Source organism: Bombina bombina, chromosome 8, assembly GCF_027579735.1.
Source record: "Bombina bombina isolate aBomBom1 chromosome 8, aBomBom1.pri, whole genome shotgun sequence".
NCBI classification, from domain to species: Eukaryota; Metazoa; Chordata; class Amphibia; order Anura; family Bombinatoridae; genus Bombina; species Bombina bombina.
Window position 1 is genome coordinate 131,527,715 of NC_069506.1, and position 288,358 is coordinate 131,816,072.

Consider the following 288,358-nt stretch of genomic DNA (forward strand, 5'->3'; position numbering starts at 1 on the left):
TCTGCCTGTTACCTAAGCCCCTCTCATGATTTTTACGAAACCTCCTCCTCTCCCTGTACTGTCTTCTTAGCTATTCTGTGTTTTAAGATATAATCTGTAAATTCCATTGAATTGGTCAGTATTGCTTCAGACTTGATAAAGGAAGGAACTCTTCCGAAAGCTTGTCAACTTATAAATGTATAGTTAGTCCAATAAAAAAAAGTATCATTGCTCAATGCAATACTCTTGTTATTTTGATATCTAAATCTCTGGACTAACACGGCTACTTTAATCAACGGATCTATATATATATATATATTCATTCTATGGATTATTTAGGATTTTTTACACTATTTTAATATTAAATAATTCTTATTAATATTTTTTTATATTTCATATGTAATATTTCAATAACGCACCTTAAACTAATTTTTCATGTGTGCGAACTCAACACTAAGTTCGATCTAAATTGCGAAACACAAATAGCGTTACGTATATTTTACATTTCTATGTTCTTCACAATGAAATGTTTTACATTTTTATTATTAAATATCTATCTTTATATATGATGATGTTATTGTAAAATAGATATCTATACCTACATATCTGTAGGATATACATATAGACATATGTATTTACAATAAAAATAACATTGTCCTGTATGTGAACAACATTGGAATGTGAAATATGTACAGTAACTAAACTACATAGTATTATGTTAGTATTATTCTCACACACACACACACATATATATAAATATACGGTATATATATATATATATATATATATATATATATATATATATATATATATATTAGCCCTTTGCATTCAAATACATGGCCATATACCATATACCTTTTAACCCTTATAAATATTTTTTCATGAATTAGTGTATTTATGTGTGCTTGGTGCATTTTAACTCACTGCCCTCTATGCAAGGTTTTCAGTTGCCCAAACCCGATGAGCATAATTGGCGATTGTGCTGTTGCGATCAGGTTTACATTCAACTTGTAATACAAGCGATAATTTTGTTCAATGCAAAAGGCCAAAAAAAAAAAAACAAACCCAGATATCATTTGAGCGCAAGTCTTAAAGGGACAGTCTAGGCCAAAATAAACTTTCATGATTCAGATAGAGCATGTCATTTTATACAATTTTCCAATTTACTTTTATCACCAATTTTGCTTTGTTCTCTTGGTATTCTTAGTTGAAGGCTTAACCTAGGAGGTTCATATGCTAATTTCTTAGACCTTGAAGGCCACCTCTTTTCAGAATGTATTTTAACAGTTTTTCACCACTAGAGGGTATTAGTTCATGTATTTCATATAGATAACACTGTGCTCGTGCACGTGAAGTTATCTGGGAGCAGGCACTGATTGGATAAACTACAAGTCTGTCAAAAGAACTGAAATAAAGGGGCAGTTTGCAGAGGCTTAGATACAAGATAATCACAGAGGTTAAAAGTATATTAATATAACTGTGTTGGTTATGCAAAACTGGGGAATGGGTAATAAAGGGATTATCTATCTTTTAAAACAATAAAAATTCTGGTGTAGACGGTCCCTTTAATGCACCATTTGTAATCTAGCCTTTATGTATCAAAGTATTGTTTTCTCTACTTTCTGTTACAGATTTAAACAGTGGGGCTCTTTGTTAAAGGGAAAGCATACACTCATTTTCATTTAACTGCATGTAATAGACACTACTATAAAGAATAAGATGCACAGATACTGATATACAAATCCAGTATAAAACTGTTTAAAAACTTACTTAGAAGCTCTCAGTTTAGGTCTGTTGAAAAGTTAGCTGGAAAGCCCACTGCAAGTGGGAAATAGCAGACACTCCCCCCTCCCCCTTCTTTTTCATATGAAAAGGCCCTTTACACAAACAGGAGCAAGCTGGAGAAGGTAGCTGACGGTATTCTCATAAAACTTTGGGGCTTGGTTAGGAGTCTGAAAATCAGAGCAATGTTATTTAAAAAATAAGCAAAACTATACATTAAAAAAACAACAGCAACAAAAAAACTTTATGGGCTATATTAATAGATCATCTACAAAACATTTATGCAAAGAAAAAATGAGTCTATAATGTCCCTTTACTTATAATGAAACAGAATTTTCAGAAATAATATTAATGACCTCATTGGCTCTGTGTTTATCTGTAAATCTTTTTTTCAAAATGAATCTCTTTACTCACTAGTGACCTTTACAGAGATTTTTTTATTTATTTATTTTTTGGTCACAATCTTCTTTTATTAAAAAAAAAGCAAAATTACAAAGTTCTGGAGACGCAGCTCCTACTAAAAATGTGTACAAAAACAGATCATGACCTGCAATTCAAATAAGACCTTTCAAGGGACTTTAAAATATCAAATGTATCAAAAGAAAAGTTTATATTTTATAGACAACATTGGGTTGTGTTTAATTGTTTTGTTTTTTTATTTGAGAATCATTTATACAAGGTTTTTTCCCCCAGTTATTTTAAACAGACTCAACAACAAACATCAAACTAGTTAAACATTATTATGTGTTTCAGCCCATGGAATGTTCTATTTCAGTATATAAATAATATTTCACAAAACATTTGAAAATGTATTCAATAAATACTAGACTGTAAATGTGATTATGTGATTGCTGCTTAGATTGTGTTATAGTATTACAGAACTAATTGATGTCATAACTTCTTTGCTGCAAAACATGTAATTTGAATATATCATTAACACAAAAAAGTTCTCTCTCCCTCCCTCTCTCTTTCTCTCTCTCACTCTTTCTTTATCTCTCTCACTCTCTTTCTCTATCGCTCTCTTTCTTTTTCTCTATCTAACTCTCTTTCTCTCTATCGCTCTCTTTCTTTTTCTCTCTCTCGCTTTCTCTCTTTCTCTCTCTCTTTTTCTCTATCTCACTCTTTCTCCCTCCCCCTACCCCCCAAAAACTGCCCTATCTTCAAACCATATCCTATTCCTAAGGGATGTAAACTTCTTTTTTTTATTGATGGAGACTGATCTTTTGTTGAAGGATCAGCAATTCACTACTGGGAGCTAGCTGAACACATTAGCAAGTGACAAGAGCATATATGTGCAGCCACCAATCAGCAGCTAGCTCCAGTACTTAGGTAAGTTATTTAACAAAGGATACCAAGAAAACAATGCAAATTAAATAACAGAAGTATATTTAGAAAGGTGTTTAAAATTGCATGCTCTACCTGAATCATTAAAGGGGCAGTAAACCTAAACAATAACGTTATATAATTCTGCACATAGTGCAGAATAATATAAAATTTATTTAGTGCCAACTTTAAACTTCAAAGTATTTGAAAGATTTTAAAAGCCAAAGTAGAAATTAGTAGAACGCCGCTCCTGGCTCTACTGAGCGGGTCTGGTCTTTCCAGAAGCGCATCGCAGCACGCTGTCTAGTCACAGCTGGCCCGATCGCGCCATTAAACTCACTGTAGCTCCCTCCCACTCTGGTCTGGTAGCGGGAGCAAGCTACATTGAGTTTAATGGCATGATCGGGCCGGCTGTAACTAGACAGCGTGCTGCAATGCCCTTCTGAAAAGACCAGACTCGCTCAATAGAGCCAGGAGCAGCGTTCTACAAATTTCTACTTTGGCATTAAAAATCTTTCAAATACTTTGAAGTATAAAGTTGGCACTAAGTCAATCTTATATAATTCTGCACTATGTGCAGAATTATATAACATTATTGTTTAGGTTTACTGCCCCTTTAAAGTTTAGTATTGCCTTTCCTGTCCCTTTAAAGTTTCTTAAATTTCAGCCAGTGTTTTATACTCTTTTTAATTCTCTCTTCTTCTAGCAACAGTGTGATGTGTCTGTATGTTTAACATGTAATTATTTTCTAAGTACTGACCGGTATGAGTTCTCATCTACCTCTCAGCCAGCAGTGGTAGTATGGGCTCAAGTTAAAGGAAACATAAAGGGCTAGATTACAAGTGGAGCACTAGCAATTAGCGCTTATGAAATTAACCAGAGATCAGATCTCTGGTTAATTTTATAAATGCCCACCAAATGGCCCCCAAAATACAGCCTAGTGTATTTTATTAAAAAATAAAGATAGCAGCATCTTTATTTTTTTAATAAAATAACTGCACTAGGCAGTATTTGGGGGTAAAGTTGGTGGGAGAAGGGTGTTAGAAAAAAAAAAAACGGCGCTGACAAATGCCTTTCCATTAAGGTAAATGGGAACTGTCTCCCCAGTAAATATAAATGTAAATGCTTATATACATATATATTTATGTGTTAATGTGTGTATATACACCTGTACACCTGTATATCGGTATATACATATATATTTATGTGTTAATGTGTGTATATATACCTGTACACCTGTATATCGGTATATACATATATATTTATGTGTTAATGTGTGTATATATACCTGTACACCTGTATATCGGTATATACATATATATTTAAGATGGCTACCCTTGCTGTGCTACTTACCCCCTATGCTGCGCTTATTTTCTGATGCCGTCTCTGACGGCATCAGAAGGAAGCTCCCATAGGAGCCTATGGAAGCGCACTCTTGTGAGCGCAATGCTTCCCAGCAATGCAAACGCGAGCTCGCGTTCGCATTGCTGAAAACTTGTAATATCGGCGCACATTAGCATGCGCCGGTATTACACAGTGGAATGCTAATATCGCTTTCATGAAAGCGATATATAGCGTTCCACTTGTAATCTGGCCCAAAATGTGTTTTACACAAGTCTATTCTGCACCATGACTGGCATCAATTAAAAAATATAAATTTATAATTCAGCACAAGAAAACTACCCCTGTGTTAAACAAAGATTTCTGTGCAAATTTAGATTTTCTTACGTCTGGCACACACATAAGTAGATCACGCTGACAAACTTAACAAAAGGTATAGACCCTGTCTCATTAGAGTAGTGTGTGCAATATTATAATAATGAAAAGCATTGCAGAATAGTAAGTTTCAGTGAATCAAAGCTGATCCCTCTGCGAACTATTGTGTTATGTGTAAATGTGCATTTTTCTATATTAGCACAGAAGCTAATTAATTCTGCTGAAAAATAATGTACATTACACCAAAATCGCACAAGTAAACCCTAGCAATAATGTGATAGGTGCTGTCGTTCATAACCACAAATTGATGTGAATTATTCAAGTAGTAATATTAAAAGGGATATGAAACCCAAATTTTATCTTTTATGATTTAGAAAGAGCATGCCATTTTAAACAACTTTCCAATTTACTTATTTGATCTAATTTGCTTTCATTCTCTTAAAATCCTTTGTTTAAAAGCATATCTAAATAGGCTGCGTAGCTGCTGATTGGTGGCTGCACATAGATTTCTTTGTGATTGGCTCACACATGTGCGTTGCTATTTCTTCAACAAAGGAAAAGGAAAGAATGAAGCAAATTAAATAATATAAGTAAATTGGAATGTTTTTTAAAATTGTATTTTCTATCTGAATCATGAAAGTAAAACTTTGTTTCTCATGTCCCTTTAATACGTGTTTCCCTGCATTAAGGGATGTACTGTAGTTATATTTGGTTGTATTTACCTTTCTAGATTGTGAATGATATAAGAAATAAAATCAAAATAAAGAATGGATTTGTCTAGTCTCACATTATTTCTTTAAAACTAGATTTTTTCAATACCTTAAAATGCTAATGAGTGCATGGAGTAAATCTATGTCATATATGATAAAAGCTAACTCACTTTATATTCCAGGGCATTGTGTGACTTATCTCATACAATAAAACAGCGATATGAATATCACTCTAAATAATGCTATTCCAATTGGTTATTTATAAATTTAAAATAATTGCAAGCAATGCAATAACTTTGTTTATTAAGATGTTCAAATATAGTTCTAGAATGTATTTAAAGTATGTAATGGTGTTTTTGCATCAGTATCAAGGTTTTGCACCTGTGTACATATGTAAGGAACACGTTTTCAACTCACCTGTCAGTAGATTCTTTCTTGGTGCTCCAAAAAATAAATAAATAGCCAAATAAATAAATAAATGAATTAATCAGATCATATTGATGTTCTGCATTAGCAAAATGATCTAAATATAAAATAGAAATGTGTTAGAATGATATAAAACAATCAGCTGATATTTTACACTTATACAAAAGATAACTGTGCTCTCAGTATATACATTATGTGAAAACTCTAAAACAGATGCAGATGTTTCAGTAATTTGCCATTTTTACTGAATAACACGTTTCTTGGTTTGTTTCAAATATTAATTATGCCTAGTCGCTACATTACATATCAGTTTTGTAATGAACAGAAATACTGATGTTTAGTACGCACAATGAGTTGCAATATCTGCTTTACTTTTTAATCAAACTACTGCTAATATATGCCCAGACCCTTAGTCTGTGTCATTACAGCGACAAGATAGAAATGTTCCCTTGGTGGCAATTTTGAACTATATTTGTATTATAATTATTGATAATGCCCTAATGCTCATATTTATAAACCTTTGAGCCTCCAGCTTCCCAAAAGCAATATTCTTGGTCTTTAGCGATTGAATGAAATCTCACGTGTTTTCACCTTTCTATTCAAAACAAATTAAGTGCGTACTCATGGGATATTAAAAAGGCCACCTAAGGTGAAGTCTTACAGCACTTGTTTGTTAATCTAGATGTCTATTATTCTGACATTTAGGGACCTAGTATTCATAGCCGTTCAAGTGAGCACTGACTATGGACCGTGTTAAAGGGACATGAAACCCAAAAAAAATTATTTCATGATTCAGATAGAGCAGTAATTTTAAACAACTTTTTAACTTACTTTTACTATCAATGTGTCTTTGTTTTCTTGGTATCTTTTGTTTAAAAGCAGGGATGTATGCTTAGGAGCCGGCACATTTCTGGAGCACTATATGGCAGCAGTTTTGCAAGAATGTTATCCATTTAAAAGAGCACTAGATGGCAGCACTATTTCCTGCCATGTAGTGCTCCATATACCTACCTAGGTATCTCTTTAACAAAGAAAACAATGTGAACAAAGCAATTTTGATAATAGAAGTAAATTGGAAACTTTTTTTAAAATTGTGTTATGTCTGAATCACAAAAGAAAATGTTTAGGTGTCATATCCCTTTAAAGGGCCATAATACCCAAATGTTTAAACACTTGAAAGTGATGCAGTATAGCTGTAAAAAGCCGACTAGAAAATATCACATGAGCATCTCTATGTAAAAAAGAAAGATATTTTACCTCAAAAGTTTCTCAGTAGCCACATCCCATTGTAAAGAATTTCTAAGCAGCATATTAGTATGTCTGTCCCGGGACAGCTGAAGGGATGAGCCTCGTGCACTCTCATGTTATTTCCCTATTCAGTGTAAGGAAGTTTACAATGAAATCTCATGAGAGTTAAGTCAAATCTCATGAGATCACAGAAAAAGAGTTAATGACCTCAGCACTGCTGATGCTGATTGGCTGCTGTTCATTTCTTCATTTTTTTTTCTTTTTTACCTGCAGCTGGGAGCAGCTGAGTATAACTTTTTACACAGAACTTACTCTGCTGAGCTGAGGAAATTGTGAGGTAAAATATCTTCCTTTTTACATAGAGATGCTCAGGGGATATTTTCCTGTCAGCTTTTTACAGTTATACTGCATCAGTTTCAAGTGATTTAGCATATGAGTATTATGTCCCTTTAAGTAAACTCTGATTAAACAACTGATTTGGAGTAGGCTGTAAAGTCACCATTTATAAATGACTGGCATATTTAATAAAAATTAGCTCACTACTAGAAGTATAGCAAGTCTGCTGTCCACATGAGTGACTTGTAAAAATCTAACTCACTTTAAAGCTGAAGTTGGGTATTTCAAATTGCATACACTGCACATGCCTACTTAATATAATTAGGGCTTAAAGGGACACTGTACCCAAATGTTTTCTTTCATGATTCAGATAGAGCATGCAGTTTTAAGCAACTTTCTAATTTACTCCTATTATCAATTTTTCTTCATTCTCTTGCTATCTTTATATGAAAAAGAAGGCATCTAAGCTGAGGAGTCAGACAATTTTAGTTTTAGTACCCTGGACAGCACTTGTTTATTGGTGGGTGAATTTATCCACCAATCAGCAAGAACAACCCAGGTTGTGAACCAAAAATGGGCCGGCATCTAAACATACATTCTTGCTTGTCAAATATAAATATGAAGAAAAGGAAGAAAAATTGATAATAGGAGTAAATTAGAAAGTTGCTTAAAATGTCATGCTCTATCTGAATCACAAAAGAAAAAAATTGGGTTCAGTGTCCCTTTAAAGGGACAGTCAACACCAGAAATGTTATTGTTTAAAAATATAAATACCTTTATTACCCATTTCCCAGTTTTGCATAACCAACATAACCAACCTCTGTGTTTACCTTGTATGTAAGCCTCTGCAGACTGCTCCCATAGTTCAGTTATTTTGAAGGACTTGTATTTTAACCAATCAGTGCTGACTCATAAATAACTCCACTGGAGTGAGCACAGTGTTGCCTATATGGCACATATGAACTAGTGCTATCTAGCTGTAAAAAACTGTCAAAAAGCACTGAGATAAGAGACGACCTTCAAGAGCTTAGATATTACCATATGAGGTTTAGCTTTCAACAAAGAATGCCAAAAGAACAAAGCAAATTTGATGATAAAAGTAAATTGGAAAGTTATTTAAAATCGCTTGCCCTATCTGAATCATGAACATTTTATTTTGTCTAGACTGTCCCTTTAAAGGGTCATGAAATCCCAAATGTTTCTTTTAGGATTCAGATACTGTAGATTATACAATTTTAAACAACTTTCCAATTTATATCTGCTATCAATTTTGCTTCATTCTTTTGTTATCCTTTTGTTGACGGAGCAGCAATGCACTACTAGGAGCTAGCTGAACACATCAGTGACAACAGGCATATATGTGCAGCCATCAATCAGCAGCTAGCTCCTAGTAATGCGGTGCTGCTCCTGAGGCAACCTAGGTATGCTTTTCAACAAAGGATAACAAAAGAAGGAAACAAATTTGATCATAGAAATAAACTGGAACGTTGTTTAAAATGATATGATCTGTATGAACCATAAAAAAAACAACTGAGTTTTATGTCTAATTATAGAAAGATTTAGGTGTAATTTTAAAGAAGACTACTGTTTAACAAAAAGAAAGAAAGAACGAAAGAACCAGATTATATTAATCTTAACTACTTTAGGAAGTTTGTCAACTACAGCTTAGCTGACTGTTGTGTTTTACAGGTTAGACCTCTTAGAGAGTAATTTATCATTAACCCCTTATGACCAGACCATTTTTCAATTTTCTTACCGTTTTTACATTTCTGCGGTGTTTGTGTTTAGCTGTAATTTTACTCTTACTCATTTACTGTACCCACACATATTATATACCGTTTTCTCGCCATTAAGTGGACTTTCTAAAGATACTATTATTTTCATTATTTCATATAGTTTACTATAAAAAATTATAAAATATGATGAAAAAATGGAAAAAACACACTTTTTCTAACTTTGACCCCCAAAATCTGTTACGCATCTACAACCACCAAAAATACCCATGCTAAATAGTTTCTAAATTTTGTCCTGAGTTTAGAAATACCCAATGTTTACATGTTCTTTGCCTTTTTTTGCAAGTTATAGGGCAATAAATACAAGTAGCACTTTGCTATTTCCAAAGCATTTTTTTTTCTTCAAAATTAGTGATAGTTACGTTGTAACACTGATATCTGTCAGGATTCCCTAAATATCGCTTTACATGTATATATTTTTTAAGTAGACAACCCAAAGTATTGATCTAGGGCCATTTTGGTATATTTCATGCCACCATTTCACCGCCAAATGCCATCAAATAAAAAAAAATTGTTAACTTTTTTACAAACTTTAGGTTTCTCACTAAAATTGCAGCTTGTGCAATTATGGCACATATGGTTGTAAATGCTTCTCTGGAATCCCCTTTGTTCAGAAATAGCAGACATTTATGGCTTTGGCATTGCTTTTTGGTAATTAGAAGGCCGCTAAATGCCGCTGCTCACCACACTTGTATTATGCCCAGCAGTGAAGAGGTTAATTAGGTAGCTGCCAGTACTAAAATAAAAGGCTTTTTTATTTTTAATTTTTTATATATATATATATGCTGCAGTTTTGGATCCCCCCTTAGCCCCCAACCTCCCTGATCCCCCCCAAACAGCTCTCTAACCCTCCCCCTCTAACTGTTAGGTGCCATCTTAGGTACTGGCAGCTGTCTGTCAGTACCCAGTTTCCAGTAAAATTGGGCTATTTAAAAAATAAAATAAACCCATTTTTTCCATAGTGTACCTGCCCCCCCTCAATACCCTCCACCTCCTACATCCCTTTCCCAAATCTTATTGCCCTCTATGTTACATTGCCCACTATGATCAATCATCACCCGCCCCCTGCGCGCACTCCCAGACTACACACGAAAATCTTCCAGCGATGGGCCACCCACCCGCCTCCTTGCTATGGCTCCCACCAACGATCGGCACCATCGCTGGCCAATGCAGAGTGGCTCTCTCTGCATCGGATGCTCAAAAAGAATATTGCAGTGATGCCTCAATATCGAGGCATCACTGCAATACCCTGAAAGCAGCTGGAAGCGATCACGATCGCTTCCAGCGCTTGAAAACCCTGAGGACGTGCAGGGTACATCCTTGGTCATTAAGTACCAGTTTTTGTAGAATGTACCCTGCACGTCCTTGGTCGTTAAGGGGTTAATTGAACCGAGCACTTGTCATAACAATCTTTGCTGGTGAGGGCGGGAGGCTGTTGGGCGGCCTAGCTGCTGAGGGGGAGAGAGTGAGAGGGCCCTACACTGCAGAAAATAAGAATAAAGGGACAGTGAGGGATGGGGCTGCTACACTACAGAAAAAGGGGTGTGGGGGTCCCTAACTTGCCATCACGGGAGGGGGGAGGTGGTGGGACCACTATACTACAGAAAAAAAAGAAAAAACATAAAAAGGAGTATTATAAGTACTGGCAGACAGCTGCCAGTACCTAAGATGGCGGCACTAGTTAGAGGGGGAGGGTTAAAGAGCTGTTTGGGAGGGATCAGGGCGGTTGGAGGGTAAGGGTTGGAGGGTAAGGGGGTATCCTACCCTGCAAAAAAAAAAAAGCAAGCTACCTAATTAAACCCTTCACTGCCGGGAATAATAGAAGTGTGGAGTGCAGCTGCAATTAGCAGTCTTCTAATTACCAAACAGCAATGGTAAAGCCATATATATGTCTGCTATTTATGAGCAAAGGGGATCCCAGAGAAGCTTTTACAACCACTTGTGCCACAATTGCACAAGTGGTATGTAAATAATTTCAGTGAGAAACTCAAAGTTTGTGAAAACATTTACATTTTTTTTATTTGATTGCATTTGGTGGTGAAATGGTGGCATGAAATATACCAAAATGGGTCTAGATCAATACCATGGGTTGTCTATTTAAAAATATATATATAGTTTTGACAGGTAAATAAAAAAAAAACAAGGGATAGCAAAAATGCTAAAAATTGTCCGGTATTTTGGGCAAGTTTTTCTCTGAATGTATGTTTAAAATTGTATGATCTATCTGGTAGTGAATGGGTTAAACGGACATAAACACCATTTATTTTCTTTTATGATTTAGATAAAGCATAAAATTCTAAACAACTTTCCAGTTTACTTCTTTTATCAAATGTGCTTCATTCTATTGGTATCCTTTGTTGAAGGAGCAGCAATGCACTACTGAGAACTTGGTGCTGATTGCTCATTTCATTGGCTTGCCTGATGTGTTCAGCTAGCTAGCTCCCAGTAGTGCATTGCTGCTCCTTCAACAACGGAAAAAAATAGAATGAAGTACATTTGATAAAAGAAGTAAATTGGAAAGTTGTTTAAAATTGTATGATCTATCTGCATCATAAAAGTAAAACATGGGGTTTATGTCCCTTTAAGTATTCAGTGTTTACACACTTAGAATGTAGCCATGGACAACAATTCACATTGGCACCCCTCAAATCCTGAATGCCATAGGCACAAAAGGAAGTGCCTCTATATGGGATATTTGAGGATATATTTCACACAGATTTCAAACCATGTCACAAATATTTTTTTCTGATATTATTATAGACTGCTATATATGTATCTACATTGTTTGCGCTATAGCTTTTCATTTTACACTGCTATATTAATGGTGCAACATACTATATGTGATGTCATTTTGTTTTGCTTCATTGTTTACACAAGCTACTTTTGTCATAAATAGTTATTTAACTTGTAGGTGAGGAGATTTTTTAACACCTTTTTACTCACCATAATTTAAATGGAGACTGGTTTAACCCCTTAATGACCGCAGCACTTTTCCATTTTCTGTCCGTTTGGGACCAAGGCTATTTTTACATTTTTGCGGTGTTTGTGTTTAGCTGTAATTTTCCTCTTACTCATTTACTGTACCCACACATATTATATACCGTTTTTCTCGCCATTAAATGGACTTTCAAAAGATACCATTATTTTCATCATATCTTATAATTTACTATAAAAAACATTATAAAATATGAGGAAAAAATGGAAAAAACACTTTTTCTAACTTTGACCCCCAAAATCTGTTACACATCTACAACCACTAAAAAACACCCATGCTAAATAGTTTCTACATTTTGTCCTGAGTTTAGAAATACCCAATGTTTACATCTTCTTTGCTTTTTTTGCAAGTTATAGGGCCATAAATACAAGTAGCACTTTGCTATTTCCAAACCACTTTTTTTTCAAAATTAGCGCTAGTTAGCTTTGGGCAATATGACTCACTGCTGAGCTTAGTTATCCTGGTGGCTAGAAAGCACATATTAAAACAATGGATAACGAAAGTGGGACCCTCCTTCAAGGGTTTTAAAAACTTGTTACAAACCCAGTTATTCATAGAACAAATGGATGTTAGATTTGATGTACTACACAGGTTGAGCTTATTTCTACGCAAATGGCGCAGACTTATCCTAACTTTTGAACTAGAGATACAGAGGTTGATCTTAATGCCATTTAGGGACTCAGTGATATTCATGGAAGACTCCCTAAGGGGGGATTGGGAACACTTGTTTCGTTGAAGAGTCACTAGGTTATCAGCACCCTGCCCCACAACCCCCACCTCCCCCTTTTTTTTTTTTTTTTTTCCACTCTCCTTGGCCGGGCCCCACAGCCGACAAGAGCACAACCGCAAGCAAGACCTCTCATTGGTACTGCTTCGGTTATGGTTAGTTAGAGTTAGTTAGTTAAAAGTTTTATAGAAAAATGTTAAGAAAATGTTTAGGAGGAAATCGCACTGATAAGAAGTATCCCTCTTTTTTTATGATCTATTCATGTCTATGTTGTAAGATCTCTAAGTAACAAAACAGGCAATACAGTGGCCGTAATTGTATGCAATGTGTATTTCTATTATCCTGTACATCAATGTATATGTGTGCGTTTTTTTTTCCTCCTTAATAAAAACGATATTTAAAAAAAAAAAATTAGCGCTAGTTACATTGGGACACTAATATCTTTCAGGAATCCCTGAATATCCATTGACATGTATATATTTTTTTTTCAAAGACATCCCAAAGTATTGATCTAGGCCCATTTTGGTATATTTCATGCCACTATTTCACCGCCAAATGCGATCAAATAAAAAAAATTGTTCACTTTTTCACAAATTTTTTCACAAACTTTAGGTTTCTCACTGAAATTATTTACAAACAACTTATGCAATTATAGCATAAATGGTTGTAAATGCTTCTCTGGGATACCCTTTGTTCAGAAATAGCAGACATATATGGCTTTGGCTTTGCTTTTTGGTAATTAGAAGGCTGCTAAATGCCACTGCGCACAATACGTGTATTATGCCCAGCAGTGAAGGGGTTAATTAGAGAGCATGTAGTGAGCTTCTAGGGTTAATTTTAGCTTTAGTGTAGTGTAGTAGACAACCCCAAGTATTGATCTAGGCCCATTTTGGTATATTTCATGCCACCATTTCACCGCCAAATGCGATCAAAGTAAAAAAAACGTAAATTTTTTCACAATTTTAGGTTTCTCACTGAAATTATTTACAAACAGCTTGTGCAATTATGGCACAAATGGTTGTAAATGCTTCTCTGGGATGCCTTTTGTTCAGAAATAGCAGACATATATGACTTTGGCGTTGCTTTTTGGTAATTAGAAAGTCGCTAAATGCTGCTGCGCATCACACGTGTATTATGGCTAGCAGTGAAGGGGTTAATTAGGTAGTTTGTAGGGAGCTTGCAGGGTTAATTTTAGCTTTAGTGTAGAGATCAGCCTCCCACCTGACACATCCCACCCCCTGATCCCTCCCAAACAGCTCCCTTCTCTCCCCCACCCCACAATTGTCCCCGCCATCTTAAGTACTGGCAGAAAGTCTGCCAGTACTAAAATAAAAGTTTTTTTTTTTTTTAAGAAAAAAAAAAAAAAGCATATTTACATATGCTGTGTTTAGGATCCCCCCTTAACCCCCAACCTCCCTGATCCCCCCCAAAACAGCTCTCTAAGCCTCCCTCTCAGCCTTATTGGGGGCCATCTTGGGTACTGGCAGCTGTCTGCCTGTACCCAGTTTGAACAATCAAATGTTTATTTTTTTTAATTTTTTTATTTTTTTTCTGTTGTGTAGCTCAATCCCCCCCCCCCCCCCACGCCCACGGACCAACCCCCACCACCTAAATCACACCTAAGGGTTTTTTTTTAACATTAAATGTCCCACATTTTTTCTGTAGTGTAGCGTTCCCACCCGCTCCCTCCCCGTGCACGCGCCCGCCCCTGCCCCCTCGTGCACGTGCGCGCTCCCGCGCGCTCCCCCGGACTTACCCGCCCACGATCCCGCCTCCGCTGCACATGAACAGGGCCATCGATGGCCGCCACCCACCTCCCACACCGGCTCCCACCCACCAACGATACCGGCTATCGATGTCCGGTGCAGAGAGGGCCACAGAGTGGCTCTCTCTGCATCGGATGGCCGTAAAAGGTTATTGCAGGATACCGCCATATCAAGGCATCACTGCAATAACCGGAAAGCAGCTGGAAGCGAGCAGGATCGTTTCCAGCTGCTTTCCACACCGAGGACGTGCAGGGTACGTTCTCAGGCGTTAACTGCCTTTTTTCTGAGGACGTACCCTGCACGTCCTCGGTCGTTAAGGGGTTAATCACCCTAGACCAGTGATGAGGAATGTGACAAAACCAATCTCGCCACTGTACATTGGAGGGCCTGTTATGGAACATTCTTTGGGCTGGAGGTACATGGGCTTAAGGATACCCAGAGACTGCATGGAAATATGGAATTTTATATGCTGGATACCCCATGTACTTTCATAACTCTCTTATGTCTATGTCACCCTGTATCCATAAATACAGGATGGGTACAGGGTGTGAGTGCCCCTTGTGGGAGCAATTGTGACTCTATAACCCAAGTGGGCATAAAAGACTTTATAGCTAATAAGAACTGTTCCTATATTCTGTAATAAGATGTATTCTATGTATGTTTAAGATCTGATTGTGTCTCAGGAGTCTGTCTAGGTAAACTGATTGGGTTTTGTGTGATTATGTTAACTAGACTGCCCAACATCAGATTGTCTGAGTACTTAATATGTTAATCTGTTTTACCTGTGAATAGACAATTCTTAGAGGTTTGATGCATTGTTCATATGTTTGCTTTACTGTTTAACCAATGCCCTCTGTAACCTGAAGCCAGGGTTATATTCAACCCCCCCATCTGGGGTCAAAACCTGTATAAATACTAGGCATTCAGCCTTTAATAAAGATATTCTTTTTTTAAACCTGAAATGTGGAGCTTGGTCTCATGTTTGCAGGGAAACTGATCGAGGTTGTGAAGTGCTGATTCTGTATGCAGGACATTGTTCCCTGGTATTAACCCTTGGTACACTGTTGGTACCGTAACAATTGGTGGCAAGCGACGGAATGAACCTTATCGCCCAGAAGATCAACTACACAAGCCAGTAACCTCAGGAAGAGGGGGATTATTACAATACTGACTAAGATGGAAAAGAGAAAAGTAAATTTTGCAGCTTTTAAAAACTTCCTGGAAACAGAAGGAGAGATTGATGGGTACCTTGCGGATTTTGAGAGGCAATGTGCACTACACAAGGTACCCGCAGAGGACTGGGTCACGATATTATCTGGAAAATTATCCGGCCAGGCCAGAGAGGCTTTTCGGGCCATTCCAGATGAGGAAGTCAGGGATTATAATACTGTAAAAGAGGCTCTGCTCTCCAGGTATGCGGTTACACCGGAGGCATACCGGAGGCGGTTCAGAGACACTGTTAAATTAGCTGGAGATTCCTACCTTGAGTGGGCATGTAAGGTGCACCGCACAGCAGCTCACTGGATAGCGGGGTGCCAAGCCATATCTGGGGAAGAGGTGCTGCAGCTATTCCTGTTGGAACATTGCTTTGACAAGTTACCCGCAGGAGTTCGAGAGTGGGTTCGGGACCGTAAACCCTCCACCCTGCAGGAAGCGGCTCGCTTGGCAGATGAGTATACGGATGCCCGCAAACTGGACACTGCTACCACTAAGCCCCCTGCTAGAGTGGAGTACAGACCCCCAGTCACCCCAGCAGCTGCCAGTTACCAAACTCCGGCGCACCGCTATACCACACGGCCTCCGGCCACGAACTACCCTCAGAGAGCCCTGTTCAATTTGCGGTGCTACTCACAACCTATTCGGTGCTTTAGATGTAAGCAACTAGGGAACAAAAGACCAGAGTGTCCCCTAAACGCAGCGAACCAAGCGCAGTCCTGGAGAAGACCCGCCGGCGGAATCCCACGTAATCCTCAGCCTGCGGCCCGCTACGTAGAGGCACAAGAATGCTGGAGCATCCTACATGAGGCAGACCTTGTGCAAGCTGCCCCCTGGAATAACCGGCAACTGGTTAAAGTGAATGGGAAGAAGGTCAGTGGTCTACGGGATACTGGTGCTACCATGACCTTGCTTCAAAAGAACTTGGTGTCTGAGAAACAGTACACTGGAGACACTGTGGCTGTGAGGGTAGCAGGGGGCGATGTGTTCAGCCTACCTGTTGCCAGGGTACATTTGGATTGGGGAGTGGGTGCTAGACCTGTGAATGTGGGGGTCAAGAAGGACTTACCTGCTGATGTTCTTCTTGGAAATGACTTGGCCCCCCTTGTTTCTGCCTATGCTCCCATGGGTCCCGCTGATGTTAACCCTGTGACTACCCGTGCTCAGATCCGTGCAGCAGAGACTGACCCCCCTGCTGCTAAGCCCCAGAACGCTGAGCTCAGCAAATCTCTATCCGCTATTGATACGTGGAAGTCCCGTTACAATGCGCTGATGAAGGAGAAGAGGAGCGCAGAGGAAAAGGCACGTTTAGAACGTGAATCTCTGCTAGACAAGCTGCACCGACAGACTGCAGAAAACACCAGCTTGAGAGTGGAACATGAAACATTAAAGACAAACTTAGCGACACTTGAGGAGAAGCTGACGCTGGCTCATAGTGAGGTGCAGCAACTCAAGGGCACCCTATGTCAGTATGAAGGGATTGTGGATACCTATAAAGAGCAGGTACAGAAAACTCGTAAAGAAGCTGATGGGATTTTGAAGGACTGTTTGGCCCTGGTCTGGGCACTGAGGAATTTGAACCCTTGTTTGTATGGACAGGAATTCTCTCTCATAACGGGAATACAGATGGATTGTCCCAGCAAACTGACATGCCTACCAGGCGCTCTGGTGGTATATGGCACAGTATATACCCTGGACAGCCGAGCATGACAAACCAGAGGGAGAGGAGTTTGATGGTCCTGGCTTGTTATGGGAGTCCTTTGCAGAGCCTGACTTTGGGAGCCCAGACTCCATTCCCCAGCGGCAGGCTGCGTTACAAGGGGTAGGGACAGTTGGTCCTGTCCCCCAGCAACACGGCTGTTTAGCCAAAGGGGAGACGATTGGTCTCCCCCTCCAGCAGCACAGCTATTTATCCAAAGGGGAGACAGTCGGTCTCCCCCTCCAGCAACCAGGCTCCCACCAGGCTACTTCCATGGTAGTGCTGGCACCCGGGCAGAGTACAGCTGGTCTCTGCCCACCTCGCAACCCACCAATTCAGCGTACCAGTCCCCCACACAGCTGTGGTGAGGCACCTGGACATGGACAAGTTTTCCCCGTGCTCAGGTGTAGTAACCATTTATTGTGGGTGGGCTGTACTACAAATTGTGTTTTATGGGTGGGTTGCTGGACTAACCAGGGCACTGACCGGCAGGAGGTCAGATACCCTGTTAGTCTGTTTGGAAAAGGGGAGAGATGTGACAAAACCAATCTCGCCACTGTACATTGGAGGGCCTGTTATGGAACATTCTTTGGGCTGGAGGTACATGGGCTTAAGGATACCCAGAGACTGCATGGAAATATGGAATTTTATATGCTGGATACCCCATGTACTTTCATAACTCTCTTATGTCTATGTCACCCTGTATCCATAAATACAGGATGGGTACAGGGTGTGAGTGCCCCTTGTGGGAACAATTGTGACTCTATAACCCAAGTGGGCATAAAAGACTTTATAGCTAATAAGAACTGTTCCTATATTCTGTAATAAGATGTATTATATGTATGTTTAAGATCTGATTGTGTCTCAGGAGTCTGTCTAGGTAAACTGATTGGGTTTTGTGTGATTATGTTAACTAGACTGCCCAACATCAGATTGTCTGAGTACTTAATATGTTAATCTGTTTTACCTGTGAATAGACAATTCTTAGAGGTTTGATGCATTGTTCATATGTTTGCTTTACTGTTTAACCAATGCCCTCTGTAACCTGAAGCCAGGGTTATATTCAACCCCCCCATCTGGGGTCAAAACCTGTATAAATACTAGGCATTCAGCCTTTAATAAAGATATTCTTTTTTAAACCTGAAATGTGGAGCTTGGTCTCATGTTTGCAGGGAAACTGATCGAGGTTGTGAAGTGCTGATTCTGTATGCAGGACATTGTTCCCTGGTATTAACCCTTGGTACACTGTTGGTACCGTAACAAGGAACCTTGGCACTCCAGATGTTTCAGAACTACATTTCCCATGATGCTTAGACACTCTGAAGTCCAGTTGAGCATCATGGGAAATGTAGTTCTAAAACATTTGTAGTGCTAAGGTTTGCCATCACCGCCCTAGACCAAGTTTCACCTTGCAGCATTAAGGAATCTATCATGTGCTGATGGGGCTTACAATTGCACTACTGGTGACCTTCAGGAAACTGAACCACCACTACTTACCTCTTCCCTACACACAGGACACATGGAAAATAAGCTTTTAATTTTAAGCAGCAGTCCCTCTGTGGCTTTCCTGAACAATGTCTTTGAATCTAACTTGTTGGAGATAACTGCTGGCCTGAAAGGGATATGATATCCAAATTTTGAAACACTTGAAAGTGATGCAGCATAGCTGTAAAAAGCTGACTAGAAAATATCACCTGAACATCTCTATGTAAAAAGAAAGATATTTTACCTAAAAATGTCCTAAGTATTCACACCCCATTGTAAAGAGGCTTTAAGCAGCAAATCAGTATGTCTGTCCCGGGACTTGCAAGGGAGCGTGCCTCACGCACACTCATGTTATTTCTCTATTCAGTTTAAGGAAGTGTACTATGAAATCTCATAAAATCATAGTAAAACAGTTCATCACCTCAGCACTGCTGATGCTGATTGTCTGCAGTTCATTTCTTCCTTTAATATTCTTTTTTTTACCTGCAGCTGGGCAGTAAGTGAAAGATATCTTTTTACAGAGCACTTACTCTGGTGAGCTGAGGAAATTATGAGGTAAAATATCTTCCTTTTTTACATTGAGATGTTCAGGTGATATTTTCCTGTCAGCTTTTTACAGTTATACTGCATCAGTTTCAAGTGATTTAGCATAAAAAGTATTATGTCCCTTTAAGCCCTCTGGTGAAGTGCAGATTCCCCATCAGTGGGATCCGGGAGTGTGTTGGTTCTTCGGCTGCAGGCTATTTCTTTGTCCCATTGGCTTCCCTTGCTATCTGACCGGCCGATACAGCTGAAGGACATCCAGAATACAGAAGGGCGAACAAGCTGGGATGATCTCCATGGAATGCAAGTTTGACTTACAAGTGGACTGCAGAATCGGTTCGGAAGTTCCCTTCCGATTATGTGTCTTTCTGCCCCTAGTATAAGCTTCTGCTTTTAATCTGCTGATGTTAGTTTTAAGTTATAGTCCTGTTTACCGTTAATTGTATGTTTTAGTACTGAGCCTTCTTTTTCAACTCATCATAATATGTTTGGTTTATGTGAATAATCCAATGGCATGCGGTATTGTGTTTGAAGCTATCATTATTTCTCTGCTAACAAATGAAAGGAAAATAAACCCACATTTTTTCTTTTTATGATTCAGATAGATCATACAATTATTTAACAGCTTTCCAATGTACTTTTTTTATCATATTGTCTTAATTTTCTTTCTAAAGCAGGAAGGCAAGCTCAGAAGTGTGCACGTGTCTGCAGCACTATATAGTAGCAGTTTTGCAACAATGTTATACATAAGCAAGATGGCAGCAGTATTTCCTGTCATGTAGTGCTTCAAGCAAGTGCACACTACCTATATCTCTTTAACAAAGAATAACATGAGAACGAAGCAAACTTGATAATAGAAGTAAATTGGAAACTTAATTATGAAAGAGAAATGTTGTGTTTCATGTCTCTTCAATACTCTGATGTTGCAGATGTATAATTACTGACTAAAGATGTTATGAATGCGTTTGAAACTTGCCATCATACTTATTAAACGGATGTTAAATTGATGTATTCTCACTCAGGTTTTATTTGCAAAGCGACACACTGCTTGATTTAATATTACCCTGACAGGTTATATATTCTTGTCTAATTTTGTTGTCTTGCTGATATGTTGGCATTCAGTGCTCACACATTCAACCTTTTTCTTATTCGTGTCATAGGGAATGCTGATTCATGTTTACTATTTAGTACTCTATCTTTATGTAGCTGAAATTATACTCAAACACTTACTAACCACAATTGTATATTTTCATAGATTTTATGTACATTGCAGAGAGTACATACCTTGTGTTGGCTAGGCATAAATTGATTATTTCCTTTAACAATTACAACTTTAAAGGGACAGTCTACACTTTAATCATCTTAAAGTCTTACTTTATATTAAGCAGCAAATATCATCCTGCACCATTTCTATATCTTGCAGCAGTAAAAGTAAAAAAAGTTATTTTTAAATGACTATTGCTCCTGGTCACTTTTAAATGGCTGCCAAGCTCCGCCCACTGATGACATCACGGTCTGGGCTGCATCTATGCACTCTGCTGAATAGCATTGACAGTCTGTTGAATCCAATTAGTGAGTCTTTTGTAACCAGTGAAGCCTTTAATTAAGGATGAGCAAATATTTCGTAACATTTAAAAAATTATACAAATTTTAACACATTCGTTCATTTCGAATTTCAAATGTTTGTACAACATTCTAACATTTGTTTAATGTAATCGTATTTCTAATGCTTTCTTTAAATGTAATATTCAATTAGAATTTTCTAATAATTCAATTCGAATTATGCAATATTAGAAAAATTCAAATTGATATATTTCTAATAGTGTTTCTAATTTTCACTTTAAATGCAATATTCAAAATAGAAACATTCAAATTGATATATTTGTATCTATTAGGTATCAATTTACTAAATTCCCTACCACATGAACTACTGAACTTCTGAAAAGCGTTTATTAAATTGTTACATTTGAAATTTCGTTACATTTGAAATTTCAATTGTGGACATTCAATCTAATTATAAACATTTGAATTTAAAAGGGACATTTGAAAACTGCAAATAGCATTCGATTATAGAATTTTTAAGAATATTCGTTTTTATCAACATTTCAAATATGAAAATCAAATTTCTACAATAACATTCGTTCTAACATTCAAATTCGAATATAAACACATTTGCCAATCCCTACCTTTAATGCAGCGCAGATCGTGATGTCAACAGTGGGTGGAGCTTGACAGCCATTTCAAAGTGAACAGAAACAATAGTCATTTTAAAATAACTTTTTTTTACTGTTACTGCTGCATGAAATATGCAGGCAGCTATTTGCAGCTTAAAGGGACAGTCAACATAAAAAAATGTATTGTTTAAAAATATAGATAATGCCTTTACTACCCATTCCCCAGCTTTGCACAAAAAAACAGAATTTATGTTTACCTGATAAATTACTTTCTCCAACGGTGTGTCCGGTCCACGGCGTCATCCTTACTTGTGGGATATTCTCTTCCCCAACAGGAAATGGCAAAGAGCCCAGCAAAGCTGGTCACATGATCCCTCCTAGGCTCCGCCTACCCCAGTCATTCGACCGACGTAAAGGAGGAATATTTGCATAGGAGAAACCAAATGATACCGTGGTGACTGTAGTTAAAGAAAATAAATTATCAGACCTGATTAAAAAACCAGGGCGGGCCGTGGACCGGACACACCGTTGGAGAAAGTAATTTATCAGGTAAACATAAATTCTGTTTTCTCCAACATAGGTGTGTCCGGTCCACGGCGTCATCCTTACTTGTGGGAACCAATACCAAAGCTTTAGGACACGGATGAAGGGAGGGAGCAAATCAGGTCACCTAAATGGAAGGCACCACGGCTTGCAAAACCTTTCTCCCAAAAATAGCCTCAGAAGAAGCAAAAGTATCAAACTTGTAAAATTTGGTAAAAGTGTGCAGTGAAGACCAAGTCGCTGCCTTACATATCTGATCAACAGAAGCCTCGTTCTTGAAGGCCCATGTGGAAGCCACAGCCCTAGTGGAATGAGCTGTGATTCTTTCAGGAGGCTGCCGTCCGGCAGTCTCATAAGCCAATCTGATGATGCTTTTAATCCAAAAAGAGAGAGAGGTAGAAGTTGCTTTTTGACCTCTCCTTTTACCAGAATAAACAACAAACAAGGAAGATGTTTGTCTAAAATCCTTTGTAGCATCTAAATAGAATTTTAGAGCGCGAACAACATCCAAATTGTGCAACAAACGTTCCTTCTTTGAAACTGGATTCGGACACAAAGAAGGCACGACTATCTCCTGGTTAATGTTTTTGTTAGAAACAACTTTCGGAAGAAAACCAGGTTTAGTACGTAAAACCACCTTATCTGCATGGAACACCAGATAAGGAGGAGAACACTGCAGAGCAGATAATTCTGAAACTCTTCTAGCAGAAGAAATTGCAACCAAAAACAAAACTTTCCAAGATAATAACTTAATATCAACGGAATGTAAGGGTTCAAACGGAACCCCCTGAAGAACTGAAAGAACTAAATTGAGACTCCAAGGAGGAGTCAAAGGTTTGTAAACAGGCTTGATTCTAACCAGAGCCTGAACAAAGGCTTGAACATCTGGCACAGCTGCCAGCTTTTTGTGAAGTAACACAGACAAGGCAGAAATCTGTCCCTTCAAGGAACTTGCAGATAATCCTTTCTCCAATCCTTCTTGAAGAAAGGATAGAATCTTAGGAATTTTTACCTTGTCCCAAGGGAATCCTTTAGATTCACACCAACAGATATATTTTTTCCATATTTTGTGGTAAATTTTTCTAGTTACAGGCTTTCTGGCCTGAACAAGAGTATCAATAACAGAATCTGAGAACCCTCGCTTTGATAAGATCAAGCGTTCAATCTCCAAGCAGTCAGTTGGAGTGAGACCAGATTCGGATGTTCGAACGGACCTTGAACAAGAAGGTCTCGTCTCAAAGGTAGCTTCCATGGTGGAGCCGATGACATATTCACCAGGTCTGCATACCAAGTCCTGCGTGGCCACGCAGGAGCTATCAAGATCACCGATGCCCTCTCCTGATTGATCCTGGCTACCAGCCTGGGGATGAGAGGAAACGGCGGGAATACATAAGCTAGTTTGAAGGTCCAAGGTGCTACTAGTGCATCTACTAGAGTCGCCTTGGGATCCCTGGATCTGGACCCGTAGCAAGGAACCTTGAAGTTCTGACGAGAGGCCATCAGATCCATGTCTGGAATGCCCCACAGTTGAGTAATTTGGGCAAAGATTTCCGGATGGAGTTCCCACTCCCCCGGATGTAATGTCTGACGACTCAGAAAATCCGCTTCCCAATTTTCCACTCCTGGGATGTGGATTGCAGACAAGTGGCAGGAGTGAGTCTCCGCCCATTGAATGATTTTGGTCACTTCTTCCATCGCCAGGGAACTCCTTGTTCCCCCCTGATGGTTGATGTACGCAACAGTCGTCATGTTGTCTGATTGAAACCGTATGAACTTGGCCTTTGCTAGCTGAGGCCAAGCCTTGAGAGCATTGAGTATCGCTCTCAGTTCCAGAATATTTATCGGTAGAAGAGATTCTTCCCGAGACCAAAGACCCTGAGCTTTCAGGGGTCCCCAGACCGCGCCCCAGCCCATCAGACTGGCGTCGGTCGTGACAATGACCCACTCTGGTCTGCGGAAGCTCATCCCCTGTGACAGGTTGTCCAGGGACAGCCACCAACGGAGTGAATCTCTGGTCCTCTGATTTACTTGTATCGTCGGAGACAAGTCTGTATAGTCCCCATTCCACTGACTGAGCATGCACAGTTGTAATGGTCTTAGATGAATGCGCGCAAAAGGAACTATGTCCATTGCCGCTACCATCAAACCTATTACTTCCATGCACTGCGCTATGGAAGGAAGAGGAACGGAATGAAGTATTTGACAAGAGTTTAGAAGTTTTGTTTTTCTGGCCTCTGTCAGAAAAATCCTCATTTCTAAGGAGTCTATTATTGTTCCCAAGAAGGGAACCCTCGTTGACGGAGATAGAGAACTCTTTTCTACGTTCACTTTCCATCCGTGAGATCTGAGAAAGGCCAGGACAATGTCCGTGTGAGCCTTTGCTAGAGGAAGGGACGACGCTTGAATCAGAATGTCGTCCAAGTAAGGTACTACTGCAATGCCCCTTGGTCTTAGCACCGCTAGAAGGGACCCTAGTACCTTTGTGAAAATCCTTGGAGCAGTGGCTAATCCGAACGGAAGTGCCACGAACTGGTAATGCTTGTCCAGGAATGCGAACCTTAGGAACCGATGATGTTCTTTGTGGATAGGAATATGTAGATACGCATCCTTTAAATCCACCGTGGTCATGAATTGACCTTCCTGGATGGAAGGAAGAATTGTTCGAATGGTTTCCATTTTGAACGATGGAACCTTGAGAAACTTGTTTAGGATCTTGAGATCTAAGATTGGTCTGAACGTTCCCTCTTTTTTGGGAACTACGAACAGATTGGAGTAGAACCCCATCCCTTGTTCTCCTAATGGAACAGGATGAATCACTCCCATTTTTAACAGGTCTTCTACACAATGTAAGAATGCCTGTTTTTTTATGTGGTCTGAAGACAATTGAGACCTGTGGAACCTCCCCCTTGGGGGAAGCCCCTTGAATTCCAGAAGATAACCTTGGGAGACTATTTCTAGCGCCCAAGGATCCAGAACATCTCTTGCCCAAGCCTGAGCAAAGAGAGAGAGTCTGCCCCCCACCAGATCCGGTCCCGGATCGGGGGCCAACATCTCATGCTGTCTTGGTAGCAGTGGCAGGTTTCTTGGCCTGCTTTCCCTTGTTCCAGCCTTGCATTGGTCTCCAGGCTGGCTTGGCTTGAGAAGTATTACCCTCTTGCTTAGAGGACGTAGCACTTGGGGCTGGTCCGTTTCTACGAAAGGGACGAAAATTAGGTTTATTTTTGGCCTTGAAAGACCTATCCTGAGGAAGGGCGTGGCCCTTGCCCCCAGTGATATCAGAGATAATCTCTTTCAAGTCAGGGCCAAACAGCGTTTTCCCCTTGAAAGGAATGTTAAGCAATTTGTTCTTGGAAGACGCATCCGCTGACCAAGATTTTAACCAAAGCGCTCTGCGCGCCACAATAGCAAACCCAGAATTTTTCGCCGCTAACCTAGCCAATTGCAAAGTGGCGTCTAGGGTGAAAGAATTAGCCAATTTGAGAGCACGGATTCTGTCCATAATCTCCTCATAAGAAGGAGAATTACTAGTGATCGCCTTTTCTAGCTCATCGAACCAGAAACACGCGGCTGTAGTGACAGGGACAATGCATGAAATTGGTTGTAGAAGGTAACCTTGCTGAACAAACATCTTTTTAAGCAAACCTTCTAATTTTTTATCCATAGGATCTTTGAAAGCACAACTATCTTCTATGGGTATAGTGGTGCGTTTGTTTAGAGTAGAAACCGCCCCCTCGACCTTGGGGACTGTCTGCCATAAGTCCTTTCTGGGGTCGACCATAGGAAACAATTTTTTAAATATGGGGGGAGGGACGAAAGGTATACCGGGCCTTTCCCATTCTTTATTTACAATGTCCGCCACCCGCTTGGGTATAGGAAAAGCTTCGGGGGGCCCCGGGACCTCTAGGAACTTGTCCATTTTACATAGTTTCTCTGGGATGACCAAATTCTCACAATCATCCAGAGTGGATAACACCTCCTTAAGCAGAGCGCGGAGATGTTCCAACTTAAATTTAAATGTAATCACATCAGGTTCAGCTTGTTGAGAAATTTTCCCTGAATCTGAAATTTCTCCCTCAGACAAAACCTCCCTGGCCCCCTCAGACTGGTGTAGGGGCCCTTCAGAAACAATATCATCAGCGTCCTCATGCTCTTCAGTATTTTCTAAAACAGAGCAGTCGCGCTTTCGCTGATAAGTGGGCATTTTGGCTAAAATGTTTTTGATAGAATTATCCATTACAGCCGTTAATTGTTGCATAGTAAGGAGTATTGGCGCGCTAGATGTACTAGGGGCCTCCTGTGTGGGCAAGACTGGTGTAGACGAAGGAGGGGATGATGCAGTACCATGCTTACTCCCCTCACTTGAGGAATCATCTTGGGCATCATTTTCTCTAAATTTTGTGTCACATAAATCACATCTATTTAAATGAGAAGGAACCTTGGCTTCCCCACATTCAGAACACAGTCTATCTGGCAGTTCAGACATGTTAAACAGGCATAAACTTGATAACAAAGTACAAAAAACGTTTTAAAATAAAACCGTTACTGTCACTTTAAATTTTAAACTGAACACACTTTATTACTGCAATTGCGAAAAAGTATGAAGGAATTGTTCAAAATTCACCAAAATTTCACCACAGTGTCTTAAAGCCTTAAAAGTATTGCACACCAAATTTGGAAGCTTTAACCCTTAAAATAACGGAACCAGAGCCGTTTTTATATTTAACCCCTTTACAGTCCCTGGTATCTGCTTTGCTGAGACCCAACCAAGCCCAAAGGGGAATACGATACCAAATGACGCCTTCAGAAAGTCTTTTCTATGTATCAGAGCTCCTCACACATGCATCTGCATGTCATGCTTCTCAAAAACAAGTGCGCAATACAGGCGCGAAAATGAGACTCTGCCTATGATTAGGGAAAGCCCCTAGAGAATAAGGTGTCCAATACAGTGCCTGCCGGTTATTTTACAAAATTCCCAAGATTAAAATAATTCCTCAAGGCTATGGAGTATAAAATATGTTTATATATATATCGATTTAGCCCAGAAAATGTCTACAGTCTTAAAAAGCCCTTGTGAAGCCCTTATTTACTGTCTGTAATAAAAATGGCTTACCGGATCCCATAGGGAAAATGACAGCTTCCAGCATTACCAAGTCTTGTTAGAAATGTGTCATACCTCAAGCAGCAAAAGTCTGCTCACTGTTCCCCCAACTGAAGTTAATTCCTCTCAACAGTCCTGTGTGGAACAGCCATCGATTTTAGTAACGGTTGCTAAAATCATTTTCCTCTTACAAACAGAAATCTTCATCTCTTTTCTGTTTCAGAGTAAATAGTACATACCAGCACTATTTTAAAATAACAAACTCTTGATTGAATAATAAAAACTACAGTTAAACACTAAAAAACTCTAAGCCATCTCCGTGGAGATGTTGCCTGTACAACGGCAAAGAGAATGACTGGGGTAGGCGGAGCCTAGGAGGGATCATGTGACCAGCTTTGCTGGGCTCTTTGCCATTTCCTGTTGGGGAAGAGAATATCCCACAAGTAAGGATGACGCAGTGGACCGGACACACCTATGTTGGAGAAAAACATTGTTATATTAATATACTTTATAACCTTTAAACCTCTAAATTCCTGTCTGTTTCTAAGTCAATAATGACAGCCCCATGATCACATGCTTTTATATTTGCTTTTCACATCAGGGTAAGCAAGTTCATGTGAGTCATATAGATAACATTGAGCTGACGCCCGTTGATTCTGACAACACAGCACTAATTGGCTTAAATGCAAGTCAATAGATAAAATCATGTGATCAGGGGGCAGTCAGAAGATGCTTAGACACACAGAGGTAAAAAAGTTTATTAATATAACCATGTTTTCTGTGCAAAACTGGGGAATGGTTAATAAAGGGATTATCTATCTTTTAAAACAATAAAAAAATGTTAGTTGACTGTCCCTTTAATCTAAAGTAAGACTTTAAGATGGCTAAGGTGTAGACTGTCCCTTTAACCTATCATATGATGTCTAGTTTTACATTTCAACCTGGTTTCTTTCTTTAGTTATTTTCTTTTTTTTCTTTTTAATTTAGTAAAATTAGGAATTTACTGTGCTTTAATTGGAAGAACTCCATTGTTTTATCTTTGTCACAAGCATTTGCATTTTATGTATCTTGTGATTATTAACTGGTTGTTTTCATGTGTTCATACATGTAGACAAAGGTACTGTGTCTTTAGTCTTATGTTTATTTTAGAGCTTAGATTTCACTAATACTGTCATAAATAATGATATCTTGCTTGTTTTGTACTTAAGCTCTTCTGTATGTCTTTTTTACTTTTCCTCAATAAAAATAATAATAATAATAATAATAATAATAATAATAAAATAACTTACTTTTTTTCTTGCAAAATGAGCCGCTAGATAAGGGAGCAGACATGCTGAGAACTTAGGTTGCATTATGCCTCTTCTGAGCATGGGCAGAACCTGACTTCCTGTCTCTCTAGCTTTCACTGACTAGTAAATCAGCTCATGTTACTCTGGAATTTTTTTGACATTACGCTAGATATACCTTCCTGTAGAGACCCCAGCCCACTTGTAAGGATGTGACAGGAACTAATATACACTGCACAAATTAAGGTAAAGTGATGGTAAACCTGAGCAGGGCCGGCGCTTGTGTAAGGCAGTATAAGCAGCCACCTTAGGGCACCCCCAGCAGAGGGGCGCTGAGAGTGGATCTGCCTGGCGCCACGTGAGAGAAAATGTTTACATTACGGCAGCCTGTAGCACACACAAAGGTTAAGCTGTGCCTGCAGGCTGCAACTTCCAAGCTATGTGCGACTTGGAGCGCGAGGCTTGCACTAAGCTTATCTGTTTATAGAGTCTGAGTGGGAAATAGGAAGGTGGATGCAAGGCGCCATGTGATTGGTTAAAAATGAGCCATGTGAGTGACTCCCGGACCGGTACTTTTGAAGTGAAGAGGTAGGATGGTGATGGTCTGGTGTTCTATGTAAGGAGCCCGGCAGCGCGGGGGAACAGTGGTCTGGGTAGGTACGCGCACAGATGACCATGAAGACAGTTGCCAGCAATGTAAGAGGGAGAAGGAAAGTGCATAATTCTGATCATGGAGGTATCTGCACAAATTAGATGGGACATGGGAGTCGGTTTAATATCAGGGAACTGACTTGCATACAGGACAGACTGCTGTATGGCACATAAGGGGCACCTTGATGAGACATAGAATTAGCGTATCACAAGTGGGAAGAGGTCACAGGTGTTCGGGGGGGGAATCACAATGACAGGGTGTAGTGTAACAAGAATCACAGGAAACCGATGGGTGCTGGATAGAGGGGGGTTAAACAGATAAGGGGTCGGAGGGTGGATATTAACTATATCAGTGTTTTTCAACCAGTGTGCCGTGGCACACTAGTGTGCCGTGAGAGATCCTCAAGTGTGAACTATATGACATTCCCAAACTGGTTACAGAATTAAACCAGTTACTGCCAGATGAGCTATGTCATTATTACAGGTCACCACAAATGCAAAAGTAAATAATGTTTTAAATGTAACCTCTGCCTGCAAAGTTATAAAAAGTGTTAAATATTCACACTTATCCTCTGTCTGTGTTACCCCAGACATCCTTTGCCCCTCCCTCCAGTAGCCCCATGCAGGGCAGCTCCTGCCCAGACAGACACTGGAGAAATAAGATGGGAATCCCATTTGGCAGGGCTTTCAGCCGCTCTGGGATTGATTACACAGTCTTAGCATTGGATGGTTCACAAGTACAATCTCATTGTATGTGGGTATTTTATGGCTCTTTATCACTAACTGTGAATATACATATGTCATTAGTTGCTGTGTATTGTCACTGATACAGGAGACTTTGTGAAATTCTTTACAAAATTAAACATAATTGTATATATTTAAAATTAACAAAGTAAGTTGTTTTTAGGTTCATGGTTACTATTAGTATTTTAATGATTATTTATGTTCCCTCATATTTTGCACTGGAATAATGTATTTTGGATCATTAAACAGTTAATATAAAACTTAGACTTTGGAATTTCTTAAAACTCTTCTTTTAAGATCTTTGTATTTGTGTTGACATTTCTGCAGAATGTATCATTTGACAAACAATTCCTCACTTAAAAAGTAATTTGTGTAATTTTATTTTTTTTAAATGCATGGGTCAATGCGGGACAGATGGCAAGCTTCCCGGAACAGTTGAGGGGTATGTTTTTGCCAGCAATAACCCTTATTTATACACAACTAAACTGTGTTTCTCTTTAGATATGCCTGCATTAGTTATGTGGGAGACATAAGGGATTAAATGCCTATCAGTTGTTACCAGCAGAGAGGCTTACATAACTTAACACAAATATAACTTAACACTTTATTTAACTTAACCTAATAAATAACGACACAGAAACTGGTTATGGGTAAACTATTTGACCGTCACAGGGCAAAATATTTATTAAACTGAACGCATCAGAAAAAACTGCACAACAGGCAAGATGGCGGCAAGCGCTTATCCTAAAACATAACCCAGCACTGCAGGAGGTAAGCGGCCCAAAACGGAATCTGCAGCAGAGAGGCTCTCTGCTCAAGGAAACGCTACTGAGGGGTGTCGAGCTCTTGTGACCCACCCGCAAGGGGAAGGAGGGGCACCCCACGTGCCCTTGGGGACATCCGCCCCTCCCACTTTTAGACTGGTCATCGCTCACCCCTTTTCGCCATTCCCTACGCAACAGGGCCGCTACCTCCCGCCGTGAGGGTGTCAGAGAAGGTCTCTGTATCCCAGCCGCTCGAACTGAGAAATCCAGAGAGGAAAGCTAGAACTATCCTGCTATGGACTTCAAAGGCTAGCCTGACTAGGCATGCCCAGGTCCTGTAAATTAACTAGCTAGAGTAGCCATCTTGCCAAAAAGGGAGGGAGGGCGGGAAAACGTCTCTGCTCAGGATCCAGGAAGAAGAGGGCCAGTGATCAGTGTTGCACACTTTTAAGGTAAGAAGGGGAGCTCCTCCCTACACTAGCAACATTGTTGCAACTAACCCCACACTGCCTCTTCTCCTATCTCACTCCTTTCAGCATTAACCCTTAGCTTGTTTCAGTCCCATGCTGGTCCCTCCACTGTCTTAAGGGATTAAATGCCTATCAGTTGTTACCAGCAGAGAGGCTTACATAACTTAACACAAATATAACTTAACACTTTATTTTAACTTAACCTAATAAATAACGACACAGAAACTGGTTATGGGTAAACTATTTGACCGTCACAGGGCAAAATATTTATTAAACTGAACGCATCAGAAAAAACTGCACAACAGGCAAGATGGCGGCAAGCGCTTATCCTAAAACATAACCCAGCACTGCAGGAGGTAAGCGGCCCAAAACGGAATCTGCAGCAGAGAGGCTCTCTGCTCAAGGAAACGCTACTGAGGGGTGTCGAGCTCTTGTGACCCACCCGCAAGGGGAAGGAGGGGCACCCCACGTGCCCTTGGGGACATCCGCCCCTCCCACTTTTAGACTGGTCATCGCTCACCCCTTTTCGCCATTCCCTACGCAACAGGGCCGCTACCTCCCGCCACAAGATAGCATAAATTAATGCTACCCTTGCCGCCACCTAACAACCACAACCTGCTTACAGGCGGGTTCCTATAGAATTTTTAATATCCTCAATAAAGATATCTAGGGCTACATTCTGCAGGTGAACCCTATCCCTTCTATAGAAATGCTGCTTGTCGGACGTGATGGAGTCGTGTTTAACCACAAAACCCCCCACTCCCGTGACGGTCCTACCAATCGAGGCATTGATCTTTTTCCTAACTCGATAGGCTGCGCTATGACTGGCCATGTGCCGCCATTCCAGTCTGGGAATAATATTAGACCACCCGATTACAACGTTCGGGATTCTGATCTTAATCCATGCAATCCCGGCCTGCATGATTTTTGTCAATTCCAACACTGGAATGGCGCCCACATCGTTACCGCCCAGGTGAATAATCAATATGTGGGGCTTACCCCAGCGAACTAGGGCCTCGGAAATAAGGGGGGCTAACCTTGGCCAACACATGCCCCTCTCCCCTAACCATCTAATCGATGCTTTATTTGCAGGGAAACCCAGTGACTGACCCCCGGGGAGGGATAAACAGCGGATGCATGCCCAATGGACATACGAGTGCCCGACAATCCACACTCTCCTGGCTCCCTGTGCGGTTCCTGCAACGACAAACAGTGTAAACAACACAGAAATTGAAGGGAAACATTAAACAACTGGCCGAACATATCCCCGATATCTGTTGGACCGCCATCTACCCACATGTCGAATGGCATCTGCTGAGGAACCTGTCATCGCAGCGTTAGTCGCAGCCCCTATACGGAAAGAATGGGAGGCAATCCTGGTTCCGTCTAAACCGGCAGCTGCCACTGCCTTTGCTAAAACTTTGCGAAACTGGTAAATGGACAACACACAACCATCAGCATGTATTAACAGGGACCCCGGGTTGCCTGGTCTCACTTCCCAAAAGTGTGAAAGAGCTAATACCGGGCAGCACGATCCCGATGTTTTGGGCATAGAAATCCACACCCCTTTTCCCTGCTGATCTGTCTTTGACCGTGGTAGATATAGCAACAGGGAATCTGTTGCAAACCGTAAATGTTCGGCCAACAGGCCCCTGTCAAGTTGTGTCTTGGAGGGGGATACTAATTCACCAACCCTAAGGGCTGCAGAATAAGCCAGGACAAAGGCTGCACGAAACAGGGAAAACTCATATGGCGTAGCGCAAACCTGCCCTAACGCCTCCACCAGCCGCTCAAGCCGAGCGAGGGTAATGGGCTCCCTAGGGTCTTTATGCTGGGGCTGCAATCTTCCCCACCCTTTAACTACCTGCCGCACAAAGAAAGCGCTAGTTGGGTCAGGCATGCCCATGGTGCGAAAGAAAAATGACAATGCCGCAAGCCGCGAGTGAATACCTCCATGCCGAACCCCAGCCTGCCTGAGACTCACCAGCCAATCACACAATGTAGCTTGAGATGCCTCCACAGCTTCCAAATCTTGATGATGACAGAATCTTTCCCATTCGTCCCACAAGCTCGTGTAAGAGCGCCAAGTAGACGGGGCTAGTGAAGCCCGTACTAAAGGGAGCAGGGATATCCACGACTTAGAAGCTACCAAAGAAAACCGGGACAGGGTAAACCTTCTGGAGCAGCATTAGGAGCAAGACGTCTAAAAGTCGCCCAATCGAATCTCGATAGAGCATCCGCAAGCACATTATTAACACCGGGGACATGCTGAGCTTGAAATTGAATATTAAGCTCTAAACAACGCAACACCAAGCGTCTGAGCAAACAGACTACCGCAGCCGAAGTTGCTGATAGGTTATTAACTGCGTGGACAACACTAAGGTTGTCCGTCCAGAAAATGACCGCTTGATTTTCAAAGCATGTTCCCCATAATTCAACTGCTAGCACTATCGGGAACAGTTCTAACAATGTAAGGTTTCGCGTTAGACCCTTTGCATTCCAGTCTGAAGGCCAGGGGCCTGCGGACCATTGCCCCTGAAAATATGCCCCATATCCTTTAGACCCCGCTGCGTCTGTAAACAAATGCAACGATTGGCTAGAAGTAGGGGGAGAGCGCCAAAGACAGATGCCATTAAAATTCCTTAAGAAGTCTTCCCAGACTTGCAAATCAGCTTTCATGCCTTCAGTGACTCTAATTCTTTTCGACGGTGCGGGAGACCCTTTTAACTTACTTTCCAACCTTCTGTTAAAAACCCTCCCCATAGGGATTACTCTGCCTGCAAAATTAAGGAGGCCCAGCAAGGATTGGAGTTGGCGAAGTGAAACATCACGACTGGTTAAAGTCGATTGCACCGTAAGTAACATGGCTTGAACCTTTTCAGGAGGTAACCTACACAGCTGCTTTTCAGTGTCAATTTGGATACCTAGGAATGTGAGGCAAGTGCATGGACCCTCAGACTTGTCTTCCGCGAGAGGAACCCCAAATTGTGACATGAGATCTCTCATGGACTGCATCAGCAACTGGCAATCCCGCAAATCCTTTCTACCTACCAGGAGAAAGTCATCTAGGTAATGTGCTATGAAATTTCCACCCACCCGCTGGCTGACTGCCCAATGTAGAAACGTACTAAATGTCTCAAAAAGGGCACAGGAAAGGGCACAGCCCATCGGAAGGCAACGGTCTACATAGTAGCCACCCTCAAATTTAATTCCCATGAGAGGGAAGGCTGCTGGGTTCAGCGGCAGCAAACGGAAGGCGGCCTCAATATCAAGTTTTGCCAGTAGGGCCCCTCTCCCTGCCGACTGAACCAGCTGTAAGGCGCTGTCAAATGATTGATACTTCACTGAGCTCATATCTGGGTCAATGGCATCATTGACAGAAGTGCCCCTGGGGTGAGATAGATGTTGAATTAGCCGAAATTTACCTGCCTCCTTCTTTGTCACAACCCCTAGAGGGGAAATCACCAAACCTTGAAGGGGGATGGAAGGAAATGGGCCTATTATACTTCCCAACTGAATTTCTTTATTCAATTTCGATCTAACAACGTGCGGAAACTGATAAGCTGATTTTAAGTTTCTAGCACAAGGAGCCCCTTGTGGGCTTCGCATTAAAGGGATATGAAACCCGTACAAAAAACCGTCACGTAACAATATGGCGGCGTGGCGGTCTGGGTACATTCGTAGCCAGGGCTCAAGGGCGTGAACCCTCACCGGGGTTGGGGCCCTTTGAAACAGTCGCGAATCTGTTGGTGGCCCTATTAGCTTGGAAATCTTTTCTTTTGGAACATTCGCTGCCGGGGTGAGAACCCCCGCAGAACTTACATGTGTGGCGAAAGTTGCAGGAGCTACCTTTATCACACTTCCCATCCTGGTACGCCCAACAGGCACCACCCTTTCGCTTACCTTTCGGTGAACGAAAGGACTGGTTCGCGACCCCCGTGGTTGAGGAGGAGGGAGGATGAGAGCCTAGGCGTTGCCAAAGGTGGGTATCAGTGGTGTCAAATGTAAGCACCGGATTCCCTGCCATCTTTTGCCTAAACTCAGAGTCATAATCCCTCCATGCAGAATCTCCATACCTCCTCTGAATCCAGTGTATGTTATCAGTGTATTTCAAGATAGCATGACACTGGCTGGGGTATTTTTCTAAATAGCAGGAAGAGTATACCCTGAAACAAATGAGCCATTCATCAAAAGTTTCCGGGCGCTTGAACCGTTTAGGACCAGTGCCATCCATACTCTTCTCTTTTTGTCTATAAGCTTCTGCTGAAAGCTCAAAAACATTAACGTATCTCCCTTGCTGGATTTTTTTAACCGTCTTAGGTTTTAAATGTCCATGCAAAGAAGGGGTATAAGAGGGCAAAGAGTCACCGTGTAACGCGACTTTGCGCTCTGAACTAGGGGTAGGTAAAGGGCGCTCAATGAACTGTGCTGATGTGTCATGGGGATGCTCTGTCAAAGCTAGTTGCTGCTGCTGCTGCTGACCTGATTTCCTAAAAGTACCCCCTTGAAATTCCTGCCACATCTTTTTTACCATTGAGAACATACGTTTTTGGCCCTTAGTGTGCAGCCCCAATGAAGTGTCACTGTCAGATCCTGACTCAGTAAGTGATAAGTCATCTATGTCAGGTCGGTCATGTATAAAGGCCCCAGTCTTACCCTCTGCAGAGGATGCCGCTGCTTGAGCTGTCGCAACCGGCTGGGCTTCTCTCCTTGTGTCGGGAACTGCTGGCTGCTGAGCAGGTGCAAGTGGTGCGAGATCATGCTGTGGACCCGCTGAATTAGCTGCCTGGGTAATACTAGCTGTGCCAGATGTTGAAGGCAAAACAGACTCCGTTTGAGCTGTACCCTGCAAAATAGACAAAATTTGGCGAGCACAACGAACACCAGCATTGGAAGGATTAACAGTTTCAATCCCCAGAGACTCATTCCCCAATACAGTGCCCCCTTGAACACCACACAAATTAGGCCTGTTCCCACTCAGCCCAGTCGTCACATTAGCCCTAGGCACACTAGTTAAGACATTCACATTGTCATGAGCATTCACACTGGCAATGAAAGCGTTAACTGGGACAGAAGATCTTTCATTCGCAACCTGCGCATTCACTTCCGCTTGAACCGCCCTACCACTTGCATGGAAATCACGCACACCTGTGGCATGCACTGGGTTAATAGTGTTTCCCCTCATAGCATTGTTAGTTAACCCTTGAAGCGCAGCATTGCTAGTTAAGGCATTCACATTATCATGAGCATTCATAAAGGCATTCACATTATCATGAGCATTCACACTGGCAATGAAAGTGTTAACTGTAGCAGCAGATCTTTCATTCTCAACCCGTGCAATCTCTCCCGCTTGAACTGCCCTACCACTTGCATGCAAATCACGCACACCTGTGGCATGCACTGGGTTAATAGTGTTTCCCCTCATCGCATTGTCAGTTAAGCCTTGAAGCGCAGCATCGCTGCTGTGAGCCTCGCCCCTGTCGCGGGGATAAACTTGGTCTGTACCCTTATATAACTGGGTATGTGTCACACGGCTATCTCTAACCAAACCTCTGTTTCTCATATTGGAGCGGCTGGACCCTCTCATTCCCCTCACTATGTTAGTTGTGGCACCTCGCCTTTGCCCTGAGAAACCTCTTATGGCCCCGCTCCCACGTGACGCCGCAGCAAAGTTAACCCTTCTCTGAACATTTTTCCTCCTTGTACTGCCCCTCATGGAGACTGGCAATCGTTCCCCTACCGGTGTCCTCTCATGGTACTCACCTCCGGTGTAAATGAGAGGACCCGGTCGATTGCCGCCATCTCCGCGTGTGTCTTGCCGTGTATGGGCGGAAATGACATCACCGGAAGGGGCGGGGCTTATCACGCCCACTTCCGGATTCGCCGATGGAGCAGCCGCATGGATAGGAGCTACAGGAGGAGACATAGCCGACGCAAGGGACGCAAGTAAGGACGCCATCGCCGACGCAGCCGACGGGGGAAGCGCCGCAAAGAGGGAGGAGACAGAAGAGTCAGGTAAGTTACCCGGCAGTGCCCAAGAAGGCCCCCCCCGCAACCGCCGCCATATTGGTGTTTCCACCCACAGCCGCCATATTGTGTGTCATAGGGGGATGTTGAAGAGCCACCATGCTGGAGTCCACACCCACCGCCGCCATATTGGGGCCTACTACTAGGCCTTGCTGGGGATTAACATTGGCAGCGGTAGTGGTGGACTGAACATGGGGGCCAATATCATTGTGATGATGTATCACACAGGGGGAAGGGGGGACAGCAGAGGCGGTCGGTTCCCTAAATATACGTGGGGAAGGGGAATGACTTACTGCAGCACCTCTACTATTATTAGGCCGTTTTTTAAGTAATGGGGTTGACACGCCTGGCCTGTCAGTAAACAGTTCAGGCGATTCCACCCTTTGTGCCAACACCTGTTCTCCCTGCTCTACCCCTGCCCCATCACCCTCTGCACCTAAGGCCTCTATGCTAGGGGCCCTGACCAGTGCCTCAGTGGCATAGGCCGATCCGGTGCAGCTAAAGTCATGCACTTCAGCAACTGTAGTAATTGATGTGTGTAAATGGCTAGGAGCTGTAACAACTAAGCTATCAGGTTGTGTTTCAGGAACAAAATCATCTAAATCCTCCCCATTATCCATGTCACTTATCTGCTTTTCCTTTCCAGGTCTTGCAAAAGTCAGTGCATGGAATCTTTGAGGAGGGAGTCTGGTTCTTCTAGGACGCTGCATGAAGAAGTTTTGAATCAGCAAGTACTGCAAAAACGTCTCTGCTCAGGATCCAGGAAGAAGAGGGCCAGTGATCAGTGTTGCACACTTTTAAGGTAAGAAGGGGAGCTCCTCCCTACACTAGCAACATTGTTGCAACTAACCCCACACTGCCTCTTCTCCTATCTCACTCCTTTCAGCATTAACCCTTAGCTTGTTTCAGTCCCATGCTGGTCCCTCCACTGTCTTTGTTGGTGGGTTATGGTGTGGGATTGGGGTGGGGCATCAAAATGCACCTTCGCCTGTGTAGACAAAAATCCTTGCACCGACCCTGAACCTGAGCGTGCTTGAAATGTTAGCGAGCATCTAATGAGTAAACAAAGTGGACCTTCATTCATGTTTATACTTGAATATGATATAAAATGTTCCTTTCTTTTTTTCATCGTTATCCTAAAATAAAATAATTGTTTTTTCACAAGGTTACATTTCCACCTCTTCTCCAATAGCTGCACTAGCCATACAGCACTCAAAGGTTAACTAGCGCAGCTATTGAAAAAGAGGTATATGTAAACATCAGCTTGTAAAAAAAATATCTTTGCGGTGGGCGACCAGAGGGCGTTGTTATTAGTATAATGATAAAAAAAGAAAGGAACGTTTTACAGCATTTTCACTTTGTTTAATCATTAGAATATAAAATGCACGCTAGCATCTCAAACATGCTGAGGTTTACAATTATTTTAAAAGAAGAAATAAAAATTAAAGTCCTTTAAAAAAAATTGTTACAGCAAGGAAACAGTTTTATATCTTTTTAAAGTACAATACTCAGGTCTTGCTCCATAAATACATCAGATCACACCCAATTTGCAATGCAGTCCCTCTGTCAGTCACAGATACACACCAGACCTCAGATCAGATCCCAGTCCAAACATATTGGGCTAGATTACGAGTGGAGCGCTAACAGTTATGCGCAAGAGAAAATGGGTTTATCGCGGGTGTTACCGCACATCAGGTTTTCCGCTTGTTTTAAAAGTTGAAAGTAAACACGATCAATTGAGCGCAATTGGAGTTAACACACTTTATGTTTGCACAAGCTCAGAGCTCTGGTTAACGGTTTCGTGAAACAAAAAAGTTACAGTTACACTCATAATAGCACCATCTAATAAAAATGATTACCAAAAAAATATTTCAGAAAAAAAGTTATAAGGGCACAAAGATATGAGGTCTCAGGTGTTAAAAAAAAAGGAAGGCAGAGGGCTTTAACATTAAGAAACATACATATACATACATATACATCTTGTATATACAAGATGGACATACATGTGTATATATATATATATATATATATATATATATATATTTATCGATATCAGGGGTCAAGTCGAGCGGGAACGCATGGGAACAGAGTTCCTGCACTATTTTTGCAGGAGGAACTTAGTTCCCCTTGGACAGGGAACAGAAACACTTTAGTAAACACTGCTGCTGCTGGTGGGAGGAGCTGGAGCACAGTCTGTTAGAGGGATAGTGAGATCCTCTAGTAATGGGCAGTAACACTTCCTACAATACACTAAATGCAAGCCTGTCAATGGTCCCTTAAATTTGTGTAACACATGGTGCTTGCATGTCTGTGTGGCTTGCTCTGGGGTTATTTAGCTCCCTTCAAAAGAAATAGGACTATTGCACCTTAAGTGGGTTGAGACTCTGTTACAGAGGAGGATTCTCAGGTCCAAAGACAACCATTCAACCCTTAATTGGATTTCATTTGCTTTGATTAACCAAACTGTATAGATTATATACATATAAATGCAGTGTGTGTATGTAAGTGTGTGTATTGTTTATATATATATATATATATATATATATATATATATATATATATATATATAAAACAATATCCATTGTGAGGGGGAGTGGAAGTCTTGGTGAGTTCCCACACTTTTGTTAGTAGGACTTGACCCCTGATAAATATATACACATATAAACACATAAATACATATGTACACACATAAAGACATATATATATATATATATATATATATATATATATATATATATATATATATATATATATATATATATATATATAAGCCCATTGGAGCCCTTTGCAGTCAAGTAGATGAAAACATGTAAAAACATATTTATACAATATTCAATCACTTTTGTAACGCGTCCGTCGTTGTCGCCAGTTGCGCACGCATCCTCAAAGGAATGTTGGCAGCACGGGGCAGCCAAATAATTCAGGTGAATTCCGAAAATGGCAGGGTGTGCAATTTTCGGGAATCCACCGGGATGCAACAAAGGCAAACGGAGCATTACAAAAAAAACAAAAAAACACCCGCAATAAGTATTAAAAAAAACCTAACCGCACGCAATAAGTATTAAAAAAATAAATAACCGCCCTCAATAAGTATTTAAAAAAAATAAACTAACCGCCCGCACAAAGTATTTAGAAAAAAATAAAATAACCACCCGCATGAAGTATTAGGAAAAAGAACCCAACTAATAAAATTATTAACCCCTAAATCCGCAAACCCCAACATCGCAAACTACCTAATACATCTATTAACCCCTAATCCGCCAACCCCCCACAACGCATTAAACCTAATTTACCTATTAACTCCTACACGGCCAACCCCCACAATGCAAAAAACTAATTTAAAGACTAAGCCACCTATCCTAACACACCCTAAATTAACCCCTTAATTACAATTAAAAAAATTACTACATTACAATAGAAAATAAAAAAAATTACATTACATTAATCTAATTACAGAAAATAAAAAAACGATAACATTACAAAAAATAATAACACTATCCAAAATAAAAAAACCTTATCCATAAGAACATAAAAAAAACTAAATAAAAAAACAATCTAATCTAAGGCTAAACTAAAGTGTGATCGTCCGCCGCACACTGAAGATTGAATTCAATGTACCCCATATTTATTGGGGTACCTTGAATTCTTATTGGCTGACATTTTCAAAATCAACCAATAGGATGAGAGCTACTGAAATCTTATTGGCTGATTTGAACAGCTAATAGGATTTCAGTAGCTCTAATGCTATTGGGGCTATAGTGTTAGTTTTTTTTTTGGGGGGGGGTTTAGATTAGGGTTTTTGGGGGGCAAATTGCAAAAGAGCTGAATGCCCTTTTAAGGGCAGTGAAAAAGAGCTGAATGCCCTTTTAAGGGCAATGCCCATACACATGCCCCTTTTAAGGGCTATTGGTAGTTTAGTATTAGATTAGGGGGTGTTTTTATTTTGGGGGGATTTTTTATTTTTATAGGGGTATTATATTTCGGATAGCTTTGTTTATTTTTTTCTGTATTTTTACTTTTTTATTTTTTGTAGCTTGGGGTTTTTTATTTTTTACACACAGACTGCCCTCTGGGCAGGCTTATCAACTAGTATGTAATAAAGTGTTATACTGTGTATTTACATTCCAATGTTCTACACATAGCAGAATATGTTCTATGTATTTTGAAATATATATCCAATATACATCTGTATATATCTATACCTATATATAATCATGTATATATATATATATATATATAGGTGTAGATATATATTGTACCAAAAAACCCCCATCAGATATATATAGAAATATGTATTTATTAATAAATATAACATAATATTTTATGTTAAGAACATTGGAATGTGAAATATTCATATTTTTATGTTGGTTTAGCGCACTTAAGAATATGCGATCGGGTTTGAGCACAAGTAGGGCGATTTTTTGCTCCATTGACTTCTATGGAGGAATAGGTTATCGCACGCGCGCTATTGTAAGATCGGCTTTTTACTCTCATCGGGTTAGCGCACAAGCAAAAACTGTTTACTTTCAACTTGTAATACGAGCGCAACCCGACAAGCGCAAAAAGCTTACTTTGAATGCAGTTAACGCATTAAATAACACTCAACTTGTAATCTAGTCCAATAACTGCAGATAACCCAGACATATCACAGACGTACATCATCTGGCATTACTGATTTACATACCTACATTTCTAATGTATAGGAATATCACAGAAATACTTTAAATGATTCTTGTGGTTTCAAAATTCTAAATTTTTACTAGAAACTCGTTTTTTGGCATTCGAACTCAATACATTAGAAATGCAAACCTTTAAAAAAAAGTTAAAGAGACAATAAACTCAAAATTGAATTTGACATAAAGGGCTTAATTACAAGTGGAGGGCAAAAACATTATCGCCATTGTGAGTTAACATCACTTAAGCGCAATTAACAGTGCTTCTGTTTTTACACTCATATTATTATAAGTCCAAAGTTGCTTTTTATTGCTCGAGCAATAGTCTAGGGGGTGTGAACATCTGAATGTTTGATAATGTGGATTTGCTAAATCCCTCATATAATAGACTTCTATGTAGGGTCCACATTCATGTCGGATACCGCTCGAGTGCTAAGAGTGTGTTAAAGCTGAGGGTGCAAAAGTAGTGAAGTTCTCCATGTAATTCTCTAATATACTATTAATGGATTGTATTGAGATTTTAATATGAAATGATAAACTGTATAAATAAAAAAACTCTGCAATGTACTTTCATTATTTATTTTGTCCCCTTTTCCTGTAATTCCATTCTGAAACTGTGAGCTTTTCAGTTCCTTTTAGAAATGGAAGTGCAGAACACTGTTATATTCCACACAGCCATTGGCTGCACAATCTAGTGACCTATTTACAACTGTCTCTAATTGGCTACAGCAGAGAAAGTAACCTAAGTTACAACATGGCAGTTCCCATTGTTTTATAGACACTAAGGGGCCGATTCATCAAGCTCCGTATTTAGCTTGATGCACCTGTTTCCACGCTAGCCTTCAGGCTCGCCGGAAACAGGAGTTAAGAAGCAGTGGTCTTAAGACCGCTGCTCCTTAACTCGTGACACCCCCTGCTAGCAGTCGATTGGCCGCTAATCTGCAGGGGGCGGCATTGCACAAGCAGTTCACCAGAACTGCTTGTGCAATGATAAATGCCAACTGCGTATGTTGTCGGTATTTATAGATGTGCGGCGGACATGATCCGCTACAGCGGATCATGTCCACTCACACGTTCATAAATCGGCCCCTATAACTTTACACTTATTTTGTCAATATTTAAACAACAATTGAAACTTTAGAAAATATATCTACGTGTTTAATCAACTTTACAATTTACTTCTAATATCAAATTTGCTTAGCTCTCTTGCTATTCTTTGTTGTATATCTAGGGAGCCTCAAAAGCAGCTTTGCACTACAAGGAGCTGGCTGCTGATTGGCGTCTTCACTTAAATGCTTGCCATCATTGGCTCAACTGATGTGTTCAGCTAGTTTCAAGTAAAAGGATATCACAGAATGCCAAGAATATGAAGCAAATTTGATAAAAGAAGTCAATTAGAAAGTTGTTTAAAATTGCATGCTCTATCGGAATAATGAAATACAGTACATGTTTTGGGTTTTATGTCCCTTTAACTCATGACTTGTAGTATACTGCCATTAAAAGTACAGGGCACGTTAAAAAAAGTTTCAGCCGCATTAAGATGCTTTGGATAAAACATTTAAGACCAGATTGAGTGGAGAGCTATTTACCACTCCCGCTCGAGTGTTAACTGCGCTAGAAGTAGGCTTTTTGTGCTTTTCAGGTAGCGCTCGTATTACAAGTTAAAAGTAAAAAGTTTTTGATTGCGCACTAGCCTGATGTTCGCAAAAAGCCAAAGTTCGAATACTGTAGATGTTGGCAAAGTTCCTCAAATATTTTCCACTGTGTGTTAGAAGTGCTTTGTAATCCTGTGTCGACGTCGGTGGCCATTTTGGTTGCAGAATACTAATGGTCCTTTTGAGATTGTTGCTTACTTTTATTCTCCAAGGTCCGTGTTGGAATGACAGTGAAGCTGGCTAAGGCACAATACCTCTGGGATGCCTAGAGGGGTAGCGTGGCCTAGTATTTGCTTCCGCTCTAGGCCCTTAGGTTCTGAATCCTGGCTCCAGTATCATATGCACAGCGTGGATCGAATAAAGTGGAGTTCCACAATGTAGTGTGACAGTATATTATGTAGTTAGGGCAGGATTGATGTAGAAGGTGCTCCTATAATCGGCGGATTAAAAGAGGTTCCACTGGAGCTCTGGAGAGTGCGACCATTCAGGTTCGCTGTTCAGACACGCCCTATAGAAAAAAAAAATTGTTTCGCAAAACACTTAACCAGAGCTCTGAGGTTGTGCTATCCCGAGACTCGTTAAAAAAATTGCGCTCAAGTGATAGCATTTACTTTCAACTTATACGAGTGGTACATTAAATGCGTACAAACAGTCGCAAAAAAATGATATCGCTTGCGCGTAACTGTTAGTGTGCCACTCGTAATCTGGCCCATTACCATTTACTTGTAATACCAGATTGTGCGTTCTTATTTGAGGAAGGTTGCGCAAAGGATAACGCAACCTGTGCTATTGATTGCTCTCCACTTAAAAGGGACATAAGACAGGTTGAGATCTGTGCATATCCTTAAAGGGCTAATTAATTAAAAATAGTTTGCATAAAAAAAAAATTTTTAATTGCTGGCAAGTATTTTAAAATAATTTTCAAAAATAAACAAAATTAATTACACAGCTAAGCTGCCTAGAGCAGCCAACTCCACCCCCCTTATCAGTGTTTAGACACAGGCATTGTATTTCAACTGAGTTCACAGCTTCTAGGCAGGCTCCAGCAGATAATCCCTATGCATTTTTGCATTCTACAAAAACAACAATAGATAAAGATACAGCCATAGAAGGAAATGTGTGGGGGGAGTTAGAGCTTTACAATTCTTAAAATACAAAGAAAGGGTTAATGGCAAGGCAATGCAGTATAAATTTGCAGGTAAAGTAATTAAAGTACATATTATTATATTTTGTCTCTATCCCAACTTGCTTTATGTCCCTTAAACTTGTTAAAGGGACACTGAACCCACATTTTTTCTTTCGTGATTCAGATAGACCATGCAATTTTAAGCAACTTTCTAATTTACTCCTATTATCAATTTTTCTTCGTTCTCTTGCTATCTTTCTTTGAAAAAGAAGGCATCTAAGCTAAGGAGCTAGACAATTTTTTGTTCAGAACTCTGGACAGCACTTATTTATTGGTGAGTGAGTTTATTCACCAATCAACAAGAACAACCCAGGTTGTTCACTAAAAATGGGCCGGCATCTAAACTTACATTCTCGCTTTTCAAATAAAGATAGCAAGAGAATAAAGAAAATTTAATAATAGGAGTATATTAGAAAGTTGGTTAAAATTGCATGCTCTATCTCAATCACGAAAGAAAAAATTTGTGTTCAGTGCCCCCCCCCCCGAGAGGAAAGCAAAGCAAAACCTTGACCTGTGTTTAATGATTGGTCGATATGTGTAGAAGCTCATTTACTTCTGTCTTTAACTAGACTGAACAAAGGAAGTAAAATAAATAACATTCAGGATGCTTTTTTTATTTTAACAAAATAACAATTTTAAACCCTTAACGACATACGTCGTACAGGGTACGTCTTGCGCAAACTGGTCTTTAAAGACCAGCGACGTACCCTGTACGACGTTGGGGTTGAAAGAGGCTGGAAGCGATCCTGATCACTTCCAGCCGCTTTCCGGTTATTGCAGTGATGCCTCGATATCGAGGCATCACTGCAATAAAATTTTTCCCCATCCGATGCATAGAGAGCCACTCTGTGGCCCTCTCTGCACCGGACATGGATGGCCGCAATTGTTGGTGGGTGGGAGCCGACGTGGGAGGCGGGTGGGCGGCCATCGATGGCTTGCTGAGTGCAGAGGTGGGCGGGGTAGCTGGGGGGAACGCACGGACGCACGTGCACCGGGGATGCGGGCGGACGCGTGCACGGCGAGGGAGCGGGCGGGAACCATTACACTATGGAACAGTTTGTTTAAATTTAGAGGGAGAGAGGGGGAATAAAAATGTTATTATAAATAATCGAAGTGATCTGGGAGGGGGTGGGGGTTTAGTCTTTGGGGGGGGGGAAGCTACACTACAGAAAAGTGGGGGGGAAAATAATTTTTTTTTTTTTTTTTGTAAACTGAGTACTGGCAGACATCTGCCAGTACCCAAGATAGCTCCCAATAATGTAGAGGGGGAGGGTTAGAGAGCTGTTGGGGGGGATCAGGGAGGTTTGGGGCTAAGGGGGATCCTACACAGCAGCATATGTAAATATGCTGAAAAAAAAAAGATACCTTTTATTTTAGTACTGGCAGACTTTCTGCCAGTACTTAAGATGGCGGGGACAATTGTGGGGTGGGGGAGGGAAGAGAGCTGTTTGGGAGGGATCAGGGGGTCTGATGTGTTGGGTGGGAGGCTGATCTCTACGCTAAAGCTAAAATTAACCCTGCAAGCTCCCTACAAGATCCCTAATTAACCCCTTCACTGCTAGACATAAGACGTAATGTGCAGCGGCATTTAGCAGCCTTCTAATTACCAAAAAGCATCGCCAAAGCCATATATGTCTGCTATTTCTGAACAAAGGTTTTTTTTTAAATTTGATCGCATTTGGCGGTGAAATGGTGGCATTAAATATACCAAAATGGGCCTAGATCAATACTTTGGGTTGTCTACTACACTACACTAAAGCTAAAATTAACTCTACAAGCTCCCTACATGCTCCCTAATTAACCCCTTCACTGCTGGGCATAAAACACGTGTGGTGCGCAGTGGCATTTAGCAGCCTTCTAATTACCAAAAAGCAACGCCAAAGCCATATAAGTCTGCTATTTCTGAACAAATGGGATCCCAGAGAAGCATTTACAACCATTTATGCCATAATTGCATAAGTTGTTTGTAAATCATTTCTGTGAGAAACCTAAAGTTTGTGAAAAAATTTGTGAAAAAGTGAACAATTTTTTTATTTGATCGCATTTGGCGGTGAAATGGTGGCATGAAATTTACCAAAATGGGCCTAGATCAATACATCGGGATGTCTTCTAAAAAAAAATATATACATGTCAAGGGATATTCAGGTATTCCTGACAGATATCAGGGTTCCAATGTAACTAGCGCGCATTTTGAAAAAAAGTGGTTTTGAAATAGCAAAGTGCTACTTGTATTTATTGCCCTATAACTTGCAAAAAAAGCAAAGAACATGTTAACATTGGGTATTTCTAAACTCAGGACAAAATTTAGAAACTATTTAGCATGGTTGTTTTTTGGTGGTTGTAGATGTGTAACAGATTTTGTGGGTCAAAGTTAGAAAAAGTGTGTTTTTTTCCATTTTTTCCTCATATTTTATAATATTTTTAATAGTAAATTATAAGATATGATGAAAAGAATGGTATCTTTAGAAAGTCTATTTAATGGCAAGAAAACGGTATATAATATGTGTGGGTACAGTAAATGAGTAAGAGGGAAATTACAGCTAAACACAAACACCGCAGAAATGTAAAAATAGCCCTGGTCCTTAAGGGAAAGAAATTGAAAAATGGCCTTGTCCTTAAGGGGTTAAATTCTTTTAAAACACTTATTTGGCATGCAGATCTTTTGTAATGATTTTTAATGCATAAATGAAAGCATTACTTCAATGTCCCTTTAATCAGCATGGGTTACGTATTTGATATAAATGGAACATCAGGTTTATGTAACCTTAGACTTTGTAAACATAACAGGATTTTCTTAGGCTTTTCGCTAATGGGCTTCTGAGTGGTTTCTGCAAATCAACACTGGAGCAAAATATATATGTAAAAGAAAAAAGCAGCTAATTGGCTCAGTGCCTAAAGTGCTAGAATACAGATTTATTTCATGCAACTAATAGCATCAATTCATGGCATTTGTGCAATTATTACTTTGCAAAATGTCACCATTAATACATGGGGAAGAGGGTAGAAATAAAATATTATGGGGGTTAAAAAAGTGGGAAACATTACAGAGAAGAAGCTGTAATAAATAAAAAAAGGGGGAATAGAAAAAAAAATGTCAATTTTACTTCTATTATCAAATTTACTTCATTCTCTTGGTATCCTTTGCGGAAGGTGCAACAATGCACTACTGGGAGCTAGCTGAACACATTGGATGAGCCAATGATAAGAGGTATATATGTGTAGCCACTAATCAGCTGCTAGCTCCTAGTAGTGAATTGCTACTCCAGAGCCTTCCAATGTATATTTTGCCACAAAGGATACAAAAAGACCAAATAAATATAAAATAAGTTGTTTAAAATTGCATTCTCTATCTGAATCATGACAGTTAAATTTTGATGTTACTGTCCCTTTAAAAGGACGGAGTTATCCAATTATATAAAAGGCCAAGTGTGTTTGTCCGAAGCTGTCATGCACAGTAGAGACAGCATGAGGACAAACACACCTGGCCTTACCTGACATGCTGTTTGCGGCGGTGGGGTGAAAGTGGGCGTGGCTGGGCGGGAGCGTGGGCATGGCCGGGCACGGCCGGCGAGAGAGAGAGGGGAGAGAAATAGAAAGAGAGGGGGAGAAACAAAAAGAGATAGGAAAGAGCTAAAGAGAGGGGGAAGAGCTAAAGAGAGGGGAAAGAGCAGAAGAGAGGGGAAAGAGAGTACAAAATAGAGGAGAAAGAGCAAAATAGAGGGAAGAGAGAGAAAAAGAGAGGGGGGAGATAGAGAGCAAAAGAGATGGGGAGAGAGAAAATAAGAGGGGGAAAGAGAGAACGCAAAAGAGAGGGGAAGAGAGAGAGAGCAAAAGAGAGGGGGAGAAAGAGCAAAAGAAGAGAGGGAGGAGAGAGAAGAGGGGGAGAGAGAGCAATAGAGAGGGGAAAGAGCAAAAGAGGGGGAAAGAGCAAAATAGAGGGGAGAGAGAGAAAAAGAGATGGGGAGAGAGAGCAAAAGAGAGGGGGAGAGAGCAATAGAGAGGGGGAGAGAGCAAAAGAGAGGGGGAGAGAGAGCAATAGAGAGGGGGAGAGAGAGCAATAGAGAGGGGGAGAGAGCAAAAGAGAGGGGGGAGAGAGAGAACAAAAGAGAGGGATGGAGAGAGAGAGCAAAAGAGAGGGGAGAGAGACAGAGCAAAAGAGAGGTGGGGAGAGAGGGGGAGAGAGAGCAACAGAGATGGGGAGAGAGAGAGCAAAAGAGAGGGATGGAGAGAAAGAGAAAAAGAGAGGGATGGAGAGAGAGCGCAAAAAAGGGGAGAGAGACAGAGCAAAAGAGAGGGGGAGAGAGAGAACGCAAAAGAGAGGGGGAGAGAGAGCGCAAAAGAGAGGAGGAGAGAGAGCACGCTAAAGAGGGGGGAGAGAGAGCACAAAAGAGAGAGAGAATGCAAAAGAGAGGGGGTAGAGAGAGAGCGTAAAAAAGGGGAGAGAGAGCAAAAGAGAGGGGGAGAGAGGGAGCAAAAGAGAGGGAGAGAGAGGGAGCAAAAGAGAGGTGGAGAGAGGGAGCAAAAGAGAGGTGGAGAGAGGGAGCAAAAGAGAGGGGTAGAGAGGGAGCAAAAGAGAGGGGAAGAGAGGGAGCAAAAGAGAGGGGGGAGAGAGGGAGCAAAAGAGAGGGGGGAGAGAGAGATTGCAAAAGAGGGGGAGAGAGAGCAAAAGAGAGGGGAGAGAGAGCAAAAGAGAGGGGGGGAGAGAGAGCAAAAGAGAGGGGGAGAGAGAGAGCAAAAGAGAGGTGGAGCGTTAGAGAGCGCAAAGAGAGGGGGAGAGAATACAAAAGAGAGGGGGAGAGAGAGAGCAAGGGGTGGGACCACTGTACTGCAAAAAATGGCCCGTGTAAACGGGCTTTAGGACTAGTATTAAATAATTGTATTGTTAAATCCCCCCACTATACAGCCTAGATTTCAGAAATCAGTATTCATGCTTAAAGGGCCACTAAACACAACATAATATCATAATCAATAAATGCATAATAAAGAGACAATGCAAACTCACTTAATTTGAATTTCAAATTAGCAAAAGATTTTTTTCTGACAAATATCAAAGAAAGTTACATTTTCTTTCCTAATGCATCATGTGACAGCCATCATCTAATCACAAAATGCATATATGTAGGAGTGCATATAAAAAGACTGTACATGTTTAGATAATGGAAGTGAATTGGAAAAGTGTTTAAAATCTGTGTGAAAGTTTTATTTTGACTTAAAGGGACAGTTTACTCAAAAAATGTCTCCCCTTTAATTTGTTCCCATTAATCCACTTTACCTGCTGGAGTGTATTAAATTGTTTACAAGCATTTCCATTACCTTTATTTTGGCATTTAAAATAGTTGATTTAGCCTTTGGTATCCCCACCTATTTTTAACGTTTTTGGCCTCAAGGCCAAGCTGTGTTAACAGCCAGTAGAATAAATTGCACTCACAGTGGGGTATTGAAGAGATAATGTAATAAAATTTTAATTTTCCATTGTTCTCTCCAAGTATTGGTGATTGTTTTATGGACAGATATAAGATAAAGAAGCAGTTATATGTACACAATGTGATAAAGTAATGAGATCTGATTATACCTACAAGCTCAACCCATTTTATTAGGCTGTGGCTTCAAAACACAAAATCAGCTAATTCATATACACAAATAAACCTTAAAAAGCAAATTCTCATACATTTTATTCTCTACAGCTGGTAAAAAAAGTAATTGTGAACACATTAAGGGAAAAACAATTTTAAAGTATACTGTCCCTATTACTGTCCGTTTAAAGGGACTGTCTACTCCAGAATTTGTATTGTTTAAAAAGATAGATAAATCCCTTTATTACCCATTCCCCAGTTTTGCATAATCAACACTGTTATATTAATATACTTTTATCTCTGTGATTACCTAACACTCTGAAGATTGGCCCCTTATCTCAGTTCTTTTGACAGACTTGCATTTTAGCCAGTTAGTGCTGACTCTTAGGTAACTCCACATGCATGAGCACAATGTTATCTTTATGGCACCCATGACCTAGCACTGTCTAGCTGTGAAAAACTGTCAAAATGCCCTCAGATAAGAGGCGGCCTTCAAGGGCTTAGAAATTAGCATGAGGCTACCTAGGTTTATCTTTCAACAAAGAATACCAAGAAAACAAAACAAATTTGATGATAAAAGTAAATTGGAAAGTTGATTAAAACTGCATTTCCTATCTAAATCATGAAAGTTTAATTTTGACTAGACTGTCACTTTAAGTAGCCTGCCTGGGCTGGTCAGCTGCTCACTCATTGTTGTGACTGACCCAATTGTGCTCAGGGAGGGAAATCCTTGGTATTTTAGGACTGGCTTTGAGAAACCCTGTTATAAAGTGTGTCACAGTGAAAAAGAGTCGTAAAGATATGTGCTAGATAAAGGGCCACAGTACAATATCACATAGGTGAAATATGTCAGTCAGTGTCCTATACCCAAGTGTGCCCCAATAGAAGCTGCATACATGATGTAGTTAGTAACATCAATATTACTTCCCTCATTATATTTATTCCTAATGTAAGTGGCACAATATTAAAGAACTATATAAGTGCTTTGTGTATTATCTCTGTAAGTTGCTTTCTTTATTATTTGCTTTTCTGATATTTACAGTAGATTTGTATTTCTGGGATATGCACAATTCCCTCATATTTTTTTAGCCTAATAATATTTACTTGTTGCAGCTGAGGGTACTTAGGACAATAATGTATGTCTGTAGGGAAGCTTGCTACAAAAAGCATGAGAAACCCTATTGTCATGAGATGCAGGACACAGCAAGGACGGTACAACTCTATTTTATTGTAGAGCATGGAGACATACATCTGGTAGCATTGATCTCACTAACTAACTGCGACACCGACAACCGGTCCTAAGCCCCGCCCCCAATCTGGTGATGTCACTTCCTGCTCTCATCACATCTTCCCCCTTTTCAAAGGACAAAGCATACATTTTTTTCTCATTTGAATATATCAAATTACAGAAAATATAAACAACATAAATTACATCCTGACTTGAACTTTGGGGTAGACTACCCTAGTCCACAGTGACCATGGGATTATTCTGCCCATACTTCCGGTCACTGTTCTAACTAAAGTTAATCCCAATATCGGGCCGTAAGTTTCACCACTCTTCCGCGTGATGTAACTCTACATGAACTGTCCTCTGATACAGAAGAAGGTGATTGAGAGTCCGCTGGAGGCAAAGACATCTCCCCGCCGTGATCTTGCTGAGGGGAAGGCACCCCTTTTAACCTCTTAAGGACATATGACGGAATTTTTCCGTCATAAAACAATTGAGCAAACTGAAAGCTGTGTCCTTAAAGGGTTAAAACAGGGGATCCCACCGGTGGTGGTACTGAGGCATCCAGTTCCAAACTCTCAGGTACAGACTGAAGATGTTTTCGGTTACGGCGTGTAACCGTCCCTCCATCAGTAAGGACTACATAAGACCTTGGTTCTGAAGAGCATTCAATTACCGTAGCAGGCGTCTTCCATTTCTTCTCATCATCAAGTTTAATTCTGACACTTTGCCCCGCATTCAGCTCCTGCAAGCGCCTCACAGATTGTCTCCTGTCATAGAAGAATCGATAGCCCCCTTTTTGCCTCTTCATCCCTCCTAAGGACTTTGTCCCGAGGAACAGAGCTAGTAGACTGGAAGACACCCACAGAGGGTAAGGTGGTGCGAATCTGGCATCCTAGCATCAGCTGTGCCAGGCTAAACCCCGTGGCTTGAATTGGAGTCGCCCTATAGGACAAGAGGGCCAGGTACGGCTCAGATTGTTTTAAAATGAATTTTGTTGTTTGAACTGCCCTTTGGCCTGCGGGTAATGTGGACTTGATGTGTAATGTATAAAATCATATTCCCTGCTGAAAGAACTGAACTCTGTGGAAGCGAACGGCATTCCGTTATCACTCACCAGCTCCATCGGTATGCCCCACCGGACGAACAAGCTCTTGAGACGAGTAATAACAGCTTGACTTGTTATTTCATTCAAAGTTGCAGTTTCCAAATACCTGGAATAGTAGTCGATCACGACTAAGAACTTTTTCCCGTGCAGTTTGCACAAATCAGCATTTATTTTCTGCCACGGACCTGCAGGCAGCGGAGTAGAAATCAAGGGCTCTCTTCTCTGAGTAGGCCGGGGTTCCCGGCAAAAGGCACATTTAGACACATGACTTGCAATGTCGGAACTGATTCCAAGCCACCATACAGCCGTAGCTGCCCTTTCTCTGCACTTTGTAATGCCTAAGTGGCCATTGTGAATCCTGTTTAACATCTCCTGCCGTATGCTAACAGGAATAACAATGCGGTCCTGAAACAGCACCAACCCATCCAGCTCCGTGAGCTGCAACCTTTCTGACTGGTAAGAACTTAAAGACATCCAGGCTGCCCAACTCTCGGGCCAACCTTCTTTTATGTACTTTATAACTTCTTGAAGGTCTGTATCTAAATATGTCTCTTTCTTTATTTGTTCTAGCTTCCCTGAAGAAATGGATTTGGAGGCCAGTACTGAATCTACATACACTTTTACATCTGATTCCGTTGAAGACTCTTCAGCAGCAGCCAGCGGGAGCCTGGATAGTGTATCTGCCACAACCAGTTGTTTCCCCGGCACATGCACTGCCTGAACGTTGAATCTGAGCAGCCTCATTAGAAGTCTCTGGCATCTTAGGGGTGTTTTGTCAATATCATAGGAATTGATTAGAGGGACTAGCGGTTTATGATCAGTCTCCAGACTAAATTTCTCTAAACCTACTAGGTAACGCTGAAGGCGCTCACAGGCCCAAACTGCAGCCAGGCACTCTTTCTCAATTTGGGCGTATTTTGACTCAGCAGCCGTCAGTGTACGGGAACAGTAGGCAATGGGCTGTAGTTTGTTTTCATTCAGCTGCAGGAGGGCGGCCCCTAACCCATAACTGCTCGCATCAGCACTAACCACAGTCTTTTTGGAAGGGTCGTAGAACCCCAACACTGGGGCAGACCCCAGCAGGGACTTGACCTGCATAAAAGATTCTTCCTGTGAAGGTCCCCAGACCCAGGTGACATCTTTCTTTAGCAACTCTGTGATAGGGTGTAGTATTGTGGATAAATCTGGAAGGAACCTGCCCACATAATTTACGAAGCCCAATATTTGTCTCAGCTCATGTACATCAGAAGGATTTTTCATCTGTTCAATAGCACGAATTTTCTCGGGGTCTGGCTTGATGTCATCCCCATTGATAATATGCCCAAAGTAACATAACTCAGCTTTCCCAAAATGGCATTTCTCTTTGTTTAGCTTCAGCACGGACTCTCTGATAGTCTGCAGCACACAGCTCAATCGCTGATCATGTTCCTCCAACGTAGACTCATACACTAAGATGTCGTCCATGACGACTACCGTGCCCACGTGGTCTCTCAGGAGAGAACTTATTTCTCTTTGGAAGATTTCAGGAACAGAGGATATCCCGAAGGGGAGTCTTCAAAAACAAAACCGACCTACTGGTGTAATGAAGGTAGTCAGTTTGCCGCACTTTGGATCTAGAGGTATCTGCCAGAAGCCGCTAGAAGCATCCAATGTAGAGAAGAACTTTGCCCCCGCCAATTTCGGAGCTATGTCTTCAAGTGTTGGCAGCACATATCTCTCTCTCTACACCGCCTCATTCAGCCTTTTCAAGTCTACGCAGATGCGTACCTTCCCGTTCTTCTTCGCAACGGGCACAATGGGGGCACAAAAGTCAGTTGCTTCAACAACCTCTTCAATAACCCCCATATTCTTAATACGCAGAAGCTCCTTCTCCACTTTAGGCATGAGCAGGAACGGGATTCTACGGGGAGTGGTAATGCTGTATGGGACTGCGTCACCTTTAAGTGATATACGGACTGGGTTGCAATTCAGTAGGCCCAATTCGCCAAACATATCTTCTGAGATCTCATTCACTCTGGCCACTAGGCCCAAACCACAGGCTGCTTTTCTGCTCAATAAGTTGTTAACATACTGACCTCTAATCACATGCACCCACATGGTGAATTTCCTTTGCTTGTACTCGCAGCTGGCAAGAAATTGCCCCGCACAATCAATGCGGCCACCAGGACTATGGACTTTTGTTGTAACTTTTGCCAGCTGGGGCTGTCGAGGCAGTTTTATGAATGCTGCAAGAGACATTACAGTGATGTCTGCTCCTGTGTCAATCTTAAAGGCAACTTTGGCTCCCATTACAGTAAGGGTAACCCTCCAATCATCTTCTGAACCCGGCCGTTCAACAACAGACCCCACAAAGGACACTTCTTGACCCTCCTGGTCGCTATCCACCTGCATCTCCTTAATATATTCAGTCTTACACACCACTTCAAAATGGCCCATCCTGTTACATTTTCTACATCTTTTGTCTTTAGCAGGGCATATAACACTCTGATCATGGGCACGGTTGCACCGTGTGCATCGGGCATGCTGCGCCCACCCATCCACTTCTGGTCATATCTTTTGCTCTAAGTTTACCGCTCACACTGTGCTTTTCACTGGTAGCTCTCCTGAACTGCTGCACTTCATCCACAATACTCTCAGACCTCAGATCAGCACTTTGCTTTTTCACCAGTTCACTCTGGCGGGCCATCCTAATAGCCCCATCTAATGTTAAATCAGACTCTAACTGCAGCTTCAGTGAGACTTCAGCATCTGCAATTCCAATAACGATTCTGTCTCTGATTTGCTCTTCTTTAGCAATACCAAACTCACAGAATTCAGCTAGTTCATACAGGCTGCGCACAAATGACTCCACAGATTATCCCACACGCTGATTACGTTTGTGAAAACAAGCTCTCTCATGAATCACATTTTATTTGGGCACAAAGTGGGCACTGACTTTATTCATAACTATTTCAAAGTCAAATTCTTCCCCTTCTTGGAAAGTAAAAGCATTGAACACTGGCTTCACATCTTTCCCCATATATAAAAGAGAATTAACTTGTACTTTACCACTCTCCTTGTCTATCTTGGATGCAATCCTGAAGCGCTGAAACCGCTGACGCCATGTGGGTCAAACTTCAGGCTGAGAGAAGTCAAAAGGCTCAGGTCGGGTAAACTTTGACATCGTCATGGATCAGGAACAGAAGCGCAGGCAAGAACTTCTGACACCATGTCATGAAATGCAGGACACATGCAGGACACAGCAATGATGGTACAACTCTATTTTATTATAGAGCATGGAAACATACATCTGGTAGCATTGATCTCACTAACTAACTGCGACATCGACAATCAGACCTAAGACCCGCCCCCAATCTGGTGACATCACTTCCTGCTCTCGTCACACCTATTATACAGGACATGCTGGTCCCATGCAGTTAGTTTCCACATGGTAAAAGTAAGTATTATACTATATGTGAAGTTTCTAAAGCAGGGGTCAAGTCCTACTAAAAAAAAAGTGTGGGAACTCACCAAGACTTCCACTCCCCCTCACAATTGATATTATATAAAAAAAAAATATATATATATATATATATATATATATATATATATATATATATATATAAACAATACGCACACACACATACACACACTGTATTTGTATGTATATAATCTATACAGTTTGGTTAATGAAAGCAAATTAAATCCAATGAATGGTTGAATGGTTGTCTTTGGACCTGAGAATCCTCCTCTGTAACAGACTCTCGCCCACTTAAAGGGACATACAACCCAATTTTTTTCTTTCATGATTCAGAAAGAGCATGCAATTTTAAACAACTTTACAATTTACTTCTATTATTTAATTTGCTTCCTTCTCTTGTTATCCTTTGCTGAAATGTTTCTCTAGGAAAGCTCAGGGGCTGCAAAGAAACTAGGTTCTAGATGCTGATTGGTGGCTACATAGATATACCAATTGTCATTGTCTCACCTATGTGTTCAGTTAGAAACCAGTAGTGCATTGCTGCTCCTTAAACAAATGATACCAAGGGAATGAAGCAAATTTGATAATAGAAGTAAATTGGAAAGTTGTTTAAAACTGCAGGTTCTACCTAAATCATGAAAGATTTTTTGGGGGTTTCATGTCCCTTTAAGGTGCAATAGCCCTATTTCTGTTGAAGGGAGCTAAATAACCCCAGAGCAAGCCATACAGACATGCAAGCACCATGTGCTACACAAATTTCAGGGACCATTGACAGGCTTGCATTAAAGGGCCACTAAACCCAAAATCTTTCTTTCATGATTCAGATAGAGAATAGAAATTTAAACAACATTACAATTTACTTCCATTATTTATTTTGCTTCATTTTTAAAATATCCTTAGTTGAAGAAAAAGCAATGCACATGGTGAGCCAATCACACGAGGCTTCTATGTGCAGCAACCAATCAGCAGCTAGTGAGCATATCTAGATATGCTTTTCATCAAAGAATATCAAGAGAATAAAACAAATTAGATAATATAAGTAAATTAGAAAGATGTTTAAAATTGCATTCTCTTTCTAAATCATAAAAGAAAAAATGTGGGGGAGGAGCCAACTCTGAAGCTGAGCGGTCGCACATCGCAGCAGCTCCAACTAATTATCATATAAAGATCAAATTTGGCGACCGTTCAGACTTCTTGCAATATCCTAATTTACTGTTTTTGTGACTTTGGGGGTTCAGCAGCCCTGAGAGCTCTACACTTTCGGTGTTGGAACGTTATGTGGCTGATACTTTGATACCTAACCTATTGAACATCGAGCTTGGGAGCAGCCATGTTTTTCTTTTCTGTCCCACACGTGGGGACCAAAATGAAGCAAGAATCTAACTACTTGGAGCCCTTTTGCCAGCAGGATCAGGTGTTGCATCAAGACCTCAGCATGGATATGACAATAAATATTCTTGGGGAGATTGGCAACCTCCTAGATGGATACCGGACGAGTTTTGAAAATTTTTTCACGCACGCACCCCAGGCGACAGACGCAGCCACTAAAACAGATGGATCGGGTGTGGAAGTAGAGCAGCCTGAGATGCTACACTTCAATACTCAGCCTGCTACACCAAATGTCATGGCCCAAACAAATATGCATGACGTGGTAGAATCCCTAAGCACATCTCAATTGGCAGTCAATTTCCAGCTAGCCATGGAGCCTCCCACCCAGAGACATCAACTAACATTGCAGAGGCCTCGGGTAGTGCCGATCTCCAGAGCGGCATCATTCCTGAGCGGAGCATTGCAACGTCCGTGGAGACAAAGGAGGCTCAACCCTTCAATGTGAGTACATTCTCCCCCGGCTGGGGCTACAGTGTTACACTGTCGGATATTCTCAATGGGGCTATTAATTGGCAGACCAAAATACAGGCGATGCACTCAAATATCCTAATATTGGGTGCGCCCAAGCGCATCAGAAGTAACGTGAGTCTCCTTTGCCCACATACCTTGCCCGTCTTGCCTTCTGAGCCTCTCGTGATAAATGAAGTTGTTGGTAGAGAGTTGCCTGCTAAAATGGATCCGGTCACTAATGAGCTTGCAAGATCTGGAGTGGGCTAAACCGGATAATTCCACTAAAGCGGTTTCTATGGATATGTACCTGCTTGATGTTCTTTGCAATTATCGCATCGGAGCACGGACATAGCATATGGCAGTTTGTTTAAATATCCTAGTCACCATTGTATTTTGTTAACAGGCTATACTCTGCTTTAGTATTTACTAGTTACGCTGTTGGTTTGCACTGTATACATATCTGGACACGGACATATTATTATCTTCTAGAATGTTTAGGTACTTTACACACCATTGTGTTCTGCTGTTGCGTTAAACTTTGCTATACTACTAGAGTTGGCGTAGGCCAATTACCAACATGTACATGGTTTATTGGGGGGTGCAGGAGACCTCTCATAACGCTCTATAATCTGGTTTTACATATATCTACACCTCAAACTTTTTTTTTTGCCTAGCATATTATCGCTTTGCCCCCAGAACAGCTGTAGGCCACTAAATTGTTAGATTAAGCAAGTACTGTTCATTCATGTTTTTAGTTAACATGCATATGTCTTTGTTCCATTTGTTCTAATTTTACATGAGTTTTCAAATATCCCATAGCGGGTTAACAACGCACAGTGTTGCACAGATGAGGGATATTAATTATCTTGCAAAGACAGCAACTTTTGAATAAGAATTGTTATATTATGCTCTTTGCTGATTAAGACTATTTCCTGAATGTGGTTAATTTAAAGGTTTTTAGCTAGCTCATGAATATTATGCTTTACATTCCACATATTATAGCTCCGTGACGTATATGTCATTCTAGGTTCCAAGGCTAAAGCACAGTTCCTAGTTATATTATGTTCATGGCACCCACTACCTCACAATGTCCCCAATATTAGGATAACTACTCTGCCCCTATTATATGCTCTAGTATGGAAGCTTTCTTATAGCAGGGGTATTTGTTTACATATATATATCTTTAACTTCTTCTCTAAATTTGAGCTGTGAGCTGTTTATATGAACATTACACTGTCTTATCTGCTAATGTACAAGGTTACAACTACATTATTCCTGTGTAGGTTCTCTCCACTGAATGTTTGTCGAATATACTTTCACACCACCTATGTTGTTAGTTCTAAATAGATCAACCTATACACACCTTTACTATGTTAATCACCCTTTGCCTAATGCATTAGTAAGGTGCTATGTAGGTGCTTTGGAGTGCTAATCTCATGCAGAATTTCTGGCTCTGGTTAAGAAGTTAGCTATATCACAGAGCATATAGATCTAGATCTATATTATGTTCTCCTATCTTTTATTTTATTTATGTATACTTAGGACTTTTAACCCCTAATCTATCGCTATAAACACAATTATAGGAACTATGGCGGGGTCAGAGAGTGGCTATTCGGCTGGGTGTTCTAAGGGCTACCCCTCGTGCTAACACTCTTTTACTGTTTAGAACAGGCTCCTGTTGCGGGGTATAGGGCCCGTGCCCTGACAACAGGTCTCATAAATTCACACTGAGACTACACTACCATGTTTTGAGGGAGCTCTAGCCCTAGACTGCATCTAGAAGTCTCACATTTTTTGATTTTACCAATTTGTACGCAGACATGACATAACTGACCCCCCAGTGTCTCTAGTTTTAAAATAGTCAATAAAAATTTGGTTGCCATGGAGATGGACACCAACGTTTTATCATATCGAGGCAATACTACCCTGTTGTAAGCAAACTATAGCCCTATATTGTTTCCCGAGTTTATACATAATGTGATTTCATTCCACTGCACACAGATATAGCACAACAAATCCGCCAGTGTCTTTTGTTTGAGCGGGACCTTTAGGAGTTGTTTTCCCTCAGCCCTACAACTCTAGCTCTATATCTCTTCCTCTTCAGGTGTATGCCACATTGATAAGTTCAATCCCAAGTAAGTCTTACTATACCCTAGTTACAAAGTTAGTTTATGCTTTTTCTTATCCCTACAAATTACCACGATTATTTTACAACCTCCCCCCCCCCCCCCCAAGTAATGAGTCTCCTAGCAATTGGAGAACTAACTATGCGGTCTTTCTTGCCTATACCGCAACTTTTACTACTCCCCTAGCACCTACTCTCTCTTACTCAATGCCATATTCCAGGATCCACCCTCACTGCGGATCAGCAGGTCTGATCGTCAGTCCCTACCATCTAAGTCTTCATTTTTCAATCATTTTTTGAGGCCTCCTTTAAGACCACAGAGAATTGAGCAAAGCTTGTATGTGCCTCCACTTGCCAGTTTGAAGGCTATACTATAGATTCTATTTATAGCTAGGGGAGTTTATATTTCATTCTATAATATGATACAGAATTCATCACATCCTACACCACATATTTTATCTTGTATGTTTTCTTTAGCTCTCTGGATGGTTAAAACTATTTGTCAAAGTTAAGAAAAATTGAGGCTGATTTAGCAATATCTTGGTATATGTGCACTGCTACAATTTAAACATCTTACACTGCTGTAACTCTAATGATTATTTGTATTTTTATTACTGTTTCATACTGGCTGTTTATGCAGCAACAATGTAGTGCTTTCATTTTTGTTTTTCCTCTTCCTCAATAAAAATGATATTAAAAAAAAAAAAAAAAAAAAAAAAAAAAAAGTGGGTGGCATGTCCCTTTAAGTGTATTGTAGGAAGTGTTACTGCCCATTACTAGAGGATCTCACTATCCCTCTAACCAGACTGTGCTCCAGCTCCTCCCACCAGCAGCAGCAGTGTTTACTAAAGTGTTTCTGTTCCCTGTCCAGGGGGAAATAAGTTCCTCTTGCAAAAATAGTGCAGGAACTCCGTTCCCATGCGTTCCCGCTCAACTTGACCCCTGTTCTAAAGACACATTGTCACGAAACTATGTTACAAAATCCATTACACATTATTTCCTCCATATGACCAAGAGCCCTGACATTCAAAGTATATCCATCTTACATGGATGGGAGTTTAGCTAGAGTTGTAAAGCATATGATTGTGCTTTAATGCATTGTTTCAGCTGTTTTGTGTGAATTCCAAGCAGCCTTTTAAATGGATATTAAACAGTGCTCCTTTAGTAAAACCAAATATTTTAAATCAAAGTAAACAAAGTAAACATAAAAAGAAACAGAATGTGTAAAAAAAAAAACCCAGTAAACCACATACATGTTTTTTTGCAAAATTAGCACTTAGAAATTCTCAGTGTAGTCACTGCCTGCAGGTAGATAAGGGAGCACACAAGTTGGCAACTTAGGTTATATTCTGCCTGTACTGAGCATGGGCAAATCTTACTCACTTTTTATCTAGTATTCACTTACTACTAAACCAGCTCATGTTACTATAGAGGTTTTATGACATAAAGCTAGAAATGCCTTCTTGCAGAGGCCCCAGCCTCCTTGTAGGGCTGTGACAGGACGTAATGGACACTGCATAAATGAAACTATAAAAAAGAAATCAAAGATAAAATCCATTTAAAATGATGAACAGTATATATTTAGCACCCTTACCATCTAATTTACTGATATTAACTATAAACAGCTAATTTTTAATAATAATGGGGGGGGGGATAAATAGCACATATTGCAATGATGTCTGCATAGTTATTTCTTATTACAGCAATGAAACAGACTGTTTTATATCTCTTTAATGATTTACCTACCTGGTTTGAACATTGGAAGTCCTCTCCTACATCCAGTCAGAAGCTATATCACCCAAGGCAATATACTGAATGAGACCACACCTCAGTGTTCCTCACTCATTGTATTGCTTAGCTAATAATAATACCACTACATTGTTTGTGGGGGGGTAGAGACTCTTGTTTTAAAGGGATACTTGTGTAAAATTAGGTACTGGCAGACAGCTTTTTCCTTTTTGGAAGGAACCAGCTAAAATTAACCTTACAAGCTACTTGATTAACCTCTTCACTGCCAAGAATAATAGAAGTGTGGTGTGCAGCTGCAGTTAGCAGCCTTCTAATTATCCATAACCAATGGCAAAATCATGCATGTCTGCTATTTCTGAACAAATGGGATCCCACAGAAGCTTTTACAATCATTTGTGTCATGATTGCACAAGCAGTATGTAAATAATTTCAATGAGAAAAATAAAGTTTGTAAATAATTATTATTATTATTATTTTAATATATGATCGCATTAGGTGGTGAAATGGTGGCATGAAATATACCAAAATGGGCCTAGATAATTACTTTTGGTTATCTATTTAAAGGGACACTAAACCCACAATTTTCCTTTATTGATTCAGATAGAGCATGCAATTTTAAGCAACTTTCTAATTTACTCCTATTATCAATTTTTCTTCGTTCTCTTGCTATCTTTATTTAAAAAGCAGGAATGTGATGCATAGGAGCCGGCCCATTTTTGGTTGAGAACCTGGGTTATGCTTGCTTATTGGTTTGTAAATGTATGCCTCCAATAAGCAAGCGCTATCCATGGTGCTGAACCAAAAATGGGCTGGCTGCTAAGATTTACATTCCTGCTTTTAAAATAAAGATGGCAAGAGAATGAAGAAAAATTGATAATAGGAGTAAATTAGAAAGTTGCTTAACATTTCGTGCTCTATCTCAATCATGAAAAAAAAAATGTGGGTTCTGTGTCTTTTTAAAAAATATATATAGTTTTGATAGGCAAAAAAAAAGTATAAATAAAGACTCTATTTCTGTTTAAATTGAGTAACTGCACAAATGCTAAAAATTCTCTGGTATTTTGGGCAAGATCTTCTCTGAAATTCCAGGTTGTGAAGGGGTTAATTCTATAGCCAACTGATCTGTTATTCATGTGTAAGTTCCAAGAAGGTGGAACAAGTTTTGTGTGAAAGTTGTGATAATTCAAACTATACATGGCTATATGTGTCTACTTCACACATTTGATTGAATGCAATACTCAATTAATTTTTGTTATAACCTTCTGAGAGATTTTTTAATGCAACATTAAAATAAAAAATGTTTTTACAGCCCCTATGCTTAATTAGTTGAGATTTAATCTTCAGCTATATGTCCCTTTAACGTGTTTAAACAAGTTACAATCACTTATCTCACACAGAGTAATTGATAGGAAATGTTATTCAAAGATTTATTTTTTGCCCTTTAGTGCAAAAAGGATTAGAAATATTATGTTGCTTAAGCTACAAATACCACTTATATACTAAATCATTAAGAGTGCATAGATCTTTAAGCAGATGGTATGTATGTTTGTATGTAGTGTGATTCCTTTCGTGTTAAAATAATGCATAAAATAAACGAAGATAATTAAAAAAAATGTTTTCACCCCAGATGGGACTCGAACCCACAATCCCTGGCTTAGGAGGCCAGTGCCTTATCCATTAGGCCACTGGGGCTTATATGTGGGCAAGTTTGTACTCTATTCTATAGAATGGATAAAGTCCTCCATTGAGATCTGTTTAGCTTGTCACTACTGTACTATTGATAATTTCAACTGTGTTTACTGAGTTAATGATTACAGTTTATGCAAATACATTTTTCAAAAGTGTATTCTTTCATAGGCTTTGTCATAATTGTTACTGAATATGCAGTAAAAATGTCATAGAATGTAAACAGAGGTGTGCTAGTCATTAGTCTGATCAAATGTGAAAGCACTGAAATAAAAAGCAAAATAACATTTTGAAAATAATGTTAAAATAACATTTTGAAAATAATGTTAAAAAAGTGAAGTTCACTTTTAGTTCTGCTATACTTTAAAATAGACTATTTGTTCTTTAGACTGTAATAGTCGTAATGGCAAAACTTGTATTATTCAGATATCTTTGATTACCTATTCTAAACTTAAATTAAATAATACATTTGACTTTAATAACAAAACTAAAAAGAACTGCCGAAACCCGGGATCGAACCAGGGACCTTTAGATCTTCAGTCTAACGCTCTCCCAACTGAGCTATTTCGGCTGTGTGATGATTGAATGATGTCATGAAATTGCAGCCATGTGTTTATTGCATACATGGTAGTATCATTAGTCAACAGAGTGATCTTTTGGGAAAAAAAATATTCTGTTGATTATATATAACTGTACTATTGTGCTTGCTTTAATAAAACCTGAAATCTCTACTGATGTTTACCCTTTGATAGTAATGATTTGATGCCTGTCATATTGATTGATAAAAAGTAAACAACCATAGCTACTTAAATTTTTATTGAAGATATAGATGTTCCCCACAGCAGACTATTAAGTATAATAATAAATATATTAATAATAATGAATTATTATTCATTATTATGTTGCAAGTACGGGATGTACTAAAAGGAATGACCAAGGGTGAATGACAAATGGAATGCCCATAGACTTTAATGGAATGTAAAATTAAAAGTGTTGAAGCAACAAAACTATGAGACATATGAGCTAGATATTTACCAGATATGTTCCCCAGATACAGTAGTATATTCTGAAAGTGAGATTACGTCAGATTATAGCTGCTTTCTATGGAATGACAAGGGTGAATGACAAAATGGAATGCCCATAGACTATAATAGGATTACATTCAGTGCTATAGCAACACAAATATGAGAGATATAAAGTAGATATTTACCAGATATGTTTCCCAGGTACAGTAGCATATTCTGAAAGTGAGATTACGTCAAATTATATATATATATATATATATATATATATATATATATATATATATATATAAATATATGCTACTGTACCTGGGGAACATATTTGGTAAATATCTAGTTGATATGTCTCGTATTTTCGTTGCTATAGCACTTTTAAATGTAATCCCATTATAGTCTATGTTCATCCCATTATGTCATTCACCCTTGTCATTCCATAGAAAGCAGCTATAATCTCACGTAATATCACTTTCAGAATATGCTACTGTACCTGGGGAACATATCTGGTAAATATCTAGTTGATATGTCTCATTGTTTTGTTGCTTCAACATTTTTAATTTTACATCCCATTAAAGTCTACGGGCATTCCATTTTGTTATTCACCCTTGTCATTCCATAGAAAACAGCTATAATCTGGTGTAATCTCACTTTCAGAATATGTTACTGTACCTGGGGAACATATCTGGTAAATATCTACTTGATATTTCTCATATTTGTGTTGCTATAGCACTAAATGTAATCATATTATAGTCTATGGGCATTCCATTTTGTTTATCAGCGAAACACTTCTTAGTGGTTATATAATGTGTATGTATATATATTTTTATTATTATGATTGTAATAGCATAAATTTAGTTTAACAGTCATTTGTACCCTTGTTAAGAATTGTTAACATTTACAATCTTAGTTTAAGTATATTAGGTTAGAATATTTAAGAATAAGTATTTCAAAGTGACATCTGTTTACAATTGTTTTTTGTCTATGGATAGTAATTTTAGTACACCGCTCTAGTTTTAGTCGAGCACACACCAAATATATATACACAAATAATATCTAACAAATCTAAGGGGTATTACGATTATTACGCAAATGTATATACGCCGATATTTCAGAGGAGTGTCCCTACTGTTAGATTTGATTGGATATTGGCCCACGGCTGTATTAACCAATGTATGGGCCGAGATAGGAGGCGTGCCAAAACTTTCTGCTGCTGATTGGTTAGAAGGGGTTCAAATAGAGCAAGACTTAGAGTAAGAAAATAGCCTGATGAAACGGCACTAAGCTGAGAAACGCGTTGCTAAGCAACACTTTTATATATTTTAATAAAGTGTATTTGATTTTTTAAGTCTCGCTCTGGACTTTGAATTATTTCCCCTTTTTGGTGAGACCCGCCTGGTTGGGTCTATTTCGCCAGGTATCAACGGCATAGTGTTTCCTCCTGTTGGCGTTCCTGATTGGTGATCGGCATTGGAAGTGGAGCCTCGCTCTGGATACCAGCAGTCACAGCCACAGAGAGTCAGCCGAGCGGCTCAGAAGCTTCGGCTCATTCGTTATTGCACTGAATGTGCAATCCTGTTTGTGAGTACCCGGATTTTATCCTTTGTTGTTTTTTCTATTCTTTGAACTTGCTGCACCAAGAGCGCCTCTCGTTTTTTGTCTTTTAGGACTTGATTTGACATTCCATTTTGTCATTCACCCTTGTCATTCCATAGAAAACAGCTATAATCTCACGTAATCTCACTTTCAGAATATGCTACTGTACCTGGGGAACATATCTGGTAAATATCTACTTGATATTTCTCATATTTGTGTTGCTATAGCACTAAATGTAATCATATTATAGTCTATGGGCATTCCATTTTGTCATTCGCCCTTGTTATTCCATAGAAAGCAGCTATAATCTGACGTAATCTCACTTTTAGAATATGCTACTGTACCTGGGGGAACATATCTGGTAAACAGCTACTTCATATGTTCATATTTTTGTTGCTATAGCACTAAATGTGATCCCATTATAGTCTATGGGCATTGCATTTTGTTATTCACCCTTGTCATTCCATAGAAAACAGCTATAATCTGATGTAATCTCACTTTCAGAATATGTTACTGGTTCTGGGGAACATATCTGGTAAATATGTATTTGATATGTCTCATAGTTTTGTTGCTTCAACACTTTTAATTTTACATCCCATTAAAGTCTATGGGCATTCCATTTGTCATTCCTTTTAGTAAATCCCTGCAAGAATGTCCTATGAGAACAGGGCATCAATTCTATACAAATGAAGACCTACGAGCACCAAGAGCAAGAGTATAAAAAGTTCTGCCGATATCGATATCTGCTAAAACTAATTTAATTAAAACAGTTATTTTTCCCCGGTTGCTTTTTCCACTGCAGAATTTACCTTTAATTTTTAAGAAAATGGATCTAAGGAAACTTAATTCTAGTTTCTCACAATTTATATGGCAGGGAAAGAAAAAATCACGTATTGCTTTAGAAAAATTGATGCAAACCCATGAAGCGGCTGGATTAGCATTACCTAATATATGGTTTTATAATTTAGCCGCATTAGGGAAAATTGCATTGGATTGGCTTGCAGAAACAAGTTGGTCCTCCACTAAGGATATTGACAACTTCTTAGTTGCCCCCTTTGTATCTAAAGCTTTATTACATGTCCAGATAAAGGAATTGCCCAGCCACATCAAGACTTTAATATCGATTAAAAACATAATTCTTGCCTGGCAAGGTCTTTGTACTTTAACAGGCTTAGATTATTCTTACTCGGAATATTTACCTATAATAGGTAATCCCGATTTTGCCCCTGGAAATATGCAGAAGGTATTTAGAGTATGGTCTAACAAAGGACTCAGTCTAGTTCACCAATTTTTTACAGAAGAAGGAGAAATTATAGCTTTCAATTATTTAAAATGTCAATTTGATCTTTCAGGTAATAACTTATTTGCATATTCACAATTGTATCATTTTATAAAGTCCCGAGGTTGGGATGGCCGGGGGATCGGCGCATTGTCTGAGATTAGAGCCAGTATCATTATATCTAGAGTTAAAAAACCTTCAATCTCATTATTGTATAGTATTACGCTTGCTAAGCAAAGTAATTGCATGTTAGAGAATCTCTATGGAAAATGGGATCTACTGATTCCAGGTACTGACCTAGGGGAAATCAGGGTCAGCTGTAATACAGTTAATAAATGTCGTATACCCGTGAGTTGGAAAGAGAGTCATATGAAATTAATGAATGATTTCTACTGTACGCCTTTGAAAATGTCTAAGATGTTCACTAATCAAAATTTTTTATGTCCGCAATGTCTCCTCATTAATGCAGACATTTTGCACGTTCTTTTTCTGTCCCAGGGTTGTGCAGTTCTGGAAGAAGGTGGCTTTTTGGATTAGTAGTATATATAAAGTTAGTAGTATACATTTTGAGGTAGAAAACATCTTCTTTCTCAACTGTACATGCCTGGATACTCCACTCCAGAGAAAAATCGTAAATGTAATTATTTTACTGGTGAGACAATTTATACTGAAAAACTGGAAAGCCAGGACAATGCCTGGTTTCTCAGTGTTTATTAAAGAAGTACAGATGCAAATAATTTTTGAGTCTTTTCATCTCAGAGAAGCAAGCGAAAAGGAAATTAGGAGATTTTTATTTGGATGGTAACCGTTAATTAAGACGTACTCGGAATGTATTCAAAAGACTATATTACAGCCTTTTTTAAGTTCTGAATGCTTCAGTGACCTGGTTCTGTTAGGTGACTTTCCAGCTGACTGGATAATGAATTACAGAGACTTATAATAACTTACCATAGGGCTTGGAACAGGTCGATGACCTTTTCTGGAGATCCATAGAGGAGTCGGGAGTGGGGGGGAGAGGGGAAACAAATACAAATATAATTTCCTTTTTTTTTTTTTTTTGCCTCCTTTTTTTTTTTTTTTTTTTTTTTATTTCTCTTCCTTTTGTTTTTCCATACTTTGTTTCTATAAATGTAAAGTGCCTTGATGATACAAGCGTAAGAGTTTTTTTTACTCAAATGTGTTTAGGTACTTCCAAACTTGTAATAGTTGGTTTAGACAGATTATTTTTGTTTATTTTAATAGTTTAGGAGATTTCCTTTAACTAGGAGGATAACTATAACGCCTAGTGAGGCGTTCCTATTGTGCTACACGCTTTAATCTCTATATGAAATCTTAAAGTTGAAATAGACGTTATACTATGTCATGAAGATGTCACAATTTGTTTCTTCTTTTTATGCATGATAATTTAATGCTCGGCGCTCTGCGTAGCGCCTTTTTGAATTTTTTTTTCAATTCTGTACCATAACTTGTTTCAACTGTATATTTTTTTTTCTTGGCACCTATAAATAAATATTTAAAAAAAAAAAAATTCTGCTGAAACCCGGGATCAAACCAGGGACCTTTAGATCTTCGGTCTAACGCTCTCCCAGATGAGCTATTTTTGCTGTGTGCTAAATTGATGACATCATGATATTGCAGCCGTTTGTTTATTGTATACATGGTAGTATCATCAGTCAACAGAGTGATCTTTGGGGGGGAAAAATATTCTGTTGATTATATATAACTGTACTATTGTGCTTGCTTTAATAAAACCTGAAATCTCTACTGATGTTTACCCTTTGATAGTAATGATTTGATGCCAGTCATATTGATTGATAAAAAGTAAACAACCATAGCTACTTAAATTTTTCTTGAAGATATAGATGTTCCCCACAGCAGACTATTAAGTATAATAATAATTATAATAATGAATTATTATTCATTATTACGTTGCAAGTACGGGATGTACTAAAAGGAATGACCAAGGGTGAATGACAAATGGAATGCCCATAGACTTTAATGGGATGTAAAATTTAAAGTGTTGAAGCAACAAAACTATGAGACATATGAACTAGATATTTACCAAATATGTTCCCCATATACAGTAGCATATTCTGAAAGTGAGATTACGTCAGATTATAGCTGCTTTCTATGGAATGACAAGGGTGAATGACAAAATGGAATGCCCATAGACTATAATAGGATTACATTCAGTGCTATAGCAACACAAATATGAGAGATATCAAGTAGATATTTACCAGATATGTTTCCCAGGTACAGTAGCATATTCTGAAAGTGATATTACGTCAAATTATATATAAATATATATATATATATAAATATATGCTACTGTAACTGGGGAACATATTTGGTAAATATCTAGTTGATATGTCTTGTATTTTCGTTGCTATAGCACTTTTAAATGTAATCCCATTATAGTCTATGCTCATTCCATTATGTTGTTCACCCTTGTCATTCCATAAAAAGCAGCTATAATCTGATGTAATCTCACTTTCAGAATAGGCTACTATACCTGGGGAACATATCTGGTAAATATCTAGTTGATATGTCTCGTATTTTTGTGCTATATCACTTTTAAATGTAATCCCATTATAGTCTATGGGCATTCCATTTTGTCATTCACCCTTGTCATTCCATAGAAAGCAGCTATAATCTGATGTAATCTCACTTTCAGAATATGCTACTGTACCCGGGGAACATATCTGGTAAATATCTAGTTGATATGTATCATAGTTTAGTTTCTATAGCAATTTTAAATGTAATCCCATTATAGTCTATGGGCATTCCATTTTGTCATTCACCCTTGTCAATCCATAGAAAGCAGCTATAATCTCACATAATATCACTTTCAGAATATGCTACTGTACCTGGGGAACATATCTGGTAAATATCTACTTGATATGTCTCATTGTTTTGTTGCTTCAACATTTTTAATTTTACATCCCATTAAAGTCTATGGGCATTCCATTTTGTTATTCACCCTTGTCATTCCATAGAAAACAGCTATAATCTGGTGTAATCTCACTTTCAGAATATGCTACTGTACCTGGGGGACATATCTGGTAAATATCTACTTGATATTTCTCATATTTGTGTTGATATAGCACTAAATGTAATCATATTATAGTCTATGGGCATTCCATTTTGTTATTCACCCTTGTGATTCCATATAAAAACAGATATAATCGGACGTAATCTCACTTTCAGAATATGCTACTGTACCTAGGGAACATATCTGGTAAATATCTACATGATATTTCTCATATTTGTGTTGCTATAGCACTAAATGTAATCATATTATAGTCTATGGGCATTCCATTTCGTCATTCACCCTTGTCATTCCATAGAAAACAGCTATAATCTGGTGTAATCTCACTTTCAGAATATGCTACTGTACCTGTGGAACATATCTGGTAAATATCTACTTGATATCTCTCATATTTGTGTTGCTATAGCACTAAATGTAATCATATTATAGTCTATGGGCATTCCATTTTGTCATTTGCCCTTGTTATTCCATAGAAAGCAGCTATAATCTGACGTAATCTCACTTTTAGAATATGCTACTGTACCTGGGGGGACATATCTGGTAAACAGCTACTTCATATGTTCATATTTTTGTTGCTATAGCACTAAATGTAATCCCATTATAGTCTATGGGCATTGCATTTTGTCATTCACCCTTGTCATTCCATGGAAAGCAGCTATAATCTGATGTAATCTCACTTTCAGAATATGATACTGTACCTGGGGAACATATCTGGTAAATATCTAGTTGATATGTATCATAGTTTAGTTTCTATAGCACTTTTAAAGGGATGTACTAAAAGGAATGACCAAGGGTGAATGACAAATGGAATGCCCATAGACTTTAATGGGATGTAAAATTAAAAGTGTTGAAGCAACAAAACTATGAGACATATGAACTAGATATTTACCAGATATGTTCCCCAGATACAGTAGCATATTCTGAAAGTGAGATTACGTCAGATTATAGCTGCTTTCTATGGAATGACAAGGGTGAATGACAAAATGGAATGCCCATAGACCATAATAGGATTACATTTAGTGCTATAGCAACACAAATATGAGAGATATCAAGTAGATATTTACCAGATATGTTTCCCAGGTACAGTAGCAAATTCTGAAAGTGAGATTACGTCAAATTATATATATATATATATATATATATATATATATATATATAAAAAAATATATGCTACTGTAACTGGGGAACATATTTGGTAAATATCTAGTTGATATGTCTCGTATTTTCGTTGCTATAGCACTTTTAAATGTAATCCCATTATAGTCTATGTTCATTCCATTATGTCGTTCACCCTTGTCATTCCATAAAAAGCAGCTATAATCTGATGTAATCTCACTTTCAGAATAGGCTACTATACCTGGGGAACATATCTGGTAAATATCTAGTTGATATGTCTCATATTTTTTTGCTATATCACTTTTAAATGTAATCCCATTATAGTCTACGGGCATTCCATTTTGTCATTCACCCTTGTCATTCTATAGAAAGCAGCTATAATATGATGTAATCTCACTTTCAGAATATGCTACTGTACCTGGGGAACATATCTGGTAAATATCTAGTTGATATGTATCATAGTTTAGTTTCTATAGTACTTTTAAATGTAATCCCATTATAGTCTATGGGCATTCCATCTTGTCATTCACCCTTGTCATTCCATAGAAAGCAGCAATAATTTCACGTAATATCACTTTCAGAATATGCTACTGTACCTGGGGAACATATCTGGTAAATATCTAGTTGATAAGTCTCATTGTTTTGTTGCTTCAACATTTTTAATTTTACATCCCATTAAAGTCTATGGGCATTCCATTTTGTCATTCACCCTTGTGATTCCATATAAAAACAGATATAATCTGACGTAATCTCACTTTCAGAATATGATACTGTACCTAGGGAACATATCTGGTAAATATCTACTTGATATTTCTCATATTTGTGTTGCTATAGCACTAAATGTAATCATATTATAGTCTAAGGGCATTCCATTTTGCCATTCGCCCTTGTTATTCCATAGAAAGCAGCTATAATCTGACGTAATATCACTTTCAGAATATGCTCCTTTACCTGGGGAACATATCTGGTAAATATCTATTTGATATGTCTCATAGTTTTGTTGCTTCAACACTTTTAATTTTACATCCCATTAAAGTCTATGGGCATTCCATTTGTCATTCCTTTTAGTAAATCCCTGCAAGAATGTCCTATGAGAACAGGGCATCAATTCTATACAAATGAAGACCTACGAGCACCAAGAGCAAGAGTATAAAAGTTCTGCCGAAACCCGGGATCGAACCAGGGACCTTTAGATCTTCAGTCTAACGCTCTCCCAACTGAGCTATTTCGGCTGTGTGCTAAAGTTATGAAGTCATGAAATTGCAGCCGTTTGTTTATTGTATCTATGGTAGCATCATCAGTCAACAGAGTGATCTTTTGGGGAAAAAAATATTCTGTTGATTATATATAACTAGGCTGACCATAATGCCGCTTTAAAAAGGGACACATATGAAAAATACATATGTCAGGGCTGTTTTCAGGGCTGTTTAAAGAAATGGTTTTGTATAAGAACCCTCACATATGTATTTTTCATATGTGTTCCTTCTTAAAGTGGCAATACACGGAGTGCAGAATTATTAGGCAAATTAGTATTTTGACCACATCATCCTCTTTATGCATGTTGTCTTACTCCAAGCTTTATAGGCTCGAAAGCCTACTACCAATTAAGCATATTAGGTGATGTGCATCTCTGTAATGAGAAGGGGTGTGGTCTAATGACATCAACACCCTATATCAGGTGTGCATAATTATTAGGCAACTTCCTTTCCTTTGGCAAAATGGACCAAAAGAAGGACTTGACAGGCTCAGAAAAGTCAAAAATAGTGAGATATCTTGCAGAGGGATGCAGCACTCTTAAAATTGCAAAGCTTCTGAAGCGTGATCATCGAACAATCAAGCGTTTCATTCAAAATAGTCAACAGGGTTGCAAGAAGCGTGTGGAAAAACCAAGGCACAAAATAACTGCCCATGAACTGAGAAAAGTCAAGCGTGCAGCTGCCAAGATGCCACTTGCCACCAGTTTGGCCATATTTCAGAGCTGCAACATCACTGGAGTGCCCAAAAGCACAAGGTGTGCAATACTCAGAGACATGGCCAAGGTAAGAAAGGCTGAAAGACGACCACCACTGAACAAGACACACAAGCTGAAACGTCAAGACTGGGCCAAGAAATATCTCAAGACTGATTTTTCTAAGGTTTTATGGACTGATGAAATGAGAGTGAGTCTTGATGGGCCAGATGGATGGGCCCGTGGCTGCATTGGTAAAGGGCAGACAGCTCCAGTCCGACTCCGACGCCAGCAAGGTGGAGGTGGAGTACTGGTTTGGGCTGGTATCATCAAAGATGAGCTTGTGGGGCCTTTTCAGGTTGAGGATGGAGTCAAGCTCAACTCCCAGTCCTACTGCCAGTTTCTGGAAGACACCTTCTTCAAGCAGTGGTACAGGAAGAAGTCTGCATCCTTCAAGAAAAACATGATTTTCATGCAGGACAATGCTCCATCACACGCGTCCAAGTACTCCACAGCGTGGCTGGCAAGAAAGGGTATAAAAGAAGAAAATCTAATGACATGGCCTCCTGGTTCACCTGATCTGAACCCCATTGAGAACCTGTGGTCCATCATCAAATGTGAGATTTACAAGGAGGGAAAACAGTACACCTCTCTGAACAGTGTCTGGGAGGCTGTGGTTGCTGCTGCACGCAATGTTGATGGTGAACAGATCAAAACACTGACAGAATCCATGGATGGCAGGCTTTTGAGTGTCCTTGCAAAGAAAGGTGGCTATATTGGTCACTGATTTGTTTTTGTTTTGTTTTTGAATGTCAGAAATGTATATTTGTGAATGTTGAGATGTTATATTGGTTTCACTGGTAAAAATAAATAATTGAAATGGGTATATATTTGTTTTTTGTTAAGTTGCCTAATAATTATGCACAGTAATAGTCACCTGCACACACAGATATCCCCCTAAAATAGCTATAACTAAAAACAAACTAAAAACTACTTCCAAAACTATTCAGCTTTGATATTAATGAGTTTTTTGGGTTCATTGAGAACATGGTTGTTGTTCAATAATAAAATTAATCCTCAAAAATACAACTTGCCTAATAATTCTGCACTCCCTGTATGGTCAGCCTATATATAACTGTACTATTGTGCTTGCTTTAATAAAACCTGAAATCTCTACTGATGTTTATCCTTTGATAGTAATGATTTGATGCCAGTCATATTGATTGATAAAAAGTAAACAACCATAGCTACTTAAATTTTTCTTGAAGATATAGATGTTCCCAACAGCAGACTATTAAGTATAATAATAATTATAATAATGAATTATTATTCATTATTATGTTGCAAATACGGGATGTACTAAAAGGAATGACCAAGGGTGAATGCCAAATGGAATGCCCATAGACTTTAATGGGATGTAAAATTAAAAGTGTTGAAGCAACAAAACTATGAGACATATGAACTAGATATTTACCAGATATGTTCCCCAGATACAGTAGCATATTCTGAAAGTGAGATTACGTCAGATTATAGCTGCTTTCTAGGGAATGACAAGGGTGAATGACAAAATGGAATGCCCATAGACTATAATAGGATTACATTTAGTGCTATAGCAACACAAATATGAGAGATATCAAGTAGATATTTACCAGATATGTTTCCCAGGTACAGTAGCAAATTCTGAAAGTGAGATTACGTCAAATTATATATAAATATATATATATATATATATATATATATATATATATATATATATATATATATATATATGCTACTGTAACTGGGGAACATATTTGGTAAATATCTAGTTGATATGTCTCGTATTTTCGTTGCTATAGCACTTTTAAATGTAATCCCATTATAGTCTATGTTCATTCCATTATGTTGTTCACCCTTGTCATTCCATAAAAAGCAGCTATAATCTGATGTAATCTCACTTTCAGAATAGGCTACTATACCTGGGGAACATATCTGGTAAATATCTAGTTGATATGTCTCATATTTTTTTTGCTATATCACTTTTAAATGTAATCCCATTATAGTCTATGGGCATTCCATTTTGTCATTCACCCTTGTCATTCCATAGAAAACAGCTATAATCTGATGTAATCTCACTTTCAGAATATGCTACTGTACCTGGGGAACATATCTGGTAAATATCTAGTTGATATGTATCATAGTTTACTTTCTATAGCACTTTTAAATGTAATCCCATTATAGTCTATGGGCATTCCATCTTGTCATTCACCCTTGTCATTCCATAGAAAGCAGCTATAATTTCACGTAATATCACTTTCAGAATATGCTACTGTACCTGGGGAACATATCTGGTAAATATCTAGTTGATATGTCTCATTGTTTTGTTGCTTCAACATTTTTAATTTTACATCCCATTAAAGTCTATGGGCATTCCATTTTGTTATTCACCCTTGTCATTCCATAGAAAACAGCTATAATCTGGTGTAATCTCACTTTCAGAATATGCTACTGTACCTGGGGAACATATCTGGTAAATATCTAGTTGATATGTATCATAGTTTACTTTCTATATCACTTTTAAATGTAATCCCATTATAGTCTATGGGCATTCCATCTTGTCATTCACCCTTGTCATTCCATAGAAAGCAGCTATAATCTCACGTAATATCACTTTCAGAATATGCTACTGTACCTGGGGAACATATCTGGTAAATATCTAGTTGATATGTCTCATTGTTTTGTTGCTTCAACATTTTTAATTTTACATCCCATTAAAGTCTATGGGCATTCCATTTTGTTATTCACCCTTGTCATTCCATAGAAAACAGCTATAATCTGGTGTAATCTCACTTTCAGAATATGCTAATGTACCTGGGGAACATATCTGGTAAATATCTACTTGATATTTCTCATATTTATGTTGATATAGCACTAAATGTAATCATATTATAGTCTATGGGCATTGCATTTTGTTATTCACCCTTGTCATTCCATAGAAAACAGCTATAATCTGGTGTAATCTCACTTTCAGAATATGCTACTGTACCTGGGGAACATATCTGGTAAACAGCTACTTCATATGTTCATATTTTTGTTGCTATAGCACTAAATGTAATCCCATTATAGTCTATGGGCATTGCATTTTGTTATTCACCCTTGTCATTCCATAGAAAGCAGCTATAATCTGACGTAATATCACTTTCAGAATATGCTCCTTTACCTGGGGAACATATCTGGTAAATATCTATTTGCTATGTCTCATAGTTTTGTTGCTTCAACACTTTTAATTTTACATCCCATTAAAGTCTATGGGCATTCCATTTGTCATTCCTTTTAGTAAATCCCTGCAAGAATGTCCTATGAGAACAGGGCATCAATTCTATACAAATGAAGACCTACGAGCACCAAGAGTAAGAGTATAAAAAGTTCTGCCGAAACCCGGGATCGAACCAGGGACCTTTAGATCTTCAGTCTAACGCTCTCCCAACTGAGCTATTTCGGCTGTGTGCTAAATTGATGATGTCATGAAATTGCAGCCGTTTGTTTATCGTATCCATGGTAGTATTATCAGTCAACAGAGTGATCTTTTGGGGAAAAAAATACTCTGTTGATTATATATAACTGTACTATTGTGCTTGCTTTAATAAAACCTGAAATCGCTACTGATGTTTACCCTTTGATAGTAATGATTTGATGCCAGTCATATTGATTGATAAAAAGTAAACAACCATAGCTACTTAAATTTTTCTTGAAGATATAGATGTTCCCCACAGCAGACTATTAAGTATAATAATAATTAATAATTATAATAATAATAATAATGAATTATTATTCATTATTATGTTGCAAGTACAGGATGTACTAAAAGGAATGACCAAGGGTGAATGACAAATGGAATGCCCACAGACTTTAATGGGATGTAAAATTAAAAGTGTTGAAGCAACAAAACTATGAGACATATGAACTAGATATTTACCAGATATGTTCCCCAGATACAGTAGCATATTCTGAAAGTGAGATTACGTCAGATTATAGCTGCTTTCTATGGAATGACAAGGGTGAATGACAAAATGGAATGCCCATAGACTATAATAGGATTACATTTTGTGCTATAGCAACACAAATATGAGATATATAAAGTAGATATTTACCAGATATGTTTCCCAGGTACAGTAGCATATTCTGAAAGTGAGATTACGTCAAATTATATATAAATATATATATATATTAATATATGCTACTGTAACTGGTGAACATATTTGGTAAATATCTAGTTGATATGTCTCGTATTTTCGTTGCTATAGCACTTTTAAATGTAATCCCATTATAGTCTATGTTCATTCCATTATGTCGTTCACCCTTGTCATTCCATAAAAAGCAGCTATAATCTGATGTAATCTCACTTTCAGAATAGGCTACTATACCTGGGGAACATATCTGGTAAATATCTAGTTGATATGTCTCATATTTTTTTGCTATATCACTTTTAAATGTAATCCCATTATAGTCTACGGGCATTCCATTTTGTCATTCACCCTTGTCATTCTATAGAAAGCAGCTATAATATGATGTAATCTCACTTTCAGAATATGCTACTGTACCTGGGGAACATATCTGGTAAATATCTAGTTGATAAGTCTCATTGTTTTGTTGCTTCAACATTTTTAATTTTACATCCCATTAAAGTCTATGGGCATTCCATTTTGTCATTCACCCTTGTGATTCCATATAAAAACAGATATAATCTGACGTAATCTCACTTTCAGAATATGATACTGTACCTAGGGAACATATCTGGTAAATATCTACTTGATATTTCTCATATTTGTGTTGCTATAGCACTAAATGTAATCATATTATAGTCTAAGGGCATTCCATTTTGCCATTCGCCCTTGTTATTCCATAGAAAGCAGCTATAATCTGACGTAATATCACTTTCAGAATATGCTCCTTTACCTGGGGAACATATCTGGTAAATATCTATTTGATATGTCTCATAGTTTTGTTGCTTCAACACTTTTAATTTTACATCCCATTAAAGTCTATGGGCATTCCATTTGTCATTCCTTTTAGTAAATCCCTGCAAGAATGTCCTATGAGAACAGGGCATCAATTCTATACAAATGAAGACCTACGAGCACCAAGAGCAAGAGTATAAAAGTTCTGCCGAAACCCGGGATCGAACCAGGGACCTTTAGATCTTCAGTCTAACGCTCTCCCAACTGAGCTATTTCGGCTGTGTGCTAAAGTTATGAAGTCATGAAATTGCAGCCGTTTGTTTATTGTATCTATGGTAGCATCATCAGTCAACAGAGTGATCTTTTGGGGAAAAAAATATTCTGTTGATTATATATAACTAGGCTGACCATAATGCCGCTTTAAAAAGGGACACATATGAAAAATACATATGTCAGGGCTGTTTTCAGGGCTGTTTAAAGAAATGGTTTTGTATAAGAACCCTCACATATGTATTTTTCATATGTGTTCCTTCTTAAAGTGGCAATACACGGAGTGCAGAATTATTAGGCAAATTAGTATTTTGACCACATCATCCTCTTTATGCATGTTGTCTTACTCCAAGCTTTATAGGCTCGAAAGCCTACTACCAATTAAGCATATTAGGTGATGTGCATCTCTGTAATGAGAAGGGGTGTGGTCTAATGACATCAACACCCTATATCAGGTGTGCATAATTATTAGGCAACTTCCTTTCCTTTGGCAAAATGGACCAAAAGAAGGACTTGACAGGCTCAGAAAAGTCAAAAATAGTGAGATATCTTGCAGAGGGATGCAGCACTCTTAAAATTGCAAAGCTTCTGAAGCGTGATCATCGAACAATCAAGCGTTTCATTCAAAATAGTCAACAGGGTTGCAAGAAGCGTGTGGAAAAACCAAGGCACAAAATAACTGCCCATGAACTGAGAAAAGTCAAGCGTGCAGCTGCCAAGATGCCACTTGCCACCAGTTTGGCCATATTTCAGAGCTGCAACATCACTGGAGTGCCCAAAAGCACAAGGTGTGCAATACTCAGAGACATGGCCAAGGTAAGAAAGGCTGAAAGACGACCACCACTGAACAAGACACACAAGCTGAAACGTCAAGACTGGGCCAAGAAATATCTCAAGACTGATTTTTCTAAGGTTTTATGGACTGATGAAATGAGAGTGAGTCTTGATGGGCCAGATGGATGGGCCCGTGGCTGCATTGGTAAAGGGCAGACAGCTCCAGTCCGACTCCGACGCCAGCAAGGTGGAGGTGGAGTACTGGTTTGGGCTGGTATCATCAAAGATGAGCTTGTGGGGCCTTTTCAGGTTGAGGATGGAGTCAAGCTCAACTCCCAGTCCTACTGCCAGTTTCTGGAAGACACCTTCTTCAAGCAGTGGTACAGGAAGAAGTCTGCATCCTTCAAGAAAAACATGATTTTCATGCAGGACAATGCTCCATCACACGCGTCCAAGTACTCCACAGCGTGGCTGGCAAGAAAGGGTATAAAAGAAGAAAATCTAATGACATGGCCTCCTGGTTCACCTGATCTGAACCCCATTGAGAACCTGTGGTCCATCATCAAATGTGAGATTTACAAGGAGGGAAAACAGTACACCTCTCTGAACAGTGTCTGGGAGGCTGTGGTTGCTGCTGCACGCAATGTTGATGGTGAACAGATCAAAACACTGACAGAATCCATGGATGGCAGGCTTTTGAGTGTCCTTGCAAAGAAAGGTGGCTATATTGGTCACTGATTTGTTTTTGTTTTGTTTTTGAATGTCAGAAATGTATATTTGTGAATGTTGAGATGTTATATTGGTTTCACTGGTAAAAATAAATAATTGAAATGGGTATATATTTGTTTTTTGTTAAGTTGCCTAATAATTATGCACAGTAATAGTCACCTGCACACACAGATATCCCCCTAAAATAGCTATAACTAAAAACAAACTAAAAACTACTTCCAAAACTATTCAGCTTTGATATTAATGAGTTTTTTGGGTTCATTGAGAACATGGTTGTTGTTCAATAATAAAATTAATCCTCAAAAATACAACTTGCCTAATAATTCTGCACTCCCTGTATGGTCAGCCTATATATAACTGTACTATTGTGCTTGCTTTAATAAAACCTGAAATCTCTACTGATGTTTATCCTTTGATAGTAATGATTTGATGCCAGTCATATTGATTGATAAAAAGTAAACAACCATAGCTACTTAAATTTTTCTTGAAGATATAGATGTTCCCAACAGCAGACTATTAAGTATAATAATAATTATAATAATGAATTATTATTCATTATTATGTTGCAAATACGGGATGTACTAAAAGGAATGACCAAGGGTGAATGCCAAATGGAATGCCCATAGACTTTAATGGGATGTAAAATTAAAAGTGTTGAAGCAACAAAACTATGAGACATATGAACTAGATATTTACCAGATATGTTCCCCAGATACAGTAGCATATTCTGAAAGTGAGATTACGTCAGATTATAGCTGCTTTCTAGGGAATGACAAGGGTGAATGACAAAATGGAATGCCCATAGACTATAATAGGATTACATTTAGTGCTATAGCAACACAAATATGAGAGATATCAAGTAGATATTTACCAGATATGTTTCCCAGGTACAGTAGCAAATTCTGAAAGTGAGATTACGTCAAATTATATATAAATATATATATATATATATATATATATATATATATATATATATATATATATATATATATATATATGCTACTGTAACTGGGGAACATATTTGGTAAATATCTAGTTGATATGTCTCGTATTTTCGTTGCTATAGCACTTTTAAATGTAATCCCATTATAGTCTATGTTCATTCCATTATGTTGTTCACCCTTGTCATTCCATAAAAAGCAGCTATAATCTGATGTAATCTCACTTTCAGAATAGGCTACTATACCTGGGGAACATATCTGGTAAATATCTAGTTGATATGTCTCATATTTTTTTTGCTATATCACTTTTAAATGTAATCCCATTATAGTCTATGGGCATTCCATTTTGTCATTCACCCTTGTCATTCCATAGAAAACAGCTATAATCTGATGTAATCTCACTTTCAGAATATGCTACTGTACCTGGGGAACATATCTGGTAAATATCTAGTTGATATGTATCATAGTTTACTTTCTATAGCACTTTTAAATGTAATCCCATTATAGTCTATGGGCATTCCATCTTGTCATTCACCCTTGTCATTCCATAGAAAGCAGCTATAATTTCACGTAATATCACTTTCAGAATATGCTACTGTACCTGGGGAACATATCTGGTAAATATCTAGTTGATATGTCTCATTGTTTTGTTGCTTCAACATTTTTAATTTTACATCCCATTAAAGTCTATGGGCATTCCATTTTGTTATTCACCCTTGTCATTCCATAGAAAACAGCTATAATCTGGTGTAATCTCACTTTCAGAATATGCTACTGTACCTGGGGAACATATCTGGTAAATATCTAGTTGATATGTATCATAGTTTACTTTCTATATCACTTTTAAATGTAATCCCATTATAGTCTATGGGCATTCCATCTTGTCATTCACCCTTGTCATTCCATAGAAAGCAGCTATAATCTCACGTAATATCACTTTCAGAATATGCTACTGTACCTGGGGAACATATCTGGTAAATATCTAGTTGATATGTCTCATTGTTTTGTTGCTTCAACATTTTTAATTTTACATCCCATTAAAGTCTATGGGCATTCCATTTTGTTATTCACCCTTGTCATTCCATAGAAAACAGCTATAATCTGGTGTAATCTCACTTTCAGAATATGCTAATGTACCTGGGGAACATATCTGGTAAATATCTACTTGATATTTCTCATATTTATGTTGATATAGCACTAAATGTAATCATATTATAGTCTATGGGCATTGCATTTTGTTATTCACCCTTGTCATTCCATAGAAAACAGCTATAATCTGGTGTAATCTCACTTTCAGAATATGCTACTGTACCTGGGGAACATATCTGGTAAACAGCTACTTCATATGTTCATATTTTTGTTGCTATAGCACTAAATGTAATCCCATTATAGTCTATGGGCATTGCATTTTGTTATTCACCCTTGTCATTCCATAGAAAGCAGCTATAATCTGACGTAATATCACTTTCAGAATATGCTCCTTTACCTGGGGAACATATCTGGTAAATATCTATTTGCTATGTCTCATAGTTTTGTTGCTTCAACACTTTTAATTTTACATCCCATTAAAGTCTATGGGCATTCCATTTGTCATTCCTTTTAGTAAATCCCTGCAAGAATGTCCTATGAGAACAGGGCATCAATTCTATACAAATGAAGACCTACGAGCACCAAGAGTAAGAGTATAAAAAGTTCTGCCGAAACCAGGGATCGAACCAGGGACCTTTAGATCTTCAGTCTAACGCTCTCCCAACTGAGCTATTTCGGCTGTGTGCTAAATTGATGATGTCATGAAATTGCAGCCGTTTGTTTATCGTATCCATGGTAGTATTATCAGTCAACAGAGTGATCTTTTGGGGAAAAAAATACTCTGTTGATTATATATAACTGTACTATTGTGCTTGCTTTAATAAAACCTGAAATCGCTACTGATGTTTACCCTTTGATAGTAATGATTTGATGCCAGTCATATTGATTGATAAAAAGTAAACAACCATAGCTACTTAAATTTTTCTTGAAGATATAGATGTTCCCCACAGCAGACTATTAAGTATAATAATAATTAATAATTATAATAATAATAATAATGAATTATTATTCATTATTATGTTGCAAGTACAGGATGTACTAAAAGGAATGACCAAGGGTGAATGACAAATGGAATGCCCACAGACTTTAATGGGATGTAAAATTAAAAGTGTTGAAGCAACAAAACTATGAGACATATGAACTAGATATTTACCAGATATGTTCCCCAGATACAGTAGCATATTCTGAAAGTGAGATTACGTCAGATTATAGCTGCTTTCTATGGAATGACAAGGGTGAATGACAAAATGGAATGCCCATAGACTATAATAGGATTACATTTTGTGCTATAGCAACACAAATATGAGATATATAAAGTAGATATTTACCAGATATGTTTCCCAGGTACAGTAGCATATTCTGAAAGTGAGATTACGTCAAATTATATATAAATATATATATATATTAATATATGCTACTGTAACTGGTGAACATATTTGGTAAATATCTAGTTGATATGTCTCGTATTTTCGTTGCTATAGCACTTTTAAATGTAATCCCATTATAGTCTATGTTCATTCCATTATGTCGTTCACCCTTGTCATTCCATAAAAAGCAGCTATAATCTGATGTAATCTCACTTTCAGAATAGGCTACTATACCTGGGGAACATATCTGGTAAATATCTAGTTGATATGTCTCATATTTTTTTTGCTATATCACTTTTAAATGCAATCCCATTATAGTCTATGGGCATTCCATTTTGTCATTCACCCTTGTCATTCCATAGAAAGCAGCTATAATCTGATGTAATCTCACTTTCAGAATATGCTACTGTACCTGGGGAACATATCTGGTAAATATCTAGTTGATATGTCTCATTGTTTTGTTGCTTCAACATTTTTAATTTTACATCCCATTAAAGTCTATGGGCATTCCATTTTGTTATTCACCCTTGTCATTCCATAGAAAACAGCTATAATCTGGTGTAATCTCACTTTCAGAATATGCTACTGTACCTGGGGAACATATATGGTAAATATCTACTTGATATTTCTCATATTTGTGTTGATATAACACTAAATTTAATCATATTATAGTCTATGGACATTCCATTTTGTCATTCACCCTCGTTATTCCATATAAAAACAGATATAATCTGACGTAATCTCACTTTCAGAATATGCTACTGTACATGGGGGAACATATCTGGTAAACAGCTACTTCATATGTTCATATTTTTGTTGCTATAGCACTAAATGTAATCCCATTATAGTCTATGGGCATTGCATTTTGTTATTCACCCTTGTCATTCCATAGAAAGCAGCTATAATCTCACGTAATCTCACTTTCAGAATATGCTCCTTTACCTGGGGAACATATCTGGTAAATATCTATTTGATATGTCTCATAGTTTTGTTGCTTCAACACTTTTAATTTTACATCCCATTAAAGTCTATGGGGATTCTATTGTGTTTATCAGCGAAACACTTCTTAGTGGTTATATAATGTGTATGTATATATATTTTTATTATTATGATTGTAATAGCATAAATTTAGCTTAACAGTCATTTGTACCCTTGTTAAGAATTGTTAACATTTACAATCTTAGTTTAAGTATATTAGGTTAGAATATTTAAGAATAAGTATTTCAAAGTGACATCTGTTTACAATTGTTTTTTTTTCTATGGATAGTAATTTTAGTACACCTCTCTAGTTTTAGTCGAGCACACAGCACACACGGAATATATATACACAAATAATATCTAACAAATCTAATGGGTATTACGATTATTACGCAAATGTATATACTCCGATATTTCAGAGGAGTGTCCCTACTGTTAGATTTGATTGGATATTGGCCCACGGCTGTATTAACCAATGTATGGGCCAAGATAGGAGGCGTGCCAAAACTTTCTGCTGCTGATTGGTTAGAAGGGGTTCAAATAGAGCAAGACTTAGAGTAAGAAAATAGCCTGATGAAACGGCACTAAGCCGAGAAACGCGTTGCTAAGCAACACTTTTATATATTTTAATAAAGTGTATTTGATTTTTTAAGTCTCGCTCTGGACTTTGAATTATTTCCCCTTTTTGGTGAGACCCGCCTGGTTGGGTCTATTTCGCCAGGTATCAACGGCGTAGTGTTTCCTCCTGTTGGCGTTCCTGATTGGTGATCGGCATTGGAAGTGGAGCCTCGTTCTGGATACCAGCAGTCACAGCCACAGAGAGTCAGCCGAGCGGCTCAGAAGCTTTGGCTCATTCGTTATTGCACTGAATGTGCAATCCTGTTTGTGAGTACCCGGATTTTATCCTTTGTTGTTTTTTCTATTCTTTGAACTTGCTGCACCAAGAGCGCCTCTCGTTTTTTGTCTTTTAGGACTTGATTTGACATTCCATTTTGTCATTCACCCTTGTCATTCCATAGAAAACAGCTATAATCTGGCGTAATCTCACTTTCAGAATATGCTACTGTACCTGGGGAACATATCTGATAAATATCTACTTGATATTTCTCATATTTGTGTTGCTATAGCACTAAATGTAATCATATTATAGTCTATGGGCATTCCATTTTGTCATTCGCCCTTGTTATTCCATAGAAAGCAGCTATAATCTGACATAATCTCACTTTCAGAATATGCTACTGTACCTGGGGTACATATCTGGTAAACAGCTACTTCATATGTTCATATTTTTGTTGCTATAGCACTAAATGTAATCCCATTATAGTCTATGGGCATTGCATTTTGTTATTCACCCTTGTCATTCCATAGAAAGCAGCTATAATCTCACATAATCTCACATAATCTCACTTTCAGAATATGCTCCTTTACCTGGGGAACATATCTGGTAAATATCTATTTGATATGTCTCATAGTTTTGTTGCTTCAACACTTTTAATTTTACATCCCATTAAAGTCTATGGGCATTCCATTTGTCATTCCTTTTAGTAAATCCCTGCAAGAATGTCCTATGAGAACAGGGCATCAATTCTATACAAATGAAGACCTACGAGCACCAAGAGCAAGAGTATAAAAAGTTCTGCCGAAACCCGGGATCGAACCAGGGACCTTTAGATCTTCAGTCTAACGCTCTCCCAACTGAGCTATTTCGGCTGTGTGCTAAAGTTATGATGTCATGAAATTGCAGCCGTTTGTTTATTGTATCCATGGTAGTATCATCAGTCAACAGAGTGATCTTTTGGGGAAAAAAATATTCTGTTGATTATATATAACTAGGCTGACCATAATGCCGCTTTAAATAGGGACACATATGAAAAATACATATGTCAGGGCTGTTTTCAGGGCTGTTTAAAGAAATGGTTTTGTATAAGAACCCTCACATATGTATTTTTCATATGTGTTCCTTCTTAAAGCGGCAATATGGTCAGCCTATATATAACTGTACTATTGTGCTTGCTTTAATAAAACCTGAAATCTCTACTGATTTTTTTTTTAAAATATTTATTTATTTGATGCTGCCATAAAAATAATCTTACAATTTAGGCATGTAAAAGAAAAGCACCAAACAGATGGAAACATAATATGTCTTCGACAATTCAAAACAAAATTGGTGGATACAATATTCAACCTGCAAAAATGACATGATATATAGACATCATTTATCCATATTATCCATTTTGCCAAAAAAAAAAAAAGAAAAAAAAAAAAGAAAGAACATACCAAAAATTAAATCTTCTTTTAGCCTTGGCAGCACATTTTATACATGAGGATAAAAAAGAGAAAAAAGAGGGAAAATTCTGGGGAGGAAAAGAAGAAGAAAGAGAAGAAAAAAACAAAACAGAAAAAAAACCAAAAAAAAAAAACCCTGCTCTCCGCCCCATCCCGCTGACTTTCCCCACATCACTAGGATACCTATCCTCGCCATTTCCTTACCATACTTCTCAAAACTATTTAGATTTGTCTACCTGTAACTTGAGACCCACTCGGGTGGGAAGTCACCTAACAGAACCAGATCATAAAAACATTCAGAACTTAAGAATGGGTATAGTATAGTCTTTTGTATATCTTCCGAGAATATCTTAATTATTGGTAGCCATCCCAATAGGAACTTTTTAATTCCTCGTTCATTTACCTCTCTGAGATGGAAAGATTCAAAAATTATCTGCATCTGAACCGTTTTAATAAATACTGAAAAACCTGGCATCTTTTTGGACTTCCAGTTTTTTTAAGATTAAATGTCTAACCAGTAATATAACTGTATTTAAAATCTTATTTTGTAAAGCTGCCCCTTGACTGGAGCGATCCGTTAAAAATAGTATGTCTTCTACATCAAAATGAATATTAGATTGATACAGTCTATTTATCCAAAAGACAACCCTCTTCCAAAATTGCCCAATCCTGGGACACTGCCAGAACATGTGTAAAATATCTGCACTTCTAGAAGCACATCTTGGACAAAGAAAATCCGGACCGGTATACATTTTAGCCATATTCATTGGCGTACAATAAAAATTATTGAAAAGTTTCATGTGGCTTTCTTTCCAGCTTATTGGAATGTAACATTTATTTAATGATTTACAGCTGTCTCTTAATGTGTCATGATCTATAACTGGTATTAAAGATCTCCATTTTGCACTCAGTTTATCCAAAAAGGAATCGCTTTGTTTGGCCAGCATAATACTGTATAGTAGTGATATTGAGGGCGCTTTGACCCGGGCAACGACCATAATGGACCTAACTTCCGACCAAGCGACTGTCTCACTGCCATTCCATCTCTTAGATGTTATAAAATGCTGCACTTGCAAATAAGCATATAAGCTCTTACTAGATAAATCGAACTGAGATTTTAAGTTGTCAAAAGATATGATTTGTCTCTCCTCTGTAAAAAATTGACCAACTAACTTAAGATTTTTGCTATACCATTCTCTATATATCCCCTGGTTATTTCCAGGAGAAAATTTGGGATTGCCTATTAAAGGTAGATATTCTGAGTATGAATAATCAATGCTTATTAGCGTACAGAGTTTTTGCCATGCGAGAATAATATTTTGCATAGATATTAAACTCTTTATATTATTCGGGATTTCTTTAGATTGAATATGTAATAAGGCTTTGAGTGAGAAAGGGGCAACTAAGACATTCTCCATTTCTGGAGTTGAGAACCAGCTAGTTTCTGTAAGCCAATCCAATGCGATTTTGCTCAAAGCTGCAAGATTATAGAATCTTACATTAGGTAATGCTAGACCAGCAGCTTCACGTGGTTGCATCAGTTTTTCTATTGCGATACGTGGTTTCTTGTTATTCCAAATAAATTTGGAGAAACTGGAGTTCAGTTTCTGTATGTCTGTTTGGTTTAAAATTAATGGAAGATTTTGTAATAAGAAAAGAAGCCGGGGAAAGACTATTGTCTTGACGAGATTTACTCTGGCAGTCATTGATAACGGGAATACATCCCAAAATTTCAAATCAGAATACATTTTCTGAAATAAAGGATAAAAATTAAGACTATACCCTTTTAAGGGATTTCTATGAAGAATGATTCCAAGATATCTAAGAGACTCAACCTCTCTAAACTCCAAATTGGCAAATGCATGACTTTTTTTAATCCACATTAACTCACTTTTATTATAATTTACTTTATAACCTGAAAATGAACTGAAAAAATTCAAACAATCTATCACTGTGGGAATAGCCCTATGTGTATTATATAAACATATTAGTATATCATCCGCATATAAAAAGGTTTTGAGGACCGTCTTACCGATAGTAATCCCTTCTACAATGTCCCTTAATCTTATCGCCAACGGTTCCAATGCTAAATTGAAAAGTAGAGGGGATAGCGGGCATCCTTGCCTAGTACCCTTTTTCAGTTTGATCCCTGGAGTTAAATTATTATTAATCAGCAAGTATGATATTGGGCACTGATAGATATTACGGATGAACCACAGAAAGTGATTTTTAAACCCAAATTTTCCAAGAGCCTCAAATAGATACCCCCATTCAATAGAGTCAAATGCTTTGACTGCATCTAGTGTTAAAAGAGCGCTATCATATTTAAATTGTCTACCCGTCTTTTGGCTTACATTCCACATATAGTCTAATAAGGTTATCACTCTCCGTATATTTTTGGATGCATTTCTTGAGACCATGAACCCCGTCTGATCTGGGTGTATATCTTCATCAAGACCTGACCTTAATCTAGATGCTAAAATAGAGGACAATATTTTGTAATCCGCATTAAGTACGGAAATTGGTCTGTATGAGGCTGGATCCTCCGCATCTTTACCCTTTTTAAGAATTAGAGATATATTAGCAGCCGCAAAATATTTTGACGGTGGATTACTATTTATAAAATAACTATTATATATTTTTTCTAAGGTGGGTTTGATCTCTTCTGCCAACATTTTGTAGGGAAATCTCTACTGATGTTTACCCTTTGATAGTAATGATTTGATGCCAGTCATATTGATTGATAAAAAGTAAACAACCATAGCTACTTAATTTTTTCTTGAAGATATAGATGTTCCCCACAGCAGACTATTAAGTATAATAATAATTATAATAATGAATTATTATTCATTATTATGTTGCAAATACGGGATGTACTAAAAGGAATGACCAAGGGTGAATGACAAATGGAATGCCCATAGACTTTAATGGGATGTAAAATTAAAAGTGTTGAAGCAACAAAACTATGAGACATATGAACTAGATATTTACCAGATATGTTCCCCAGATACAGTAGCATATTCTGAAAGTGAGATTACGTCAGATTATAGCTGCTTTCTATGGAATGACAAGGGTGAATGACAAAATGGAATGCCCATAGACTATAATAGGATTACATTTAGTGCTATAGCAACACAAATATGAGAGATATCAAGTAGATATTTACCAGATATGTTTCCCAGGTACAGTAGCAAATTCTGAAAGTGAGATTACGTCAAATTATATATAAATAAATATATATATATATATATATATATGCTACTGTAACTGGGGAACATATTTGGTAAATATCTAGTTGATATGTCTCGTATTTTCGTTGCTATAGCACTTTTAAATGTAATCCCATTATAGTCTATGTTCATTCCATTATGTTGTTCACCCTTGTCATTCCATAAAAAGCATCTATAATCTGATGTAATCTCACTTTCAGAATAGGCTACTATACCTGGGGAACATATCTGGTAAATATCTAGTTGATATGTCTCGTATTTTTTTTGCTATATCACTTTTAAATGTAATCCCATTATAGTCTATGGACTTTCCATTTTGTCATTCACCCTTGTCATTCCATAGAAAACAGCTATAATCTGATGTAATCTCACTTTCAGAATATGCTACTGTACCTGGGGAACATATCTGGTAAATATCTAGTTGATATGTATCATAGTTTAGTTTCTATAGCACTTTTAAATGTAATCCCATTATAGTCTATGGGCATTCCATCTTGTCATTCACCCTTGTCATTCCATAGAAAGCAGCTATAATTTCACGTAATATCACTTTCAGAATATGCTACTGTACCTGGGGAACATATCTGGTAAATATCTAGTTGATATGTCTCATTGTTTTGTTGCTTCAACATTTTTAATTTTACATCCCATTAAAGTTTATGGGCATTCCATTTTGTTATTCACCCTTGTCATTCCATAGAAAACAGCTATAATCTGGTGTAATCTCACTTTCAGAATATGCTACTGTACCTGGGGAACATATCTGGTAAATATCTAGTTGATATGTATCATAGTTTAGTTTCTATAGCACTTTTAAATGTAATCCCATTATAGTCTATGGGCATTCCATCTTGTCATTCACCCTTGTCATTCCATAGAAAGCAGTTATAATTTCACGTAATATCACTTTCAGAATATGCTACTGTACCTGGGGAACATATCTGGTAAATATCTAGTTGATGTGTCTCATTGTTTTGTTGCTTCAACATTTTTAATTTTACATTCCATTAAAGTCTATGGGCATTGCATTTTGTTATTCACCCTTGTCATTCCATAGAAAACAGCTATAATCTGGTGTAATCTCACTTTCAGAATATGATACTGTACCTAGGGAACATATCTGGTAAATATCTACTTGATATTTCTCATATTTGTGTTGCTATAGCACTAAATGTAATCATATTATAGTCTATGGGCATTCCATTTTGTCATTCACCCTTGTGATTCCATATAAAAACAGATATAATCTGACGTAATCTCACTTTCAGAATATGATACTGTACCTAGGGAACATATCTGGTAAATATCTACTTGATATTTCTCATATTTGTGTTGCTATAGCACTAAATGTAATCATATTATAGTCTATGGGCATTCCATTTTGTCATTCACCCTTGTCATTACATAGAAAACAGCTATAATCTGGTGTAATCTCACTTTCAGAATATGCTACTGTACCTGGGGAACATATCTGGTAAATATCTACTTGATATTTCTCATATTTGTGTTGCTATAGCGCTAAATGTAATCCTATTATAGTCTATGGGCATTCCATTTTGTCATTCGCCCTTGTTATTCCATAGAAAGCAGCTATAATCTGACGTAATCTCACTTTCAGAATATGCTACTGTACCTGGGGGAACATATCTGGTAAACAGCTACTTCATATGTTCATATTTTTGTTGCTATAGCACTAAATGTAATCCCATTATAGTCTATGGGCATTACATTTTGTTATTCACCCTTGTCATTCCATAGAAAGCAGCTATAATCTGACGTAATATCACTTTCAGAATATGTTCCTTTACCTGGGGAACATATCTGGTAAACATCTATTTGATATGTCTCATAGTTTTGTTGCTTCAACACTTTTAATTTTACATCCCATTAAAGTCTATGGGCATTCCATTTGTCATTCCTTTTAGTAAATCCCTGCAAGAAGGTCCTATGAGAACAGGGCATCAATTCTATACAAATGAAGACCTACGAGCACCAAGAGCAAGAGTATAAAAAGTTCTGCCGAAACCCGGGATCAAACCAGGGACCTTTAGATCTTCAGTCTAATGCTCTCCCAACTGAGCTATTTCGGCTGTGTGCTAAGTTGATGATGTCATGAAATTGCAGCCGTTTGTTTATCGTATCCATGGTAGTATCATCAGTCAACAGAGTGATCTTTTGGGGAAAAAAATACTCTGTTGATTATATATAACTATACTATTGTGCTTGCTTTAATAAAACCTGAAATCGCTACTGATGTTTACCCTTTGATAGTAATGATTTGATGCCAGTCATATTGATTGATAAAAAGTAAACAACCATAGCTACTTAAATTTTTCTTGAAGATATAGATGTTCCCCACAGCAGACTATTAAGTATAATAATAATTAATAATTATAATAATAATAATGAATTATTATTCATTATTATGTTGCAAGTACAGGATGTACTAAAAGGAATGACCAAGGGTGAATGACAAATGGAATGCCCACAGACTTTAATGGGATGTAAAATTAAAAGTGTTGAAGCAACAAAACTATGAGACATATGAACTAGATATTTACCAGATATGTTCCCCAGATACAGTAGCATATTCTGAAAGTGAGATTACGTCAGATTATAGCTGCTTTCTATGGAATGACAAGGGTGAATGACAAAATGGAATGCCCATAGACTATAATAGGATTACATTTTGTGCTATAGCAACACAAATATGAGATATATAAAGTAGATATTTACCAGATATGTTTCCCAGGTACAGTAGCATATTCTGAAATTGAGATTACGTCAAATTATATATAAATATATATATATATTAATATATGCTACTGTAACTGGGGAACATATTTGGTAAATATCTAGTTGATATGTCTTGTATTTTCGTTGCTATAGCACTTTTAAATGTAATCCCATTATAGTCTATGTTCATTCCATTATGTCGTTCACCCTTGTCATTCCATAAAAAGCAGCTATAATCTGATGTAATCTCACTTTCAGAATAGGCTACTATACCTGGGGAACATATCTGGTAAATATCTAGTTGATATGTCTCATATTTTTTTTGCTATATCACTTTTAAATGTAATCCCATTATAGTCTATGGGCATTCCATCTTGTCATTCACCCTTGTCATTCCATAGAAAGCAGCTATAATTTCACGTAATATCACTTTCAGAATATGCTACTGTACCTGGGGAACATATCTGGTAAATATCTAGTTGATATGTCTCATTGTTTTGTTGCTTCAACATTTTTAATTTTACATCCCATTAAAGTCTATGGGCATTCCAATTTGTTATTCACCCTTGTCATTCCATAGAAAACAGCTATAATCTGGTGTAATCTCACTTTCAGAATATGCTACTGTACCTGGGGAACATATCTGGTAAATATCTAGTTGATATGTATCATAGTTTAGTTTCTATACTACTTTTAAATGTAATCCCATTATAGTCTATGGGCATTCCATCTTGTCATTCACCCTTGTCATTCCATAGAAAGCAGCTATAATCTCACGTAATATCACTTTCAGAATATGCTACTGTACCTGGGGAACATATCTGGTAAATATCTAGTTGATATGTCTCATTGTTTTGTTGCTTCAACATTTTTAATTTTACATTCCATTAAAGTCTATGGGCATTGCATTTTGTTATTCACCCTTGTCATTCCATAGAAAACAGCTATAATCTGGTGTAATCTCACTTTCAGAATATGCTAATGTACCTGGGGAACATATCTGGTAAATATCTACTTGGTATTTCTCATATTTGTGTTGATATAGCACTAAATGTAATCATATTATAGTCTATGGGCATTCCATTTTGTCATTCACCCTTGTGATTCCATATAAAAACAGATATAATCTGACGTAATCTCACTTTCAGAATATGATACTGTACCTAGGGAACATATCTGGTAAATATCTACTTGATATTTCTCATATTTGTGTTGCTATAGCACTAAATGTAATCATATTATAGTCTATGGGCATTCCATTTTGTCATTCACCCTTGTCATTCCATAGAAAACAGCTATAATCTGGTGTAATCTCACTTTCAGAATATGCTACTGTACCTGGGGAACATATCTGGTAAATATCTACTTGATATTTCTCATATTTGTGTTGCTATAGCACTAAATGTAATCCTATTATAGTCTATGGGCATTCCATTTTGTCATTCGCCCTTGTTATTCCATAGAAAGCAGCTATAATCTGACGTAATCTCACTTTCAGAATATGCTACTGTACCTGGGGGAACATATCTGGTAAACAGCTACTTCATATGTTCATATTTTTGTTGCTATAGCACTAAAAGTAATCCCATTATAGTCTATGGGCATTGCATTTTGTTATTCACCCTTGTCATTCCATAGAAAGCAGCTATAATCTGACGTAATATCACTTTCAGAATATGTTCCTTTACCTGGGGAACATATCTGGTAAACATCTATTTGATATGTCTCATAGTTTTGTTGCTTCAACACTTTTAATTTTACATCCCATTAAAGTCTATGGGCATTCCATTTGTCATTCCTTTTAGTAAATCCCTGCAAGAATGTCCTATGAGAACAGGGCATCAATTCTATACAAATGAAGACCTACGAGCACCAAGAGCAAGAGTATAAAAAGTTCTGCCGAAACCCGGGATCGAACCAGGGACCTTTAGATCTTCAGTCTAACGCTCTCCCAACTGAGCTATTTCGGCTGTGTGCGAAATTGATGATGTCATGAAATTGGAGCCGTTTGTTTATCGTATCCATGGTAGTATCATCAGTCAACAGAGTGATCTTTTGGGGAAAAAAATACTCTGTTGATTATATATAACTATACTATTGTGCTTGCTTTAATAAAACCTGAAATCGCTACTGATGTTTACCCTTTGATAGTAATGATTTGATGCCAGTCATATTGATTGATAAAAAGTAAACAACCATAGCTACTTAAATTTTTCTTGAAGATATAGATGTTCCCCACAGCAGACTATTAAGTATAATAATAATTATAATAATAATAATGAATTATTATTCATTATTATGTTGCAAGTACAGGATGTACTAAAAGGAATGACCAAGGGTGAATGACAAATGGAATGCCCACAGACTTTAATGGGATGTAAAATTAAAAGTGTTGAAGCAACAAAACTATGAGACATATGAACTAGATATTTACCAGATATGTTCCCCAGATACAGTAGCATATTCTGAAAGTGAGATTACGTCAGATTATAGCTGCTTTCTATGGAATGACAAGGGTGAATGACAAAATGGAATGCCCATAGACTATAATAGGATTACATTTTGTGCTATAGCAACACAAATATGAGATATATAAAGTAGATATTTACCAGATATGTTTCCCAGGTACAGTAGCATATTCTGAAATTGAGATTACGTCAAATTATATATAAATATATATATATATTAATATATGCTACTGTAACTGGGGAACATATTTGGTAAATATCTAGTTGATATGTCTTGTATTTTCGTTGCTATAGCACTTTTAAATGTAATCCCATTATAGTCTATGTTCATTCCATTATGTCGTTCACCCTTGTCATTCCATAAAAAGCAGCTATAATCTGATGTAATCTCACTTTCAGAATAGGCTACTATACCTGGGGAACATATCTGGTAAATATCTAGTTGATATGTCTCATATTTTTTTTGCTATATCACTTTTAAATGTAATCCCATTATAGTCTATGGGCATTCCATCTTGTCATTCACCCTTGTCATTCCATAGAAAGCAGCTATAATTTCACGTAATATCACTTTCAGAATATGCTACTGTACCTGGGGAACATATCTGGTAAATATCTAGTTGATATGTCTCATTGTTTTGTTGCTTCAACATTTTTAATTTTACATCCCATTAAAGTCTATGGGCATTCCAATTTGTTATTCACCCTTGTCATTCCATAGAAAACAGCTATAATCTGGTGTAATCTCACTTTCAGAATATGCTACTGTACCTGGGGAACATATCTGGTAAATATCTAGTTGATATGTATCATAGTTTAGTTTCTATACTACTTTTAAATGTAATCCCATTATAGTCTATGGGCATTCCATCTTGTCATTCACCCTTGTCATTCCATAGAAAGCAGCTATAATCTCACGTAATATCACTTTCAGAATATGCTACTGTACCTGGGGAACATATCTGGTAAATATCTAGTTGATATGTCTCATTGTTTTGTTGCTTCAACATTTTTAATTTTACATTCCATTAAAGTCTATGGGCATTGCATTTTGTTATTCACCCTTGTCATTCCATAGAAAACAGCTATAATCTGGTGTAATCTCACTTTCAGAATATGCTAATGTACCTGGGGAACATATCTGGTAAATATCTAGTTCATATGTCTCATAGTTTTGTTGCTTCAACACTTTTAATTTTACATCCCATTAAAGTCTGTGGGCATATATATGGGGTGGCTGGAATTAAATATGATCTTTTCAGACCAGTTTCCATATAAGAACAATGTTATAATATATGGCCGTTTTATAGATGACATTATAGTCATATGGGACACCAGGGATGACTGTACAGCTGACAAATTTGTAGACTTTATGAATAATAATGAATATAATTTGACCTTCACAGCACAGATACATAAACAGTCAATTGATTTCCTAGATTTAAGTCTGAGAGCTAAAGATAATAAAATCTCCACATGCACCTACCGCAAACCCTTGGCTAGGAACACGATACTGAGAGCTGATTCCTGCCATCCCAATCATTTAAAAAGAGGTATTCCTAAAGCACAATACCTTCGTTTAAGAAGGAATTGTACAGAACTGGCAGATTACTTCCCTCAAGCAAGAGAACTAACAAATAGATTGACAGATAGAGGATACCATAGGAATCAACTACTTAGATTGGAGAAACAAGTGGCAGATTTAAATAGACAAGAACTACTTAAAGGAGGTCCAAAGAAACCAGGAAAAACTGATAAATCTATATTGCCTGATCAAAACCTTCTATTTATCACGCAATTCAGTAGACAATATAATCTAATTTGTAAGATAGTCAGACAGAACCTATCAATTCTAAAAGGTGATGAAGCACTTAACAACATCTTAACATCAGGAATAAAATGTATAGCACGAAGAGCACCAACCATAAGAGAAATAACTAGCAAACAGTTTACAGATAAAGACACAACAGGTGCACACTGGCTTAGCCCAAAACCAGGGTGCTTTAAATGTGGCCATGTACCATGCAAAGGATGCACGTGCATTACAGGAACAGATACTTTTTCTTCCAATATTACAAAACAAGTGTTCCACATTCGAGATAGAATTGACTGTAATTCACAATATGTGATCTATCTCATTAATTGCCTATTTTGTTCCTGTCAATATATTGGTATAACTACCCGTCCATTAAAAGAAAGAATTCGTGAACATTTACGCTCCTTAGAGGAGAAAGAACCTAAAACGCCGGTAGCTAAGCATTTTAGATTGCATGGTATAGGACAAAAATACTTCTCTTTCATAGGTATTGATATTATCAAAAAACATCCTAGGGGTGGTAATAGGGAAAAATGCTTAAGAAAGAAAGAGATCTTTTGGATTATAAAATTACACACTAGAGCACCAGAAGGGATTAACAAAAGGATGGATGTTGATCTATTTGTTGAATAATGCAATTTACAACATAATCCTAAATAAAATAAAATAAAATAAAATAAAACAACATAAGAGAAAACTTTTCTCAACATTTACCCTTTATAAAGTGTCTCCTTTTTTTCCCTCTACAGTCAACCACCATAGCTCAGATCCCACAAAGAAATGAATTAAAATATCTAACAAAATCTGTAGATGTACTATAAATGTAAATAGTGAATAATTAACTTAGCACATCCGAAATCAAATTGTGTGTTATTTATTATAATTTTCTATTATAATATTTATGTTTTTTATTATATTTTATCTCTATATTTATGTTTCTTTTAAGAGAATTTCTGTTTTTTGTAGCAATTTTATTTGTATTACCTATATATTAATACATTGTTTTGTTTATGTTAATATGATAGTTTCTCCATCCTCAACTTAGATTGTCGATTTTTTCTCATATGCATCGATGGTGACTAACTTATAACATTTGACACTACTATTCACTTGATTGCATCTCTGAAAAAAACGCCATATCTTCTCTTTAAGTTATTCTTACACATTATTGTTGAATTGAATACTTATATATCCTTTTGATATATGTGACTGCTAATTTCTTATGTAAATATTCTTTATTTTTATTTAATTTATATATTTTTTGTTGTCTATTAGAACTTAGTTCACATAGGCTAAGAATGAATAGTTGATATATATGTATAGATGTTAAAAATTGTACTAGTACTAGAAGATTTATAAAATTGTTCACTGTGTTATTTGACTTAGTAAATAAAGAAACAAAATTAGTGACCAATCTGCAGCAAAGGTTTCAGCTACCCTACCCATAGGTGTTGACAATAGTCCTTAATTGAACCGGTAACAGGATTGGTCCCTTTGCTGCATATAGGTCACTACACACCTTGAACATATCACCTCTGATGAAGCGCATGTACGCATGCGCGAAACGCGTCAGGTGTTAAGGCTTTGCTCTCACCTTATGTACTAGCACCTTGCTTCAATAAAAAACCTCTTTTGAACCAGCCGTGGATGATTTCTCAGCCGCCTTTTGTCCTCTTCTCTGGGGATTACCTATCACTATATATTAATATATGCTACTGTAACTGGGGAACATATTTGGTAAATATCTAGTTGATATGTCTCGTATTTTCGTTGCTATAGCACTTTTAAATGTAATCCCATTATAGTCTATGTTCATTCCATTATGTCGTTCACCCTTGTCATTCCATAAAAAGCAGCTATAATCTGATGTAATCTCACTTTCAGAATAGGCTACTATACCTGGGGAACATATCTGGTAAATATCTAGTTGATATGTCTCATATTTTTTTTGCTATATCACTTTTAAATGTAATCCCATTATAGTCTATGGGCATTCCATTTTGTCATTCACCCTTGTCATTCCATAGAAAGCAGCTATAATCTGATGTAATCTCACTTTCAGAATATGCTACTGTACCTGGGGAACATATCTGGTAAATATCTAGTTGATATGTCTCATTGTTTTGTTGCTTCAACATTTTTAATTTTACATCCTATTAAAGTCTATGGGCATTCCATTTTGTTATTCACCCTTGTCATTCCATAGAAAACAGCTATAATCTGGTGTAATCTCACTTTCAGAATATGCTACTGTACCTGGGGAACATATCTGGTAAATATCTACTTGATATTTCTCATATTTGTGTTGATATAGCACTAAATTTAATCATATTATAGTCTATGGGCATTCCATTTTGTCATTCACCCTTGTTATTCCATATAAAAACAGATATAATCTGACGTAATCTCACTTTCAGAATATGCTACTGTACATGGGGGAACATATCTGGTAAACAGCTACTTCATATGTTCATATTTTTGTTGCTATAGCACTAAATGTAATCCCATTATAGTCTATGGGCATTGCATTTTGTTATTCACCCTTTGTAATTCCATAGAAAGCAGCTATAATCTCACGTAATCTCACTTTCAGAATATGCTCCTTTACCTGGGGAACATATCTGGTAAATATCTATTTGATATGTCTTATAGTTTTGTTGCTTCAACACTTTTAATTTTACATCCCATTAAAGTCTATGGGGATTCTATTGTGTTTATCAGCGAAACACTTCTTAGTGGTTATATAATGTGTATGTATATATATTTTTATAATTATGATTGTAATAGCATAAATTTAGTTTAACAGTCATTTGTACCCTTGTTAAGAATTGTTAACATTTACGATCTTAGTTTAAGTATATTAGGTTAGAATATTTAAGAATAAGTATTTCAAAGTGACATCTGTTTACAATTGTTTTTTTTTCTATGGATAGTAATCTTAGTACACCGCTCTAGTTTTAGTCGAGCACACACGGAATATATATACACAAATAATATCTAACAAATCTAATGGGTATTACGATTATTACGCAAATGTATATACTCCGATATTTCAGAGGAGTGTCCCTACTGTTAGATTTGATTGGATATTGGCCCACGGCTGTATTAACCAATGTATGGGCCGAGATAGGAGGCGTGCCAAAACTTTCTGCTGCTGATTGGTTAGAAGGGGTTCAAATAGAGCAAAACTTAGAGTAAGAAAATAGCCTGATGAAACGGCACTAAGCCGAGAAACGCGTTGCTAAGCAACACTTTTATATATTTTAATAAAGTGTATTTGATTTTTTAAGTCTCGCTCTGGACTTTGAATTATTTCCCCTTTTTGGTGAGACCCGCCTGGTTGGGTCTATTTCGCCAGGTATCAACGGCGTAGTGTTTCCTCCTGTTGGCGTTCCTGATTGGTGATCGGCATTGGAAGTGGAGCCTCGTTCTGGATACCAGCAGTCACAGCCACAGAGAGTCAGCCGAGCGGCTCAGAAGCTTTGGCTCATTCGTTATTGCACTGAATGTGCAATCCTGTTTGTGAGTACCCGGATTTTATCCTTTGTTGTTTTTTCTATTCTTTGAACTTGCTGCACCAAGAGCGCCTCTCGTTTTTTGTCTTTTAGGACTTGATTTGACATTCCATTTTGTCATTCACCCTTGTCATTCCATAGAAAACAGCTATAATCTGGCGTAATCTCACTTTCAGAATATGCTACTGTACCTGGGGAACATATCTGGTAAATATCTACTTGATATTTCTCATATTTGTGTTGCTATAGCACTAAATGTAATCATATTATAGTCTATGGGCATTCCATTTTGTCATTCGCCCTTGTTATTCCATAGAAAGCAGCAATAATCTGACATAATCTCACTTTCAGAATATGCTACTGTACCTGGGGTACATATCTGGTAAACAGCTACTTCATATGTTCATATTTTTGTTGCTATAGCACTAAATGTAATCCCATTATAGTCTATGGGCATTGCATTTTGTTATTCACCCTTGTCATTCCATAGAAAGCAGCTATAATCTCACGTAATCTCACTTTCAGAATATGCTCCTTTACCTGGGGAACATATCTGGTAAATATCTATTTGATATGTCTCATAGTTTTGTTGCTTCAACACTTTTAATTTTACATCCCATTAAAGTCTATGGGCATTCCATTTGTCATTTATTTTAGTAAATCCCTGCAATAATGCCCTATGAGAACAGGGCATCAATTCTATACAAATGAAGACCTACGAGCACCAAGAGCAAGAGTATAAAAAGCTCTGCCGAAACCCGGGATCGAACCAGGGACCTTTAGATCTTCAGTCTAACGCTCTCCCAACTGAGCTATTTCGGCTGTGTACTAAATTCATGATGTCATGAAATTGTAGCCGGTTGTTTATTGTATACATGGTAGAATCTGTGATGAGAGCAGGATGTGATGTCACTAGTTGGGGACGGGGCTTAGGTCCGGTAGTCTGTGTCGCAGTTAGTAAGTAAAATCAACCTGACCAGATGTATGTTCCTGTGCTCTGTAATAAAATAGAGTTGTACCATCTTTGCTGTGTCCTGCATATGTCCTGCATCTCATGACATAGTGTCAGAAGTTCTGGCCTGCGCTTCTGTTCCTGATCGATTGCAATGTCAAAGTTTACCCCACCTGAGCCTTTTGACTTCTCTCAGCCTGCAGCTTGGCCCACATGGCGTCAGCGGTTTCAGCGCTTCAGGATTGTTCCAAACTGAACAAGGAGAGTGGTGAAGTACAAGTTAATTCTCTTTTATACTATATGGGGAAGGATGGGGAGCCAGTGTTCAATGCTTTTATTTTCAAAGAAGGGGACGAATTTAACTTTGAAATAGTTATGGATAAACTCAGTGCCCACTTTGTGCCCAAAAGAAATGCGATTCATGAGAGAGCTTGTTTTCACAAACGTAATCAGCGTGTGGGAGAATCTGTGGAGTCATTTGTGCGCAGCCTGTATGAACTAGCTGAATTCTGTGAGTTTGGTGTTGCTAAAGAAGAGCAAATCAGAGACAGAATAGTTATTGGAATTGCAGATGCTGAAGTCTCACTGAAGCTGCAGTTAGAGCCTGATTTAACATTAGATGGGGCTATTAGGATGGCCCGCCAGAGTGAACTGGTGAAAAAGCAGAGTGCTGATCTGAGGTCTGAGAGTATTGTGGATGAAGTGCAACAGGAAAACTGCTAGTGAAAGGCACAGTGTGAGCGGTAGATCTAAAATAATGGAAAGGCCTAGAAGTGGATGGGCGCAACATGCCCGATGCACACGGTGCTACCGTGCCCATGATCAGAGTGTTATATGCCCGGCCAGAGATAAAAGATGCAGAAAATGTAACAGAATGGGCCATTTTGAAGTGGTGTGTAAAACTGAATACATTAAGGAGATGCAGGTGGACAGTGACCAGGAGGGTCAGGAAGTGTCTTTTTGTGGGGTCCGTTGTGGAACGGCCAAGCTCAGAGGAAGATTGGAAAGTTACTTTTACTGTAATGGGAGCCAAAGTTGATTTTAAGATTAACACAGGAGCAGATATCACTGTATTGTCTTTTGCTGAATTTATGAAACTGCCTCGACAGCCCCATCTGGCGAAGGTTACTACAAATGTCCATAGTCCTGGTGGCCGCATTGATTGTGTGGGGAAATTTCTTGCCAGCTGTGAGTACAAGCAAAGAAAGTTCACCATGTGGGTGCATGTGATTCGAGGTCAGTGTGTTAACAATTTATTGAGCAGAAAAGCAGCCTGTGAATTGGGCCTCGTGGCCAGAGTGAATGAGATTTCTGAAGATATGTTTGGCGAGTTGGGCCTACTGAATTGCAAACCAGTCCGTATAGCACTTAAAAGTGACTCCCAGTAGAATTCCGTTCCCTCTCATGCCCCAAGTGGAGAAAGAACTTATGTGCATGAAGTCTATGGGGGTTATTGAAGAGGTTGTTGAAGCGACTGATTGGTGTGCCCCCATTGTTCCAGTTGCAAAGAAAAACGGAAAGGTGCGCATCTGTGTGGACCTGAAAAGGTTGAATGAGGCAGTGAAGAGAGAGAGATTTGTGCTGCCGACATTAGAAGATATAGCTCCAAAGTTGGCTGGGGCGAAGTTCTTTTCCACATTAGATGCTTCTAGCGGCTTTTGGCAGATCCCCCTGGATCCAAAGTGCCGCAAACTGACTACCTTTATCACACCGGTAGGTCGGTTCTGCTTCTGTAGGCTCACCTTTGGGATATCCTCCGCTCCTGAAATCTTTCATAGGGAAATGAGTTTTCTCCTGAGTGACCACGTGGGCACAGCGGTCGTCATGGACGACATTCTAGTGTACGGGTCTACAGTGGAGGAGCATGATCAGTGTTTAAGTTGTGTGCTACAGGCTATCAAAGAGTCTGGGCTGAAGCTGAATAAAGAAAAATGTCATTTTAGGAAAACTGAATTATGTTACTTTGGGCATATCATCAACGGGGATGGCATCAAGCCAGACCCCGAGAAAATGTGTGATATTAAACAGGTGAAAAGTCCTTCTGATGTACATGAGCTGAGACAGATATTGGGCCTTGTAAATTACGTGGGCAAGTTTCTTCCAGATTTATCAACAGTTTTACACCCTATCACAGAGTTGCTTAAGAAAGACGTTGCCTGGGTTTGGGGACCTTCACAAGAAAAAGCTTTTCTGCAGGCCAAGTCCCTGCTGGGGTCTGCCCCAGTGCTTGGGTTCTACGACCCTTCATAAAAGACTGTGGTTAGTGCCGATGCAAGCAGTTATGGGTTGGGGGCTGCACGCCTGCAGTTAAATGAAAACAAACTACAGCCCATCGCCTACTGTTCCCGCACACTGACGGCTGCGGAGTTAAAATACGCTCAAATTGAGAAAGAGTGCCTGGCTGCAGTTTGGGCCTATGACCGCTTTCAGCGTTATCTAGTGGGTTTGGAGAAATTTAGTCTGGAAACTGACCACAAACCGCTAGTCCCTCTAATCAACTCTTATGACATTGACAAAACACCCTTGAGATGCCAGAGACTTTTAATGAGACTGCTCAGGTTCAATGTTCAGGCAGTGCATGTGCCAGGGAAACAACTGGTTGTGGCGGATACACTATCCACGCTCCCGCTGGCTGCTGCTGAAGAATCCTCCACGGAATCTGATGTGAAAGTGTATGTTGATTCAGTTCTGGCCTCTAAGTCCATTTCTTCAAGGAAACTGGAGGAAATAAAGAGAGAGACATATTTGGACACAGATCTGCAAGAGGTTATAAAGTACATAAAAGAAGGCTGGCCCGAGAGCCGGGCAGCCTGGATGTCTTTAAGTGCTTACCAGCCAGAGAGGTTGCAGCTCACGGAGCTGGAGGGGTTGGTGCTGTTCCAAGACCGTATTGTAATTTCTGTCAGCATGAGGAAGGAGATGCTAAACAGGATTCACGATGGCCACTTAGGCATTACAAAGTGCAGAGAGAGGGCAGCTACAGCTGTGTGATGGCCTGGGATCAGCTCCGACATTGCAAATCACGTGTCTAAATGTGCCTTTTGCCGGGAACGCCGGCCTACTCAGAGAAGGGAGCCCTTGATTTCTACTCCGCTGCCTGCGGGCCGTGGCAGAAAATAGCTGCTGATTTGTATGAACTGCATGGGAAAAAGTTCCTTGTTGTGATCGACTACTATTCCAGGTATTTGGAAATTCCCCCCCTGAATGATATTACAAGTCAGGCCGTTATGATTCGCCTGAAGAGCTTGTTCGCCCAGTGGGGCATTCCAATGGAGCTGGTGAGTGATAATGGTATGCAGTTCGCTTCTACAGAGTTCAGTGCTTTCAGCAGGGAATATGACTTTGTACATTCCACGTCAAGTCCACATTATCCGCAGGCCAACGGAATGGCTGAAAGGGCAGTTCAAACAACAAAATTCATTCTAAAGCAATCTGAGCCGTACCTAGCCCTCTTGTCATACAGGGCGACACCCATTCAAGCTACTGGGTTTAGCCCGGCACAGCTGATGCTAGGACGCCAGATTCGCACCACTTTACCCTCAGTGGGTGTCTTCAAGCCGCCTGGCCCTGTTCCTCGGGACGAAGTCCTTAGGAGGGATGAAGAGGCCAAAAAGGGTTATCGTTTCTTCTACGACAGGAGACATTCTGTCAGGCCCTTACAGGAACTGAAAGCGGGCCAAAGTGTCAGAATTAAACTGGATGATGAGAAGAAATGGAAGACGCCTGCTACGGTAGTTGGCCGCTCTCCAGAACCAAGGTCTTATACAGTCCTTACTGAGGGAGGGACGGTTACACGCCGTAACCGAAGACATCTTCAGCCTGTACCTGAGAGTCTGGAACTGGATGCCTCAGTACCACCGCCGGTGGGATCCCCTGTTCTAAGAGAGGTGCCTTCCCCTCAGCAAGACCACAACGGGGATATATCTTTGCCTCCAGCGGACTCTTGTTCACCATCTTCTGTATCAGAGGACAGTTCATGCAAAGTTACATCAAGCGGAAGAGTGGTGAGACTTCCGGCCCGATATAGGGACTGACTTTAGCTAGAACAGTGACTGGAAGTATGGGCAGAATAATCCCATGGTCACTGTTGACTAGGGTAGTCTACCCCGATGTCCAAGTCAGGATGTAATTTATGTGTTTATATTTCCTGAACCTATTTGTTTATATATTGTTCAAAAAAATTGTTGTTGTATACTATGTTCGTATACCTTGTTATTTGTTATATTCAAATGTATGCTTCTCCTTTGAAAAAGGGGAAGATGTGATGAGAGCAGGATGTGATGTCACTAGTTGGGGGCGGGGCTTAGGTTCGGTAGTCTGTGTCGCAGTTAGTTAGTGAAATCAACCTGACCAGATGTATGTTCCTGTGCTCTGTAATAAAATAGAGTAGTACCATCTTTGCTGTGTCCTGCATATGTCCTGCATCTCATGACAGTATCATCAGTCAACAGAGTGATCTTTTGGGGAAAAAAATATTCTGTTGATTATATATAACTGTACTATTGTGCTTGCTTTAATAAAACCTGAAATCTCTACTGAGGTTTACCCTTTGATAGTAATGATTTGATGCCAGTCATATTGATTGATAAAAAGTAAACAACCATAGCTACTTAAATTTTTCTTGAAGATATAGATGTTCTCCACAGCAGACTATTAAGTATAATAATAATTATAATAACAATAATGAATTATTATTCATTATTAAGTTGCAAGAACGCCCTGTTTTGTTAATGAGAACAGGGCATCAATTCTATACAAATGAAGACCTACGAGTACCAAGAGCATAAAAAGTTCTGCCAAAACCCAGGATCAAACCAGGGACCTTTAGTCTAATACTCTCCCAACTGAGTTATTTCAGCCATTTCCTAAGATGTGTGAATATGTGATTAAGAGGCTGCAGATCTAAAGGTGTGTTCTGGGCATTTATATAACTAGTGGGCTGCAGGGCCAGAGGTGTGATGTGGTTATGTGTCTAACTAATGGGCTGCAGGGCCAGAGGTGTGATGTGGTTATGTGGCTGATTTATGGGCTGCAGGGTGAGAGGTGTGATGTGGGCATGTGTCTAACTAATGGGCTGTAGGGCCAGAGGTGTGATGGGGGCATATGTCTAACTAATGGGCTGCAGGGCCAGAGGTGTGATGTGGGTAGGTGTCTAACTAATGGGCTGCAGGGCCAGAGGTGTGATGTGGGCATGTGTCTAACTAATGGGCTGCAGGGCCAGAGGTGTGATGTGGGTAGGTGTCTAACTAATGGGCTGCAGGGCCAGAGGTGTGATGTGTGTATGTGTCTAACTAATGGGCTGCAGAGCCAGAGGTGTGATGTGGGTGTGTGTCTAACTAATGGGCTGCCTGCAGAGGTGTGATGTGGCCAGAGGTGTGATGTGGGCGGGTATGTGTCTAACTAATGGGCTACAGGGCCAGAGGTGTGATGTGGGCATGTGTCTAACTAATGGGCTGCAGAGACAGAGGTGTGATGTGGGCATGTGTCTAACTAATGGGCTGCAGAGACAGAGGTGTGATGGGGGCATGTGTCTAACTAATGGGCTGCAGAGACAGAGGTGTGATGGGGGCATGTGTCTGACTATTGGGCTGCAGTGCCAGAGGTGTGATTTGAGTATGTGTTTAACTAATGGGCTGCAGGGCCAGAGGTGTGATGGGGGCATGTGTCTAACTAATGGGCTGCAGGGCCAGAGGTGTGATGTGGGTATGTGTCTAACTAATGGTCTGCATGGCCAGAGGTGTGATGTGGGTATGTGTCTAATGGGCTGCAGGGCCAGAGGTGTGATGTGGGTATGTATCTGACTAAAGAAATGCAGGGCCAGAGGTGTGATGTGGGTATGTATCTGACTAATGGAATGCAGGGCCGGAGGTGTGATGTGGGTATGTGTCTGATTAATGGGCTGCAGGGCCAGATGTGTGATGTGGGTATGTGTCTAACTAATGGGCTGCAAGGCCAGAGGTGGGATGTGGGCATGTGTCAAACTAATGGGCTGCAGGGCCAGAGGTGTGATGTGGGTATGTGTCTGACTATTGGGCTGTAGGGCCAGAGGTGTGATGTGGGTATGTGTCTGACTTATGGGCTGCAGGGCCAGAGGTGTGATATGGGTGTGTGTCTGACTAATGGTCTGCAGGGTGAGAGGTGTGATATGGGTATGTGTCTGACTAATGGGCTGCAGGGCCAGAGGTGTGATATGGGTGTGTGTCTGACTAATGGGCTGCAGGGTGAGAGGTGTGCTGTGGGTATGTGTCTGACTAATGGGCTGCAGGGCCAGAGGTGTGATGTGGGTATGTGTCTAACTCAGTGTTTTTCAACCAGTGTGCCGTGGCACACTAGTGTGCCGTGAGAGATCCTCAGGTGTGCCACGGCAGACTGACAACAGTGTGACATATTTTTTAAACTTTGCTTGTTTTTTACTCCTAGTGCAGGGGTAGTTTGTAGGAGGCATGGCATAACAGCACAATACATACAGTATGTGTGTGTTTGTGTGTATGTGTATATATATATGCTTTATTAGGCTACAATGTGTGTTTTTTTTTAAATTTTGGGATGGTGGTGTGCCACAGGATTTTTTAATGTAAAAAAGTGTGCCACGGCAAAAAAAAGGTTAAAAATCACTGGTCTAACTAATGGTCTGCATGGCCAGAGGTGTGATGTGGGTATGTGTCTAATGGGCTGCAGGGCCAGAGGTGTGATGTGGGTATGTATCTGACTAATGGAATGCAGGGCCAGAGGTGTGATGTGGGTATGTATCTGACTAATGGAATGCAGGGCCGGAGGTGTGATGTGGGTATGTGTCTGATTAATGGGCTGCAGGGCCAGATGTGTGATGTGGGTATGTGTCTAACTAATGGGCTGCAAGGCCAGAGGTGGGATGTGGGTATGTGTCAAACTAATGGGCTGCAGGGCCAGAGGTGTGATGTGGGTATGTGTCTGACTATTGGGCTGTAGGGCCAGAGGTGTGATGTGGGTATGTGTCTGACTAATGGGCTGCAGGGCCAGAGGTGTGATATGGGTGTGTGTCTGACTAATGGTCTGCAGGGTGAGAGGTGTGATATGGGTATGTGTCTGACTAATGGGCTGCAGGGCCAGAGGTGTGATATGGGTGTGTGTCTGACTAATGGGCTGCAGGGTGAGAGGTGTGCTGTGGGTATGTGTCTGACTAATGGGCTGCAGGGCCAGAGGTGTGATGTGGGTATGTGTCTGACTAATGATCTGCAGGGCCAGAGGTGGGATGTGGGTATGTGTCTCACTAATGGGCTGCAGGGCCAGAGGTGTGATGTGGGTATGTGTTTGACTAATGGGCGGCAGGGCTAAAGGTGGGATGTGGGTATGTGTCTGACTAATGGGCTGCAGGGCCATAGATGTGATGTGGGGGGGTGTCTGACTAATGGGCTGCAGAGTGAGAGGTGTGCTGATGGTATGTGTCTGACTAATGGGCTTCAGGGTGAGAGTTTTGATGTGGGCATGTGTCTAATGGGCTGCAGGGCCAGAGGTTTGATGTGGGTGTGTGTCTAACTAATGGGCTGCATGGTGAGAGGTGTGATGTGAGTATGTGTCTAACTAATGGGCTGCAGAGACAGAGGTGTGATGTGGGTATGTGTCTAACTAATGGTCTGCAGTGCCAGAGGTGTGATGTGGGCATGTGTCTAACTAATGGTCTGCAGTGCCAGAGGTGTGATGTGGGCATGTGTCTAACTAATGGGCTGCAGAGACAGAGGTGTGATGTGGGCATGTGTCTAACTAATGGGCTGCAGAGACAGAGGTGTGATGGGGGCATGTGTCTAACTAATGGGCTGCAGAGACAGAGGTGTGATGGGGGCATGTGTCTGACTATTGGGCTGCAGTGCCAGAGGTGTGATGTGAGTATGTGTTTAACTAATGGGCTGCATGGCCAGAGGTGTGATGGGGGCATGTGTCTAACTAATGGGCTGCAGGGCCAGAGGTGTGATGTGGGTATGTGTCTAACTAATGGTCTGCATGGCCAGAGGTGTGATGTGGGTATGTGTCTAATGGGCTGCAGGGCCAGAGGTGTGATGTGGGTATGTATCTGACTAATGGAATGCAGGGCCAGAGGTGTGATGTGGGTATGTATCTGACTAATGGAATGCAGGGCCGGAGGTGTGATGTGGGTATGTGTCTGATTAATGGGCTGCAGGGCCAGATGTGTGATGTGGGTATGTGTCTAACTAATGTGCTGCAAGGCCAGAGGTGGGATGTGGGTATGTGTCTAACTAATGGGCTGCAAGGCCAGAGGTGGGATGTGGGCATGTGTCAAACTAATGGGCTGCAGGGCCAGAGGTGTGATGTGGGTATGTGTCTGACTATTGGGCTGTAGGGCCAGAGGTGTGATGTGGGTATGTGTCTGACTAATGGGCTGCAGGGCCAGAGGTGTGATGTGGGTATGTGTCTAACTAATGGTCTGCATGGCCAGAGGTGTGATGTGGGTATGTGTCTAATGGGCTGCAGGGCCAGAGGTGTGATGTGGGTATGTATCTGACTAATGGAATGCAGGGCCAGAGGTGTGATGTGGGTATGTATCTGACTAATGGAATGCAGGGCCGGAGGTGTGATGTGGGTATGTGTCTGATTAATGGGCTGCAGGGCCAGATGTGTGATGTGGGTATGTGTCTAACTAATGGGCTGCAAGGCCAGAGGTGGGATGTGGGTATGTGTCAAACTAATGGGCTGCAGGGCCAGAGGTGTGATGTGGGTATGTGTCTGACTATTGGGCTGTAGGGCCAGAGGTGTGATGTGGGTATGTGTCTGACTAATGGGCTGCAGGGCCAGAGGTGTGATATGGGTGTGTGTCTGACTAATGGTCTGCAGGGTGAGAGGTGTGATATGGGTATGTGTCTGACTAATGGGCTGCAGGGCCAGAGGTGTGATATGGGTGTGTGTCTGACTAATGGGCTGCAGGGTGAGAGGTGTGCTGTGGGTATGTGTCTGACTAATGATCTGCAGGGCCAGAGGTGGGATGTGGGTATGTGTCTCACTAATGGGCTGCAGGGCCAGAGGTGTGATGTGGGTATGTGTTTGACTAATGGGCGGCAGGGCTAAAGGTGGGATGTGGGTATGTGTCTGACTAATGGGCTGCAGGGCCATAGATGTGATGTGGGGGGGGGGGGGGTGTCTGAGTAATGGGCTGCAGAGTGAGAGGTGTGCTGATGGTATGTGTCTGACTAATGGGCTTCAGGGTGAGAGTTTTGATGTGGGTATGTGTCTAATGGGCTGCAGGGCCAGAGGTTTGATGTGGGTGTGTGTCTAACTAATGGGCTGCATGGTGAGAGGTGTGATGTGGGTATGTGTCTGACTAATGGGCTGCAGGGCCAGAGGTGTGATGTGGGTATGTGTCTGACTAATGATCTGCAGGGCCAGAGGTGGGATGTGGGTATGTGTCTGACTAATGGGCTGCAGGACCAGAGGTGTGATATGGGTGTGTGTCTGACTAATGGGCTGCAGGGTGAGAGGTGTGCTGTGGGTATGTGTCTGACTAATGATCTGCAGGGCCAGAGGTGTGATGTGGGTATGTGTCTGACTAATGATCTGCAGGGCCAGAGGTGGGATGTGGGTATGTGTCTGACTAATGGGCTGCAGGGCCAGAGGTGGGATGTGGGTATGTGTCTGACTAATGGGCTGCAGGGCCAGAGGTGTGATGTGGGTATGTGTTTGACTAATGGGCGGCAGGGCTAAAGGTGTGATATGGGTGTGTGTCTGACTAATGGGCTGCAGGGCCATAGATGTGATGTGGGGGGGGGGGGGGGTGTCTGACTAATGGGCTGCAGAGTAAGAGGTGTGCTGATGGTATGTGTCTGACTAATGGGCTTCAGGGTGAGAGTTTTGATGTGGGTATGTGACTAATGGGCTGCAGGGCCAGAGGTTTGATGTGGGTATGTGACTAATGGGCTGCAGGGCCAGAGGTGTGATGTGGGTATGTGTCTAACTAATGGGCTGCAGGGCCAGAGGTGTGATGTGGGTATGTGTCTAACTAATGGGCTGCAGGGCCAGAGGTGTGATGTGGGTATGTGTCTGACTAATGGGCTGCAGGGCCAGAGGTGTGCTGATGGTATGTGTCTGACTAATAGGCTTCAGGGTGGGAGTTTTGATGTGGGTATGTGTCTAATGGGCTGCAGGGCCAGAGGTTTGATGTGGGTGTGTGTCTAACTAATGGGCTGCAGGGTGAGAACTGTGAAGTTGAATGTGTCTTGGTATGTGGGTGCAAGTGGGATTGCATGCCATTGATGTTTGATCTAACAATTGCTTTTGGTACTGAAGAGCCAGGATTCTCTTCTTATGTGGGTACATTGTAGTCCGATCTCTTGCAATGCTTTGTTAAAGGACATGATACTCAAACATGCTCTCTTTATCAGAGATAGTAGTGTGAATTTCACACTACTTACAGAGTGTACAAAAATAGCACTCAACAACTCACAATCATCAATTTAGGATAATCTTCATATATGAAGTATATGAAAGTGACAAGAAGGTGGATAAAAATGAACTTTTATTAAAGTACGATTAAAAACCTTTACCCATTAAAAACACAATGCAAACATATGCAGCTAGTCATGAATGAGAACACCAGTAAAACTGTGTGAAATAAGTTCAGTAATATAAATGGTTACCAGGTGGCACTCATAAATCAAAGGAATACTTGTTGATCTCAAAGTAACCAGGGGTAGGGAATGGGATAATAGATAAATATCTATATGAGGCCCATGAATGGGGCACTGTGATTAACAGAAAGATGAACTATCACAACTACCCTGTTATCAAGAAGGATGGAAAGGGGACCGACAGTGCTAGTGGATAGGTTATTCAAATTAAATCCAGCACTGGTTAGTGGTCCAGGCTACTGGTGGGTATGGATGTTTGGCATGAAATGTGGTTACCTAATGGTTATAATGTTGGAACGGATTATTAGTAAACATTACATAAGTTAGTTACACAAATGTTCATGACGATGGAGTGATTATAGTGATATAGTGATATAGTGATGATATGATGATATAGTGATATAGTGATATAGTGATGATATAGTGATATAGTGATGATATAGTGGTGATATGGTGATATAGTGATATAGTGGTGATATGGTGATATAGTGATGATATAGTGATATAGTGATATAGTGATGATGTAGTGATATAGTGATGATATAGTGATATAGTGGTGATATGGTGATATGGTGATATAGTGATGATATAGTGATATAGTGGTGATATGGTGATATAGTGATATAGTGGTGATATAGTGATATAGTGGTGATATAGTGATGATATAGTGATGATATAGTTATATAGTGGTGATATGGTGATATAGTGAAATAGATATATAGTGATTAGCAATAGTTCTCTGTATCATCTAAAAAAAAACAGATCTGTTTTGCTTTTTTAATGGATACCCCTGTGTTGAATGAAATCTTTTTTTATATAAAGGCAAAATGGATAATTTGGTAAACCATATATTATAAACAGTAATGCTTAAACAATGGAAAAAAATGTTAAGATATTGAAAATAAATTTTAACATTACATAACCCTTTCTTTATTTTCCAGCTATTTCAATATCTTGAACTGTTAAATCTCCAACAGGATCGATTTGTAAAATAGGTTATTATTATGTTTATTTATTATGTTATAATATTGGGATAAAACTATCATGTTGGGATACAAATATTTGTAAACCTTGGCTAAATAAAAAAAACAACACACTTTGTTAAACAACGTGCTAGCTAAATTAGCTAAAAAGCTATGTTACCGCGCCACCTAGTGGAAAAAACGGTCGTAAGTAAAAGCCATTCTAGCCGTTTGTAAATTGCCTAAACAAACTGCAACAAAACCTTATGCAGCTAAAATACTTTGATAGAGCGCTAAAGGGACTGTCTTTTTAAATCCCATCGCTAATTGTCCGGAAACGCAAGAAAGCACAAAGTGAAAAATATACCTGGCATAATAATAACAACTATGTAAAAAACGTAAATTGATGTAGATTGTTTCTTGAAAAGTATTACAAAATAAAAAATAGATGAGTGTACTTTTTTTTTAATTGATGTTACAAGCTGTTGCATTGCTCATGCTGAATATCCCATGAAGAACTCTATTGTAAAAAACATAAAACTCCACAGATATACCCTCAACAAATATACCCTCAACAAATGTACCCTCCCATTTGCCCTCATAACGCCGAAATAGCTCAGTTGGGAGAGCGTTAGACTGAAGATCTAAAGGTCCCTGGTTCGATCCCGGGTTTCGGCAGATTATTTTATGGTCTGTTTTTGTGTATTGCATTTCGTTAATTTTTAAACAAATCACTCCAGGCTATCTTTATCCTACACAATGAATACCTGTTTAATGTGATGATACAACAAGAATTTCCTATGCAACATCATTTTTTTAAAATGGGTAAATATTTTAGAACACTTTAAATGAGAACGTTAACATGGAAATATAAATAAACATATACGTATATTTGATAATTATTCTCTCAAAGTTCTAAACTATATAATCACATAGGAAAATAAATCCGCTTACAGATTGATCATAGAAGCCCCAGTGGCCTAATGGATAAGGCACTGGCCTCCTAAGCCAGGGATTGTGGGTTCGAGTCCCATCTGGGGTGAACATATATCTTTTGTTATATTAGTTTATTATTTGCGTTATTTAACACGAAAGGAATCACACTACATACAAACATACCATCTGCTTAAAGATCTATGCACTCTTAATGATATTTAAGGAATATTATATCAGTGGTTTATGTTTAGGCAACATAATATTTCTAACGTTTGCTTTGCACTGTAGGGCAAAAAAGGCTTTGAATAGCATCTATCAATTACTCTGTGTGAGCTAAGTGATTGTGTCTTGTTAAAGGGACATACAGCTGAAGATTAAATCTCTACAAATTAAGCTTAGTAAATAACATTCTGCGAGATGCACTCTTTACGTATATTTGCAGTCTGTTAGCTTTTTGTCTTCATCCTACATTTAACAAATACAATTTACTACAGCAGATTCATGAGATCAATCCGATGTAATAATATGACAAAGGTAAATAATATGGTAATAAAACTATAAATACTTATGCTACGAGATTGTCATTTAGAAATGATTTACATTTTACATTCCAAGTAACTTGAATTTGTGAACTGATAGTTTGACTTCAAGAGTTGTAATTTCCCCATGTATTTCATTATATTGTGCTGTTAACGTCAGGAATCAGTCATCTTATATTATAAAACATACATTATTGGTTTGTTCATTTAGGATATTAGAACCAAAAGTTAAATTTTTGAATAATTGCTCATTACCATTAACAACACACTTCGCAACATTTCTAAAGAAATTGAAAGTAGATAAAAGAGTTGGCAGCGGTGGGATTCGAACCCACGCCTCCAGAGAGACTGGAGCCTAAATCCAGCGCCTTAGACCGCTCGGCCACGCTACCACATGGTTCTGATGCTGCTGCGATGTGGTAAACAATGCATATAACGTGATTTAGCTTTACATTTTAAAACCTTATATATGTTATGTTTCGCAATATGTGATATCATTTGGTAGTCGTCAACGGTTTTTCGAATTCTACAATTATATGGTTCACACAATTATTGTATGTTTTTGAAAGGTGCGTATTGAACATCCACAACAATCATAATGTAATAGAAAACTACAACACTTTATAAAGATGTATATATATACAGAAGTGCATGTGCCAATATGTAGCCGAAATAGCTCAGTTGGGAGAGCGTTAGACTGAAGATCTAAAGGTCCCTGGTTCGATCCCGGGTTTCGGCAGAACATTTTAGCACTTACGAAACGATCTACTGATTTTGTTGTAGGTATTTCAATAATTACACTTTCAATTGCTTTGCAGATTAAAAGAAAATAAACAACAAACACATAAATATAAAATAAAGGCACAAAGTTATATTAACTTCCTGCATGTTAAACAACGTAGCTTTGTCTACATTTTACAATACAGCTTTGTCTTTTTATTTCACAATCTATCTATATTATCTGTATTTGAAGACAAACATTTTCACTATCCATTTATATTATTAAATACCTATATATTCATAGCTTTTGAAAATGCAAATGCATTTGTATAAGCTGTAGACAGTCAGTGAACTCCGTTAATACAGTTGCAATGATTAATAACACTGTAATAAACAAACAGCACAATTCAATTGATCATCCATTCTATTGAAAAAAACACAATTCAAACCAATAAGCCCCAGTGGCCTAATGGATAAGGCACTGGCCTCCTAAGCCAGGGATTGTGGGTTCGAGTCCCATCTGGGGTGAAAAGCTTTTTTTTTTCTTCTTTACTGATGCAAGGTCTTATTGTAAATTTGCTAAGTTACAGATGTTATAAATATACACAAGACTGATAACTACATTAATCAATATACGTTTGAGCAGTTGATTGACTTCCGCGTGTTTACCATACATAACTAAATACCACACATCAAATGTTTATGCAGAAACATTTTGCATCTCCCCTTTATCAGGATTACTTATAACAGTCAAGTCAAAATTAAACAATTTTAAACAACTTTCCAATTCACTTTTATTAACTAAATGTGCACAATCTTTTTATATGCAAACTTTCTGAGGCACCTGCTGTTACTGAGCATGTTCAAGTTTCCCAGGATATATGTATATACATTTTGAGATGGGCTGATGGCTGTCACATGATGCATTAGCAAGGAAAACGTAGCCAACTTTGATATTTGTCAGATACAAATCTACTACTCATTTGTAATTCAAACTAAGTGATTTTGCATTGTCTCTTTATCATGCATTTATTGATAATGCTAATTCTATTGTGTGTAGTGGTACTTAATGGTTATTTAGATCATGGGAGAAGAAAAAGGGGGGTATATTGGCACTGTGAACATATAGTCAGAGGAAAGCCCTAAATAAAATATAGTGGACCGGTGCTACCCTATATAACAACATAGAAGGAAAAAAAAACTTACAGAAAGTGAGGCAAAGATAGGGTTTATAGCACTCACCCTCTGACTAATATTGTAATATTAAAATATAACTTTTAATAATAGGTCATTAAAATATGTACAGGAACAAAACGCCTGCTACTACTCCCCACCACACAAACAATCATTCATATGGTTCAACACCTCCCTGTTTTCCTGGCCAGTAACTGCATACACCGGCATCAGGTGACAGAGGTGTAAGAACCAAAGATTAACCAACACGTTTCTGTGAATGATACGCCTTTCTCAATGTCACTGTTTTAAAATGAATTTTGTCAAAAAAGAAGGCCAATTTTTTGTTCAGACAGTGGACAACACTTGTTTATTGGTGCTGTCCAATCAGCAAGGACAACCCAGGTTGTGAACCAAAAATGGGCCAGCTTCTAAACTTACATTCTTGCTTTTCAAATAAAGATAGCAAGAGAATGAAGAAAAATTGATAATAGGAGTAAATTAGAAAGTTGCTTAAAATTGCATGCTCTATCTGAATCATGAAAGAAAAAAAATTGGGTTCAGTGTCCCTTTAAGCTTGTAAAGCCCAGAGATTGCAGATCTTCTGCTGTTTGATGTACCTTAACAATTTCTGACACTGTGGGAGCTGTCTCCTGAGATGTTAGTGCAAATCCTTTTGCAGTTTATCACCTAATTTTTTATATATATATATATATATATATATATATATCAAGCAAAAAGAAATGATATCCAGGCTGCGTTTAAAAATCAAAGTCTTTATTAAATTCCTCTTGGGATAAAAATGCAAAAAAGAAAGGGGGATCCAGCATAACAGTGTTACCAAAAGTTATTCCGCTAACATGTTTCGGTAAAGACCGTAATCATAGCTAATTGGAAACAGGTGTGCTGGCTATATAAAAGACAAAATCCACACTCATTGGACAAAAATAAGACCAATAGAAAAGGTACACTGTTGGACAAAAAACGTAATAAATATATATATAGAAAGAACTAATGCGCCCTGACAATTTAGTATATGTATATATACCCTAGCCTAGCATAATACAAAACATCAGATATAGTCATTAATATGTATTCTGCAAAAAGTTATGATGAAGAAGATATAAAGATGAAATGAACAAAATGAACAGATGAATAAATGAAAAATAATAAAAAGTAATCATGGGGGGCATGAAACATTCTCATAGATCCAAAAGTGTAAAGGAATACACAAAATATGGAAGAGTAAAAGTAAAAGTAAAACTCAAACCAAAAGAGTAAGGTAGTATAGCAAAAATAGTGTAAAAACTTAAATACAGAAGTTTGCATAATTATAAGGAAACTATGGAAGTGTATCTCTAAACATGCCTATACTATATAATATAAAATATACATATATAGAAAAGAGCGTATTATATGGCTGAAACAGATAGCTGCTTAGTAAATGCAACCTGCTGAAAAAAACTACAACTCAAACACAAGGAAGAAAATAAGTGACTATGCTCAGCTATATCCCTGTCGTAAATCGCAATTGTTATAGCAAAAAAACCCCTATCTAATATGAGTTTAAGAACTCAAAAGTGTATCTCAATGTACACAGGTAACAGTGACCTATATAGGGAAATGAAGAAATACAACTGTACTGAAATAATAATATAGTCAGTGGATACTGCTGAATGAGTGTAGTATGGTATGCGATGTACAGAGCAATACAAATAAACTGCATTAAAGGGCTGTATGGAGGAGTAGGTAAGAGGGACCCTATCTTAAAGGGATATAATGACGAAAAGATGTATGTAGGTGAACAAGAGGAGGCTAAGAGGGTATAAACCAACGGGAGAAAGGTGGGCAAACGTGAAAGGTGAAAGGATTACTTCCAATAGTTAATCAAATCGAATTCAGAGTTTAGACCCTCTGGTACTCTAGTACGCAATTTGAAGATCCAAAACATTTCACGCTTGCCCAACAATTGATTCCTGTCACCTCCTCTAGGTGGTGCCTTAACATGTTCAATAGCCTGCCATCTGAATGTGGCGTTACTCTTATTGTGAAAATTCCGAAAATGCTTTACCAGAGGGGTACTAGCTTCACCTAGTTTGATAGTAGAAAGGTGGTTTCTAATTCTAGTGTTTACATCCGTAGTAGTGAGTCCTACATACTGGAGATGGCATTCTATACAATAAAGTAAATAAACAACATAGGAGGATGTACAGTTAAGGCAAGTGGATATCTTATAAATGTCTCCAGTGACCTCTGACCTGAATTCATCAGAAATAATGATAAACTCACAGGGTCTACACCTCGACTTGCCGCACCTGTACATCCCCCTATGTTGCAACCAAGAGCTTTGTCTGTCTGGTTTCTTGATAGAAACTTCGGAGGGGGCCAGTATATTGCCTAGAGTTCTGTTCTTCCTATAGGAGCAACGTAAACCTCCCTCCACACAGCTAGCAAGGCTGTCATCAGCAGAGAGCAAACTGAAATGTTTTTTGACAATCTTACATATTTCTCTGTAATCTGTACTGAAATCCGTCACAAATGTTATTTTATGTGAGGAGTTGACCTCCTCACCAGTCTTGGTACAGTTGGATCTATTCAAAAGGGACTGTCGATCCAAAAGGTCGACCTGTCTCTGAGCTCTATCTACCAGAAGCCCAGGGTATCCTCTCTCTCTGAGTCTTTTCTGCATGTCTCTACTTTGCACTTTGTAATGATCGCTATTGCTGCAGTTCCGTTTGACCCTTATGAGCTGTCCTTTGGCTACTGCCATAGGGACATGTGCGGGGTGACAGCTCTTTGCATGAAGCAATGTATTTTTCGATATAGGTTTCCTATACATATTGCTTATAATCTGTCCATCATCCCCTGCAGTCAAAGTGAGGTCTAAGTAGTTAATAGTTCTAGAGTTAGTCTCAAATGTGAAACTCAGGCCAACATTATTAGAATAGGTCGGAACTAAAAATAGCAGGTCCTAGTTTCAGTCGGGAAGTTACAAAAAAAAAAAAAAAAAAAAAAAAAAAAAGACAAAAGCGTTTCTAGCGTTACTACAGCAACTACGACGTCCTGAGCAATGCTGTGTAACTTCCCGACTGAAACTAGGACCTGCTATTTTTAGTTCCGACCTAAAAGCTCACTTCCACCAGCAGCTGCTTTGGATCTTCCACGACTGTGTAGCTCTTAAAGCCCCCTCCTCCAACTACAGAGGCCAAGAAGCTCCAAGCTTATGATTTAAAAGGACAGAAAGTTAATACCAGAACAGAAAGAGCACTCCAAGAGGCGAACCATTAACCCACAGGAAGTGTAAGGGAGTAATTCATCATCAGAAACATATCCCTGCATACTCCAAGAGGGTAACGAATACCACAAAGAGGCACAGCAGGATACAAGGAGGAAATCTAATCATCTACATATACCCCCAGTGCGGCATACTTACCTCATTCGATTGAGGTAATATCTGGTAAGGGTATTATATACCAACTATAACTGTATAACCACTACGTCTGGAGACTCATTACGAATTATACCATTTTTAGGACTCGATGAACACTACTTCTAAGTTCATATATTTCATATGCTATTTTTAGCTGGACCATTATTTAATTTATTTTTTACATTATTATTTATTGTTTATTATTTTTTAATTTTCTTTTATCATTGTATCTTTTATTAGTGTATTTTTTCTTGTTGTCACAACATTTAATCCTCACATACCTCAACAGTATATTGGACATATAGGCGCTGTATCCACCTTTTAATATATATATTTACTCTTACTGTCTAGGGCCTTTTAACCCTCCCAGTATCTGTCCTATATAGCCGCCACTATCTCCTATTCACTTATTGACCAGCGCCCACTACAGAGTATCACTTGTATCAACTCAGTTTACTGAGGAGACACATTTTACTTATTCCTTCATATATATATATATATATATCTTTTTTTTTTTTGGGGGGGGGGGATATGGGTCTCTCTGAGAAGATATGTAGCCATAGAAAAACTAGCAAACAATCAACCTCTTCCCGACGTTAGGATGTTCCATGCCGTCCTAATTGTGCTGGGCTTTAGCGCCGTTAGGACGACATGGAACGTCCTAGCCAATTGGCTGTACTGAAGCCAACGGCGCTTTGGGAATGGGATAACGGTCTGGAGGGCGGGCCTAGCATCATAGGGACGCCCCCCTTACCCGATCCAATCATTGAAATGAGTTAAATTTTTTTACTTACATCAAAACATTGTTCCGATGTAGACAAATTAGCCTGGTCATGAAAGGGTTAAAGGTCTGGCATACATCTAAACGTATTGAATATATCTACAAAGGGGGTGCACAAACAAACAAAAAAAAGTATTATACTCAAAGTTATAGACATAAAAATACAATAACCAATGTAAGATATATAGGATATAGTCTGTCCTTGTACAAAGAAACTTCCAACACCATTAGGCAGCCCTCTGATAGCAGGTCCTGCAACAACTTTAACTTTAAAAACTTCAGACACACTAGAGGTATCTTATAGGGTGATAAACTTTCACACAACAAAATGCAAAAGAGAAAAGGGATAACTCATAATGTGCAAGGCACTACTCGCTATGCTCATGTGGCAGGCTTGAACTCATAAATACTCCAGGTGGTTTACAACTCCGGTAAGCACCTCCATCTAATTCGGATTCCCCATCTCTCCGCTGGCAAGTGTTGGGAACAAGCTCCTCCTACACTGTGTCAGGGTTTTTTCCCTGTTGTGTTTGCCATGTGCTGCTGGCAGCCATTTTACTCACCTCTCTTCCTGAAAATGGTGCATTGTGGGGGATGCTGCTCATTTCCTGCACTTCCTTTTATGGCCAGACTGGTGTGCATCATCCATGTGAGACAGGATTCTATCTCAGAATTGTGATGTCATCACTTATTATTTAAAGGGCCTCTGTTCAGTATGCTTTGCCTTTGCGTTGTCTCAGACCTGTTTGTGAGAGTTCCTGTGTATTACCTGGCTGCCTGACGTCCTTCCTGGTTCCTGATCCCTGGCTTGTTCCTGACTCTGCTGTTTTCCTTGTTCCTGATTCCAGCTCGTCTGACTATTCGCTTTGGCACCTGACTCGGCTCGTCTGACTACCAGCTCTGGTTTTGACTCCTGGCTTGTTATTTGACTTGTGGAATTTTTTTATTATATTTTGCTATTAATAAAGGTGTGATTATTTTTGCACTTCTCGTCTCAGTCTGATTCCTGGCACCCTGACACACTGAAATGACACGGCTTCCACCGATCCTGTGTTAGGAAGTTCTTCAAACTCCACCTCCTCACCTGATTATCAAGGCTAGCTGACAGAAGTCGGATCAGAGAAGCGACAGACAACAGTGTTCTTGCCGCTACACAGTTAGAAAGTGGAAGGACCCAAACCAGAATATGCAGAAATATATATAGCAAACCTCTATAGGGTCACACAAAAACCTCTTTGTGTATAATACATTTTTTTAAATTAAAAAGCAACGTGTTTCTCAGCAACTATTCACTGTTTCATTAGGCTTATTAAAACAATAAAATACATAGAAAATGTATATACCCCATCCCCGCTCTTCAGTGCTTACATCACACCAGGCTTGTATACAAGGATGTATACAATATTCTAAAAACAGAGCAAGCTAAGGATAGCAAATAGGGGGCGCTCCACCACAATGATACAATATTTATATGTATATTATAAACTTTAATAATAACATCAATGATGTGAGTCCAAAAGAACAAAGACAGATCTAAGTCTCCTGTGATAGAAGTCGGCAGCACACATCAGGTGGCACAAGTTTAGAGTAACAGAAAAAATAGACGGGCGCCTCATGTGCGTATCAATCAGTCTTAACAAGTGAGGTTGATGCAAGTAGTAAAACAGGCTACTCACATTTAGCAAAAGCACCCTTGATTGAGGTAGTAGGGTGCAAGTAAGAAGCCCAGTGGGGTAATGTTTTTTTGATGTGCCCTTGCCATGATATGAAAGAAGAAAATTTTATTCAAAGTGACTGCAACATTCATTTATGAACTATGAGAAACAGACTATGATATTATTCTGTACTAGTAATATTTTGGGAAAAGGGTCATACAATTGTTTTTTCCGAGACTTATTCCTAATAGTTTTTCCTATCGTTGCACCATCCTATATAATCTCTTTTGTCTCTCTCTCTCTCTATATATATATAAATCTGTAATTAGGCACTGAATTATATACAAGCAATTAAGCAATGCATTGCAAAATAGCGTTTAAAAGCAGCTGAAACTAATTTTGTTAGCATTTTGTGCAGTCCTTGGTCTATCTCTTGAAAAACCACTTATCTTTATGTCATCTCCTTTACTGTGGCCAATTAGAAATAGATTTAAATGAATGCCTGCAATAATCAATCAATCACTGCGCAAAATGTTGCAGAGTCAGCTGCCAAAATGTGCAGTATGTAATCCAGCCTCTTTGGAAGAAGTGAGCAAAACACACACCTAGATTTAGAGTTTTGCGGCCAAAGGGGTGCGTTAGCTACGTGTTTTCCCCCCCCCGCACCTTTTAAATAACGCTGGTATTTAAAGTTCCCTGAAGGGCTGCGTTAGGCTCCAAAAAGGGAGCGTAGAGCATAATTTACCGCCACTTCAACTCTAAATACCAGCGTTGCTTACGGTAGCGGCCAGCTTGAAAAACATGCTCGTGCACGATTCCCCCATAGGAAACAATGGGGCAGTTTGAGCTGTAAAAAAACCTAACACCTGCAAAAAAGCAGGGTTCAGCTCCTAACGCAGCCCCATTATTTCCTATGGGGAAACAGTTTCTAAGTCTGCACCTAACACCCTAACATGAACCCCGAGTCTAAACACCCCTAACCTTACACTTATTAACCCCTAATCTGCCGCCCCCGCTATCGCTGACCCCTGCATTTTATTATTAACCCCTAATCTGCCGCTCCGTACACCGACGCAACCTACATTATCCCTATGTACCCCTAATCTGCTGCCCCTAACACCGCCGACACCTACATAATATTTATTAACCCCTAATCTGCCCCCCCAACCTTACCTACACTTATTAACCCCTAATCTGCCGACCGGACCTCGCCGCCACTATAATAAATGTATTAACCCCTAAACCGCCTCACTCCCGCCTCGCAAACCCTATAATAAATTTTATTAACCCCTAATCTGCCCTCACTAATATCGCCGACACCTAACTTCAAGTATTAACCCCTAATCTGCCGACCGGACCTCACCGCTACTATAATAAATGTATTAACCCCTAAAGCTAAGTCTAACCCTAACCCCCCCCTAAGTTAAATATAATTTAAATCTAACAAAATAAATTACTTCTTATTAAATAAATTAATCCTAGTTAAAGCTAAATACTTACCTGTAAAATAAACCCTAATATAGCTACAATATAACGAATAATTATACTGTAGCTATTTTAGGATTTATATTTATTTTACAGGCAACTTTGTATTTATTTTAACTAGGTACAATAGCTTTTAAATAGTTATTAACTATTTAATAGCTACCTAGTTAAAATAATTACAAAATTACCTGTAAAATAAATCCTAACCTAAGTTACAATTAAACCTAACACTACACTATCAATAAATTAATTAAACTACCTACAATTAAATCAACTAAACTAAATTACAAAAAACAAACAAACACTAAATTACAAAAAATAAAAAAAGATTACAAGAATTTTAAACTAATTACACCTACTCTAAGCCCCCTAAAAAATAACAAAGCCCCCAAAATAAAAAAATGCCCTACCCTATTCTAAAACAAAAAGTTAACAGCTCTATTACCTTATCAGCCCTTAAAAGGGCCTTTTGCGGGGCATGCCCCAAAGAAATCAGCTCTTTTGCCTGAAAAAAAAACATACAATACCCCCCCCCAACATTACAACCCACCACCCACACACCCCTAATCTAACCCACCCAAGACCCCCTTAAAAAACCTAACACTAAGCCCCTGAAGATCTTCCTACCTTGATATCCAGCCGGGTATCACCGATCAGTCCAGAAGAGGGTCCGAAGTCTTCATCCAATCCGTCCAGAAGAGGTCCAGAAGAGGGTCCGAAGTCTTCATCCTATCCGGCAAGAAGAGGTCCTCCAGAGGGTCCAAAGTCTTCATCTAGGCGGCATCTTCTATCTTCTTCCATCCGGAGCGGGTCCATCTTGAAGCAGCCGACGCGGAGCCATCCTTCCTCACCGACGGACTAACGATGAATGAAGGTTCCTTTAAATGACGTCATCCAAGATGGCGTCCCTCGAATTCCGATTGGCTAATAGGATTCTATCAGCCAATCGGAATTAAGGTAGGAAAAATCTGATTGGCTGATTGAATCAGCCAATCAGATTTAATTCCGATTGGCTGATAGAATCCTATCAGCCAATCGGAATTTGAGGGACGCCATCTTGGATGACGTCATTTAAAGGAACCTTCATTCATCGTTAGTCCGTCGGTGAGGAAGGATGGCTCCTCGTCGGCTGCTTCAAGATGGACCCGCTCCGCTCCGGATGGAAGAAGATAGAAGATGCCGCCTGGATGAAGACTTTGGACCCTCTGAAGGACCTCTTCTTGCCGGATAGGATGAAGACTTCGGACCCTCTTCTGGACCTCTTCTGGACGGATAGGATGAAGACTTCGGACCCTCTTCTGGACTGATCGGTGATACCCGGCTGGGTGAAGACAAGGTAGGAAGATCTTCAGGGGCTTAGTGTTAGGTTTTTTAAGGGGGGTTTGGCTGGGTTAGATTAGGGGTATGTGGGTGGTGGCTTGTAATGTTGGGGGGGTATTGTATGGGTTTTTTTCAGGCAAAAGAGCTGATTTCTTTGGGGCATGCCCCGCAAAAGGCCCTTTTAAGGGCTGGTAAGGTAATAGAGCTGTTAACTTTTTATTTTAGAATAGGGTAGGGCATTTTTTTATTTTGGGGGGCTTTGTTATTTTTTTAGGGGGCTTAGAGTAGGTGTAATTAGTTTAAAATTCTTGTAATCTTTTTTTATTTTTTGTAATTTAGTGTTTTTTTTTGTAATTTAGTGGGTTTTTTTTTTGTAATTTAGTTTAGTTGATTTAATTGTAGGTAATTGTAGGTAGTTTATTTAATTAATTTATTGATAGTGTAGTGTTAGGTTTAATTGTAACTTAGGTTAGGATTTATTTTACAGGTAATTTTGTAATTATTTTAACTAGGTAGCTATTAAATAGTTAATAACTATTTAATAGCTATTGTACCTAGTTAAAATAAATACAAAGTTGCCTGTAAAATAAATATAAATCCTAAAATAGCTACAGTATAATTATTCGTTATATTGTAGCTATATTAGGGTTTATTTTACAGGTAAGTATTTAGCTTTAAATAGGATTAATTTATTTAATAAGAAATAATTTATTTTGTTAGATTTAAATTATATTTAACTTAGGGGGGTGTTAGGGTTAGGCTTAGCTTTAGGGGTTAATACATTTATTATAGTAGCAGTGAGGTCCGGTCAGCAGATTAGGGGTTAATACTTGAAGTTAGGTGTTGGCGATGTTAGTGAGGGCAGATTAGGGGTTAATAAAATTTATTATAGGGTTTGCGAGGCGGGAGTGAGGCGGTTTAGGGGTTAATACATTTATTATAGTGGCAGTGAGGTCCGGTCGGCAGATTAGGGGTTAATAAGTGTAGGTAAGGTTGGGGGGGCAGATTAGGGGTTAATAAATATTATGTAGGTGTCGGCTGTGTTAGGGAGGGGCAGCAGATTAGGGGTACATAGGGATAATGTAGGTGGCAGCGGTGTCCGGTCGGCAGATTAGGGGTTACATTTTTTTATTAGAGTGGCGGCGATGTGGGGGGGGGCTTCGGTTTAGGGGTACATAGGTAGTTTATGGGTGTTAGTGTACTTTAGAGCACAGTAGTTAAGAGCTTTATAAACCGGCGTTAGCCCATAAAGCTCTTAACTCCTGACTTTTTTCTGCGGCTGGAGTTTTGTCGTTAGAGTTCTAACGCTCACTTCAGCCAAGACTCTAAATACTAGCGTTAGGAAGATACCATTGAAAAGATAGGATACGCAATTGGCGTAAGGGGATCTGCGGTATGGAAAAGTCGCGGCTGGAAACTGAGTGTTAGACCCTTTCCTGACTGACTCTAAATACCAGCGGGCAGCGAAAAGCAGCGTTAGGAGCCCTTAACGCTGGTTTTGACTGCTACCACAGAACTCTAAAACTAGGCGACAGTTTTCTAAGTCAAATCACAAGAAAAGTAGGCGAAATAAAAGATGAAAGTATACTGCAAAGTTATTTTACTATACATAATATTTATTAAACAATGAAAGCTTTAGAGTTTAACAGATTTGTAATCTTATTTCCAAGGTCAAAAACAAATACTTCAAGTTGAGTAAAATGTAACTTATGTCCTTTTTTGTCTGAAATGTGCGTTTATTAGAACATATTAACTTTGCCATGTCATGTAACAAATGAAACTAAACAGGTGTACAATGAACACTTTTCCAAAGTACAAAACAATATAAGAATATAAATTTCCAAAACTAAGGTTGTCAATAAAAAAATAAATATTAAAGCCTACTTTTAAGAGCCTTGAATTGTTATATCATTTCATCGTGGCTGTGTAACCTCTTGTGTATAACAAGACTTGAATGCTGACTAAAACATTTATCGCAAAGTGAACATTTGTATGGTTTTTCTCCAGTGTGTACCCTCATATGTGAAGCAAGACTTGACGTCTGACTAAAAGATTTTTCACATTCAATACATTTATATGGTTTTTCTCCAGTGTGAGTTCTCATGTGTCTTACATAGTATGATTTATCACTGAAACGTTTATCACAATCAGCACAATGAAAAGGTCTCTCACCCGTGTGAATTCTCATATGTGCAATAACGCTAGAATTTTGACTGAAAGTTTTTAAACAAACTGTACAAGAATACGGCTTTTCTCCAGTATGGGTTCTCAAATGTCTATGAAGGTAAGATTTATCATTAAAGCTTTTATCACAATGGTTGCAAGAATACGGCTTTTCTCCTGTGTGAATTCTCATATGTCTTACAAGTAATGAGTTGCTACCAAAACTTTTTCCGCATACAGAACAAATGAAAAGCCTCTCTTTTCCATTCTGTTTTTTCTGACCAGTTGTACTGGAAAAGTTGCTATCAAGTTCATTGCTTTTCATACAATCTGTAGTTTTCTCACTTTGAAATGTTTTTTGTTCATTTTTTTCAAAAATGTCGTCCCACTGAAGAATATTGTCACTGGCTTTTTCAGCTGGCCTTTTCTCTATCTTCTTTTCTTCAAAATCTTTTCTTGATGTTTGGTCTCCTGCTGTAAAACGAAGGAACACATGTGTTATGGATACTTAAAAAAATACTGTAATATACACACTAAGGTTTCTATAAGAATGTTTGCCAGCACTTCTATTTCCTTGGTTGCATGATATAAAGTCAATTTTTACCCTGAAAACAGAGTGTCTTGCTACACTGTATTTTTGTGAGATGCTTGAGGAAACAGCTAGTCCAGCTGAGAAACGCATTGCAATCTGTTTGTGAACATTTGCTTTTATATACCTTGGGTTAAAAAATACCCATAGGTTTTTAGAAAAATTGGTTGTAATAAAATATCCCATCTATTATGGAAGCCTGAGCGTGAATCATCATTCCTAATACTCTACTACCAGAGCCTTGGAATCAGTTTTGCTGGGACACTGCAAGTTCCCAGCTTGTGTCAATTAGCACACTGGGTGCTGCTCCATTTGTGAGTATAACTACAATACAAGACCTGTTGTACCTACTATCATCACAGTATCACACTAGGAGGCGCCCTCTTTTTTTGTGATTCCCTTTTCACAGATTCCGGGTAGCTGTTTTATTATCAGAGAGGAGCTGCCATGATCACTCCTAGAAGGCGATTTTGGGCCTATTACTGGACTCATTAATACAGAAGGATTCATCTAGTAAATCTAGCTTGGAGGCCCAATACTTATAAAGGACTCAGATAAGACATTCTCTATATGTGCACTCATTGTATATCATATCACTGTTCTTTGGACTATATCATCACTTTTAATGGTCATATTGTATATATATTTCACTTTGTTTGATCAAAGAATATTGGTAAACAGTCACTCATTATATAGATAGTTTGTTGGTAGCGCCCCCTAAAATTGGACAAGTGAGTGTTTTCAATAGGTTTGGTTCAAAATGAATAATTGAACCATTTACACAAAAATACGCAGGACAAAAAAACACACACAAAAAACTGTATTGTTAAGGTGCAACAAAATTCTTCACCAAAAACTGTATTTTATAAAAAAAAAAAAATGTAAAATTTGTAGGTAAGTTACACAGGAATAAATCGTATTTATTATGCATAGTGTAAATCGTAATTTAAGTACACTGGATCTGCAAAAAACAAAAAAAGCAAGAAATTAGTATTTTAAAAGAACAAAATACAAAGTGTAATAATTTTTTTTCGTAAAATGGGATGAACATGTGCATATATGAAATGGTCTCAAATTAATGTGTAATTCTCTAAACTTTTTCACACAAAAGACTCACAACACTAATTACTCTGAAAGGAAAAACTATGCATATGAAAATTACAGAGAATTTAAGGAACAGTGCAATGAAAAGAGCGTAATTTGATTTGTATTAAAGCATAATATTCATATTTTAAAACACGCCGGTTTCCCCCTCTGTACGTCGCCCTCCAGAGAGCTCTCATTATTTGTTTGGGAGACATCTCGCCACTCGCAGGGACAGCCCCTTTTTATATAAAATTCCAGGAGGGCTGCCCCTGTGAGTGTTTGAATGGAAAACCAGTCTTGACAGGCAATTTTTTTAGAATCAGGGCCTAAATGAGGCTATTGTAAAATATAATACAATCAGTCTCTAAGATGCTATTGTGCTGAATAAAACCACCTTTTTTCTCTAGCTTTTTCTATAAAGCTGACAGAAGAATTAAAATAAAAGGACAACATATACGTCTAAAATAAAACCTTTCAAACACAATTTTAAAAAATTGCCTCTTCTGGTACACACAACTGACACTGTCAAAAGCTTAACCTGCTCCAATACCAGGGCCATCGTGTGTGTGTTCCGCATTTAAAACACTTTCGACCATAAATAAAATGCATCTGAGTGGACTGATGGGACATAATACTTCAGGTCTTATTGAAAATTATTTTGAAGGAACAAAACAAAAAAAATGGTGTCCCTTTATTTTGGTGATCCTTCCCTGGATAGTTTTTCATCTCTAGTGTTTAATTTAAAAAGTTCCAATGTATCACTTTTGATTAAATTAACACTAAAGTCAAAATTAAACTTAAATTGTTTAAATAGGGCACGACTTTAAAAAAAACAAAAAAAAAACGTTTCAAATTTACTTACATTATCAAAATGCACATTTTATGAGGCATTAGCTCAACTGTATAGAGACATAGGAGTCTGTGATTGGCTGATGGCGTCACATGATACAAGGGGAAGTGAATATTGTGATTGCACGTTCTTTATATAATGTAAATGTGAATATTGAGAACACGCAATCTTAAAATAACGTGCAATCGCAATATTCATACTTCACAATATTGCAATCACGCTTTACTTATAATATTATAATCGCACTATAGCAAACATGCTATCGCAATCGTAAAATAAGTAAAGATACACACCTAATGACACAATAGAAGATTAGTTTACATACATATTGTAACATTATACTATTACAATCCCCCAGCTACTATAGTTTTAATAGGACGTTTTTTGGTTTATATTAACAAAGTCAATTGCAAACATGGCAAATATATAAGCAGTCCATGGGAGTAACCTGTATTTTAATGGGGAAACTGTCCTCCATCTTAGCTATACCTTTTCAGCCATATTAGTCTCGTCTGCTACTCAGTGGCGATATTTCCCACTGTGACAAATCTAGTGAATGTACAGTAAGAAATGTGTTACTACACAGAAACCAAATTTTGTTTTATTTTCCTGACTGCACAGTCTATTTTGTGTAAACATGTTTTAAAGACAGCCCCCCCCCCACCGCCTACATTGAAGCTCAGTTGTGATGTCAGCGGACTTTTGCTGAAGTTGAGATCGCCTTTATATCCTATGAGAGACACGTCGCCACTCGTCAGCACAACAAGGTTCAGATCACTTTGGTAGAATATATCAACAGACCAATAGACTAGGAGCCTGGCAAACCCAAACTGGCAATTTCTCGTCAGCCTGACAATGCTTTGAACATCAGGGCCTGTAGGTTGGGTATTACAGCATATATAAATATAGATTCATCATTGGGCACAAGACAAGAAAAATGTAATGCAATGTTTCCATTCTACCTATGAGAGCCAGAGGGGGAAGTCTAACTCTAAACATGAAAAACTGTATAATGTTGTGGATATAGTTTTGTTCATTAAGAGCAAGAGAGATTGCACCAAGAAACAAATACCAATAAGCATTTTCAAGAAATGTTTAAGCTCATTTCTAATTACTTGCAACTACTTTAGCAAAGGTCTGTGACAACCCATGGCTCCTTATATATGCATATTTATATTTACCAGGGTGCTTTGCAGGTTTTTAACATTATATACATTAAATTACAAGCTCTGCTGTTGTTAAGGGGCGGAGGTAGATACTGTGATATGTTACATCAAGTATTTGCAGTCAGGGCCTGAAGTCAGCATGTGCAAACACTTGAGCAATGCGCTGAGAAAGTTTGACCTCCGTCGAAATTTGCTACCAGCTTACTGGGCATGCGCAAGTATACGTCACCACATTAATGAGGAATGCGGGAGTAATTTTTCATTCCCGTCAATTTTTCCTACCTGACAATGTACGCATGAGCAGAGAAAAGGTTATTCTGGGATGGCGCTCAACAAAGGGGAGCTTAGAGATTAAACACAAAAAAATGGACGCATGAGCACACAAATGTCAGCGCATTCCACACATTTTTTTAAACATATGGGAGAACTCCACTGAACTTCGGTCCATTTCTGGATCACTATATGGCAGCAGTTTTGCAAGAGCACTAGATTACAGCACCATTTCCTGCCATGCAGTTCTCCAGATGCCTACTTAGATATCTCTTCTTTAACACAGAATATCATGCGAAAGAAGCAAATTTTTAATATAATTAAATGGGAAACTTTTTTTAAATGCTATGTCTGAATCACAAAAGAACATTTTTAGGTTTCATATCCCTTTAACATGCAACATAGATCTAACAAATTTTGACCCTAACATAACTATTAACCATTCCCCACTGGCATCTTGTTTTTTTTTTTTTATCTGATAAAAATTTCAGTAAAACTAAAATAAAAAAAAATAGAAATATATTTTCTTACTCAGTTTGGTAAAACAGACAGATCCCTCATTTGTGGAGACAAAGTGTTTTTCAGAATAGAAACTTTCATCCTTAATGCTTAATGAACCATCTGACTGGTCTGCATCACCTGTGGACAACATATATTACATTGAATTATGCAGAAACAAAATAAACAAAAAACAAACAAATCAACGGAAGAAACAGTTGCAGTCTTAAAGAGACAGTAAACACTGAGACTGTAATATAAAATGCTTAACAGTACATAGTAAAGTAACTTTGCAATATACTTTTATTACTTATATTGCTCCCTCCCAATTTTCTGTAATTTAAAAGGGAAAGCCAGAATTAAACTTGCAATTGGTATACAGCATGTAAAACACTTTTCGATTCACTTCTATTTTCAAATGTACTTGGTTCTCTTTTCATTTGTTGAAAAGTAATATATACATATCCTACACTACTGGGAGCTAGCTGGTGACTGGTGGCTACAAAAAACTCTCTCTTATTATTGGCTGTTTTCAGCAAGCTCCTAGAAGTGTTTTGCTGCTCTTGAGCTGAAATTAATCTATTTCATGGTGGTGAGAGCCCACATATTGAATTTAAGTCCATTCCACCAGCCGGCATGCAAAAATTACCCAACATTAAAGGGATAGTATACACCAATTTTTATATAACTGCATATAATAGACACTACTATAAAGAAAATGCACAGATAATGAAATAAAAATCCAGAATAAAACTGTTTAAAAACGTACTTCCAGTGTAGCTCTGTTGAGAAGGTTAGCTGGAACACCCACTGAAAGTGGTTATATAGCAAAAAGAGCAGACAACCCCCCCTTCTCTGCATATGAAAAGACTCTTTACACAAAAACCAGGAGCAAGCTGGATGAGGTAGATATCAGTATACTTCTAAAACTTTGGGACTTGTTTAGGAGTCTAAAAATCAGCACCATGTTATTTAAAAATCAGCAAAAAAACAAAACAAAACAAACACCTGTATGAGCTATATAAATGGATCATCTACAAAACAGTTATGCAAATAAAAATCTATTGTATAATGTCCCTTTAAACCCTCCGACCTCCTGATTCCCCTCAGTCTACCGTATAGCCAAGAAAAAGGACAAAGCAGAAACAACATAGCAGGTTAAAGAGGTGCATGCTAGAATTGTTGGCTTAAGACAAAATAGGGAGGGTCTCGTGGACTCTTACCACCATGAAATACATAAATTTATCAGATAAGCATATATTTTGGTTTTCTTTCATAAGGTGGTGAAAGTCCAAGAGTCTTCACATATGGGATCTAAAACCCAAGCTGTTGAGTCAACAATACCATTAAAAAAGGGTTTGACAGAAAATTAGAGGCAGGCACATCGGCATGGAGAAACTTCCTGCCAAATCAAAATTATAAAATTTCATAAAAATATGAAGAAAATTTTGAAAGCACAAGAAGTGGCTACAGATCTAATAGAATGAGAAGTACAAGGTGGAGTAGATTTTTCTGCCTCCAAGTAGGCTTTGTGAATCAGTTGTTTCACACAAGAGGCCAAAGTTATAGAAGTAGCCTTCTGCCCTCTATGGGGGCCTGAAAAATGAACAAGAAGAAGACTGTTTAAGTGCCTTAGTAGCCTGAAGATAAAATTTCAACGTTTTGACTACATCCAAGTGTCAAGGTATTTGAAATATTATTAAATAATATATAGAAATATATTTAACTTTACTTAATAAATCTGTGGATGTGAACATGGTCTGTAGGACAAAGGATTAGATCTCCCCCACTCCAATTGCACAGGAGACATTCTTGGCTGAAAGGAGAACAAAGGATTATCTCTGGGAGATCTCACACACTCAATATGTTAAATTATGCAATTGTATAATTTAGCAAGGAACTAAAATATAACATAGTTTCAGGATACAGGCAAATATATGGAGACGAAATGTCTGAATTACCCTTTTGGAACTGATCAAAATCATAGAGAAACAACTTTATGCACATGGGTGTTAATTATCAAATACACATCTGCACTGCTGGCTAAACAGGAAATATGCTGTTTTAAAGACTTTTACAATTCCTCATGGATTGACCCCATGTGGAGCAATAAAGGCCTTGGGAAACACAGACAAATGCTAAGGTGTGACTCTGGAAGTTCACGTAAGCAGACAGCAAATAAACATTTTTTTTTTTTTCTCTCTCTGTTTAAATACATGCCCCAGAATGTATTAAATATAGAAATTTAGGAAATTGTCTAATTCTATACTATTATTACATGGGTATTTGCTAAGCTTGGGAGGTAACTGTTTTAGTCAGTCAAAAATGTGTAATAACCTCTGTTTTGCTTATATTTTTCAGACAGATAAATTCAGATATACATAGAAATGATATATATGTTTTGAAAACACAAAAGATCTTACTTAGCCTCTGTGTTTTTAAGAATATAAATAAATACTTATGGACCATACACATATTAATGATTGGATCATCTCTAATAATTATTTCTATTTTTATTGCAGACAACCATTGGTCATGAGCATCAATCTTAGAAAGAGACGGAATGCCGCATGAAATGAATTAAGTCATATCATATAAACATACAAATAAATGTTTATAAAGTTTCACATACATCTTTTAAAATATAGTGAGATGAAAATATGGAAGTTACTTTGATGTGATATGACTATGAGATATATATTTGATGTGATATAACTATGAAATATAAGTTATTTTAATATAATGTTAGATATGTGATGTTTCATATCAAAATGATCAGAAAATTCATTAAGATATAACTTATCCAAAACAAATATTATGAATAGTTGTCGCAGTAAATTATGATAAAATTAATAACCATTTCATAGAAATACTGACTTAAGTTGTTTCAAATGTTGCTGTGTCTGTTTGTGCTGCCACCTGGTGTTATGTTGCGAGAACTACAGCCAGAAGGTTCTCTCTGGCTGTTAAAAATGAAATTTCCAAGGGCCAATCCGATTTAGACTTCCTAGATAACCAATGGGAAGGTCAGCTCCCGCAGGGCCACCCACAATTTACCAGTGATGGGAAAACCAAATAAAAAGTGAATGCAATGGAGAGAAAGAGACAGATTTTCTGCTGAAGCTAAAACTTGTAACTGGTTCCCGCTGGGGTGAGATACCACTTTACTTGAGCAAAGCTAATCTACCCTTCTCATTGATTGCGATATACACTTATTGGTGATCTGAGGTAAAATAATTCCTACCAAGGAATATCGGATATCGACTGCTTTTTACTTTGGTAACGTATTCAAGGTTTTGTAAGATAAGTTATATGCATAGTTAATTTGTATTTAATAGATTTAAAGAAGCAGTGTGTTTTTCTCAAGTTAGCATTTCACAGCCTATATACATATATTGTTTAAATCTGCGTCTGAGTGACCAAGTAACTCATCTATGCAAGTTCTGATATTGTCAGTTAATTTTGTATTAGGATAAATTGCAGTTAAATAGCAGAATATATATATTATCCTATTGTTTTATAAACACTGTTTAGAATTGTATTGCTTAGATGTTAAAGGTTTTTAGTCCCATTGTGTTAAATAAATAAAAGGCTGAATTGTGAAGGTATATCTTTCTGGGTTTTGTAAGAAGGATAGCATATCTTAAGAGTTGGTTTTAACGCATATAAATTTTGTTTCATTTCCTTTTATTGCAAATATACTTCAATATGTTTATGGATATTAACTAAATAAAAGAATTCAGATATTTATATTAATTGTATGGTCTAGTAGGTGCATGGTTGATAAGGGTTTCTATTTCTTTGTATTGTGTTTATAACCCTGCCATAAACTTATATATATTATTTGGATAGCACTGCTAAGATTTTCATAAATATACTGACATAATAATTGGAGGCACTTTTCTGAGATTTAATAATATCCATCATAATTGATATAATATATTTGTAAGTAAATAGAAATTATTATAAAAGAGAAAAAAAAAATAAAAAAAAAATTCATATTTCGATATCAATATTTTGAAGATATAATTTTTTTTTTTGAAAAGTTGAAATATTAATTTTCATATTTCGAGATTGACATTAATATCTTGAAATATTATTAAAGATTAATTTTGAAAAATTAATAAAAATATTAATTTTTCATATTTCAAAATTAATCAAAAATATTAATTTTTCATATTTCGGAATATTAATTTTTCATATTTCAAAATTAATAATTTTTTTTTGAAATATAACATTTTTCTCTCTTTTTATTGGCAAAAATTGTATTAGCATTTTAGTTAAATAAATACTAAACCAATACAATAATGTCTGTAGCCAGAAGTGACTCATTTAATTCTATACATAGCAATGAAATTGGTCCCATAACCATACCTATTACTAAAGGTCAGGTCCTTAAGAAAGATATCTTAAGTTACCTTAAAGGGAAGTTTAATATTGCGGGTGAATTAAATGATTTTATGGATATGCTTGAAACTAGGGCTAAAAATATTACCGTTAATAATAATATGTGGAATGAAGAGAATGAATTCTTCCAGGAATTATTAATGATTAATCAATGCAAAGATCCCAAAAAGCGAGAAGAACTAATACTAAAATCCTGGCCCCTTTTAATATGCATAATTGACGAAATGTCGTTTTGTGTCACAGACAAACGATTGCAAATACAGGAGCTAGAAAATAGTATTCGTTCCTCGCGCAGACGCGAAGAGGGTTTAAAAATAGCCAAAAATAAAATGGATGAATTTGCCCAAAACCTAGCCACCTTAGATAAGCACAATATGGACTTAATCGCGCAGATACAAGATTTAAATAAACAGCTTGCGCAAAGCCAGAGAGAATTAAGCGATTTAAAAAGGTCATATCGCCATAATGAAAACCCCTATATTAGCAATGAGAATAATACAGATAATGCTAACTCCTTTAGCGAACGCGTCAGGGACGAGGTACGAAAATATATAGAACAACATAGACAAATGACCCCTAACGGGTCAGAAGTAGATTTCCCAAATAGACAATCCCCTCAGGATGTAAATCCAGAGGACAGCTGTAGCGCAGCTGATGCGGGGGAGGGAAACTCTAACAGAGAATCCCAAAATAAGTCTGATAAAGTCTATGATTCCCATAAAATAATCACCTTCGTACAACGCGCAGTACCTATATTCTCCAATAAGGGAACAACATCTGTAATTGATCATTTACAGGCTTTTGAAAATGCGTTAGCTATAATGAATGTTACAAGTGAGAAATTGAAAATTGAATTTCTGCCTTGGGTATTTGACAGTAAGCATCACAAATTCTTTGCTTCACTAAAGGATATGAATATTCATTCCTGGAATGGGGTAAAACAACAATGCAGAAAAGAATTCGGGCAATATCGCACTAAAACTGCCGCGAAAATAGCGGTATATGGTTTAAAGTGTCGTGCGAATCAGAGTCCAGTCGAATTCCTTTCTGTATTGAAAAATGCGTACAGTATGGCTGAAGATAATCCCAGATTTGATGGCTCAGAATTTGTAAATTTATTTTTTGAAGCATTGCCTACACCCATCAAAATCAACTTAGCTAGAGATTTTGATGAGGACTGCTCATTGGAATGGCTGATCAAAGAGAGTACGAAGTTATACTCTATTCAGCAGTCCAGTGAGCAGGGGGTTAAAAAGGAGTCAAAACCCAAAATTGTGGCAGAAACTAGGGTGTCACCTAGCCCCCTCAATTTGGAGTCTAACAAGAGGACTTATGCAGAGGTGGCCAGTCAAAACAGGCCATCTCCACAGAGGTTTAATTCTGCCCCTCCCCCTACACAGGTTGAGGCGCAGGGAGACTATAACCAAAGTGGGGGACATAATCAGGTGAATAATTACTCACAAAGAGAATACTCACCAAATAATTGGTATCCGCGCAAGGGTAGATACAATAGACGGCGAAGATATTCTCAGGGTAACCAGACACCCCAGGTATATAATGCTCCCCAAAGTACTAATGCTGAACAAGCTGAACCCCAGGGGCAACCACGCCAGAATAGAAATAGTGGCCCTGATTCGGAGGGAACCCAATGGTCCAGGAATCAGTACAATGGGGCACCAAGAGATAGGCCCAGGGGTAGAGGTAACTTGTACAATCAGGTCGATATGCTGTTTACCCAATTAAATCGGTTGAGCGAACAAATCGCTAATATGAGTCAAAAATCTACGGCTCAGCAACCGAACAATACTTTTTTAGGGGTACAGCCAGTGGTCAGCAGTGGACCACAGGCACAGTCATAAATACTGCAGTATCACCTGAAGGGGAGGGGAGAGATATACAAAATGTAGTAATAAATATTAATGATACTAATCATGTTATCTCCCCACAGACCGGAAACGGACAAATTAGCTGTGACAATGAGCGACATCAGCCGGGAAAAATTAACCAAACTTTTCCTCTGCAGTGTTCTCTTAACATTATTTCCACAGATGCAGTACACAAGAACCCAGCTGACCTTGTCATAGGGGAAACAGGTAGGTATGAAATTTCCTCTGCATCGAATGACACAGCGGATCCAGGTAAAACGTGGCGAAGCCCACAGATGTACAAGAATGCAAATTTTATGTGTGAAATGATAGAAACTGCAGGAAGATATTATGTACTAGTTGAGCTGCAAGATTCAGTCTCCAACCCTATCAGGGGATTAATTGACACTGGGTCACAGGCAACTATCTTATCCCACAGGTACTACACACAGCTAAATGAGCTAACACCCCACAAACCCAAAATAAGAGAATTTGACGGTTCTCTAATAGGTGTTGGGGGTGACTCCCTAAAAGTCTACGGTACTGCCTGGTTAAAATTTAAATTGGGGAACAGGGTCATAAGACACCCTGTCATTATAGTGGATCTGCCAACTGATCGTTTAATTATTGGTAGTGATCTCCTGAAACGATTAAGCACCATAATTGATTGCATAAATAATGTAATTTGGTCACAAGTTAAACGGCCTATCAATTATGAAAAATCTGGTATATCTCGCGCCCGACATAGCTGTCACGTGGTAGAAGAGAAACCAGATGCTGTGGAGATTCATTTCAGGAATAACTCTGTACCTGAAATCACTATCCTACAAATAGATGATCAGACTCCTTTTAGTGGCTCTGATGGTAATACTTTTAAAATATCGCCTGGAAAGATAGCGAATATTTCCCTAGATGGCGATGTATTAACCATAGCACTCCACAAGGGGGATCATAAAATCCCTAAGGGGGGAGGCCACACTCAATACCTCACAGGGATTGAGAGAGTTAAAGAGGATCTATTTATCCCTATACAAGTACATGACCTTGGTAAAACCAAGTATGCTAAAATAAACTTAAAACAGGAAGCTAGCTATATAAGCGAAGGTTTATTAGCGCAAATAGCTGAACCTAAAGTGATTAAATATCTTTCTCCCCAAGACCACAGTGTCAACGGCCTGGATGACAGGTCTGAAAGCTATAACATCACAGCTAAGTGCTTATTATCTATCTCTATCAGTAATAAGTCAGTGAAGCACCTGTTTTTAGTTTTAAATACTCCCCATAATCAAATATACATTGGCAATGATATCTTACATAGATATGCCATACAAATAGATTTGATTAATTCTTGCCTCTGGAGCAGGTTAAAGGGGGACCCTGAAGTATTTCAGGATGAAAATGCAGCCCTGAAATCAAACCAGCAATTGCCATATGCTGTGAATATGCAGGTATCTAGTGATGTTATAATTCCTGCTGGGGCTGATAAATTTCTTTTACCCTTACAGGTAAAGAGAGGGCAGAAATTAAAAACTTCTGAAACACTGATTTGCCTCTCCCATAGAATACAAAATCTGGGTGTCACAGTAACCTACACTCCTATGGTGAATATTGGAACTGTTCCAATACATATTATTGTGCATAACATGACCCCACAGGATATAACATTATCCAAGGGAACTACCATAGGATATGCACTGGAATCAAGTTATTACACTTTTGGATTCCAGAATAATGTAATTGGGCTAATACCTGACGGATACTTAACTGAAGAACAATTAATAGAACAATCCTTTGCATCTATGCCAGAGGGTCTATTTAATATTCAGTCTATTTATCCCTTCAGCTCAGAGGAAGGCATCTGTAAAATTGAAGAAGCCTCTCTAGTGTTTGATCAGCCAATCAAACAGCAAGATTACCCCAATACCCAGAGTCATGGGAGCAATGTAAACTATAATCAAGGGGACCTCACCTCTAGGTTGGAAGAAGCCTATGAAATAGGACAGCCTGAAATCTTTCCAGGATTTCAGCAAATAGTCGAAGAGCAAATATCCTTAGCTAATGGCTGTTCCAGCGATGATGAACGCCAACAGCTGCGAGAACTCCTGATGGAGTACAAGGATATTTTCGCTAAGGATTCTTATGACTGTGGTACCACAGACTTGCACATTGCAAGAATACAAACAGATCCTAATGCGCCACCTGTATTTGTCAAACAATACAGACTTCCCTTGGCCTCATATGATTCTCTTACAGAGATCATAAGGAATTTGGAAGAAAGAGGTATTATCAGACAGGTGCACAGCTCTTATAATAATCCTATTCTAGGTGTCCTTAAGCCCAATGGACAATGGCGTTTGTGTGCTGATTTAAGACAGCTAAACAAACGAGTATACATGTCTGTCTGGCCTGTACCATACATTGACCAGTGCCTAGCACAAATGCAGGGATCCAAAATATTCACTGCCATTGATTGCGCGCAGGGATATTGGACCATAAAGGTACATGAAGAGGACCAATATAAGCTAGCATTCTCCTTCCAAAAGGTTCAGTATGCATTCCAGAGACTTCCATTTGGATACATAAATTCTGGACATGAATTTGCTGTATTCATGCATAAGGCTATGCCTGATGCACTGGAAAGGGGGACCTTATCTTATGTTGATGATGTTTTAATCAAAAGCACAGACTTTGAAAAACACATCACAGAACTTAAACACGTCCTCAGCCAACTTAAAAGGGCAGGTGTCAAATTATCCCTGCAAAAAGCTCAATGGTGCCGCACTCGTGTAAACTTCTTGGGGCATGAAGTTACCTCTGACGGATTAAATCCCCAGAAGAAAAAGGTGGAAGCTATAGTGAATTCTAAAAACCCAACTAACTTAAAGGAATTGAGATCATTCCTGGGTATGACGAATTATTCTCGCAAATTCATTGATAATTATGCGGAATTAGCTAAACCACTACTACTTCTTCTAAAGAAAGATGTGAAATGGCACTGGAGTGAGTCTCAAGAGACAGCCATCAGAGAGCTGAAGAGAAAACTCACTCAAGCACCTTGCTTAGCGTACCCTGAAGGTGGTAAACCTTTCTTCTTAGAGACAGGTTACACAGATATAAGCATGAGTGCTGTGCTATACCAAAAGCATGATAATTTGAACAAAGCCATTGCTTATGCGAGCAAAAATCTATCCCCAGTAGAAATAAAATTTAGCGATTGCGAAAAAGCCCTCTTATCTACCGTATGGGCCTTACAAAATTTCCGCAGCTATATACAGGGCGAGAAAATTATTGTGGAAACAGCCCACCAGCCTTTGCTATATTTGCAAAGTGAGAGAATAAGAGATGGGAATTTGTCTAATAGCCGCATAACAGCTTGGACTCTTTCCTTACAAGGCTGGCCCTTAGAAATTCGCTACAAGCAGAATAAAAAGAATCCAGTCGCACAAGGGCTTGCTGAGCTCCACGACTGTACTGCTAGAGATCCTGGGGAAGAATTATCAGAAGATGATTTTCTGGAGGAACAATTGCTTTCCCCATATAAAATGTACAATGAGGAAAATTGCCAAACATTACCTTGGGTGTATGTTGATGGTTGTTCTTACCATGCCACTATTGATAATGAGCGCAGATTAGTCGCTGGCATTGGTATAACTGGGGCAAATGGATTCCCAAATATATCTATAGGTTTCAACATTGGACCAAGATCCAGTCAAGTTGCAGAACTAACTGCTGTTTTCAAAACCATTGAAATGGCTATTGAACATGGTATTCATGAATTTGTGATCATAACTGACTCAAATTATGTGCGTGACAGTTTTGTTGAATACCTGCCAACTTGGAAAAGAAATGGCATGCAGAAAAGCAATAACAAACCAGTCAAGCATGGCAAGTTGTTCTGCGAGATTGATAATCTGGTAGTATCCAATGATTTAACCATACACTGGAAAAAGACCAAGGGTCATTCCAGAGTTCTAGGTCCTGATAAGGAAGGCAATGACCTTGCGGATTCATTAGCCAAACAAGGAGCCATAACTGGAGAACTCCTTAATATTGACCACTTAATGGGTGCAATTCAGGTAGAAGCCATTACCAGAAACCAGGCAAAACAACAGAGTGAGCCTAACTTGGTACAATGGAGTCAGGATTCTCCTAGTGAGGACCTGATCACTAGTCAAAAAGAAGACCCCATTGTAGGCATCTTCTATAAACACATAGAAGATCCTGAAATCAACCCCATCTCAAAAGATGATTGTATTGGCAAAGAAGATCTGAGAATCTTAATACAATCTAAATCACAATTCAAGTTACAGGATGGTTTGTTAATTAGAACCTCCAAAACTGGCATCCAGCAGTGGGTAGTACCCACCAAGTTCAGAGGTCTAATGCTTCAACATGCCCATGATGCTCCCACATCTGGTCATCGCGGTGCCAAACTCACGTATGAAATATTGCGTGATTATGCTTTTTGGCCACACATGTTGAAATATGTTCAAACCTACTGTCAAGGGTGTTTAATCTGCCCACAGTTCCAACCCACTGCACCAACGCATAGAGCGCCATTGCAGAAAAGGGGGATGGTAATGCCATGGTCAGATATACAAATTGATTTTATTGGCCCAGTAACAAGATCATCAAGAGGTAACAAATACATGTTAACCGTGCCATGCCTGTTCACTAAATGGGTAGAGTGCATTAGTGCACCTAACAATAGTGCTGAAACATGTGCAGCATTGCTCATCAACCATGTATTTTCCAGATTTGGTTTGCCCCAAAGAATCGAATCAGATCGGGGGACCCACTTCACTAGCGAAGTGATGACAAAAATGTGGAAAATACTAGGGGTTAAAAGAAAGCTCCATATTGCTTATAGAGCTGCCTCAAGTGGTGGTGTAGAGCGTTACAACCAGTCTATTGTTAAAATCCTCAAAAAGTTTGTGAGTGAAACAGGTAAAGACTGGGATGTAAAACTACCTCTAGTCTTAATGGCATTAAGAGCAACTCCAAGTAGTGCTACCAAAATGTCACCTTTTGAACTGATGACTGGTAGAAGAATGGTTCTACCTCAGCATCTGCTGTACCGTACATCAGACCAAAACTTGATAAATGCTGCCAATACACATCAATATGTGGAAAACCTAAGAAAGCACCTGCAATATGCCTTTGCATTTGCTCAAAGGAATTTAGAAAGAGCCGCAACTGCCACTAAAACTTATTATGATCTCAAAACATCCAAAAAGGAATATGAAATAAATGATAAAGTTTATCTTTATAACTTTGGAAGAGATCAGGTTAGGGAGAAGAAATTTCTTCCCTCATGGAAAGGTCCTTTCGTCATTACTGACAAAATATCTCCAGTGGCCTATAAAATACGGATCCCCAAAAATGAAAGTTTCATAGATAAATGGGTCCATATCAATCAATTGCGAGCGTGTCATCCCAGATCCCAACTACAAGTCATAGAGGGAGAATGAAGTGTCATATCCCCAAATGAACTAAAGACATACTATAGTTTAAAGATGCCTAACTGATAAACATGAAGGTTCAAAATTGACAGACTATCTACATAGAAGACTGTCCATGATGTGTACGGTCAACATCCTCACCAAATACCACTAACCTTGATCCAATTCAAATACATGTGTCCTACATATTTTTGAATTGGAAAGGGGGATTTATGTCAAGGTATTTGAAATATTATTAAATAATATATAGAAATATATTTAACTTTACTTAATAAATCTGTGGATGTGAACATGGTCTGTAGGACAAAGGATTAGATCTCCCCCACTCCAATTGCACAGGAGACATTCTTGGCTGAAAGGAGAACAAAGGATTATCTCTGGGAGATCTCACACACTCAATATGTTAAATTATGCAATTGTATAATTTAGCAAGGAACTAAAATATAACATAGTTTCAGGATACAGGCAAATATATGGAGACGAAATGTCTGAATTACCCTTTTGGAACTGATCAAAATCATAGAGAAACAACTTTATGCACATGGGTGTTAATTATCAAATACACATCTGCACTGCTGGCTAAACAGGAAATATGCTGTTTTAAAGACTTTTACAATTCCTCATGGATTGACCCCATGTGGAGCAATAAAGGCCTTGGGAAACACAGACAAATGCTAAGGTGTGACTCTGGAAGTTCACGTAAGCAGACAGCAAATAAACATTTTTTTTTTTCTCTCTCTGTTTAAATACATGCCTCAGAATGTATTAAATATAGAAATTTAGGAAATTGTCTAATTCTATACTATTATTACATGGGTATTTGCTAAGCTTGGGAGGTAACTGTTTTAGTCAGTCAAAAATGTGTAATAACCTCTGTTTTGCTTATATTTTTCAGACAGATAAATTCAGATATACATAGAAATGATATATATGTTTTGAAAACACAAAAGATCTTACTTAGCCTCTGTGTTTTTAAGAATATAAATAAATACTTATGGACCATACACATATTAATGATTGGATCATCTCTAATAATTATTTCTATTTTTATTGCAGACAACCATTGGTCATGAGCATCAATCTTAGAAAGAGACGGAATGCCGCATGAAATGAATTAAGTCATATCATATAAACATACAAATAAATGTTTATAAAGTTTCACATACATCTTTTAAAATATAGTGAGATGAAAATATGGAAGTTACTTTGATGTGATATGACTATGAGATATATATTTGATGTGATATAACTATGAAATATAAGTTATTTTAATATAATGTTAGATATGTGATGTTTCATATCAAAATGATCAGAAAATTCATTAAGATATAACTTATCCAAAACAAATATTATGAATAGTTGTCGCAGTAAATTATGATAAAATTAATAACCATTTCATAGAAATACTGACTTAAGTTGTTTCAAATGTTGCTGTGTCTGTTTGTGCTGCCACCTGGTGTTATGTTGCGAGAACTACAGCCAGAAGGTTCTCTCTGGCTGTTAAAAATGAAATTTCCAAGGGCCAATCCGATTTAGACTTCCCAGATAACCAATGGGAAGGTCAGCTCCCGCAGGGCCACCCACAATTTACCAGTGATGGGAAAACCAAATAAAAAGTGAATGCAATGGAGAGAAAGAGACAGATTTTCTGCTGAAGCTAAAACTTGTAACTGGTTCCCGCTGGGGTGAGATACCACTTTACTTGAGCAAAGCTAATCTACCCTTCTCATTGATTGCGATATACACTTATTGGTGATCTGAGGTAAAATAATTCCTACCAAGGAATATCGGATATCGACTGCTTTTTACTTTGGTAACGTATTCAAGGTTTTGTAAGATAAGTTATATGCATAGTTAATTTGTATTTAATAGATTTAAAGAAGCAGTGTGTTTTTCTCAAGTTAGCATTTCACAGCCTATATACATATATTGTTTAAATCTGCGTCTGAGTGACCAAGTAACTCATCTATGCAAGTTCTGATATTGTCAGTTAATTTTGTATTAGGATAAATTGCAGGTAAATAGCAGAATATATATATTATCCTATTGTTTTATAAACACTGTTTAGAATTGTATTGCTTAGATGTTAAAGGTTTTTAGTCCCATTGTGTTAAATAAATAAAAGGCTGAATTGTGAAGGTATATCTTTCTGGGTTTTGTAAGAAGGATAGCATATCTTAAGAGTTGGTTTTAACGCATATAAATTTTGTTTCATTTCCTTTTATTGCAAATATACTTCAATATGTTTATGGATATTAACTAAATAAAAGAATTCAGATATTTATATTAATTGTATGGTCTAGTAGGTGCATGGTTGATAAGGGTTTCTATTTCTTTGTATTGTGTTTATAACCCTGCCATAAACTTATATATATTATTTGGATAGCACTGCTAAGATTTTCATAAATATACTGACACAAGTTATGTAAAAGTCTTTCCTTACAACTTTTCAGAGAAGGACACAAGGAAGGAACAACAATCTCTTGATTAATAGTCTGATAAAAAACAGCCTTTGGTAAGACATTTTAGTGAGGTCTTGTCCTGATGAAAAACAAGATAAAGGAGCCTCACAAGACAATTCAGAAAGATTGGAAACTCTTCTGGTCAAAGAAACCGCCAAAAGAAACAAAACCTTCCATGACAAAACCTGAATGTTCAAATTATACATAGGTTCAAAAGGATGAACATGCAACACCCACAAAGTTAAATTGAGATTCCATGGAAAAGCCACTGGTCTAACTACTGGTCTAATCCCGACAAGTGCCTGAACAGAGGTTTGAATATCTAGCAATTTTACACGCTTTTTATGGAACAAAACTGAAAGGGCAGACATCTGATCCTTCAAGGAACTGGCTGATAAACCCTTTTCTAAACCATCTTGAAGAAATTGTAAAATCCTTGGAATTCGAAAAGAAACCCAAAGGGGAAACACTTAGAGGCACACCAGACGAGAATGACTTTCCACACTTTATGATAAATCTTGCTTGTGATATGCTTCCTTGCCTGAATAAGCATATTGACCACAGGCTCAGAAAATTCCCTTTGGCGCAGAACTAAATGCTCAATTTTCAAGCCGTTAAATTCAGCGCCCTTAAGTCTGGATGCAAAAAAGGATGTTGAGACAGAAGAGCTCTTTGAAAATTAAGAGTCCAATGAGAACGGGACATCCAGATAAGATCTGCACACCAGGTCCTGCATGGCTAAGCTGGAGCAATAAGAATTACTGGAGATCTCTCCTGCTTGCTCCAAGCTAAGATTCAGGAAGTAGAACGGAGGAAAGATGCCCATGGAACTACCAGAGCATCTATGAGAGACACTTGAGGATCTAGCACAGTAACTGGGAAGTTTGTAAATCAAATGAGAAGCCATGATATTGATTTCTAGCATACCACAATGAGTCACAATTTGATTGAAAACTTCTTGGTTGAGGGACCATTCCCCCGAATGAAAAGTCTTGAAACTGAGAAAGTCATCTTCCGATGTTGATTTCAGGCATATGAATGGCTGAAATTATACACAGATTTTGTCCCACCCAAGATAGAATGCAAAAGACCTCCATCACTAAAAAACTCATTTCCCCCTGATGATTTATATATTCCACTGCAGTGACATTGTCGGACTGAAACATCAGGTAGGTCTCCTGCTTGAGAAGAGGTCAACTCTGAAGAGCCCTGAGAGTTGCTTAGTTCTAAACACATTAATTTTAGCCTCGCCTTCAGAGTGGACCAAACACTCCTTGCACATTCCGAAACTCTTAGATGACACCCCATCCTGAACGACTAGCATTTATTGTAATTACTACTAAGGGCGGCCATAGGAAGGGAGCTCCCTAAATCAGAGTCTTGTTAGCTATCCACCAAGAAAGATTGTCTGGTATTGCATTCCAGACCAATTGTTTAAGATAAGTCTGTATATTCTGCATTCCACCGCTTGACCATACAGAGCTGAAGAGGGTGCAAGTGAAAATCTTGTAAAAGGAATGGAACCTGAAGGAACTCTTAGAAATTTATTTAGTGATTTTAAAATCTAAAATTGGGGGAATGTGCCTTTCTTATTTGGCACTATGAAAAGATTGGAATAGAAACCAATGCATTGGTCTTCAAGTGGAACCGGGAACAACCATCACCATGTGTTCCAGATATTTTACAAATTGTTCTGCCTTTACCAGGTTCTTGGGATAGAAGGAACAGTCCACAGAAAATCTGGAATGGGGACCATACCTTCATTCTGTCTCAGAAGCAGAAGAGCATTTCATTGTCTGCTTGCCTTTGTTTAAATAATTTTTTGATTTCCAGGAGGACTTGGAGGAGTCTGACTTTTGAGTTGAGGAAAGTTAGGACTTATGATTTATGGAATGATGACAGGGACAAAAACACCCCATTCTAGACTTGCCTTTAGAGCATTTGTCCTAAGGTAAGAAAGCTCCCTTACCACTAGTAATCGTAGCAAAAATAACATCTAACTCTGTGTCAGAAAGGATCTTTCCATGAAAAGTAAGGTGTAAAAGTTTACTCTTTGACACCATGTCCTAAGACTTTTGCCCATCTAGCAGGAACAGCTAAAGCTGCATTCTTAGCATTTAAGAGAATAATGTCCATGATTGCTTCGCAAATAAAGGAATTTGCTACCTTGATTATATTCATTGATGTTAAATTAATTTCAGAGAAATTTCGTCAGACACCATTTCAGATAAGGAGTCACACCAAAGGGCCACTGCCCCCGCATTTTAGGCAATGCTAACAGCTGGTTTGAATAGAAAACCTCCCTGCAAAAATTCTTTCCTATCAATGGGCTCTTTGAAGGGCGTACTATTCTCTAATGGAATTGTAGTTCTTTTTGCAAGTGTAGAAATGGCCCCATCCCCTTTAGGAATGGATTCACAAGCATCAGCTTTATTGACAGGAACTGGAAGCACCTTCTTGAACATAGGTGACAGAATAAATGGAATTCCAGGTTTGATCCATAGTCCAGTGAAGGCAAAAATGAAGACTGAGGGGAATCAGGTGGTGCAAAGGAATACAGATTTTGGTATGATGGGTAATTTTTGCCTGCCTCCTGGTGGAGTGGAGCTTAATTCCATATGTCAAGGCTCATGGACTCTCACTACCTTATTAAAGAAAACAACCTGGAAAAAAATAAAAAAAGAAGGGCAAAATATGTTTAAATGTGAAGGACAGGCTACATGAAAGTGAAATTAATGTTATCTACAGCCATGTTTTACTTTTAATTGGGTTTATCTTCTGATTTATAAAACGTATATTATGAAGTCTGTCACCAACATCATAATTTATGTTTATCAATAATCTTTATTTACTCCACAATAAAACATACAGCATGGAATTTATATTTCAGAACCCTTTTCATAACTCTATATTCTACAATTTTACAGCTCCCATGTCAACAATTACTTCAACCAATTTATCAACTTATATAAAACCCTTATTTTATGCAAACAGAGCACATTTTGGGGAGGGAGGGGGGTAGTTTACATACTTTCTCTAGGGCTCATAAAACATTCTTCTGAGGAGTTGTGTTGACCACTTAAAAAAGAACAATCTTGCTGCTTAACTCGTAACAGGATATCTGGGTTGCGCAAAGGGTAACCTGTGGATAAGAGAGACTTGGTTTAAAATAAAAAAAATCATTTTCATGGAACACTGAAATCTGAAAAGTGATGCTTTTTGTTAGAAGTCATTTTCTCTCTGCTCCACATTTAGATGCTAATAAACAACCAAACAATCAGCAGATACAACTAGTGAAATTCACTCACTTACTGACCCCTTACATAAGAATATGACATGTGACAGGAAGACTCTACATGTAACAAGTCAGCTGTGGATTCACTGGACTCTCTTCCTGGCTGCCTTGACATGTGACTTTGGGCTAGATTTATCAAGCCCCTGCGGCAGCAAGTTCTCACAAGAACTTGCTCGCCGCGATTTATCAAGCAGCGGTCACCAGACCGCTGCTTCCCTAACATCTTCGCCACCTCTATTGTGGCGAAATTCAATCTCCTCGGTCGAGTCCGACTGAGGAGATTGACAGCTCCTGCCCGCGCGTGATTGGCTGTGCGTGGGCAGGGGGCGGGATTGCACGCGAGCGCAAAATTGCGCTCGTGTGCAATGTTAATTACCTGCGGGTAATTTCGCCCTGCCACAGGCGAGCTGAGGCGTACAGGGGCGCATATACGCTCCCCTCTACGCCTCAGCGTTGATAAATCTAGCCCTTAGTGCTCTCTTCCCCATTCTAATTCCCATGCATGTCACTCTGCCTTGCTGCCGCTTCATTCCATACGTTGAAGGAAAGAGAAAGAAGGGGAAGGAGAAAGCAGAGCTTGGCTACCAGATCTTGGTAAATTGGCACTGAAATACTGGTGCTGGCATATTAAGGCAACTGATGGTTTAAATAATGTAGCCTATTTAATGCCCTTATATAGGGCTAAATTATGAGTAGAGTTGTAGTTTGCGCTTGCGTGTTAACTTCGCTAAATGCAGGCTTTTGCGTATTACAAGTTGAAAGTAAAAAGTTTTTCGCATGATCACTAACCCGATGCACACTAAAAGTCCGAATATCAGGTCCGCGTTAATGTATTCCCCCATTGACTTCAACGGAACGCAAAGTGAAAAAAAAAACACTCTTATTTGAATGCAAACTCAATCGCATTTTCTCATGTGCGCTAACCCGACATTAAATATGAATATTTTCACATTCCAATGTTCTTCACATAGAAGAATATGTTCTATTTATTCATAAATACATATTTCTTTACATATGCATCTGGAGGTATTTTGCTAAAATATATAAAATCCATTTGCAGTGCTTTTATTTTTTTTCTAACACCTGAGACCTATTTTTGAGCCCTTATAATTTTTTATGCAATATTTTTTTAAATATATTTTTATTAGACAGTGTTATGAGTGTAACTGTACTTTGAAAGATATTTTTGATGTGTTTTGTGCAACTTTTTTGCGTAGCAGTTAACCAGGACTCTGAGGTTGCTCTATCCTAAAGCGCGTTAAATTCAATTGCACTCAAGTGAACAAGTCTACTTTTAACTTGTAATACGTGCGCTACTTCTGACGTGTGCAAAGAGCCGCAACAGTAAGCGTGCCACTAGTTATCTAGCCCATATTATGGTGCAATCAATGTATTAATCCAAATTAAGCAAGAAGTCAAAATCACTTTAAATTTACCGGTAACCAAAAGGTGTATTGCTGTTGTATGTTACTGGCAACTAAGGGGTTAAATCAGTAACACACATAAAAAATAAATATATATATATATATATATATAATTTGTTAGGTGCATGGGTTATTTTGCTAAAATAGTTAAAAGCTACATACATTTTCAGTAAGTCCTCAATCGGCACTTTGGGTAGAAAAAATAATTCTTTAGATTGCTAGCTGGGTCAATAGTTGATATTGCCTATTGATAAATGAGCTGAGAAGTTGTAGAATTAAAGTTCAAGCCCAGAACACTTGAGCTTCAAAATAAATACACACTGACCTGCAGTATCACATAACTCAATAAAATTAACATACATACAAATATACTGCAAACGTTTTTAAAAATAAAAATGTAATAAAAGAATAAATTTGTAAAATCATTACTTTAAAGACAGACTTTAAAGTGATGGTAAATCCTAGCGTTTGCGTTAGCAGTGCAGGGTATCCGGCTTGGTGCCAGTTGGAACGCACGGCTATTTGCTAAGAGGTGGAAGCGTCACCTCACAGCAAATAGTGTTCTGCCGTGGGCTGCCTGAGCAGCTCAGTGTGGCGAACGCTGCAAACAAATAAAGAAGCTTTATTTGTTCCACTGGTAAATCCTAGCGTTTCACAAATTCTAGGATTTACCCTCACTTTAAGAGCCTAATTACCTAAATCTCCTGGTTCTAGCAAAGATTAGTTAAAAAGGCTCATTAGTTAAAAATTCTCATGAATACTGCAAGGTCCCTCAAAGGATTTTATAAAGCCAAATGTCAGCCTGAGAGATGCTTAACTTATTGTGTGGGGGTCTGAATGTGAACTAGACGCGTACATTATAAAATTATAGGGGGGGATAAAAAAAAAAAAAATCGGGTCTCAAGTCACTCATGAAATCATATTTTTTGTTGATTCCTACCATTGATCTTGTAATTGAGCAAACAATAGGTAGGGATAGGGTTGCCACCTCGGCCATGTTTTCCTGGACACTTATGAGTTACACATGTTGTAGGGTGTGCAGGGAGGAACATGTATTGTGCTGTTCATCAGAACTATTCATGTGCTGTTCAGAGGCAAAATATATGTTCCGCCATGATTACCCTGCAGCATGCGTAACTCATAAGTGTCCAGGAAAACATGACTGAGGTGGCAACCCTAGGTAGGGAACAGCAGCCAGTTAGGCACAGGAGCCAGGAGAGAAAACAGAGGAAAAAATTCCTCTAGAAGTATACACGATTAGCACTCCAGAGTCCGCCTACAATAATTTTATACAATAAACAGTTCAAAAATAGTTATAAGTGGTCTCCCTCTAGGGGATTAAGGTACCAAGGTCAGTTAAAAACAGAATTTATGTTTACCTGATAAATTACTTTCTCCAACGGTGTGTCCGGTCCACGGCGTCATCCTTACTTGTGGGATATTCTCTTCCCCAACAGGAAATGGCAAAGAGCCCAGCAAAGCTGGTCACATGATCCCTCCTAGGCTCCGCCTACCCCAGTCATTCGACCGACGTTAAGGAGGAATATTTGCATAGGAGAAACCATATGGTACCGTGGTGACTGTAGTTAAAGAAAATAAATTATCAGACCTGATTAAAAAAACCAGGGCGGGCCGTGGACCGGACACACCGTTGGAGAAAGTAATTTATCAGGTAAACATAAATTCTGTTTTCTCCAACATAGGTGTGTCCGGTCCACGGCGTCATCCTTACTTGTGGGAACCAATACCAAAGCTTTAGGACACGGATGAAGGGAGGGAGCAAATCAGGTCACCTAAATGGAAGGCACCACGGCTTGCAAAACCTTTCTCCCAAAAATAGCCTCAGAAGAAGCAAAAGTATCAAACTTGTAAAATTTGGTAAAAGTGTGCAGTGAAGACCAAGTCGCTGCCCTACATATCTGATCAACAGAAGCCTCGTTCTTGAAGGCCCATGTGGAAGCCACAGCCCTAGTGGAATGAGCCGTGATTCTTTCGGGAGGCTGCCGTCCGGCAGTCTCGTAAGCCAATCTGATGATGCTTTTAATCCAAAAAGAGAGAGAGGTAGAAGTTGCTTTTTGACCTCTCCTTTTACCGGAATAAACAACAAACAAGGAAGATGTTTGTCTAAAATCCTTTGTAGCATCTAAATAGAATTTTAGAGCGCGAACAACATCCAGATTGTGCAACAAACGTTCCTTCTTTGACACTGGTTTCGGACACAGAGAAGGTACGATAATCTCCTGGTTAATGTTTTTGTTAGAAACAACTTTTGGAAGAAAACCAGGTTTAGTACGTAAAACCACCTTATCTGCATGGAACACCAGATAAGGAGGAGAACACTGCAGAGCAGATAATTCTGAAACTCTTCTAGCAGAAGAAATCGCAACTAAAAACAAAACTTTCCAAGATAATAACTTAATATCAACGGAATGTAGGGGTTCAAACGGAACCCCCTGAAGAACTGAAAGAACTAAGTTGAGACTCCAAGGAGGAGTCAAAGGTTTGTAAACAGGCTTAATTCTAACCAGAGCCTGAACAAAGGCTTGAACATCTGGCACAGCTGCCAGCTTTTTGTGAAGTAACACAGACAAGGCAGAAATCTGTCCCTTCAGGGAACTAGCAGATAATCCTTTTTCCAATCCTTCTTGAAGGAAGGATAGAATCTTAGGAATCTTAACCTTGTCCCAAGGGAATCCTTTAGATTCACACCAACAGATATATTTTTTCCAAATTTTGTGGTAAATCTTTCTAGTTACAGGCTTTCTGGCCTGAACAAGAGTATCGATAACAGAATCTGAGAACCCTCGCTTCGATAAGATCAAGCGTTCAATCTCCAAGCAGTCAGCTGGAGTGAAACCAGATTCGGATGTTCGAACGGACCCTGAACAAGAAGGTCTCGTCTCAAAGGTAGCTTCCAAGGTGGAGCCGATGACATATTCACCAGATCTGCATACCAAGTCCTGCGTGGCCACGCAGGAGCTATCAAGATCACCGACGCCCTCTCCTGATTGATCCTGGCTACCAGCCTGGGGATGAGAGGAAACGGCGGGAACACATAAGCTAGTTTGAAGGTCCAAGGTGCTACTAGTGCATCCACTAGAGCCGCCTTGGGATCCCTGGATCTGGACCCGTAGCAAGGAACTTTGAAGTTCTGACGAGAGGCCATCAGATCCATGTCTGGAATGCCCCACAGCTGAGTGACTTGGGCAAAGATTTCCGGATGGAGTTCCCACTCCCCCGGATGCAATGTCTGACGACTCAGAAAATCCGCTTCCCAATTTTCCACTCCTGGGATGTGGATAGCAGACAGGTGGCAGGAGTGAGACTCCGCCCATAGAATGATTTTGGTCACTTCTTCCATCGCTAGGGAACTCCTTGTTCCCCCCTGATGGTTGATGTACGCAACAGTTGTCATGTTGTCTGATTGAAACCGTATGAGCTTGGCCCTCGCTAGCTGAGGCCAAGCCTTGAGAGCATTGAATATCGCTCTCAGTTCCAGAATATTTATCGGTAGAAGAGATTCTTCCCGAGACCAAAGACCCTGAGCTTTCAGGGATCCCCAGACCGCGCCCCAGCCCATCAGACTGGCGTCGGTCGTGACGATGACCCACTCCGGTCTGCGGAATGTCATCCCTTGTGACAGGTTGTCCAGGGACAGCCACCAACGGAGTGAGTCTCTGGTCCTCTGATTTACTTGTATCTTCGGAGACAAGTCTGTATAGTCCCCATTCCACTGACTGAGCATGCACAGTTGTAATGGTCTTAGATGAATGTGCGCAAAAGGAACTATGTCCATTGCCGCTACCATCAAACCGATCACTTCCATGCACTGCGCTATGGAAGGAAGAGGAACGGAATGAAGTATCCGACAAGAGTCTAGAAGTTTTGTTTTTCTGGCCTCTGTCAGAAAAATCCTCATTTCTAAGGAGTCTATTATTGTTCCCAAGAAGGGAACCCTTGTTGACGGAGATAGAGAACTCTTTTCCACGTTCACTTTCCATCCGTGAGATCTGAGAAAGGCCAGGACAATGTCCGTGTGAGCCTTTGCTTGAGGAAGGGACGACGCTTGAATCAGAATGTCGTCCAAGTAAGGTACTACAGCAATGCCCCTTGGTCTTAGCACAGCTAGAAGGGACCCTAGTACCTTTGTGAAAATCCTTGGAGCAGTGGCTAATCCGAAAGGAAGCGCCACGAACTGGTAATGCTTGTCCAGGAATGCGAACCTTAGGAACCGATGATGTTCCTTGTGGATAGGAATATGTAGATACGCATCCTTTAAATCCACTGTGGTCATGAATTGACCTTCCTGGATGGAAGGAAGAATAGTTCGAATGGTTTCCATCTTGAACGATGGAACCTTGAGAAACTTGTTTAAGATCTTGAGATCTAAGATTGGTCTGAACGTTCCCTCTTTTTTGGGAACTATGAACAGATTGGAGTAGAACCCCATCCCTTGTTCTCTTAATGGAACAGGATGAATCACTCCCATTTTTAACAGGTCTTCTACACAATGTAAGAATGCCTGTCTTTTTATGTGGTCTGAAGACAACTGAGACCTGTGGAACCTCCCCCTTGGGGGAAGCCCCTTGAATTCCAGAAGATAACCTTGGGAGACTATTTCTAGCGCCCAAGGATCCAGAACATCTCTTGCCCAAGCCTGAGCGAAGAGAGAGAGTCTGCCCCCCACCAGATCCGGTCCCGGATCGGGGGCCAACATTTCATGCTGTCTTGGTAGCAGTGGCAGGTTTCTTGGCCTGCTTTCCCTTGTTCCAGCCTTGCATTGGTCTCCAAGCTGGCTTGGCTTGAGAAGTATTACCCTCTTGCTTAGAGGACGTAGCACTTTGGGCTGGTCCGTTTCTACGAAAGGGACGAAAATTAGGTTTATTTTTTGCCTTGAAAGGCCGATCCTGAGGAAGGGCGTGGCCCTTACCCCCAGTGATATCAGAGATAATCTCTTTCAAGTCAGGGCCAAACAGCGTTTTCCCCTTGAAAGGAATGTTAAGTAGCTTGTTCTTGGAAGACGCATCAGCTGACCAAGATTTCAACCAAAGCGCTCTGCGCGCCACAATAGCAAACCCTGAATTCTTAGCCGCTAACCTAGCCAATTGCAAAGTGGCGTCTAGGGTGAAAGAATTAGCCAATTTGAGAGCATTGATTCTGTCCATAATCTCCTCATAAGGGGGAGAATCACTATCGACCGCCTTTATCAGCTCATCGAACCAGAAACATGCGGCTGTAGCTACAGGGACAATGCATGAAATAGGTTGTAGAAGGTAACCCTGCTGAACAAACATCTTTTTAAGTAAACCTTCTAATTTTTTATCCATAGGATCTTTAAAAGCACAACTATCCTCTATGGGTATAGTGGTGCGTTTGTTTAAAGTGGAAACCGCTCCCTCGACCTTGGGGACTGTCTGCCATAAGTCCTTTCTGGGGTCGACCATAGGAAACAATTTTTTAAATATGGGGGGAGGGACGAAAGGAATACCGGGCCTTTCCCATTCTTTATTAACAATGTCTGCCACCCGCTTGGGTATAGGAAAAGCTTCTGGGAGTCCCGGGACCTCTAGGAACTTGTCCATTTTACATAGTTTCTCTGGGATGACCAACTTGTCACAATCATCCAGAGTGGATAATACCTCCTTGAGCAGAATGCGGAGATGTTCCAACTTAAATTTAAACGTAATCACATCAGGTTCAGCTTGTTGAGAAATGTTCCCTGAATCAGTAATTTCTCCCTCAGACAAAACCTCCCTGGCCCCATCAGACTGGGTTAGGGGCCCTTCAGAACCATTATTATCAGCGTCGTCATGCTCTTCAGTATCTAAAACAGAGCAGTCACGCTTACGCTGGTAAGTGTTCATTTTGGCTAAAATGTTTTTGACAGAATTATCCATTACAGCCGTTAATTGTTGCATAGTAAGGAGTATTGGCGCGCTAGATGTACTAGGGGCCTCCTGAGTGGGCAAGACTCGTGTAGACGAAGGAGGGAATGATGCAGTACCATGCTTACTCCCCTCACTTGAGGAATCATCTTGGGCATCATTGTCATTGTCACATAAATCACATTTATTTAAATGAATAGGAATTCTGGCTTCCCCACATTCAGAACACAGTCTATCTGGTAGTTCAGACATGTTAAACAGGCATAAACTTGATAACAAGTACAAAAAACGTTTTAAAATAAAACCGTTACTGTCACTTTAAATTTTAAACTGAACACACTTTATTACTGCAAATGCGAAAAAACATGAAGGAATTGTTCAAAATTTACCAAATTTTCACCACAGTGTCTTAAAGCCTTAAAAGTATTGCACACCAAATTTGGAAGCTTTAACCCTTAAAATAACGGAACCGGAGCCGTTTTGAACTTTAACCCCTTTACAGTCCCTGGTATCTGCTTTGCTGAGACCCAACCAAGCCCCAAGGGGAATACGATACCAAATGACGCCTTCAGAAAGTCTTTTCTAAGTATCAGAGCTCCTCTCACATGCGACTGCATGCCATGCCTCTCAAAAACAAGTGCGCAACACCGGCGCGAAAATGAGGCTCTGCCTATGCTTTGGGAAAGCCCCTAAAGAATAAGGTGTCTAAAACAGTGCCTGCCGATATTATTATATCAAAATACCCAGATAAAATGATTCCTCAAGGCTAAAAATGTGTTAATAATCAATCGATTTAGCCCAAAAAAAGTCTACAGTCTTAATAAGCCCTTTTTGAAGCCCTTATTTACAATCGTAATAAACATGGCTTACCGGATCCCAGAGGGAAAATGACAGCTTCCAGCATTACATCGTCTTGTTAGAATGTGTCATACCTCAAGCAGCAAGAGACTGCTCACTGTTCCCCCAACTGAAGTTAATTGCTCTCAACAGTCCTGTGTGGAACAGCCATGGATTTTAGTGACGGTTGCTAAAATCATTTTCCTCATACAAACAGAAATCTTCATCTCTTTTCTGTTTCTGAGTAAATAGTACATACCAGCACTATTTCAAAATAACAAACTCTTGATTGAATAATAAAAACTACAGTTAAACACTAAAAAACTCTAAGCCATCTCCGTGGAGATGTTGCCTGTACAACGGCAAAGAGAATGACTGGGGTAGGCGGAGCCTAGGAGGGATCATGTGACCAGCTTTGCTGGGCTCTTTGCCATTTCCTGTTGGGGAAGAGAATATCCCACAAGTAAGGATGACGCCGTGGACCGGACACACCTATGTTGGAGAAATATAACTTAATTAAATATTACTAAAAACAACATAGAACTTTAAAAACACGACCTGAAGCAAGGACAGCGTGACAATATATAGTTAAGTTGTCTGTGTGACACAAGACTACTAGTGTAAAATAATGCTCCTGTAATAGAAACTATGGATACCCTAGCTTTGGTATTGAGTGAATGAGAAGTAATCTAAAAATGACTCTGTGTCTACTCAGACACAAGAGAACAGGTGGTACTAATGATTTTCTATGCTGCAATAGCAATATTCAGATTATAACAAGAATAAATCATTTGCTGAGATGGCAACAATGTTATAGAATAAACATAATAACTACTACTGGCTGGTAATATGAATGTGTGACAACACCTAATGAATCTCCCAGTGTTAGCTGAAAGAATTGTAAATTTATTTATTTATAAAATATTTTACCAGGAAGGATACATTGAGATTTCTCTCGTTTTCAAGTATGTCCTGGGTAAATCACATCCAAGATAGAGTATATCAGGTTATAGTAGTAGTCCTGAAAATACTGGTAGTAAGTGTGCCTAAGCAAAAAATAATAATAATGGTTAGTAATAAACCTATTATAAATAATTTCTTGATAGAACTAAATACAGAGTTGTGATTCTTAATTCAGTATCACTACTATATATTTGTGAATTACTAGTAGATATAAATTAGTGTTAACCATCAGCTTATCAAAGCACTCCCCAATGGAGCTAAGTGTGACGTATGAGGTTTTAATCAAGTATCAGCACTGAATCGTGATGTTAATATTAAAGTATACAATTAAGAGTATGATTAAGATTCAAATTATGCTAAATACATAGGGGCTGTCATGGCATACTATTGAAAACTCAGAGTATTATCATGTATTTTCAGTAGATAATTAACCTACAGTATTAAAGCATAACTTCAAAGAGCTTATGTATGTGAATGATTAACCCCTACTATTGCAACGTTGTTCAACATATAAACACTGCAGTAAATTCCAACCTGACAGTGGTAATTAAATTCACTCTTAAAGGGACAGTCAACCATAGAATTGTTATTGTTTTAAAAGATAGATAATCCCTTTATTACTCATTCCCCAGTTTTGCATAACCAACACAGTTATATTAATGTACTTTTTACCTTTGTGATTACCTTGTATCTAGGAACCTTCTTCCAGCCCCCTGATCACATGACTGTGACTGTTTATTATCTATTGTCTTAAATTTAGCATTGTTTTGTGCTAAATCTTAAATAACCCCCTGTGCCTGAACACAGTGTTATCTATATGGCCAACGTGTACTTTCTGTCTCTTTGTGTTGAAAAGAGATTTAAAAAGCATGTGATAAGAGGCAGCCCTCAAAGGCTTAGAAATTAGCATATGAGCCTACCTATGTTTAGTTTAAACTAAGAATACCAAGAGAAAAAAAGCAAATTTGATGATAAAAGTAAATTGGAAAGTCAATTAAAATTAAAAGTCCTATCTGAATAATGAAAGTTTAATTTATACTTTACTGTCCCTTTAATGAAGGTAGTGTGTCCAAGTCAGGTTAAGTACATTTTTTTAAATAAACAACCAAAGGCATGAAATGTGGCATCATTATATAGAATTATGTAATTCTTTGTATAATCTTTATTAATATATATGATACATGTTATTACTGTCTCCTGATAGAAGATACATTTTGCGCAGTCTTACAATATTTCTCATTAGATGATAGCATAAGCGGTTATAGATACATAACTGCCGAGAGAGGTAATGTGTAAGATCCACTCAGAATGATCACAAACTTGGTGATGCTACAGTCTGAGTCAATGCCAATGAGAGCAGTGTATATATAGCCCAAGGATTGTAATGGACTTATTAATACTGCGGTTCTAATATAAATAGGCAACAGATTGAGTTATATCGCCACTGGTTGCCATATTTTGCTAGTTAAGTGTGAATTATTAACAGCCCAGTCAAGACTGAAAACCCGTAGTGTTAGTTATCACCAGCTTAGCAATACATTGGTGAAGCTTAACATTTAGGAGTAACTAGGAAGCATTCTGAAAATTAAATCACTTAATATAGTAAAGAGTCACGCTATTCGTAACCTCAGGACGCCCTAAAACACAGGAGTTCACTAGACTCCTCACCAGACCCTAACATGTTTCGCTGCTTGTTGGCTTTGTCAAAGAGTGCGCGCGTGGCGCGCTATGATGAATTTATATAACCTTCTGGTATAAGCCCGCCTCCCATTGGTGACGTTAGTTTGAATGGGTGTGTTGTAATGACGCGTGTTAATCTGCAGCGATTAAATGGAGCTCCTTGTCTTGTTCTTATGGTGAGCATATCAGTTTCAAGTCAAATAGTGATAAGTACAAGGCTGGAGTAATTATTTGGAAACCTACTACTGTACATGGGATTGTTGGATACTAATGCAATATGGTACAAGTGATTGGTGATTAAACAAAAGAAAATAGAAAGAATGTGTAGAAAAATGTGACAAACGTACGACACAGAAAAAATGTATACCACACAAGGAAATATGCTTAGTAATTAAGCTTAAGGTTAGTAAAGCTTAATTACTAAGGATATATTTCCTTGTGTGGTATACATTTTTTCTGTGTCATATGTTTGTCACATAATTACAAATAGTTACTGATAAATTAACATGCGTCATTACAACACACCCATTCAAACTAACGTCACCAATGGGAAGCGGGGTTATACCAGGAGGTTATATAAACTCATCATAGCGCGCCGCACGCGCACTCTTAGACAAAGCCGACAAGCGGCGAAACATGTTAGGATCTGGTGAGGAGTCTAGTTACTCCTAATTGATAAGCTTCACCAATGTATTGCTAAGCTGGTGATAACTAACACTACGGGTTTTCAGTCTTGACTGGGCTGTTAATAATTCACACTTAACTAGCAAAATGTGGCAACCAGTGGCAATATAACTCAATCTGTTGCCTATTTATAATAGAACCGCAGTATTAATAAGTCCATTACAATCCTTGGGCTATATATACACTGCTCTTATCGGCATTGACTCAGACTGTAGCATCACCAAGTTTGTGATCATTCTGGGTGGATCTTACACATTACCTCTCTCGGCAGTTATTTATCTATAACCGCATATGCTATCATCTAATGAGAAATATTGTAAGACTGTGCAAAATTTATCTTCTATCAGGAGACAGTAATCACATGTATCATATATATTAATAAAGATTATACAAAGAATTACATAATTCTATATAATGATACCACATTTCATGCCTTTGGTTGTTTATTTAAAAAAAAATTACTTAACCTGACTTGGACACACTACCTTCATTAAGAGTGAATTTAATTACCACTGTCAGGTTGGAATTTAATTACCACTGTCAGGATTGGAATTTACTGCAGTGTTTATATGTTGAACAATGTTGCAATAGTAGGGGTTAATCATTCACATACATAAGCTCTTTGAAGTTATGCTTTAATACTGTAGGTTAATTATCTACTGAAAATACATGATGAAACTCTGAGTTTTCAATAGTATGCCATGACAGCCCCTATGTATTTAGCATAATTTGAATCTTAACCATACTCTTAATTGTATACTTTAATATTAACATCACGATTCAGTGCTGATACTTGATTAAAACCTCATACGTCACACTTAGCTCCATTGGGGAGTGCTACCCGCTTTGATAAGCTGATGGTTAACACTAATTTATATCTACTAGTAATTCACAAATATATAGTAGTGATACTGAATTAAGAATCACAACTCTGTATTTAGTTCTATCAAGAAATTATTTATAATAATAGGTTTATTACTAACCATTATTATTATTTTTTGCTTAGGCACACTTACTACCAGTATTTTCAGGACTACTAGTATAACCTGATATTCTCTATCTTGGATGTGATTTATAATTCTTTCAGCTAACACTGGGAGATTCATTAGGTGTTGTCACACATTAATATTACCAGCCAGTAGTAGTTATTATGTTTATTCTATAACATTGTTGCTATCTCAGCAAATGATTTATTCTTGTTATAATCTGAATATTGCTATTGCAGCATAGAAAATCATTAGTACCACCTGTTCTCTTGTGTCTGAGTAGACACAGAGTCATTTTTAGATTACTTCTCATTCACTCAATACCAAAGCTAGGGTATCCATAGTTGCTATTACAGGAGCATTCTTTTACACTAGTAGTCTTGTGTCACACAGACAACTTAACTATATATTGTCACGCTGTCCTTGCTTCAGGTCGTGTTTTTAAAGTTCTATGTTGTTTTTAGTAATATTTAATTAAAAGTTATATTTTAACTGACCTTGGTACCTTAATCCCCTAGAGGGAGACCACTTATAACTATTTTCGAACTGTTTATTGTATAAAATTATAGAAGAGGACTCTGGAGTGCTAATCGTGTATACTTCTAGAGGATTTTTTTCCTGTTTTCTCTTCATAAGTTGTCAATAAACACAGCACCATTTCATGAACCCAATGATATTTGACTTGGGTATTCAATGCATTAGCAGAAGTCCTTTAAATAATATAGTAGTGCCATTGGCTCCCTTTTTTGTTTCAAAACAGGAGCCAGGAGGCAGCCAATTCATCCACATCAATGAAACTCCAAAATAAAGGCTGCTCCAGCCTTGGCAATTTAACATAAAAATACCTTTATTGTGCCATGGTCCACAAAAAAAAAAACAACAAAAAAAAACAAAACAAAAAAAACGTTTCAGACCTACATTAGGTCCTTAGTCTTTTCTAAGGACCTAATGTAGGTCTGAAACGTTGTTTTTTTTTTTTGTGGAACATGGCACAATAAAGGTCTTTTTATATTAAATTGCCAAGGCTGGAGCAGCCTTTCTCTTGGAGTTTCATTGATTTTGTAATGATTTACTTATTTGACTTTTTATAATTTTTTTTATTAATAAATAAGAGATGAAAGATCATCCGCTACCTGCAGAGAAATTACAATTGCTCTTCTGTTTAGTCCTATCAGTAGTCTTGTCAAGTTTAGTTCTTTTCGTATTCTGAATCCTTATCAAAACATTAGGATTGCTGATTGTGTATCCTAAGTATAAAAATAATTAATACATTAGTTCTTGTAGAAAAGGTTATCAATTTTTTGTAAATAAATCATTTGAAATAGCAAGACTGTAATACACACACAAAAAAGCAAATAAATAAAATTAACTACTAAAACAAAAATCAGCTACAGAGCAAACTCTAGATGTATTAAAAATTGTTCTGTCTGTGTTGCAATGTGGCATAAAAATACATTTTATAATACAGCCAGAAAACATGTAGAAAATGTCAAATTAGCCTAACAATAAAGTAGAAATCTAGAGATTAAAATATGACCCAATAGTATATTTAGCAACAAAAAGTAACTATGTAAAAGGGACATAAAACAAGTTGGGATAGAGACAAAATATAATATGCCACGCCATTAACCCTTTCTCTTTAGTTTCCGAATTGTACAGCTCTAACTCCCCCCACACAATTCCTTCTATGGCTGTATCTATATCTACCTTTGATTTGTTAGAATGCAGAAGTGAACAGAAGTGCTAAACGCTAATAAGGGGGGTGGGTCAAACTACTCCAGAAAGCATGGCTATGTAACAAATTTTGCTTATTTTTGAAAATTATTTTTTAAACACTTGCCAGCAATTTTTAAACATTTTTTTTTAAGAAAACTATTTTTACTTAATTAGCCCTTTTAGGATATGCACAGATCTCAACATGTTTTATGGCACTTTAATATAAAAAAAAAGTAGACAAAAACTTACTATCTGCATCAATGTACAATTAAACATGCATTTACCCATGGCCATCAAAACACCATGAATTTCTTGCATTACATTCCTATACATTTCCTTTTGCCATTCGTCTAGGCATACCCAGTCATCTTCACAGAAATAAACAGCAACATCTCTAAAGGATACCAATGCCTGGGGAAAAAAAAGGATTTATATTAATAATATAAAAAATATAAAAGAAATAATGCATATTATGGTGGCATATATGTATATACCACAATAGTATTACAGCATTATAGATAAGCAATTTGCGAGGTAGAGATTTAAAGAATAAATCATTTTTAACAAATTTCATAATGTGAAACGTCATCACTGATAAATACCATGCCATGTAATGTGTGATGTCACCGATTTAGGTGATATTATTTGTGATGGGAGATATGTGATGGATACTATTTGTGAAGAACCTGGTGATGTCAAAAATCTCCAAGATGGTAGGTGAGGGCTTTACATTTAAAATTTCCTGGCTTTTATAAAAACCATTAAAAAAAATAAAATAAACAGTATTTGCTTTCCTGTATGATAAAAGGGACAATATACACCAATTTTCATATAACTGCATGTAATAAACACTATTAATGTAATATGGACAGATACTGATCTAAAAATACAGTATAAAACCTTGTAAAAACTTACTTAGAAGCTCCCAGTTTAGCACTGTTGATGAGGTAGTCTGGGACACCCACTGAAAGGGGCTGGGTAAACAAGAATAGCAGACACTCCCTACCTCCCCCCTTCCCTGCATATGAAAAGACAGATAATATAAACAGGAGCCTGCAGGGGTCTGTAAACACATGTATGCATCTGACACTGGGGGGCTTGGTTAGGAGTCTGAAAATCAGCACAATGTTCTTAAAAAAATAAGCAAAACTATACATTTTTATAAAAACACACCCAGATGGGCTATATAAATGGATCATCTACAAAACATTTATGCAAAAAATTATTGTGTACAACGTCCTTTTAAGGGACACTAAACCCAATTTTTTTCTTTCATGATTCAGATAGAGCATGCAATTTTAAGCAACTTTCTAATTTACTCCTATTAACACCTTTTCTTCGTTCTCTTGCTATCTTTATTTGAAAAAGAAGGCATCTAACCTAAGGAGCTAGACATTTTTTGGTTCAGAACCATGGATAGCACTTGTTTATTGGTGCTGTCCAATCAGCAAGGACAACCCAGGTTGTTCACCAAAAATGGGCCAGCATCTAAACGTATTGCTTTTCAAATAAAGATACCAAGAGAATGGGAAAAAATTGATAATAGGAGTAAATTAGAAAGTTGCTTAAAATTGCATGCTCTATCTGAATCATGAAAGAAAAAATGTGGGTTCAGTGTCCCTTTAAGTTTCATTTATTACAATTAGGCATTGCATACAATATAACCAGGATCATGTTTTGTCACTCTTATGTTTTCCCAAATGTTTTATATATTAATTTTACTACACATCAGTTATGTGAAAGCCCATTTTTGTGTGATTTTCTATATTTTTAATATGTACTGACTTTAATTGTCATATAATTCATATTAATACCCCTCAGGGCCACCACTAGAAATTTTGGGGCCCCTGACTTAACGATTGATCAGGCCCCCTCATACACTGAAACACACACTCACACATAAGGATTCACATAGACACTCTAGCAGACACGCAAAGAAACACACAAACACACTCAGACACAGAAACCCAAACAGACACTCAGCACTTGTTTACATTGACCTGACAAGTAATGAGGTAGACTACAGTATTGTCAAAAAAGGAGATTTACAAGACAAAATATGAAGTTCTGATTATCTTTTTGTCAATGAAGATGCCAACAGCATGCAGTGGTTGAAAGGAAGGGCCCTGAACTGCCTAAACAATAATTTAAAGGTTAAATGGTGGATTGGTGACTCCCGGAAAGGTGTCATTAGTCTCAAAGTCTGTAGAAAGATGTGAATAATCAGTAGTAAGGTCAAAATGTCCTTAAAGGGACAGACAATGGACACACACACACAAACTCAAACTTGCACATAAACCCAAGGAAACAATGACAGAGACAGCCTCAGAAAACACACAAAGACACCCACACACACAGAGAGACACCCACAGAAAACACACAAAGACATACATACACACCCTCACTGAGACATCCACAGAAAACACACAAAGACATACACACACACTCACAGAGACACCCACAAAAATGCAGACATACGCACACACCCTCACAGAGACATCCACAGAAAACACAGACATACATACACCCACACAGAGACATCCACAGAAAATGCACAAAGACATACACACTCACCCTCACAGAGAGACCCACAGAAAAAAAATACATACACACTCAGAGACACAAGCAAAAACAAAGACATAAACACAGACACCCACAGAAACACTCACAGGAGGTAAAATGTCTGCACATTGCATCCCCTAAATCAACAGTGTGTGACATGCATGATAAAACAAATTCCAGAAATTAAGAGATCACTTTTTAAAGAATCATATTTGTAAATGTGCAAACAAAAATAATTCTGTGAATTCAAAATTGTACATTAATGATCTCGGTAGATGGCTAGATGAAGAAAAGTACTTTTGAAAGGTTGACATATGTTTGTTTTTTTCCCCCCATTTTCCCCAACCAAGAGCACTGCTTCAAATATGGTGTACAAATATTCCCATCTGTCAGCTGTAATTATGAATTTTGAAAATGCTGTACTCGATATGGTCTTGGTGAAACTATAAGCTGTGGTACTCAGTCTCATACCATTAGATCTGGTTAAATGCAGGATTTAGGCTTGTTTGTATGTATTTTAAAATGAAGTCAGCTATAGTGTAAACTGAACAGTGTTAAGTTAACCTGTCTCATTTCAAACACTGAGCAATCTTAGTCTGAGAGTATAACATTTTATGCAGATGTAAAAATCTTAGATAAAATGCCTCCTTGCATCTGGAAAGTCCTTGCATAAAGGGGCAGTAAACTGGAATGTAATTAAAATATATATTAATTAAAAAAACTCATATCTGCCAAAAGGGAACCTACCATTTGTGTATTGAGAAAGAAACATTTCTGCATGGCTTTAAATATAGAATTTCTACAGCCTTAAATATACTGCTGTATATTGCTAAAACAAATGTGTTTTTATGGACCCCTGGCCCCACCATACAACTACTACTACACTGAAGTTACAATCCAAAATTGCACAAAGAAATAAAAAAACATTTACTAAGTCCTACCTCCTGTAAATGAAAATGATCTGCTGTCTGACTCAGGCACACACTGTACAAACTTAAGTGCCAGGTCTGTCTCACCCTATGCATAGTGGTTTAGTGCACACTCAGACATCCTCTCAAAAGCTAATGCTTTACTCCTTGTAATAACATTTCCCACGCTCAATAGCACTCTGCTGTAGTACCCTCTGGTGGCTGCCAATTTTTTTTTAAATACTGTAGTTTTTGCCTCATGGCCCCCCCTGGCCCATTGGGCCCCTGATAGGAGTCACCCCTGTCACCCCCTGATGGCGGCCCTATTACCCCTTATCAACTTTATTCCAGTCCATCACAAAATGCTTTGTGCATGTTTCTGTTTCACCAAGGCTGAAACTTTACATTTTTTTAGGGCCAAATGTCCCAAATTTGATAGAGCTGTCACCCAGCACAGACGTATGCTACATTTAGTTAAACTGTGTCAGGGTGCCAGGAATCAGACTGAGACGAGAAGTGCAAAAATAATCACACCTTTATTCATAGCAAAAAATTATAAAAAGTCCACAAGTCAAATAACAAGCCATGAGTCAAAACCGGAGCTGGTAGTCAGACGAGCCGAGTTAGGAACCAAAGCGAATAGTCAGACGAGCCGGAATCAGGAACATGGAAAACAGCAGAGTCAGGAACAAGCCAGGGATCAGGAACCAGGAAGGACATCAGGCAGCCAGGTAATACACAGGAACTCTCACAAACAGGTCTGAGACAACGCAAAGGCAAAGCATACTGAACAGAAGCCCTTTAAATAATAAGTGATGACATCACAATTCTGAGACTGCATCATATCTCACATGGATGATGCACACCAGTCTGGCCATAGAAGGAAGTGTAGGAAATGAGCAGAATCCCCCACAATGCACCATAGTCAGGAAGAGAGGTGAGTAAAATGGCTGCCAGCAGCACATGGCAAACAACAGGGAAAAAACCCTGACAAACTGTGATTAAACAGCAATCATGTGACATATTTTAAAAGCAACTGCCGCTCTAAAGAGGATGGCTATACATTAAAAGGTAAGTAAACTTCTGTGTGCATAAATCTATAATTGCACATCTTTTTTTTTTTTTTTTTTTAAAAGGTACCACTACGCTTAGGTTACATAATTCTATACACAGTGAACAATTATGGAACATTTTTTTTACCATGTTTACTGTCCCTTTCATAATTTAGATAAAGTACTGGATTTAAAAATACAAAAAAAAATTTCTAATTTATTTCTATTCTCAATTTTTCTTTGTTCTCTTGGTATCTTTTGTTGAAAAGCAGGGATGTAAGCTCAGGCGCATTATATGGCAGTTATTTTCCAAGAATGCTATCCATTTGCACGAGCCCTAAATGGCAGCACTATTTCCTTTCATGTAGTTCCCGTTATTTATTTTTTATTGACAGCTAAATTAAAAATATAGATTTCAACCAAATGCAATATTCCATGTGATTAGCATAAAGAAAAAAGAAAAAACAGAAATAAAAAAAAAAAAAATCAGGCTTAGAATGCAGAGGTCTTTTGATACAAACTTACGTGGACATAAAACAAATTTTTCTTTCATGATTCAGATAGAGCTTACAATTTTAAACAATTTTCTAATTTACTTCTATTATCAAATTTTCTTTGTTTTCTTGTAATTCTTTGTTGCAAAGCTGGGATGAAAACTTAGGAGTGTGCACGTTTCTGCAGCACTATATCATGTTATACATTAGCATGAGCAATAGATGTGCACGCTACATACCTAGATATCTCTTCAACAAATAGCATGAGAACAAAGCAAATTTGATAATAGATGTAAATTGGAAACTTTTTTAAAATCGTATTCCCTATCTGAATCACAAAAAAGAAAAAAATGTGGTTTTATGTCCCCTTAACTTGCATACAAACAATAAGCTGAGTGAGATTCCTTTGAAGATAACAACACCCTCTAATGAAATCCTTAGCTAGAACTAAACTTAAAGGAAAAGTCTAGTCAAAATGAAAGTTTCTTTATTCAGATAGAACTTACAATTTTAAGCAACTTTCTAATTTACTCCTATTATCAATTTTTCTTTGTTCTCTTGGTATCTTTATACCATACTCATTGGATGGCTACATTTAGAAACCAATCAGAAAGTGCTAACCAGGTTCTGAACCAAAAATTGTCCGGCTCCTAATCTTACATTCCTGCTTTTTCAAATAAAGATACAAAGAGAACAAAGTAAATTTGATAATAGGAGTAAATTAGAAAGTTGCTTAAAACTGCATGCTCTATTTGAATCATGAATTTTTAATTTTGACTTGACTATTCCTTTAAAAGTTTAGTAAACACCTTGTAATTACAGGGCATTCCTATTGTTTAGCTTCAACTAAGTAATCATTTTTAAAACAAACAAATCAACATATTGTTTGCTGTAATTGCTTTCCAATAGCCAAACTCCATCAAACACTTGCCTCATTTGGAGAAACCAATCCGGGCTTGAGTCCACAGATGACAAGGCTAGCCGTGGTCATAATTTTAGTATTGTTTTGTAGTTATCTGTTAAAGCCAATTAGGGAACTATATGTAGTAGGGTTAGCCTTGACAAGTCTGAAGTGTTCTTTTTCAGTTATTAAAATTATAGAAGCCACAATTTTCAGAGCTAGATTACATGAAAAGTGGGCAAAATAATAATGAAAGTATAATGCAAAGTTGTGTTTGTCATGCATAACTAAACCCTTTATATTAAAATATCAAGGTGTTAACTGTCTCTACTACATCTCTCCAATTTTCTTTTTATTACTTTTTAGTTGTGTGTGGCATAGGACAGATAGACTTGCATATATATTAAGAGTTTCTTAAAAGATTACATACCCCATTAGTATACTTTGTTAGCTCACAGCCATTTAGGTGTATGAACTACTAAGAGACAGATCTTATCCCTCACAATCATATTTAAAATTGGGGGTAATTTTCTTTCATGTTGCTTGACAGCACTCTGAACTTATATTAAACAGAGTAGAAATAGATAATCGACAAATGCATAATAAAAATACAATGCAAAAACAGTCATAATTTCAAATGGAGTAGTACATTTAAAAAAAAAAAAAAAAAAATTTCAAAATTAGTTCAATTTGCATTAGGGCTGTAACTAACATTTATTTTCATAATCAATTAATCAGCCGATTATTTTTTTGATTAATCGACTAATCGGATAAAAAATATGAATCAATAATCGTTTCCTATATTTTAAATAAAATCCACATACTGATTGTTACAAATATAAACTTCAGACTTAAAGTAAATGTAAATTTTAAGGCTAAAGTGCCCGGTTTTTAAAAATTCGATTAAAAACAGGGGCACTTTAAGTCATCAAAATTTACATTTCACTCGCTGTGAAAACATAGTTACCTTTTAAACTTGACAGCAGCTCCAGCTTCCTCCGCCCTTCCTGGGTCTAAAATGAGGAATCCGGCTTCCTCCAATCATGGTGTTGAATAAGACACTGATTCCCCCGGGGGGGGGGGGGGGGGGAGGGGAAGCCGTGATTGTAGAATGACCGATCAATCAATTCTGACATCAGAAATGGCTTACGACGACCGGAGGGAGCTGGAGCGGCTGTCAAGTTTAAAAAGGTAAGGTTTTTTTTCACAACACGAGTGAAATGTAAATTTTGATGACTTAAAGTGCCCCTGTTTTTAATCGAATTTTTAAAAAACCGGGAACTTTAGCATCAAAATTTACTATCACTTTAAACTTTACATTAACACAACGGTTTGTCCAATTCTTAAGCAGAACACGTTTTTATAATTAAGCAAAACCACAAACTGTTTCAAAAGAGGTAGAACTGCAAAGAGGTAGACTATCACTGTTAATAACATTCTGTTATTCAGTCTTTCAGAAATTTTGCATTGAAATGCAAAAATGTCAACATGTCCTCATGCTCCTGGCTGAGGCTGGCTCTCTTTTTGCAAGCTATATTGCCTGCAGCAGAGAAGAGGCGCTCAGATGGTGTTGAGGAGTCAGATGCATAATTACGGTTTTACCAATTTCGCAAAAGTGGGATATTTATCTTTGTTAGCTGTTCACCAATGCTAAGGGGTCGATTTATCAACCCCTTCACCCCACAACGACTGCAGGTTCTCACAAGAGAACCTACAGTCCGTATTTAACAAGCAGCGGTCATCAGACCAGTGCTTCCCTAACCTTTTGCCACCTCTTAGATTGCGAATTTCAATCTCCCCCGGTTGGACGAGATAGCTCCTGCCCCCGCGTGATTGGCTGTGCAAGGGCAGGGGGTGGGATTGCACGGGTGCGTAAAATAGCGCTCCTGTGCAATGCTGAATTCCGGCAGCAACCCTGTCCGCCGCAGCTTGATAAATCGATCCCTAAGTGCTTTCCACCTTGGCAAGGGGCCTTTCAACAAAGTAAGCCTGGACTTCACTCTTACATAAAAAATATCTTGAATATCTATATGCAATGGTAAATAACAAGCTATAAGGTTAGGGAAAAAAGTCTGCTATAAAAATAACAGATATATACATAGAGGTTGAATCTGGTACATATCACAATGTATTAAAAATATAAAAAAACTATTTAAACAAAAAGCCAAAAGTGCTAAGGACTTTATATCAATAACAGGACAAAGCCTTACACATTTATCTATACAGTACATATAATATGAAATAGCAAGCAATCTGCTAATAACTGTGCAACCAGATAACAGTGCACATCAATCCCATCAATCTAGTGCTAGGTGTAAATAATATTTCTATTTCTGGGTTCTACATAAGCCAGGAGTAGTTGTAAACCTACACTGTCCTGAAAAAGTGAAAAGTTAAAGGGACAGTATACTATAAAATTGTTTTTCCCTTAATGTGTTTCCAATTACTTTTTTTACCAGCTGCAGAGTATAAAATGTATGATATTTGCTTTTTTAAGGTTTGTGTATATGAATGAGCTAATGTGTTTTGAAGCCACAACCTAATAATATGGGTTGAGCTTGTAGGTATAATCAGATCAGATTACTTGATCACATTGTGTACATATACTGTACCTGTACCTGCTTCTTTATCTTATATCTGTCCATAAACCAATCACCAATACTTGGAGAGAACAATGGAAAAACATATATTATGCTTACTAGATAATTTTGTTTCCTTCTGTATAAGGAGAGTCCACGGCATCATTCCTTACTGTTGGGAAATACTGAACCGGGCCACCAGGAGATGGCAAACACACCCCAGCCAAAGGCTTAAATACCTCTCCCACTTCCCCCATCCTCTAGTCCAGTGTTTTTCAACCAGTGTGCCGTGGCACACTAGTGTGCCGTGAGAGATCCTCAGGTGTGCCGAGGCAGACTGACAACAGTGTGACATATTTTTTAAATTTTGTTTGATATATATATATATATATAGATATAGATAGATAGATAGATATAGATAGATATAGATAGATATAGATAGATAGATATAGATAGATATAGATAGATATAGATAAATATATATATATATATATATATATATATATATATATGTGTATATATACATATATTGTATTAGGCTACAATGTGTGATTTTGTAAAATTTTGGGATGGTGGTGTGCCACAGGATTTTTTAATGTAAAAAAGTGTGCCACGGCAAAAAAAAGGTTGAAAATCACTGCTCTAGTCATTCTGCCGAGGGAACAAGGAACAGAAGGAGAAACATCAGGGTATAAATGGTGCCAGAAGAGAATTATAATTTAGAGGGCCGCCCATCAGAGAACACGGGAGGGGGCAGTGGACTCTCCTTATACAGAAGGAAACAAAATTATCTGGTAAGCATAATTTATGTTTTCCTTCTTAATATAAGGAGAGTCCACGGCATCATTCCTTACTGTTGGGAAACGTATACCCAAGCTCTAGAGGACACTGAATGATAAATGGGAGGGACAAAAAGAGAGGCTGACCGTAATCTGAGGGCACCACAGCCTGCAAAACCTCTCTCCCAAAGGTTGCTTCCGCTAAAGCAAAAACATCAAACTTGTAAAATTTAGAAAAAAGTATGTAAGGAGGACCAGGTAGCCGCCTTACAAATCTGATCCATAGAGGCCTTGTTCTTAAAGACCCAAGAGGAAGCCACTGCTCTAGTAGAATGAGCCGTAATTCTCTGAGGTGGCCTATGTCCCGCTGTCTCATAAGCTAAGCGGATAACACTCCTCAACCAAAAAGATAAGGAAGTCGAAGAAACGTTCTGACCCTTACGCTTCCCAGAATAGGTAACAAACAAGGAAGAAGTTTGTCTAAAATCCTTAGTAGCCTGAAGATAGAACTTCAAGGCGCGAACCACGTCCAAATTATGAAGCAAACGTTCCTTCGAAGAAGAAGGATCAGGACACAAGGAAGGAACCACAATCTCTTGATTGATGTTGCGGTCTGACACGACCTTAGGAAGAAACCCTAACTTAGTACGTAGGACAGCCTTATCAGAATGGAACACCAGATAAGGAGGCTCACATTGCAAAGCGACAATTTCAGACACACTGCGTAGAAGCAATAGCTAGTAGGAAAAGAACCTTCCAGGACAACAACTTAATGTCAATTTCATGCATAGGCTCAAACGGAGCCTGCTGCAAAACCTTAAGAACAAGATTCAGACTCCAAAGAGGAGCCTTAGATCTGAACACAGGTCTGATCCTAGTCAGAGCCTTAACAAAGGACTGTACATCAGGAAGCTCTGAGAGCCTCCTGTGCAGTAAAACAGACAGTGTCGAAATCTGTCCCCTCAGGGAACTGGCAGAAAGACCCTTCTCCAGTCCATTCTGGAGAAACGATAGGATCCTGGCCACCTTAACTTTATGCCAGGGGAATCCACGCTCTTCACACCAGAATAAATAGGTTCTCCATACCTTATGATAGATGCAAAGAGTAACCGGCTTACAAGTTTGAATGAGAGTATCAATAACTCTCTTAGTAAAACCTCTCTTGGCTAGGACTAAGCATTCAATCTCCACACAGTCAGCCTCAGATCCCTGCGACAAGGTAACTTCCATGGAGGAGAAGATGACATCCCAACCAGATCCGAACCACGTCCGCGACCACGATGGAGCAATCAGTATCACTGATGCCTGCTCCTGCTTGATGTGGGCCATAACATGAGGAAGGAGTTGTAACGGCGGGAAAAAGGTAAATTAGATTGAAGCTCCAAGGCACCGCTAATGCATCTATTAGCTTCGCCTGAGGATCCCTGGACCTCGACCCTTATCTGGGTAGCTTGGTATTGAGACGAGGTGCCATGAGATTTATCTCCGGCGTCCTCCACCTGTTGCATATCTCCACAAACACTTTGGGATGGAGAGACCATTCCCCCGGATGAAAAGATTGTCTGCTGAGAAAATCCGCTTCCCAGTTGTCCACACTCGGAATGTGGATTGTTGACAGCAAACAGCTGTGGGTCTCCACCCACTCCAGAATACGAGATACTTCCCTCATTGCTAGGGAGCTTCTCGTCCCCCCGATGGCTGATGTAAGCCACCGAGGTTATATTGTCTGATTAGAATTTGATAAACCAGGACAAACCCAGAAGGGGCCAAGTCTTCAGAGCATTGAAGATTGCTTGAAGTTCCAGAATGTTGATCGGGAGGGAGCATTCCTCCTGAGACCACAGGCCCTGTGTGTCTTCTTGGCACCCCAAACAGCTCCCTATCCCGATAGTCTCGCGTCCATAGTTACAATCTCCCAGGATGGTCTTAGAAAGGTAGTCCCTCGGGACAGATGATCTGGATAGTGCCACCAAGAGAGCGATTCTCTCGACCGGCTGTCCAGAGAAATCTATAGAGAAAGATCTGAATGATAGCCGTTCCACTGCCTCAGCATGCACAGTTGCAACGGTCTGAGACGGAACCTGGCAAAGGGAATGATGTCCATGCTGGATACCATGAGACCAATTACCTCCATACACTGAGCCACAGATGGCCTTAAGAGGGCAAGACATGCTAAAGCTAGCTTGCAACGTCTCTGGTCTGTTAGAAATATCCTCATGGATATGGAGTCTATTACAGTACCCAGGAATTCTACCCTGGTGCCTGGAATAAGAACTATTTTCTAAGTTTATCTTCCATTTATGAGATCGAAGAAGAGAGAGAAGAGATACCGAATGGTCCTCCGCCACACAAAAAGATGGAGCTTGTACCAGAATATCATCCAAGTAGGGAGCTACTGCTATACCCCGGGTTCTGGCAACAGCTAGAAGAGCCCCTAGAACCTTTGTGAAAATCCTTGGGGCAGTAGCTAGACCAAACGGAAGTGCAATGAACTGGAACTGCTGGACCAGGAACGCAAACCTTAGGAAATGGAAGTGATCATTGTGGATTGGAATGTGAAGGTAAGCATCCTTCAGATCTAAAGTGGTCATGAACTAAGGGAAAGATGGACCTAATTGTCTCCATCTTGAATGAGGGGACATTTAGAAATTTGTTTAAGCACTTTAGGTCCAGAATCGGGCGGAAAGTTCCCTCCTTCTTTGGGACCAAGAACAGGTTTGAATAGTATCCCAAACTTCTTTCTGCGATAGGCACTGGGACAATGACCCCTAAAGAGGACAGATCCTGCACGCACCCCAGAAAAACTTCCCTCTTTTCTGGTTTGGAAGACAGGCTTCAGAGGAGAAATCTGCCCTTGGGTGGATGAGATTTGAAACCTATCTTGTATCCCCTGAGCTATGACCTCCAGGACCCATGGATCCTGCACGTCCCTGAACCAAGCATTTGAAAACAGCGACAGTCTGCCCCCTACATGATCCAGCACCGGATCAGGGGCCGCCCCTTCATGCTGACTTAGTCTTGGCGGGCTTCTTGCTCTGCTTGGATTTATTCCAGTATTGAGCCGGCTTCCAAGTACTCTTGGTTTGCTCAGGCTTAGAGGAGAACTGCTGTCATTGGGATTTCTCAGAACGAAAGGAACAAAAATTAGAGCCTTGTCCCTTAGACTTGTTCTTTTTATCCTGCGGTAGGAAGGCACCCTTGCCCCCTGTAACCATGGAGATAATGGAGTCCAGGCCTAGACCAAATAAAATCTTTACCTTAAAAGGAAGGGAAAGAAGTCTAGACTTAACCGCAGACCAGGACTTCAGCCTGCACTTAAAAAAGTCAGAAACCTTAGCATTGAAGTGAATAATCTGCATGTTTGCAAAACAGATAAATGAATGAGCAATTCTCAAGGCTTTAATTACTTCCTGGATAATATTGAGGGGCCCCTCCACCTCTATCAATTCCGCTAAGGAACCAGTAGGCCGCAGTTCCAGCAACAGAGGAAACAGCTGCTGCCGGTTGAAACAAGTATCCAGTATGTTGAAACATTTTTCTTAGAAAAAAGCTTCCATCTTCTTATCCATTGGCTCTCTGAATGACATGCTATCCTCCAGAGGGATAGTAGTAGGTTTGGACAGCGTGGAGATAGCCCCATATACCTTAGGGACAGAACCCCACAACTTGAGAGTCCGGGACCGGGAATAATTTCTTAAAGGAAGACGAAGGGGAAAAGGAAGATTCAATTCTATCCCACTCATTTTTAATAATGTTCGCTATTTTTACAGGTACAGAAAAAAGAAAATTTATGCTTACCTGATAAATTTGTTTCTTTTTAGACACGATGAGTCCACGGATCATCATCCTTACTTGTGGGATATCACCTCCTGGTCAGCAGAAGGAGGCAAAGAGTACCACAGCAGAGCTGTTAAATAGCTCCTCCCTTCCCTCCCACTCCAGTCATTCGACCGAAGTTAGGAAGAGAAAGGAAAAGTCAAGGTGCAGAGGTGTCTGAAGTTTCCAAAAATTAACAACCTGTCTTAAAAGAACAGGGTGGGCCGTGGACTCATCGTGTCTAAAAAGAAACAAATTTATCAGGTAAGCATACATTTTCTTTTCTTTTTAAAGACACAATGAGTCCACGGATTATCATCCTTACTTGTGGGATACAATACCAAAGCTAGAGTACACGGATGATAAGGTTGAAGAACCTTTCTCCCAAAAGCAGCCTCAGCCGAGGCAAAAGTATAACATTTGTAAAATTTAGAAAAAAAGTGTGAAGAGAAGACCAAGTTGCAGCCTTGCAAATCTGTTCTACAGAAGCTTCATTTTTGAATGCCAATGAAGAAGCAACAGCCCTAGTGGAATGAGCCGTAGCTCTTTCCGGAGGCTGCTTTCCAGCAGCCTCATATGCAAAGCGGATGATACTCTTCAACCAAAAAGAAAGAGAGGTAGCCGTAGCTTTCTGACCCATACGTTTTCCAGAGAAAATTACAAACAGAGAAGAAGACTGACGAAAGTCTTTAGTTGTTTGTAAGTAAAACTTTAAAGCACGGACTATGTCCAAATTGTGCAGAAGACGTTCCTACTGGGAAGAAGGATTAGGACACAAGAAAGGAACAACAATCTCCTGATTAATGTTCCTGTCTGAAACAACCTTAGGAAGGAACCCTAGTTTAGTACGTAAAACTACCTTATCCGAATGGAAAATAAGGTAAGGCGAATTGTATTGCAACGCGAAAGCTCAGACACTCTTCGAGCTGAAGAAATAGAAACAAGAAATAAAACTTTCCAAGATAACAACTTAATATCTAAGGAATGCATAGGCTCAAATGGAGCCCCTTGAAGAACTTTAAGAACTAAATTCAGACTCCATGGAGGAGTAACAGGTTTGAACACAGGCCTGACAAAAAGATTGAACATCTGGGACATCTGCCAGACGTTTGTGTAACAAAATAGATAAGGCAGAGATCTGACCCTTTAGGAAACCTCACTTTACCTCTTCCTATCACTAACGTAGGCAAAGAGAATGACTGGAGTGGGAGGGAAGGGAGGAGCTATTTAACAGCTCTGCTGTGGTGCTCTTTGCCTCCTCCTGCTGACCAGGAGGTGATATCCCACAAGTAAGGATGATGATCCGTGGACTCATCGTGTCTTTAAAAAGAAAGTTAACAGCACAACCCTGTCCTCGTAAACTCTGTCTAATTTAGGAATTATAGGTTCATCAGGCAGCTTGGTCTCTGGGACCTCTAATGTATACAGATGCGCGCCCCTCTCCGCCTCAGCTTTGATATATCTAGCCCTAACAAGTTATTCAACTTGTGGTTAGTTTCTGAGAGTGCGCTTCTTTCTATGGATATCATGAATATTTGCCTATCCTGAGTGGACTAGTAACTTCTTTTCAGAATAGTAAACATAAGTGATATGTTTCTGCTCTGTACTAGTGTGTGCAGGGCCGCCACTAGAAATTTTGCGGCCCCTGACTTAACCATTGATCAGGAAACCCCCCCTCCTTTGACTTGTGCAATTTTTGACCAAGTGACTAAAACGTATATGCACTTTATTCTTAAGTGTCTATTTAAACTTGGAAAAGTTGTAAAGGTAGTAACATACACGGAAACACACACTCACACATAAGGATTCACATATAGACACTCTAGCAGACACGCAAAGAAACTCAGACACAGACACCCAAACAGACACTCAGCACTTGTTTACATTGACCTGACAAGTAATGAGGTAAACTACAGTTTTGTAAAAAAAAAAGGAGATTTAGAAAACAAAATATGGAGTTCTGATTATCTTTTTATAAAGGAAGATGCCAAATAAATGATGACAACAGCATGCAGTGGCTGAAAGGGAGGGCCCTGAACTGCCTAAACAATAATTTAAAGGTTAAATGGTAGATTAGTGACTTCCGGAAAGGTCTCATTAGTCTCAAAGTCTGTAGAAAGATGTGAATAATCAATAGTAAGGTCAAAATGTCCTAAAAAGGAACAGACAATGGACACACACACACAAACTCAAATTTGCACATACACCCAAGGAAACGCCAACAGAGACAGCCTCAGAAAACACACAAAGACATACACACACAGAGAGACAACCAAATGAAACACAGAAATACATACATACAAACACCCTGACTGAGACATCCACAGAAAACACACAAAGACATACACACACCCTCACAGAGACACCCACAGAAAATACACACCCTCACAGAGACATCCACAGAAAACACAGACATACATACACACACACACCCTCACAGAGACATCCACAGAAAACACAGACATACACACCCACCCTCACAGAGGCATCCAGAGAAAATACACAAAGACAAACACATGCCCACCCTTACAGAGACACCCATAGAAAAAGCTCAAAGACATATGCACACACCCTCACAGACATCCACAGAAAATGCACAGACATACACACCCACCCTCACAGAGATACCAACAGAAAAAAATACATACACACTCAGAGACACAATCCAAAGCACAAAGACATAAACACAAACACCCACAGAAACACTCACAGGAGGAAACATTTATGCACCTTCCATCCCCTAAATCAACAGTGTGTGACATGCATGATAAAATAAATGCAGAAATTAAGAGATCACTTTTTAAAGAATCATATTTGTAAATGTGCAAACAAAAATAATTCTGTGAATTCAAAATTGTACATTAATGATCTGGGTAGATGGCTAGATGAAGAAAAGTACTTTTAGAACGTTGACATATGTTTGATATTTTCCCCATTTTCCCCAACCAAGAGCAACACTTCAAATATAGTGTACAAATGTTCCCATCTGTCAGCTGTACTTCTGGATTTTGAAAATGCTGTACTCTATATGGTCTTGGTGGAACCATAAGCTGTGGTACTCATACCATTAGATCTGGTTAAATGCAGGATTTAAGCTTGTTGGTATGCATTTCAAAATTAAGTCAGCTGTAGTGTAAACTGAACAGTTTTAAGTTAACCTATCTCATTTCAAACACTAAGCAATCTTAGTCTGAGAGTATAACATGTTATGCGGATGTAAAAATCTTAGATAAAATGCCTCCTTGTATCTGGAAAGTCCTTGCATAAAGGGGCAGTAAACTGGAATGTAATATATATCATTTGTGTATTGAGGAGGAAACATTTCTGCATGGTTTTAAATATAGAATTTCTACAGCATTGCCAAATAATCATAAATACACTGCTGCTAAAAAATTTGTTTTTATGGACCCCTGGCCTCACCATACAACTACTACCACACTGAAGTTACAATCTTAAATTGCACAAAGAAATAAAAAACATTTGCAAAGTAATTCCTACCTCCTCTGGAAATGAAAGTGATCAGCCGACTGACTCAGGCACACACTGTACAAACAAAGTGCCAAGTCTGTCTCACAATGTGCATAGTGGTTTAGTGCGCACTCAGAAATCCTCTCAAATGCTAATACTTTACTCTTTGTAATAACATTTCCCATGCTCAATTAGCACTCTGATGTAGTACCCACTGGTGGCTGCCACAATTTAAAAAAAAAAATAAATAAATAAAAAAAAATATTTTTTTTAGTTTTTGCCTCATGGGGCCCCCCTAGCCCATTGGGCCCCTGACAGGAGTCACCCCTGTCACCCCCTGATGGCGGCCCTGAGTGTGTGTATATATATATATATATATATATATATAAATAAATATATAAATAAGCATACAGTGCTTTATTGTGAACGAAAATGTTCTGGAACTCAAAAAAAGGGTGCTGGTTCTCATAGATTATTGATTGATATATTGTGCTCAGTAACTTTGAGAAAATAAGAGAGACAACGTTATTTAAAATGCCCTTTTGTGAAAACTAGAGTATTTATATGATTACAAATATTACTTTTTATGAGATGGCAGGCACACACACACTACTGTACATACATACACTATATATATATATATATATATATATATATATATACACATACGCATACACACACACACACACACACACATACATACATATATACACACATACATTTCTAGATAGGCAATAACTATATAACCAGCTGTCCTGTGTGTACAGTACATGGCACAGAGTCTTCCTGAAATGAGTGGGGCGAAGTGAGCACCTACTCCAAATGTATATGCTTAAGCTAGTCATGTCATATAATGTAATGTAAAATGTGTGTGTGTGCACGTGTATACACACAGACACCGTCAAAGGAGTGCCCCAAAACTTTACAACTTGGAATAACTAACAAGTGATGTAATAATTGTAATTGTTAGCTACAAATACGTTTTGTTAACAACCATACCTGCATTGAAATGTCTGACATTTTTCCTGGAAATGCCACTCTAATAACAAACCACAAGGTTTTGGAAATGTAGAAAGGCACTGGCAACTAAGCAAAAAACAAACCTAGCAGAAGAAAGGAAAAGAGAATTGTTAGTCTTTTTTTTTTTTTTTTTTTAAACATACAGAATTGAGAAATAGACAAACATGAAAACTTTTTGGGTTTCAGAGAATACAATTTTCAGATTTACTGCTAATTATCAAATTTGCTTCACTCTCTTGGTAATCCTTTGTTGAAGGAGCGCAATGCTCTACTTTGGTCTAGCTGAACACAGTGTGACAAGCTGCTAGCTCACAGTAGGGCATTGCTTCTGAGCCGATCTATGTATGCTTTTTCAACAAGACAAGTAATACCAAGAGAATTAAGCAAATTAGATAAGAGAAGTCAGTTGGAAAATTGTTTAAAAATTGCATGTTCTTTCTGAATCATGAAAGTTTAATTTTGACTTTACTGTCCCTTTAATGCCATCGCTCCCCTGCAAATCTATGTACACAGGATCAGCCCATACTAAGTTTCATGACCACAAGAGTCGTCGATTGCCGTCCCCTTATAATAAACTTTAAATTACCTTAAATCATTCACCAATTAAATACACAGACACTTGTTGCTTGGTAAAAATACTGGCCACAGCCTGTTTATTAAATAACAAATTTAAAACACCAAATAAATAACTCTTTAAACCATATACAAATTCCATTAACTCTGAAGATGCTAGCTCCCAAACTTAATTAATTAATCTCCCTTTTCTTGTTGACCAGGCCGTATATAAATTCACCTGGACTTAACTAAGTCCGTTATTTCTTTAAAACCCCAAGCTCCAAGGAACCCCGTGTCCAAGAAGCTACTTAACCTACTCTCCCACCCCGTGGGGAGGTTAACCCATTCACTTATGGCCATAGTCCAATTGCAAACGTGAGGGAACTAGCACCCGCCAAGCTGTGACAAAACATAAAACCATAAACAATGGGAGGGAGGGAGGGAAAACTTCTTGCTGCCATGCAAATTATTTTCTGAAGATATAGTCTTTTCCTGGGACCCACCCCACTCCACCAATTATGGGACTACTCCTCCCATGGGTCAAAAGCCCCCTCCCCCTATGTTCCTTCGTATCTGGGGGCTAGCTTGACCACAAGAGTCGTCGATTGCCGTCCCCTTATAATAAACTTTAAATTACCTTAAATCATTCACCAATTAAATACACAGACACTTGTTGCTTGGTAAAAATACTGGCCACAGCCTGTTTATTAAATAACAAATTTAAAACACCAAATAAATAACTTTAAACCATATACAAATTCCATTAACTCTGAAGATGCTAGCTCCCAAACTTAATTCATTAATCTCCCTTTTCTTGTTGACCAGGCCGTATATAAATTCACCTGGACTTAACTAAGTCCGTTATTTCTTTAAAACCCCAAGCTCCAAGGAACCCAGTGTCCAAGAAGCTACTTAACCTGCTCTCCCACCCCGTGGGGAGGTTAACCCATTCACTTATGGCCATAGTCCAATTGCAAACGTGAGGGAACGAGCACCCGCCAAAGACTGGACTGACTGCCAGGCAGACCAGCCCGCCACCCCTCACGCCAAGGACACCAAATTCTCTTGTAGCCCCAAGAGAAACCGCCTTAAACTTAAAACATTAAGGTGTACTCCAAAATGCAAATTTAATTCACCAGTATCCGCATCCACCAAATCACTGATGCACAACCACCCATTTTACTCCACGCATAAGGCTGCAACCAGCTTGTTCACCACCTTCCCCCTGTTAAGTCTATAATGGGGCCATGCCGCCCACCAACCAATCTCGTAATCATGTCAGACCATACGACAGTTAAACCCTGGACAAGCCCACAAAACCTCTCCAAGCCTCCTTGATCTTACTCACCATGCTTCTCTGAGGCAAGCAACCTAAATCAGTACCTCAGCCTGAACCACGAGTACCCCCATAGACTGGAACAGATCAGTATAATGCACCACCAGCGGCAACCCGCAAACCCATCTAGGTCCCCGTACTCCAAACCCTCCAATAACATTTTACTATCAAAAAACCCTGGCTGAAGCCCTCCTTCTCAAATGAAGCCACACACCGGGACCAATGATTGAAAAATTGGACCACTACCCACATGTGTACCAGACCCCCAACCATGTGAACAGAACAACCATAAACAAATTAAACACCCAAAATTTAGGCACCCCCAACAAAGAAGACACCAAACCCAATACAGCAGCTTCCGTGGCTGCACAAATTTTCGAGGCAAGTGAACACTTGCGAGACCATGGACACCACATACCCATAACCCAGCCCCCCATGGGGCCATATATTATGGCTGACAACCCACAGGAGTACCATCCTCCACAACCCTTGAAGCAAAAAACCCAAACACATGCATTGCGCCATCTCTAAAGCCCTGAACTGAAATCAATCCTTCCCCTTTTGCTAAAATTTTCGCAAAGGCCGACCACGTTTCCGCGCTATGTCAAACCTCACCAAGTGGGCTGAACATCCATACCAAGGTACCCCATCCACACTGGAATGGTCTCCCCACTATGTTTGCCCATGGCGCGCACTCCTGGTAGCAATGCCATAGAAAAACATGAAAGGCATTGGCCAGTGAGTTATGAACCCCAGAAATGTGTTTCGCTCTTACGAATGCATGGAAACACAGGCATTGCCAACCAAATGGCCTTAACAATGCAATGACCGTGGAATTAGGGGTGAGGGGCATATAATATGTCAACTGCTGAAACCACCCCCTGTAGTCAGTGTGGACAACACTGACCCGTTTACAAACAAATCTGCCCACACAAAACGTGGCCACCAGCACTGTAATAACTCCAGAAAGACTAAGTCATTACCCATTCTACCTCCTTCCATTTTGCTGGTCATTCAGGTTCTCACTGAACCGCACCAACACCTACCCTTCCAGCCGTTCAGTCCCCCACTCTTCCCAAGAAATCTGGGCACCTGAGTCATTGCAGACCTGTTAAAATAAAGATAAAAAAGCCCAAATTAGGTCATCGTTCAACATAATTTAAAGACTAATAAAATGATGAGGCTGCTTCCACTCGGCCACGGCCAATGACAAAAAAAAAAAAAAAAAAGCAGAATTCTCCTGCCCTGGATAATGCGGCGTGAAATTTTTTGCTTCCCAATAAAACTTCAAAGTCCAGAGCTAAACCCTAGCATACTCCCTGGAGGACCTTATCTCCTTCTGCAAGTCCACCTTTGATCCCAGTGCTCTGCACTCTCTTCCAACAGACACAATAGTAACACTAAGAAAATAATCACAGATGGCAGGCCTTCCGACTTATTAAATGCTAGGTACCCCATAATCCACAGCCATTCTATAAAATTATCCCTGATGCGTAAACAGGTAAGGGTATTGGCAGGCCAGGCAAACAGAAAGCCGTACAGTATAAAAAAATTAAATTTGCTCCTTTAGGGCCTATTTACGTAAATGAACCACTGGTTCCATGCATTAAAGCCACAACCTACCAAAATTGGGTTGAGCTTGTATGTATAATCAGATCTCATTACTGTATCACATTGTGTACATATACATGTGTCTTTATCTTATATCTGTAGGTATAATCAGATCTCATTACTTTATCACATTGTGTACATATACATGCTTCTTTATCTTATATCTGTCCATAAACTAATCACCAATACTTGTAAAGAACAATGTGAAATTAACATATTATCACCTTATCCTTCTATACCCCACAGGGAGTGTACTGTCCACTACAGGCTATGTTAACACAGCTTGGACTTGATGCCAAAACTTTAAGGATGGGTTGGGATACCACAGGGTAAATACCCGTTTACATTTGCCGATATAAGGTAATGTAAATACTTGTAAACAATTCAATACATTCCATTAGGCAGAGTGGATCATTAGGAAGACATTATAGGTGGGAAACACATTGAGTAAACTGTCCCTTCAAGATAAAAAAGCATGGAAAATACCACCAATAGGATCGGACCCGGACCTGGAAATCTCCTAACCAGAGAGAGTAAAACGATTAAATTATTGATCTCAAAACCGTAAAACCATAGTAGTTGCAATGCAAGATCTAAGTTCCCCCCGTAATAGAGCAATATTAAAATTATCATACGCATATACAGGCAGTCCCCGGGTTACGTACAAGATAGGGACTTTAGGTTTGTTCTTAAGTTGAATTTGTATGTAAGTTGGAACAGGCACTTTTTTTAGGTGAAACTCTAGCCAAACATTTTTTTTTTGTTTTGGATAGCATAGGATAAAGTTTGTTTTGCTATCTGTACCCCTGTTCAGAAAATTTCACATCACTTTCTGTCCTTGTGACAATTGGATTTTCAGTATTTTGGATTATCCTGTAAAGAAGGATTGTCGATAAAGCTCTATTTTCTCTGTATGTAAGTACGAGTTGTACTTAAGTCGGATGTCTGTAACCCGAGGACTGCCTGTATATATATAGTATATTGTTTTTTACCTCATCAGGTATAAGCAAAGCAGCCACAGAGTTTGCAGCGCTATAAAGCTAGGCTGCAAACAAGGTAACATTTATAGCGATCAAACGGGTAGATGGCTCACCCAAATTTTTTACCGCTGTAGTCTGCTCTTAGGAAGGCGATTTACCAACCGCTGAAAATTCAGCCACGTATGCCAACGAACTGCAAAGATGCAGACACGGATTCGAACTCACAACCTTGTATTACAGAACCATCGCCGACAGCGCTGCGACTCTGTTATGAAAAGGATAGTCATATTTGCGCTCCCATACAACAGTATAAATGATGGAATATCCACCATACATGACATAAATCCCTCAGAGGAATACAAGTGGGAAAAACCTTAAAAGGATAATTTTCCAACAACAAATAATGGTACGGACCACATATACAATGTATATATTGAATACAATAAATCATAGGAATATATGTATGACAGCACATACGCACATAATATATATCCTCCGTAGGCAACAAAACATGTAAAAAAAAAAAAACCATAACGGGGCCGACTACACCGTAACTTCCATTATTTAAAAAACTAGAAATTCCCTTACATGTTCCCCATATTTACATAACCAACAGTTATATTAAAACTTGTTAGCTCAGTGATTACCTCGTATCAAGGCCTCTGCAGACTGCTCCCGTATCACAGTGCTGTGACAGACATGCAGTTTAGCCAATCAGTGCAGACTCCTAAATAATTCCAAGGGAGTGAGCACAATGTTATCTATGTGACCACATGAACTAGCACTGTCTAACTGTGAAAACATTTCAAAATGCTTTGAGCTCAGAGGCGGTTATACAGTTCAAAAATCAGTCTGAGCCTACCCAAGTTTATCTTTTCAAAATAAATAAAAATACCAACAAGGGAACAAGAAAATTTAATAAGAAAAGTCAATTAAAAAGTTGTTTAAAATGAAATGCCCCATGAATCACAGAAATTAAATATTGACTATAGACTGTACCTAAAAGAAAATTAGATGCAGAATACAGTTAACTGCCACTAGATGGCAGACAAAACAAAGGAAGCCGAGGAAATAAGAGCAAACCCCAATCTAATCTTTTAAGGCAGAGCAGAGTGTAACCATCACAGCAGAGAATAAGTACTAACAAACATACCTAACATGAATATCCCCTATGTCACCAAACTTTACCATGAGGAGAGAAACACCACCCCCTTATGAATATAGAAAAAACTTCCATATCGTTTAGTGAACCCCAAGAAGGAATATCCACTATATTCCCCTATTCTGCACAGATATACCATTTTTTATGCAACTACTTGACAGGCTCTGCAAATGTAATGCCCTAGGCTCGCCACTGATCTGAAAGGGAGCTATATTGCGCCAAAAGACCAATGGCGGGAAATTTAACCCCATCAAAGTCAGATCTAACATAGAGCCCTCACTTAGAGTAATAAGTATAAAAATCTTGGACATGTATTAAGGCGAAGTTTAACGATTACTTTAAAATCAGTAAAGTTATACAGTACAATGCTCACCCACATAAGTGCAGGAATCCGGATCAAACCTAATAGTCTCAATATAATCACTGTAGTGACCGTGATAAGTCTGCACGCCACCTGAGAATGTAAGGGACATGTCCGTACCCAAAGTGTCACCCTAAAGTCCAAAGGACCAAACACTCTAAGGGAAAAAGATTTCAAGTAATTTTTTGTTACCTGAACTGCAGGAAATAAATAATGAGCTGCTGCCTCATTTAAAATTGCAGATACTCGTGTTCACTATAACTCCAGCCCAACAAAACTTTCTACGGCCAATACACAAACATATTCCAATTCGCTAATGTGTTTTAAGAAATTAATTTATGCCTGCTAGTATGAGGTAAATCCCCCCACACGTACTTTAAGCATAGTGCATAAAACACAAAATATGAACCGTCTGGCAGAAAATTAACCACATGTATTAAATAATAGCACCGTAACACAACTGGTATCAAGAATCTACATCACCGCTTCATGGGACACATGCCAAAAGTACCAATGCACCCACCGACGTCTCAGCAGCATCTGCAGTTCCATGTCACCCGGAGCTTTCAACTGCACTGGTGCAGCACCCTAGCGATGCGGGTCAGACCTCCACCAATAGTACACTGCAAATCAATGCTCTAATAAGGCTCCGACATACCTAAATTGTGGGGGGGGGGGGGCCCAAAAATGCCTAGACCCTCTACGAAGAAGGAACAAACAACCACATTTGGAGCTCCACAGCGGGGCAGGCACACATCTCAGGCAAGACAGAAAAACTTCTTGCTGCCATGCAAATTATTTTCTGAAGATGGCTGTGCCACACTTCCTTATATAGTCTTTTCCTGGGACCCACCCCACTCCACCAATTATGGGACTACTCCTCCCATGGGTCAAAAGCCCCCTCCTCCTATGTTCCTTCGTATCCGGGGGCTAGCTAGAAGATCAATAATTATAAGATTGTTTGGAGTGGAATAGATCTGCACAAGGACCTAAGTGCGAGGAGGAAGGGGCAAGCATTAAAAATATAATGTTATTGTTTTAGTTAAATAAAACTACTTAAATTGTTATTATTAAAGGTAATGGATATTTCTCTCATTTCAATAAAGTACATCTAAAAAGTTGACAGCCCTTTGTCTACACAACATTATGTAACTCACATGTAAATAAGCTACTACTAAGGTCATGTAAATGTGTTTAATGTATTTTGAGTTTATGCACTTACTAAAGAGCAGGGTTCGACAAATGCCCGACATTATTAATATGATTTGGAATTTCCACAGTGGAGTAGAACAGCCCTGCTTTTTTGGTTACACCAGCTGGAATCCAAATTAGTAGCAATATCTGTAAAAAAAAAATGGGATGTCAGTGGAAGTTATTGCATACACCAATAGGACATAAAGATGAAACGCAAACACATATACAGTTACATGAAAATCGAAACAAAACTGCAATACTTTTGTTCTTTTTCAACCCTTTCCTGCCGGGGTTAAAGTGTCTACATCTGAACAACTGTTCCGATGTAAACAATTTGAAATCTCGCGATCGTGCATGTGATCACGAGATTTCAATGATGGGATTGCTTCAGCGAAGCATCCCTATGATGCTAGACACTCCCTCCAGACCGCAATCCCATCAGGGAAGCGCCAGTGGCTGCAGGAAAGCCACCCGGTTAGGACGTTGTATTCCGTCCATCGGCGTTAAAGCCCAGAAAAAATTTGGACGGAATAAAACGTAACGGCGTTAAAAGGTTAACATAAATGTATCTCACATTAAAACACAAACATAGAATTTGAAAATAAATAAGGACTAACCATATTACTTGTTATGCAGTTCCTTGTTCCTTACCACATCTTTTGGAAGTTTCGTCCATAAATTCTCCACCCTTTCGGTAAAAAAATACTTCCTCACATTTCTTCTGAATCTGCTACCCTCTAACTTTAGATTGTGACCACTTGTTTTGGTATTTATGTTTTGGTGGAAAATGCTTTCAGCTTCCACTTTATTAAGTTATTTTGATATATTTGATTAGAGCTGCAACAGCTAATCGTCATAATCAATAATCGTTTATGAAAATAGTTGTCAACGAATCTCATAATCGATTAATCGATTAGTTGGTTTGCAATTAGTTGTTCTGTGTACAACACCAGCTGCTTCACTCCAATGAACTCCTGCATATGGTATTGTGTTTTATGGTTATGTCCTTAGCCTAAAGGACGTCTACTTTTCACTTTTTCAGGACAGTATAAGTTTACAACTACCCCTGGCTTATGTGCAACCCAGATATAATAGTCATCATTTGGATTGTTTATATTAAATCTGGTGATTTGGAACTATGCTTTTCATGATATAGTGCCAAGCTTGTTGTTTACACCTTGCCCCTAGATTGATGGGAGTTATTTAAATTGATGTGCACTATTATCTGTTTGCACAATTATTAGCGTATTGCTTGCTATTGCTGATTATATGTACTGTATAAATAAATGTGTAAGGCTTTGTCCTGTTATTGATATACAGTCCTTAGCGCTTTTGATCTTGTTTTTTATATTTTTAATAAATTGTGATAATATGTACCAGATTCAACCTTTATAAGTATATATTCGTTATTTTTAGAGCGGACTAGCTATTTCCCCTAACCTTATAGCTGGTTATTTACCATTGCATATAGATATTCAAGATATTTTTTATGTTAGAATGAAGTCAAGGGTTACTTTATTGAGAGGCCCCTTGCCAAGGTAGAAAACACTTAGCATTGGTGAAGAGCTAACAAAGATAAATATCCCACTTTGGTGAAATTGGTAAAACCCTACCTATACACCTCAACAGCCTTTTCTCTGCTGCAGGAAATATAGCTGCAAACAGAGAACCAGCCTTAGCCAGAAGCATGTGGACATGTTGAGATTTTTGCATTTCAATGCAAAGTTTCTGAAAGAGTGAATAACAGAATGTTATTAACAGTGATAGTCTAACTCTTTCTAGTTCTACCTCTTTTCAAACAGTTTGTGGTTTTGTTTTGTTTGATTATAAAACTGTGCTCTGCTGCTTAAAAATTGAAGAAACAGTTGTGTTAATGTAAAGTTTTAGTCTGAAGTTTATATTTGTAACACTCATTATGTGGATTTTATTTAAAACATAGAAAACTATTATTGATTCTCTTTTTATCCGATTAGTCGATTAATCGAAAAAATAATCGGCCGATTAATCGATTATGAAAATAATCGTTAGTTGCAGCCCTATATTTGATCTAACAATGTATAGTTCAGAGGAGAGAAGGGAAAGAGGTGACACGATAGAAACTTTCAGAGTCTTTCTTTGCAAGTTTCATATTTTAGACCATGTATTGGTTTAGTAGCTCTCCTTTGGAAGTTTCTAGTTATTTATATCCTTCTGGAGATAAAGGTTTCCAGAACAGAGACCATATCCAGGATGGGATCACGTGGCAGCGCTTTTGGTATTCATTTATGCACAGTGACGTTATATCTGACGTTATCATCAATCGCAGCTCAGGAATCGCTAGCTAAATAATAGTTTCACTTTATTACCTTATAAAAAAGGACAGATTTTTTGGTTTTACACAGGGAAGAAGTCTGCATAAAAAATAATCTTAAAGTGAATGTAAATTTTCACAAATAAAAAAACCCCGTTTTTAAAAAAACGAATAAAAACAGGGGCAATTTCATTCATGAATGTTTACATTGCAGCCGTTTTTTAAAAAAATACTTAACTTTTATTCCTTGCAAGCTTGGAACAACGGAGCAGTGATTCCCCCGCCCCCAGGTCGTCTCTTGTCAGAAATGACTAATCCGGCTTCCTCCAATCACGACGTGGCCTAAGGCAATGTTTGCTCTGGGGGGTGGGGGGAAGCCGTTATTGGAAGAAGCCGGATTCGTCATTTCTGGCGTACGAAGAGAGGACCTGGGGTGGGGGAATTGCTGCTCCGGTGTTCCAAACTTGCAAGGAATAAAAGGTAAGTATTTTTTAAAAAATTGCTGCTATGTAAACTTTCAAGAATGAAAGTGCCCCTGTTTTTAATAGTATTTTTAAAAGCAGGGTACGTCGTTGGTCTTCAACGACCAGTTTGGGTATGACGTATCCTGTACGATGTGTGACATTAAGGGGTTAAACATCAACATTTTTGGTGTTTACTATCCCTTTTAAGGACCATAATAGAGTTATAACATTATTTAAAGGGACAGTCAAGTCAAATTATTTTAAACTTTCCAATTTAATTTTATTACCAATTTTGCTTTGTTCTTTTAGTATGCTTAGTTGAAAGCTAAACCTAGGAGGTTCATATGCTAGTTTCTTAGACCTTGAAGGCCGCCTCTAATCTGAAAGCTTTTTGACAGGTTTTCACCACTAGAGGGCGTTAGTTCATGTGTTTCACATAGATAACATTGAGCTCAGGCACGTGAAGCTCCTAGGAGTCAGCACTCCTGCTAAAAATGCAAGTCTGTCAAAAAAACTGAAATAAGGGGGCAGTTTGCAGAGGCATAGATACAAGGTAATCACAGGTTAAAAGTATATTAATATAACTGTGTTGGTTATGTAAAACTGGGGAATAGGTAAAGGGATTATCTACATTTTTAAACAACAACAATTCTGGTGTTTACTGTCCCTTTAAGACTTTTAACCTGATTGGATAAGCGGTGGATTCTGTTTGAGACCAGCAGTGTTCTGTGTGTCCTGAGCAGTGTTTCTACTGTGTATTTAACCTCTTAAGGACATATGACGGAATTTTTCCGTCATAAAACAATTGAGCAAACTGAAAGCTGTGTTCTTAAAGGGTTAAAAAGCAGGGTCTATAGTCATAAAATCACATGCTCTAACAAATTAGAAAATGTAACTTTTTGACTATTATAGCCATTTAATAGAAATAATTGCAATATGTATTACTCATCATTTTGAAAATGATTTTACCATTAGTTTTTTTTTACTTAAAAGGGATATGAAACCCATTTTTTATTTTACGATTCAGATAGAACATGACATTTTAAGCAACGTTCTAATTTACTCCTATTATCAAGTTTTCTTATTTTTTTTTCTGGTATTTGAAAAAACAGGAATGCAAGCTTAGGAGCTAGACCATTTTTGGTTAAGCACCCTGGGTAGCGTTTGCTGATTGGTGGCTACATTTAGCCACCAATCAGCAAGTGCTACCCAGGTTCTGAACCAAAAATGGACTGGCTCTTAAAGGGACAGTAAACCTCAAAAATAATGTTATATAACTCTGCACATAGTGCAGAATTATATAACATTATATTAGCCAAACTTTGTAAAACATAATATACCCTTTTAATTTTTTTAAAAAACGGCTGTTTTACAGACCCGCTCTCTGTGTTCTTCTGAGCGGGTCTGTTTGTTTCACACAGCGCATCGGGCCAGCTGTATAGTCACAGCCCGGCCTGACCGCGCCATTATACACAGTGCAGCTCGCTCCTGCTGTCAGACAGAGCAGGAGCGAGCTGCACTTAGTGTTATGGCGCGGTCGGGCCGGGCTGTGACTATACAGCTGGCCCGATGCGCTGTGTGAAACAAACAGACCCTCTCAGAAGAGCACAGAGAGCGGGTCTGTAAAACAGCCGTTTTTTAAAAAAAAAAATGAAAGGGTATATTATGTTTTACAAAGTTTGGCTAATATAATGTTATATAATTCTGCACTATGTGCAGAATTATATAACATTATTTGTAAGGTTTACTGACACTTTAAAGGGACATGAAACCCAAAAATGTTCTTTCATTATTCAGATTGAGAATATCATTTTAAGCAACTTTCTAATTTACTTCTATTATGTAATTTGCTTTATTCTATTGGTATCCTTTTTTGAAGAAACACATTGCACATGGATGAGCCCATAACAAGAGGCATATAAATTAAGCCATCAATCAGCAGCTCTTCAGCCTATCTAGGTATCCTTTACAACAAAGGATACCAAAAGAACAAAACAAATTAGATAATAAAAGTAAATTGGAAAGTTGTTTAAAATTAAATATTCTGTCTGAACCATGAAATAAACAATTTGAGTTTTAGGTCCCTTTAAGCTTACATTCCTGTTTTTTCAAATAAAGATACCAAGAGAACAATGAAAATTGATAATAGGAGTAAATTATTAAGTTGCTTAAAATTGCATGCACTATCTGCATCATGAAAGAAAAAAAAAAAGGGCTGCACATCCCTTTAATTTGCGCAAGGTCCATTACTTCCTGCCTCTACAGAAAGGCAAAGTAGCCTTTTGTATTCCTTTGTAGTGTTGCTAGGAGACATTTAATCTAGATGCAATCAGTTTATTGTCCATGTTCAGTAAAAGTCTTTTGCTGCAAAAATGTTTGAGATATATATACATATTTATATATTTTCTTATTTTTGTAACACACTGTGCTTGATGTCATGATTTCAAAGCTCACCATATTATTTGAATGGTGCACACCTCAGCTGTTTGTACGTAAGGAAAAATAACAAGCTTGTAAATAACTCCATAACAGGAATGGTTCATTTTCCTCTTTACAATACAAATCTTTTGAAATATATTGTATGTGTATTTTGTTATAGTCCAAAACAGGGTCATTTTTAGTGTGATAGAATAATATGTAATTATTCAAAGAACTCTCCAGTAAGAAAAAAAAATACAAAAAAATAAACAAACCAGTACCTAATTTTAACAGATGCAGCTAATTCACTAAAACTGAGAACACGGCAGTGAATTTTAAAACGACAGTGAATTTGCACCATAGAATAAAAAGATATTAAAGAGCTGTAGCTCTATTAAAGGGACATTAAATACTGAGATAGTAATACAAAATGTATATATATATATATATATATATATATATATATACACACATACATACATATATACACATATACACACACGCACACATACACACACACATATACAGTTGTGCTCATAAGTTTACATACCCTGGCAGAATTTATGATTTCTTGGCCATTTTTCAGAGAATATGAATGATAACACAAACACTTTTCTTTCACTCATGGTTAGTGTTTGGCTGAAGCCATTTAATATCAATCAAATGTGTTCACTCTTTTTAAATCATAACGACAACAGAAATTACCCAAATGACCCTGATCAAAAGTTTACATACCCTGGTGATTTTGGCCTGATAACATGCACACATGTTGACACAAAGGGGTTTGAATAGCTATTAAAGCTAACCATCCTCACCTGCGATCGGGAAAAGGTAGTAGTTGAACTGTATAAAAAAGGAAAGGGATGTGGAACTCCACGCAAGAGTCACTAGAAAGGGAGGGGGGAAAAAATGAAGACAAAAAAAACAGCCATTTTCCGCCAAAAAAATAATCCACAACCCAAAATAACATAATTTATGTAAGAACTTACCTGATAAATTCATTTCTTTCATATTGGGAAGAGTCCATGAGCTAGTGACATATGGAATTCCTAGAATTTTACAGTTCCTTCAGGATGGTTTGGATAAGGGTTTGTCTGCAAGTTCCTTGAAAGGTCAAATCTCCGCTCTTTCTGTTTTATTTCACAGAAAGATTGCTATACTTCCTGATATTCACTGTTTTGTACAGGCTTTAGTTCGTATTAATCCTGTCATTAAATCATTTCTCCTCCTTGGAGTCTTAATTTGGTTCTGAAGGCCTTACAGGCTCCTCCATTTGAGCCTATGCATTCTTTGGACATTAAACTACTTTCTTGGAAAGTGTTGTTCCTTTTGGCTATCTCTTCTGCTAGAAGAGTTTCTGAGCTATCTGCTCTTTCTTGTGAGTCTCCTTTTCTGATTTTTCATCAGGATAAGGCAGTTTTGCGGACTTCTTTTCAATTTTTACCTAAGGTTGTGAATTCTAACAACATTAGTAGAGAAATTGTTGTCCCTTCCTTATGTCCTAATCCTAAGAATTCTTTGGAGAGATCCTTACATTCTTTGGATGAGGTAAGAGCTTTGAAATATTATGTGGAAGCTACTAAAGATTTCAGGAAGACTTCCAGTCTATTTGTTTTATTTTCTGGTCCTAGGAAAGGTCAGAAGGCTTCTGCTATTTCCTTGGCTTCTTGGTTGAAACTTTTGATTCATCAAGCTTATTTTGAGTCAGGTCAGGTCCTGCCTCAGAGAATTACAGCTCATTTTACTAGATCAGTCTCCACTTCGTGGGCTTTTAAGAATGAAGCTTCAGTTGATCAGATTTGCAAAGCGGCGACTTGGTCCTCTTTGCATACATTTACTAAATTCTACCGTTTTGATGTATTTGCTTTTTTGGAAGCAGTTTTTGGTACAAAAGTTCTTCAGGCAGCTGTTTCAGTTTGATTCTTCTGCTTTTGTTTTAAGATTTTTTTCTTTCAAAAATGAAATAAACTTATTTTTTTGGGTTGTGGATTAATTTTTTCAGCGGAATATGGCTGTTTTTATTTTTATTCCCTCCCTCTCTAGTGACTCTTGAGTGGAAGAATCCACATCTTGGGTATTGATATCCCATATGTCAATAGCTCATGGACTCTTGCCAATTACATGAAAGAAAACATAATTTATGTAAGAACTTACCTGATAAATTCATTTCTTTCATATTGGCAAGAGTCCATGAGGCCCACCCTTTTTATGGTGGTTATGATTTTTTTGTATAAAGCACAATTATTTCCAAATTTCCTTTGTTGATGCTTTCTACTCCTTTCTTTATCACCCCACTGCTTGGCTATTCGTTAAACTGAATTGTGGGTGTGGTGAGAGGTGTATTTATAGGCATTTTGAGGTTTGGGAAACTTTGCCCCCCCTGGTAGGATTGTATATCCCATACGTCACTAGCTCATGGACTCTTGCCAATTACATGAAAGAAAGACATCCAAGGAATTGAGAGTGCAAATCAGTAGTGTTCAAACTCTAATCAAGAAGTGGAAAATGAGGGTTCTGTTGAAACCAAACCACAGTCAGGTAGACCAACTAAAATTTCAGCCAGGAACATTGTTCGGGATGCAAAGACAAACCCACAAATAACTTTCAGTAAAATACAGGACTCTCTGAAAACATGTGGTGTGGCTGTTTCAAGATGCACAATAAGGAAGCTCTTGAAGAAAGATGGTTGCATGGTCGAGTCGCCAGAAGAAAGCCATTACTACGCAAATGCCACAAAGTATCCTGCATACAATACGCCAAACAGCACAGAGACAAGCCTCAAACCTTCTGGCACAAAGTCATTTGGAGTGATGAGACCAAAATTGAGCTTTTTGGCCACAACCATAAACGATACATTTGGAGAGGAGTCAACAAGGCCTATGATGAAAGGTACACCATTCCTACTGTGAAACACGGAGGTGGATCGCTGATGTTTTGGGGATGTGTGAGCTACAAATGCACAGGAAATTTGGTCAGAATTGATGGCAAGATGAATGCAGTATGTTATCAAACAGAACCCCTCATTTTCCACTTCTTGATTAGAGTTTGAACACTGCTGATTTGCATTCTCAATTCCTTGGATATCTTTTTATATACCTTTCATGTTTTATACAGTTCAACTACCTTTTCCCGCAGATCCTTTGACAATTCTTTTGCTTTCCCCATGACGCAGAATCCAGAAACGTCAGTGCAGCACTGGATGAAAGATGCAAGGGTCTGTCAGGAGTCCAGAAACTCATTGACCTTTTATACACACACACTAATTACAAGCAAACATATCACAGGTGAGGATGGTTACCTTTAATAGCTATTCAAACCCCTTTGTGTCAACTTGTGTGCATGTTATCAGGCCAAAATCACCAGGGTATGTAAACTTTTGATCAGGGTCATTTGGGTAGTTTCTGTTGTCATTATGATTTAAAAAGAGTAAACACAGTTGATTGATAATAAATGGCTTCAGCCAAACACTAACCATGAGTGAAAGAAAAGTTTTTTGTCTTATCATTCATATTCTCTGAAAAATGGCCAAGAAATCATAAATTCTGCCAGTGTATGTAAACTTATGAGCACAACTGTGTATATATACACATACATATACACACATACAGACATACATACACACACAAACACAATAACAAAGGAGAGCACTCTCACTCAGTCCAGCAACTGCCAGGGTGCTAGTAAAGTTTAAAAAATACAAAATGTATGCGTGTGTGTGTATATATATATATATATATATATATATATATATATAATTATTTTAAGTGAATTCATTATTATTTGTGAAACATTTAACATTAGTTAGTATTGGCTTAAATTTTAGCCGGGTGGTTAGTCAAATCATAAGAAAAACCCTTATCCAAACTGCTAGGAATCAGAAATGGTTTGGATTTCTGAATAGTTTGGATTTAGGCATATTTATCTTTAAAATGGGACAGTTTGGAGAGAGGCTGGAACTCAGCAATATCTTATGTCATTTGGGACAGTGTTTTTTTCAACCGAGGTCCTCACGTACCCTCAACAGGCCAGGTTTTCATTATAGCTAAACTAGAGCACAGATGAAATAATCAGCTGATTAGTAACCATGGTTGCTAACCTGCTCTCACCCATCAGCTGATTAATTCACCTGTGCACTGGTTTAGCTATAATGAAAATCTTGACTGTTTGGCTTACTTGAGGACTGCATTGAAAAACACTGAATTAGGCAATATTTACATAATACAGCTCATAGAGGTAAGCTAAATGTAGTTTTATATCATTTATAAAAAAAAAGTGCATAACTTCTAAACGATAGTACAGTACTGTAGTCATAAAAAGAATATTTGTTTTAAATAAAAAATAGATTATTAGCATTTCAGAACACACAAAAAAAGAAAAACAACTAAAATTAAACTCACAGGCAGAGAAGATTATGACTTTTTTTTTTTTTTTTTAATAAAATGTTATTTATTTTAAAACATATGAATTAAAAAGTTTGGATTTCAGAATATGTTTCGATTTTAAAATCTTGGCATATTTGTACCTGTATATCAAATGCATCAGATTGTTTTTAAGTTAAAGGGACACTGAACCCAATTTTTTTCTTTCATGATTCAGACAGAGCATGCAATTTTAAGCAACTTTCTAATTTACTCCGATTACCAAGAGAATGAAGAAAATTTGATATCTTTATTTGAAAAGCAAGAATGTAAGTTTAGATGCTGGCCCATTTTTGGTGAACAACCTGGGTTGCTCTTGCTGATTGGTGGATAAATTCACCCACCAATAAACAAGTGCTGTCCATGGTACTCAACCAAAAATTGGCTGGCTCCTTAGCTTAGATGCCTTCTTTTTCAAAGATAAAGATAGCAAGAGAACAAAGAAAAATTGATAATGGGAGTAAATTAGAAAGTTGCTTAAAATTGCATGCTCTGTCTAAATCACAAAATAATTGGGTTCAGTGTCCCTTTAAGACCAGTCAGTGAGTGCCAAAGATTTATTGTTTCAGCATAACAAGGTTGATGTTTCAGCTTTTAACAGATCAAGCAAGCTATATATAGTAACCTTTATCAAGCAAGCTATATTTCTCCAACAATGTGCAGTTTACAAAAAGCCTACACCCCTCCCCTGTGCTTACATCACACAAAAGAGCCATTTGTACACATTGTATCACTGTGCTCTTATCAACAACATAATAGTGCTAAACAGTGCACATTTATATACACACACACACACCAACTGGAATCACATTTGTTTTTCACAGCAGTAATATATCATCACTTACTGCACAAACGAACTATCTTCCTGTTACAGCTGCTCACTATTTCCTTATCACATGACTAGCTGCATTCTCCCTTAAAATTAAGGAGGTAATTCTTTGTTTCTTACTAAGTTCCACTGGCTTTTGCATTTGTCAGACAGCTGATATTTCCACCACTAGGGGGACCTCTCACTCTTTGCATAGAAAACCGTTTTTACAGCAAAAAAAAAAAAAAGGCTTAAGATGGTATTGGAATATCAATGTTACTGTTTTTCTAATACCTTTAAATTGTCTTTACTTAACCCCTATACACATAGACCTATTTTATTGTTATTCCTAAGCAAGGAAATTATCAACTCCCTCCAATATCTGATTTTGAAAGTCTGTCATGCTACCCTCACATAGGATTTAGCAAAAATTACAAAATATTGTTACTCTCATTTTCCCTTTCTAATTATTGCTACTGATAGTTACAGACTGGCATGCTGCCATTCTTGCCTTTACAGCAGTTATAATATTAAGTCCCTACACTAATAAAAGGCTCCCATGTATTAAACTTGACTTGTACACATTCTACACATGTCTTTATATAGACTGAATGCTATGGGGCCCCCTCAAAAAAAAAAAAAGGTTTTTTGCTGTGCCTTCTGGATTAATTCATGCCATGCCTTTGAGGCAGCCTAGGAGGAAAACAAAGCGCTGCTAAACAAAGGACTGCCATCTTGCCCATATAAAGATACAAGTTTTTTAGAATTTAAAATTGAAAGTTATTTATAATAATATTGGTGCTACTTCTGATGATCCAAGTAAAGTAGAAATTGAGGTGATGTGGTCAGCTAGTCAATTTGCGCTAAAGGGAAAAAAAGTAAATTTAGCCCAAATATTTCAAACAGTAGTACTGAGACTTATGTGGAATTAGTTAATCATGATATAAAAAACTGAATGATAAAATGTAAAAAAATTAAAATTAAAATTAAAAATTGGTATATAACTGAAGCCCCAGTACATCCGCTGCACTGTTTACTGCGTTGTGGTGTTTTATTTTACTCTATGTAACTCTCTCTTTTGATATGTATGTGAATCAAGCTTATGGTTGTTGGTTATTAATTAAATCCTGTATTTATTGTGATATGATTTCCAATGTCTTATTTCTAGTGTCTTGACAAGGGCTAAACATCACAAGGCAATTGACAATACTTACTATTATTCTTACATTTATAGCATATTATCCATCTCCTCCACATTCTATTGTCTGTTTTTTTGTTTTTTTTTGTTTTACTTATGTCACCCTGGCCTGGCCAGAAACAAACCTTCCAATTGGCCTTTTTGACTGTCTTTGTCTTATTAGCTAATTTAGTGGACCCAGCTGAATGACCTGCCTATAAATAGAACACTAGCTTAGGTGTGCATTGCATAGGCAGTGTGCCATTTTATAATAGCATATGTTCACATTTCTGAAGTGAGCATTTTGTAAGTACAGCAATCAAGCAACAGAATTATGCAAGAATTGAACAAAGGACAAGACACAAGGCAAGTGCTACTGCAAAACTGTGTTTTATGCGTTTCACTTTTTCCATATTTGTAAAAATGGTCCATATGTTTATTTTCCTTTTTGCTACCTCTTGTCTCTTTAATAAACTACTTTGTTAATTTACTCCTTTCCCCTCACCACCTGGACTATTCATTGGACCATCTCTTTTAGTCTCACCTCACCTTTTGCCATCATGAACTTCACACATTCCTAAACACTCTCTCTCTCTCCTCCCTGCACTTCATCCCAAAAACACTCTCAATACTGCAAATTTGTATCTAATCATATGCCACTCTCCCTCTTGCTCATACTAACTGCTGGTGATATATCCCCAATCCCGGTCCCTTACAAATTTCTAAACTTGCTTACCCATGTATACCTTCTAGCCACCCTTTCCTTCAACCTTCTGGCTCTCATCTTCAGACACAGCCACCCCTGCTGCACTGTCACATGGGTCTCCCCTTCAGCCACACCCTGAGGCCTGGAAACAGGCAAGGAGGTGGTGTAGGTATTTTACTTTTGTCTCGTTGCATCTTTCAACAAATACAACCTATCTCTTCTCTCACATTTTCTTCATTTCAAACCTAAATGATTCACTTATATTCTCCTTTTTCTCTACGTGTTGTTGTGATATATTTACCCCCATGCTCCTCAACTCAATTCCTTGATCATTTTGTTGCCTGGCTACCTCGTTTCCTCTCCTCAGATATTTAATCCTCCCTGGTTGGCCATTCCACTGCCCCTGCTGCTGCAAAAAAAAAACTTCTCTATCTCACTTCTTACAGTCTGTCACAATGGTCAGACTCTCCCATTCAGAAATATATGGATGCTCCCCTTGATCTAATTTTCAGCTATCAATGCACTCTCTATCAAACTTTACAAATTCTAATTTTCCTCGTTCTGACCATCATCTACTCACTTGTAACATCACAGCACTTCCTACTGATCTCCCTACTAAACTTTCAAACTCTCTCAAACTTCTGCTCTTCTATCTCCTATCGTGCCTTGACCAATTTATCTGTCACTATAATTCCACACTTACATAGGGCCTTAACAATTTGGCTCCTCTACCATAGCTCGAAAGTCACAAACTCATCCTTAGCCCTGGCATACTCCTCTGACAGGCTAACTATGCAGATGTTCCTGCACTGTTGAGCAACATTAGAGAAAATCCCAGCATTCAGCAAACTTTCTTCATTACAAGTTCCAACTTAAACTCCTACCATTCTGCCCTTAACCTCTCTAAGCAGGATTACGTCTACTTTTTCTTTTAAACCCAAAACCAAGACCTGTTTATAGCGCTGCCGAATCTGTTGGCGCTCTACAAATAACTGATAATAAAAATAGCTTTAATTTAGATCACTGAGTGCAAGGCAATTATAGGGTTAAGAGATAAATCTAAAGAAAATAGATTAAAAATGAAGATAAGGGCTGGTCTACGATAAAAATGAACAGATCCATTAGATTAGTGAAATTGAATAACACTTGGTAGATACTGATATTTACAAGCATTTGGATCATAATCCAGTCCAAGATACAGAAATACATTTATCACTGCTTAAAGAGGTTAAAATAAGAAACAGCGTTCTCTCCAGGGCCTATTTAGATGGTGTACCACCAGGGGCATTTTACTAACCACCTGGCTACAATGTAAGAAAATATTAAAGGGATAGGAAAGTCAAAATTAAACTTGAATGATTCAGATAGAGCATATCATTTTAAGATTCACTATTTTCAAAATGTGCTTTGTTCTCTTAGTATCCCTTGTTAAAAGAGAATATGCACATATCATACACTAGTGTGAGCTGCTGCTAATTGGTGCCTGCACACATTTGTCTCTTGTGATTGGCTAAATAGATATTTTCAGCTTCCTGTCAGTAGTGCAATGCTATCCTTTCAGTGATGGATAACAAGAGAAGGAAGAAAATTTAATAGAATGAAATTGCAAATTTGTTTAAAATTGTATTTTCAATCTAAATCATAAAATAACATTTTGGGGTTTACTATCCCTTTAAGATACAAAATTAGCCAATATTAAATGCTTTTAAATGTTTGTTGTTCAAATTATCATTTATTGAATGTTTAATTATACAATTTGTGCTTTGAATTTTACCACAATTATTTTTCTATAGCCAAACTCCACCCACCATTTGCCTTATTTGGAGGAGCCAATCTGGATTTTAGTGTGCAGACAACAAGGCTAGTGATGGTCATAGATTTAGTATAACGTGAACAATTTGCAGCTGTATCAGTTATATCCAATTAGGCAGAGATATATATATATAACAGAGTTAGCCTTGATATGTCAGCAGGGTGAATTTCATGTTCTGAGAATGAGAAATTGCTCAATTTTCAGAGCTAAATTTCATGAAAAGAGGGCAAAATAAGTAATAAAAGTATACAACAAAGTTGTTTCATTACTCATAACTATACTTTTTGTTTTTATAAAAATCTGTGTTTACTGTCCCTTTAGTGCAAGTGTACAGATAGCAGGGAACACAAGTAAGACACCTACCTGGCATGCTATTAGCAAAGCCTCGTAGGGTCAGCCTGGGATCACAATGAAAACCTAGTGGGGGGAGGCACAGGCAAGAGGCAGACTTGAGAAGAAGATTATGTTCTCTAGGTTACTGTAATAAAGAGACACTGTAAGTGGGCTACATTGGCAGATTACTTCAAACAATACTCAACAATAAAAATGTTTCTGACTTAATAATACTTCTAATTGATTTCATGCAAAAAATAATGACATTTAAATATCTGTTAGCTCTCGGTTCCGAGATATAGCCCATTTGTGATGATGTAAGGTATGGTTATATGCTCCTAGCGGCCTAGTAAGGAGGCTGGCAAACGTGAGTGCAGGAATGATGAGTTACTGTAGGCCTTGTTTTGTTTATCATCTATGTAAAGCTTGCATGAAGTGGAGGTTAGAGTGTTGTTCCTTTTAATTGATCTCAGTTTTGGGGATATGCTTTAAAGGGATAGTATACAGTAAAATAGTTTTTCACTTCATATATTTCCAATGACCTGTTATACCAGCTGCAGGGTATAGAATGTATGAGAAATTGCATTTTAATGTTTATTTGTGGATATTAAATTGCTGGTTTTGTACTTTGAAACCACAGCCTATGGGTTGAGCTTGCAGGTAAAATGATATCTCATTATGTTATTACTTTGTGTAGACATACTTGCTTCCTTATCTTATGTCTGTTTGTAAACCAAACTTTAATACTTTTAGAGAACAATAGAAAATTATAATTTTACTAGTTATCTCTTCTACCCCACACCGGGAGTGTAATTTCTTCTGCTGGCTGTGTTTACATAGCCTGTCAATAACTTGGACTTAAAGGGACTGTCAACACAGAAATTGTAATTGTTTAAAAAGATAGATAATGCCTTTAAGACCCATTCCCCAGCTTTTGTACAAAAAACATGGTTATATTAATATACTTTATAACCTTTATGCCTCTAAATTTCTGTCTGTTTCTAAGACTAAAGACAGCCCCTTGATCACATGTTTTGTATTAGCTTTACACAACAGGGGGCGTGCTAGTTCATGTGAGCCATATAGATGACATTGAACTCACGCCTGTCGATTCTAACCTCACAGCACTAATTGGCTTAAATGCAAGTCAATAGATAAAGTCATGTGTTCAGGGGACTGTCAGAAGATGCTTAGATACAAGGTAAATCACAGAGGTAAAAAGTATATTAATATAACAGTGTTGGTTATGCAAAACTGGGGAATGGGTAATAAAGGGATTATCTATCTTTTTAAACAATAACATTTTTTGCGTTGACTGTCCCTTTAAGTAAAAAAAAACTTTCAGTTTAGGTGGGGATTCCACAGCTATTTCAAATTCTGAAATAAGGGTAAACTAGCTACTTGCAAACTATTCAATACACTCCAGCAGGTAAAATAGATATTTGGAACAAATCTGTTGGCACTCTACAAATACCTGATATTATTATTATTATTATTATTATTATTAATAATCTAAAAGGGAAGAACATTTTTGGCTAAACTGTCCCTTTAAGTTAAAAGCCAGGGTGCTGTGTATAATGTGTTCATGATGACATTTGTAAAGGGGATGAACAAAGATGGAGAGGCTACCTGAGGGGAACATTTTTACTGCTGAGTGAGGCTAAAGTTAATGGAAGAATCTTTGTTGATCCGCAAACATGTAACCTTATTACAGATGAAAACTTTAGGCACGTCCATAAGGGTAATGAGAAAGCAGCTTGGGAAGCTTTAAAGAAGTGTTGTGCATGACTTTTTGAGTAACAGAAGAACTGGAAACTATTTTGAGCTTGCAAACAACCTTCTAGAAAAGTATCATCAATTCAGCTACAACATGTCACTCAAAATCCACTTTCTCGACTCATCTGGACTTCTTCTCTGAGTGGTGAGCACGGTGAGTGGTTCCACCAAAACATTTCCCCAATGTAACAAAGACATTGGGGTAGGTGGAATGCTTCTGAGCTTGGTGACTGCTGTTGGACAGTGACAAGAGATGACCCAGAAGAGGAGTACAAGCGACAAGCAAAGAGAAGGTGCTCTCGTGAACAGGCTACTATTTCAGATGGTGCTTTCAATTGCTGTATGTTTTTCCATTTTGTGTTATTTTTGATTGTATAAAAAACACTTTTATTTATCTTGTATCAAGAAAATAGATTGTTGTAAATATTGCTTTTCACTATGACTATTACTGAAATGCAAGAGGTGTATCTCAGCTAATAAATAAAATTCTGAAGTCAAACTCATTTTACTTGACCCAAAATTAGTAAATTATGACTATTTTTAGTAAGGAAACAACATTTAAAATATTTTTTTGTTGAGCAGTGTAATCAGAGTGGGGGCAGAAGCTGTATTGTATCAGATTACTGAGCTCTACACACAGACTGGTAGAGGAGATCAGCCAAGGAGCAGAGGCTGCAGCGTATCAGTTTAGGGAGCTATAGTCTGTATGCACAGACCAACAGACTGGGGGAGAAGACACAGATAAATTAGGAAACAAACAAATATACTCAGTGAGACTGGAGGAGGAGACACTGAACGTGCTTAAAATTGCATGCCCTACCCGAATCCTGAAAGTATCATTTTGACTAGACTGTCCCTTGAAGTATTTATATGTTTCTCAACCAGATCCTCTGGATAACATCTGTCAATAAATTTCTGTCCCATTTCTCTCATCCTGTCATTTAAATGGATACTAATACAATTTTAAGCAACTTTCTGATTTACTCCTATTATCAATTTGTCTTTATTCTCTTAGTATATTTATTTGAAAAGCAGGAATGCAAAGCTTGGGAGCCGGCCAATTTTTGGTTCAGCACCTGGGTTGTGCATGCTGATTGGTGGCTAAATGAAGCCATGAATAAGCAAGTGCTTATCAGGGTGCTGAACCTAAAATAAATAAAGATAGCAAAAGAACAAAGACAAATTTATAATAGGAGTAAATTAGAAAGTTGCGTACAATTGCATGCTCTATCTGAATCATGAAAGAAAAAAAAAAATTGGGTTTAGTATCCCTTTAACTGCATTTTATCACTAACAATCTTTTTTTTACTTTTAGTAGTTGGCTACGTGTTAATGAATTTACAAGTTTTCTGAGATGGAAACTATCATGTGCAGTGTCCTATCTATTTTCTTTGTATATAAATCAAGTTGTAGTGAATTGTCTTGTTTATAAATCCTAGTGTCCAAAAATACAACAGAATCCTGTATGTTAAAGGGTCATTTAGCCACCAATCAGCAAGCGCTACCCAGGTGCTGAACCAAAAATAGGCCTGCTTCTAAGCAAATAAAGATACAAAGAGAATGAAGAAAAATTAATAATAGGAGTAAATTAGAAAGTTGCTTAAAATTGCATGCTCTATCTGAATCATGAAATAAAAAAAAAAAGGGTTTCATATCCTTTTTAAAGGGACACTGAACCCAATTTTTTTCTTTCATGATTCAGATAGAGCATGCAATTTTAAGCAACTTTCTAATTTACTCCTATTATAAATTTTTCTTCGTTCTCTTGCTATTTTTATTTGAAAAAGAAGGCATCTAAGCTATTTTTTAGTTCAGAACCATGGATAGCACTTGTTTATTGGTTGGTTAAATTAATCCACGAATCAGCAAGAACAACCCAGGTTGTTCACCAAAAATGGGCCGGCATCTAAACTTACATTCTTGCTTTTCAAATAGAGATACCAAAAGAATGAAGCTAATGTGATAATAGGAGTAAATTAGAAAGTTGCTTAAAATTGCATGCTCTATCTGAATCACGAAAGAAAAAATTTGGTTTCAGTGTCCCTTTAAGTATGTATTAAGTAAATGTTTTTTTTTTTTTGTTTTTTTTAAACTTTATTTATAAACAAGAATCCAAGACATACATGGCGAGCATGGTCACAATGACATAAATATAACAAACTGATCATTTATGGAATAAAACAATTTTACAGAGCATATTGTAATAGGTAGAGGAGAAATGATATCTCCATGCATGTCCCAAGATTCAGCTTTTTCCATTTACATTTTGCAAACAAACAAATAAGAAAAAGAAAGACCATAACATATAAGGGGAGAAAGAAAGGAGGAAAAGATAAAAGAAAGACACACAACATTTATACTTACCCAGAGTACCTCCGGGTCCCCCCCCTCCGACCGGCAGATCATTCATAGGCACGATCTGAGGACTGACACCACTTGCCCCTAAGATTTTCACTGAGGACATATTGACTATTTTTAAAGGGAAAGAGAACCCTATCTCTTACTGAGTCTGGCAAATGCAACAAATAAACTTCCCACTTACGGAGAAATCTCTTTACCCTTTTCTCAGGATCACCCCTAGTATCTGCCTGTTCAATCAACATCTGATTATGTATGGTTTTAAGCAGTTGCTGGAAAGGCAGGGTTTGACTCCCCACCCACTCTGTCAAGATGGTCTGCTTAGCTAGCATAAGAACTGTGGTTAAGAAGATGTCATGTTTATATGTCTGGTCTCTGGGTAACAGGAAGATCACATGCTGCGCAGAGAGGGTCACAGTTTGTTTAGTTAATTTAGTTAGCCAATACGAGATTTTCTGCCAGAATTTTTGTATTTTGGGGCAACCCCAAAGTAAGTGGATCCAATCAGGAGATTCAAGGCAACATTTGGTACATGAATTAGAAGCCCCCTGAACCCATTTAGCGCGTAAACCAGGAGTGATATAGGCTTGATGTAGAAATTTCAGATGGGATTCCCGTAATTTCGCGGATATAGTACTTTGATGTGCCCTCTCGAAGCTCGTAGCGATCACTGATGAGTCTACCTCTAACTCCCTAAATTGAGACCACTTTGATGCTAGTCCCTGAAGCATGGAGTCTTCAAAGTGACGGATTAGTAAAGTGTATGTGTGTGATAACCTAAAAGAACCCAATTTCGCTAGAGCACAGAGCCTATCCAGGTTGGAAGACTCTGTGGGTAACAGACCCTTAGAGATTAAGGTGGATATGTAGTGCCTGCATTGGAAGTATGCAAACTTATGCGTGTGTGGTACGTTGTAGCGAGATTGTAGGTCCTGGAAAGGCAATATCTCTAAAGTCAGGGGGCGAAAAAATTGGTGAAGTCGTGTAAGTCGCAGTTGCTGCCATGTCTGGAATGCCTGCGTGGTATACCCCGGGAGAAAGTCCAGGTTGCCTTGTAATGGGAGATATTTACTTGTCAATCGGTGTAGACCCCAGAGTCTACAAATCTTGGCCCAGGCTCTCAATGGATCCCTGAACAGTATATGGTTTTGTATAAACGGGGATAAGGATTTCAGGTTGGCATGGGGCAGGAAGGCTAAATGGAGAGGTTTAATAATGTTGGATTCTAGGTCAGGAACAGTGTAGCAGCTCTTCTCCACCAGCCAGTCTAATATAAATCTGGAGAGGGCCGCCCAGTTGTACCACGTTATATTGGGAAGACGGAGCCCACCTCCCCCCACCGTCATTGCTAAGGGAGTCCTACCTATTCTATGTTTTTTGCCCTGCCAAATAAAGGTTCCAATAGCAGATTGTAAGGATGCCGCATCCTTCTGCGTAAGGAGAAGGGGCAACATCTGTAACGGATAAAGAAGTTTAGGCAAGGCAACCATTTTAAAGAGATGTTCCCTACCCGAGAGAGAGAGGGGAAGCCTCGCCCAACCTACCAACATCTGCCTGATTCCATTAATAAGCCCACCAAAATTGAGGGAGTATAACATATGAGGGTTAACATGTATCCATATGCCTAAATATTTGAAACTGCCTTGAGTGGTTTTAAGACCAAAGTCCGCTAAGTTCAAATTGCAGGAATTTTGCAACCAAGTGGCCTCCGATTTATCAATGTTGATCTTGTACCCCGAAAACTTGCCAAAGTCATTAATTACATCTAAAAGAGGTCGCAAATTAATGCGAGGGTCACCTACAAAGAGCAGCAGATCATCTGCATATAGTGACAGATGTTGCTTTTGATCCCATATATCCAGACCGGCACAATGTTGCCTGATATAAGACGCCAGGGGTTCGATGGCTAAGTGGAAAAGGAGAGGGGAGAGGGGGCATCCCTGTCTCGTTCCCCGTTGTAATGTGAAAGAGGGGGAAAGCTCTCCATTGATTAAGAGGGAAGCCTTAGGGGCTGTGTACAACCTCTGCAGAAAATCAGAGAAGTCACCCAGCACACCGAAGCGCGACAGCGATGTGTGTAGATGATCCCACTCGATTCGATCAAATGCCTTTTCGGCATCCAGCGCCAAGAAGGGGTTTGTGCATGTGCATTGTACCAATAGTGGGACATGACGCCAAGTGTCTTTCTAATGTTTATCACTGAGGACCTGCCCTTTATGAATCCCGTTTGATCTGTATGAATTATGTGTGGCAGGATCTTCGCCAACCTGTCTGCTAGGATTTTTGTTAAGAGTTTATAATCCCCATTTAACAGGGAGATCGGGCGGTATGAAGAAGTCTGGGTGGGATCTTTATCAGGCTTCAACAACAGACAGATGTTGGCCTCAGAGAATCTATCATTTAATTGTTCAGTGCCCGCCAAGTAGGCCGAATACAAGGAGGAGAGAACTGGTGCCAATTCCTCTCCTAATAACTTAAAATATTCCGCAGGCAGCCCATCTGGGCCAGCTGCTTTGCCCAATTTACTTTGCCTTATAGCTCTGAGAACTTCCTGAGGATTTATAGGGGAGTTCAATGAGGAGGACTGCTCCTCAGTGAGGCTGGGAAGTTTGACTGCATCCCAAAAGGCACGTTTTGCTTCCACATGAATAGGCTGTTTAGAATATAGGGAAGCATAGTAGTCTACGAATTCAGACATGATTTCTCTGTCTTTAACAGTTAATGAGCCTTTAGAATTAATAGCCAGAATTTGGGATTTAGGTTTAAAAGAGTGGACTAGCCTGGCCAGTAATTTGCCGGCCTTATTACCATGACGGTAATAACGACCCTGCCGGTGAATATTGACATTGTTATCTTGTTGGGCCAAGAAAGTATCTCTCGTCTGTTTAAGGTCATAGTATGATTTCCTAGATGCAGGCGTAGGGATGTTTAAATAATTATTATAAGCTGCAGTGAGTTGGGAAAGAAGAGTCCCGTCCACCTTTGTAAGTTGTTTTTTTATGATGAGTTGCAAAAGAGGTAATGTGGCCTCTCATCACCGCCTTTGAAGCGTGCCAAAATAGATCTGGAGTTCCAGAATGACAGGCATTATCAGATACATAGTGTGTCCAGGAGGCTCTTAAATGTTGTTGGAACTCAATATTGTGATACAGGTGGAGAGGGAATCTCCATCCTCTATTTAGAGGCTTGGGGGGTTGGGGCTGCAGTATTAAAGAGATTGGGGCGTGGTCTGAAATGGTGACCTGACCTATATTGGTGGAGAAGATTTGTGGAGTTATGCTTGGGGAAGTTAGAAAGTAATCAATGCGAGACAAGGTATGGTGAGATTTTGAAAGGCAAGTGTAATCCCTCCCATCTGGATTTCTAGCTCTCCATACATCTAGCAAATTCAGAGTTTCTTTGAAGGATCCAATTAGGGACACTTCACGTTTATATCTGATCAGATGCTTTTTTAAAGTTCTAGAAATTGAGGGATCTTTAAACCTATCCAGTGGGAGAGCCTGAGCCAAGTTGAAATCACCTCCCATTATTAAAGGGGCACTATGTGTGGCCAATATTGCCAATAGACTAGTCCAAAAGTGTGGGTCATGGACATTGGGGCCATACACATTACAGAGAGTATATGTACAAGTGTTGATCCGTAGTGATGCTATTATGTATCGTCCTTTTTTGTCTATTTCCGCTTCTGTTAAAGAAGCTGCTAAACCCTTGCGTACTAGAATGGCAACTCCTCTCTTCCTACCCTCCGAAGGGGAGCCCAGAATCTGTCCTACCCAGCGAATTTTCAGCTTCTCATGTTCCTCAGCTGTCAATTTTGTCTCTTGGAGCAAGGCAATATCCGCTCTTAGGGAGTTTAAGTGGTGGAGAATTCTACTTCTCTTTGCCGGGGACGTAATGCCCCCCACATTCCACGCTACTATTTTAAGGGGGAGAGTCATGTCTACAAAGTGCATAGATAAGTGTGTGCAACCTAGTGAGTAGTATCCTAACCAGTGTCTCACAGGATGTCTGAGGTAGGCATAGGAGTAATTGACTTACAGCTGAGGGAAGGAATAGACGACTCCTCAAGAATGGGTGGCAAGATGAAAGAGGGGGAACCGGAGGCCTCCAGGTCACACTCCAGCAGTCACTACAAGAGGAGCAAAAACATAAAGCAGCATTAATATCACATATGAAAAGGAGGAAAGTAACCAAGACTGCCCTTGCATTGATAAATACTGTTGTGACGGCAATCTGTCTATGATGAAATTGAAAGGATAATAAAATCACATTACAGTAGCAGAAAACTTGACATCTCAGATCTAGAAGACTGCCCACAAGAGGGCAGGCTAAAGATAATAAAGCCTTATAGAACCGTAAAGTATTAAGAATAGCTTTAGGGAAAAATAATGTACCAAAGGTTATTGCATATATCGGGGGTCGGGTAGTGGGTCTTAGGTGGACTGATAGGGGTGTGGGTATATAAAGATATTGTTCATGTATGATGCCAATATTCTGGGGCCATAACATTAATGCAACGTCAATAATTGCACATAAATAAGGGCATATAGTGGACATAAAGCTTCTACGAGGATCTATAATGGGCAGGTCAGAGGCTGGGTATGCTAAAGAGTGGAGAAGAAACCAACAATAACTAAGAACTGTCTTAAAAGTGCGTATGTGGGAACCCAGATTTAAGTGCAACAAATAATATCTTCCAACCACTTTGATTTTATGCATCACAAAACATAAACTTTTGCAAACAATGCGACAACAAAAAGAACAAGTTGTCTCCTGCGGGGCTGTGTCCCCGGTCCCAGTCAGGACTGGAAAATATAACCAGAACCATATACCCCGCAGGAGCCAGGTGCATAGTGTGAAACCTTTGCAAACAGTGCAATAGCAAAAAGAACAAGTTGTCTCCTGCAGGGCCGCGCCACCGGTCACAGTCAGAACTGTAGAGTATAACCTGAGCCACAGACCCCGCAAGAGCAAAGTACACATTATAAGAAACATGATGTGCAATTTAAGGAGCTGTGAGCAATGATACTTAATAGAGTCTCATCATCCATTGTCCTGCTTCCGCTCTGACGCCAGATATGCCTGTGCTGCCGCAGGCGAATGGAAGGTTTTGGGGCCTGAGAGGCTCTGGATCTTTAGGGTAGCTGGAAACATAAGCGCAAATTTACGCCCCTGTTCATGTAGAGTGGAGCAAATGGAAGCAAAGTCTTTGCGTCTTCTGGTAACTTCGACCGAAAAGTCCTGAAATAGCAAGATGCGGTGGTCTTCAAAAATAACTTCTTTGGCCGCCCTGTAGGCTCTTAGGATTGCCAGCTTATCTTGGAAATTGAGGCATTTAAAAATGACTTGTCGTGGCTTCTCCTTGGAGTTTTCCAAATATCTGTTGGGGCCTATGCAATGTGATCTCTCTATGTCTAGAGGTAGGCAGTCCTGAGGTAGGCCCAGAATTTTTGGAAGGGTCAAAGCAGCAAATTCTAGCAGATCTTTATCTTTAACGGATTCAGGGACGCCTATGATTCGGAGATTATTTCGCCTACTGCGATTTTCTAGGTCTTCCACTTTATCCATCAGCTGCTGGTTTTGTTTCAATAGACGTTTTAAAGAAACCTCTGATTCTTGCTGTCTGTCTTCAACCCCTGAAATTCTTTGCTCTGCAGCTGACATGCGGGTGGAAAAGAGCCGCACTTCGCTGGTTAAGGTGTCAACACCAGCCTGCAAGCTATCCATTTTCGGTAAGAAGAAAGCCTTAAGTTCTTGCAAGAGCGAGGAATGATCTCCTGGCGAGTTGCTTTCAACATCTGCAAAGGATGGATTGGCCTGTGTTTCAGTTAGAGGCTTTTGTCTTTTTTCCTGTTTTTTTGAACGGTGACTCATGGTGCTACTTGAAGGCGAGAGCAGCCTGTGAAAATACTCGTCTACTTTCATAGAACCAGGAGCAGAAAAGTCTGAAAAAGTTGGAACACTTGTAGAGAAACCACCAGATGGCACTGTTGCACTATGTAACGTAGCAGCCAAGGAGCAATGTGGAATGGAGATTACAAAGGAGAAAAACAAACAATAAAGTTGCAGGTATTACATCCTAAGTTTCAGATGTATGGTAAGGAAAAATTTAGCTATACCAGCTATGCAGGTTATAGTGTTTCTCTCCTTTATCTAGCAGACCGCCCACACTCAACTGTTAGATCCCAAATGTAATCCTGAAAAATTAAGTTATACTAGCTTTGAGTCCTGAAATGTTCTTATAGATCAATATGCAGTTAGAACAAAGTTTAGTGCAGTAACTGTGGATATATAAAGCACCCCCTAGCAGCACAAGAGCACCAGAGGGTATTGATGGCTGATGTCGTCTTGGGGAGAGTGTATCCGTTTACACTTTAGCACTCAAGATGAGGGTATATTTATGCCTTGTTTAAAAAGTTAGTGGATTGGGGTTAACTGTGGTAACAAAAGCAATGATGTGTGTAATCGCAGCAGTCTTATATCAGTCCAGAATGCGTAATGTCTCCCAAGGTACCCTTTACCTGAGCACCGGTTTGTTGTAGCCTGTGTCTGGGGTGTTGCGGCATTAACCGCTTGTATATTGAGCTGCGGTACTTTCTCTTTTTACCCGGTCCATCCGGCAATGACACCGATAGCCGATATACTTGTAGGGCTCCGATTGAGCTACAAACACGGAGACGTTAGTGGGGAGGGATCCTTTAAGATGGCGTCGATCAGCGCTGCCGTTCATGCCGCGTGGCACAATTTTCGTAGCCTTCCGAGGCGAGGGCGATTTTTCTGTCCTCCACGATGGTTCTCCAGCCAGCTGGGGTATGTCAGAGGGTGACCCAGCAATGTAGTGTCGTGGGATAAGGCAGCTGGCAGCAATTAACACCATATATGTGAAGCAGATTCACGGAGCTCTTTACTCCTGCTGCCAGCCGCTAGCTCCACCCACCGGAAGTCCATTAAGTAAATGTTATAGTACAGTGTGCCTTAAAGAAAATTCCAGCTGTGTTCAACTGTTGTACAAAAGTTAAAAGGAATACAACATCTCCCCACCACACATCTAAACATATAGAGCCAACATGTGGATCCAATGTTTTTAAACAATATATATTCAGAAACAATTTTTTTTCTAGATAACTCCTAAACAAATTGTGATATGACGGGGCTACATTAGACCCCATTGCAGTACCATTTACCTGCGCATATCCAGTTATCTTGAAATAAAAATAATTCCAAAGTAGTACAAAAAATCTTTACAAAATTCTATCTTACACAATATATATATATATATATATATATATATATATAAATATATATATATATATATCCATCCATGTTTGTATCATGTTGAATAGAAGTATATAGACTTTTTCACATCTAAATTAAATAAATTATATGATGGAAGGTATGTTTCCTTAATTTTTTACCCAAAAAGTCTCCAGTGTCTATAATAAATGTCATTTTTTTTATTGAGGTATACTTACAAGAACACAAGAAAACATTTCATTGACCATAAAACAAAAATAGAAGTGGGATTAATACGCACAAGTAAACTCTGTATTTTGAACAGTTACATGTTCCTTTTTTACAATGTAACAGAAAAGAAACAAGTCATGCGATAAATATTGTAACTTAAACATGTCATTTTCATTTCCGTTATACTCTTATGCTGTTAAACTATGTTTATCTTTACAAAAAATAAAAAGAATGTTACCTCATTTATACGTTTAGGAGTCTTTTAAAGGTAGCTCTAATAACCTAATATATTTTTGTTTTGTCAAAATGAAAAGCAGAAAAAAAGGATACTCTGCATAGTACCTGACATCAGGTTTTTGCCAATTGTTTAGGAAAGCAGAGTCTCAAAAGGGGGAAATAATCTTAATTTTGGAATCCCAAAGTAATGGCTTAATAATCTCCCCACATTTTTTAACATAGGATTTCTTTATTTTTTTTACTGACATTATAGTTAGACAATATTGTTTGATACTTAATTGCCTCTTTATTCCCTGAATCGGTTCCTGCAGACTGGGTGCATTTTTGGATTTCCATGTTCTTAGAATTTTATATTCTGTCCCATTAATATTATAGAATTAATTAAATCTGTGTTCTCATGTTCATGAGAGCTATGATATAGGAAAATAATATTTAACATATACCTAGATTACAAGTTTTGCGTTCTGGTTTTAACGCTGATAAAATGGCCATTTCAGCGTAAAAACCGGAACACAGCCATTACGAGTTTTGTCGGTATAGCTATACCGCATGCATTTTAGCCTGTAACGCACCGTCAGTCCCGCACTCAAAAAAGACGTTTTTGTGTGGGATTTCCATAGCGCTGCCATTACAAGTTGTGCGGTGAGGCTGAAATGCTTGCTTTCCAGTCTATACTGACACGATCCGTTCCACAATCTGTGACCAGTAGTTATGAGTTTTGCGCAACAAAACTGTTACACAAAACTCAAAACTAAAGTGTTACAAAGTACACTAACACCCATAAATTACCTATTAACCCCTAAACCGAGGCCCTCCCGCATCACAAATACTATATTAAACTTATTAACCCCTATTCCCCGCACCCCAACATCGCCCACACTATAATAAAAATATTAACCTCTAGTCCCCCGTTCCGACATCGCCACCACTAAAGTTATTAACCCCTAATACTCTGGCCTCCCACATCACTGCCACTAAATAAACCTATTAACCCCTAAACCCCAGCCCCCCACATTGAAAAAACTAAATTAAACTATTAATCCCTTAACCTAACAACCCCCTAACTTTATATTAAAATTACAATATCCCCATCTTAAAATAAATAAAAAGTTACCTGAGAAATTAAAAAAAACAACTAAGTTTAAACTATATATTAAACTAACATTATACTAAAATTAAAATAACTACAAATTAAATAAACTAAATTACACATTAATAAACCTTACACTACTAAAAAAAATTAAATCTACAATTACAAAAAATAAAAAATACTAAATTACAAAAATAACAAAACAAAATTATCCAAAATAAAAACAATTACACTGAATCTAAAAATCTGAAAAGGGCCTTTTGTAGGGCATTGCCCTAAAGAAATCAGCTATTTTCCCTGAAAAAAAATACAAAGACCCCAACCCCCAAGAGTAAAACCCACCACTCAACCAACCCCCCAAAATAAAAAACCTAACAAAAACCTAAGCTAGCCATTGCCCTGAAAAGGGCATTTGTATGGGCATTCAGCTCTTTTCCATTGCCCTGAAAAGGGTATTTAGCTTTTTTAAGAACGCCCAAACCCTAATCTAAAAAAAAAAAAAAACCCACTAACCACCGAAGATCCACTTACAGAAGGCGGCGAAGTCTTCATCCATCCAGACGGCGAAGACTTCATCCATCCAGGCGGCAAAGTCTTCATCCATCCAGGCGGCGTTTTCTATCTTCATCCCAGATGCACAGAGCGGGTCCATCCTTGAAGACATTCGGCGCGGAACGTCCTCTTCATACGGTCACCGCCGTACACTGAATCTTCAATGCAAGGGAGCCTTTTCAGGATAGCATCCCTTGCATTCCTATTGGCTGATTTGATTTTTGAAATTCAAATCAGTCAATATGATGAGAGCTACTGATTCGAAATCCTATTGGCTGTTCAAATCAGGCAATAGGATGAGAGCTACTGAAATTGTATTGGCTGATTTTAGTCAAAAACTAAATACATACTGGATATAATGATGGATTCAAAGCAAAGATTAGCCTTAGGAAAATATGTAGATGCATTTAAAATGATATTAGTTGTTTTAATCAGTGTTTCTCTATTGCGGTCCTCAAGTAGCCCAAACAGGCCTCAGCAGAAAAGGTAACCTAAGTTACAACATGGCAGCGCCCTCTGCTTTATGGACATTAACTTTCACCCTTATTTTTTCAATACTTAAACAACTAATATAATTTTTCAAAATACATGTACAAATGATTTTCAGGCTTGTCTTTGCCCTGAATGCATCATTATAAAAATCCAGCATAAAACCTTCTAAAAACTTACTTAGAAGCTCGCCGTTTAGCACTGTTGTCGATGAGGTTAGGCTGGGACACCCAGTGAAAGGGACTTGGAAAGCAGAAACAGGCAGACACTACCTCCCCCCCACATGTGAAAAGACCCCTTACAAAACCAGGAGAGTCTGTAGACATCAGTATACATCTAAATCTTTGGGGCTTCGTTAGGTGTCTGAAAATCAGCACAATGTTATTTAAATATAAGCAAAACTATACATTGTTACAAAAACACCCCCAGATGGGCTATATACAGGGAGTGCAGAATTATTAGGAAAGTTGTATTTTTGAGGATTAATTTTATTATTGAACAACAACCATGTTCTCAATGAACCCAAAAAACTCATTAATATCAAAGCTGAATATTTTTGGAAGTAGTTTTTAGTTTGTTTTTAGTTTTAGCTATTTTAGGAGGATATCTGTGTGTGCAGGTGACTATTACTGTGCATAATTATTAGGCAACTTAACAAAAAACAAATATATACCCATTTCAATTATTTATTTTTACCAGCGAAACCAATATAACATCTCAACATTCACAAATATACATTTCTGACATTCAAAAACAAAACAAAAACAAATCAGTGACCAATATAGCCACCTTTCTTTGCAAGGACACTCAAAAGCCTGCCATCTATGGATTCTGTCAGTGTTTTGATCTGTTCACCATCAACATTGCGTGCAGCAGCAACCACAGCCTCCCAGACACTGTTCAGAGAGGTGTACTGTTTTCCCTCCTTGTAAATCTCACATTTGATGATGGACCACAGGTTCTCAATGGGGTTCAGATCAGGTGAACAAGGAGGCCATGTCATTAGATTTTCTTCTTTTATACCCTTTCTTGCCAGCCACGCTGTGGAGTACTTGGACGCGTGTGATGGAGCATTGTCCTGCATGAAAATCATGTTTTTCTTGAAGGATGCAGACTTCTTCCTGTACCACTGCTTGAAGAAGGTGTCTTCCAGAAACTGGCAGTAGGACTGGGAGTTGAGCTTGACTCCATCCTCAACCCGAAAAGGCCCCACAAGCTCATCTTTGATGATACCAGCCCAAACCAGTACTCCACCTCCACCTTGCTGGCGTCTGAGTCGGACTGGAGCTCTCTGCCCTTTACCAATCCAGCCATGGGCCCATCCATCTGGCCCATCAAGACTCACTCTCATTTCATCAGTCCATAAAACCTTAGAAAAATCAGTCTTGAGATATTTCTTGGCCCAGTCTTAACGTTTCAGCTTGTGTGTCTTGTTCAGTGGTGGTCGTCTTTCAACCTTTCTTACCTTAGCCATGTCTCTGAGTATTGCACACCTTGTGCTTTTGGGCACTCCAGTGATGTTGCAGCTCTGAAATATGGCCAAACTGGTGGCAAGTGGGATCTTGGCAGATGCACGCTTGACTTTTCTCAGTTCATGGGCAGTTATTTTGCGCCTTGGTTTTTCCACACGCTTCTTGCGACCCTGTTGACTATTTTGAATGAAACGCTTGATTGTTCAATGATCACGCTTCAGAAGCTTTGCAATTTTAAGAGTGCTGCATCCCTCTGCAAGATATCTCACTATTTTTGACTTTTCTGAGCCTGTCAAGTCCTTCTTTTGACCCATTTTGCCAAAGGAAAGGAAGTTGCCTAATAATTATGCACACCTGATATAGGGTGTTGATGTCATTAGACCACACCCCTTCTCATTACAGAGATGCACATCACCTAATATGCTTAATTGGTAGTAGGCTTTTGAGCCTATACAGCTTGGAGTAAGACAACATGCATAAAGAGGATGATGTGGTCAAAATACTCATTTGCCTAATAATTCTGCACTCCCTGTAAATGGATCATCTACAAAACATTTATGCAGAGAAAAATCTAGTGTACAGTGACTCTTTAATGTCTCTTAAAGACTGTGTGTATGTAGTGTACATTGTCCTTTTAAAGGCTGTGTGCATTGTGTGTGCATTGTGTGTGCACGCGCATGCCTGTCTCTTTGAAACTGTGTCCCTTTAATATTTTTGTGTGCCGCCTTCGCTCCGGATGAAGAAAGAAGATGTCCCCGTGCTGGATGAAGATGGAGCTGCCTGGAAGAATAACTTCACCGCCGGACTTCAGGAACTGTAAGTATCTATTTTGGGGTTAGACTTGGGGTTTTTTTTGGGGGGGGGGTTTAGATAAGGGATTTTTTTTATGGGCAGCAAAAGAGCTGATTGCCCTTGGGGGGGGGGGGGCTTTTTTATTTTTATAGGGGTATTAGTTTAGGTTTAAAAAAATTACTTTCAATAATTACTTTTATTTTTTTCTGTAATTTAAGATTATTTAATTATTATTTTTTTATTTTACCTCACTTTAAAAAAAAAAGACTGCCCTCTGGGCAGGCTTATCACCTAGTTGACAAATAAGTATAAAGTGTATAAAACAATGGTAGCTGCCATGTTGTAACTTAGGCTACCTTCTCTGCTGTGGCCAATTAGGGACAGTATTAAATAGATCACTAGCGTGTGCTGCCATTGGCTGTGTGGAATACAACAGTGTTCTGCACTTCCATTTCTAACGTGAACTGAAATGCTCACAGGACAGGAAAAGGTGACAAAATAAAGAAAGTATGTTGTAGATTTTTATTTTTTATATATGTACTATTTATAATTGTATATTACCATTTCAAAGTGTTTGATGTTATTATTTAAAGCTATACAAAATACTTATATACTTATCTTTTTAAGCAAGAACACAATGTAGGCTAATGTGTTTTTGAATGTTATTTAATGCTATGGAACTGTTGGAATCCTTCAGATATTTCGCTATCAAACTAAACTTGGCCAGTAGTCTTGTTATCCTGGCGTCAAGTGGAGTGATAACGAAAAATCTTTGGGATAGTGGCGTTAGGACCCAGGAGGGGATAGGCTGAACACCAGGAGGAAAGCCAGGAAATGACCAGAAAGGTCAAGGCAGAGTCATCAAACCAGAGGCCAAACCAAACGGTAACTGGAAACAGAATCAGAGTTCAAAAGCTTAGTCAGGGAAATCCAAGTTCAGAACCAATCGGACAACAAAGTGGAATCAGCAGGCAGAAGAATGGTCAAAGGCGGTTCAGGTCACAAGCCAGAATTCGATATCCAAAAATATAGTTCAAGGCACACCCATGAGATACACTCAATACTAGGGCAATGAGACAGAAAAACTGAATGGCATCAAAACAGGTGACGCGAGACGGAGCAATCTGGCACCAAAACAGTGTCATGGCAGCCAGAAGGCATAACAATAACAGCATTTTAATATGCTGTATTGAGTACAAATTTGCCATCTGGAGGTACAAAGGGCTAGTAATTAAAGGCCAAATTTGCACCATTTTTAAGGGTACATTATGGTACCATAGGACTGAGGTAAAATTTTGTTACTAAAGTACATATTTGTCTTTGAAAGATACAAACTGCAAGAGTATCAATATATATCCATGTTAAAGGGCACAGCAAGTGTACCTCTTATGGTACTGCCCCAGTGACAAGCTGTTGTACCCCTAAAAAGGAATAATTTTTGCAATTTTTTTCTGACACTGCAGGTTCTCTGGAGAAAACCTTGTGTGTTTGGAATTTCAGAAACTGGGGCCCAATGTATAAATGTAGTTGTGCAGAACTCATGTCTAAGTGCTGGCTGGGGAAAGTCTCATGGTACACTTTATAAAATAGCACTTATATCTCTCATCAGGAAAGGAGCCGTGGGTAATAAAATGATGGTCTTGACTTATTATATGTAGTGATACAGTCACATTGTTCCTTGGTAGTTATTTTATGATTTACTAATATGGTTGCATTCAAAATTTGATACAAATGTGGCCTTCACTTCTGAAGATAGTAGTGGCAAATGTTGAACTTAAGACTTTTGGGCCTGTTTATGAAAGACCTGTCGGACATGATCTGACATTGCGGATCATGTCCGACAGACCTCGCTGAATGCGGAGAGCAATACGCTCTCCGCATTCAGCATTGCACCAGCAGCTCTTGTGAGCTGCTAGTGCAACGCCGCCCCCTGCAGATTTGGGGCCAATCGGCCGCTAGCAGGGGGGTGTCAATCAACCTGATCGTATTCGATCGGGTTGAATTGCGGCGATGTCTGTCCGCCTCCTCAGAGCAAGGGGACAGGTTATGGAGCAGCAGCCTGAAGGCTCGCCAGAAACACGGGGCTTCAAGCTCCATACGGAGCTTGATAGATATGCCCCTTGGTGAGACAGCTAAGCTACTCCAAAGCTCCACTCCAATAAATCGATCCCAAACTCAGAAAGGGCAAAATGTCCAGCCACCCCTTTAAGAAGCAAAATGTCCAGACTCTGGTCTGAAGTCTCCTCTTCTAGGCACTTTGCATCTTAAAAGAACACCTGAACAATTGTGTATTGTTTGACCAGGTGTGAGTGCCCAGAACCATTTTAAACAGCACTATGCACCTGAACATAACACATACGGTCAAGTGCAAATGGAAAGTCATCCCTTTAGTATCAGGATGCTCAAAACATGAGACTTTCATACAAGCTATGAGCTACCAAAAGACCTCAGGCTTCTTTTAACCCATTCCATGCCATCCTAACAGTTCTGGTCTTTAACGCCGTTAGGAATGCATGGAACATCCTACCTTATATGGCGTCCTGCAGCCTTCTACTTTTAGATAATGGAAAATCGGATTGGGGTATGCCTAGCAGTGTAGGCAGTCCCCCATGATCTAATGTCACGTGATCACATCAACAATCGTGTGATTTCATTTTTCCAGCAAGATTTTCAAAAATATAGTTTAAGGCACACCCATGAGATACACTCAATACTAGGGCTATGAGACAGAGAAACTGAATGGCATCAAAACAGGTGACGCAAGACGGAGCAATCTGGCACCAAAACAGTGTCATGGCAGCCAGAAGGCATAACAGTAACAGCATTTTAATATGCTGTATTGAGTACAAATTTGCCATCTGGAGGTACAAAGGGCTAGTAATTAAAGGCCAAATTTGCACCATTTTTAAGGGTACATTATGGTACCATAGGACTGAGGTAAAATTTTGTCACCAAAGTACATATTTGTCTTTGAAAGATACAAACTGCAAGAGTATCAATATATATCCATGTTAAAGGGCACAGCAAGTGTACCTCTTATGGTACTGCCCCAGTGACAAGCTGTTGTACCCCTAAAAAGGAATCATTTTTGTACATTTTTTCTGACACTGCAGGTTCTCTGGAGAAAACCTTGTGTGTTCGGAATTTCAGAAACTGGGGACCAAGGTATAAATGTAGTTGTGCAGAACTCATGTCTAAGTGCTGGCTGGGGAAAGTCTCATGGTACACTTTATAAAATAGCACTTATATCTCTCATCAGGAAAGGAGCCGTGGGTAATAAAATGATGGTCTTGACTTATTATATATAGTGATACAGTCATACTGACATTGCGGATCATGTCCGACAGACCTCGCTGAATGCGGAGAGCAATACGCTCTCCACATTCAGCATTGCACCAGCAGCTCTTGTGAGCTGCTGGTGCAACGCCGCCCCCTGCAGATTTGGGGCCAATCGGCCGCTAGCAGGGGGGTGTCAATCAACCTGATCGTATTCGATCGGGTTGAATTGCGGCGATGTCTGTCCGCCTCCTCAGAGCAAGGGGACAGGTTATGGAGCAGCAGCCTGAAGGCTCGCCAGAAACACGGGGCTTCAAGCTCCATACGGAGCTTGATAGATATGCCCCTTGGTGAGGCAGCTTTAATTAAGTGACGTTTCGGGGACAGCTCCCCTTCATCAGAGTCTGATGAAGGAGAGCTGTCCCTGAACTGTCAATTAATTAAAGCTGTTGTTGCTTCGCTTAAAACCAGTGAGTGCTGTCTTCTAATATCTATCTATCTATCTATCTATCTATCTATCTATCTATCTCAAAGCACTCCTGGGACAAATAAAAGCAGACCAAAAAAAAAAAAGTTATAGGATGTATGGCCCTAGGCATTTGGTTTGCCAGACACAGACATATGTTACTTGTATTATCAACTTTACTTTGTTCTTTTGGTATTCTTTGTTAAAAGCTAAACCTAGGTACGATCATATGCTATTTTTTAAGCCATTGAAGGCTGCTTCTTTTCACATTACATTTTGACAGATTTTTTACAGCTAGATAGCGCTAGTTCATGTCTGCCATATAGATAACATTGTGCTTACTCTAGTGGAGTCACCTAGGAGTCAGCACCGATTGGCTAAAAGACATGTCTGTCAAAATAACTGAAATAAGGGGACAGTTTGCAGAGGCTTAGATACAAGTTAATCACAGAGGTAAAAAGTATATTAATATAACAATGTTGGTTATGCAAAACTGAGGAATGGGTAATAAAAGGGATTATCTATCTTTTTAAATAAACATTCTGGAGTAGACTGTCCCTTTAAAGGGACAGCCTACACCAGAATTGTTATCGTTTTAAAAGATAGATAATCCCTTTATTACCCATTCCCCAGTTTTGCATAACCAACACAGTTATATGAATATACTTTTTACCTATGTGATTACCTTGTATCTAAGCCTCTGCAAACTGCCCCTTTATTTCAGTTATTTTAATAGACTTGCAGTTTAGCCAATCAGTGCTGGCTCCAGGTAACTTCACTTGCATGAGCACAGTGTTATCTATATGAAACACATGAACTAACACCCTCTAGTGGTGAAAAACTGTTAAAATGCATTCTGAAAAGAGGTGTCCTTCAAGGTCTAAGAAATTAGCATATGAAGCTCCTAGGTTAAGCTTTCAACTAAGAATACCAAGAGAACAAAGCAAAATTGGTGATAAAAGTAAATTGGAAACTTGTTTAAAATTACATTCTCTATCTGAATCATGGAAGTTTATTTTGGACTAGACTGTCCCTTTAATACACATTTTAATTCTATCCCTTTTTAAGTCTTAAATTCTGTGGTGCATGTTTAAGCTATTTCAATAATGTATGGATTTTATATAAAAATTACAAAATCTTTGGTAATACCAAATCTGCATAAATATTTTTGCTGTAAGGTAGACTTCCTTAAAGGGACATGCAACTTTAAACAACTTTCTAATTTACTTTTTTTTATCAAATTTTCTTTGTTCTGTCTGTATCTTTTGTTGAAAAGCATGGAAGTAAGCTCGGGAGTATGCACATGTCTAGACCACTATATGGCAGCAGTTTTGCAAAAATGTTATCTATTAGAGAGAGATGCCATCTAGTGCTATCTCTAACAAAGATACCCATAGAAAATTTGATAATAGAAGGACATTAGATTTTATATATTTCTTTTTAAATTGTATGCTCTGTATGAAAAATAAAATAACATTTATTGGGTTTCATATTCCTTGAATTGCTTCATTACCAACAAACTATTTAATATAATGACCTAGATTACGCTTCTGGTTTATATGCTCACTTTGTCCTTTTTCAAGAACATAACCATTTGGAATTGTACTCTTTACACTTTACACATATGCACTTTTCCTAGTTTTGTCTTATACCACTTCTCTTGTGTAAATATATAACTTTATGGCAAGGCCGGATTGGCCTACCAGGATACCAGGAGATTTCCCGGTGGGCTGCAGCAGCTGGGGCTGGAAAGCTACAATTAATGGATGCAACTGGGCTTTAGAGTGCATATAACAATAATCTGGCAACTTTTTTTCCATACAAACTAATATAATATAATTCTGAAACAAAATATTGGGGAAGGAGTATCCCAGTAAACCCCTTTGAGAAAAATGGGGCTTGCGCATTATACTGAGTCAACAGAAAATAGGGCTGGTCTCCAAATTTTCCAGGGCTGCTTTTTATTCCCAGTCCAGCCCTGCTTTATGGTCGAGTCTAAACACACAGGGCACTGAATTCACATGGGTAAGGCAAAGAAAAAAGTAAGCAACATGCAACTTAGCAAGAGTCACACGGACAGTTTGCACAGGATTTCACTGCTTATACTTGTTTGTAGGGAGCTGAGGAGAGTTGTATGATGATCAGATGGCATGATCCAGTGAGTTCAGATGATCATCGCAGCAGCATCCACCGCCAAAACTTCCTGCGCTATGTGGCATTCAGCGCTCTATGCGCTCCGACTCCCTCACTGCCCTTAGTGCCCTGTCACGTGCGGCCTGTCTTTTTCAGTGCGTGGGCCTACCCAGAACACTATATAATTACACAATATAATTACAGGAAAAGGGGACAAAATAAATAATGAAAGTATATTGGAGACTTACAGTATATATATATATATATATATATATATATATATATATATATATATATAACTCCAATCCAGAACCTACACCTGGCGGGGTGTGTATAGAAAGTCCTTGGAAAAAGCAGGCAGCACAGGAAATTTAGACAAAAGCCTTTTAATGCAACAAAGCAAAAAACAAGCATCTGCCTCCCCGCTCCGGAGCCGACCATCCAACACGCTGAAAATTCTCATAGCGTTTAAGCGCAACCCGGTGACTTCACACGTCACAGCAAAAACATGCCGTGAGTGCGTCGCCATAGAAACGGTAAACAAACCGTTCAGGTGAGACAGCAGTGTGGGATTCAAAGGCGGCAGGTTGAGTAGTGTACTCCAGTGATGTGGAGTACATAGGGTAAACATATATGTGAAACAGAATATTAACATATCAAAAATATATACATTTTTACAAATAGTTAGAATATTGCGCTATGTGATTACCCTGATACGGAGGGGGATACAACAAATTAATTGTCAATCAAAACTAATAAAGAGGTGGAATCATTACCCCTTGTAGGCACACATACAGTAGTGTGACAAAAAGGACCCAATCTATACCCAATCCGGTATCAATGGGGAACACACCGAATATATTACTGCTTTATAAATGCCAACATGCCAATGGAGATAGGAGAAACTTATTTATGAAGTTATTGAATTCTTATAGTTCCAAAGGAGGAGATTCCTTTAAAAGCAGTCACTTATAGCAACATCCAAAATCAATAATTGTATTCAGGCCCTTAGGGGCCACAGTGCTCAGATCAAAGATCCATCTTGCCTCTGTTCTTAGTAATACCAGCGCTCTGTCACCTCCACGTCTCAAAGGAGGTACATGATCTATGAGTATCACTCTCAGCATAGATAGCGAGTGTCCTGCTTGTACGAAATGTCTTGCGACTGGCTGTTCCGAGTTGCCCGTTTTGATGGCCAGGCGTATGGCAGATTTATGGTTCGCTAACCTTTCTCTGAAAGAGGTTACCGTCTTCCCAATGTAGTATAAAGAACACGGACAGATGATAGCATAAACCACAAAGTCCGATGTGCACGTCAATCTGTGCTTAAACTTGTACCGTTTATTTGTGTGGGGGTGGTTACAAGTGACACAGTCATGTTATTACAAGTGACACAGTTGCCACATCTGTAACAGCCCAATTTGGCTTTTGGTAACCAGGTACACTGTTCATAACAGTGCACAGGGTCATTCAAGACCAGAAGATCTCTTCGATTTTTAGATCTCTTGTAGACCATCCTAGGCGGCAGAAGGTCATGAAAGGGCAAGCTGATGTCTTTAGCCACAATTTTCCAGTTATCCTTAATGGTATTGGCTACCAGTTCCGAGGACGAAGAGTATGTTGTCACAAAGTTCAATCTTTGGTCCACTTTCATCTCGGTGTTCCTTACTGTAAGGCCACCCTGGGCTTGTTGCTCCGCAGCCAGACGCTGTAGTTCAATGAGTTGAGGGGGATACCCTCGCTGGAGAAACTTCTGAGCCATATCACGTAGTTGGAGAACCTTTACGGGAATCCTCTGTGTTGTTCCTGACTACTCTCAGAATTCAATAACTTCATAAATAAGTTTCTCCTATCTCCATTGGCATGTTGGCATTTATAAAGCAGTAATATATTAGGTGTGTTCCCCATTGATACCGGATTGGGTATAGATTGGGTCCTTTTTGTCACACTACTGTATATGTGCCTATAAGGGGTAATGATTCCACCTCTTTATTAGTTTTGATTGACAATTAATTTGTTGTATCCCCCTGCGTATCAGGGTAATCACATAGCGCAATATTCTAACTATTTGTAAAAATGTATATATTTTTGATATGTTTTACATCACTGGAGTACACTCCTCAGCCTGCCGCCTTTGAATCCCACACTGCTGTCTCACCTGAACGGTTTGTTTACCGTTTCTATGGCGACGCACTCACTGCATGTTTTTGCTATGACGTGTGACGTTACCGGGTTGCGCTTAGACGCTGTGAGAATTGTCAGCATGTTGTATGGTCGGCTCCGGAGCGGGGAGGCAGATGCTGGGGTAATTACTTCTTGATTGTTTTTCACTGGGTATATTAGGGGGGTCCTTATAGTGTTTCTGTATGTCTGTTTGTACTCCATTTGAGAAAGGTTCTGAAGAGAACCGAAACGTTATGGGTTAAGGCCCTCTTGTTTTTTGCTTTGTTGCATTAAAAGGCTTTTGTCAAATTTCCTGTGCTGCCTGCTTTTCTATACACACCCCGCCAGGTGTAGGTTCAGCCAATCAGATTGAGCTTGCATTCTACTGGCTGATCGGAACAGCCAATAGAATGCGAGATAAAATCTGATTGGCTGATTGGATCAGCCAATCGGATTGAGCTTCAATCGGATTGGCTGATTCAATCAGCCAATCAGATTTTTCCTACCTTAATTCCGATTGGCTGATAGAATCCTATCAGCCAATCGGAATTGAAGGGACGCCATCTTGGATGACTTCCCTTAAAAGAACCTTCATTCGTCGTTAGTCGTCGGGAAGAAGAGGATGGCTTTGCGTCGGCTCGTCTGAAGATGGCTCCGCTCCGCTCCGGATGGATGAAGATTGAAGACGCCGCCTGGATGAAAACTTCTATCGGATTGAAGACCTCTTCAGCGCCGCCTGGATGATGACTTCATCGGATGGAAGACTTCTTCAGCGCCCCTTGGATGATGACTTCTGCCGCTCCGGATCTCCTCTTCGGTTCCATCGGTGGTCGGCTGGCTGAAGACGACTCAAGGTAGGATGATCTTCAGGGGGGTAGTGTTAGGTTTATTTAAGGGGGGTTTGGGTTAGATTAGGGGTATGTGGGTGGTGGGTTTTAATGTTGGGGGGGTTGTATTTTTATTTTACAGGCAAAAGAGCTGAATTCTTTGGGGCATGCTCCACAAAAGGCCCTTTTAAGGGCTGGTAAGGTAAAAGAGCTGGTAACTTTTTAATTTAGAATAGGGTAGGGCATTTTTTTATTTTGGGGGGCTTTGTTATTTTATTAGGGGGCTTAGATTAGGTGTAAGTAGCTTAAAATTGTTGTAATATTTTTTAAATGTTTGTAACTTATTTTTTTTATTTTTTGTAACTTAGCTTTTTTTATTTTTGTACTTTAGTTAGTTTATTTAATTTAATTTAATTGTAGTTATTTGTAGCTAATTTATTTAATTAATTTAATGATAGTGTAGTGTTAGGTTTAATTGTAACTTAGGTTAGGATTTATTTTACAGGTAATTTTGTATTTCTTTTAGCTAGGTAGTTATTAAATAGTTAATAACTATTTAATAACTATTCTAACTAGCTAAAATAAATACAAAGTTACCTGTAAAATAAATATAAATACTACAATAGCTACAATGTAATTATTAATTACATTGTAGCTATCTTAGGGTTTATTTTACAGGTAAGTATTTAGTTTTAAATAGGAATAATTTATTAAAGTATAGTGTAGTGTTAGTTGTAATTGTAACTTAGGTTAGTTTTTATTTTACAGGTAAATTTCTCTTTATTTTAGCTAGGTAGCTATTAAATAGTTAATAACTATTTAATAGCTATTGTACCTAGTTAAAATAAATTGAAGGTTGCCTGTAAAATAAAAATAAATCCTAAAATAGCTACAATATAATTATTAATTACATTGTAGCTATATTAGGGTTTATTTTACAGGTAAGTATTTAGTTTTAAATAGGATTAATTTAGAGTTAAATTTATTTAGATGTATTTAATTAATATTTAAGTTAGGGGGGTGTTAGGGTTAGTGTTAGACTTAGGTTTAGGGGTTAATAATTTTATTACAGTGGCGGCGGTGTAGGGGGGCAGGATAGGGGTTAATAAATTTATTATAGGTGGCAACGGTGTAGGGGGGGCAGATTAGGGGTTAATAAGTTTAATATAGGTTGTGGCAGGGTCCGGGAGCGGCGGTTTAGGGGCTAAACTATTTATTTAGTTGCGGCGAGGTACGGGATCCGCAGGATAGGGGTTAATAACTTAATTATAGGTGGCGGCGGTATAGGGGGGGCAGGATAGGGGTTACTAGGTATAATGTAGGTGGCGGCGGGGTCCGGGAGCGGAGGTTTAGGGGTTAATACATTTATAAGAGTTGCGGCGGGGTCTAGGAGCGGCGGTTTAGGGGTTAATAACTTTATTTAGTTGCGGGGGGCTCCGGGGGCGCCGGTATAGGGGGTAGAACAGTGTAGTTAGTGTGGGTGCTTAGTGACAGCTTGTCAATAAAGCTGTAAAAAAGCCGAAGAGCAGCAAGATCGGATGAGTGATAACTATCACAGTCCGCTGCTCATCACCCCGTACTTGGTGCGCGGCTTTTTGACAGCTTTATTGATAACTTAGGCGAACGTATTCAGGTCCGCGGTGGCAATGGTAGGCGAGCTTAGGCGGGCGTATTAGGCCAGAGAAGGCAGGTAAAGTAGACGCGTTGATAAGTAGAGGCCACAGTCTAGCCAATAGGTAGCAAAGACAAAATGTGAACAAACAGCTCTTACACACTTTAGCAAATATAAGCTCAGAAATTACATAGGTGAAAAAGGATATAAAAACATACATTGTTATAGATGTGTGGTGTGATTTCTGTTACACATTAACCCTTGCCTGCCAAAAAGACATTTTACCGCTACTATATTCCGTCACAAAAGTCGTTATGATGGAATACAACGTCATAGCCAACGGCTGTCCTGAAGCCTACTGTGCTTGCAGGATTTGATCTCGGTCTGGAGGGCGTTCCTAGAGTCATAGGGACGCCCCCCAGACCCGACCGCTTGTACGATCGCGTGATTTCAATTTGTCTACATCGGAACAGTGTTCCGATGTAGACTTTATAACCCGATCACGAAAGGGTTAATACATTGCTATACATGTAAAAACATTTTCTGTCAGCCAAGAGGTTAACCTCTCTCACCTATCCCTTATCTTCACCACCCCATTGTGTGTACATTCCCTGCCTATTTTTAATTAAAGCAGATTAAAGGGATATGAAACCCAAAATTTTTCATGCATGATTCAGATAGAGCATGCAATTTTAAAGAACTTTCTAATGTACTATTATCAACTTTTGTTGAAAAGCAGGGACATATGCTTAGGAGCCTGCCCATTTCTGGAGCACTATACGGCAGCAGTTTTGCAAGAATGTTATTCATAAGAGCACTAGATGGCAGCAGTTATTCATAAGAGCACTAGATGGCAGTACTACTTCCTGTCATGTAATGCTCCAGATGCCTACCTAGGAATATCATGGAAACAAAACAAACTTTATAAAAGAAGTAAACTTTTTGTAAATGGTATGCTCTGTTTCACAAAATAATTTTTTTAGGTTTAATATCCCTTTAACAGGGCAAACACAAAAGCAATACAATCATGCTGCGAAAGGCAAGAGGAAAAGAAAACGTCTTCCAGTTATACAGAAACTCCGGCAGAGGTCAGATTGGAAAACCTGTGATTTATCTGCTCTTGTTTTCTGTGACTACCTAGCAGTACAACAGTGAGTGGAACTACCATTGGTGCAACAGGAGTGCTGGTGGGGCCCATAGCTGCCAGTCTATATAAGCACTAGCAGAATGTGTACAACCTATGCAGGGGAGCCTTTTATTAGTGTAGGTTAATCTATTTAAATATCCTCAAAATCATGATACAGAACAGCATGTGTATTATTTCTATTGCTTACTATACTGAGTTACCTTTGGGGGGGGGGGCATCTGTTGAATGTGTCTACTACTGGTGGGGAGATGATAATGTTTATTTACCATGCAGTCAGTCACTGTTCCCTTCACGTGATCTACTTTCTCTGAGCATACTGTACTGCTTACACAATTAGCTGCAAACTAGCAGTGTGATTGGGAGAGACTATTATTCCATGGGATGGGGGGTCAATATGGTTGGGGATAGTGCATAGGGTTATTCAGCACATAATATTTCTGAGGCCAGAAGTTCACAGCTGAATATTCAGAAAATATACCATGATAAAATATGTAATCCTTTAATAAAAACAACAACAAACAAATGTGGAAGATTTTTTCTTTTGTCGTCCCCTGTTCCTAAGCCAGGCGAGTGCAATACTCCTATTGGCTTCTTGTCATTTTGCTGCACTCCACCTGTGCAGATGACAAAAATACATTTATCCAATCATATCAGTTAAAGGGACATTCTTAAATTGGTATTCACATTGATGCATTTGTTTTGAATAGAAGCATTTTTGTAATATATATATATATATATGCTTTAGGGTTCAGTCTCTTACAGGTTAATCCAGATTTATTATCAAAGTATGCTTAGGAGCAATGCATGTAGACGATCAGAGCAAACACACAGTCGGCTTAACAAAACATTGAAACTATAGAGAGGTTCAGTTTAATAATTTCATTTAATTCACTTTATTTACTTTTTGACAGATCTTGTTCTCAAATGTGTCTCTCTAACAAGTTAGACCCCTTAAAGGAAATAAATTATACATCCAATAGTTAGGCTCCCATAATCATTGCCTGTGATTCAATATTTATAAGTGGCCAACTAAATAGGTACATTTCTAGCTTAGTTATAGTATACAGTATTATAACAGTAGATATGGTTCTAAGCTATTAAACCTACATATAGTATGGCAAAGCACATTGTTCCTGGCACTAAAAGGTGCTAATAGGTAATTGAAGCTGGCAATCAAAATGTTAACAGGTAAATTGAAGCAGCTAAGCTCAGGATATCAACAATGGAGCCTAATTTGATGGGAGTGTACTCTTTAGAGATTGTCTACTGGCAGCATAGGAGGGCCTTAGTAACCAATAACTGGTGAGGTTAGCCTATATTAATTAGTGCAGGGCATCAGGGCATTACACAGTCTATGATTAAGGCTCCATAGGAGCTGAAACGCGTCAGACGCCCACCCCAGCCTTCCTTACGGCCCACATTCATAGCCATTTTTTATGCCTACTTTGTTATACTATGAGAAGCTTTTAATTAAAGACCAAACAGCTTCGAGCTTTTCTTTGTCTGGACTTTTCTTTGATTATATATATATACATACTGTATATATATATATATATATATATATATATATATATATATATATATAGTCAAGGTTGTATTGTATGTGCACTCTCACCAACAAACTGCAACTTGCCAGGGTGCTGTAGCCAGGTATGAAGATTTCAAAAATCGAAAAAGCACCCACTGGACTGTGGACATCAGTGTAAATCAAAACTTTATTGTGACGTTTCGGGACCAGCAGCGTCCCTTCCTCTGACAAACAACAAGTGAAAAAACAGAACTTTTATAAGCCTACAAAACACTACCCTAGGTGAACTGCCAATCAAAATGAGCTGTGTAATTAGTGAATGGCCAGTTGAAACATTGTGAAATATATGTGATTTTACATAGTATAGGTGTGTACAAATATATTCATATGAAAATATTAAATTATATAAAGTCAGAGTGAAACTAATAGCCCCCAATAACGACCTGATCATTTGTAAAGCAAAAATTTGTAGCGATCATACATTCATATATATGTAAACAAATACCCTGATAGGATGGTCTATAGCACGCCTCTGATAGTTCATTGGATAATCAGGCTCCTCTCTAAATGACGCCTATGTTTTAATTCCGGACCCGATTCACAAATAATAACCACACCAAATTCGGCATAATATAATACTTTCACCGAACATCGAGAAGCAGGAGCCAGTGTCAATCTGGCATAATGTAACTGCAGGTGTCTTAAATAGCACAGCATAATAACAAATCAGTCCGATCGCTGCAAGTTCTCAAACACTGATCGAGAGGTTACCATAGCGATGTGTATATACACACAAGTGAAATTCTCAAGGCGGCTGAATATTCCTAAGTCCGGACAATATATACATATTCTAGAGATTGGATAACTCACCTCTCATGGGTACTGATATATTACCAATTAACTCACATAGAATAAACACTGACGGTGGTGACTGTATGATGGTCCGCCCACATCGCTCATTGGACAAATACATACATGCCTCCAGACAAACCAACCTGCCTTATTGATCGCTGTGTCACAACGCCCCAAATCGCAAGTAGACAACAATTTGAACCCACGACAAAAAATCAATAAATAAGCTGCCACCCATTAATGTGGAGTCTCTGCGATCATCGCAAACACTCAAACTAATATCAAATTGTAACACAAGGTTGTCACGGCAACCTATCAACAAAAAATAAAAATAAACATAAAAATAAAAATTACACGTACCTATAAGTGTAAAAAACATGTTCATAATATAGAACAGACCCCTATCTGGATTCCACACCTTAATATTTATCTACCCGAAATTATAATGACGTGGGGTTGTCATAGCAACATATAAACAAATCAGATCCTACAACAACACCGAGCGGCTAAATCCACAGATAGATCAAAATTCCTATAGTACAAACATCACACAACTTCTCCTATCGGTGTGAATTGTTTATGTAAAATAATCAATACTATTACCAAAAATAATAAAACTATTGCAAATGTTATAAAAATAAAGTGAAAATAAAGACAAAATAAAGTCAAAATAAATATAGACAATAACAATCCATACAGACATTACAAAGTATTACCAAAAATTAATACCAAAACTTAAGTATTACCCCTATTTATAGCCTACCTGGCTTCAGTATAGGTGCCTCATACATATAATCACCACCCAAAAATAATAATCTATGTATTCAATATTAAACCACAACCTCCACATGTAATCATGTGGAACCCAGGTAATGTATTCTCTCATGGCAAAAAGTGACATCCAACCCTAACATATATAACAAAGATGATCATGCTACCAAAGTAACATTACCAGATCAAATAGAACAGGTCTTGGGGGCATATAGTTCACAATTATCCACAAACAATGTGTATGTGTGAAAAGTGATGTGAAGTATTGCATATAAATGAAATTTAAAAACACATTAAAAACATAACACACCTCATATGTCTTCCAACTGGAAGCAAAGTAATCAAGTAACAATAATAGTAAAGAACAGAGAACACCTCATATCGTCAACATATACAAATATGGTTAAAGTAGAGACAGACCTGTCTCAAGGACATGAAGTGGAAACATGGACTCTCCATCATGTTCATATATCTACATGTAATAGATTTGTGGACTCTCAATTAGTGGATCAATGAACTCTCATGGACAATAGGATGACTTCTACACCTTATAGAAAGTTCTGCCATCCCGTCTGGATGTTTAAGCCTCTCGGGGCCAATGTGCAAAGTTCATGTATCCAACGAGCTTCCTTCCTGAGGAGTATTTTGGCTCTGTTCCCCCCTCTTCTTAAAACTGGCACATGGTCAATGATTCTGAATCGTAAGTCACTCACAGTGTGCCCTGCTTCAAGGAAGTGACGAGCCACTGAATGTTCTGCCTTTCCTGTTTTTATAGCCGATCTGATGTTAGATCGATGATTAGCCATCCTCACTCTGGCATCATCAGACGTCTTGCCAGTGTAGAATTTCCCACAGGGACAGTTCAGCAAATATACAATGAATTGGGTTGTGCACGTAAGAAAGAATTTAATCTGGTACCTCTTGCAGCAATCAGGATGTTGAAAAGTCGTGCCCGTGTGCATGCTGTTGCAAGTGACACAACTGATGCATTTGAAGCAACCCACTTTCTTCTTTAGCCAGGGTTGTTTTTCGTTCTTCAAAGGGATGTCAGTTTTTACTAGCAAACCCCTCAAACTCCTGCCTCTCCGGTAAGCCAATTGTGGTGCAGCCCATTCAGTGAATGGCAGTGTGGGGTCACTTTGGAGTATTTTCCATTCATTCTTCACCGCTTTTGCAATCTGGTATTGATCAGGATTATATGTGGTAACAAACGTGAGTTGGGGATTTACTTTGATGTTCTGAGCTCTCTGCTCATCTTGAGATAAAAGGGCCAGTTCTTGTTGTTCCCCAAGGCTCTTTTTGTTATAGCCACGCTGGATGAACCTTTGTGTCATTTCTGACAGCTGTGTCCACATTAGGTCCTCGTCAGTGTTGTTCCTAATTACCCGTTGGTATTGTGCTTTAGGAATATTACGTATTAGCGCTGGTTGATTGCAGCTTTTAGCATGCAATATCGTATTGCGGTCAGTTTTCTTCCGGAACAAAGTGGTACCCAGTCCATCTGGGGTTTTAAATACTCTGACATCCAGAAAATCCACTGTAGCAATGTTGGCAGTGTGTTGAAATTTGATTGTATTATCCATCCCGTTCAAGGTGTGGATCCAGTTGTCAAGGGTATGTTCTCCATCACGCCAGATCAGAAATACGTCGTCTATATAACGACAATAGAACATAATGGCTTCAGTTTCAAAAACCTTCATTTGTACGGATTTGTACTCGGCCATAAAAAGATTGGCCAATGAGGGGGCCATATTTGACCCCATTGCAGTCCCTTCTGTTTGTAAGTAAAAAGTGTTCTCAAAATGGAAGAAATTGTTCTCCAAGCATATGGTAAGAAGGTCCACCAAAACTTCCTCTGGAGGACCCACATATGGACTCTTTCTCAAGTGATTGACAACTGCTGCAATCCCCAACTTGTGGGGAATTACCGTATACAAACTGCACACGTCCATCGTCACCAATAAATCAGTTGGTTGTATATCCCTCAGCTGAGTGATGGATCGAATAAAGGCATTTGAATCTTGTGTGTACAATTTCATTCTTTTAACCATAGGCTGTAGATGAAAATCCAAAAACTCCGCTAGTGGTTGTAGGAGTGATCCTCTCGCCGAGACGATAGGTCTTCCTGGGGGGTGTGTGGGATCCTTGTGGATTTTTGGTAGCGTATAGATAATTGGTGTTATTGGAAAATCTCTCTGGAGAAATTGATATTCCTGTTTGGTAATTAGTTCCATGTCACACCATCTTACAAGTTTTTGATCAATGAATCTCTTCAATTGGTGAGTCAGATCATTTTGTAAAATCCTATAGGTCTTTGTGTCTGTTATCTGTCTCAAAAGCTCAGATCTATACTGTTGTAGGTCCATCACGACCACAGCACCACCCTTATCTGCTGGGCATATCACTATGGTCGTATCATCAGACAGTGTCTTAAGCGCCCGTCTTTCATCCTTAGTGAGGTTATCAACCCTCCTTTTTTTGGGGGTGCTTTTGGATACTTGGGTCAGATAGTTCGTATACGTTGTGATGGATGGATTCTGTGACTTTGGATCAAATGTCCCAGGGGTTCTGAAACGAGTTGCCTCATTAGTGTCAGTCTTGAAAAATTCTTTAAGTCTCAAGTTTCTCCCAAATTTTTGAATGTCAATATATGTATTGAATGAATTCATCTTGGTTGTAGGGACATAGGATAATCCCTTATTCAATAAAGAAGTTTCAGATTGTGACAAAGGCCTTGAGCTAATGTTGAATACATTGTTGTTCATCTCCTCTGGATCGGGGGGCGGCACGACATGCCCCCCCTCCTCGTATGTGGCCTGTGCCTCGTCCTAAAAAACGGGCTGGGGGTGTGTGAGATGTAATATATGAAGTATTAGTGCCACTCGCTCCCCTCATCTCGTCCCACTGTTGTCCTCTGCTCACACCTCTAGATCTGGTCGTGATGCCCTTATATATAGAATCCCCACTACTGGTTGCAACTTCTGGGTCTGAGCTATCGCCCGAGCTGGTATCCACAGTGTTGATGGTTTTTTTCGTGAATCTTCTCTCACATCTCGACCTGAAGCTCTTTCTTTCATCAGGTGATAGCATCCAGCGGTACACACTTTTATATGGGTAGTCCTGATTCACTGTTTGAAGTTTCCGATTTTTGAAAGCAATAAGTTCTTGTTTATATAGCTTAATTTGTTGTGTTAGTTTGTCAATCCAATCAACGGAGCTATCCGCTCTTAATCGGTTTAGTGGTTCAGATTCAAACATCTGGATTTCAGTTCTAACTTCTTTAAGTAGTCGCCCGGCTTCTCTAATCACAAGGAGCATGAGGTCAAATGAGCATTTACTGAGAATTTTACACCAATTGGTGCAAAATTCAGCATTCGATCTTCCAATCGTGGGAATGTTCTTAACTCTGAAGCCTCGTGGCAGCAGTCTCTTTTTATGATAATCAGATAGATATATTCCATGTAAATTCAGATCTACTTCACGCTGCTTGAGTTTTGCCAGGGTATTGTATAGGGACTGACAAGACTCCTCTGTCTGTTGTTCTTCAATTGACCCAAATCTAATGGCTTCTGCGTCCTCGTCCGTAAAGGTAAAGATATCTTCATGTTTCTCCTCCAAATTCTCACTCTGAGACGTACTAGGTGTTCCCATGTTGCCAATGTTTAACTCAGTCATGATGTTATTAAATGAGGCACAAATGATGAGAAATGGGAAATGGATTGGGCTGAATCAGCCTCAGTGTGGGTGCACTGTACAGTAGAATCGTAAGTCAAGGTTGCATTGTATGTGCACTCTCACCAACAAACTGCAACTTGCCAGGGTGCTGTAGCCAGGTATGTAGATTTCAAAAATCGAAAAAGCACTCACTGGACTGTGGACATCAGTGTAAATCAAAACTTTATTGTGACGTTTCGGAACCAGCAGCGTCCCTTCCTCTGACAAACAACAAGTGAAAAAACAGAACTTTGATAAGCCTACAAAACACTCCCCTAGGTGAACTGCCAATCAAAATGAGCCGTGTGCAAAACAAGCATAAGCATGTGTAATTAGTGAATGGCCAGTTGAAACATTGTGAAATATATGTGATTTTACATAGTATAGGTGTGTACAAATATATTCATATGAAAATATAAAATTATATAAAGTCAGAGTGAAACTAATAGCCCCCAATAACGACCTGATCATTTGTAAAGCAAAAATTCGTAGCGATCATACATTCATATATATGTAAACAAATACCCTGATAGGATGGTCTATAGCACGCCTCTGATAGTTCATTGGATAATCAGGCTCCTCTCTAAATGACGCCTATGTTTTCATTCCGGACCCGAATCACAAATAATAACCACACCAAATTCGGCATAATATAATACTTTCACCGAACATCGAGAAGCAGGAGCCAGTGTCAATCTGGCATAATGTAACTGCAGGTGTCTTAAATAGCACAGCATAATAACAAATCAGTCCGATCGCTGCAAGTTCTCAAACACTGATCGAGAGGTTACCATAGCGATGTGTATATACACACAAGTGAAATTCTCAAGGCGGCTGAATATTCCTAAGTCCGGACAATATATACATATTCTAGAGATTGGATAACTCACCTCTCATGGGTACTGATATATTCCCAATTAACTCACATAGAATAAACACTGACGGTGGTGACTGTATGATGGTCCGCCCACATCGCTCATTGGACAAATACATACATGCCTCCAGACAAACCAACCTGCCTTATTGACCGCTGTGTCACAACGCCCCAAATCGCAAGTAGACAACAATTTGAACCCACGACAAAAAAAATCAATAAATAAGCTGCCACCCATTAATGTGGAGTCTCTGCGATCATCGCAAACACTCAAACTAATATCAAATTATAACACAAGGTTGTCACGGCAACCTATCAACAAAAAATAAAAATAAACATAAAAATAAAAATTACACGTACCTATAAGTGTAAAAAACATGTTCATAATATAGAACAGACCCCTATTTGGATTCCACACCTTAATATTTATCTACCCGAAATTATAATGACGTGGGGTTGTCATAGCAACATATAAACAAATCAGATCCTACAACAACACCGAGCGGCTTGAGTTATCCAATCTCTAGAATATGTATATATTGTCCGGACTATGGTAACCTCTCGATCAGTGTTTGAGAACTTGCAGCGATCTGACTGATTTGTTATTATGCTGTGCTATTTAAGACACCTGCAGTTACATTATGCCAGATTGACACTGGCTCCTGCTTCTCGATGTTCGGTGAAAGTATTATATTATGCCGAATTTGGTGTGGTTATTATTTGTGAATCGGGTCCGCAATGAAAACATAGGCGTCATTTAGAGAGGAGCCTGGCTGCGAGATACTCAATAGAGAGGGATTTCCGGTGGAAGGAGTTGTGCTGAGCAGAGCACGCGCTGAGGTTGGCGTGCAGTGAGGAGAGTGGGACTCAGATACTCTATTCTAACATTCCCCCGTGCAGTCGCTCCCGTTGTTGGTGTATCACACACCCTAGGGAGATGGGCTACGGCATCTAAGCCCCGGCATCTAAGCTCTGGCTTTCTGGTCAGAGCCACAATTGCGCTAAGAGCAATAATAAAAAGGAGGAAAGCGGCATCTAAGTTTCTCACCTTTGCTTAACCCGAGCCCAATTTCAAGTTGTTAAAATAAGCATCTGGCTTACTTGGTTTACAGTACCCGCACCAGACCCCCCTGGAGGGGTCGGAATATCGCGTCTGAGGAGAGTTGGGCTGCCGAGGATCCTGTCCTGAAGAGTGGGTGTGCTCGTTGTGGGGTCACTTCTGTGGCCTCCTAGGGCACTGTATAAGGCTTATTTTTGGTTCCGGATCAGAAAGGTGGTGGTCCCCAGGTCTTTTGTGAGCTGTAAAGCGGACAGGCTCAGGCAGAGGGGGTTTGCCCAATCGGAAAACTCGGAGATGTCAAGCCCCTCATTGTGCCCAATAGGAGTTGGAGGCATGTAAATGAGTCAGTTGATCCGGCTAACCTGATCTACGGAGGCCCTACAGGGTTGGTGTAAATACCGAAAAAGCTCCAGACCGAATAGGGAGTGAAAAGCCTTGATGCAGCCCAGCATCTTGTAACATTGCAGCACGGCTGCCACTTGAACAAATAGTCTGCCCTGGACGGTGTGTCAGGTAATCGATGATGCCAATTTAGTCTGGGCGTGCAAGCTTGTGGAAGGGTAAAAAGATACTGGACGTATCCTCTTTTACCTGTGTGCCTGTAATGTTTGGACTAATTTTGTGAACTCTATAGCCGTATAAATATTTACTTTTGCTTACTGTTAGTAAGGATAACTAATTTAATACCCTACTATATATTTTAAAGATAATCCTGTTTAGACTCACCACTCCAGACCGTGGGTGTACAGATTGTTATTAACACCCAGTGTTTTGCTCATTGACTGAGGGTGACCTATGGTGGGGTCATTAAGAGTATATTAGGATAATCTTAGAAATGAAGATAAAGAAAAGAAAAGAGAATTCAATTACATATGGTAAAGAATTCTAATTATTAATTCACAAAAGTATATTTAGAAATTAGTGCACAGAGTAATAATATTTTACTTGAACCTACTATAGAGAGTTATAACTATAGCTAAATATATAGGTATTATATTACCAAAGACTTCACATAATATCCAGATAAAAATAGAGTTATGTATTGAAGAAAGGCATATGCATAAAAAATAGTTGCAGTACTGATAGTTGAGAACAGGAAACCGGTATTTGTAGAAAGGGTTAAGGTATTGCAATACAAAGCATTGTAGACGTTATGGTAATTAGGGTTATTTGTACCGTAATCTGTATTGTAAATCTCCTGATCAGTGATGCAGAGGATGGCAGTCAGTTCTGTGAGCAGAGAGAATCCTGTCTTTGCTTTAGATGTAGCAAGCTGAAAACACACAGGAGCGGGATCTCTGTGTTTGAAGCTCTGGAGAAGCAGCAGGGCGTGACGTCATACGCCGAGATTCAGGGAGTGAGAGAAAGCAGCTGTGGAGAGGCTGTGAACGGAAACTTGATGCTGTAAATCTCTCCCTGTAAAACTCAATAGAATGTTAGAATTGTTAAGTAAGAACTTTAGAGAGCTTAGTACTAGCTCAAATAATATCCTTTAGGAATCAAAATACCAATCAGGTAATGGAGGGTGAATGTTTCTTAAATAGATGTGGATAGTCACATGATCACAGAGTTAAAGGGGAAGTACAGCAGAATTGTAACATATAAATCCTGACAGTATACCCCCCTCAAAACCCCCTCCCAGAGATCAAGGTTTAGGCCGATCTGGATGTCGACGGTGGAAGAGGGAGACCAACCGTGGAGCAGATAAATTAGTAGAAGGTTCCCAAGAATCCTCTTCAGGACCGTAGTCCTTCCAGCGAACCAAATACTGAAGAGTCCTATTGTGAAATCTTGAATCAAGAATTTCTGCAATCTCATAACTAATATCTTCAGCGATAGGCGTAGGTCCCTGAGTGCTTGTAGTCATATGTCGAATAGGTAGATATGGCTTGAGAAGAGAAACATGAAAAACTGAATGATTCCGATATGAGGATGGCAATTCCAAAGAAACTGCATTTGAATTGATGATTTTATCAATCTTAAACGGTCCAATGAATAAACTAGCCAATTTTTTACTTGGAATCTGCAGCTTAAGATGTTTAGAGGAGAGCCAAACTAAGTCACCAACCTTGTAATCAGGAGGTTTAGATCTTCTTCGATCATAGTATAGTTTTTGATTGTATTGTGCAGTCTTAAGCGTTTCTTGAACTATAGGAAAAGCCTGTGCCAACGTATTAAGTGTATCATTTACCAATGGTGAAGTAGATTCATCTCTTTGTAGTAAATGGTAAGAAGGATGAAAACCATAATTAATAAAAAATGGTGTTAATTTTGTTGAAGTATTAATAGTATTATTATATGAAAACTCTGCAGTTGGCAACAAATCTGACCAGTTGTCTTGCTGATAAGTACAATAACAACGTAGGTACTGTTCCAAAGTCTGGTTAGTCCTTTCAGTTTGTCCATCGGACTGAGGATGATATGCAGATGACAGATGTCTCTCGATACGAAGAGTTTTACACAACTGAGTCCAAAATCTGGAGGTAAATTGAGATCCTCTATCGGTAGTGATAGAATCAGGCAGACCATGAAGACGTACAATATGCTTCAAAAAGAGTTGAGCAGTTTCAGCAGCGTTAGGTAATCCATGGCAAGGCACAAAATGTGCCATCTTTGAGAAATGATCAACAACCACAAATATAGTATTTGTGATATCCCTTTAAGACTTTCTGACTATCAGCACTTCCTCCTATTTAAGGAAGTGCTTTTCCATTACTCAGTGCCTGAAAATTAAAGTGGATTCTCTCATCCTGTGCTACTGCTCATTCCAAGCAGTTTACTTTTTCCTTTCAGGTCTTAAGTATTCTTATTTTTGAAGGCTGTTTGTATCTCAAAGTTTGCTGCACTTTTTTCCTGATTCCTTTTGGACTGAGACTTCTAATCATATTCCTACGCTACCGGAACTCAATCACACACAGCTGAAGCCGCACTCACACAAGCTGCTACCGGAACGCCGCTCTCTAATATTCTCCGGTTTAATACTTACTCTGCTGTTAATTCCGCTCTCCACGCTTCATCATCGCTTCTGGCAAAATCTGATCTTATCTCCACGCTGGTATTGGTATCGTATTGTATACAAAGTTAAGGTTTCCTAATATAACGCTAAGTGTCATTACTTACCTGAGTTGTATTACAATGAATTAACCTCCTCCTTGCTGGTCAATATTGCGTGTGTGTTGGAACATTGTATATATATTTTAGAGTGTTTGTGTGAGTGCGTGAAACTTAAGGAAAGTTACTTGAACATTACTTTATCAAGATTTGAACTTTATCAACTCATTACTTATCCTGAATATAAAGGATTTTTTCTCATTTTTTCTTTGGTCATAATATTATGGAATCAATTGCTTATATATTAGAAGCTTAATAAGTTTCTCACATAAGATTTACTATTATCATTCATAGAGGTATAATCCATACTTTTAATTTCAATTACTAAAAGTAAATGCTCACCTTGTGCATGCAAGTAGATTAAGTTATATTTACTTGCTGTTTACAAGAAAAGAGCTACATTCCATTTATTTTATTTTTTATTATAAATCTCTGAAGTTTAGTGAGATAAAATTATCACAGAATTTTCAGGCCAAAAATAAAGTTTTTTTTTTTTTATTTGGAAGATGGATCCTAATGAAATTAAAAATGAATTTTCTAATATTCATCAGAAATTAGAATATCTTGCTAGAGCCTTAACAGAGGTACAAACTGAAAACAAAGCTCTCAAAATCTTAATAAAAGATTGTATGTCAGGGAAAGAAGCAGGAATTGCTGAACCTCACATACAATACCCACAACCATTTTCTGGCAAACGCAGCGAATTCAGGGATTTTAAAAGTGCATGTAAACTTCTTTTCTCACTTAGACCTAAAACATACCATAGTGAAAGGATAAAGGTCTGTACCACTATTTCCTTCCTACAGGGGGAGCCACGCTCCTGGGCCAATAGATTCTTTGAAAGTGAACATTCAATATTGGATTCACTTGAAGAATTTTTTCTAGTTATGACTGCCTTGTATGAGGATTCCCACACTCAAATAACAGCTGAAAATAAATTAAGAGCTATGAAACAGGGGAAAAGAAACATTGAAGAATATATTACTGAATTTCAAATGTGGATAGATGACTCTCAATGGAACGAGATCAGTTTAAAGAATCAATTCAGATTGGGTCTCTCTGAATCCCTTAAAGATGAATTGTCACGATTAGAGATGCCTGACACACTGAATGGGTTGATGAAATTAAGCACCACTTTGGACCGAAGGTTACGTGAAAGAAAGGCTGAAAAAGCTTCCTATGAAGTTGTGCCCAGACGTTCATATCCCTGTTTTACAACCATGGAAAAAGCTGTTTCAAACCAGGTTCCTATGGAAATTGGAACTATAAGGGGTCCTCTAACCCCAGAGGAAAAAATTAGACGTAGATTAGAAAATCTCTGTCTTTATTGTGGACAAAAAGACCACTCCGTCACAAATTGTCCATCTCTATTGAGACAGAAAAAGGGTAAGGGTAGTTTCAATCAAAATATTTTTCACATTTCTCAAAACCCCCATCTCACTCTCACCTTTTCTTTACAGTGGGATCAGAAAAACGTGCGCTCTAACGCTTTGATTGATTCTGGGGCGTCAGGAAACTATATAGATATAGCATATGTTAAGCTCAATAAAATTCCAACTGTTGTCAAGACACATCCTGTTTCAGTTAAACTTATTGATGGTTCTATTATACAACAGGGCCCCATTACTCATCAGACAATCCCTTTACTCGTAACAACTGACCATGGACATTCCGAATATATTACTTTTGACCTCATACCTATCTACATGCATATTATTATTTTAGGTTTTAACTGGTTACAAATACATAATCCTCATATTGACTGGTCATCACCACAAGTAAAATTTGACTCTGATTATTGTATAAAGACTTGTTTTCCCTATCAGGTAATCTCTACTATAGAACATGAGCTACCTCAAATTTATCAGGACCTGGCAGAGGTATTTGACCTCAAGGAGGCAGAAAACCTCCCACCACATAGGGAATTTGACTGTCCCATTGATTTAATACCGGGATCTCAAATACCACATGGTAAGATTTACCCTCTTTCGCAAGAAGAATTGGTATATCTAAGATCATATTTAGATGAAAACTTGCGAAAAGGGTTCATCTCACACTCAACATCCTCTGCTGCTGCAGGATTGTTTTTAGTACGCAACAAAGATGGGACAATAAGACCTATTATTGACTACAGGGCATTGAATGAAATAACAATTAAAAATAGGTATCCTTTACCTCTCATACCAGAGTTACTCAAAAGATTAAATGAGGCCACAATCTACTCGAAATTAGATCTAAAGGGCGCTTATAATCTTATTCGCATAAAGGAAGGGCACGAATGGAAAACCGCGTTCAGAACCCGCTATGGTCTTTTCCAGTATAACGTAATGCCCTTTGGTTTAAGCAATGCTCCCGCAACCTTCCAACATTTTATCAACGAGATTTTTCATGATCTAATGGATATCTGTGTCATCATATATCTAGATGATATTCTGATTTATTCAAAATCTCCCATAGAACATGAAAAACATGTTAGGTGGGTTCTTACTCGTCTCAAGGAGCATAAGTTATATGCAAAACTAGAAAAATGTGTTTTTCATGTCTCTAAAATAAAATTTTTGGGTTATATAATTACACCAAACAAAATAGAAATGGATCCTGAAAAAGTAGCCGCAATTAAAGACTGGCCTAAACCCACTACAGTAAAAGCGTTACAGCGATTTATTGGTTTCGCAAATTATTACCGTAAATTTATAAAAAACTTCTCCTCAGTGATAAAACCATTAACACAATTAACTAGTATAAAACAGCGCTTTAAGTGGTCTGAACAAGCCCAGAAGACTTTTGATAGTCTTAAGGAAATGTTTTCAACAGCTCCAATACTAACATGCCTAAATTTGATCAACAGTTCCTTTTGGAAGTTGATGCATCCAATACAGGCATAGGGGCTGTTCTTTCCCAACAAAATAAGGAGACAGGTGAAGTTCATCCCATTGCGTTCTATTCAAGAACGTTGACTTGTGCTGAAGCTAACTATAGTGTTGGAGACAAAGAACTCCTTGCTATTAAGTGTTCTCTAGAACAATGGAGACACCTACTAGAAGGATCAGTAATTCCATTCCTTATTTATACTGATCATAAAAATTTAGAATACTTAAAAAAGAATAAGACTTTAACAGCTAGACAAGCAAGGTGGTCACTCTTTTTAGATCGCTTTAACTTTCTAATAACTTATAAACCTGGGAGTCAAAACACAAAGGCAGATGCACTTTCTCGTATTTATGAGTTACTTCCTCATGAACAACCTAACTTCACTATCCCTCCAGAAAAGATAATAGGTACTTTAACACCCTTAGAAGAAGAGATTTACACTGCTCTAAAACATGATTCAATACCATTACAAAATTGTTCCAAAGATCCTACTACAGGTCTTTTCTACCATGAAGAAAAGTTATACATACCTGAGAAATTAAGGTCTTCCATTCTCACACATACCCATGATGACACCATATCTGGTCACCCAGGGATACAGAAAACCATTGAACTTACCCGGCGTAAGTTTTGGTGGCCAGGGATGAATAAATACATTTATGATTACGTCTCTAGGTGTGAGAATTGTGCTAGAAATAAAATTGAACATAAAAAACCCATAGGGTTACTTAGACCTCTGCCCATTCCAGATAAACCATGGAGTACTATTGCCATGGATTTTATAGTGGAGTTACCTGCATCACAACAATATAACACTATCATGGTAGTAGTTGACCATTTAACAAGACTGGCTCATTTTATTCCACTTAAGGGATTACCAACTGCCATGACTACAGCCAAAGTATTTCTTGATCAGGTTGTAAGACTACACGGTTTACCCTCTAATATTATTACTGATAGGGGTACCCAATTCACCTCTTCCTTCTGGAGATCTTTGTGTAAGTTACTGAAGATTGATCATCGCTATACAACTGCTTTTCATCCTCAGACAAATGGGTTGACAGAAAGACTCAACCAGACCATTGAACACTTTTTACGTTGTTATATTTCACATTTACAAGATGACTGGCTAATTTACCTTCCTATGGCTGAATTTACTCATAATAATTCATTCTGTTCCTCAACCAAAACATCCCCCTTCTTCGCAACTTATGGGTACCATCCTAATACTATAACCTTGTCCCACAAAACAGTGAATTCCCCTTCAGCTTTAGATTTTTCTTCCAAGCTTCAAGATCGATTGAGAGTATTGAAAAAACATCTAGCCGAAGCTAAGGAATACCAAAAGAAATACTATGATCGGAAACATTCGATTGGACCTGAATATAAAATAGGTGACCTAGTATTACTCTCTACTAAAAACCTCAAACTTCAGGTCCCTAGCAAGAAACTGGCTAACCAATTTCTGGAACCTTACCCTGTGGAGCAGATAATAAATCCCAATGTGGTCAAGCTCACGTTACCCAAGGACTACAAGTTTCATCCCACCTTCCATATTTCATTATTGAAACCTTTTGATTCAATGACACGCACGACAGTTGATCTTCCGCCTCCTATCTCAGTGGATCTTCCAGAGGAATTTGAAGTTGAATCAATACTGGATTCTAGGATTCGACGACAAAGATTAGAATATCTCATCAGATGGAAGGGTTATGGTCCAGAGGATGATTCCTGGCATCTTCATTCAGAAGTTCATGCCCCTCGTCTGGTGAAGGCATTCCATCATCGTTACCCCCTTAAACCTGGTCTGGAATCCCCGGGGGTGATTCCCTGAGAAGGGGGGGATGTGATATCCCTTTAAGACTTTCTGACTATCAGCACTTCCTCCTATTTAAGGAAGTGCTTTTCCATTACTCAGTGCCTGAAAATTAAAGTGGATTCTCTCATCCTGTGCTACTGCTCATTCCAAGCAGTTTACTTTTTCCTTTCAGGTCTTAAGTATTCTTATTTTTGAAGGCTGTTTGTATCTCAAAGTTTGCTGCACTTTTTTCCTGATTCCTTTTGGACTGAGACTTCTAATCATATTCCTACGCTACCAGAACTCAATCACACGCAGCTGAAGCCGCACTCACACAAGCTGCTACCGGAACGCCGCTCTCTAATATTCTCCGGTTTAATACTTACTCTGCTGTTAATTCCGCTCTCCACGCTTCATCATCGCTTCTGGCAAAATCTGATCTTATCTCCACGCTGGTATTGGTATCGTATTGTATACAAAGTTAAGGTTTCCTAATATAACGCTAAGTGTCATTACTTACCTGAGTTGTATTACAATGAATTAACCTCCTCCTTGCTGGTCAATATTGCGTGTGTGTTGGAACATTGTATATATATTTTAGAGTGTTTGTGTGAGTGCGTGAAACTTAAGGAAAGTTACTTGAACATTACTTTATCAAGATTTGAACTTTATCAACTCATTACTTATCCTGAATATAAAGGATTTTTTCTCATTTTTTCTTTGGTCATAATATTATGGAATCAATTGCTTATATATTAGAAGCTTAATAAGTTTCTCACATAAGATTTACTATTATCATTCATAGAGGTATAATCCATACTTTTCATTTCAATTACTAAAAGTAAATGCTCACCTTGTGCATGCAAGTAGATTAAGTTATATTTACTTGCTGTTTACAAGAAAAGAGCTACATTCCATTTATTTTATTTTTTATTATAAATCTCTGAAGTTTAGTGAGATAAAATTATCACAGTATTATAGTTTGAAGATGGAGGTAACTCAACTATAAAGTCCATGGCAATAAATCGCCAAGGACGGTCAGCAATAGGTAAAGAAAGCAGATAACCATAAGGGTGGTTATGTGTAGGCTTACAAGTAGTACCTATTTTACAAGATTGTATGTACTTTTTGACAGAGTGTATCAATTTTGGCCACCAATAGTCCCTCTGTATAAGATGTGTAGTCTTACGAACTCCTGGATGTCCAGACATTGGTGCATCATGTGCATTATGGAGAATTTGATCTCTGAGTGTGACCGGAACATAAATTTTATGGCCAAAGTAGAGTAGCCCATTGGAATGTTTGGACAAATTTAAAGTAATAGTAGTGGAGTCCTCTGATTGATGTTTTTTAAAAAGAGAAATACTATCAATGGTAAGACCGATGACTCGATGTGAAGGTATTATAGTATCTGAAATAAATTCAGCTATAGGTTTTGGAGTAGATCTAGACAGAGCATCAGCTTTTACATTTTTTATAGCAGGTCGATATGTGATAATGAAGTCAAACCTTGTAAAAAATAAACTCCACCGCAATTGTCGAGCAGATAAAGTTTTATTTGTTCTGAGATACTGTAAATTCCTGTGGTCGGTGTAAATTATAATTGGATGTCTAGCACCTTCAAGAAGATGCCTCCAAAAATCTAATGCTGCCTTTATGGCTAAAAGTTCTTTTTCACCCACCGGGTAGTTTAGTTCTGCTGAATTCATAGACCTGGAGAAAAAGGCAATAGCATGTAAAGGCTGATCAGGTGAAGCCTTCTGAGAAAGAACAGCCCCCAAAGCATAATTTGAAGCATTCACCTCGAGAAAATACTGTTTTGTGGGATCTGGGAATTGCAGTATGGGAGCTCTGATGAAACTTTTCTTAAGAAGGTTGAAGGCCAAATCAGCATCTGAATTCCAAGAGAACTTCGAAGCTTTTTTAGTGAGATTGGTGAGAGGTTTAACAATACTAGAGAAATCTTGTATAAATTTTCTGTAGAAATTTGCAAAACCTACAAATTTCTGAACATCTTTTTTAGAAGAGGGTGTCAACCAATTTGTAATAGCGTCAACCTTGTTAGACTCCATTTGAATTCCTGAGGGGGATATCTTGTACCCGAGGAAAGAGATGGTATCAGTATGAAAGATGCATTTCTCAGCTTTAGCGTATAAATGATTTTGTCTGAGTCTGAGAAGTATGGTTCTTACACGAGTGATATGATTGTCTAGTGTATCCGAATATATCAGGATGTCATCCAAATAAATGACCATACAGGTATCTAAAAGGTCTTTGAACAGGGAATTAATGAAAAACTGAAAAGTTGCTGGGGCATTACATAACCCGAATGGCATCACGGTATATTCGAAAAGACCATACCGGGTGCGAAATGCAGTGAGCCATTCATCCCCTTTCCTGATTCTTATCAAATTGTAAGCACCCCTTAAATCAAGCTTTGTATATATTTTAGCACCCTGAAGCCGTTCAATTAATTCGGGGATGAGGGGAAGAGGATACCTATTTTTAATGGTACATTTATTAAGTTGTCTATAATCAATGATTGGTCTTAAACTGTTATCCTTGTTCTTTACAAAGAATATTCCCGCACCTGCAGGAGATGTAGATGGGCGAATAAAACCTTTTTTAAGGTTATCATCTAAATATTCTTTGAGATGAACAAGTTCGGGTTCTGATAAAGGATAAATGTGCCCAAAAGGTATCTTAGAGTTTGGTATTAGATCAATTGGGCAATCAAAAGGTCTGTGTGGTGGAAGAACCTCTGCCTGCTTTTTGTCAAAAACATCAGTTAAATCAGAATAAACAGGAGGGATTATTAATGTTGAAGTGTCTGAATCTATTTGCAGTAATGTCTGAGACTTCTTACAATGAGTGTTACAGTAATGTGAATTAAATTCTATAGAACCCTTTGACCAATGTATGTTAGGTTGATGTTTCTTCAACCATTCTAAACCCAGAATTAAAGGGAACAATGGTGATTGTATAATTTCAAAGTTACAAGTCTCTGTGTGCCCTGACAAGAAGGAAACAGTGATTGGAGTAGTGTGATGAGTAATAGGACCAGATTTTATAGAAGAACCATCCACAACTCGTATTGCAAGTGGAATATGTTTCTTTATTACAGGAATGTTATTAGTGTCAACAAATGAGGAATTAATGAAATTGTTGGTGGCTCCAGAATCAATCACGGCCTGGGTGTGTACTCGGTTGTGTGGCCACTGTAAAAGAACAGAAAGAATAAAATGTGAAGAAGGTTGTAATGAAGTTACAGTTGTATGCAGAGAATGGGTGCTCTTACCCTTCTTAGATTTGTTGAGACTGGGGCAATCCTTCACCCCATGGTCCTTGGCTGCACAGTAAAGACACAGGTTATTAATTCTACGTCTTAGTTTCTCTTCTATCTTTAATGGTCCTTTAACGAAAGCAATGTCCATTGGCTCATCTTGGGTTTTAGAAGAAATATGGGTAGTTGCTAAGGGATTTTTCTTGAAAGTATAATCAGTCACCCCTTTCTCACTCTTTCTCTCCCTGAGGCGACGGTCAATAGTAATAGATAGTGTCATTAAAGCCTCAAGGTTGTCAGGAATCTCTGTGCGGGCAAGTTCATCTTTTAATGAATCAGAAAGTCCTATACGAAATTGGTTTCTAAGTGCAGGATTATTCCAGAGAGTATCAGGAGCCCATCTTTTAAATTCAGTGATGTAATCTTCTACAACACGGCGTCCCTGTTTTAGATTTCTTATAGCTACTTCTGCTGTGTTTTGTTTATCATGATCCTCATACAATAGAGACATGGCATCAAAGAAAGTTTCCAATGAGTTTAATATAGGGTCATTGTTTTCATAATAGGCATTAGCCCAATTCTTTGCTTCTCCCCTTAAATAAGAGATAACAGTAAGTACCTTAGTTTTCTCTGTTGGATATGTGCGGGGTTTTAGGGAGAAAAACAAAGTACAAGAATTTTTGAAATCCCTAAATTGTGACCTATCCCCATTGAATTTCTCCGGAGGGCATACTTGGGGTTCAGGAGTTGGGAGATCTATTAATGACGCTTTAGGTATAGCTTGTTCTCGAATGTACTTCCTTAACTCCTGATTTTCAGTTTGTAAATCCCTAAGCCCTTGAAGCATTAAATCCATATTTTGGGATAGGGCCCCCACACGGTTAGCAAGCTCATTTACGTCCATCCTAATGAGTAAAGGAAAATATATAGAAAAGGGTAAATATTTATTTTAGGCTTGGTATTAAGTAAGGATAACTAATTTAATACCCTACTATATATTTTAAAGATAATCCTGTTTAGACTCACCACTCAGTCTCACACCAGACCGTGGGTGTACAGATTGTTATTAACACCCAGTGTTTTGCTCATTGACTGAGGGTGACCTATGGTGGGGTCATTAAGAGTATATTAGGATAATCTTAGAAATGAAGATAAAGAAAAGAAAAGAGAATTCAATTACATATGGTAAAGAATTCTAATTATTAATTCACAAAAGTATATTTAGAAATTTGTGCACAGAGTAATAATATTTTACCTGAACCTACTATAGAGAGTTATAACTATAGCTAAATATATAGGTATTATATTACCAAAGACTTCACATAATATCCAGATAAAAATAGAGTTATGTATTGAAGAAAGGCATATGCATAAAAAATAGTTGCAGTACTGATAGTTGAGAACAGGAAACCGGTATTTGTAGAAAGGGTTAAGGTATTGCAATACAAAGCATTGTAGACGTTATGGTAATTAGGGTTATTTGTACCGTAATCTGTATTGTAAATCTCCTGATCAGTGATGCAGAGGATGGCAGTCAGTTTTGTGAGCAGAGAGAATCCTGTCTTTGCTTTAGATGTAGCAAGCTGAAAACACACAGGAGCGGGATCTCTGTGTTTGAAGCTCTGGAGAAGCAGCAGGGCGTGACGTCACACGCCGAGATTCAGGGAGTGAGAGAAAGCAGCTGTGGAAACTTGATGCTGTAAATCTCTCCCTGTAAAACTCAATAGAATGTTAGAATTGTTAAGTAAGAACTTTAGAGAGCTTAGTACTAGCTCAAATAATATCCTTTAGGAATCAAAATACCAAGCAGGTAATGGAGGGTGAATGTTTCTTAAATAGATGTGGATAGTCACATGATCACAGAGTTAAAGGGGAAGTACAGCAGAATTGTAACATATAAATCCTGACACTGTTATGCATTTAACACAGTGTGAAGGGAAAAAATGTGCCTGAAAGGGGGACAGAAGAGGAAAAGAAGAAAGGGGGTAAAAAATTGCTTGTTATTTGTTTATGCTCCATTGTCTGATGTCCCTCTATGTGGATTCCTTATGTGTTTTGCAGTCAATTTTGATGCTATTTAATATATGTTAATTTTTCTGCTCAGGTTGCATAGTTTCAAATTTCCATCTTATTTGTTAATCCCTAGGTTAGAAGAGGTGGTAGGTGTATCATCATATGGTATTATATTGTTTGATTTTTTTTTTTTCCCCCAGGGCCTATACACAAGGGAATGTAATTTCTAGTCCATTGGAGGGGGGACCCTATTCAATAGGTTAAAGATAGCTGTTGAATATCAAGTAATTAATCTGCCATTGGATATTTTTTGAGATAAAGTTCAAACCATCAGTATTATTTGGATAAACCATTCATAATATAAGCAGGATAGGTATGTATTAGTGAATAGATAGTAGATGTTAGGTGATTTGTCTATCAGTTTCTCAATTTAAAGTTGAATAATAGCGGCAGTAGAATACTGTGTAGTCTGGTGTCAAGCGATTGGTATATAGCAGGCTCCTTTGTTTTTGATTCACTCCTTTTTTTTTTTTTTTTTGTGGTCTATATATATAGTTAGCTATTAAGAGGGTTGTAGGTGGAGGGAAGGGGGGGTCTTCACGTTTGTGTATTCAGATTCTTTAGGATTTACAGAATCACATATTGGGGTACCAGGCGAGTACCTGGTTTTGTATGGTGTGTTGTGCAACATATGCACTATTTTGAATGGAAAGATATATCACCCAGGTGAAATCTATTTCACCCATAATGCCTGCGAAAGCGAAAGATAAAAAAAATAATAAAACAGCTGATACCAGTCTAGATAACCCTATGGATTCCAGTAAGAGTGTGTTTGATATGCAAGAGCTTACAGCTAAACTTCTGGAAGTGTTTTCTCCTCAATTTGAAGCAATTAAAAAGGAACTAGGGTCTATTTCTACCGAAATAGTTACATTATCATCTGAAGTGAAACTTTTTTCAAACAGATTAACAGAGGCTGAGTCTAGAATTTCTGATTTAGAAGATCAGGGCCACATTTCAGCAGAGATTATTAAAAAACAAGATACTAAAATCAGAAATATGCAGCTTCGCCTGGAGGATCTTGAGGATCGCTCCCGGCACAATAATATTAGATTAGTTGGCCTACCAGAGGTTTCAGAATTTGAAGATCTGTTAAAATTCACTTCTACTACACTCCCCCTGGCTCTGGGGATGCCCCCCCCAATCAGTACCACTTATAGTTGAACGAGCTCATAGACTGGGCCCTAAGAAAGACTCCTCGGATGGAGCTTTAAAAAATAGAGTATGTTTATTTAAACTTCTAAAATACCAAGACAAGATTGAACTTATGAGACTTTTTAAAATGTCAGGACCCCTTCTATTTGGAAATAGTAGGATACTAATGTTTCAGGATTTTTCCTCTGAGACCTCGTCGAGGAGGAGAATTATGGCCCTGCACTGTACACAACTTATAAATAAAGGGATAAAAGCACAGATGATCTATCCAGCCCGAATCATAGTGGAAGACTGAGGTGCTAGACGCTCATTTGACGAGGTCTCAGAGGTAAAAAAATATATAGAATCCATGTGAGTAGATGCTAGATGTGGTCTGGTACTCAAATAAGATGTTGGTTGAATATTAATTTGAAGGTGTGATAATGTTTAAGCAAAACTTAGTGTCGATTTTAGTTATGGTTAGCGCATTTGTTATATGTATTTTGTGTTTTGTTGTATGTAGTAGGATGTTTATGGTGTTGTGCTCCTTTTTTCTCTTTTTTTTTTTTTTTTTTCTTCTCTCTTCCCGCTCTCCTCCTCTCTTCTTCTCTCGCCCTCCTCTCTTGCCCCCCCCTTTTTTTTGTGTGCATTATTTTTAAAGAGTTTTACATTGGCCTCCCCGGGCTGCTTTTACTTTGAAAGTCGGATGTTAGATGGGTGAGGAACTCAAAGTACTTTCGTGGAATAGAGGGGGAATAACTTCCCCCATTAAGCGTAAACTAGTTATCAAAAAATTAGCTAGTCATAAACCTGATATAGCCCTTCTACAGGAGACTCACCTTAATCAGCAAGAAACAGTGAAATTGAAGATAAAGTGGGTAGGGGAAGTCATCTCTACATCTAGTCGAGCTAGAAAATGTGGGTTAGTTATTCTTCTACATAAGGATTTAGACTACAAGATAATTAAAGTAGAAGTAGACGAGGCGGCTAGATATCTTCTGCTTCAAATCCAATTAAAAAATCTCAACTTGGTGATTTGTAATGTATATGCCCCAAATAATTTTTCCAGAGAATTCTGGGAAAATATAAAGCTTAAATTATTTCCCTTTGTCTCTGAGAATTTAATTCTTGGGGGAGATTTTAATGCAACTCTTTGTCCTATCCTGGATAGATTTTAAAAAAAAAATATTGCAGTGCATAATAGAAATGCGAAATGTTTACAACAACTTTGCTCGAGTCTAAAACTAGTTGATGTTTGGCGGTTAAAAAATTCTGACAAGTTGGTATATTCATGTGAGTCTAAAGGACATGGAACGTTTTCAAGAATAGATTTCTTTTTAATCTCAGGAACTCTATCATCTCAAGAATTAGAGACCGAGATAGGAGAAATTAGCATCTCAGATCATGCCATTATCTCATTATTTTTTGTAGTAGGGAACAAAGAAAGGATTAAAACACCCAGATTTATTTTTCCTTGTTATCTATACAATAATCCTAAATTTGTTAATTTTTTAAAAGCCTCTTGGCAGCGTTATTATTCTGAAAATTCAAGCTATATTAATAAGACTGAAATATTCTGGGAAGCTTTTAAAGCTGTATTGAGGGGTGAAATTCAGGTCTATATAAGTTTAGGTAAGAAGAAGAGTAGAACAAGAGAAATCCAAATTATAAATCAGGTTAGGAATGCCTATATAACATATTGCTCAAATCCCACAGTGGGGAATTGGGGGAAGTACAGAGACAAGAGAAAGGAAAGAGACCTCTTTTAAAACGGAAATTAGTAGAGGAAGAAGCAAAAATAAATCTCCATTTCAAAGGTATGCATGGGTGCTCGGCCAAATATTTAGCTAAACTTACTAAAAGTAGAAAAAAGAAAAATCTTATATTGGCAATTCAAACAGATAAAGGCAGAGCTACGGAGACTAAGGAGATCTCAGAAATCTTTTATACTTATTATCAACAGCTCTACTCCGAAACTTTAATAGATAAGGGTAATCATAATAATTTTTGGGATATGATAAAGGTTCCTAAAATATCTAATGAGGATGTGTTAGTAATTAATGCTCCGATTTCAATGCAAGAAATCAAGAAGGCTATAGATAATTTAAAGATGAATAAAGCAGCGGGTCCTGATGGATTCCCCGCTGAATTCTATAAATGTTTGAGTGAAGAGGTATCTGCGATTTTAGAAAAACTTTTCAATTCTTACTTTCATTCAATGAATCCTATATCAAAATATTTCTCTGCGGCGAATATTTCTCTGATTCTAAAGAAAGGTAAAAACCCGGAAGAACCGGCCTCTTATAGGCCAATATCTGTTTTAAATATAGATTATAAAATATTAATGGTAATTATTGCGGCTAGAGTATCTAAGTGTCTACATAATATTATACATCCAGATCAGTCCGGATTTATGCTAACTAGAAATCCAACAAAAAATACACGTAAATTAATTAATCTTCTGGATTATGCTTGGAATGTAGACCAGGGTAGGAAGAATCCGCTATGGCAAGACGCTGCGATTCTCTCTCTGGATGCTATTAAAGCATTTGATTCAATTATCTGGGAATACTTATATAGGTCTTTAGAGCAATTTGGTTTTAAAGGAGAATTTTTACATTTTATTCATAGAATATATCATAATCCAATATCTTTTTTACTTATCAATGGGACCTTATCATCCAAAATAATTTTACAAAGGGGCACTAGGCAGGGGTGCCCGTTGTCCCTGTTACTCTTTAATATTGCACTAGAACCCCTATCAATACGATTTAGAGAAATATTAATAGGATGTCAGCTTGGCACATACTCCCTTAAAATTTTGTTATATGCGGACGACGTACTATTATTTTTAGCGAATGTTCAGCAGTCTATTACGGTGGTCCTACAAACCTTGAAACTCTTCAGCTCGTTTTCTGGGTATAAGATAAATCTAGAAAAGAGTGAATTATTGTGTTTTAATAATAGTCTGATAGTGTCATCTAGTATCCCGTTTAAACAAGTTGATGCTATTAAATACCTAGGGTTAGTCTTACACAGGAATCCTAGTTATTGGTATAAAGCCAATTTCGAGCATCTGTTTCAAAAGATTGCTGCTGATCTACAACTCTGGGGGGCATTTTCACTGTCTCTGACAGCACGTGTCAGTTTAATCAAATCCATTATCTTTCCACGTTTGTTATATCCGCTCCAGAATCTACCACTGTTTATATCAAATAAGGACCTAAAGCTAATCAATGCTTTATTTTCTAAATTTATCTGGAATAATAAAAAATCTCGAATAGCTCTGGGAAGACTCATGCAAACTGCGGGATCTGCCAGCTTAGCATTACCCAATCTTAAACTTTATAATTTGGCGGCGTTGTCCAAAATAGCATTAGATTGGCTCGTCGGTTCTAATATTGTCTCATCCGAAGAGATAGAATTATTTTTAATTGCTCCGTTTTCATTAAAAGCGATTCTACATTGCAAAGTACAGAATTTGCAGCAGAATGTTAGTTGTCTTGTTTCTTTAAAAAATGTTGTACATGCGTGGCAAAAGTTATGCTCAATTTTAGAGCTAGACTATTCTTTTTCAGAGTTTCTACCTATTTTAAGTAATCCGAGTTTTCCTCCTGGGTTATATCAAAAAGTTTTCAGAGATTGGGCAGAAAAAGGGTTATGTTTCGTAAAACAACTTCTTGATGAAAACTATCAAATAATCTCTGTAGAGGATATCTTTAGTAAATATGGTTTACCTAGATCTAATTTATTTGCTTATTTCCAAATTCGTCATTTCATTTTGGACCAGAAGTGGCAGGATACATTCATAATAGCCTGGGCGGATATTAAACTTTGTATACAAAAATTCATCACAGGTGATGCATCGATTTCCCTGATATATGACATTTTGTTGAATAAGCAGAGCTTGCTCATTAGGGATAATTTGTCTAAATTTTGGGTTTCAAGAATTCCTTCAATAGATTATGAAAATATCTCCCAAAGTTTTAACTTGCTGCATAAATGTAAAGTACCAATGGCCTGGAATGAATCACATATGAAATTGATTAACGACTTCTATATTTCTCCTTGGAAGTTAAATAAGTTTTATCCTTCATCGGTTAATATATGTCCACGTTGTGCATATTATAAAGCAGATACACTTCATATGTTTTGGTCATGCCCTATGGTTAGACAATTATGGCTAAAGATAATCTACTGGTTTAATAAACTTTACAAAGTCACAATATCGTTAGCAGTGGAGGATATCATTTTTTTATATCCTTTTAATGATGCGTTTAATAGGAATACAGTAGAAAGTTTAAACACAGTTATATTAGCAGTTAGATTTTGTATTCTTAAAAATTGGAAAAGTAAGCGTGTATTAGGACTTGCTTTGGTGTTTAAAATTTTTCAAGATCAGATTGTTTTTGAATCATTCCATCTCCATGATGCCTCTGAGAAAAGAATTAAGAAATTCCTATGGAGATGGTCACCTGTTATTCTAACATACCCAAGTGTAAGTTTTGCGGAATTGACACTATTAAATGTCTTTCCACATAGCTGGATTAAGCAGTCTGGAGGGGTAAGTGCGAAGAGGTAGGTGGAGGGTCGGGAGTGGAGGAGAGGACTCGTCTGAATTTTTTTTTTTTTTTCTCTCTTCTGCTATTTTTTTCTTGTTTGGTTCTGTTCTGTTTTGTCTTATTTTTATCTTGGTTATTTTTTAGTGTTTTACTTCAATATGTACAAAATATGTCATGGTTACTCGTTTAATTTGTACATAATGTTGTGCAAAAGTTCTTTAAAAATTCCAGCAGTGTATGTTTTTTATTAAGAAAACCATTTATGAGCAAAATGTATTGATTTTTAATTTATATAATAATGCAATTATTTTTTTCTTTGTTGTTTGCTCTTTATTGCTTGTCCTCAGGATGCCATTATTTTTCTTTCTTCTACTTTTTACCCTGCGTGGCTAAAGAATTGCAATCTGATTTGTCTTTTGTTTGACACACACTGTTGGTTATATATATATATATATATATATATATATATATATATATATATATATATATATATATATACATATAAATAAAAGTTTAAAAAAAAAAGAGAGGAGCCTGATTATCCAATGAACTATCAGAGGCGTGCTATAGACCATCCTATCAGGGTATTTGTTTACATATATATGAATGTATGATCGCTACGAATTTTTGTTTTACAAATGATCAGGTCGTTATTGGGGGCTATTAGTTTCACTCTGACTTTATATAATTTTATATTTTCATATGAATATATTTGTACACACCTATACTATGTAAAATCACATATATTTCACAATGTTTCAACTGGCCATTCACTAATTACACATGCTTATGCTTGTTTTGCACACGGCTCATTTTGATTGGCAGTTCACCTAGGGGAGTGTTTTGTAGGCTTATAAAAGTTCTGTTTTTTCACTTGTTGTTTGTCAGAGGAAGGGACGCTGCTGGTCCCGAAACGTCACAATAAAGTTTTGATTTACACTGATGTCCACAGTCCAGTGAGTGCTTTTTCGATTTTTGAAATATATATATATATATATATATATATATATATATATATGTATTAGCAAAAATGCTTCTAATAAAATATATAGCTTTTTCAAAAGTGTATTTAAGTATGCACCGTAGGTTTGCCACCTCAGCCATGTTTTCCTGGACACTTATGAGTTATACATGCTGCAGGGTGTGCAGGTAGAAACATGAATTTCAACCCTGACATATAGTGACACTGAACAGCACTATTCATGTTCCTCTCTGCACACACTGCAGCATGTATAACTCATAAGTGTCCAGGAAAACATGGCCGAGGTGGCATCCCTAATGTACCGTGCACCAGCATTTTAAACACAGCATTTGCTCAGAGAGCCTAAGGTGCTTGTAGCATCTGGTAATGTCTCAATTAGTTAAAGGGGCACTGAACCCAATTTGTTTTGTCTTTCATGATTCAGATAGAGCATGCAATTTTAAGCAAATTTCTAATTTATTCCTATTATCAATTCTCTTGGTATCTTTATAAAAAAAAAAAGGAATGTAAGCATACGAGCCGGCCCATCTTTGGTTCAGTACCTGGGTACAGCTTGCTGATTGGTTGCTAAATGTACCCACCAATTTACAAGTGCTATCCAGGGTCCTGAACCAAAAATGGTCTGGCTAGTAAGCTTATGTTCTTGCTTTTTAAAATAAAGATACCAACAGAACGAAGAAAAATTGATAATAGGAGTTGTTACAAACTGCTATGTGTAACTGGCCCTTTAAATGGAAAATTGCCCTGCTTCCCTGGATTTTGGAGAAGCCTATTTGCCAGCCTCCTTCCTCATGACTATGGCCCCTGGAAGATTGTGCCCCTGAGAACATATTAACTTTTATTGGGTGTGTATGGCCCTTTAAGAACCATCTGGGGACATATTGTGACTTTGATGAACAATGCCCCTTTAAGACTATGTCCCCAGACCTGTGAAATGACTTGTCCCTGGCTTTCTCCCACTTGGTTCAGTTTCATTGTGTGCCATTAAGAGTTAAATTTTGTTCAGCTTCAAGAAACCTATTCTAAATACAAGTCTGCTGGGATTAGCTCTAATTAGGTTTAGTGATCAACTTTCCCATTGTCTAATCAGACTAGTAGTGATAAGGTGGACTGCATTGTTTTATTGTGTGTAAAATGTTATCTGCTGAAGTAATGTTGTGGCCTGTCAAAGGGAGTGTCTCTCTATCTAATATCAAATGTGTGATGGGGGATTTTATGCCTCCCCCTGAGAGTGTCCTGTTTGCATGTAACCTCAATAAAAAGCAGGCTGTGTGTTCCAGCACATCAGACCTATGTTGACCCTCTAACTTGAAGCTTTGACTCATGTTTGTAGGATACAGCTTATAATCACTACAGGGATTGCTATGCTCTTCATACTCCCTTAGCTACAGGGATTGCTACAGAAGGAAAAGGTTCACCTACTGGAGCCTGGTCATAGGTCCAGGGCGCAGAGCAGACGGCGAGATACCAGCCCAGCAGCGGTGGTTCATAGAGTCTGCATTACTTATGGTGGCTACGCAGCAGTTATAGTGTCCACGGTGCTGCTGCTCCTTTGGTGAGCGCTAGGAGCATCCTTTTATACGGTCCAACTTCCAGCCAGCCTGGAGGCAACCGTAACATTTGGTGGCAGCGGTGGGATTGGCGTCCTAGCGCAAGGAGCAGCACCACAACAGCACTGGTATCGTAGGAGAGTAATTGAGGGCAACGCTAGCCACTGCGCAGCGTCCCTACCTACAGCAGCATGGAGCTGACAAGACACTATTCAGAACCCTGTGAAGAGCACCTCAACCTGATCCGTCGCTATGAGGGCGCGGATTTCGTTCCAGAGGTAAAGAGGCGGCTAGTCCGATATGGTCCAGACCCTGCACAGGAGGTAGTCAGTCGCATCATCCGGGAATTGGATACGGAGAACAAAGCGGCACGAGCCTTTGAGCGCCAACTGTGGAGTTTGAGGGTCTGGACACCTGGTCTCCAGCGAGAAAGTGAGTCACAGGGAGCGGAGAGCAACGACCTCCCTTCCCAGCGGCAGCCAGAGTTACAGGGAGAGGAGAGCAGCGACCTCCCTCCCCAGCGGCAGTATACCATGCAGAGGGAAGAGACAACCAGTCCCCTTCCCCAGCCAGAGATACCAGAGGCAGCAGGCCTCATAGACTGGTCCTGGGAGGACCCCCAGCAGGCAGGTGGAGATGGGACCGCAGTCTCTCTACCGGCCCTACAGGGATGCTGGGCAGGCGGCCCAGATCCCCAGCGACAGACCCAGCTACAGGGAGGGGAGAGCATCGACCTCCCTCCCCAGCCGGAGTGTGCCTTCCAGGGAGAGGAGACAACCGGTCTCTCTCCCCAGCCGCAGCATGTTCCACAGGAAGCGGAGAGCATCTACCTCCCTTCCCAATGGCCACCGGAGTATCAGGAGGAGGAGGTAAGCCAATCTCCCCCTCCCCAGCTAACTCCTAACTTGGGCCCAGGGTTAACAGTGGAGATGTTAACCCCCACTGACCCCCACGTTCTCTTTGCCACCGGGCAGGACTATGCCCCAATTCCCACAGCAGAAGAGCTGGCATCAGGACAGAGCGCTGCTGGCCTCTGCCCTACAGACCCCCTTGTTACAGGACTGGCCTGCAAACCCCTCACCCCAGCAGAAGCTCTGGCACCAGGGCAGAGTGCCGCTGGCCTCTGCCCCCCAAGTACCACCAGCTATTTGCCCAGCTGCTCCAGGAAGGCCGAGGATGCTACACTTTCATCCTACAACCTGGAACCTACAGGCCAGTACTACTTATTGTGGGGGGGCTACTTTGCTGCTAATGTTTATTTGTGGGTGGGTTGCGAGACTAACTTAGGCACTGACCGACAGAAGGTCAGGTGCCTGGTTAGTCTCCCTCCAAAAGGGGAGATATGTTACAAACTGCTATGTGTAACTGGCCCTTTAAATGGAAAATTGCCCTGCTTCCCTGGATTTTGGAGAAGCCTATTTGCCAGCCTCCTTCCTCATGACTATGGCCCCTGGAAGATTGTGCCCCTGAGAACATATTAACTTTTATTGGGTGTGTATGGCCCTTTAAGAACCATCTGGGGACATATTGTGACTTTGATGAACAATGCCCCTTTAAGACTATGTCCCCAGACCTGTGAAATGACTTGTCCCTGGCTTTCTCCCACTTGGTTCAGTTTCATTGTGTGCCATTAAGAGTTAAATTTTGTTCAGCTTCAAGAAACCTATTCTAAATACAAGTCTGCTGGGATTAGCTCTAATTAGGTTTAGTGATCAACTTTCCCATTGTCTAATCAGACTAGTAGTGATAAGGTGGACTGCATTGTTTTATTGTGTGTAAAATGTTATCTGCTGAAGTAATGTTGTGGCCTGTCAAAGGGAGTGTCTCTCTATCTAATATCAAATGTGTGATGGGGGATTTTATGCCTCCCCCTGAGAGTGTCCTGTTTGCATGTAACCTCAATAAAAAGCAGGCTGTGTGTTCCAGCACATCAGACCTATGTTGACCCTCTAACTTGAAGCTTTGACTCATGTTTGTAGGATACAGCTTATAATCACTACAGGGATTGCTATGCTCTTCATACTCCCTTAGCTACAGGGATTGCTACAGAAGGAAAAGGTTCACCTACTGGAGCCTGGTCATAGGTCCAGGGCGCAGAGCAGACGGCGAGATACCAGCCCAGCAGCGGTGGTTCATAGAGTCTGCATTACTTATGGTGGCTACGCAGCAGTTATAGTGTCCACGGTGCTGCTGCTCCTTTGGTGAGCGCTAGGAGCATCCTTTTATACGGTCCAACTTCCAGCCAGCCTGGAGGCAACCGTAACAGGAGTAAATTAGAAAGTTGCTTAAAATTGCATGCTCTATCGGAATCATGAAAGAAAAAAAATTGGGTTCAGTGTCCTTTAATTGCATTTGCTGACATGATAAAAAAAAACCACACTGGTGCCCTGATCAACTGCATTAGTTAAAATGCTGGTACTGATAATTTCTAGCTATGCTTCACATGCACGTGCATAATTTTTTTTAACACTAAAACAGTGGTAACTTTTAATAGAAGCTTTTTTGCCAATACATGTGTATTGCAAATATGTTTCTATTCATAGATGTAATTCATCTATGTGTGTTTAAGTTTTGATTGGAATGTCCCTTTAAGGAGGACATAAGAGCAGCTCAGAAAAAAAGTCCAGCTGAAGGTATGTTTTGTGCCTCTTCAACTAGGGCAGCAAAAAAAAAATGCCCCAACAAAACTCAATACACTACAGGGTAGTACTAGTTACAAATTACTTTGACTTAAAGGAACATTAAACTGCTGAATACAACTAGAGTAGATAGGTTACTACTCACCATGCTATTGTTTTAGGGGTACAACAGCGCACCAGTTGTAATCTTGCCAATAAAAGGGACCGGAAATGACATTACAAATATAAGCTCCAAAATGGCAGCACCCAGTGTATAGATGCAGAGATTCACTTACAGTTGTAATGGGTTAAAATAAGAGAACAGCTTTAACCCCTTTCTGACGGACTTATTTGTCTACATTGGAACAAATTCTGATGTACACAAATAAGTAAAAATTGAAATAACACGATCGTGCATATGGCGCTAGGCACGCCCTCCAGCTCGTAATCCCTGTTAGGAAGCTACTATAGCTTCAGTACAGCCAGACGGCTAGTAGGTTCCATGTCGTCCTAACGGCGCTAAAGCCATCCTAACGGCAGGAAGGGGTTAAAGAAGCAAGCTGAGGGTACAGGAGGAAAAACAATAACATGACGAGTAGTATCCATGTTACTGTAGTTGTACCCAGCTGTTTAATGTCCCTTTAAATATCTAGTTGGATCATTTTTAGGTATCAAAAAGATGATCACAAACTGCTGCAATAATTCAGTGGTGCTATTAATAAACATCACAAATTTTTTTTTGTCACTTTGTTTTTCTTTGCTTTATTAAACCCTTAGTAGATGCTCTTTTGTACTAAAAGCCTTGCAGCATTCACAGCAATTTTGACGCACTAACACTTTGTATACAGTAATATTTATAATCAGGGCAGTTTCTAGAAATTCTAGCTCCCAGGGCAAAACACCAAAAAGTGCAATCATTTATCTCCTGAACCTTCAATATCCCTTAATCAAGGACGAGCAAGTTTAATAAAGGCCTGGCAGGGGCTGAAACACGTTGCTCTAATAGTTACTATTTGTTTAAACTTTTAATAAAACATTTTATTGCAAATTCCTTTTTTTGTGTAAATAAGTTGATCAGGCTTCTACATTCAGCTTATAATAGCATCTCTAGTTTGCCATATTGAGAGACTGTCAAGTGTTCTTAACATCACTGTTACCAGATTACACTGCCAGCTCCGGTGAAGTCATCAGTGGGCGTAAGGAGAGGTTGCATGGGCGGACAGCGTGAGGAACGCTCCGGTTCTGTTTGGAGACTTACACTACAGGAACTCCAGTGCTCACACCGCTTACACTTTCTGTTATCTTGTGAGTGGTTCTATTTTTGTGTGGTTTGTCCGCTGCTCTTACGTACTTCACCAGAGAAGTTTTTTTCATCTCCCACAGATACACAGCCATAAGGACAACACTTTGGAAGACACCACTGGGTTTCCTTTAACCATACGGACTGTGTATTTATATTTGGTTACATTTGGCCATTAGTGATGTCGCAAACCTTAAAATTTCGGTTTGCGAACGGCGGACTCGAACTTCCGCAACTGTTCGCAAACCGGGCGAACCGCCATAGACTTCAATAGGCAGGCGAACTTTAAAACCAACAGGGACTCTTTCTGGCCACAATAGTGATGGAAAAGTTGTTTCAAGGGGACTAACACCTTGACTGTGGCATGCCGGAGGGGGATCCATGGCAAAACTCCCATGGAAAATTACATAGTTGATGCAGAGTCTGGTTTTAAGCCATAAAGGGCATAAATCACCTAACATTCCTAAATTGTTTGGAATAACGTGCTTTAAAACATCAGGTATGATGTTGTATCGATCATGTAGTGTAAGGGTTACGCCCGCTTCACAGTGACAGACCAAACTTCCCGTTTAAAGGTAAAGTCTACACCAGAATTTTTATTGTTTTAAAAGATAGATAATCCCTTTATTACCCATTTCCCAGTTTTGCATAACTAACACATTTATAATAATATACTTTTAACCTCTGTGATTATGCAATTAGATTACACTAGCAGACTGATGTTTCACAGTCAAAAAAGTTTTTGTTTTAAATATTTACAATATTGTTATAACAAATATGATTGGTGGCACTCGTTGGCAAGTGGGCCTGGCACACACGCTGGCAGGCAGGAAACGGCAATTCAATTGCACTAGCAGACTGATGATTCACAGTCAAAAAAGTTTTAATTTTAAATATTAACACTACTGTAATAACAAATATGATTGGTGGCACTAGTTGGCAAGTGGGCCTGGCACACACGCTGGCAGGCAGGCAACTGCAATTCAATTGCACTAGCAGACTGATGATTCACAGTCAAAAAAGTTTTTATTTTAAATATTTACAATACTGTTAGAACAAATATGATTGGTGGCACTAGTTGGCAAGTGGGCCTGGCACACACGCTGGCAGGCAGGCAACTGCAATTCAATTGCACTAGCAGACTGATGATTCACAGTCAAAAAAGTTTTTATTTTAAATATTTACACTACTGTTATAACAAATATGATTCGTGGCACTAGTAATGTTACAACAGATAGGAGTAATGGCACTCAGGATAGAAGTAGGCACAGTATGTGCTGGCAGCCTGACACACAGGCTGGCACTAGTGGCAGGCTGGCCTGGCAACTAAAATTATAATAACACTAGAAGACTGATGTAAAAGTTTTTTTTTACAAAATTTAAACTAATGTTACACCAGATAGGAGTGGTGGACTGGCACTGAGGATGGAAGTAGGCACAGTATATGCTGGCAGCCTGACACACAGGCTGGCACTAATGGCAGCCAGGCTGGCCTGGCAACTAAAATTAAATAACACTAGAAGAGGACTGATGTAAAAAAAAAAATTTAAAAAAATTTACACTAATGTTTCACTAGATATAAGTGGTGGAAAAAAGAGCTATTAATCACACTATATGATGTGAGCCTGAGACTGAAGTTCTAGCCCTAAAAAGGGCTTTTTGGGGTGCTGTTCTTACAGCAGAGATTAGATGAGTCCTTCAGGACTGTAGTGGACACTAAATACACTAGCCTAGCTATCTATTTCCCTATAATGTCAGCAGCAGCAACACTAAACCTCCTCTCACTAAGGCCTAGATTTGGAGTTCGGCGGTAAAAGGGCTGCTAACGCTCCGCGGGCTTTTTTCTGGCAGCACCATAAATTTAACTCTGGTATCGAGAGTTTAATCAAATGCTGCGTTAGGCTCCAAAAAAGGAGCGTAGAGCATTTTTACCGCAAATGCAACTCTCGATACCAGAGTTGCTTACGGACGCGGCCGGCCTCAAAAACGTGCTCGTGCACGATTCCCCCATAGGAAACAATGGGGCTGTTTGAGCTGAAAAAAAACCTAACACCTGCAAAAAAGCAGCGTTCAGCTCCTAACGCAGCCCCATTGTTTCCTATGGGGAAACACTTCCTACGTCTGCACCTAACACTCTAACATGTACCCCGAGTCTAAACACCCCTAACCTTACACTTATTAACCCCTAATCTGCCGCCCCCGCTATCGCTGACCCCTGCATATTTTTTTAAACCCCTAATCTGCCGCTCCGTAAACCGCCGCCACCTACATTATCCCTATGTACCCCTAATCTGCTACCCCTAACACCGCCGACCCCTATATTATATTTATTAACCCCTAACCTGCCCCCCACAACGTCGCCGACACCTGCCTACACTTATTAACCCCTAATCTGCCGAGCGGACCTGAGCGCTACTATAATAAATGTATTAACCCCTAATCCGCCTCACTAACCCTATCATAAATAGTATTAACCCCTAATCTGCCCTCCCTAACATCGCCGACACCTAACTTCAATTATTAACCCCTAATCTGCCGACCGGAGCTCACCGCTATTCTAATAAATGTATTAAGCCCTAAAGCTAAGTCTAACCCTAACATTAACACCCCCCTAAGTTAAATATAATTTAAATCTAACGAAATAAATTAACTCTTATTAAATAAATTATTCCTATTTAAAGCTAAATACTTACCTGTAAAATAAATCCTAATATAGCTACAATATAAATTATAATTATATTATAGCTATTTTAGGATTAATATTTATTTTACAGGCAACTTTGTAATTATTTTAACCAGGTACAATAGCTATTAAATAGTTAAGAACTATTTAATAGTTACCTAGTTAAAATAATAACAAATTTACCTGTAAAATAAATCCTAACCTAAGTTATAATTAAAACTAACACTACCCTATCAATAAAATAATTAAATAAACTACCTACAATTACCTACAATTAACCTAACACTACACTATCAATAAATTAATTAAACACAATTCCTACAAATAAATACAATTAAATAAACTAACTAAAGTACAAAAAATAAAAAAGAACTAAGTTACAGAAAATAAAAAAATATTTACAAACATAAGAAAAATATTACAACAATTTTAAACTAATTACACCTACTCTAAGCCCCCTAATAAAATAACAAAGCCCCCCAAAATAAAAAAATTCCCTACCCTATTCTAAATTAAAAAAGTTACAAGCTCTTTTACCTTACCAGCCCTGAACAGGGCCCTTTGCGGGGCATGCCCCAAGAAGTTCAGCTCTTTTGCCTGTAAAAAAAAACATACAATACCCCCCCCCAACATTACAACCCACCACCCACATACCCCTAATCTAACCCAAACCCCCCTTAAATAAACCTAACACTAAGCCCCTGAAGATCTTCCTACCTTGGCTTCACCATCCAGGTATCACCGATCCGTCCTGGCTCCAAGATCTTCATCCAACCCAAGCGGGGGTTGGCGATCCATAATCCGGTCCAGAAGAGGCTCCAAAGTCTTCCTCCTATCCGGCAAGAAGAGGACATCCGGACCGGCAAACATCTTCTCCAAGCGGCATCTTCGATCTTCTTCCATCCGGAGCGAAGCGGCAGGATCCTGAAGACATCCAGCGCGGAACATCCATCCGGACCGACGACTGAACGACGAATGACTGTTCCTTTAAGGGACGTCATCCAAGATGGCGTCCCTCGAATTCCGATTGGCTGATAGGATTCTATCAGCCAATCGGAATTAAGGTAGGAATTTTCTGATTGGCTGATGGAATCAGCCAATCAGAATCTAGTTCAATCCGATTGGCCGATCCAATCAGCCAATCAGATTGAGCTCGCATTCTATTGGCTGATCGGAACAGCCAATAGAATGCGAGCTCAATCTGATTGGCTGATTGGATCAGCCAATCGGATTGAACTTGATTCTGATTGGCTGATTCCATCAGCCAATCAGAAAATTCCTACCTTAATTCCGATTGGCTGATAGAATCCTATCAGCCAATCGGAATTCGAGGGACGCCATCTTGGATGACGTCCCTTAAAGGAACAGTCATTCGTCGTTCAGTCGTCGGTCCGGATGGATGTTCCGCGCTGGATGTCTTCAGGATCCTGCCGCTTCGCTCCGGATGGAAGAAGATCGAAGATGCCGCTTGGAGAAGATGTTTGCCGGTCCGGATGTCCTCTTCTTGCCGGATAGGAGGAAGACTTTGGAGCCTCTTCTGGACCGGATTATGGATCGCCAACCCCCGCTTGGGTTGGATGAAGATCTTGGAGCCAGGACGGATCGGTGATACCTGGATGGTGAAGACAAGGTAGGAAGATCTTCAGGGGCTTAGTGTTAGGTTTATTTAAGGGGGGTTTGGGTTAGATTAGGGGTATGTGGGTGGTGGGTTGTAATGTTGGGGGGGGGTATTGTATGTTTTTTTTTACAGGCAAAAGAGCTGAACTTCTTGGGGCATGCCCCGCAAAGGGCCCTGTTCAGGGCTGGTAAGGTAAAAGAGCTTGTAACTTTTTTAATTTAGAATAGGGTAGGGAATTTTTTATTTTGGGGGGCTTTGTTATTTTATTAGGGGGCTTAGAGTAGGTGTAATTAGTTTAAAATTGTTGTAATATTTTTCTTATGTTTGTAAATATTTTTTTATTTTCTGTAACTTAGTTCTTTTTTATTTTTTGTACTTTAGATAGTTTATTTAATTGTATTTATTTGTAGGAATTGTGTTTAATTAATTTATTGATAGTGTAGTGTTAGGTTAATTGTAGGTAATTGTAGGTAGTTTATTTAATTATTTTATTGATAGGGTAGTGTTAGTTTTAATTATAACTTAGGTTAGGATTTATTTTACAGGTAAATTTGTTATTATTTTAACTAGGTAACTATTAAATAGTTCTTAACTATTTAATAGCTATTGTACCTGGTTAAAATAATTACAAAGTTGCCTGTAAAATAAATATTAATCCTAAAATAGCTATAATATAATTATAATTTATATTGTAGCTATATTAGGATTTATTTTACAGGTAAGTATTTAGCTTTAAATAGGAATAATTTATTTAATAAGAGTTAATTTATTTCGTTAGATTTAAATTATATTTAACTTAGGGGGGTGTTAGTGTTAGGGTTAGACTTAGCTTTAGGGGTTAATACATTTATTAGAATAGCGGTGAGCTCCGGTCGGCAGATTAGGGGTTAATAATTGAAGTTAGGTGTCGGCGATGTTAGGGAGGGCAGATTAGGGGTTAATACTATTTATGATAGGGTTAGTGAGGCGGGTTAGGGGTTAATAACTTTATTATAGTAGCGCTCAGGTCCGCTCGGCAGATTAGGGGTTAATAAGTGTAGGCAGGTGTCGGCGACGTTGAGGGGGGCAGATTAGGGGTTAATAAATATAATATAGGGGTCGGCGATGTTAGGGGTAGCAGATTAGGGGTACATAGGGATAACGTAGGTGGCGGCGATTTGCGGTCGGAAGATTAGGGGTTAATTATTTTAAGTAGCTTGCGGCGACGTTGTGGGGGGCAAGTTAGGGGTTAAGAAATATAATATAGGGGTCGGCGGGGTTAGGGGCAGCAGATTAGGGGTACATAAGTATAACGTAGGTGGCGGTCGGCAGATTAGGGGTTAAAAATTTAAATCGAGTGGCGGCGATGTAGGGGGGACCTCGGTTTAGGGGTACATAGGTGTTACGGTTACCCTTAGTCTCGCTGAGAGATGGACCGCTTAGTAGCCTGGATCCCTATTGCTAAAGAGGGGAGAAGCTGCTTTCCATAGTATTCTATATGAGTCTCGCAAATATAGAATAATCTCCCTTAGCTGCAGTACAGCTAGGATACCCTTCTGCCCACAAAAACGAGTCAACGCTGCGATTGAGGGTCAAACAAGAACTCAGGACTGGGATGCCCAGCCTGCTTTTTATTAAGGTTACATGCACACAGGGCACTCCCAGGGGGAGAGGGGGGGAAGCACAAAATCCCCCATCACACATTTAGATAGAGAGCACTTTCCTTTGACAGGCCACAATAGGATTACAGTACTTAAGATAACAAGTTTACAAGTTCATCTTATCAATTAGCAGTCTGGCTCCAGAGGTGATTAGACAATAGTTTCTAAAAGCTGAAAAAAAAAGAGTTAACTCTTTATGAAATGATACTTGTTACGGTTTTCTTGGAGCCCTTCTTAGGCGCTGGCTTGCTGGTTCAGGCATTGCTGCTGGGAAATAAGCTCTTCACAACAAAATAACTAATGCTTCTGTAACAGTGCTCCCTTTCTGTGGAACACTCTGGCAGACACGGTCTGACCCCTTTTCGGGGCAGACTAAGGCTGTCCAGACCGCTGGTTATGCGGGGCTGAGGTCGGTTTGTCTGGACAACCCGTCGGCGTTGCCATTCTGTTTCCCAGGTCTGTAAGTAATGGTGAAATTGAAGGGTTGCAACGATAAGCTCCAACGTAATAGCCTGCCGTTATCTCCAGAGACCCGGTTCAGCCACACCAACGGGTTATGGTCGGTGACCAGAGTGAACTCCTGACCATATAAATAGGGAGTCAATTTCTTTAATGCCCACACCAAAGCCAAACACTCCTTTTCGACCGCTGCATAGCTGACTTCGCGGGGCAGGAGCTTCCGGCTGATGTAGGCAACTGGATGCTCCCCTCCATCTTCGCCTACTTGGCTGAGGACGGCTCCCAGCCCGAACATGGAAGCATCTGTATGGACGATAAAACGTTTGTTACGGGCTGGGGCCGCCAAGACAGGAGCGTTAATTAGAGCATTTTTGAGAGCCTGGAAAGCCGTTTCACAGTGGGGAGACCACAGGACCTGTCGAGGTAAGTTCTTCTTGGTCAAGTCAGTCAGGGGTTTGGCAAGTGTGCTGTAGTCTGGTACGAACCGTCTATAGTACCCTGCCGTGCCCAGGAAGGCTAGGACCTGAGTCTTAGTGATGGGGGTGGGCCAATTGGCGACAGCTTCTATTTTGGCCGGCTCTGGTCGCTGCTTTCCACACCCCACCCGGTGACCCAGGTACTGTACCTCGGCCATCCCAAAGTGGCATTTTTCTGGCTTCAGAGTCAGGCCAGCAGCCCGGATCTGATCCAGAACCATTCCCACATGAGCTAAGTGGTCCTCCCAGGACTCACTGTGGATCGCTATGTCGTCCAGGTAGGCGCAAGCAAAACTCTGGAAGCCATCCAGGAGCCTATCCACCAAGCGCTGGAATGTAGCTGGGGCATTCTTCATCCCAAACGGCATTACCCTAAACTGATATAAGCCGAATGGAGTGACGAATGCCGACTTGGGGATAGCCTCCGGGGCCAGGGGAATCTGCCAGTAACCTTTGCAGAGGTCAATAGTGGTCAGGTAATTTCCCCTGGCTATACGATCGAGTAGCTCGTCTACCCTGGGCATAGGGTAAGCGTCCGTCACGGTCTTTTCATTGAGCCTCCGATAGTCTACGCAGAACCGGGTGGTCCCATCTTTCTTGGGCACCAAGACAACTGGGGAGGCCCAGGGACTATCGGAGGGCTCAATTACCCTGAGCTGGAGCATCTCATCGATCTCCTTCTTCATTCCTGTCCTAACTGCTTCGGGGATTCGGTACGGAGCCTGGCGCAAGGGAGCTTGTCCCGGAGTATCTACCTGGTGGGTGGTTAAAGTAGTGTACCCTGGCTTCGGGGAGAAGGTGAGGTGTTTGGACTGGAGGAGTTGGTTGAGCTGCTCCCTTTCAGTGGGGCTAAGTCGGTCCCCTATCTGAACCTGCGCCACTATACCTGTGGGGAGGCTCTTTTCTAATAGGTCTGGAATGGGTAAACTGTCGGGGTCTTCCTGAGGGGAACAACATACGGCCGTCACGTTCTCTGGTCGCTCAAAATATTCCTTGAGCATGTTTACATGGAATGTCTTTCTAAGATTGTTGTCGTGGCAGCTAGCTATCACATAAGTGGTGTCTCCCCTTTTCTCTACGATCTGGTAGGGACCCTGCCAGGACGCCTGCAATTTGTCTGTCTTCACCGGCTTAAGTACTAACACCTTTTGTCCTATGGTGAAGATTCTCTTTCGGGCCCCCCGATCGTACCATACTTTCTGTCTTCTCTGGGCCAACTGGAGATTAGCCCGCACGGATTTGGCTAATTGCTTCATTCGGTCCCTGAGTTCCAGCACGTATGGCACAATTGGGACACCATCAGCCTCCATCTCTCCCTCCCAGTGCTCCCGGATCAGGTTTAGGGGTCCCCGTACCTTTCTTCCGTAGAGCAACTCGAAGGGAGAGAACCCTGTCGTTTCCTGGGGCACCTCCCGATAAGCAAATAGGAGGTGCGGCAGGAAGCGTTCCCAGTCTCGGTATTCCTGAGTGAACGTCTTGAGCATTTGCTTGAGGGTCCCATTGAACCTCTCACACAGCCCGTTCGTCTGGGGGTGGTATGGGGAGCTCAGGAGGGACTTAATTTTGCAAACCTGCCAGAGTTGTTGGGTCAATTCAGCCGTAAATTGGGTGCCTCGGTCGGATAGGATTTCTTTTGGAAATCCTACCCGGGAGAACACCTGTACTAGTGCATCCGCTACCGTATCCGCTTGTATATTGGATAGGGCGACAGCCTCTGGGTACCTGGTAGCGTAGTCCACTACGGTAAGAATGTATCGCTTACCGGAGGGACTAGGGGTAGCCAGTGGTCCCACTAGGTCAATAGCAACCCGGCTGAAGGGTTCCTCTACAATGGGCATATTTACTAGCTGGGCTTTAGGGTGATCGCCTCGCCTTCCTACTCGTTGACACACATCGCAGGTGTTACAGTAAGTTCTAACGTCAGCGTGCACCCCTGGCCAAAAGAACGTGTGAGTAATGCGGTGTAGGGTACGGGTAACGGCTAGGTGGCCTGCTAAGGGGATGTCGTGGCCTATTTTGAGGATTTCTTGACGGTATTTGTGGGGCACTACCAGCTGTCGCCTACGCTGTCCCCTTTTCTCTGTCCAGCGGTATAGTTTCCCTTTTTCCCATAAGAATGTTTCGTTATCTGCCCCGCCCCCTCCGGTCTCTGCTCGTTCCCGGTACTTTTGTAAGGTCGGGTCAGTCTTAGACTCTGCCTCGAAAGCATCTGGGGTGTCCCAGGGTATGGGGCCTAACCTGTCAGGCAAGGTCGGGGTAGGTCTTACCTGTGTCTCCCGCACTGGTGAGAGCTCTCGCTCCGTCCGGGCTTGGGCCCGTGTAGTCACTGGGTCCGCCTCGTTGTTGCATACTGGAGCATAGGCAGAAGTCATGGGGCCCAAATCGTTGCCCAGTAGTACTTCGGCAGGTAAATTATCCATTAGGCCCACGTTCACAGCCCCCTTTCCCGCTCCCCAATCAAGATGCACTTTAGCTGTTGGAATTTTGTACACATCCCCCCCCGCCACTCTAACGGCCACAGTCTGTCCGGATCGCTTGTGCTCTGGCACCAAATGACTCTGTACCAGCGTGATAGTAGCCCCTGTGTCTCGCAATCCCTCGGTAGATCGCCCCTCGAGCCATACCCTTTGCCGATGGTGCTGGCGGTTATCTGAGGCAGCATATACAGGGTCTGCCTCGTGAAGCGGCCCCACATATCCCTCCATAGGGGCCTCTTGGTTAACACAGAGGGCCCGGGCCGGACGATAGGACCCAGAGGGGTAATTGTAATTCCTGGGTGTCTGGTGCGTATTAAGGGGGCAGCTAGCCATGAAATGCCCTGGTTGCTTGCATCGGTGGCAAGTCGGTCTGGGACGCTCAGAGCTGTTATTGGGTGGTCCTGAGTGTCGGACGGGCCCTGTGGGCACCGGGGCTCGGAATTCAGCATGAGGGGGTGCACGGTAAACCTCTCTGGGTTCGACCCGTGCTGGAGCTCGGTAGTTCATGGGTTCGTGAAGACGGGAGTCATAATGTTCATCGGCCAATTTGGCTGCTTCTTCTAAGGTAGAAGGCCGCCTGTCTCGCAGCCATTCCTTCCCTTGCTGTTCCATGCCATTATAAAAATGTTCTAAGAGAAACAATTGTAAAATTTCCTCCCCAGTCACCGCTTTACTTCCGCTCAGCCAGTGATTTGCCGCTCTCCGCATTCGGTGCGCCCATTCCATATGGGTATCGTTAGGCTTCTTTTCCGTGCCCCGAAACTGTCGGCGATACGTGTCCGGAGTTACAGCGTACCGTCGCAACAGTGTCTCCTTAACTAGCTCATACTGTGTCACTTCCTCAGCACCCAGAGTACGAAAGGCTTCCAGGGCTCGCCCGGATAGTTTCCCAGACAATATCGTGGGCCACTCTCTGTTGGGAATCTGGTGCAGGGCACATTGCCTTTCGAAGTCCACCAAATATTCATCAATCCCTGTCTCGCTCTCTAGGAAGGGTCGAAATGCCGCATAGGGTATCTTGGGCCTCCCAGCATTTTCGACAGGGATGATTACCTGCGGGGCTTCAGCATTGCGGTGTGCGTTCGCTAGGTTGAGTTCGTGGGCTCGAGTCTCTCGTATATCCTCGTCCGCCTCCGCCATCAACTGCTGTACCAATTCCATGGAGGGGTTCGGCCCGTATAATGAGAGCCTTTCCCGAACAATCCTGGTTTTTTCGTCACTAATCGTGGTCGGTGTTTCCGCCATTGTGAAGCTCTGATCCAGTTCGGTCAATTCTGTGATCAGCTCTCTCCTCGGCCGGTTGCTGGCGTACCCCCCTCTGCTTTCAAGTAAATCCTTCAGGGTTGTACGCTTCAATTTTTCGTAAGCGCTCTCCATCCGTTCTGTACCTCTCCTAGGAAATCCAGGAAAATCCCACCGCTGCCGCCAAATGTTACGGTTACCCTTAGTCTCGCTGAGAGATGGACCGCTTAGTAGCCTGGATCCCTATTGCTAAAGAGGGGAGAAGCTGCTTTCCATAGTATTCTATATGAGTCTCGCAAATATAGAATAATCTCCCTTAGCTGCAGTACAGCTAGGATACCCTTCTGCCCACAAAAACGAGTCAACTCTGCGATTGAGGGTCAAACAAGAACTCAGGACTGGGATGCCCAGCCTGCTTTTTATTAAGGTTACATGCACACAGGGCACTCCCAGGGGGAGAGGGGGGGAAGCACAAAATCCCCCATCACACATTTAGATAGAGAGCACTTTCCTTTGACAGGCCACAATAGGATTACAGTACTTAAGATAACAAGTTTACAAGTTCATCTTATCAATTAGCAGTCTGGCTCCAGAGGTGATTAGACAATAGTTTCTAAAAGCTGAAAAAAAAAGAGTTAACTCTTTATGAAATGATACTTGTTACGGTTTTCTTGGAGCCCTTCTTAGGCGCTGGCTTGCTGGTTCAGGCATTGCTGCTGGGAAATAAGCTCTTCACAACAAAATAACTAATGCTTCTGTAACAATAGGTAGTTTATGGGTGTTAGTGTACTTTAGGGTACAGTAGTTAAGAGCTTTATAAACCGGCGTTAGCCAGAAAGCTCTTAACTCCTGCTATTTTCAGGCGGCTGGAATCTTGTCGTTAGAGCTCTAACGCTCACTTCAGAAACGACTCTAAATACCGGCGTTAGGAAGATCCCATTGAAAAGATAGGCTACGCAAATGGCGTAGGGGGATCTGCGGTATGGAAAAGTCGCGGCTGAAAAGTGAGCGTTAGACCCTTTAATCACTGACTCCAAATACCAGCGGGCGGCCAAAACCAGCGTTAGGAGCCTCTAACGCTGGTTTTGACGGCTACCGCCGAACTCCAAATCTAGGCCTAAGAAAGCAAGATCGTAATGAATCTAAAATGGCTGCTGCCCAGGAGCTGGGAGGGTCTGTGAGGGAGTGTCTGCTGCTGATTGGCTCAAATGTGTCTGAAGGCTGTGAGATACAGGGTCAAAATTTCCTCAATGATGACGAATAGGGGGCGAATCGAATATCGCATATGTTTGCCCGCAGCGGCAAATGCGAACAAGCTATGTTCGCCGGGAACTGTTCTCCGGCGAACTGTTCGCGACATCACTATTGGCCATGTACACACTGTTAGATCTCAATTGTAACTATTGAATGCATCGTTTTTATTGCCACATTTAATTGTTTTTTTATTTTATTTTAATACTATACGGCATATTTGTCCTTTTAATAGCACCATTTTGCTGTTTATAATATCAGCACTAGATCCCTTTGTGCTATAGATTGGCTATAACAGTTTTTGGCTTTTATTTGATACAGACATATACTGTAGTGTATTTTTAATTATTAAATTACTAGTCCTAAAGCCTGTGCACACGGGCCATTTCTTGCAGTACAGCGGTCCCACCCCTTGCTCTCTACCCCTCTCTTTTGCTCTATCTCTCCCCCTCTCTTTTGCTCTCTCTCCCACCTCTCTTTTGCTCTCTCTCTCTCCCCCTCTCTTTTGCTCTCTCTCCCCCCTCTCTTTTGCTCTCTCTCCCCCCTCTCTTTTGCTCTCTCTCTCCCCCCCTCTCTTTTGCTCTCTCTCTCTCTCCCTCTCTTTTTCTCTCTGTCTCTCCCTCCCCCATGTCTTTTGCTCTCTCTCTCTCTCTCTCTCTCCCCCTATCTTTTGTGCTCTCTCCCCCTCTCTTTTGTGCTTTCTCTCCCCCCTTCTCTTTTGCTCTCTCTCCCCCTCTCTTTTGCTCTCTCTCTCCCCCTCTCTTTTTCTCTCTCTCCCCCTCTTTTTTGCTTTCTCTCTCTCTCCCCCTCTATTTTGCTCTCTCCCCCCCTCTATTTTGCTCTCTCTCCCCTCTGTTTTGCTCTCTCACTCCCACTCTCTTTTTCTCTCTCTCCCCCTCTCTTTTGCTCTCTCTCCCCCCTCTCTTTTGCTCTCTCTCTCTCCCCCATCTCTTTTGCTCTCTCTCCCCCTGTCTTTTGCTCTCTCTCCCCCTCTTATTTGCTTTCTCTCTCGCCCCCTCTATTTTGCGCTCTCTCTCTCCCCCTTTCTTTTGCTCTCTCTCTCTCCCCCTCTCTTTTGCTCTCTCTCCCCTCTCTTTTGTTCTCTCTCTCCCCTCTCTTTTGCTCTCTCTCCCCCTCTCTTTTGCTCTCTCCCCCTCTCTTTTGCTCTCTCTCCCCTCTCTTTTGCTCTCTCTCTCCCCCTCTCGTTTGCTCTCTCTGCCCCCTCTCTTTTTCTTTCTCCCCCCTCTCTTTTGCTTTCTCTCTCTCTCCCCCCCTCTCATTTGCTCTCTCTCCCTCTCTCTTTTGCTCTCTCTGCCCCCTCTCTTTGACTCTCTTTTCCCCCCTTTGGCATTCTCTCTTCCCCCTCTTTGGCTCTCTCTCTCTCCTTCTCTTTTGCACTCTCTGCCCCCTCTCTTTTGCTCTCTCTCTCCCTCTCTTTTGCTCTCTCTCTTCCCCTCTCTTTTGCTCTCTCTCTCCCCCCTCTTTGGCTCTCTCTCTTCCCCCTCTTTGGCTGTCTCTCTCCCCCTCTCTTTTGCTTTCTCTCTCCCCCTCTCTTTTGCTCTCTCTGCCCCCTCTCTTTTGCTCTCTCTGCCCCCTCTCTTTTGCTCTCTCTCTCCCCCTCTCCTTTGCTCTCACTGTCCTCTCTTTGGCTCTCTCTTTCTTCCCCCTCTTTGGCTCTCTCTCCCCCCTCTCTTTTGCTCTCTCTCTTTTGCTTTCTCTGCCCCCTCTCTTTTGCTCTCTCTCTCCCCCTCTCTTTTGCTCTCACTGTCCTCTCTTTGGCTCTCTCTCTTACCCCTCTTTGGCTCTCTCTCCCCCTCTCTTTTGCGCTCTCTCTCTCTCTCTCTCTTTCTCCCCCTCTCTTTTGCTCTCTCTGTCCCCTCTCTTTGGCTCTCTCTTCCCCCTCTTTGGCTCTCTCTCTCCCCCTCTCTTTTGCTCTCTCTCCCCCCCTCTCTTTTGCTCTCTCTGCCCCCTCTCTTTGGCTCTCTCTCTCCCCCTCTCTTTTGCTCTCTCTCTCCCACTTTCTTTTGCTCTCTCTGCCCCCCCTCTTTGACTCTCTCTCTTCCCCCTCTTTGGCTCTCTCTCTCCCCCTCTCTTTTGCGCTCTCTGCCCCCTCTCTTTGGCTCTCTCTCTTCCCCCTCTTTGGCTCTCTCTCTGCCCCCTCTTTGGCTCTCTCTCTCCCCTCTTTGGCTCTCTCTCCCCGCTATTTGGCTCTCTCTCCACCTCTGTCTTTTGCCTCTCTGTCACAGCCACAACCACTCCCGGCAGTCCACGCCCCCATTGCGGTGCCCCGCCCAGCCATGCCCCATCACTGGGCTCCCGTAGGCCACACCCATGAGACCACACCTCTATTGCGGCGACCCGCCCCAGTCACGCCCCCATCATAGCGCTCCCGCCAGCCATGCCACACCACCTCTTCTGTCAGGATCCTAAAGGCCAGGTTTGTTTGTCCTCGCGCGGTCTCTACTGCGCATGACAGCTTTGGACAAACACACTTGGCCTTTTATATTATAGGATATTTATATTTTTCAACAAATTTCAAATATTGACATTTTCATTTTTTATCTTTATGTCCTTTAGCCCTTAGGGGCACAGTGGTTTTCTGTATATTTTCATTTTTGAATTATACTTCCTTTTTCATTACAAAATATCTCCAAGGATCACAGCTGGAGAATTGGAGAAGTTAGTTGCGTCTTGGGGTCAGAAAGTCTCCAAAACTACAATCCGATGTCACCTACATCACCACAAGTTGTTTGGAAGGGTTTCAAGAAAAAAGTTTCTACTCTCGTCCAAAAACAAACTCAAGCATCTTCAGTGGGTTTGGCGCACACAGAGAGGTAGCCATTTGGAAAAGTACCTCATGCCCATGGTTAAATATGGTGGTGGCTCTTTAATGTTTTGGGGCTGTTTTATTGCCAGAGGACATGGACATTTTATTAGGATACATGGCATCATAGACTATATAAAATATCAACAGATATTAAATGAACACCTTACTGCCTCTGCTAGAAAGCTTAAAATGGACCGTGGTTGGATCTTCCAGCAAGACAATGATCCAAAACACACATCAAAATCAACACAAAAATGGTTTACTGACCACAAAATCAAGGTCATACCATGGCCATCCCTGTCCCCTGACTTGAACGCCATAGAAATCATGTGGGGTGAACTGAAGAGGAGAGTCCACCAGCATGGACCTTGAAATCTGATGGATCTGGAGAGATTCTGTATGGTGGGATGGTCTCAGATCCCTTGCCATGTATTCTCCAACTAATAACATGTACTGTTTGTTTATGAGTGCCATATAGATAACATTATGCTCTCTCCAGTGGAGTTATTTAAGAGTCAGCACTAATTGCCTGAAATGCAAGTTTGTCAAAAGATTTGAGATAAGGAGGCTGTTTGCAGATGCTTAGATACAAGGTAGTCATATAGGTAAAAAGTATATTAATATAACAGTGTTGGTTATGCAAAACTGGGGAATGGTAAATAAAGAGATTATCTATTTTTTTAAACAATACATTTTTTTGGTGTTTACTGTCCCTTTAAGTGAGGGCTAAAGAGATGTTATATATATATATATATATATATATATACATAACCAACAGAAGAAATTACACTCCCAATGGGGGCTAGGAGAGATACAATGTTAATTTTCAATTATCTTCTTTAAGGGCCCCATGATAAAAACGTCACTAGGCTAGATGTGGTTTTCTAATCTTACACTCGCAAGGGAAGCCCTCATGGAATTATTTAAAAAAGGGGACTGTCTCTGCGAGTGGTGAGATGTACCCATAGAAATAATGAGAGTGTTCTGCTATATAAAAGTTTGTAATGGAGGGCGAAATAGACAGGAAGAGTGTGAATGTTTACACTTTAATATTACTCTTATTATAAATGAAATTATGTTGTTTTCAATGCACTGTACCTTAAAATCGCTGTTGTTTTCATATGCATAGGTTTTCCTTCCAGAGTAATTAGTTTTTTAGTATTTTGATAAAAGCTTGCCACCTTTTAATTTGCAAGAAAAAACTGTGAGATCATGAAACGCCCCTGTTCAGCCCAGTTTCTCATAAAAAACAATAATGCTTTGTATTTTGTATAAGTAAGCATGTCTATGTTGTTGTTTTTTTTTTTTGCATATCCAGGGAACTTGAATTACGATTTGTGCTGTGCATATTTGATACGATTTATTCCTTTGTAATTTAAGTATAAATTTTACTTTTTTGATCAAATACAATACATACATATACAGTCAAATGCACATACAGTAAAATACACACACATTTACACACATACAGACACATACATGCATGCCTACCTACACATACACACATATATACATACACATTTATATACATACATACACACATATATACACACATACATGCATACACACATACAAGTACACACACATATACATATATACACATATACATACACACACTTAGGCAAAATACATGGAAATTACAAAGTTTTAAGTACAAAAATAATGTTTAAAAACTAGCAGAGAACAGTTAATAACTCAACATGCTCTCATGCTTACAAAAACTAAGGTCGTCTGAATCAGTTTACCTAAAAAAACACTTGCTGCTTATTTGGCACACATAACACACTTTAGACACTGTTCCTGCTCCGCCTAAACCTAAAGATATGTTCCCTATAATGTGCTTCACTGATGTCCTCCCCACCCACAAAGACTGTAAAAAATCCCTTTAGACATCACTGGCCTTCAAAGTACTAGTGGCCTGGTTTCTAATGGGATTTTTTACAGTGAGAGACTGTGGCCCTGATGTTCAAAACATTGTGAGACCCACGAGAAACTGCCTTTCTGACTTTGCCAGTCTTGCAGTCGATCTGGCAACATGTTGAAAAAAAGTGGGCTGAACCTTTCTGTGCAGACTAGTGGCGATCTGTCTCCCTTAGGAAACAATAGTGATGGCAGCTTCAGCGAAACTCTGCCGCCATCCCAACTCATCTGTGATATCGGGGGGGGGGGGGGGGGGGGGGGCTGAGCTGTATTTGAAGTGTTCCTACACAACATACATTGTGCATTCCCTGAAATAAAAATGTTTCTGTGTAGGAACACTTTAGATAATGCCTGTGTAACTTTAGTGTTATTGTTCACACTATAGATTTCACACACTGGAAATTCTTTTCAAAGAAAAGCTAGTGACACTGATATGTATAAAAAGGTGTACCTAACGTGGAGGGCAGCACTTTAAATTTTAACACAATTGTGGCAATGCTTCCCCATAAAAATACAGGTTACTCCCAGCAAACTCCTACAGAACGCTTACTGTATATACACACACGTCATATCTGCAATTTACCTTGCTAAGCCAACCCCCCCCCCTCAAAAAAACAGCTTACTATTAATCCTATAGGGGATGTGTGGATACATTTATATACAATGTTTTATTTATACGTATCTAATTGTATAATGCAATACTATTTATTTTAAGTATCGTAGTTAATTTAAACGTTTTGGTTTGCGTGTTATATATTTGAGGAATAATATTTATTTGTCATGATATTAATATGTTATAGAAGACAGTAGCAGCAACTTTATAGTTTTTACATAACTGTATTAAGTTTAACATTGAAAAATAAACAGATACAATTATGTAAAAATGTATGGTTGCACTACGGTCTTCTATAACATATTAATATCACGACAAATAAAAATTATTCTTAAACAAACAGGAAAAAATATTGCGTTAAAATCACTAAAATAATTACAATAATAAGCATTGTACAAGAATATACATATAAATAACTCTTTGTATATACATATATTGTGCCTCTCCACTATTAACTCACCCACGCCCCCCACCTCAACCTAACCCCACTACACTATTAATGCCTTATGTACCCTCACTGAAACCCCAATACACTTTTAACCCCTTACGCGCCCTCACTCCCACTGCAACCTAACCCTATCACACTATTAACCCTTTACGCGTCCTCACCTCCACCACAACCTAGCCCCATCACACTATTAACCCTTTAAGTGCCTTCACCTCCACCGCAACCTAACCCCACAAAAGTACATTTAAAAAAAAAAAAACACACACACATTTACACAACTATTAAAAACAACAAACAGCTATCAAAATAAACCATCCCTGACAAAATACTACAAAATAAACAAACCCTAACAAAATACCACAAAATAAGCAAACACAAGCACAAAAAAGCCAACAAATAAATATTTAAATTAAAGAAAAACAGCAATCCAAGAGCACAATAAAAAAAACATAACAAATATTTTATACTTGCCATCCTGAAGTCTTTATCAGATGTAATCCACATTCCAGGTGAAGAATTTTTATTTTTATTTTTTTTAAATCCAGTGTTAAAAATTAAATCCATAATGAAAAAAACAAGGATCCTCTTCTTTTCTTTATCAAATGTGATTCACGATCATGGCGCACAGCTCCTCTGGTCCTTGGTGACGGCTCCTCTGGTCATCACTGGCTCCTCTGGTCCTCCGGTCGGCATTGGCTTCTCTTTGGCGGCGGCAGAACCTCTTCTTCTTCCAAGTTATCTTCATTCTGTCCGGCAGCACACTGAATTTTTTTTTTAAGCCTGTTCCACCTTTTATAGGGGAGTGCTGGCATTCCTATTGGCTGGTTTTTCAAAACTTTTGAAATCAGCCAATAGAAAAATGTCTATTTTCTATTGGCTGATAGATTTTTTTTAAAATCAGCTAATAAGAATAAAATAAATTATTTTAGCTATCAGCCAATAGAAAATACTTTTTTCCTATTGGTTAATTTAAAAAAAAACATAGACATCTTTCTAGTGGCCAATAGGAATGCCAGCACACCTCTATAAAAAGGGGGAACTGACTTAAAATATTTCAGTGTGCCACCGGACAGCATGAATATAACTTGGAAGTAGAAGAGGATCCATTGCCATAGAAGGGTGGCTGACGCAGACCGGAGGACCAGAGGAGCTGCTGCCAACTAGAGGACCAGAGCAGGCATCGCCAAGGACTGGATGAGCTGCTGCCAGAAGCATGGATTACATCTGATGAAAAAAAAGAGAATACTTGTATTTTTTTTTTTTTGGGGGGGCCTTGTTTGTTTTTTTGGCTCTTTATTTTTTTTGGGGGGGGGTTCACACCAGGATTGTGGATCTGATGACGAAGAGAAGAGGATCCTTGTTTTTTTTCTTTTCATCATGGATTTGTTTTAACACTGGATTACATCTGATGAAGACTTTGTAGCTCATTGTGCTTTTTACTGTGGGTTTTTTATTGTGCTTTTGGATTGTTGCTGTGTTTTTGCTTTAAACGTTTGTTGGCTTTTTTTTTGTTTAATTTGTAGTAGTGTTTTTTTGTTGTTTTGTGATGTTGTGTTAGGGTTAGTTTATTTTGTAGTATTGTGTTAGGGTTTGTTTTTTTGTGTAGTAATTTATGTTTTTAATAGTGTTCATTTGTGTAATTTTTTTATTTTTATACGTAGTTTAGTGGGGTTAGGATGCGATGGGGGTAAGGGAACGTAAGGGGTTAATAGTGTAGTGAGGTTAGGTTTTGGTGAGGGTGAGGGCACATAAGGGGTTATTAGTGTAGTGAGGTTAGTTTGCGGTGGGGGTGAGGGCACGTAAGGGGTTAATAGTGTAGTGAGGTTAGGTTTTGGTGAGGGTGAGGGCACATAAGGGGTTATTAGTGTAGTGGGGTTAGCTTGCGGTGGGGGTGAGGGCACGTAAGGTCTTGATAGTGTAGGGCTGTGTAGTGGGTTTATTGGATTGTTGTTTTTGCATTAAAAAATGACTAAACACATGTATTAATGGTTTTCATGAATACATTGTTTCTTTATTCTTTTACATTTTGTAGGCTGCTGTATGTTTACTTGGTTGTGTGATATATGTAAAATTAATCATTTACATTACATCTACAATGTAAGTGAATATGCTGCTTTGAATATACAGTGGGGGGTAGTTATCAACGTGTCTAATTTACCTGCCTTCGCCGGTTCAATACGCCCGCCTAAGCTCGCCTACCATACCATTGATACCCCTGTCACTAAGCACCCACACTAACTACACTGTTCTACCCCCTATACCGGCGCCCCCGGAGGCCCCCGCAACTAAATAAAGTTACTAACCCCTAAACCGCCACTCCTAGACCCCGCCGCAACTCTTATAAATGTATTAACCCCTAAACCGCCTCTCCCGGACACCGCCGCAACCTATATTAAACTTATTAACCCCTATCCTGCCCCCCCTATACCGCCGCCCTCTATAATAAAGTTATTAACCCCTATCCTGCCGATCCCGGACCCCGCCGCAACTAAATAAATAGTTTAACCCCTAAACCGCCTCTCCTGGACCCCGCCGCAACCTATATTAAACTTATTAACCCCTATCCTGCCCCCTACACCGTCGCCACCTATAATACATTTATTAACCCCTATCCTGCCCCCCTACACCGCCCCCACTGTAATAAATTTATTAACCTCTAAACCTAAGTCTAACACTAAACCTAACACCCCCCTAACTTAAATATTAATTAAATAAATCTAAATAATATTTCTCTTATTAAATAAATTAATCCTATTTAAAACTAAATACTTACCTATAAAATAAACCCTAATATAGCTACAATATAAATAATAATTATATTGTAGCTATCTTAGGATTTATTTTTATTTTACAGGCATCTTTCAATTTATTTTAACTAGGTACAATAGCTATTAAATAGTTATTAACTATTTAATAGCTACCTAGATAAAATAAAGAGAAATTTACCTGTAAAATAAATCCTAACCTAAGTTACAATTACACCTAACACTACACTATACTTTAATAAATTATTCCTATTTAAAACTAAATACTTACCTGTAAAATAAACCCTAAGATAGCTACAATATAATTAATAATTACATTGTAGCTATTTTAGGATTTATATTTATTTTACAGGTAACTTTGTATTTATTTTAGCTAGTTAGAATAGTTATTAAATAGTTATTAACTATTTAATAAATACCTAGCTAAAATAAATACAAAATTACCTGTAAAATAAATCCTAACCTAAGTTACAATTAAACCTAACACTACACTATCATTAAATTAATTAAATAAATTACCTACAAATAACTACAATTAAATACAATTACATAAACTAACTAAAGTACAAAAAATAAAAAAAGCTAAGTTACAAAAAATAAAAAAAATAAGTTACAAACATTTAAAAAATATTACAACAATTTTAAGATAATTACACCTAATCTAAGCCCCTAATAAAATAACAAAGCCCCCCAAAATAAAAAAATGCCCTACCCTATTCTAAATTTAAAAAGATCAAAGCTCTTTTACCTTACCAGCCCTTAAAAGCACAATAAAAAAAAAAAAAACATAAATATTTTATACTCGCCATCCTGAAGTCTTTATCAGATGTAAATCCACATTCCAGGTGAAGAATTTTTTTATTTTTTTTTTAAATCCTGTGTTAAAAAATAAATCCACAATTAAAAAAACAAGGATCCTCTTCTTTTCTTTATCAAATGTGATCTTAAAAAAACAAGGATCCTCTTCTTTTCTTTATCAAATGTGATCCACGATCATGGCGCACAGCTCCTCTGGTCCTTGTCGGCGGCTCCTCTGGTCATCATTGGCTCCTCTGGTACTCCGGTCGGCATTGGCTTCTCTTTGGCGGCGGCAGAACCTATTCTTCTTCCAAGTTATCTTCATTCTGTCCGGCAGCGCACTGAATTTTTTTTTAAGCCAGTTCCACCTTTTATAGGGGAGTGCTGGCATTCCTATTGGCTGTTTTTTCAAAACTTTTTAAATCAGCCAATAGAAAAATGTCTATTTTCTAATGGCTGATAGATTTTTTTAAATTAGCCAATAAGAATAAAATAAATTATTTTAGCTATCAGCCAATAGAAAATACTTTTTTTCCTATTGGTTAATTTAAAAAAAACATAGACATCTTTCTAGTGGCTGATTTAAATTATTTTAGAAAACATCCAATAGGAATGCCAGCACACCTCTATAAAAAGGGGGAACTGGTGGGGGTGTGTCCAAGCAGCGTTCTGAGTAGGACGCATACTCTGAGAGCTCTGTGCAGAGGTTTGATAATCCGTCGATTATCGGCATTTAACAGCCTGAACAAAAGTATATAACCCTTGGACATTGCAGTATTGTCACTAGTGACTCTAAATTTGCTTCTCTCGCTGTGTGCATGAAGCTGGAACTACAGATTGGAAAAGACTGGCCTGAGGCGGCGGCCTACTAACAGGCGTTCACCCCCCCCCCCCAGGAAGAGCCGGGTTATCGGTGCAGCCAGGGTTCCTGGCCTACTGAATCTCTTCACAATATAACACCCTCCGGACTTTGAATTATCTTCTTACTGAACAACATCTATCTTGCAAAGATCCCTTGAGAGCAGAGAGAAAACAAAACATCAATATGGTGGACAAGGAAATAGAGGTCAGCCCGCTATATCAAGTGGCCCTACCCGAAAAACTGGAATCACTTTTGAAACGGTTGATTGAGGGGGCACCATACGACTATCTACTGAGCCGAATACTAATAAAAAGTGAAAAGGAAGTGCGCCAGATTGGACTTCCAGAGGCAACGCTTCAAAGCGGCTCTGATGCCGCAGCAATCCCCACTACATTGAAAGCCGCAGACATTTCGGTCACATATGGCGTTGTGAACTGTGCGGCAGAGAACAATCTTTTTAACACAATGATAGATGGAAAGGACATCCAACAAGGCATAGGTCAGGTACAGCTTACCTCCCGCCCTTCACAGTTCCTCCTCAAGTCAGATCCACCGGAGTGGAACAAAGTCGGAGCTTTGAGACGCTACATGGCGGAGGCCCATTGTGATAGTTGGATGACATCTGAAGAGGCCTACTTGGAGAGCTCCCAGGAGGAGCGTAGAAAGGCACCCTTCTCCCCATTGTTCCCTAATCTAGAGCGGGGAGCCGCACTTCATGAAACATTCTTGGAGCTGACCTGCCGAGTCCTGCTGCAAAGACCTCCTCACAAGCGTGCAATTCGGCCCGAGAAGACAAGGGTGCATTTTGCAACAGACACACAGTATAGGGCAATAGAGAGGAAGAAGACAAAAGCAGAGGGATGAGCAGTGACTGCCACACCATATATCTAAACTTACCCCTTCATGTGTTAAATGTTAAGAGTTTATGTTTTACTTAGATGTTTTATAAGTGGACACACAACGTCTCCTTATTAAAGGGAGCAAGGGTCTTATATGATAGATGTAACTTGCCACATTACAGCTGCATAGTGGTTTTGCAGGGATTCATTATTGTCATATCGGTAGTGCCGAATGTGAAACTATACGTATATATAGATGTATAACAATTTGCCTTGCTATATAGCAACCCATGTTATTCAGTCATTTACAGTTCAACAGCTCTTTACAAATATAGATGTTTAGGGACTTGGGTACTCTGATGTAATATATGAGAACTTTATGGCTTCCATGCAGTGACGCAGGGGTTAATGCATGGGGTATGCAGTGTTGAAGGGAGCCTTCCGGGTGTGTTACCTGTTACAAATTTTCATGGTCAAACCCTAGGACCAGAAACATAGAATCAAACACATATTCAAATTCCCTA

The 288,358-nt window shown here is 39.0% G+C and overlaps 1 protein-coding gene and 15 non-coding genes across 16 annotated transcripts; 4 read left to right on the plus strand and 12 right to left on the minus strand.

Annotated features, from left to right (window-relative positions):
* Window positions 1-63,715: 63,715 nt before the first annotated feature.
* Window positions 63,716-63,788, minus strand: TRNAR-CCU (transfer RNA arginine (anticodon CCU)). Its single transcript has one exon. It is a non-coding gene; the product is annotated as a tRNA-Arg (tRNA).
* Window positions 63,789-64,280: 492 nt separating this feature from the next.
* On the minus strand, window positions 64,281-64,353 carry TRNAF-GAA (transfer RNA phenylalanine (anticodon GAA)). The gene has a single exon. It is a non-coding gene; the product is annotated as a tRNA-Phe (tRNA).
* Window positions 64,354-72,997: 8,644 nt separating this feature from the next.
* On the minus strand, window positions 72,998-73,070 carry TRNAF-GAA (transfer RNA phenylalanine (anticodon GAA)). The gene has a single exon. It is a non-coding gene; the product is annotated as a tRNA-Phe (tRNA).
* A 4,124-nt stretch (window positions 73,071-77,194) lies between these two features.
* TRNAF-GAA (transfer RNA phenylalanine (anticodon GAA)) lies at window positions 77,195-77,267 on the minus strand. Its single transcript has one exon. It is a non-coding gene; the product is annotated as a tRNA-Phe (tRNA).
* A 1,662-nt stretch (window positions 77,268-78,929) lies between these two features.
* Window positions 78,930-79,002, minus strand: TRNAF-GAA (transfer RNA phenylalanine (anticodon GAA)). The gene has a single exon. It is a non-coding gene; the product is annotated as a tRNA-Phe (tRNA).
* Window positions 79,003-83,132: 4,130 nt separating this feature from the next.
* TRNAF-GAA (transfer RNA phenylalanine (anticodon GAA)) lies at window positions 83,133-83,205 on the minus strand. The gene has a single exon. It is a non-coding gene; the product is annotated as a tRNA-Phe (tRNA).
* A 3,303-nt stretch (window positions 83,206-86,508) lies between these two features.
* Window positions 86,509-86,581, minus strand: TRNAF-GAA (transfer RNA phenylalanine (anticodon GAA)). The gene has a single exon. It is a non-coding gene; the product is annotated as a tRNA-Phe (tRNA).
* A 5,823-nt stretch (window positions 86,582-92,404) lies between these two features.
* TRNAF-GAA (transfer RNA phenylalanine (anticodon GAA)) lies at window positions 92,405-92,477 on the minus strand. Its single transcript has one exon. It is a non-coding gene; the product is annotated as a tRNA-Phe (tRNA).
* Window positions 92,478-95,020: 2,543 nt separating this feature from the next.
* On the minus strand, window positions 95,021-95,093 carry TRNAF-GAA (transfer RNA phenylalanine (anticodon GAA)). The gene has a single exon. It is a non-coding gene; the product is annotated as a tRNA-Phe (tRNA).
* Window positions 95,094-101,671: 6,578 nt separating this feature from the next.
* TRNAF-GAA (transfer RNA phenylalanine (anticodon GAA)) lies at window positions 101,672-101,744 on the minus strand. The gene has a single exon. It is a non-coding gene; the product is annotated as a tRNA-Phe (tRNA).
* A 12,310-nt stretch (window positions 101,745-114,054) lies between these two features.
* TRNAF-GAA (transfer RNA phenylalanine (anticodon GAA)) lies at window positions 114,055-114,127 on the plus strand. The gene has a single exon. It is a non-coding gene; the product is annotated as a tRNA-Phe (tRNA).
* Window positions 114,128-114,418: 291 nt separating this feature from the next.
* Window positions 114,419-114,491, plus strand: TRNAR-CCU (transfer RNA arginine (anticodon CCU)). Its single transcript has one exon. It is a non-coding gene; the product is annotated as a tRNA-Arg (tRNA).
* Window positions 114,492-115,234: 743 nt separating this feature from the next.
* On the minus strand, window positions 115,235-115,316 carry TRNAL-UAG (transfer RNA leucine (anticodon UAG)). Its single transcript has one exon. It is a non-coding gene; the product is annotated as a tRNA-Leu (tRNA).
* Window positions 115,317-115,590: 274 nt separating this feature from the next.
* TRNAF-GAA (transfer RNA phenylalanine (anticodon GAA)) lies at window positions 115,591-115,663 on the plus strand. Its single transcript has one exon. It is a non-coding gene; the product is annotated as a tRNA-Phe (tRNA).
* Window positions 115,664-116,099: 436 nt separating this feature from the next.
* On the plus strand, window positions 116,100-116,172 carry TRNAR-CCU (transfer RNA arginine (anticodon CCU)). Its single transcript has one exon. It is a non-coding gene; the product is annotated as a tRNA-Arg (tRNA).
* A 10,911-nt stretch (window positions 116,173-127,083) lies between these two features.
* Window positions 127,084-199,033, minus strand: LOC128638553 (zinc finger protein 239-like). The gene is made up of 8 exons (XM_053690579.1): window positions 198,990-199,033; window positions 188,583-188,701; window positions 181,335-181,438; window positions 164,026-164,187; window positions 163,194-163,307; window positions 149,338-149,448; window positions 132,144-132,251; window positions 127,084-128,125 (listed from the first exon to the last, which is right to left on the minus strand). The coding sequence occupies exons 6-8, from the start codon at window positions 149,351-149,353 to the stop codon at window positions 127,392-127,394; spliced, it is 858 nt and encodes a 285-aa protein (XP_053546554.1). The 5' UTR covers window positions 149,354-149,448; window positions 163,194-163,307; window positions 164,026-164,187; window positions 181,335-181,438; window positions 188,583-188,701; window positions 198,990-199,033; the 3' UTR covers window positions 127,084-127,391.
* Between the last annotated feature and the right edge of the window lie 89,325 nt (window positions 199,034-288,358).

What these genes read in the sequence shown, in the direction of transcription:
- LOC128638553 (XM_053690579.1), bottom strand. An exon ending in TGTCTGTTTTACCAAACTGA is followed by an intron (nt 128,126 to 132,143) that starts GTAAGAAAATAT and finishes TTCGTTTTACAG; the next exon opens with CAGGAGACCAAACATCAAGA.